Raw genomic sequence first — 288,358 nt, forward strand, 5'->3', positions numbered from 1 at the left:
TTATTTTTAAACATGAACGATTACGTTTGTTGCTTCGAACCACTCCACTTAGTCCAGACAATTTGTGCGCACTTACCTACATAAATATAAATATAAGCCGTACGAAGAGTTAATTGTGAGTGTTTGAGTGGCTTACTACTTAGTACTACGCTTCACAGCTTACACTAAGTGGGGAGTAGGCAAGTGTGGCTGTTTAAACACGCACATACACACGCGTACATACCGCAGCAGGTCTCTAAAGCGCGGCGAAATGAGTTGGAGTTGAGTTCATTACTCATGCGCTGGTCAATGATTTCATACGAAACGCGAATTCTAACTAAAGTTGTTTATCTGTAGTTATTTTCTTGTAGTTGTTGCTATTTGAACTTATTTAAGAGAAAATTAAAATAATTCTTGTTCCGGGACGTAGAATTTCATTAAAATATTTAGTTCTATTCGGTGGCTTTCAAGAGCAATGCCATTCGTAAAGGTGTAACGTAAATAAATGCGCAAAGTTCTTCAAATAAATTTTATAGCTTTAGGGCTCGCTGACTTTGGCACTTCTTAATTTTCATGTGCTTTGCGTGATATATATTTTTTGGAAATATTTGGAGCGAAGACTCTAAAAAGGTGTGCCAATTAAGTAAATTTTCTTAATCGTGGCAATTTGGCTAGGAATATGAAAGAAGGGGTATGAATGCGGACGGAATGGGTTTGTGTGAAAGGTATCCGACGGCAGAATAAGGAACTAAAAGCTAAATTAAAAAATAATTACTACAATGATACTGGTAGCATCGCGAAACGTCATGGAGGTGCTCATCAAAACACCGCAACGTCACGTGAAATGGTTCAAAAAGTGAAAAAGCGATTTGAGCGATATCCCCGACGAAGTGCCAATCAAATGGTGGAAGAACTGAAAATATCTGACTGTAGTATACTGAAAAATGATTCCAAAATCTGGCCTTATAAGATCCAAAAGGCGCATGATCTCCCACCAAAGCAGCAAAAATTCAGACATGAGTGAGCGAAGGAGTTGCTTCGCTTGGCCGAAAGCGCTCAATTTCCATGTTCCGAGCATTGTGTTTTCTGACGAGAAACTTTTTTCAAATTGTGCATTTCGTAAACTCCCAAAACGATAGGGCTTATTTCATCGATCGTTCATACGAGAATTTGAATCATTGATTGGCCACCAGGAGGCAGCACCCGCCACAGGTAATGGTTTGGGTCGCTGTAACGGCAAATGGGCGCTCTCCAATCATTTTCGTCGAGCCTGACGTCAAGATAAATGCGAAATATTATCGGGAAAGTATTCTGGAGGTTGCTTTGAAGCTGTGGGCAGACAAAAATTTCGGTGGCAGACTAAGGACGTTTCAACAGGACTCGGCACCATCTGATAAAGCTCGAGGTAAGGGTTACATGGGTTTCGTCGGGTAAAAAAAGGCCTATTTTCAATTTTTTTTTCTATGTAAAAACTTATTTATTTAATTAAAACTTTTTTCCGTCTTATAGATACATACATTTTTAAAGAATGATTTCTGAAATTTTTCAATTTCCATTGTGACGTCATTTCCAGTGACTCCTCGAAAAACAGGTGCGTCCGCGTTGTCAGCATAAAAAAAATAAAAATAAGGGTTCTAGTTAAGACCCCAAACTCGTGCTTGAACGAAGGAAAGAAAATAAAAGTAAATATTGGAATATTGGCAGACATTTTTCCGAAAAATGAAAATTTCGTTCAAATTTGCTTGACATTTTGTTTTTTTTAAATAGTTGTAATTGAAAAAAATCCTTCGTTCAAGCATGAGTAAATTGTATCTCAAACACCTGTGTAAAATTTCATCAAGATCGGTTGAGTAGTTTTCGAGAACATTTGACAACCGACTTTGAAAACACGGTTCCGAGAAAAACGCCTTTAAAGTTTTGAGTAACAATGAAAGTGGCTTGGAGCGCACACCTTCCAAAGGCTGTATCTCCAAAACTATTATTCGGGTCGACTTGAAAATTAAGGATAATATTCTTGAGATGTTGTAGAAATTAATTAGCCAAAAAAATTCGATTTTTTGAATCCACAAAACCCATGTAACCCCTTAACCAAGAATCACTAAAACAAAACGTTCTGAACTTCATAACGTCTACAAAACGGCTTTCAAAGTCACCAGACGCGAATCTGAGGGTAACTCTCTTTGAACCATTTTGGAGAGCACTCAACTCGAGAACTAAAAGATTCACCCGCCTCGACGCGCTGGAAAAAGTCATTGACCGTGAGCGGGCTAAAATACCTGCAAGTCACATTCGGGCAGCTTGCGATTCGTTTCTGGACCGTCTCAAGGCCATAGTCAAGGCAAAAGGTGGTCATATCGAGCAAAAGATAATTTATTCTTAATTTTGTATTATTTCCACGCATTTTTCACTTTGAATTGAATAAAGGTAATTTTCCGAACTAAATGTATGGCCTTTTTAATTGGTCACACTTCGAGTGCCGGACCATGTAGTAATAAAAATCTATTTCAATTTATTTAATCTATTTCTATTATAAAGAAAAGTGCGGATTTTATTTTTTTTAAATTATTTACTTTAAATGCTTGTCGTTACATTGTATACACTCTTAGAATTTGGTCTCCGTACTCCGTGCCACTCGCTGAAATGACTACTTCATGCCATTAAACTCGTCACCGCTGTTTTATTTTAGTGCTGAGATGGTTTCCAGAATTCTTTCATAGATCTTACTTTTGAGAAGTACCCCCGCAGAAAAAGGTCCCATGGCGGTAACATCGAGCGACCTGGGGGCCAGGGTATGCCACCGAAACGCTTTATCAGTGTGTTAGGAAAGACATCAAGTAGCATCGCCATGGACTCTCTGGTCGTGTGTGGCGTATCGCCATCTTGCTGAAATCAGGTGTGGGTACTAAAGTAAGGATGCTCTTATTATTTGCAGAAAATAATCGCTCAGCATGCGCCGATAAGAGACACCGTCCACAGAAATTGCTTGCGCTCGACAATTTTTAAGACAAATTGGCTGCAATTATTTCATTGCTTGGCAAGAACGTCAATTTTGTTCATTTAGATTTAAATTTCATCTCTCCAAAAGTTAGTGTTTGCTGTACGAAATCGCTCTAACATCATAACGCAGAAATTTTTACTCCAATTTTAATCCTTAGGCTTAAGCGCATGCACGATTTTAATTTTGAAAGGGTGAAGTCAAAGATCCTTCCTCAATATTTCATACACAATAATTTTAGGAGATTCGAGGACAGCGCATGGACTGACGTAAATTATTGAGCAAGCTTTCAGCGACGGGTTCAATACTTTCATTTGTTCTCAATATCCGACTGGGTTCCGGCCGTGGGCTATTTTTCATTGGTGGCGTGGACTTCTACATATGGAACCATCCTCTATGAACCGGAATCTTTGCACCCATGGATGAATTAAATTTTCAGATGGATCATCACGTAAACGTAACGTGAACAAAATCTAAGACGAGCAGTTGCTCACGAATCATTGGCCTCCAAATAGACTTCAATTGCGAACGTACATTGTTCACCCGTCCACTGTGACATCGTGACTGAATAACACGCACAATTAACGAAGATAAGGTTGTCTGTCCCCTTCCAGGTCTTGCGCCTAGCGGTTAGGGTGAAACTTTAAATTTAAGACCTATTCTGCTATCCGACATCCTATTTGTACATACAAAGAAGCACAGTTTGTTGGCCGAGAGACACTCAAGACACATTCATAGCTCGAGTGCGTGCGTAGTATTTCCAGAGGCATTCACTACATTTTCTAAAATTGGAGCCAGGTCGTAGAACTCACTCTTGTACCCTTGGCGAACTGAAGAAGTATTTTCTGCGCCAATCTGCCCGTCTCCAAAAGCTTGCGGCTGAGCACACACAAAATGCATGTTTCACGGTCTCTTTCTATAGCCCGCGTTGCCTGCACTTTTTGTCATATAAGGGACATCCTAATACTTATGTTTGATTTGCGACTTGATTTCTAAGGGAACTCTTTCTATCAGAATTACGCCCAACTCAACTTGGGACGATATGGGAGAATATCAACTTCAGCTTTAAAATACGCAATTAAGCAAAATATCTTAAAGGTGTGTGCAGTGAAGCGGCAAAGGCAGCAATTAAAACTAAATATAAAAAACAAAACTGAAAATAAACGAAATAAAAACTAAAAATAAACGAAATAAAAAACAAATCACAAATCACCTAAACGGAATTTATTTAAATTGTGCACATCGGTGGGAGAGCACTTTTTTCAACAGATTCATATATGTCTGTGTATGGGTATGGACTGGTGTAAGCATTTGTTTCCACCTCAGCCTGTATTGTCACAAACAAGCCGGGTTTGTTTGGCTAAATAAATGAGAGTATGCGCATATATTTGTTGGAGTTGTAATTGTCTGTTCGCTCACGGCTGTTGGGCTGCGCATTCCGTTCAAGCTCAGCGAAGATGAGTAATTCGCTCAGTGGTAACTCAGATGTGCCTGGCCTGATGTGTGTAGTGAAGATGAGGTGGAAAACTGACAACAATAACAAACAAATAAAACAGCAATGATAAAGTCTAAAACAATAGATAGTTTAAAAATAAAAATTGAAAAAATTATTCATAAAGTGAGGTACGCACAGTGGGGAAAAAGTGGGGTTTTAGATGATTCACAAAATATAAAGTAATTTTGTAACAAAATTATTGGTTATATAATATATTTTATGTTTTATGTAACACAGTTTTACACAAATTACAATTTTTTTTATAAGAGGCTGGTTTCCGATGCATGTTTAGGCGCTGAAAACTATATTTATTTATTTATTAAGCCAATGAATATAACAGATTTTTATGGGCAAAGTAGACATATTTTAAGATTAATAGGCATTAAGAAAATAAAGTATTGGATTGGGGAGTCTATTAACTTATTTTTATAATTCTTTCATTTTACAACGATTCATTTGCTGTTTTTCAAAGGGTAAGCATCCATTCGATAGAACTCTCACTGCTCTACAAAACTATGTTTTTTGTATTTTTGAGTTATTTTATTTTTTTATTAGAAATGGAGAACCCAGTAGGCAAAAATCAACATTTCGGCACCTACTCTTCTTTGCATTTCATTGAGGTCAAAAAGCTGCCGATACAGTCCCGGGACATTTGCAACTCATATGGAGAAGGTGTCTCATAGACGAGTCTACAGCACAGAAATGGTTTGCAAAGTTCAAAAATAGCGACTTTGACGTCGATGGCACGTCCCGCAGCGGAAGGCCTTCTGAATTCGATGAAGAACGTCTCAAGTCTTTTTTGAAGAAGAAGGAGGAATTAGCGAAAAAAATGAACTGCTATCATAAAACAATTCTCAATCACCTTCATTCAATGGGATTTACCGAAAAATTGGGTGCCTCACGAGCTCAACGAAAAAGACAAAGAAAGTCGCCTTCAAATTGCATCTTCTCGCCATCGAGCAACACGGGGTCATAAACAGTGCTTTTAGTACCGAATCGTCACGGGAGATGAGAAATGGTGCCTATACATCAATATGAAACAAAGAAGGTAGTGGATGGCTCCAGGAGATACGCCAAAGCCTAGAGTCAAGCCGGATATTCATCCAACAAAGGTCGTGATATGTGTTTGGTGGGACTGGGAGGGCATGCTGCACTGGGAAATGCTCGAAAATAATGTCATAGTCAACAAGGAGCTCTATATTGCCCGTTTTCGTCATCCTATACCCCTTCACGCCAACGCCAGTCCCCACGTTACACAAGTCGTCAAAGCCGCACTCCAAGAGCTCGAATGGGAGGTCCTTCAGCATTCGCAAATTCTCCGGACCCTTCACCGACCGACTACCAACTTTTCCGCTCCGTATCAAACCATATCAAGATGACAAAGAGGTCCTTAAAAACTGGCTCAACAACTTCTTTAACACCAGACCAGGCGATTTTTGGCGGAACGGCATCAACAAAATTGGTCGTGAGGTGGGAAGATGTTGTAAAGAGCAACGGCGAATATATTATTGATTAACTTATTGAAATAATTATTGTTGCTTGTTTACATAAAAGTCTTCTGTAAAAATGCTACGAACTTATTCCCCAATCTAATATATAATTTTTTTGGAGGTCATATCCAAAACTTTCTTTATTGGTTTCAAAACAAAAAGCAAGAGAGATTTTTAAAATGCCATTTTGCCCCATAGTGTTATTTGCGACTAATTTTTAAAGCAAAATGGAATAGATTTCACTTGTGGTACCAAAAAGCTTTGATACCCACGTTAACGAACTGGCTGGCTAAGTACGAGCTTTGTAAACCCGGAAGATTTCTTGAACGTAGAGCTGCTTATAGGCTCAATTTCAAAGAGTATCTTTGATAGATAAAAGGTCTTGATGTTAAAAGAAATGTCTTTTGATGTTAAAGTAAATGTCGCTAAAATCACTGAAATAATCGAAGCTGTCGCGCATGTTAGTAGTGGTAGCGTCGCCCAGGAGCTAAAGATCGACCATTACGGAAAACTGGATGCAAAAAGAAGCGCGATACATGGGTGCCACACCAGTTAACACCAAGAAAAAAAATGGATCGAATTTCTAACTGCGAATACTTAGCCAATGAAATCGAACCATTTCTTAAGCGGATAGCGACTGGTGGTGACAAATGGGTCACATACGACAATATTGTGCAAAAGCGATCGTAGTCAAAGTGTGATGAAGCAGCTCAAACGGTGGCCAAATCGAGACTAACGGCCAAGAAGGTTCTTCTGTGTATTTGGTGGAACTTGAAGGGAATCAAACACTAAATTCAGACCTCTACCGGGAGCTCAGAGATCTCAGAGCCGCGAGATTGGGAAATTTTATGCATCCACTCTATAGTCCGGCCCTAGCACCAAACGATTACCATCTTTTTCTCTCATTGCAAAACTTCCTGAGTGATATGAAGTGGGTATCAAGAGAAGATTGTGAAAATGGATTACTAGAGTTTTTCGTCAGTAAGGACCAAGATTTCTATGAAAGAGGCTTTATGAAGCTACCTTTAAAATGGCAACAAAATGGTGCATATTTGACCCAAATCCGACAATACGAAACATCTTAAATAAAGTTTTGAATTTTACGCAAAAATAATGGATTTTTTTTACGGAAACTAATATTTCTGAACAAGGTTGCCATTAAACAAGATTACACTATAATTATAATAATTAGTTAAGAGAGTTATACATATGCAACATTATTATAAAAGGCTTAAATCGTGACATACTTCTTGATAGGGTTGCCATCTAACTAAAAATATATCTTAAACAAATATGTCAGCTAAATAACATATTAAAATATTTAAATTTTGTTATCTAATTCGAAAGTGATTGCTGAAGCTTGAGGGAAACACACTTTCAGCAAGGTTGCCACCTTTCCAAAATTTATTCAATTTATCAATAGGGAATATATTTAATTAAGTCTGAACTGACTCCTACCATTTGTTGCCAAATCTCGTATGAGGATCTCCCACTGTGCGAGAGTGGTGGCATCAACAGGCGGCACAACAACAAAATGTTAAAAAAACAAAAACAAAAAAAGAGTAAAAACTCAATAAAAGCAGCAACAATAAGCTCAACATACAACTTGGTAAAATAACGCTACGGACTTGATGCTTCCTCGGTAAAAGCAATAACAAATATTAGCAACAACGTAGAAGGCACCAACAGCAATTGGCGTCACCGCACCAAACCAAGCTTTGAACCTTTAATTGTATATAACATTTTGTCTCGCTTGAACAACAACAACAAAAACAACAATTAAGGGAGGAGGGGCGGAAAAAGAACCAAACGGTGGCATAAAAATAACAACAACAGCAATTCAAAGCCAAAGCGTCAGCTGAAACAACAAAATATTCAAAGTGTGTGGCGCGCAGCAAAAAACAATTAAACAACAATAAAAGAGTATACGAAAAAAAACAAAAAACTCTAAAATAACATAAAATAATTTCATCTAAAAACTCATTGGAATACAAAACTAAATCAGAATTTATTCAGTTTCGATTGTTTAGAGAGTGCGGACGCGCAGTGATCACCAGTAGTGGCAGTAGATCAGTGATTACCAGTAGTGCCGCCAATCACGACAATTTCAGCATTTCAACTCAGAGACGAGTTTGGTGCATGCAACAAATAATTGCATTTGATGATGTATGCATTTGGCTAATTTTTGGCACCGCATTAGTACAGAAGCTTGCAGTATTAGAGTGGAAAAGAAAATTTGAGAATGGGGTTTTTTTTAATCAAAAGTAGTGAAAAAAGTGGCTGGCTAAAAAAATAATTTTTTTTTTGCGAATTTTTTAATACGCCAATAAATAGCAGCTTAATGTTGCTTGCGATCAAATAATTGCCCAATGAAACTAGGCCAGTGAAACGAAAGTGAAGTGACATTTGAAAGCGAAAGAACCGAAATCAAAAAAACAAAAAAAAAGACACAGGAAAAATGTAATTGTAATGATAGTGCAAAGATTTTGCATAAACAAACTTGTGATGACCGCCGCCGCCGCCACGTAACGGAACCGGAAGTGACCAGCGCACGAAGTCCAACCGACTAATTGGCAGCAAGCCGTTAATGATAAAACAAATTGGCTTCGCGGCAAAAGTGGGAGAAAACATAAATAAAGAAAACCGACTAATATTCTATGTACTTCACTGCTGCCTACAGTTGGCGGCGCAGATTCCCAGTAATAAAGTTAATTACGCATAGCAAGGCACGAAAGTCAGCACCAAAAGTTGACCCGATTTCTGCTGATGTGCATAGAAAAATATACACTCGTTGGCAATAAAATAGGTGTACGACATTTTGAACAGTTTGGGTTATTTAAATTTCATTTATTTACAAAGTACGTTCGACAAGTTTTTTATATGGAAGAAAACGACTAGCAGCTTGAGCAAAACAAAAACAAAAAAAAAGGAAACAAGTTATCCTGTAGTTGTAGTTGAAGATCTAGCGGCTGCATTTTGGCATTAAGGGCATCGCCAGTTGTCGTACTCATAGCACCTGTGATGCCCAAGCACACACATCTCTGTGGTCTGGTTAAAGGTTTTACTCTGGAGTTAACCATAGTAGCCTTCCAGGCTGAGTAATCAGGGTGATGTACAGCCAGTGTACTATCGCCGGTCTTAGACCCCCATGGCCTCTTGCACTACCAGAAGACTTTTAGTGTTCGAGAGACCTTCTGCTGGACGTATGTACGTCTTCCAGGTCAACTTACTATCTAGGGCTACCCCTAAGTATTTTACCTCATAAGACAATTGTAGTGTTACTCCTTTCAAGGTGGGTAGTAAGAAACCTTCCGTATTGCGTTTTCTAGTGAAAAGTACAAAGGTACTTTTTACAGGACTCACCGAAAGACTATGCAGTACGCATCAATGATCGATCTTGTGTAGGCCTCTTCTTCTTCTTAATTGGCACGATAACCGCTTACGCGATTTTGGCCGAGTTTAACAAAGCGCGCCAGTCGTTTCTTTCTCGTGCTAACCGGCGCCAATTGGACACACCAAGTGAAGCCAAGTCATTCTACACCTGATCTTTCCAACGCAGTGGAGGCCTTCCTCTTCCTCTGCTACCACCAGCTGGTACCGCATGGAATACTTTCACAGCCGGAACGTTTATATCCATTCGGACGACATGACCCAGCCAACGAAGCCGCTGGATCTTTATTCGCTGCGCTGTGTCGTCGTAAAGCTCATACAGCTCATCGTTCCATCGTCTGCGATATTCGCCGTTGCCAACGTGCAAAGGTCCAAAAATCTTACGCAGAATTTTTCTCTCAAACACTCCAAGCGTCGCTTCATCGGATGTTGTCATCGTCCACGCTTCTGCGCCATACTTTAGGACGGGCATGATGGGCTACTTGTATTTTACTGCACATAGCTACTAGTGACGGTCCTGAGATTTGTACGCACACACCATCCGCATAAGCTTGGACGTGTCCAATTTCCTGCAAATTATTAAGAAGAGAGTCCACAATAGAACACCTAAGTAGGGGAGAGAGTACATCGCCTTGTGGGTAGCCTTTCTTAACCTCCAACTTGACTCCTTCATCGCTCCCTCCATCTGATATAAGCAGTCTCTTGGATAGCATAGAGTGAATCCATCTGAAAATGATTTCTTCTACTCCATGCCTTCTGATAGAAGAGCACATAGAATCAAAGGTAGCCTTGTTAAAAGCTCCTTCAATGTCCACAAACACACCAAGAGCGGACTCTCTTGCTTCCAACCCTTTTCTGATGATGCTGACTCACTCGTGTAGAGCCGATTCACAAGATTTTTCACTTTGGTAAGCGTGTTGTCTGACGTTGAGAGGGTTGAGACTTAGAACCCTTACCCTAATCAATGCACTTTTTTAAACTAAAATTGAATGGGCTATAATTGCATACCAAAAATTATCCTCAAAATTATGGAATAGAAGGAAATAAGAAATCTCACGAGCTCGCCGAGATTGAGCACGTCAGGCATATCCCATCACACTCCTTTCTGAAAACGTAACTAATTTCCATAATTTTTGCATAAAAGTTTGAAAAAGCGGTTAATAGGGTTTTTGCTGTATAATAACTTGACTTTTTATAAAAAGTTAATAGACACTAAATAAGAAAAAGTAAAATAACTAAAACTAGCCAAAATGTCGCAGACCAATTTTTTCGTCTATGAGTGTACATTTAAATACAGTTGTAGATGAGAAATTTTGAATCTGTTTTAAGTCGTGCATAATTTGTTTGGAAATTTTCGCAGTAGCGGGAAAGTAATAAAGCTGTGAAAGCTGTCAGGGTTCAAAATATGATTGAGTTATTAAAACAAAAGTTAGTTTGAGCGAAAACGAAATCTCTACACATTCGCAAAAATAAATAAAATATTATGGTGTGCCTGGTTGTGGGTGGCCTAAGTTTTTTATCCGCAATGTGTGAATTTTTAAGAAGCCGAATAATATACTGTGGGCAAAAAGTAAGGTGAATTGGGTTGTAAAATGAAAAATCGTTATTTATTCTTGTAAATAAATTTCATCCCCTTCAAAATAATCCTCTCTCGATGAAATACACTTATGCCAACGATTTTTCCAATTCCCGAAACATGCCAAATAGTCCATTTCCGGTATAGCCATCAGCACCTTCTTCGATTCAGCTTTTATCTCCTCAATCGACTCGAAACGCGTTCCCCGGAGTGGTCTCTTGAGTTTTGGGAATAGCCAGAAGTCACACGGAGCCAAATCAGGCGAATACGGCGGTTGCGGAACGATATGCGTGGAATTTTTGGCGAAATGGTCACGAAGAACGAGTGCAGTGTGAGACGGTGCATTATTGTGATGCAAAAACCAAGAGTTGTTGGCCCATAATTCTGGTCTTTTTAGACGAATTGCTTCACGTAAACGACGCATAACGCTCAAATAATATTCCTTATTAACAGTTTGGGCAGGTGGAAGGAGTTCATAGTGCACACACCACGAAAATCGAAAAAAAAGTATGTGGTAGTTCACGGAACCCGCACGATTGAAGTGAAACTTCTTTTATCAACAAATCAATAATTTAACTATTATTTCAATATAATGCATGCAGAAGTCATGGAAAGCATGGAATGGAATTTTATTAAACAGAATTATTTATTTATTTTAATATAAAAAGAAATGAATTTATTGTACTCAATTACATTTGGTTCTCGGCAGTGTCATTATCATTATTGGATTCGTTTTCCAAAAATGAAACAAGGGCTTTATGGTAACTGAAATACGTAAAAAATGATCTACATTCTAATCTATCAAGGTATCGATGAAATACTGCATCAATGGTAGTTCCGCATCTTGTTCTTGGTATTTCACAATCATTAACCATATTTAAATTTAATTTTTCTTTGAGGAAACTTATTAGAGTCTTTGATCGCTCTTCTGCAAAATTGACATTAAAGTCGCCACTTAAAATCATCGGAATTTGATGATCATGTTGTCCTAGCAACTCAGACCCTGCCATAGTATATGGTAACAATATTTTATGAATAAAATATATTATATCGTCTATTTTCTTATTTACATGAATATAAAGAGAGACAAGTAAAATTACTTGTCCATTTTCAAGTTGGCACTCTGCAGCACATAGTTCTCCAATCGTTCCCAAATTGACGGATACATTCTGTACAGAATGCATGTCGATATCCATATGAGGAGTTAATATCCTTGAAGTGTCAGTGGAGTTGTGATATATCGCGACACCTCCCCCTCGAGAGCCTGGATTTTTATATTTCACGATACAGTTGAAATTAGGAATGCTTTGTTCTTGTTCGTTATCTATCCAAGTTTCACTTCACGACGACACGCCACGCCAGTCTTTTAACAGATGGCGCTGGCATAGCGTGAGTTTTACGTAGTTTAGCGTAGTTTTACTCCTCACAGCGTTTCATCCACGCCACGCTTTTAACAGATGGCGCTGGCGTAGCGTCATATGTCGATGAAACGCTATGGTTTTACTCCTCACAGCGTTTCATCCTTCGAGGCAAAAGAAGTTTCACTTCAAAAAACTGTCATCATGAACGACTTTGACGTGCTCTTTTCGGTCTGGCCTCGCCTTTAGCACGATATTCGCTTGATTGGTCGGTTGTTTCAGGGTCGTAAGCATAAATCCAAGTCTCATCTCCCGTAATGATACATTTGAGCTTGTCCTGATAGTCTGAAAGCATTGTTTCACACACATCAACGCGACGACTTTTTCCAAGAAATTGAGAGTTTTCGGTACCAAACGAGATTTGACTTTTAGTAGGCTCAAATGGTCCTTCAAAATGGTTTTCACAGATCCTTCTGATATTCCGATCATATAAGTAAGATCTTTAACAGCCAACCGACGATTTTTGAGCACTAACTCCTTCCCTTTATTGACGTGTTAGTCATCTGTTGACGTCGATGGTCGTCCGGAGCGCTCCAAGTCATCAACACGTTCTCGACCCTCTTTGAAGTCTTTGTACCACTTATAAACATTTTTCTGAGACATTGTCGAATCACCAAATGCTTTCTGCAACATGCTAAACGTTTCCGCAGCCGAAATTTCATTCTTCTTCTTCTTAATTGGCGCGATAACCGCTTACGCGATTTTGGCCGAGTTTAACAAAGCGCGCCAGTCGTTTCTTTCTCGTGCTAACCGGCGCCAATTGGACACACCAAGTGAAGCCAAGTCCTTCTCCACCTGATCTTTCCAACGCAGAGGAGGCCTTCCTCTTCCTCTACTACCACCAGCTGGTACCGCATCGAATACTTTCAAAGCCGGAGCGTTTGTATCCATTCGGACGACATGACCCAGCCAACGAAGCCGCTGGATCTTTATTCGCTGCGCTATGTCTATGTCGTCGTAAAGCTCATACAGCTCATCGTTCCATCGTCTACGATATTCGCCGTTGCCAACGTGCAAAGGTCCAAAAATCTTACGCAGAATCTTTCTCTCGAACACTCCAAGCGTCGCTTCATCGGATGTTAACATCGTCCAAGCTTCTGCGCCATACGTCAGGACGGGCATGATGAGAGTTTTGTAGAGTGTTAGTTTTGTTCGACGAGAGAGGACTTTACTGCTCAATTGCCTACTTAGTCCAAAGTAGCACTTGTTGGCAAGAGAGATTCTACGTTGGATTTCAAGGCTGACATTGTTATCGGTGTTAATGCTGGTTCCTAAATAAACGAAGTCCTTTACAACCTCGAACTTATAACTGTCTACAGTGACGTGGGTGCCGATACGCGAGTGCGCCGACTGTTTGTTTGAAGACAGGAGGTACTTCGTTTTGTCCTCGTTCACCACCAGACCCATTCGCTTTGCCTCTTTATCCAGTTTGGAGAAGGCAGAACTAACAGCGCGGTTGTTAAGGCCGATGATATCGATATCATCGGCATACGCCAACAATTGTACGCTCTTATAAAATATTGTGCCTGAGCGATTAAGTTCTGCGGCTCGTACGATGCTCTCCAACATCAGGTTAAAGAAGTCACACGACAGCGAGTCACCCTGTCTGAAACCTCGTTTGGTATCAAACGGCTCGGAGAGGTCCTTCCCAATTCTGACGGCGCTACTGGTGTTGAGCAACGTCATCTTACATAGCCGTATTAGTTTTGCGGGGATACCAAATTCAGACATCGCGGCATACAGGTAACTCCTTTCCGTACTGTCGAATGCAGCTTTGAAGTCGACGAAAAGGTGGTGTGTGTCGATTCTCCTTTCATGGGTCTTTTCCAAGATTTGGCGTATTGAGAATATTTGGTCGATGGTAGACTTTCCAGGTCTGAAGCCACACTGATAAGGTCCAATCAGTTGGTTGACGGCGGGCTTCAGCCTTTCACACAATACGCTCGCTAGAACCTTATAGGCGATATTTAGAAGACTAATCCCGCGGTAATTGGCTCAAATTGCAGGGTCGCCCTTCTTATGGATTGGGCAGAGCACACTTAAATTCCAATCGGCAGGCATGCTTTCATCCGACCATATTTTGCATAGGAGCTGATGCATGCACCTTACCAGCTCCTCGCCGCCATGTTTGAATAGCTCAGCCGGCAGTCCGTCGGCGCCCGCGGCTTTGTTGTTCTGTAGCCGTGATATTGCTATTCTCACCTCGTCATGGTCGGGTAACGGAACTACAATTCCGTCGTCATCGATTGGGGTATCGGGATCTTCACATTCTCTACGACATGCGCAGCTGTCACTGTTTAACAGGTTCGAGAAGTGTTCCCTCCATAATTTAAGATTGCTCTGTACGTCAGTCACCAGATCGCCGTCTTTGTTCTTACAGGAAAACGCCCCGGTCTTAAAACCTTCTGTAAGCCGCCGAACTTTCTGGTAGAATTTTCGGGCGTTGTTCCTGTTGGCCAGCATCTCAAGCTCCTCGCACTCACGTATTTCGGCCTCTCGTTTCTTCTGTCGGATAATACGTCTCTCTTCCTTTTTCAGCTCTCTGTAGCGATCCCACATGGCTCGCGTTGCGCCCGATCGCAGCGTAGCTCTATAGGCAGCATCCTTTCTTTCTGCGGCAGCATGACATTCCTCGTCGTACCAATTGTTTTTTCGGGCTCGCCGGAATCCGATTTCTTCTTCGGCGGCGGTACGTAGGGAACGAGAAATGTTGCTCCATTGCTCGTGCATGCCGGTTTGTTGGGAAGTGCTCTCTGAGAGCAGGAGTGAGAGTCGAGTGGCGAATCTTCTGGCTGTCTGTTGTGATTGCAGCTTTTCGATGTCGAACATTCTTTGCGTAGGTAGATGTACGTTTTTTGCTGCACAGAGGCGTGTGCGCAGCTTGGCTGCAACAAGGTAATGATCCGAGTCGATGTTGGGTCCTCGGATCGTGCGTACATCTAATACACTAGAAGCGTGTCTTCCATCTATCACAACATGATCGATCTGGTTTCGCGTTTTTCGATCAGGGGACAGCCAGGTAGCTTGGTGGATTTTTTTATGCTGGAATCTGGTGCTGCAGACTACCATGTTTCGGGCCCCGGCGAAGTCGATCAGCCTCTGTCCGTTACCGGATGTTTCGTTGTGCAGGCTGAATTTTCCGACTGTGGGACCAAAAATTCCCTCCTTGCCCACCCTGGCGTTGAAGTCGCCAATCACGATTTTTATGTCGTGGCGGGGGCAGTGCTCATACGAACGCTCCAAGCGCTCATAGAAGGAATCTTTGGTCGCATCGTCCTTCTCTTCCGTCGGGGCGTGGGCGCAAATTAGCGATATGTTGAAAAAACGTGCTTTGATGCGGATTATTGCGAGACGCTCGTCCACCGGAGTGAACGACAGTACTTGGCGACGAAGTCTCTCTCCCACAACAAATCCGACACCGAATTTGCGCTCCTTTACATGGCAGCTGTAGTAGACGTCGCAAGGTCCTATGGTTTTCTTGCCTTGCCCCGTCCATCGCATCTCTTGGATGGCAGTGATGTCAGCCTTTGCTCTTACGAGGACATCAACCAGCCGGGCAGAGGCACCTTCCCCATTAAGGGACCGGACATTCCAGGTGCATGCCCTCAAATCGTATTCCTTATTTCGTTTGCAGGGGTCGTCATCAGTGTTGGAAGTTCTCATCCGAGGCTTTGTTGCTGTTTTCATTGGGGGGGATTTTTAAGTGGCGGGTCCCAAACCCAGCGCACAACCAGCTATGCTGGGATGCTTCGCCTTCATTCCGCAAACAAAATTTGATGGCACTTCTCTGCTCAATCAAATCAGACATTGTAAAAATCGAAAAATGCACTCTTGGTCGTTTGGTAAACACAAGCGTAAATATATTACTGATAATGACATTCACATGAAAGTTGGCCCAGATGTTATTAACAGTGCTGCCAACTCATGAAAAAAATAACTAGAGGGAAATTTTAATCTCGCGAAGTTTGACAAATAAATTCACCTTACTTTTTGCCCACAGAAAGTAGTAGTTAGTAGTTAGTATTAGGTTATTTAGTGCCGGCTGATCTGTAAAAAGATATCGCTTAGACCCCTTAAGTACATTGTATTGCCAAGGCTATGTATCTGGAGTCGAAAATATCATTTTATATAATTCTTAATGCACATCTTCACGAGCCGTTCAGCCTTTTGTCAGCAATACCCTTGAAGGATGAAAAATATAGTGATTCTAGGCACATTTGTGGAGTCCTATAAAGAGCGGGACAGTGGCAAAGTGAGTGTTCCACAGTACCACTGGCGCTCGCTTCGTTGCATGTGCTACAAGCATCGCTCTAGACTAATCCCCTTTTGGCTGCGTTATGTGGGGTGAGACAGTGTCCCTTCAGTACTCCAACTAATATTTTGCAGTTTTTCCTAGGTAGTGATAAAATAAAGTTTGCGGTTTTAGTATTCCAAGTCCTTAGCATAATTTGGCAGTTTTGAACGAGGTTGAATGTTCCCAAATCGCCTACATTTCCAGAGCTTTTTCCTCATTCAGTTCCGTTTTCAGAAAGAAGAGTGATGGGATATGCTTGACGTGCGCAATCTCGGCAAGCGAGTGCCTGTCTCAGCGAGCTCATCAGATCTCTCATTTCCTTCTAATCCTTTGTGTTCCGGTATCCAGTAATTAGTTACCTACCCATTTCTGCAGAGTTTATCCATTTTGGATCTGCACTGTTGAACACGTTTCGAGCTAGAGCAAGGAGCCATAATTTCTTTAATAGCTGGTAGACAATCAATAAAAATGCTTGTCCGAGTATTAAGAGGAGTGAATTCCAGTCCTAATTCAGCTGCTTTTGTTGCGGCATAGATTTCAGCGGAAATATACTAAAGTAATTAGCGAGTCTGAAAGGCTTTTGGATCAAATAGCGGACAAAAAAGACAGCCGCTCCTACTCCTTCCACCATTTTGGACCCATCTGTAAAGAAATTGTATGAATGGTATGTGGATTCTAGGCCTTTCTGCCATCCATTTTGCTCTATAATGACTCTAGGCTTTTTGCCAAATTTAACTCGTTGAATCACGTAGACTGAGATTTCGCTTGATTCCAGAATAATAGCAATAGAAATATGCCGCTTTTGGAGTTGTGCTGCTAGCGCCGCTTACACATATTCCTGCAATCCTTTTCACACTTTCCAATCTTTTAACGTAAGCTACTTCATCGCACGCCGCCCACCATTCTAGAGAACCATAGAGCATTATTGGTCTAGTGACCGCTACTTATATCCAATGTGTGAGTCGGAGAGATAAGTTCCAAGTTCTGTATGCGTATACAGCATTAGAGGCTTTCTTTGCTTCTTCCTCTACATTTAATTTCCACGACAGTTTGCTATCCACAACAATGCCTAGGATGTTGATGTCGATGTTTTTGGTGTCAACTCAACTCCTCCCACCCTCGGAGGTGACCAGTTAGGAATTGTCTACTTCCTTGCAAAGACTAGTAAGTTCATCTTGTCTGGATTTACTTCCAGTTAGATCAATTCCGTTCACTTGTAGATTTCTCTAAGCGTCCTTGTGAGTTTCAGGGGCGCCTGGATGAAAGCTAGCTAGGATCTTGGATCCGTTGTTGTGCGTTCGAAATTAGTCGGTGAATGCCTGACTTCTCTCTCGACTGCATCTACAATATATTAGGCTCATCTGGGTTTCTGGTCACAGCGGCATAGAGGGAAATTGCTGGGCTGATCACCTGGCTGGATAGGAAATTCTGGAGATGGTTTTATCGCGAAATTAGTGGATTGGAGTTCCCTTGGGAACCTGGGATCTACTACTGGAAAGATGAGCCTCGCAACAACTCAACGAGCACTGGGCTAGCGCGCAACGTGCAAATTCGCGAGATCCTTCTGGCCTCGGGTAAATCGGTAACGCTCGAGGGAACTTCTAAGGTTAGCAAAACCGCAGCTTTACCTGACATTTGAGATTGTTTCAAGTCCTTTCTGCACAAGCTGTCTAGAAGATGAGGTGGAATCATCTCAGCACCTTCTTCTAAGCTGCACTGCTCTTGTCGGGTAAAGATTCAGAAATCTGGTCTCGCATTTTTTTGCTTCATCTGCGGATATTGCAGGTTTAAATATCAAATATCGGCCTCGGTAGTCTAGCGTAAATGCACTAGCCTGCCATCCCAGAGTTTGTGGGTGCAAATACCACGTAAAGCACGGTCCTCGCACTTTTCCAAACTGACCTACTTTTCTAGTTTCTAAAACAAAAAAAAAAAAAAAAATTCATTCCTCAACCCCAAAACCCTTATCCTTCCAACTCTTACTTCCGCACAAAATTCAGCGCATTACTTGCATTGTGGCTGCTAAAACAAGCAAACAACAAAAACAATTACACATTGCATCAGTGGCGCCAGCAAGAGGAAGTGGGCAATCGCAGTAATAGCGCAGACACACCAAATTTAGCGAAGTCCTCCACCATCTGTGCGATCCTTCAGCCAGAAAAATGTGAAACACAGATGGCGCTCCAAGCAGTAAGAAGGCAACGACAGGTGGGATTTCCTCCACTTAGGACTGGTAGCGGCAGACTAATCACCTACCACCCTGCCAGAAAGCAAAATAGATTAACAAAACTAATGCAAGACTGAGTCTTGTCGAGGCCCTATGCTCCCGAGTGGAGTGAACAAGGAAAAAAATATGACACAACTGGTGTATCAGTACCACATCAGTACTCTTCCTTTTTCCCACCTGTTTGGTTATTTTGTAGTGATTCCTAATTTCAGTTAGCCAAAATATTGCTCATGATGTTTGTTCTGACGACTAAGGCGATCCGCCACATGCTGCCGAATGCTATTGTGCAGTGAATATGTACAATTCGGCTCGATAGCCAAAGAAAAGTTAACCTTCAAATCCATTTATAAAAATGAAAAAATGTTCAAAAAAATTTGGTCCGATTTAGGGGCCTCCAATTGAAAACAGCCCAACACGCAACGAACTACAGATACGTGAATATCTACATGTCTGTGCTAGTAATCAATATCTGGGTATAACTGTAGCTTAACACTTGGAATGATGTTACCAAAATTGCCGCACAAATTGCCCTTCGTCTGTTAGTGACAATTCGCCCAGGGATTTCATGAGTGGGGATGCGCTGCCTGTTGATTGTAATGGCAGTAAATGCAAAAATTAAAAGATGTGCCTTTTTTCTTTAAAAGTATAAACTTACCTTTATGTTTTGTTGCAAATATAAATTTTTTTTTTTTTTCAACTATGGCAATTCGGAAATATGTAATAATAATGTTGTAAGGCATTAATGGCGTTCAAAATGCGCTTTAAAGAAGAAGTAAAGCAAACAACTAAATATGATATTTTAAATTTTGTGTTAGTGAATTTTAATTAGTAGTTGGCGTTTGAACTTTATTTTGTATGCCTTAATTTAGTCAACGCTGGGTCATTCGATTGTTCTGTTAACGCATTGCTGAACGCTTTGTCAGCCCATTGCAGTGCCAATGGCATAGGCGGCGCGTTAAGGTACTGTAAGTTTTGTATAGCAAGGGTAATACCGACTACCAGCGCGGAATTTAACATTTGAATAATAAACCTAAATTAATACTATTTTTGGCAAACAATAGAAGAATTCTGGAAACCCAACCAAAAAAAAGATAAAATAAAATTAGTTGGAAAAAACAGCTAGAAAACAAAACCCAACTTAACAATAACACCAGAAATTTTCATTTGCAATAAACAAACCGTCATTGCAAAAATATCTGCTGAACAAAAAAATCGTATAACCTTTGCCTGGGTCATAAACGCCCAGCGCACGATTTATGTTAATAAAGCAATTTTGTTTAAATATACCCTTTTTTGTTTCTAAAACATAACCAACACGCCCTCTTTCAACTGGGTACTTCCTCACAAGTTAGCAGCTACGAATTTAAATGTATCAACAAAATTTTTATATTCAGGATTTACTATGAATGTTTTTTGAGAGAAGTTTTATTATATGCGGCCGCTGTAACTGAATGAGTTGGTGCGCGACTACCATTCGGGAGTGCATAGGTTCGAATCTCCGTACTTGAAACACCAAATGATATGAAAAAAAGCTGCCGTTCGGAGTCGGCTTGGACCAACAGCTTAGAACAACATCAAGACATATGCCACAAATAGGAAGAAAAGCTCGGCCAAACACCCGAAAAAGGGTATTTCCTCACCAAATAAGTAAGGAAATTTTGTAGTTTTTGTCGCATGGTTTGACTGATAGAAAGTAATTTATGGCAAATAACCACCATGAAAATCGATTTTTATTTGAAGCAGCCCTTTTATATGAGGTAGCAATACAACAATAATTCCCCCAAACCCGTAACATGGGCAGTTGGTGGCTTGTTTCAGTGGACTAATAAGTTCATAGCCTCACGACATATTTATACATTCATGAGTATATGCCAGAGGCGCCAAATCTTATCGTAGCAAAGCCATTTTATGTGCCCATTGCAGAGATAATTTTTAACGAATACTTCCAGCTCATAGAAATTTGGATTTTTGGTGAAAAAATGGTAAAAAGCAAAATTGTTATCCACTTGATCTCCAGACTGACGATATTTTTGTAGTTGTTGCTGCTCCAAGGGTACACAAAGTCCTTCCCAACTTCAAATTGCTGGTTGTCAACACTAACATATTGTCCAAGACGCGAAGACTCGTTGTGTTTTGACAGCAGGAACTTGCAAAACCCACATTGCTCGCCTCTCGTTTTAAGCTGGTTTATGCCGAGCATGCAGTGCGGTTGGTTTTGCCGATAATGTCGATGTCGATAAGCTAGCAACATAGTACTCTTGTGGAAGATAGTGCCAGTACGATTTAGTTCCTTAGCGCTAAAGGTTTTTTCAGTAAGCGTTTGAAAAAGTCACAAGATAGGGAATCATCTTGTCTGAAACCTCGCTTGGTATCGAGCGGCTCGGAGAGATTACTTCCCATTCTGACGGAGCTTGCGGTAGCACTCAAAGTCTTCTTACACAGCCGTAGTAGTTTTGCGGGATACCGAACTCAGGCATAGTGGCATAAAGGTGCTTTCTATCTGTGCTATCAAAGGAGGCTTTAAAATCAATGAAGGGATGCTGCGTGTCGAGTTGTTTTTCGTGGGTTTTATACTGCATTTGGTGTATTAGGAAGATTTGGTCTGTGGTTGACTTATGGCTGAACCCGCACTGATAAGGCGCAGCCAGTTTGTTGACGATAGGTTTCATTCTCTCACACAAAAATTAAAATTAAATAAGTTGCCAAAATTTGCCTAGTGCTATAGCTTGGACTCTTTATAAAGCTTTTCAATGCCATTGCCCAAACTCTTTGCAGTACAATCAAATCACAAAGACGGGCCGATGGTAATGGTAATGGTTGTACGAGTTAGGCTAAGGCCTTTATGCACTTAATTATACTTAATTATAATTATTTAGTATACCGAGGAATCGAACCAGGAGAGAGCAATTGTAGGTCTTCCTCCTCTAGTAGGTACGAACCCAGGATTCTGTGTCTCCTATGGTTTAATGCCTGATAGTTGGTGATTAAGTGTTCCATAGACTCCTCTTCATCACAGCAGAACCGGCATAATCTTTTACTAAATAACCCTATTCTGCCCCTTTTTTGGCATAAAAGTCTGCTTTCTCGTTTCCTTCGTGTCCCTCATGTCCTGGTACCCAAATCAGTGAGACCTGATTATGAGTGGCCAGTTTGTTGAGTGCATTGTTACACTCTATTAGGACTTTTGATTTGAATGTGAAGCTATTCAAGGCTTTGAGAACCGATTGACTGTTCGAAAGTATTTTAATTTTTACTTTCTCGAACCCTCTTTTGGATATGATTTCCACTGGTTCCATTATGGCGAAGAGCTCCGCATGGAAAATCGTGGTATCTGTGCTTAGTGTTAGGAATTTGTATGCTCTCGGTCCCATTATTCCTGATTCTACTCCTTGGAGCGTTTTGGAACCATCTGTGTACCATTTTTGTGAGTCATCATTTATCCATGTTGGGTTAGTGTTCCACTTTTCCCTAGACGGGAAGATAACCTTGTATCTCTTTATAAAATTGAGTACGGATTCCGTGTGGCCATTTATCTGCGTCATGATACTGCATGTTGAACCCTGATCAAGGTATTGAGGTGTCCAGTAAGATCTCCTGGTTTAAGTTTTTCTTTCATATGGAAAGAGAGTGTTTGCTTCCTCTTGTATTGCTAAATGTAGCGGTGGTTAATTTAAAAGCGCTTCCATGCAAGCAGTTGGGGTAGTTCTCATGGCCCCTGTTATGCTTAGGAAGGCCAGCCTTTTGAGTTTTCGCAGTTTTGATGTAGCAGCAATTTGATTTGTTTTAACCCACCATACCAAAGCTCCATATAGTACGTTAGGTCTTACCATTTGGGTGTAGATCCAGAAGGTCATTTTAGGGCTCAGACCCCAGGATTTGCCCAAGAGTTGTTTTGTTGTCCAAAGGTTTTTCGTTGCCTTTTTTATTACTGAGTTGAGGTGGGCCTCGCAAGTGAGTTTTTTATCCACTATAATTCCTAGATATTCAATCTCTTCTCTAAATTAAAAATATCACAAATGACAAGTGGAGTCTTTATATGAATTGTAGGCAATGATTAGTTAATTAACTGTAGGCATACACATCCTCACATTAAGCATTAATATGAACCAAGTCGAATTTGGATCTCATCTACTTTTAATTAAATTTAATCAAAACTGCTATTTACATATGAAATTAAAAAACGCTTTGTGGCTGACGCATACCAGCAGTTCTCCGCTTAAAATTATCCGGCTAGAGAGGACTTACAAATATTATTCCATTAGATTAAACATTTACGCCAGGCGGAAAATATTCTTTGCCTAAAACTTTAATTTCGGAATCTCTGTCGTCGTCTGTGTCTTGACCTTTCACGCTCAACCGCCTATCAGCGTTTATGACTCGCTTTCGTGCTTCGTTACGCATCAGGTTATTGACAGACGTTGCTCATACGCATCATAGAAAAAACAAAAAACCACAGTGCTAGAGCCAAAATGCTGACGCCGAAAATAAGGTGCGTTTCATAATCATAAGACACCGTTGGTATACAATTTTTGAGCTACCATAAGCTCGCTTTTACTTTTCGGTGTAGCATTTATTTAGCGTCATTTTAACAGTTATAGACTTAGGACTTCAATCAATTGTTTCTGGTGCGAAAGTTCACTCGATTTTATAGAACCATTATCTTTTTCCCAGAAGCTGCATTTTTGCTAGTCTTTTCGGCTTTTCATAATGATAAGACACTAGTCGGAAATAAGCTTCTGAAGAGATAGAAGGTTCTGATTGTTGTTTTGGATGACCTTAATTATAATTTTATTCAATTTAACTTAAAATGCCGAGGGGTTCAATATTATCACAAGAGGAGCGTGGGATTCAGGCTTGTCAATCAAATTATGTTTGCAAAAAAAGGCAGAAGCCGTTGTGTTAACATTTTGAAGCCCGTTGGAAGAAAATTAACACTATCAAGTCGAGAACAGCGAGCAATCATAAGAAAAGCTTCTAACTCGTCTAAGTCTTGCGTCAACTTGGTCGCTGTTGTTCAAAATAAGGTTTCAAAAACAACAGTTTGCCGCACATTACAGAGGTGTAAGAGACCCCATCTTTTGCCAGGGCTCAAGCTGACGCGCCAGCTTTTCAGTTTGCTGAAAAACACCTAGACACCAACTGGGGCACAGTAAGATATTTGGAATATTTCTAATGTTGCCCAATTTCATATAATTTTTTAAAAAGGTTATATTTTCGGATAAAAAAATGGAACCTTGATGGACCCGATAGTTTTTTAAATTATAGGAGAGATTTGCGCAAGAGTCCCCTCTTATTTTCCAAACGCAACTTCGGTGGAGGTTCTGTTATGGTTTGGGGTGCATTTACATCGAACGCAACTCTTGATATACAATTTACATGATCGCGAATGAATAGCGGGGATTACTAAAACATTTTGGAAAATAGTCTCCTTCCTTTTATTCAGGATAATCGGAAAGTGCGCTTCGTTTTTCAGCAAGACAACGTCCGAATCCACGTAAACAGGGAAACAAGGCATTATTTGACCGATTGTTCCATAGAAACTATGGACTAGCCGACGTGTCTCCGGATCTAAATCCAATAGAAAACATTTGAGGTATATTAGTCAGAAGAGTTTACGCCAACAATCGCCAATTTGACAACACCAACGAGCTTAAAACGGAAATTAAGGCAGAATGGGCTGCTCTAGATGTAAATTTACTTAAAAAGTAAGCAGAATCGATGAAACAAAGGTTATTTTGTGTCACTAAAGCGGTGCTTCCATAGAATACTAAAATATTCTAAACGACAGAAAAAAAAATTCGAAAAAAGTATACTTTTGTTAAACGATCACTTTATTTAAAAAGTATCTTATCATTTTGAAACGCCTGGAAATACGTTTTTGCTAAAATTTTCTTTACGTATTAAAAAAGTTCTAAATTCTGTAATGAAACTGATAACTTTTGTTACTTTAATCGATGTGTAAAAGTTTTTTTTTCCTCTGATGTCTTGTGATTATGAAACGCACCTTACAACATTGCCGAATATCTCAGTCAAAATACAAGACTTGGTACATCGCGTGCCTTTGACGCCTGGTTGGGGCTGGAGTGGTACGCTTGTTGGTTGTTGTAGTAATATTTCAATTCTGTTTGAAGTTTGTAACGGTATACACTTGTTTTTGCCTACGACTAGCCACTGGGCTACGCATCGTCGATCACTTGAATTGTTAGGTGAAGCAAAAAGCCCCTCAATCGGCATCTCAGCTTCTTTTCACACTCAACTGTTCTGGATTTGATTCTTTAATTTCTACGTTGCCTTACCATTTACATTACAGCTTTTCAACTCATTACTTGCAAATTTATGTATGTTTTTTCTTTTTCTTTTACTTTTTCAACAATGCGCTCTCTTAATTTTATATTCACACACTTGGCATGGCTTTTGTTTTTCTTCCTCTTTCGCGGCAATTAGTGAAATTTCGTTGGGGTCCAACGACAGCCAGTAAGCAATAGGCGAAAAAGAAGAAGAATAGTTAAACAGCATAGCGCGCGCACCAAGCAGAAGAGTATCTCATTTTAAGTGTTAAAGAAAGCGAACAGTGAAACAGCCGCAATCTTCATCATCAACTAACGAGCGAAGACGCACGCGCACATGCTTAGCCCTGCAAGTGTCTTTAGCACCTGCAGCTGATCATCGGTGAGCACAACCCAGAAATTGCCAAACGCGCAGAAGTTATAGCAATCGGAAGAGTAACAACGAAAATAGGCACCCATTGCTAGAGCATCAGCAACATAATCATCGTCATCGTAATTAGCAGCAGTCGCTGCGGTGGGCGCAGCAAGTAAAGAAATGGCAGTGATTCTTTTGTATCTTCCGCGCAGCTAACTTAATGCTTCAGTTGTGCCGCGAATTTCGGTAAAAGCGGCCGCTTATTCTCTCCCAGAAAAATGAATAACCGTAATGAGAAACGAAATTCGTTATTAAATTTATACGTTAAATAAAATTTCTTTGAAAGCCAAATGCCAATAAAGAAGTTAAAAATTAAAAAGAAATACAAAACATTAACTCTTAAAAATTCTACAAATTAATGCCCCGAAAATTTCGCATATAAATTATTCGCATAAATTAAGAAAAAAATTGATTGATGTGATTTTAATGAATGACGCATTAAATGACAACGAAAGCGAAGCTGCATTAAATATTTATTAAATGCAAGAAATTTGTGTATAGTGAAAGTTTGAATAAGGAAAAAATACAAGTAAAATTAAAAACAAAATCATAAAAAATAAAAAATGTCTCGACATAAAAATATTTTATTACCAAAAATGTATACACACACAAACTTAATTTTACTGCTACAAATAGTTTTTGCTGGCCTCTCATCGACGCTTACAGTGGATAATCAATTGGTATCAGCGCGAAACGGTAAGTGAGGCTCATAAAAACAGACAAGCAATGTCATTAGAAATATAAGAATAAAAAAAAAGTCTTGCAAGGAATATTTTTTTTTTGTTTTGTTCCTTGTTCACTCCTTTCGGGAGCATAGAGAATCGACAAGACTTGTCTTGCGTTGGTTTCGATAATCTATTTGATTTTTGACAGGGTAGGTGATTAGCCTGCCCCGCAAGGAATATAATATCGGATATTTTTTAAGAATTTGAGAACTTAAAATGACAACACAAATTGAAATATTTTTTGTTTATTATAATCTGGTAGATCATTGACAGTAATTTTTTGTTTATATAAATGTAATTTTATTATATAATTATAATCTGGTAGATAATTTTACCGCCGCCGTAGCCGAATGGGTTGGTGCGTGACTACCATTCGGAATTTACACAGAGAACGTAGGTTCGAATCTCAGTGAAACACCAAAATTAAGAAAAACATTTTTCTAATAGAGGTCGCCCCTCGGTAGGCAATGGGAAGCTGCCGAGTGTATTTCTGCCATGAAAAAGCTCGTCATAAAAAATATCTGCCGTTCGGAGTCGGTTTGAAACTGTAGGTCCCTCCATTTGTGGAACAACATCAAGACGCACACCACAAATAGGAGGAGGAGCTCGGCCAAACACCCGAAAAGGGTGTACCCGCCAATTATATAAAGGGTCCGCCATATAACTTTACGGAATTAAAAATGCTATAAAAAAGAAACTACTCAATATTTTTCCAAACTGCTTTTTTTATTTTGAAGTACAATCCTTCCGGTTAATGATGGAATACAACTTCATTCATATGGCTGCCTCGGCTAGCCATGCACCATCCCATACGATCGGTCCAATTTTGACGTGATAACGCCTTATAATTCGATTTAACAGGCTGCACGCACGAAAAAATGTGTCGTTACCTTGCTCATTGGTGTTACCTTGCTCATTAGTGTTACCTTGCTCGTTTGTCGTTACCTTGCGCATTTGTCGTTACCTTGCTCATTTGCCGTTACCTTGAATGAACTGCAAGCGAAAGCGCGGAACGAACGACAAAGCAAACGAACGGCAACGTTCGACATCTTGCTCTCTCCTACTTAAGTGAGCGTATATATGTATGTATATGCGCATATGTAGGTATATAAATTCACATACTTGTATTTGCATATGCCTTCTTGCTGTGTGCATGGTAATGAACCATTTCTCTGTTGAGAATAGGACGATGATAGAAAAAGTAGGAAATGAAAGGGAGTGTTTCGAGTGTAAAGTGTCTTGAAAAAGGCAAATCGATGATGATACCTCTTAGTGTTGTTGACTTATTAACGTCTGATGCACAATCGAAATTGAAGATATCTTTCATGAATTTGATAAATGTTTCGTCATTTTTCACGTTTGTGTAAATGTAACTTGACCTATTCCATTGCAATTCCATTTACATCCTCCTCTATATCCATACAAAATATCTATCAAACAAATAAAATTAAAATTTTGTTTTGAAAATTGCAACCATTCCATCAATATTTTCTTATGACGTTGTCACGTTAAACTATCGTCAGTAAACCGACTTTACAGACAACCTCTTTTTCAATACATTTTCGATTGTATGCGGCTGTATTTCAGCTATGACATCGCGTATGTTGGTCTTCAGTGCATCAATTGTTGCTGGTTTGTTGGCATAACACTGGTCTTTGAGCAACAGCAATATTTTCGGGTGTACGCACGGTTTTTGGTTGGTTTGTCAATAAGCAACCCAGTTTCTCTTACTTTTTTCGCAAAGTAACGCACATACGCTTCATTCGGTGCTTTTCTTCTTCTCATTGCCGTACGTAATTTTCGTACACATTCTGCAACATTACCATGATTTTCAAAGTAATGTCGCAATATTTCCCAGCGTTCTTTGAGCGTATACACAACCATTTTCGTTCACTGGAAGAATAAAACTAATTTTCTGTCAAATCAGATGACAGCGAAGTGTTACCATTCTTCAAATAATACCTAGTTCAAATCCGTAACGATAGATGGCGGGTCCTGTATATATATAGATAATTTTATGACATTAAATTTTTGTATGTGATATCCGGCCTATGTCCCTCGCGGCTACGAGTTAGGTGGTCTATCTGATCACTCCAATTTGGGACTCCTTCTTCCAGTAAATCTGGCCGTACGCCGTCAATGATGAGTGGAATATTGGCTACAAATGCTTCATGAGTTGCTGGTTTGCCGACATAAACCAATGACTTAACAGAGACCCATAAATAGTACAAGGTGAAGTCCAAAATAAACAATACTGAGCTAAAATAGAAACGACAGGAGCTTTTTTCTGATAATTTCGAGTTTATTTATTCAAAATAGTCCCCTCTGGCCTCGATACATTTTTTTGGGCGATCTTAAAGCTTTTCGAAAGAGTGTTTCAGGTCATTGAACGGTATCCGGAATGGCCTTTAGGATGTCGGTACAAGCCTTTTGGATGGCCTCTACGGACGCAAAACGTATTCCTTTCATAGCCAAATGCAATTTTCCGAAGAGGCAGAAATGACAGGGAGCCATATCAGGTGAATATGGTGAGTGAATGATGGTTAAAATGCGATTTCTAGTCAAAAAGTCAGTCACAAGAGTGGGTCGAGGAGTTGGTGCATTATCATGCAATGAGCGCCAGCTTCTTCCTTCGCGGTATTCAGGGCGAATTCGACGAATGCTATGCAACAAACACTTCAAAACGCCAATTATAGAAAATTGCATTGACGGTTTGGCCCATTGGCACGAACTTCTTGTAGACGGTTCCCTTGGAATCGTAAAAACAAATGAGCATCGAATTGATTTTCGACTTCTGCAAATGCGATTTTTTGGGCGTTGGCTCCTCTGGGTCCCTGCATTCTGCACTTTGATGTTTAGTTTGAGGTTCATGTTGGGAACACCACGTTTCATCACCAGTTATGATGTTGTAAAATAAGTCCTCGTCTTTTCTTGCCTCTTTAATGATGTCTTTCGAGTGTTGAATTCTGCGGAATTTTTGGTCCTCAGTTAATTTGTGCGGAGTGAAACGTGCACAGACCTTTCGTAAGCCCAAATTATCAGTTCAAATGCTATAAATCGATGTTTTGGAGATATTCAACTCCGAAATCTTCGGCCCTCAAGATACAAAACAATGAGTTTCCTGAATATTGTGTGTAATCTTACTCTATTAGGAGTGAAATTGTTGGCTCTGTAGCCAAATTAAGATATATTCCTATTTTTAAAGCGCACTGCAAAAAATATCAGCACATTTTTTCACAGATTAACACATTTAGGCACAACTGAAAATATATCTCAGTTCAACTGAATACAGCTCATACACATAATTCCAGAAATAAGTATGTCGCCACAGAGATCCTGAAATTCAAATACATAGCCTTTTGCCATCTAGGCGGAAAACAGGCATTTTGCGCGTCCGTCGATAAAAGATCATAACTTTAACACTTATTATCAGATTATTTCATATTTTAATATGTTAAAGAATATACAATAACCTTATGATCCACCATATTTTATCCATTTTCAATCAAAATTGTTCATGTTTGAATTTCACAGGATGATGGAAATCATTAAAAAAACCATGTTTATTTATTCAACTATTATTCTTATTAACTTTTTGTTGAATAATGGTAGCCAAAAAACATTTTTTACAATTTGTCGGTGCATATTGCAATCGTAAGTAATGTTTTCCATCAATATTTTGGTCCCCACTCACCGGAAAAATGGCAAATTTTTTTGGCAGTATTGCAAAAATTCGGAATATCTACAAAACAAGATCTGACCGGAACAAGTACATTTCTTATTTCTGAATCAGCGACCCCTAAATACTCTAGAAAGCATATTCAAAACTCTGCGCCAAATAGATAGTTCTTTTGTTCTACATCAGTGTTATCATCTTGTATTTTAACATCGTTAAAACTGTCACTTTTTACCAATGGTAAGTTCTCCAAGTTCCATGTTTACCTCATTTTATATTTTTCTTGTGAAGGTTTTTGGTAGAGTTCATTAAGCGTCTTAGAAGCAATACGAATATTTTTTGACGTGATAACGTCTTATAATTCGATTTAACAGGCTGCACGCACGAAAAAATGTGTCGTTACCTTGCTCATTACTGTTCATATGTAGTTACCTTGCTCATTACTGTTCATATGTAGTTACCTTGCTCATTACTGGTCATATGTAGTTACCTTGCTCATTACTGTTCATATGTAGTTACCTTGCTCATTGCCGTTACCAAAATGTGTCGTTACCTTGCTCATATGTAGTTACCTTGCTCATATGTAGTTACCTTGCTCATATTAGTGTTACCTTGCTCATATGTAGTTACCTTGCTCATATTAGTGTTACCTTGCTCATATGTAGTTACCTTGCTCACATGTAGTTACCTTGCTCATATTAGTGTTACCTTGCTCATATTAGTGTTACCTTGCTCATATGTAGTTACCTTGCTCATTGCATTGAATGAACTGCAAGCGAAAGCGCGGAAGGAACGACAAAGCAAACAAAGCAAACGAACGGCAACGTTCGACATCTTGCTCTCCCCTACTTATGTGAGCGTATATATGTATGTATATGCGCATATGTACATATATAAATTCACGTATTTGTATTGGCATATGCCTTCTTATTGATTATTATTAATTTGATTTACTTGAAGAATTTAAAATAAAACCAAGTTTGTTAATAATACCTGTTGATTTAATGTTATTATTATTATTTTTTTATTATATCTGAAGGAAAAAATGTATGGTAATATTCACCATATCTATACTAATATTATAAAGAGGAAAACTTTGTTTGTTTGGTTGTAATGAATAGGCTCAAAAACTACTGGACCGATTTTAAAAATTCTTTCACCATTCGAAAGCTACATCACGAGTAACATGGATTATATTTTATTTTGGAAATAGGGCTCGAGATATAGGTCAAAACGTTGACCCGGGTAACCTTCGGATGTGTATGTACAATATGGGTATCAAATGGAAGCTGTTGGTGAATGCTTTAGTTCAGAGTATTTCCATCCGCTCCGTGACTAGGGTCTCGAGATAGAGACCAAAACGTGGACCCTAGAATGTGTTTGTACAATATGGATATCAAATGAAAGCTGTTGATAAGTGCTTTAATACGGGGTAATTTTCATACCTATTGATGACTAGGGTCTCGAAATATATGCCAAAACGTGGACCCGGGTAACCTTCGGACGTGTATGTACAATATGGGTATCAAATGAAAGCTGTTGGTGAATGCTTTAGTACAGAGTATTTTTCATGCCGCTCCGTGACTGGGGTCTCGAGATATAGGTCAAAACGTGGACCCGGGTAACCTTTGGTTGTGTATGTACAATATGGGTATAAAATGAGAGCTGTTGATAAGTGCTTTAATACGGGGTGATTTGTTATGTTATGTAATGTTATGTTTTGTTATGTTATGTTATGTTATGTTATGTTATATTATGTTATGTTATGTTATGTTATGTTATGTTATGTTGTGTTATGTTATGTTATGTTATGTTAGGTTATGTTATGTTATGTTATGTTATGTTATGTTATGTTATGTTATGTTATGTTATGTTATGTTATGTTATGTTATGTTATGTTATGTTATGTTATGTTATGTTATGTTATGTTATGTTATGTTATGTTATGTTATGTTATGTTATGCTATGTTATGTTATGTTATGTTATGTTATGTTATGTTATGTTATGTTATGCTATGTTATGTTATGTTATGTTATGTTATGTTATGTTATGTTATGTTATGTTATGTTATGTTATGTTATGTTATGTTATGTTATGTTATGTTATGTTATGTTATGTTATGTTATGTTATGTTATGTTATGTTATGTTATGTTATGTTATGTTATGTTATGTAATGTTATGTTATGTTATGTTATGTTATGTTGTGTTGTGTTGTGTTATGCTGTGTTATGTTATGTTATGTTATGTTATGTTATGTTATGTTATGTTATGTTATGTTATGTTAAAGTATATTATGTTATGTTAATGTTAACTCATTCTCTATATCCATACAAAATATCTATCAAACAAATAAAATTAAAATTTTCTTTTGAAAAATGCAACCATTCAATCAGTATTTTCTTATGATGTTATCACGTTAAACTATCGTCAGTAAACCGACTTTGCAGACAACCTCTTTTTTATTTTCCAGTGATCTTTAAGGGTTCAGAACGCACAATATACCTACATTTATTTTGGACAAAGCCTGTATTATAATCTGCTCATACGTTTCGATCGATTCCCAAGTGATAATATATGATAATATATGAGTATGTATACTATCACTTAGGTACTCTTGTACCCTGGTATTTTTCGCTGATTGGCTGTACGTATTGGAATATAACTCGAAAAATTATGTGAATTCCTATTCTGATATAAGCTATTGTGGAACGTGCAGAAACAACTGAGCATAGCCTAAGGCATTTGAAAAAACTAAGAAAAAACACCACCTGAAATTTTTAAAAATGATCAAAAACTTTTTTTTTTAATTTCGATCAAAAAAAAGCTTTTTATATATTTTTATAAGCATATTTTACCCGAAAAAAATTAAATAAAAAAATAATATAAATCCTAAATATAAAAATGACTGAAGAACGAAAAAACCTATGTGGTAATTTCCATAATTGAATAAATCTCTAAATTATTAAACTTTTTCAAAATTTTTTTGGTACACTACTCCTGTCCACAAATAAGCCAATTTTTGAGGAATTGAAGGCAATGCCCAAAATATCTTGTAATATATATATAAATTGACATGGACTCGCTCAGCAGTAAATGCATTCGTATTTTAAATGTGACTAAAAATTTCTATGCAACTTGGGTAGACTCGACAAAAAATATAAAAATAAATAATTGGCGCATATATGTACTTCTGTTAGGTGTTTGGCCGAGCTGTTCCTCCTATTTGGGACGTGCGACTTGATATTGTTCCACAAATGGAGGGACCCACAGTTTCAAGCCCACTCCGAACGGCAGGTACTTTTTTTATGAGGAGTTTTTTCATGGCAGAAATACACTCGGGGGTTTGCCATTGCCTGCCGAGGGACGACCGCTATTAAAAAAAAAGAAAACCAGTCTAACGGTTAGACTTGATAGAAGTGAAACCTTCCGTAAAACAAACTGAGAGAGAATAAGACGAAAGCAGCATTAGGAGCGGGATAATTATAGGTTCATTATAATATTGCTATAAAGTTCATATTTTATTTTCTTCATTTTATCATTATTCATCCTCAATGTTTTCAATTTCAACAAATGATACGAGTGGCTTATGATAGATAAAATATGATACAAATGCTTTGGTTTCGATGTTGTCAAAAAAAATACCCAAACGGACCGAAGAAACAGACTTACAAATTTCTTCCATTTTCGTCTACTTGTATTCATATAAAAATTTATGGCTCTTCCCACCAAAGCTAAATGTATTAGTATATTTTTTCTTGTATTTATTCAAGGCCGAAATCCCGGCGGTACTGCAATACCGGGTCAACCCGTGGCAGAGGCGGAGCAAGCCCTTAAAACACTCCGCCCATTTCCAAAAATTAGTTTAACATTTGTTGTCCTCCGATGGAGGATCTATCAGATGTTAAGCTGATAAACCACACTACCTAGTCAATAGATTTTCTAATAAACCTTTTGAGAATTACACTCTCACAAAAATTAATGTACGAAATGTTTATACTGATTCACTTAAACTGGCTTTCAGTATCTAAACCAAAAAACTGTTTTCAATAAATAATCAGAAATGTCCTACAATGCAAATTTCAAAAAAAAAAAAAAAATTCCATTTTCGTCTACATGTATTCATATAAAAATGTATGGCTCTTCCCACCAAAGCTAAATGTATTAGTATATTTTTTCTTGTATTTATTCAAAGCCGAAATCCCGGCGGTACTGCAATACCGGATCAACCCGTGGCAGAGGCGGAGCAAGCCCTTAAAACACTCCGCCCATTTCCAAAAATCAGTTTAACATTTGTTGTCCTCCGATGGAGGATCTATCAGATGTTAAGCTGATAACCACACTACCTAGTCAATACATTTTAAATAATAAACCTAATAAACCTTTTGAGAATTACACTCTCACAAAAATTAATGTACGAAATATTTATACCGATTCACTTAAACTGACTTTCAGTATCTAAACCAAAAATAGAAAAGCCAAAAACCTGTTTTCAATAAATAATCAGAAATATCCTACAATGCAAATTTCAAAAAAATAAAAATTTTTTTTTTCTTGTGATTCGAACCAAGAATTTTGGATCGGAAGCTCACATTGCTAGCCGCTCGGCTATCGCGCCATGCTGTCGGCGCTGGCCTAAAAGTTATTTAGTTCGTCGCTACGTTTATATCAACATATAATATAACGCTTCGTAACTAAATAACTTTTAGGCCAGCACCTACAGCATGACGCGGTAGCCGAGCGACTAGCAATGTGAGCTTCCGATCCAAAATCCTTGGTTCGAATCACAAGAAAAAATAAAAGTTATTTTTATTTAGTTCGTCGCTACGTTTATATCAACATATAATATAACGCTTCGTAGCCAAGTTGGTCGCTTTTTTCGTTTCACTTTTTCCCAAATCACTCCCAACGATTCTAAAGAAGTTTTCACTTCAAAAACGTTTTCTGTTATGTGATGTTTCATGCATGGAGACTCGAACTTACGCACTCTCGAATGGTAGTCATGCACCAACCCATTAGGCTATGGCGAGTAGACTCAATATACTGGTTAAAATTTCAATATGTATTAAGTCGATTTTCTTGAGTGAGGCTGTCTTCCCTTTCTTTTTTTTTTTTGATTTTTTTTGTTTTTTTAAATTGCATTAATTTTAGACAAAAAAATCGCCAACCTTGCTTCTATTGCACCAGAATTATTTAGGTGTGAATCAAATGTTTAAGACATAAGTACTCGTTTAAGTGGACGTGGGTTAATTAAAGATAGCTTCTTTTAATTTTGGGGGCTCGAAATTGACTTTGGAGTGATTTTTTAGTATACATTTTAATTAGAATAACATCCTATAATATATATTTACATATTGGAATCTGCAGAGAACGATGACGAGAAAACATTTACCCGGCTTAATGAATTTTTTTTTCGGCCTGAATGCGGTCTCGGTAGTCTAGCGTCTGCCATCCCAGAGGTTGTGGCTTCGAATCACACGTAAAGCACGGTCCTCGCACTTTCCGCACCTCGAACCCAAAAACGTATCCTTTCCATCCTTACTCTCGCACAATATTAGTGCATTATGTGCATTTTGGCTGCTAAAACAAACAGTTACACATTACATCAGTGGCGCCAGGGTAACCGCGGGCAACCGCTAAGCGAAGTCCTCAACCTGTGCGATCCTTCAGGCAGAAAAATGTGAAACACAGATGGCGACAGGTGAGCATTCCCTCTATTTAGGACTGGTAGCAGCAGGCTAATTCCCTACCCTGTCAGAAATCTAATAGATTAACGAAGCCAACACAAGACAAGTTTTGTCGAAACCTTATGCTCCCGACAGGAGTGAACAAGGAAAAAAATGAATGTTTTTAAAAGAGAAACATTTTTTGTTTCTAAAACATCTAGAAAAAAACCAATACCATTCAAAATTTTTTTAACATCTAAAAAAAAAACATTAATATTAAAAAGAGTTTTTACTCCGTGGTTTGTAGATCGAATTAGTAGCAGTTGGAGATAAAATTCAATGTTGCCTATTATTTTCAATGTAAAAAGATAAAATGAATTCTAGTTTGGTGAGACTTTCGAGAATTACTTAAATGTACAATAATTTCCATATACATTGACGGTTTCCAGTTATATTTTTCAATGAAATGCCTATCCAGCTTATTACTATGCCACTGCATTAATTTTCCGCGTTGAAAACGAAAAAAAAAATAAAGAATATGCTTCAACGAAAATGCCCTTGAAAAAATTAGTTCCAACTAAAAAGCTGTCTGCCCATTGGAATGTATCGTCACGTATCTTTTGTTTCAGTTAAATAAATATTTATTCACAAAACTCTATGTATTATTAGCAGCCTGCGCTTAGTTATGCACACCCGTCAGCAGTGGCAAAAGTAATTAAAATCAGTAGCCTAGGCAAAAACGTAGTCAAGAGGCGGGGAAAATACAAAACTAAAAAAACACCAAAGAGCCGTGCATGCACATGTTGAAAAATCATGAAAAAGATTTTTGATTAAAAGCCTAAAAACACGGGAAATTTGAAAAATCATTAGAACGTAAAATTCAAGAATAGGTGCAAGCAGGACGTAGATGGTGAAGCAGTTACAAGAGGAAGTTATCGACCTTTAGCCACTGGTAATTCGTTTTGCTATTACGGCTGGGGTAATGCCCCCAATTGAGATTTTTGCTGTCACAGGCGTTTTATTAGTATTGCTATTGCTGGCTTTTATGTGACCTTATTGAATAATTTATGAGCAGCCACATGAACGCATGCATATTACGGTAGGCACACAAAAAAATGCTATCTTACCCAAATGATTACCGGTTGCTCTAACCAGATACTCGACTAATTGAAGGTGTCGTTTTCTAATTTAGGTTTCCCTATTTTGAAACATGAAAGCATACTTGCCGATTGGAATTTAAGTGTGCTCTGCCCAATCCATAAGAAGGGCGATATTGCAATCTGTGCCAATTGCCGCGGGATTAGTCTTCTAAATATCAAGGTTCTAGCGAGCGTATTGTGTGAAAGGCTTAAGCCCCCATCAACCAACTGATTGGACCTTATCAGTGTGGCTTTAGACCTGGAAAGTCTACCATCGACCAAATATTCACAATACGCCAAGTCTTGTAAAGGACCCATGAGGGGGGAGTAGACACATGCCATCTTTTTGTCGATTTTAAGCTACATTCGACAATACAAAAAGAAATTGCCTATATGCCGCGATGTCTGAATTTGGTATCCCCGCATAACTAATACGACTTTGCAAGATGACGTTGCTCAATACTAGCAGCGCCGTCAGAATTGGGAAGGACCTCTCTGAGCCGTTTGATACCAAACGAGATTTCAGACAGGGTGACTCGCTGACGTGTAACTGCTTTAACCTGATGTTGGAGAGCATCGTACAAGCCGCAGAACTTAATCGCTCCGGCACAGTTTTTTATAAGAGCGTACAATTGTTGGCGTATGCGGACGATATTGACTGCTTCGGCCCTAACAACCACGCTGTTAGTTCCAAACTGGATAAAGAAGCAAAGCGAATGGATTTGGTGGGGAACGAGGCAAGGACAAAACGAAGTACCACCTGTCATGAAACAAATATGTAGTCGGCGCATTCGCGTATCCACACCCACGTAACTGTTGCCATTTATGATTTCGAGGTTGTAAGAGACTTCGTTTATTTATCAACCAGCACTAGCACTGATAACAATGTCAGCCTTGAAGTCCAACGAAGAATCGCTCTTGCCAACAAGTGCTACCTTTAGTAGGTAATTAAGTAGTAAAGTTCTCTCTCGACCCACAAAACTAGCACTCTATAAAGTTTTCATAATGCACGTCCTAACGTATGGTGCAGACGCAGAGAGAAAGTTTCTGCGGACGATTTTTGGACCTTTGCACGTTAGCAACGGCGAGTATCACAGACAATGGAGCGATGAGCTGTATGATGAAAAGTACTTTTCTTCAGGGAAGAGCTTTAGAGCAAACCTGCCGACTAAAGGTTCCTTTTAAATAAAAGATTTCTTTTTATTTAGTTAGGGCAAATGACTGCCTTCCAACTACCAGGCTAAGACTGAATTGCCCGCCTTCTGATAGAATGGCTTTTTTTTATACTTTCTTTTTGCCTTGTCATCAATAAAATGTATAATTACAACCAAACATTGTTACAAGTAAAAATCAATAACAAAATTATAAATTCATAAAAATACTATACAATAAAATTTTGCTTAGGCAGACTTACTTCACAGTAAGCTATGGTTTTGCTTTGGAGTGAGGTATCATATGACAAAAAAATGTATTTGGTGTGTGACATGTGTTTACTTATGTTTCGGGTTTCAAAAAAAAGGAAAAGAATTTTGTCATTGAAATTAAAGAGTAGAGTAAATTGAAATGGTTTACATAATTTAAGTTTGAGTTCATTTACCTATTAAAAATATATTTAAAGAATTCGAAAGAAGTTTGAAAGTGAAGTGAAGGTACTCTACAATGAGCTTTACGACGACATAGGCATAGCGCAGCGAATAAAGATCCAGCGGCTACGTTGGCTGGGTCATGTCGTCCGAATAGATACAAAAGCTCCGGCTCCGAAAGTATTCGATGCAGTACCAGCTGGTGGTAGAAGAGGATGAGAAAGGCCCTCTCTGCTTTTGAAAGATCAGCTGGAGAAGGACTTGGCTTCATTTGAGTATTTATGGACTATGAACGCTGACTAATTTGCGGTTCTATTAGCCGTTTTATGCTGCTGATGAAGTTCATAAGATTTTTGATATCAAGACCTGCTATGTCAGCAGGCGCAGAAAAGAAGTGAGAACCAAGATGCTTAAATCTTAGTCTCGCGAGAGCTGGACAGCTGAGGAGAAGTTGCTGAGATGATTCCATTATTATACCCCACGGATAGCGCCCCGTGGGGATGCCCACAAAATTTGAGAGCTGAGATTTTACATCCTCAGAATATCCCTCGAACGCCTCCGATCCAAACGTGGCCAGAAAGATTTCGCGATCTTACACGTTCGTGTACTCGCCCAGCTCTTGCTGAGTTGCTGCAAAGCCCATCCTTCCAGGAGTAGAGCGCAGGTTGTCAAGGGGATTCCGATCCTCTACTTTTGCGGGCACACTACCTCACAGGTCCGTTATATGGCCAGCTTGTTAGCTTCGCAGCTTCCAACAATGTCACTATGACCAGGTATCTAGATTATCCTTATGTCGAATAATTCTGATGCAATCACAAGTGAGACCAGGTATTTCCTGAACTGTTTCGAGTCCACAATAATAGATCCTAGGGTCCTGATTGCCGCTTGGATATCGGAGTAAATATTTACCTTTTTAACAGTTATTACGCAAGTAAGTGGCCAGTCAGTTGCTTCTTTGATTGTGGCCACCTCTGCTTAGAATGTACTGCAGTGATCCGGTAACCTAAATTTGAGTTTGATGGGGAGCTCTTTCCAGAATATTCCTCCTTCAACCCTACCGTCCAACTTCGAGCCATCCGTGAACAGGTAAACCAGGCCCTGTTCCTCGGTGTTGCCCTCGGTCCACTCCTTCCTTGATGAAATATAGGTGCAGAAAGTTCCGCTTGGACTAACCGAGGGTACACACTGATCCGTCGACGGGGAGAAAAAGTTTATGAGGATGCTGAAAATTGACTTTGCAATTTTTAATTCACTAAGATTACTTAAGTTAGAATATAGACCGGCTTTTCTCTACTAAGAATAGATGACTGTTTTTACAAGGTGTAAGGAAAGAGCTGCATATCTTAAAAATCTTATTTCGCTTTATGACATTAGAACGATAAACTAATTACAACACAAATTGATCGGACATATGCTCTTTTACAGTTTAACACGCTTGTAATGGAGTTGAACGAATTAAAAAACAGTCAAAACGAACTATCTCAAGAGCACATGTGCTGAACACCTGAACCTCATTCCCCCCGTGCAAAGTTAGAAATTAGAGCATTTTTCTGTAACCTTAATAAAATCTGGAAAAGGTGAAAACTCATAAAATATATGTTTCTAGAATTCCCAGCTTATTAAGCAGAGTGTTTTTTAATGCGCAATAATTAAAGAGAAATTCTCAAGTAATCGTAATTATTTAATTGCGTACATTCACTGCACAATTTTTTCCAAAAATACACACATCGCATTTTACAAACCCATCATTTTGGGAAAATGCATGGCATACAATTCTAACAAAGTACGAACAAAGCCTACCAACACACATTCACACATACGCGCGCGTTGGTGTTTTGTCTTTGTCGCCAATCTTTAAATTATCACACATTTCACCCTGAAACCGTTAATGTGCAGGCAAGAATGTCTTGGAGGCGAGAGCTTTTGGGCTTCATTTACCTCCAGCAAGGGCAATTAACTTTTTGGAGCAACCTGCCGCGTTGGTTACAGTGACAATGAACGGTAATAGCAGCAACAACGCGCGCTCCATTCTACAGCTCGGTCGCATTTAAATACTTTGTTGTTGTTGTTATATTATTTTATTACTCCAACTGCTGTGATTATGTAGCTTTACGTCGCTATTGCTTTTGTTGTTGTTGTTATGTTTACTTTCTGGTGCATGACGAGCACATTGAATGTGTTGCATGCAAATTCTCGTGCGTTGTCCCAGACCACAGCATTTAACCAAACAAAAAAAAAAACAAAAATTATACCAAAAACTGCCGCAAATGGCATTAAAACGTGCGCCGAATGCGTGCAACGCCAAATAGCAACAGAAATGAAATGAAACCAGTGGAAGTATGCGTACGTATGTATGTGCGTGAACACACTTAAATAAATGTTTTTCAATGCAATGTAAAGTGCGTGCGCCGCCTGGTTTATATTTTATTTACATTTTTTGGTTGAACCAACAATTTCAATGTCACAGAACTGGCTACAAGTGCACCGATTCTAATGCTGATCAAGATACGTTCATTCATTGCCGCTTACGCGCATTGCAGACATAACAATTTTCAAAATATTCGAAAAAAGAGATCCGTAAAGGTGCGAATGCGTGGAATTTGACAATTTTTGGTCTTACGCACTTAGCTGGCCGGTTTGGCTTTTTGAAAGAACTAAACAAATAAATTTGTATGTATGTCATTATGGGACAACTTTAGCTTTATTGTTTTTGTTTTCCTTTGAATTGAATTATTCATTTCTCTTCCGTGCTTTTAGATGTGGTTTTAGTTACAAAATTTGCTATACAAAATTTAGTTATGTAATGCCATGCCCAGATTCTTGTCATTACTGGATTTTGTTCTGATAAAAAAACTTGCCATGGCTCGCATTGGTTACTATTCTTTTGGTATTGCATAAGTAGATCAAAAAAATAGTGATAGATAAAAAAATTGGTTCCGAATTTGAGCGTGGGAATTTACTTATCTTTTTTCTGAAAATCAAAATAGCTTTTGGACACAGGTTAGGTAGGTCAGGTTAAATGGCTCCATCCGCCTGATGCCAGTAATAGACCCCCCCTCGCAACTAAACTCTTCGGAAGCAAGAGCTGCCCTGTCAAAAGACAATCGGATATTACTGTCTCCCAGCACTTCAGGTGGCACGGGAACTCCGTAAGGAAAAACACCCCTAGCAATGTCAACAGCATCGGACTACTTGATTCAGCCAATTGTTCCTAGTGCTTGCCCTTCTGGCGTCATCAATGAACACCGGGAGAAGGTCAAAATAGACTCCGCGCAAGGCAAGCGCAAACGATCGAGTGAAGGGACATCGGCTGAAGCCAAAAGAACTAAGGTGTCCGTCACTCACGCGACGAAAGTCACTTTGGCCGCCGAGAAGACATCCCCAACCCGCCAAAATCAAGAGCCTGGATACAAACTTCCATACTGATCCAGAGGAAGTTCTGGAACTGATCAAACTACACAACCCTGAACTACCCACTAGCGACTGTCAGGGAGCGAAGATTGGCGAAATGGATGGCAGGAGGAGACTAGCCGTGATAATCCTAAATGAGGAGTCCTTGGACCCACTCGCCAGCCGGAAATGGACGATAAACTACGGGTTCCAAGCACTAACTCACCATGTCTACAGATAGGCAGAAAGAGTTTCATCTGCGGAGGTGAACGAAGCTGCGATATACCTATAATGATGAGGTGGCATCCAACTCCGGTATGCTAGGCCAACTCTTTGAAAGGGTTACCTTAGAGGACATGGTGGGGGAATATTCCGATCTCTCTGCTATGGAGGATGAGGAATCTCTCCCCCCTACATCCGATAAGAAGAATGCTGGCCAAGCCGTGATTGCTTGCCCTTCAACAACGTGTTAGTGAGAGCTGTATAAATCAATCTTCACCACAGTAAGGCGACCTCAGCCGCTCTCATCCTTGGTCTCGGAAAAGAGAGAAGAGGCTATCGTGCCCATTTGAGAACCACGGGTCGTAAAAGATTGGGTTTGCGGTTTGAGCAATGAAGAATACAAACTGGTCTCTGTCACCGATAAAGGTAAATTTAGGTCGTGCACACTAGTAAGGAAACGTATTAATGTATACATAGAGTAGAATGGGGTAAGATAGGTCATTTTTTTGGAGAGCTCTTGCTACGGTGTGTTTATTTATCTGCGAACATTTTGGTTATACTGACTTATGTTTGGGTAAATATTTTGGAAGCTGCATTCAATAAGACAAAGGTACTTTTTTTCGATGTGAGGGGAAAAGAACAATGTACATGGCTTGGAAATTAATGTTTTAACTTTTATTTATAGAGTATGAACACTGCACATGTTATAAAAGTTAGGAAGTTTTCTTTAATTCATCACGCGGGCACGTAATGTTTCGAACGGAATTTTAAATTGTTTAGAGGCTGATCGAACACTAGCGCCATCTCGGACTGCCGCGATTGCGTTTTTTACGTCCTCTTCACTTCGTTTCGCCGTTTTTCATATATAATTACGCACCATTTTGCTGCAAAAACAATTAAAATTTATTTTATTCAATTAAAAGTAGTGACCTATAATGCCCCCAGGCGGCTGATCTATAGTGCCCCCAAGCACATGTTTTATGTTAGTGTCGATATTTTTTTAAAAACAAAAGTATCAAAAAACTAACACATTATTCGTGTTCCGCATTATTTTCTACGTAAAATAAAACTCACCTGACAAATATTTACATACATTAAATGCACTGCACCGTAGAATAAAAAAATGCTATGTCGGAGAAAAGCTCACAAAAAACTAAACGACGCCAGAACTAGGATAACTAATCAATGGTGACGGCCGAAATGACAATCGCGAACGTTGTTCCCCACCACGTATTCAATTCACATAAGACGAGTGACCTCTGCAAGAACAGTGCGACGAAAACCCCACCTACCTATTGTGCCCCCATACCTATCTTACCCCATTCTACTCTACTTAATGAAACAATTTAGCGATGCGGATAACGTTATCATATCGGTGGAGTCCTGCGGAAGGATGATGCCTCTTATAAGGAATACGACGCGGATCAATCACCTCTATCACTACTCATAATACACCAGATGTGTGATATTTAAACCCGCTGTATCCGCAGGTGTAGCGAAAAAGTGAGAGCCCAGATGTCTTAATTTCTGCCAGACGAGAGCAGGCTAGCTGCTAACGGACAATATCCGGTAAGGAAACCCACCAAATTCGAGAGCTGCGGCTTTGTTAGGCAATGCCTAGCCCTTTGCTCCTCCCTGGAACCAAGGAAATAATAATAATAATAAGGCAATCCCAAAATAACGTACCATACGGTTGACGTACGATGCCATTTTAAAAATTATAAATCATTCGATCTTCTTCTTAATTGGCGCGATAACCGCTTACGCGATTTTTGCCGAGTTTAAAAAGGCCAGGTGTTTCTTTCTCGTGCTAACCGGCGCCAATTGGGCACACCAAGTGAAGCCAAGTCCTTCTCCATCGGATGTTGTCATCGTCCACGCTTCTGCGCCATACGTTAGGACGGGCATGATGAGAGCCGCTTAGAGTGTTAGTTTTGTTCGTCGAGAGAGGACTTTACTGCTCAGTTGCCTACTTAGTCCAAAGTAGCACTTGTTGGCAAGAGGGATTCTTCGTTGGATTTCAAGGTTGACATTGTTATCGGTGGTAATGCTGGTTCCTAGATTAACGAAGTCTCTTGCAACCTCGAAATCATAACTGTTAACAGTTACGCGAGTGCCGATAAGCGAGTGCGCCGACTGTTGGGTTGAAGACAGGAGATAATACTTCGTTTAGTCCTCGTTTACCACCAGACCCATTCGCTTTGCCTCTTTATCCAGTTTGGAGAAGGCAGAACTAACAGCGCGGTTGTTAAGGCCGAAGATGTTAATATCGTCAACATATGCCAACAATTGTAAGCTCGTATTAAAAATTGTGTCTGAGCAATTAAGTTCTGCGGCTCGTACGATCTTCTCCAACATCAGGTTAAAGCAGTTACACGTCAGCGAGTCACCCTGTCTGAAATCTCGTTTGGTATCAAACGGCTCAGAGAGGTCCTTCCCAATTCTGACGGCGCTGCTAGTATTGAGCAACGTCATCGTGCAAAGTCGTATTAGTTATGCGGGGATACCAAATTCAGACATCGCGACATACAGGGAACTCCTTTTTGTATTGTCGAATGTAGCTTAAAACCGACAAAAAAGATGTTGGGTTTTCCTTTCAATGGTCTTTTCGAAGGTTTGGTGTATTTTGAATATCTGGTTGTTCCCTTATAAAATAAACTATTCTGAATTGTGTGTAACATTAAGTAATGTATTCTTACATTTAAATTTTTCTTTACATTTTATGGTTAAATATCGGACACAAGGTTTATCTCAGATAATAGGTAGCTTGGAGATATGTGATCTTTTATTTTAAATCTGAAAAACAAAATATTTAGTACAACTTCAGGCATCCCCTTTCAGTGTCACAAGACAAGTTCTAATAACGCATACACATAGGTATAACACTCAAATAATTCTTATTGTTGGTCTAGTGAAAAAGAAAAAAAAATTATCGTTAGATGGCTGTAGTGATCGATATCATCGATCAAACAATTTAAAGTTTATGCTCGTTGTCCAGGTGACATTTCATAATAAACAATTATTTTGCTGATTTTTATATGTTCCATTCAGTTGTGAGTTACAAATCAAGCTAACAAAGGGAAATTTTGGTATATTTTGCAGTTTTTCTTTCATAAATCTGCCGATACTGTAACAACTAATTACGTGAAATATTGGTTTCATCGATTTCGTTCAGACATTTCTGATGTTAAACAAAATGTGGACAATGTCGAAAATGTCGATAAAATCACAGAAATAATCAAAGTTGCCCGGAATATTAGTAGTCGCAGCATTGCCCAGGAGCTAAAGATTGACCATAGAACAGTTTTAAATCATTTGCGCAAAAATTTTACGTAAAAATAATGGATTTCTTTTTCCCTCAAACTAATATCTTTATATATGTATATATGTATTTGTGGATTATTGACACTTACACCCTTTAGCAGGTGTTTGACCGTGCTCCTCCTCCTCCTATTTGTGGTATGGGTCTTGATATTCTTCTAAAGGGTGGTTCAATTTCAAGGGCCGATGTTGAATGTGAACCATACCTAAACGTCAACGACACCGTTGGACTTCTTTCTTTGGGGTTATATGAAAGAAAAGGTGTACGTCGATAAGCCAGCAACAATTCAAGAGCTAAAGGATGAGTAATTCGGCACATTAACGGCACACACTGGGGATTTAGCGGAAGAAAGTCAAATTTGCAACATACCACCTAGAACCAACAATAAAATCAAAAAGAATTACTAAACTCCGACTTACAGTTTTTTTTATAGATATGTCAAAAGTATAATTTTTGTATAGTATTGAACTGACTAAGAAAAAACTTCAAAGCCCAAGGTGGTTTTTTTCCTTTTGCTTGAGCCGACTTCCAATTTTTTATTTTTCATTTAGGGTACGATATTTTTATATATTTTAGCCGGAAGAACAAAGGCTGTGAAGCATTTGATTATCTACTTATAATTAATTTTACGAAAAAAAAAAAATCATATTCCTTCATATTCTTGGATCTGCAAGTTGAGCTACATTTACCTACGGTCAGAAACTAGTATCAACGTGTTGCTTAATAGCGTCTATTTCAGTTTTAATCAATTTCAGGTGCCACCAGGCGCCACTGATTATTTTTTGGCAATGATAATAACTAAACGCTTTCTAGTGTGTGCATAATGATAACGAAACACTTTTAATTTTGTTTTGACATTTTGAGGGTAATTCAGAATTATGAACTTACATGTATCCTGTGCGTAAATATTTGCTGGCTTATATTAATAAAAAAAAATTAAAATTTATGAATTTTAAAAAGCATTGTTTTCTAAAATTTTTTTTAAAAAATAGTTTTTAAACATGTTCTTTTCATACACAAATATATACAACTTCGTTAGTAGTAAAAATGTAAATATTTTTTGGGATGTATACTTTTTTCCGCATCTCTGTACAAAAATCCGCAGTGTGCGGCATAGAACCTCAATTATGCCTCAGCGTCATCGAAAATTTGGACCATCGGATGGAGGTGTGCCGCCGAGGCCGCGGCGGCCATTTGGCCGATAATTTATTCCATACGTAATTGAGCCAAACCAATATTATCATAGTAAAGAGAAATGACAATAATTTCCTAAAACAAAAAAAATTTATTTTATTCAAAATCAACACCGGCCCTTGAAACCCAACCACACTTTACAAAACGTAGCGACCTACAATTTTATGCTGCCTCCGAACGGTAGATGACTTTTTATGAAGAACTTCTTCATTGCAGAAATATACTCAGAGGTTTGCCATTGCCTACTGAGGAGCAACCGCTCTAGAAAATACTTTTTCTATCAATTGGTGTTTCGTAGACGGGGATTCGAACCCACGCACTTCCGAATGATAGCCACGCACCAACTCATTCCACTGTAGCGGACGCGCATCGTGTACGCACAATACGTAAACGATCATTTGGTTGAAATGAATAGTTTCGCTGAAATTTCAATACTTGACTTGTGTGACTATTATCTTTCAATTCAGCCGAAGAAAGACACTGTGCAACTCATATAACTCGATGCTTTAAAATTTTTGTACACCGCCAGTTGAAACCGAACGGGGAATAAAACTTGCATATTCGTATCGAATTTCGACTAGCGAAAATTTTTTTCCAAAACACAAAAAGTATAAATTTCTTAATTTTTTTCAACTGCTTACATTACAATTTCATCATTTACTTTTATTTTGCATTATTTTCAGACTGCTTTGAACGTATTGCGTTGGAGGCAATGTTGCCATTCGAGAAGGCATTCAACACCGAAGATACCAACTCGTTGAAGATGTGCAAGGAGAAATGCATACAGGCCGGCGATAAATGTCAATCCATTTCATTTGGGTCAGTTGCATAGCGAGCGTGCATTTTGCAATCGAATACGTATTTACTTGCAACCATTGCAACATTTAATTTACTCTTGTGATGCGTGCTGCATTTTTGAGTGCCTCTTTTTTTTGGCTAATCGATTACTTCATCGATTTGATTATTTTTTTTGTTTTTTAATTTTTTTCTGTTTAGCGTGCATCGACGCGGAAACGGCACCTGTCAGCTGTCAACACAAAAATACAGCATTTCAGGCGGTCGGCCGAGTGGCGTAATTTTCGATCCCGATTTCGATTTGTATGCGCGCAAGTTAAACTGTTTCGATTTGAGCGACAACACAATTACGGACACTACGGTTGGTGGTGATGATGGCTATGGTGGTTTGTTGCCTACAACTACGGTTCAGTTACCTAATCGGCCGGCGGATCCCGGCACCACGTTATTGGTCGTTAATCCCACGCCCACGACGAGCACAACATTTGCGTATGATCGACCCTCCACAGGCTACAGTCCCTCGCCGTCAACGAGTTACGGTACGACGCCAGGTTTATATACGGACAGCATTAGTCCCACGCTGGGCGCTACGACTCCAAATGGCGATCGATTATATTTCTCACAAGACATCTACCCACCGCTGTATAAGCACCCAATGCTGTACGAACACAACTATCCTGCGCCTAATGATAACGTCTATATACCAGGTGGTTATGCTTCGAATGTGCCAGAAGTTGAGGACCATTATCGGCCACCAAGTCAATATGCTAGCGATGATGCGCACACACCACCACATGGGCCACCGCGTCCAGTTTTCGGTTTAGGTTACGGTAATGGATTCAGTTATGGACGCCCTGAATCGTATGATCCGACAACAATACGCCCGTATGACCAAAGCGCGCAGACCGATAGAGATCGAGACCGAAATCGACCAGGTGGTTACACCACTCAACCTGGTTCATATGCTGACCGTGACCATCCAGAACGCCCTGGTAACTACCCCAGCGAAAGACCCACTTCCTATGCTAGCGACCGTCCTGATAGGCCTAGTGCATATCCGAACGATCATTCCGACAAACCGAGTGCTTATCCTAATGATCGGCCCGAACGACCAGGTTCCTATGCCAATGAACGCCCAGATCAACTTGGCTCTTACCCTAATGATCGGCCCGATCGACCTGATCGCCCAATGGGCCCGCCAAACGGACATCGACCGACGAGACCTGATTACGACCCCATGACAACATCTACTTATTACACACGTCCCGAATATGATGATCTGAATAGGCGGCCATCTTATGAACAACGCCCTTCCTCGTCCGCACTACCACCTTCATTGACCAATGGACCACGTCCACCAGGCGATTTTGTGGATTACACCAATCGACCGGATCCACCAAATGGCATGAGCACATCCATGCGCCCGCCAATGCGTGAACCGGGCATGTCGGGTAGTACGGTGCCAAGTGGATATGGTAGTGGACCAAATGGTGATTATGGCTATGTGCGACGAAACGGCACAGCTGCGCGTCCAGATGGTGGTTACGATGGTGATAAAACGATAGCGACATACTTCAATCCAGAGGACTACTTAAATGGCGACAGAAGTGAGCAAATTACAAATAAAAATTGCAAACAAAAGATTTTTAATAAACACATTTTTTGTTTTAGAGCGTCCAGGCAGTGGTTACGATGATCGGGGGGAAAGCAATTTTAGTATGGATAAAATGAAAGGTAAGAGGGAATTAGTACTCGTAGCAGAAATGATTGATGGTTTAGAGTTTATGTAAATATGCTGGAATGGATCTGCCTCAGGGGCTTTTATGCATTACGAGAGCTTTAAAATGTTCAAGCCATTATGTAAAATAATTTTTATTTGGTAAGAAGTGGGGAAATTTATTTCTTGTAAATAATTAATTTTTATTAAAATGGGTATGCAACCTCGACTATGAATTACTATAAGTTTTAATGAAATTAGGAAGGCCGGGTGCAGTTGATTGTGTGCTAAACAGAGTTTGTAAGCTAAAAAATACTATACTAAAATACTATCAAATTCACCTTGAGCGAGCTCGGAAAATATATAAAACTAATTGGCTTTAATATGCGTAGCAACGAAAAACCGCTTGAATGAAGATCGGCAAAAAAACTTATTCTAACTGATGTAAATGGGCTTTTTTAAAGCAAACTGAAATAACGAGTGAATAAGAGCTAGAATAGGTTTTTATAACTCGATTGATTGAACACCAACTTTAGGGAGTTAGAGGTAGTCAGAGGCCCGAAAAAATTATGATTTTCAATAACTTTTTTTTTTGGTAGTCAATTGCTTTATTTTACAAAAATAGAAACATAGCATTAATACATCAGTTTCGACTTGACTTTAGAACAATTTAAAAAAAAAATTGATAACTGCAAAAGTTATCTCTGTTTGTGTGGAGCCCGTTTCTCCAGAAGTCCCTTGCGGTTATCATCACAAGTCCTTCGAGATTCATCTAAAATCAATCGGACAAAAGAAATTAGTTTTATTAATGGATAATCTTGTGTCTGATCGGAGCTTATTTTTTTTCAAAATTAATAATATGGTGGTCTCAGGAAATATTTGGAAAAAAACGAAATTTTTGAGAAAAAAAGATCCTTCCATCAGGCACGAGTTTTTTATGTAGCAGTATAAATTTTATTGAAATCTACCAAACGGTTTTTAAGTTACAGTGATCACCAGTTCAAAAAACATAGTTTTGAGAAAAACGCATTTAAAGTTTTGCTATCGAGCGCCAGAGCGCCCTTTGTTAATTGTTGAATAACTCGAAAAGTATTTCGGATTCACTTCAAACTTTTATACATTATTTTAAAGATATTACACTTTAAGAAAATGCAAAAAGTCCAATTTTTTGAAAATGCTGACTACCCCTAACATCTTAGGTGGACACATTTTAAAATTACTGGATTTGGGTATTTGATATATAACGCAAAGCACTTGTAATAAAGGATTTCTAGAACATGCTTTTAGGTGCTATGCCAATGCTAAACGATTATAGGCTTATCGCCCAGAAAATAGCTTAACTTAAGGTCTCTCCCTCCTTGTCGAATACCCAGTGTAATAGGTATTGGAACTGATTTGATGCCATTTGCCCGAATAATTGTTTTGTTGTCAGTATTTAATTCCTGTATTCTTGTTCTTGATTGGTACGATAACCGCTTAAGCGAATTTGGCCAAGTTAAGCAAAGCTGGCCCAGTTGTTTCTTTGAGGTGAAGCCAAGTCCTTCTCCATCTGATCTTTCCGACGCAGAGAAGGTCTTCCTCTCCCTCTGCTACCATCAGCTGGTACCGCATCGAATACTTTCGGAGCCGGAGCTTTTGTATCTATCCGAACGACATAACCCAGCCAACGTAGCAACTGGATCTTTATTCGCTGCGTCATGTCTATGTCATCGTAAAGTTCATACAGCTCATTATTCCATCGCCTACGATACTCGCTGTCGCCAACGTACAAAGGTGGAAAGGTTCAAAAATCTTCCGCAGAAACTTTCTCTTCAACACTGCAAGAAATCGGCTAAGAGGATGTTAGCATCAGTTTTTTGGAATGCGAGATGAATTTTGTGTGTGGATTACTTGCAAACTGGTAAAACATTAAATACTGAATTTTAGTGTAATCTTTTAGACCAACTGAAGGAGAAAATTCGTGAAAAGAGACCCAGTTTGAAAAAGAAACAAATCATTTTTCGTCAGGACAATTGACCGTAGTAGAGCATTTTTACAATGGATCATCGACTTCCATTTGTATCCAAACCTAAAAAAATGCATGCGTGGGAAGCGTTTTTCATCGAATTATGTGACAGGAAAGCTGCGCTCATGTCCTTAGATAGTCTTCAACCACTTCAAGGGTAGTGGAGTACTGTAAATCCAGATTAAACTATGTCGGCAGACATAATATCCTAAGGGGTAACGTGGGTAACAAGATCCCTGACTCTTCAGCCAGAATGAGCTCTGAGGCCAACTTCCTTGACCCGGAGCCCGTTCTGCCACTCACTTCTACAGCCATCAAAGCCACGGTTAGCAAATGGGTTACTCTAAACCACAAGCTTGGCAGGCTGAGAGAGGCTGCAAATGGACAAAACTGATGTTACCTGTCATGTCCGACCGACTGTCGAAGTTCCTCCTGTCACTAAGCAGAGAGGACTGTAGCGGGCTGATTGCGCTGATGAAGGTCCACTTGCTATAGTCAAAGCCCATGGAAAAGGTGGGCATCTCAGACAGTGCACTCTGCCCAGCTTGTGAAGAGGAGGATGAGACGACGGACCACTTTCTGTGCGTCTGCCGCCCTTCCTCAATCAGGCTTGAGGTCTTTGTCACTGATGTGTTAAGAAGCGACTACCTTGGATTCTTGGCGCCACAAGATCTCCTCAGATTTCTTCGGAGGTCGAGTAGATTTAAAGAAAATTAAAAAGGGAATCCGAGTGCAGTACAATGGATTTAGTAGTGTCTGAGTGCTGTACTTGCTAGTCCCCGACAAAAAAATATGTGATCATAACAGCTGTGGAAGCGTATTTTGCAGCCCTCCAGATTCTCACTTCAGGGATGGAATTCATAATTTGGAATCTCGTTGGAACAAGTGTATTGATGCTCAGGGAGACATAATAAAGTGCATTTGGAACCATAAAATTTGGTTTTTCTTATCGAACTGCAAAACTTATTGAACAACCTAGTATTTATGCCAGGATGCAGATCAGACAAGTAGCATATAGATCTTTGAACCTTCACACGCCTCGTGACAAATAATGTTTTTTTTTTTTGACAAATAATTTTCCCTAGTCGCATAGAATAGGTTCTGCTGTTTCTTGTGCCTCTTTGCAGAGTCTACAGGAATGCGTTTTTTATCGCTCCTATTTTTTCATGTGATTTAAGTTTACAGTGCCCTGTTAGTAGTTCAGTGTAACGTTGTATGTCCTTTCTGCTTAGGTTAAGGATTTCTTCTGCTTTTATCCGTTCTGTATCTATGAGTCTTTTCGATTGTCGCATGCCTGATTGGGCTCTCCAGTAATCGATTAGGCCTTGTTGTTCCTGCTCATGCAGAAAGTCACTTTTGAAGCTGTCATTTACCCCGTAAATAAAAAAGTCATCTAAGTCAAAAAATAAAAAAGGCAGTTCATTTGAACAGGTCCCTAGATAAACGTAGGAGACTCTTCAAAAAAATTTATTTTAAAAAATTCTATATTAAATTTATTAACTTGTTTTACAAAACTATCAATTGATCAGCAAAAAAGTTAATTTCATAAAATAACACCCCCAAAAGAGTGCGATAATTTGCTACCTAAACCTTCTAAATTGCAATAAAATAATAAATAATAAAGTGATAATTTATATAATTACCATTTACCCAAATTGCATATCATTATCACCAATGGAAGTATATACTTTCAAAAATTAAATAATTAACTACCCAAATTTTTAGAAGGGACTATAATCGCCAATGCGGTGCAACTTGCACAGTCTTTTAGTTGCATTTGCATAAATGGAAAAAATTTAGTCGTATTAAATGCAAATTTGCGCACATTTACTCCCAACTTTTGTGGTGAGTGTAGGTGCTTTTGGGCCCCACCAAAAACCTTTGAGCATTACGGGCGAGGTAAAAACAAAATCAAAACATAAAACAAAAAGAACAAAAACAAATGCCATTTATAAGATCAAATAAACGCAAAAATGGTCACTGAACTGACCCACATTTTGTTTTGTTTCGCCGATTCATTTCAACTTTAAAACTTAGAGTATTCGCAATTGAAATGCAAGAGTATTATTTATTTGCATTAGCGAGCGAGCCAATGACAATGTTCATTTGCCTAACTGCAAGCGTTCCTACAGTACTGTGCATAATTTGAGCAACCTTTTCTTAAGCGTAGCTAAAGGTTATATTTCATTGTTTTGATTCCTGTGTATCGATAATTTTTTCACGCACAATATTTTTCTGCAACTCAATGCATAAAAGTAATATACGTTCTCATATGCAGTGATTAACAATAAATCTAGAAAAATTAATCTACACATTTACATATGGCAGATTAGCAGCAAAATTAACTATCAGCTGTCATGACAGTTTTGAAAGGTTTTTCTTCAAATAAATTAGTTTGGTGGAATATTTTAGTCGTTTTGATTTGTTTAATTTAATTATTATATATATATATTAGGGCGGGTCGATTTAAAAATCGCTCATTGTTCTGTGAAAATCGTATTCTAGGGATCAAAATAAGAAACTTTGCCCAAGGAACCATACCTCTAAAACGAGTTCTGATGTCCCTCAATTTGGGTCGAACGAAAAATCCCACTTTGACCCATTTAGAGTGCTCCAATCGAGTCCAAATGTGTGACCGACCCCCACTAACTTTGGAGGGCCGATGCACCCATGCCAGTGGCACACCCTCTGGAACTCCCCTGGGGTGTTCCCCATACATTCATTTCAAAATATCACCATTTTTGGCCTTTACATGAAAAAATCACCTAAATGGCTATGTTTTTTCTTTATTTTTATTTATTTATAATAATATCTATTTTTTCTATTAAGAAATTTATTTAGTCAGAACATATGTAAATGAAAAAATTAATTTAAGTGAGTTATAGAAAATAATCTAAAAATTTCGACCCAAAATTGGGGGACATCAGAATTCGTTTAAGAGGTATGGTTCCTTCGGCAAAGTTTCTTATTTTGATCCCTAGAATATGATTTTCACAGAGCAATGGGCGATTTTTTTGCCTCCCCACAAATCGACCCGGCCTAATATATGTATATATGTTACAGTGAAACACTAAAATCTGGATAATGTTGACTTTCACCGGTGAATGCCATTCACATAGTCGCTTGATGTATGTCCGAAATATTTGCTAAATACCCTTATTTCTGACTTACACCGGTAAATTTTGACATTCACCATGCACTAATGGTGATTGCATTTATTTTTAGAACACTTCCTTTTGCAATGGCAGCGTTTATAGCCTTGTCCCCCGCTTCGCGAATTAGCTGCAGCTGCTTCTCTCAGCGACATTTATTGAAAAGAAATCTCATCTATGGAAAGTAGCTTTTCTTTACAAATTACGAACTGATTATGTGTGTAAAGCTACTTGAGGGTACCATATTTATTTGCCAGTTTATAGAAGTCGGAGTCTTCTATTCCAACAACGACCGCTAACAAATTTCGGTTATTTGTACGACCACGGCCGACATCAGGGACTTTTATTCGCACATTATCACCAATTTGAGCAGGAGGAATTTGTTTTTGTGAGGCTCGTAACATTTTTGTTGCTTGCAGTAGAAGATTTTCTTTCGCGGGCGCTTTTTTTGTAGAAAACAACTCGTGTTTTTAGTCAGAATTTGATGTGAAGAAGCTGTAGGTTGTAGGTTAGGGCGGGTCGATTTAAAAATCGCTCATTGCTCTGTGAAAATCGTATTCTAAGGATCAAAATAAGAAACTTTGCCGAAGGGAAAATCCCTCTTTGACCCATTTAGAGTGCTCCAATCGAGTCCAAATGGACGGCTGATCCACCAATGCTAGTGGCACACCTCCTGGAACTCCCCTGAGGGGTTCCCCATACAATCATTTCAAAATATCATCATTTTTGGCCTTTACATAAGAAAAGAAACTAAAAAATTCGACCCAAATTGGGGGACATCAGAACTCGTTTTAGAGGTATGGTTCCTTCGGCAAAGTTTCTTATTTTGATCCCTAGAATATGATTTTCACAGAGCAATGGGCGATTTTTTTGCCTCCCCACAAATAGACCCGGCCTATTGTAGGTCCTCTTCAATATTTTTCTTTGGAATATGGTTTTCGGTATGACCACAGTTTCTTCAAGCTGTACTTCGGTTTCAGAAGTATAGGCAAATTCTTCAAGTTGCTCTTCAGTTTCAATATTTGCGATTTGTTCGCCAGGCAAAAAAGACAATGTTATGCCCCTTTTTGCATTAACGCCAAACATGACTGCATAAGGACTTTGGCGTATTCCTTCGTGGTACATAGCGCATATTTCGGATATCACTTGATAACTAAATTCTCTGCCATTATCTGATTGCATATTGCTGGTGCACCAAATGTTAAAAATATTGAAAGAACGTGATGCGCTACTTCTTCAGCTCTTTTAGTTTTCAAAGCTCGTAACTGGACAAACTTAGTTTTTGTATTTAACTTGTAACTCTGTAAGCATACGTGTTCTTCCTCTCTGGCCTATTCTGGTGTGAGTTTCACATAGTATACTGCACAATTCTTCATTGGTTACATAATACAGTATGTTCGTTTCCCCTGATTTTAATGGTGCAATTAACTTCTCTTCATCATTATTTTTTAAACCATCAAAACGTTTTAATCGTCTGTAGTCCAAAGGTGTATTGCTTTTAATTTTAGCAGAAACCACTTCAGATACTATTTTAGAATACTTTTCTTGAGAAAAATAAAAACAATTGTCTTCTCGTTTACCTGCATTTAACTTTTCAAGAAAAAGATCACGATTTACTGCAGTATCCATTTAGTATAAATTATGGTTTCGGAAAAAAAATTATGAAAACGTTGCTTGCGTTATCAAAGCTTGGATAAGGCTGTCACAGCTGATTGACACCGAGCAGAACAAATGATTTGGAGGGAGAGATCCAATCACTTGTTTTTTGACTCTTCTGTTTTGGGCCTCCACCAGAGTATATCTGTGATTGTCGACACACACCGGAGAGGATCCGAATGTAGAACAATGTAATGAAATATTCCATCTTTCACCGACGTATTTGGTATCTGTTGACATTCACCGGTGAAAGTCGACATTATCCAATGTCGGACATCGACGGTAACATATATATATACATATTTGGCGTGCACACCCTTTTTGGTTTTTCGCGAGCTCCTCCTCCTATTTTTGGCGTGCGTCGTGATGTTGTTCCACAAATGAAGGGACCTGCAGTTTCAAGCCGACTCCGAACGGCAGATATTTTTATAAGGAGCTTTTTCATGGCAGAAATACACTCGGAGGTTTGCCATTACCTGAAAAACCTTTTTCTTAATTTTACACGCACGCAAATTGGATGATAATTTCTGCGCCACTTTGTATAAACAACTCGTAAAAACAAAAAACAGTCGCTAATAACACACTTTGTTACAACAAAAAAAAACTAACAGAAGCTATTAATAATTTGGAAAAACCCCGACAGATGGGCTGGACGTATCTGACATAGTATCGGAGTAGATACCATAACTGATGTTAGCATTTTTGGTCCAGTCCGTAGATAATAAACGGATCACCGATTAGCGATTAATGGTTGCAAAATTGATTTTTTTTTCTAATCTCAATTTGAATTTTTATATATTTTGTATTTATGTACTGAATTTTCACTGTACGCTAATTTAAATTTTTTTGTAATAAAAATGTATTGTTTTTGTTTTATAAATCCCCTATCGTACGGCGCGGACGCTTCCGATGAGACGTCCACTGGAGTGTTTGAGAGAGTGCGCAAGATTTTTTTACCTTTAATTTCATTATTACTTGTTTCGCACGGTTCTTTCGGAAAATATTTAGAGCTTTTCATCTTACACGATTTTTTAAAGTTGTGGAACAGACGCCCAAATTTACTATATTTTGCATGTATTTTTTACACGATTTTTTGCACGTATTTCTCAGAAACGTATCTCCGGTGTAAAAACAGAGTTGAATTTTGAAACATCATTCGTTTAACAATTAATTCATTTTTCAACTTTTAAACTCTTTGTTCTCTCTCTATTTTCTCGCCGAAAAAAATCGTCGAAGAGGTATCCTTGTAGTTCTTGATTTAATTTAAATACTCTACGAGTATTATCCTATCAGTCATTTTTTCGCCAACTGAGGGCAAACTTATTTTTATGCTAGATTTAAAGCATTTCAGAAACGAGAAAACAGGTACAGAACGATACTACATTTTTTTATACATTTTTTTCGCGTAACTGATTTTTCATCCCTTCAAATGGGCTTGCATGATAGAAAAGGGTTTTTGTAATAGCTGCCACTCCACGATAGACAATGTCAAGCACTCTAGTCGATTTCTGCCAAAGAAAATCATCTCATAAAAATCATCTGCCATTCAGAGCCGGAATAAAAGTCTAAAAATAGGCACCTATGTTTGAGTAGAAAAAGCGGCTTATGTTTTGCTTATTACTGTACATCTTTGTCAATTTCATTGACAGTTTCAAAACCAACAATATAAATATATGCATTCATTCACTCCTACTTATTTGGTTGGCTAGAATTTAGAATTTTTTCGTTTGTGTGCGCAATGAGTAGCCTGAGTTTGCTTTTATAATTGCAAAGTAGCTATTAAATAAAAATTCAGTGCGACAGCTCTGGTGGCAGTGGCGGTGGCGGTGGCGACGCAGAAGAATGTTAATCCTAAAAAAATGCTCAAATTACCGGCATTGACTGATTGATTGCTTAAATAGCGCGATTGTATGCAACAACATTTTTTATGATGTTTACTATTTATATGCTTTTTTGTTGGTTTTTGAGAGAACTGGCGTGTCATGTGCAATTAGAGCGCAAATTTGGGGTTTCGCGGTTTTAAAATTGTTTTTGAAACAATTAAAAACCTGAAAACTGTAATGCGATGAGAGTAGCTGAAAAAATAGTTGGGTTCATTTTTTGTTGTTTTTTGTTTTTTCTGTGAATAATCACATAAACCAACCGCACATGGAATATGTAATACTCGTATAATTTAAAGAGTTCAAATATTTTGCATATGAATTTAAATTACAACGCTTGATTCACGGCGACAAATGTTAAGTCTTAAATTATTTTATGTTGTCTCATAGGTTTTTCATTACGCAAGGCCACTTGAAAATTTTATATGATTAGAAATGGAACTAATGACATTTCCAAACACCAAGCAAAGCCACTTATTGGAGGGTAATTTTATAATTATATAAAAAATGTAATAAAATAAACCAAAATCAATAGGGCAGTACACGATTACCCGAAAAAAGCAGAGCTACATATCTTAGAAATAAATGAAGAAATATTTTTCTTCTTTGCCGTTTTCAATAAAAATAAATTTTCAACAAATCGGCAGGAAAATCAGAAATGCGTGGAATATTGTAGGGCATTTTTAATAGCAAAACGATTCTAAATGAAGGCATGGCAGTAGGCGCATGGGTGTGCACGTGGCTACCATTCGGAAGACGTAGGTTAGAAACTCCGTGAAACACCAAAATGATAGACAAGTTTTTTCTAATGGCAGTCACACTTCGGAAGGCAATGACGAACCTCCGAGTGCATTTCTGCCATGAAAAAGCTCCTCATAAAAAACCGTCTGCCGTTCGGAGGTGAAGTAAAACTGCAGGTTTTCCCCCTGTGGGACATCATCAAGACACACCCACAGGTGTATAGTGATATGGGTACTGCCCAGTAGTATTCAGTCAAATCACATCTTCCACTGCAATAAAGTCGGTTATCCGTAACAACAATACTAGATGGCGCTCTGTGCTCTGCAATGCTTACTACTCCTTTTTCCCTTGTTTACTCCTCTCAGGAGCATAGGGCCTCGAAAAGCCTTTTCTTGCGTTGGTTTCGTTAATCTACTTGATTTCTGAGAGGGTAGGTGATTAACCTGCCGATGCCAGTCCTAAATAGTGGGAATACCCCCTGTCGTTGCTTAGGAGCAACGCCTTCTTACTGCTTGGAGCGCCATCTGTGTTTCACATTCTTCTCCCAGGAGGATGGCACAGATGGTTGAGGACTTCGCTAAATTTGGTGTGTCTGCGCTATTACCGCGGTTGTGCGTTTCGTCTTTCTGACGCCACTGATGCAATATGTAACTGTGTGTTTTTCTTTATTTTTGCTTGTTTTAGCTTGCTTTAGCAGCCACAATGCAAATACGAGTAATGCGCTGAATATTGTGAGGGAGTAAGGATGGAAAGGATAAGTTTTTGGGTTTGAGGGATGAGATCTTTTTTAGTAACTTTCCCTGTTGTAGATAAATTTGGAAAAGTGCGAGAACCGTGCTTTAGGTGGCACTCGAACCCACTACCTCTGGGATGGCAGGCTAATGCACTTACGTTAGACTACCGAGGCCGCCTACTACTACTACTACCACTTTTTTCTTTTTCGCAATATTCTCCTTTCAGGCTTACACTTTTCGTCCAACGCTGTTCTAGGTTTTTGATCCCGTCCTAATAGTTGGATTTGTCAAAGTCTGAAAAATAGCCAATCGTTATTGTAATCACCTCCTCGTTTGAATAGAATATTTTTCCCACCAGGCACTTCTTCAAATTGTGGAACAAATAGGAGTCCGAGTGATCCGAAGGAGCCAAGTCTGCAGATTAGGGGGGATGTGAAATGAGTTGCGTGAGCTGGAGAGTTGACCTGATGGAATAGGAAATCACTCGACTTCCGCGAAACTTGGTGTGTGTTCTTCCAAAAGATGTCATTAACTAAACATAACCTCGAACGCGTCATTAGTGCCATCTCTTTGACTTGGCACGAACTGTCCCAACGACCCTTGTAGATTATTGTAGCGGTTATAGGCAAACATATTTCATTTCAAAACATTTCCAGTTTGTGGCATCGACCTTTTTGAATTTGGCCGCCGTCTCTATATGGTATAATATTTCTATGCACTAATTCAGGACTGATATCTAATAAAAGTATATATATTATAACTCTGGTGTGTACATCATTCGTTAGATATTTGGACGAGCTTCTCTTCCAATTTGTAGGGTGCAGCCTTATGTTGCCTAGAGCAGAAAGTAGAGTAGATTTGCTGTGTTTCTTAAAAAGGATTTAAATTGACTAGGGGTTAACCTACTCCGTTTTTACATTGAAATTCACTCTTTCTAAATTTTCTGTTCAACTTTGCGATCAAATTTATTCTCAGTTCACCTTCTTTTTCTTTTTCTTCTTCAATTTTTTGTGAAAGCGTTTCAATACATCACCATAGTATTGTCCAGTAATCGTTCTTCCTTTTTCTAAAAAATCCATGAGGATAACGCCTTTCGCATCCCAAAAAATCGTTGCCATGACCTTTCCGGCCGATGGCACTGTCTACGTCTTCTTTGGAGTAGGTTCACCGGGAGAAATCCATTGTTTTAATTGGACTTTGGATTTGTTCTCTTTTGAGAGGTTGAGCAATTTTCCTGAATATAAGTATTTTTTTCTCTGCATGAACTATTGTCCTCGTGGAGAATATTATTTTTTCTCCCTAATTTGCAAGTTGCCATAGGAATTCCTATGTTGCCTCTGATTTCAAGAAGTGGCAGATTAGTACCCTTCAATATCACTATATCCTGGAATCCACATAAGACTGACATTTAGAGCCTCCAGGCATTCCTGAGCAGCCTTTGATCTTAGTATAACTGCGTCCATTGATTTGGTGGTTGCCTGACTGTCCGAGAAGATATTTATCGTAGTTTTTGTTACGGCGTGTGTGTTAAGGTACACAGTTACTTCCTTTGTGGCTAAGACTTCTGCCCGGTAGACGCTTCTGCAGTCCGGTAGTCGGATCGATAATTCTTATCCTAATTCTTTCGAAAGAACCCCAAGCCTACTTTATTTTCTAGCTTGGATCCATCCGTGTAAAAATTTATTTCCCCTTTTCTCCATGGTCTTTGAGGCTACCATTCTCTTCTTGGCGGGATATTAGTCATGAGTAGCCTATTTAAGGTGGGTTTAGGGAAAGAATAGTCGATTTCGTGATTATAACTACTCATAGTTTGTAGTATAGAAGCGCTGCCAAGCTGTCGGGTCTTCCATAGCGCCATACTGTTAAGTCTGAGCGCTGAAGCGGCGGCCACGTGTTCTCCTACCAGTTTTAGAGTAGCACACCTCAAGCGCTGTAACCCCTTGCCGTGCCTTAAAGAGTTTGGCTCGTGACGAAAATTTTAGCCCAAATATGAATATAACGAGCCAAGCTCGTGAATAGATCGTCGGGCCAAATGTAAATGTCACGAGCCGAGGTCGTGTACAGATAGTTGGATCAAACATAAACATCACGAGCCTGGGTCGTGATTGAATGTTAGTTTCGATCTGTATGCCACCAGAGTTAGTCACGAGTTTCATAATTGCTGTTACATTATCTCGCGTATCAGTCTGATCGCGTAACACTTAGGCCCGAGTTTCGCCTAGCTAAATGGAACAGCAAGGGCTTGATTGGGGTAGTCCTTAAAGCGCCGATAATATAGGATGTCTTAAAATAAGTATTTTTGGTAGTCGTGGTGAAGATGTTGTCTGATTGGCACACCCCGTCCCAATTAGCACAAAAGCGGCTATTTTGATACACCCTTGTGAAACCACAGCTTTTTACAGAGTCGAATCATTTTGATTTGACTATAAATCTGCTTACGTCGTCTATTATTTTCGCCGCAATCTCTTTCAAGTTAACCATCGAGAACCCAGAGTTGGGCGCTGCAATAGTGAAGTACTGTTTCCTTAGATTCTTTTTGATTGCAGCTTCTAAATATTTCATTTTACATACACCGCATCTTTCTGGCATAACCTCCCAAAGGCATCTGGCCGATTATTGTTGGCGTAATTCTGAATATGTCTGCTTGTGGCTTTCTTAACAACTCGTCGGCTCTGGATAACTGCTTTAGTTTTTCTCCAACTATTTGACTATGAATGGCTGCAAGGTTTATCATTGTTTCATAAGAAAAAGCTATTCAGCGAAGACATGTAAAATGCGTGTAAACTTTAAGTTGAACTTTTGTATTTACGATCACAAAGCAACAAATGTAATATATGAACTCGATCAAAGTGAAATAGTCACAAAGGCAATTCAACGTGCCATTCAAGTTGAATGACTCGCTCAAAGACAAAAACCTCCAGCATAACAAAGCGCCAGAGCTTTAGCAAAATATGAGCTTTTTATGCCAAATTCAAAAGCAAACCGCCAACCGATTCTCTAGCCAACTAAGCAGCGCTTAAGAGCTGCGAATTAATTTAGTACATTTTTATTTTGTGCCAGCAAAAAATTGCATGCTAATAATGAAGCTACCAACAATTAATCAATGTCACTCTTTTTAACTAAAAGTAAGTTCATTGCTTTTAATTTAAGTTTCGGTCACAACACTTGATGAATTTTCTATATTTTTGTTTTTTCATTTATTGCTGAAAAGTAACATTTTTATTAGGCTGCTGAAGTGGCTGCTAAATGACTTCATAACCGCTGCTTCGAAAATATTTACATACTTATACGAGTACATATTTACGTGGATGCTACAGTTAAATTAAATTCACATATGCGCATGCGTGACAGTAGTGAGTAATGTTTTGTGTTTTGTTTTTGATTAACATATGATTTGGTTCTAAGCCAAGTGCCAACTTCCTTTTTTCTGTTCTGCCTGTGAATTTTTTGATTGTGACATCTCGGGTGTGACGATCACGAAGTGGTGTCATAAAAATGCCGACAGCTGGGAGAAGGTAAAGAGACACATAAATACACGTATGGATGTATGTAAAGTGCAATTAATTTTCTAACTAGAGTTATAGCGCCACTGTGTAAGATGTGTGGTTGGTGAGTCAGAGCCCAGTAGAGCAAGTAAAACCACGCGTATGCAAGTCATCCTCCCCCACTTTGAAGGGAAGTTCTATTGAAAGTAACTCTCCAGTGGCTGTTAGCGGATGACATAATCTTATTTAAAAGTCATTTGCCAAAAATTCTACATGACATCCGTAATGAAACACACACATGCATGCGTATGTATTTGCATAAAAAATAATATATGCAAACTTATATGAAAATAAATCAAAGCCACTGAAAATCAACAAACCGCAACATATGAATGCGGTCGCTTGTCATCACTTGCGTTCGCGGAGCTCTAATTAAAATATACTTTAGTTTTATTATTATATCTATTTTAGAGTTTTGAATGAAAATTTATGTGCTATTAAAATATTTACGTATTTTTAACGGCATAATTAAATTTTAAACCTGGACAAACGTGCCTGTTGGTTTGAGAAGAAGAAGCAGTGAGAAGTGTAAGAAGTTTAGTAGGTTTGTTTGAAAATTAAATGACCTCGTGAGTAAGAGCTGGCTTGAGGTGCACAAAATACTTCGGAAAGTGCTGAAATTTTGTTAAGGAAATCATCGAAATTAAGAACAATCACAAGCAAGTATTTTTATTTCGAGTCAGCCTTGCAGAATGTGTTAATATGGAGTAGGCTCCTTTGGTCAACCTTTTTTTTCACTAATTTTCGTATTCCACTGGATCTGCAGACAGGAAACGCAGAAGATGTTTTCCCTTTTCTCTGCAACCATGGGCAGGTACATCAAAGGATAAGTGCAGGGCTAGAATTTTTCTATCTACTCGTACGATTTTAATGGAGCTGTTAAATTTAACTCATTTAGTAAGATATTATAATATAAAGTAATAAGTATGTTAAAGTAGTACTGGTGGGTGTAATCATAGGGCACAATGTATGTGGTCAGCATATGGCTACCATGGGGGTCGTAGACTTGTCTGTCCTGTCTTGAGATTGACGGCACAGCAGAGCATTTTCTCTGTAGCTGTCCGACGTTTTCCAGAATCAGTTGCGATATATGAGTATGGATAAAGTTCATATTCTTCCTCTTCCGGATCTCTTAAGGTTCATCGATGAATCCAAGAGATTTGAGGAAGAGTGACCTCAAACTAATTTATCCGTCTTACCACCCACTTTTTATCTTTCCTATCTCTATTCTTTCTGAAATCTATTCGTGTGTAGTACAATGGTCTCCTGACAGAGTGCTTGGACTTGTCCAATCTCACACAAATCTAATCTAATCTAAGTATGTTAAAGTAGGACAAAAGTTATATAACACTCTTTTATGAGATACTTTGAAATTCAATAAAATTTAAAAAAATCATCACCTTGGCGCTAACTACGCCATTTTGAAAACCACGGTAGTGTTTCATAAAATTGCTCCGAACTTGTTAGACGGATTTTCATATAAAATTTCAAGCCATATGTGCATTATAACACATGGAATGAAAAATCCCGGGATTAACAAAGAAGAAACTGTTTTTTTTTTTTTCAAAATTAGCTGTATTCATCAACGTAATTTCCATCAAGAACAACGCAATCATTCCAGCGCCGCTCTAACGTTTCAATACCACTTTTGTAGAACGATTTATCTTTTGCCTCAAAATAGGTTCAGGCTCAGCGATAGCTTTTCATTTGGGCGGAATTTCTTATCGGCGATTACTTTTTTTAAATTTACGAACAGCCAGGTCACTGGGAGCCAAATCTGGCGAGTACGGTGGATGTGGGAGCAATTCTAAGTTCATTTCATGTGGTTTTGCCATTGTTGTGATTGACTTGTGGCACGGGCACTCACTTTGAACAGAGCTTTCTCATAGAGAAATGCTCATGCAATATAAAGCTAGCCCGCTCTTTGATATCTCTATGATGGCAGCTAACTCACGCAACTTCACTTTTCGTTCATTCAAAACGATTTTGTGGACTTTTTTGATGTTTTCTGATGTTACCGCCTCATTTGGATGTCCATTGCGTTGTGCATCATCGGTGTTTCCACGACCACGTTTCACTTCAACAAACTATCCCTTTATTGTTGTTTCTGAGGGAGCAAAGTCCGCATAACACTTTTCAAGACATTGCTTCGCTTGAACGGTATTTTTTCATTTCAAGAATCAGTGTAAAATTAAAACACGAAACTCTTTTTAATCCATTGTTTTGAAAATAACAAAAGTGGCGTCACTCTTGCCACAATAACTCACGAAGTAATGAGTAGAATATCGTGAAACTTTAACAGCTGTTCTTTTGAGGTTAGTATTAACTGTTAAAAAGGCGAATATAATAAAACTAGTGCTATCTATGGGTTATACGTGGAACTTTTCAGCCCATGTGTTAATAGGCGCCTTCGAATCGCTACTTCTCTGCTCGTTATTTATAGGCTCTGCTGACTTAACGAAACATTTTGCATGTGAAAGCGAGCATGCGAAAGTATATCGTAAACAATATTTTCAAAATTTATCAGGCTAGAATGCGACTTGTTATCCATGTTTTTTCTGCTCGCTGGTAACAATACTGGTTTTGTAAAATGCATTTTCAATACTACACTATACATATGAAGATTGTGACTTCATTCAATTTGTTATCAGGAATTTGACTCTTCCTTTTTTTGCATTTCCTCGCTTTTTTTAGCATTTCAGTTTTAATTTGGAACTATGGGTTCATTGCTAGTCGAAGAGATAAATAGCTAAGTTGTGTGCCTTCTTATGATCACTCATTATGTTTTTAGTATATTTAGTCACAACATTTTAAAACTGAATGGGTTTCAGAAGGTGTACAATTTAGGTACAATGAAAGCATTCACTCTTATCGTTTTATTTGGAATCTCATATACATATGTTTGATTCGTTGATGTACAGACTAGGCGGTAATATTTGAAAACTGGGAATCTACTTGAGCGCCTTCCTCTGCTTATTTAGTTACTAACCCTAAGGCAGTCTCCGTAATCGAGTGGGACTATACTTCAAGTACCAATAAGCGATGGCTAACTTTTCATTCGAATTTCTGCCATCGGAAAGGCTTCTAATAAAACAAATAACAACAAATATTTTAATGTAGTGAATATAGTTCAGGAGTTTCTCAGTTTTTGTAATCATCATCATCATCACCATCAGGTAGCGATTAGAGCTCAGGGTGAGCTTTAGCTTCATCCACAATCCGCTTCCAATCTGCACGGTTCATAGCAACAGATCTCCAGCTCCTAACTCGTAGCTTTTTCAGGGCGGCTATGGCTTGGTCAAGCCAGGTTAACGTTGGACGTCCTCGGGCTCGGGTCATTAGACAATTCGTTGTTAAAAAAGATTTTTGAGGACGACTGTCCTCCATGCGCACAGTATGCCCTAACCATCGAAGTCTTTGGGATGTAATGTATTTCACGACGTCTTCTCCCTGGCATAAGTTTAGCAGCTCATCGTTGTAGCGTATTCGGTACGTTCCATCGTTGCAGCGTATGGAGCCAAACACTCTTCGGAGTACTTTTTGTTCGAAAATTCTTAAGCTACTTTCGTCTTTGCTTGTCAATGTCCAGCACTTGCAGCCATAGGACAGCACCGGTAGTATTATTGACTGGTAGAGATGGAGTTTACATTCACGTGTGTGCAGTTTGGCCTTCAGCAATTTTGTGTGGGCGTAATATGCTTTGTTTGCTGCCATTATTCTGTCTTGTATTGTGTCGTAACTACTGTTGTCATTTTTTATTAACACTCCCAAATATTTGAAGTGTTGAACACCTTCAAAGGTTAATGTACCAATTTGCATGTTTTCAGGACTTCGTCTTTCTTCGCTGCGGGAGACCTTCAGATATTTAGTTGTGCCTTCATTTATTCTAAGGCCTACTGATTTTGCACGTAATTCAATATTACAGATGGTTTCAATGAGATATCTTTTGTTCCTTGCCACTATTGTTATTTCTGAGCGACTAAAAAGGTTTCCAAACTTCACTTCGTTTTTTACACACAGTGAAGAAGAAGATTAAATAAGTTTTTGTTATATAAAGTAAAATTGTAGATAATTAAAGTAAAATTATATTTCTATTGCAAAACAAATTTTTTTTTTTTTAATATTTTATATTTTTTTTTAATATTTATTTTTTTCTCAAAAGTAAGACTCCTACTATGCAAAATCCAACCTTCGACAGCAAAGCAAGAAAAACGTACTTCGCAACCCATAATGCTCATAAATACGCCCCCATTGCCTCGCGTCAAAACAAACGACTTAAGGCACAATTTTTTCTTGTTTCTCGTTTTTCTGCCTGTTATATCACACCACATCTTCTATAATACAAATTGCTGTAATTACACACAACATGAGCAAAATAATAATGATAACAACAAAAACCACAACATCGACAACAACGACAAGTCATGGATTCATACGAGCAAAGTCGCTTATTTATTACCGAACAGGATGCGTATACGCATAGGTGGCCCGCCAAGGTAAATCAATGTAATAATCAGATGCATGAGTGCGCACGCACACATACTTACATACTAGACTGCTGACTTTGATGACGAAATACGCGAATACATAATTAATTAATGAAGGTTCTAAAAAGTTAGCAGAGGAATGCGTGGCGAAAAATACGCGTCAATCATCTCTTCTACTTATTCAGATGAGATATGAGCGCATAGGTAAAAGGGGGAGGAAAATTATATGACTGCATTTTCTTGATTTCTAGTTAAAAACGGAAAATCAATGCTTTGCTGCTTGTGGTGGCGAAGAAAACGAATCAGCATACATTCATCACATATGTACATAGGCATGTGGATATGTGGATAAGTTTGAGTGCTTGCTGCACACTTGTTGTAAGTTGGTGTTGCATTTGCGCAAGTGCAGCATTGTATGCAAATCAGCTGCAAATCAGAAGACAAGAACATTTGCTGACCATCACTGCCACTGCCAAATGCCGTAGAAAAAATGCGATTTTTTTTATGATTACCTGCTTTGTAAAATTGAAAAAAAACGCCGCCTACCCGCCAAGTGGCTGCCAACTGGTGCTACCAACTTTGACGATGTACGTCATTGTTACCCATGATGATGCTGCAGTTATTGTTAGTAGTATGTTTTGATGTGCTTTTTGTTTTTGTTTTTTTTTTTTGTTTTCTGTTCTTGTGCTAACGGAAGTGACACTCTTTGTCTTGTTTTTGCCGCTTTGTCGGTTGCCAATGTTTGTTTATGTCTAGGTTGTTGTGCTTCTTCTTCTTCAACATCATTTTCTTTTGCGTGATTTTTTTTCTTTTCGCGTCTTCGAACATTTTTACATATGTAACAAGTGTTTTTAGTTGCATACAATTATGGCCCCAAGCGTCTTTTTTTCTACCACCTTCATACTGTTTTTACTTTTTATCCGTTATGACAGTTACAATGCACTTTTGATAAATTTATCTGCTTTGGCAATGGACTCGTGAATTTCAACATTTCCCAACCGAATTTATTCGAAGTTTTTTTTTTGCTATCTGAATTTTTTCGCTGTATAGCCAGCCAAGTTCGCTACTTAAGTCTTTTGTCTTGTATTTCACGGAAGTACAGCGTCTATGAAATTCTCGGCACGAACTGTCTAAAAAAGAGACAAATGGTTTTATTTATGGCATTTTCTTGTAAGTTCTTAAACTTAAGTTATTATCTCAGACTCTTTACAAAAGTGAACAAAGTAAATTAAATTTAATTAAATTAAATTCTGTCCACAATATTGTGCGCATACATTTGTTTTTTTTATTTCCATAAATGGCGCTATTGTGCACATTTAATTAATTATTTCGTGCTGCTTAGTGCCAGCTATTCAATTAGCAAATAAATTTCGTATTAAAACTTAGAATTTTCGCTGTATGAGCCATAAATTTTCCTTTGCGTCGCTATTAATTGCCACACGCATTTCGTATTCCTCCGCTTGCTTTACTTGCTCGCTTTTGTTTTTCTTGCTACCTTGCACCCATATTTTCTTTGAATAAAGCAGTTTCCCTGTATACGTTGGTATACTTCTTTGGCTTATTGTGTTTCTTATTTTTCGACTATCTGTTTGTTTTGCTGTTGTGCTTCTTTTTGCGGTAGGCTGTCATGCTGCGCCTCATTAACTATGGCTGAGGCTTCCTGTTTGGTTGCATCTTAGACTTGACTCACCTTCAGTTGCTTACAGAAATCGCTTTTGGGTTTGAAAACTCATAGCTGTATATGAGCTTTTGTAAAAAATACCTTTAAAAGAGCGAACACAATAAAGAAAGTATTGAAATGTATTTTTATACAAAAATGTGTATTAACTATGTTAAAAATTATAAATTTTGCACATGAAATTTCATACCCAACTTGCACGGGAAATGGCAGCTGCTGCGGCGATATAATTTGTAATTGGACCTGCACAGCAATGATATAAAATAAAGTCAAATACGAAGTGCAACAGATTTAAAAAAAAATGTATGCCCGAAGTGTCGTAGTAAAGGGTTTTCCAATAAGAGGTGTTATTTTGATATTCAAAGAAAAATGCTATTTTTTAATATAAGTGATCGGACGTTTATTTCATTATAAAAAGGAAGGTATGACGTTAATACAGGGTGACCGATATGAAGCGTTACTAACTTCACACTGCTGGTATCTGTAAAACAGCTCATGACATCAACGTCAAAATTGTTCTAATGACAGTTCAATATATTGTTTATAAGCCATCAAAAGCATTTGCGTCTCAGTTTTGTTGCATTTTTTTCTGTGATGGAGTTCAAACGTAATGGCCATTGTCCGTGAGCTCAGTCACCTCAAAGTGAATAAAATGTTTGTGTATCGCACTATAAAACGTTACAATGAGACTGGTAGCATTGGACCAAAAAAAACCGCAACAATACCAGAAATGGTTGGGAAAGTGAAGGCTCGACTTGAACGAAATCCACGTCGAAGTGGAAGAAAAATTGTGGAGGAACTGAAAATACCGCAAGCCAGCATTCGACGCATATTGAAAAATGAGCTCAAGGTCTTACAAGGGCTTACAAGTTCCAAAAAGCACACGATCTTTCACCCCAGCAAAAAGAAAAAAAGGTCGGTGCGAAAGAGCAAAGGAATAGTTGCGCCTGCACGAACGTGGGGAATTTCCTAACATGTGTTTTCTGATGAAAAAAATTTCCCAATTGAGCAGTTCATAAACACTCAAAACGATCCTGTTTACTTGACCAAACGCTCATACGAGAATTTGAGCCTACGTATGGCCACTTGAAGCAATTTCCCATCGCAAGTAATGGTTTGGGCCGCAGTGAACGCTGATGGACGCTCTCCAATCGTTTTTATCGAGCCTGGTGTCAAAGTGAATGCGACTTATTATCGGTAAAATATTTTAGAAACTGCTTTAGAGCCGTGGACACGCAAAAATTTCGGTCGTAGACAATGGACGTTCCAACAGGAGTCGACACCGTCTCATAAAGCTCGTGTGAACCAAGAATGGTTAAAAAGTCATGTTCCACACTTCATTTCGTCCACACAATGACTTTCGAATTCGCCAGATGCAAATCCGACGGACTATTCCATCTGGTCCATTTTGGAGCAAAAATATGCCAGTATGGATGCGCTGAGAAAAGCGATTATATGAGAATGGGCCAAAATACCTCAAGATCACATCCGTGCAGCATGCAACTCATTTTTTGAGCGTTTTAAAGCTATAGTCAAGGCAAAAGGTGGTCATATCGAGCTAAAGTGAATATAACAAATTGTAATCATTTTTGAACAATTTTGTCTTTGAAATCAATAAAAACTAATTTCACACAAAAAATGTATGGTGTTTTGAATAGGTAACACTTCATATCGTTCACCCTGTAGTGGCAAATAACATCAGGCAAATGACCACCACAACCGCGCTTACAGGACAATATCCTTTTCATGAAATTTTCCATAACCGAATTGCAAAATAGCTGCCCTATGTCCTCGACAGCCTCATGAATTCCATCTTTGAGGTCTTGAATCGACCCTGGGCTGTTGGCGTAGACCTTCTCTTTCACATGCCCCCCAAAAAAAACTCACAAGGTGTTAAATCACAAGATCTCGATGGCCAATTGTGATCACCTCTGCGAGAGATAACACGGTCCGGGAACTTATCCCGTAAAAGTTTAATGGTTTCGCGGCACGTAGTGCCGTCTTGTTGAAAATAAACGTTGTCCAGATCAATACCATCCAATTCCGGTCATAAAAAATCGTGAATCATCTCTTGATAGCGATAGATAACACCTGTTATTGGAAAACCCTTTATTTTTCTGATATAAAATTCTGTCCCACCTGTTATGTGATAAACTGAAACCTAACGCCTAATTGGGCCGTACCAGTGCGGTTTTAGACTTAGTCGTTCCACCGTCGACCAAATATTCACACTGCGACAGATCGTGGAGAGACCCATGAGGACCCAGTTAACACGCAACACCTATTCGTCGACTACAAGGCAGCCTTTGACAGCCCGATTCGTGACCAACTACATATATCGCATAATGTCTGAGTTTGATATCCCTGCTAAGCTGATACGGCTTTGCAGAATTACGTTGAGCAGCACACAAAGCTGCGTCAAGATAGCAAAGGACTTCTCCGAACCTTTTGATACCGTTCGAGGTTACCCTTTGTCTGCGATCTTTTCAACTTTCTTATGGAGACTGTGATTCGCAGGACGAGAGTAGAATGAAACGGAACTTTTTTCTATAAAAGTGTCCAACTGCTTGCAAATGTTGCTGACATCGACATCATCGGTCATACCAAGCCGGATGTTGCTGCCGCTTTTAGGGCTATTGAAAAGGATTCCATACGATTGAATCTGAGGGTAAACGAAGGCAAAGGAGTCGCGGCCACCACAGATCGAAGTTAACAACTATAAATTCGATGTGGTCAAGGATTTCAATTATCTTGGTTCCGCTATTACCAGCAAACAATGGGCTAACTACACAATTGAGTAGTAAAGCTCTCGCTCGACGAACGAAAACAACCCACTATAAGACGTTCATGGTCAAATACTCATTTTCTATAGATATTTTTTAGGAATTTTTGAAATGATAGGCGTCGATGGACGAGCGAGAATGTAGAGTCAGATTTGAAGGACATGCAACGTTTTGGGCATTTTCGTTCGGCGAGTGAGAAAAAAGATAAAACGTAGAGGAAAAGGAGAGAGAGAGCTATACCTTAATATTTTCGTCCAAGCTTAGATCCATAGTCGTTGCGTACCGTATTTCTTTTTTTCCTCGATAATTGGTAAATTAAGAATTTTTTAACTAATTTACTTTCAAATATTACGAAAAAGAAACAAATTTGTTCCCGTATACGTCTGTAAAAAAATGCCGATTGATGTTTAGTGCAAAGTTGGATGTGCTTGCTCTATTGTGAATAGTATGTAAGCAGTGCTATAGGTAAACGCAAGACACTTATGCCGAAGCAAATTTTATTTCATAGTCGTTTAGGAATTAACGCAGTTAGGGCCGCCGCACACGAGTCGTATCGTCAGTGGCTTGCCCGCACACAATGCAACTATCTATCGTAAAAGTACGAGTTGTCAATATGTCGAACGGTGAAGGGGAATTTAATTGTAAATTTTGTCTATTTGTATTCTCTGCAAATGTTGTGAATTTATTTAGATATATATTCCTTCTCTCTCTCTCTCTCTCTCTCTCTCATTCTCTCTCGGGTCTCTCCCTCTTTCTTTGTCTGCCTTGAAAATTTCACTTCTGTTATGTATACTAAGCTATACACATTTTTTTTAATTTTTTTTTTTTTAAGAAAATAAACTGCGATCGTTTAGATTTTATAGTACATATGTAGTGAAGTAGTGTAGTGAAAAGTTAGGGCTAAAAAGAAACGAAAGTACCACCAGACCAGACTACCTTAACAAAGCGCGTCAGACTTTTCTTTCTTGTGCGAACCGGTGCAAGTAACAGCTCAACGTTCCATCGCCTGCGATATTCGCCGTCACCCAAAATATCAAAAGCAAAATGCAAAAGCCCAAATATCATCCGCAGTATCTCAAACACTCCAAGGGACGCCTCGTCGGATGTTGTCATCGTCTAAGTTTCTGCGCCATACGTTAGGACGGGCATGATGAGAGCCTTGTAGAGTGTTAGATGTGTTCGTCGAGAGAGGACTTTACTACTAATTTGCCTACTTAGTCCAAAGTAGCACTCATTGGCAAGAGAGATTAACCGCTGCTTTCGCGGCTGACATTATTATCGATGTTAATACTGGTTGCTAGATAAACGAAGTCTCTTACAACCTCGAAATCATAACTGTCTACAGTGACGTGGGTGCCGACAAGCGAGTGAACCGACTGTTTGTTTGATAAACGATTCACTAGACAGGGCTAGTTTATAGCTCATCCACCTTTCTAGCTTTTTCACTGCGAGGAATCTCCAACTGGACCAGACATTGTTTGGACAGACAATAAACGATATTCATCGGGAGACCGTCACCAACTGCCTAAGCTCCCGAGCACCGAATACCGTAATCCGAGTCCAACCACCACCTACAGCTGATCAACAGCTCCAGCTTCCCCGTGAGACCCGCGTAACACTGGCACAATTACGTTCTGGATATTGTAGCTGGTTAAACTTCTACCTATCCAGAATTGACCCCGACATACCAAACATACCGTCCTGCATGTGAAGGCACCCCGTACGCCACTAACCACCTTTTCATATGCCCCTTAAAACTCACTCATCTCCCTCTGGACCCAACCTGTCCAAACATGTTTCCTGGGACTACCTTTAGATGAGCTAGACGAAGACGACCAACAACAACTGTTTGTTTGATGACAGGAGGTGCTTCGTTTCGTCATTGTCCACTACCAGACCCATTCGTTTTGCTTCTTTATACAGTTTGGAAAAGACAGAACTAACAGGAGAGGTTCATCCAATCTCAAATGTAAGTATCACATAGTTCCCTATGCTGATTTACCATAAGAATGTGAAAAAAGATGAAAACTTTGAGCAAGCCTAAAATAAATGCACACGTTAACTTTCAAAACGCCGGTACACGTTATATAATATATTTTGATTCCCTCTGCCAGCATCCATTGTGGCAGCCTTAATATTTTTTTACAATAAAAATATGATTAAAACGCTCTACGCTCTAAAGCATCTAACAGCCACCTTCCTTATTATCAAGGAAGCTTGATAGTCGCAAACGGTTGGTATATGCCCTTCCACGTGCTCATGACAAAGAAAAAAAATACGCTTTCAAACCTCACAAGAACCAGCTAAATATATTTACTTAATTTTCCATCCACATTCTATCTCAGCTTCATTTCTAACTAAGCATAAAACACAACAACTGCTAGCTTGTTTATGCGAAAAGAGCTCTTGCCGTATACTCGAAAGCTCTATAGAATTTTCCCACCCCATACATGAGCAAACATACACACTTGCACACATACTCGTACGTGACTGAGCATGCATGAAACTTCACTGCCACCAACAGTTGGGGGAGTTGTAAAAGCTTTGCGGCGGCGCCTCATTCTGTACAGTTTAGTTGAACAGTTCAACACAAAGCCGTGCGATATAAAACCAAGATGCGCAACGCCAAAAGCGTTCAGTTTGTGGCGTGGCATTAGCATTTGCGCATCCGTAAAATTAGACAAAATTCCAAAAAATTGGAAAACACACCTACAAACAATTAATAATGCGAAAGAGACCAAAATAGAGAATATTTGAATATTGTTTGCTGGTAGGAAGTGTGCGCGTAGTGGAGGAATTGTAAAAAAAAATTAAAAAATTTTGAGTGGCCACTTGAACGCGCACAGTTGGCTTGGCATAAATAAGCGGCTGAATTAAGGTGGCAGCTAAAAACAAAAACGGAGTTCATAGAAATTAGAGTAGCGCATTCATAAATGGTGTGGCTCGCCTTTGGAGGTGCGCGTGATTTAAAAAATTGCGATTTAGTGCAGTTGACAGTAAACCAAAAACAAGCAAAAAAAATATAGAAACGTTACGCTTAATGAATGGCAGTAGTTACGCTGCTAAGTGCGCGCCAAATGTTTTAAAATTTGAATTTTTTATGATTTGCATGACAATCGAGTGGCGCGGTGACCGGCACAAGGATAACGTGGCACGCAAGCATAAATAGCGAGCGAAAAACAATAAATAATAAAAGTTACTAAAAACAAAGAACAAAAGCAAAAAAATATAAAAATAAAGCATTTTATTGGCCAATTGTGCTGCTGGCTGACACAAATGAAGATTCACATGCGGCACTCCGGCGCTGTTGACCGCGCTATGAACGCGCAGTGACATCGTATGCCTAATGTATTTGACATTCAATTTTTTTTCAATTTTTTTTAGAATTCTAACTAAAATATAAACAACGTTTAATTGTGTGTTGGCTGAGGTGAAAAATGCGCATGCTTACGTAATTGTGAAAAATCAAATTAAACATAGAAAAAAATTTACAAAAAAATCTACAAAAAATACGGCTAAAAATAAAAAAATAGATGCGAAATATAGAAAAAAATCTGAAAAAAAGTTATCAATTCTCATAGTGTTAATTCCCAATAACGCTCTAGCGGCTAGCGCGTTGCATCGTTGTTGTTGTGCGTGTTACACCCAATTTTCGATCACATTAGATAGCCCATTTCGATTGTTGTACTTGTTCACTAGTATGCGCTTTGTTGTTGTTTGTCACATAGTGAAATAAGTCGCTGCTAAGCAAAAAGCACGCATATCGAGAATAATTTTTTATATTTACTACTACCACTACAAACCTACACACACACATATTTACATTTCTTCGCGCTCATTTTTAACGCGCTTACAAAGTACTGCTCGCGCGATTTAGTGCAAAAGTTTCATTACTAGAATGCGGTTGCGCAGTAAGTGGACTGCTGCCTGGCTCTTTTTGGCCTGCTGCAGTTTGGCAGGTTTAGCGCGTGTGGCAGCACGCGGATACAGCCCCAGCGGCAGCGGCAGTGGCAGTGATGGCAGCACAATCATCATAGTCGAGGATGCAAAAGGTATGGCAGGAAAATGTGAGAAAACTGCATTGAGCAGTGGAAAAATTAACACGCAAACTAAATATTTGGAGGCCACTCAAACAGTTTGAAGCTTAAAAAATGTATAAAGAGAAGTTGTGAAAAGGAAATTAATCTTCGCAATACTGATAAAATTATGCCATTAGAAACTTGGCCATTTTAAAATCACTTTTGGCGGAAGGCAAAAGTTGCCTTGAAAGCCTAAATATAGGGATCCAAAGTATTATTTGCCTCATTGTATATTAACGTTCCGTTGACACTTTTTTTAAAACCTTCGGTAGGGCACCCGGCTCTGGCCATTTTTCGAGGATCCTTTTTAAAAGGTTATATTCATAAATCGGTAGAAAATTAAATTCTAAGAAACTAACTGGAAACTCAAGTCGTTAACTGTAATTGATATTTCAAAAGGTCGAGCCAAGGAGCACCAGGAAATTTGGTGGCTCCTAAAAACACTCAGGCTAAGAAGCCCATTGTATTTAAAGCTCTGGAAAGGGGGTAGATAGTCAAGGAGGGAAGGAGAAAACTATCAAAGAAAGAGATGGGAAAGAATAGAGACAGAGATAGAGATAGTTAGTCCTGTGAGAATTTTCTAGATTCTTTGGCAAATCTGTAAATATCCTCCAGTTTTAGAGAACGAATATTACTCATTCTCAAGACATCGTAACCCAAAACTCGTAGCCATGCTCTAGCAAAAGCAGGACACTCACAGAGAAAGTGCTCTGTGCTATCCGCCCCCTCCAAGCAAGACAGGCACATCGGGTCCTCAGTGGTTCCAATGGTGGTCATATGCTGACCCTATGGGTTGTGTCCTGTAATAATACCGACCAACAACCAAACGTCTTTTCTTCCAAGTTTTAGTAGTAAATTTTACAGTTTTCTGTTCAGACTTGTCACGAAACATTTCGCAGTTCTGCAGCATTCTAGACCGGACCATCGCTCTTTATGTAAATGGCATACATATTCGCTGATCCAATTCATGATTTCTGCGGCACTGATTCCGATTATTGGCTCTGGCCCTTGTGGGGGAACCGCTGATCCACGGTTGGCCAATTCGTCGGCAATTTCGTTTCCTTGAACACCGGAGTGTCCTGGAACCCATATAAGTACAAGCCTGTTTTGTCTTGCGACAGAATTAAGCCTTTTTTTACATTCTTGAACAATCTTTGAGGTTTGCTTCACGTTCTCCAGAGCCTTCAGTGCAGCCTGACTGTCACTGAAGACTCCAATCTCTTTCCCGCTCCATCTCCTCTCGATTATCCATTCGGATATAATAGTTATTTATTAAATTCACGTCCAAAGTCCAAACAGACTGGCCAGAAAAAGTCAACGGAAGGGAAAAACGTATTCCCGAAAAGTTAGGAAAACGGAACAAAATCTCCTTTTTCTGACAATTCGCTATTCTGCTAGTTTTAGTTTTTCTTTTCTTTTTTCCAATTATAATAAATCAAATTGCGCAGAGGTTAATCTGAAAAGAAACTTCCGAAATGAGTGAATAGCCATTTTGAAAGAAAGTCAGGCAGGCTGCACTCAAAGCCCTATCATTTCAAGGTCCTGAATAGTACGATTTAGCTTAGGGGCAACTCAAAACATTACCTTTTTTTTCCTTATTCACTCCACCTCGACAAGACTCAGTCTTGCGTTGGTTTCATTAATCTGTTTTTGATTCCTGACTCATTCGCCTGCCGCTATCATAATAAGATAATATTTTCTGATTTTTATTAACTCTTCGTTTTTTTTATTAACAACTTTCGTTATGTTCTGTCATGTTATGCCATCACAAACTAAAATCCATATATTATCGGTCCACTTTATAAAGGTATATATACAAGGTGGCGCAAAATTAATCACCCTATCTAAAGATGTATAATTTTTGCAAATGACCTCGTAAGTAGGTAAGAAGGTTGGCGAGTAAAATTTTTGAAGTAACAGACTGGCACTCCGCAAGTAGCACTAAAGCGTCGTTTCGATAGCATTATGAGACCTCCAACGTTCAGATATCTACAGCTAACCAGAGCTGTTGATATAATGGAGAAGATTGTTGGGTTTTAGGTTGAAGCACTGCCGCAGACTATTGAAGCAAGATGCACCCAGTGACCTCAATCGCCTAGCTGCCAAGCCCGCACATTTACAAAGAAACTGCTCAACTGTTTCCTTCTCTGAAAGATCCCCACAGCTTCTGCAACGGGGCTTAAATGGTAAACCCAGATTTCCTGCGTAAATGTCGATCATTCCATGACCTGTAAACACAGCTACAAAGTTGGGAAATTGAATGGGGTGGAGTTACCAGAGTTTTCTGACTCCTTCGTCTATTTACCTTAATCGTCTGGCTGCGAATCCCAGGCATTTACAGAGAAAGAGCTCAATAGTATCTTTCCCCGGAAGGTCCCCACGGCTTCTGCAATGGGGCTTAAATGGTAAACCCAGCTTTCCTGCGTAAGTGCCGATCGTCCAATGATCGGCAAACACAGCTACGGGTTTAGAAATTGAATAGCGTGGTGTTCCCAAGGCTTCCTGAGTCCTTCGTCTATTGTACTGTGGCCACACGGTTTTCGAATTAGCATACAAATAAATGGAGTTCCAACTGGACTGGGCTTTCCTGAGAAATAAGTTGTGCAATTCTACTTTAACAACAGTCAAGGGGATACCGATTACCGGGTGGACGACCTCTGAGACATATTCAGTCGACACTTTCTTGGCAAGCTCATCAGCAATTTAATTTCCCTCTATGTTTCAATGTCCTGGAATCCAGATCAGAGAAATGTTGCCTGCACAACCAAGAGATTTAATCCGCTCCATACACGAGTTGACCAGTTTGGATCTGCCCCATGGCATCATCGGAGTCTTGATCGCAACTTGACTATCGGAGAAAATGTTAATATCTCCCTCGTTCCCGCGTTCCCTAAGCATTCTGCATGCCTACAGTATCGCAAAGACTTGTGCCTGAAAACACTAGCAGGACTCAGCAGTTTTAAGCAAAAAAATAAATGGGCTGATTTAGAGAAAGCACCTACTCTGCCTCTCAATTTCATCTTGAAGCCGTCAGTGAAGACAGAGGGCAGATCTCGGTACAGATTTTCTCCTTGTTCCAATCCTGCCTACTTGAAGATATTGCCCCGGCACGAATGGCGTCGTACTTCATTCATATTTGATACTTGTAAACTAGACAAGTCGTGGAGAGCGTAAAGGTCAAACTAAAGATTTCCGTCATTCAATTTTACATTTTTTTATATAGTAAAATAATTTTTTGTATAGTAAAATAATTTTTTATATAGTAAAATAAAAAATTTATTCATAAACAAAATTGGATGATTAAATTTGTGCCACCTAGTATATATTTTTGGCGTGTATCGCGTTAAACCATGTTCCTGCTAGCTGGAAGAAAACCAGGGTGGTCTTCATTCGCAAGGCAGGGAGGAGGGACCACGCCTTGGCCAAGGACTTCATGTCTATTCCTCCTTTGTTTTGAAGCTGCTCGAGATAGTAATCGACTATCACACCCGAGAACATTCTGAAACCAAATTAGCTCCAGCTCAACATGCCTACCTAAAAGGGAAATCTACCGAAACAGACTTAAATGAGGTAGGCGGGATTGTGGAGAAATGTTGATTTTCACTTACTTCCCATCGAATTTTACGTTATTTCCATTGCTGCTCTAAGTGCAACCAGGTTAAAGGAGGTCTCTTTGTTAATGAAATACTTAAATGTTTCTATTGACTTAGAAAAGGATAAAATTAGTAGTAGTAAAAATTAAAAAAAAAAATTGAGTCAAATGAGACTCACCCTAAGTTATATTTTACTTACGTTTTACTATTTGTTGATGATTTTAATTAGCTTAAATTCCGTAATTTTTATAGTGTGTAGTAATTGTGTGCTGATTTCGTATAAAAATGTAGTTTGGAGAAATGAAAGTAAAATTGAATACAACACACAAGCATTCTGAAAATATTTGTACCAATTAAGGTCAGTAGCAACTCGTCTGTACTTTTAACTGATTGTAATTAGCGCTAGTAATCGATAAAAAAATTTAGAGCAATGAAGTATTAGTGAATTTTTGTAAAAGTAATTAGTGAACTACAAATTTATCAAATTTATTCAGAAAGAAAAAATCAGATGAAACATTTGTTCAATGAGCCACGGAATTTTCATACTAAAATTGCAACATCCAGCGCGCTCAGTTAGATAGTTGCAGTTGTAGGTTCCATATTTTTTATTGGCCAGAAAATTGGAGTAATAAATTAATAAAATCTTCGCTATAAAATAAAATGGAATCCTTGTTTCAACTTTCTTCTTTATCCATCACTGGCATTTAGGGCAAATAATAATAATAAAAAGCAGAGAATAAGGACAAGAGGGATAACTGTCTAAATGAATTACATATGCGCCGTAGAAACCGGGTAATTCGCGAATTACTTAGATAACGAATTTATTTATTTATTTATATTTGTTTTCCTTGTTCACTCTTCTCGGGAGCATAGGGCCTCGACAAGACTTGTCTTGCGTTGGTTTCATTAATCTATTTGATGTCTGACAGGGTAGGAGATTAGCGTGTCACTAATTTATTTATTTATTTGTTACCGAAGCTTTCCCAGCTATTGCTAAAAGCAATAAATTGGCTGCATGGGACTCTTTTACAGCTCGTATTTCTGGCAACTTTGGCGGCGGCTGGCGTCTTTCAAAGCATGCCACGCCCAAAAGGGGTGCCCTATAAAGATGACTCTGAAAGCCAAACATATTATTTTTGTAGGAATAAAAGGACATTTCTGAAATAGCTTTTAATGACGGTGTAACAATACACCATTAAATAATAACTCGCATCCTTACCGACATCACAATTCGGAATCTCCTATATATGTAGTTCATTGAGAACGCATAGAGGCATCTTGACAGGTTATTGCATACTGTGAATTCATGTAAAAATATAAAGGCTCGGGATATGATTGAGTGATTCATTTCACCTTTGTAACTCGTGCTCAGAGACGATCAATGCAGCTGCTCCTCAAATATGATTTGGACAAAGTAGCCGAATGGGTTGGTGCGTAACTATTATTCGGAGTTTGGACAACGTTGGTTCGAATCTCCCTGAAACACCAAAATGAAGAAAACTTTTTTTCTTATAGTGGTCGCCTCTCCGCAGGCAATGGCGAACCTCCGAGCGCATTTCTGCCATGAAAAAGCTCCTCAAAAAATAAAAAATTTTGGAGACGGCTTAAAATATATTTATCTATTATATATATTGTATATACTTTTTTTTTGCTTGTGCGTCCACTTTTTAAATGTTATTTCATTGGTTAGTATGTTTTTCTGTTTTTAGTGGCAGGGTACGAGATGTTTTCAAAAAGTATCGCGAATTTCGTATTCTTTTTTTATTTTATTTATTTATTCATTAATATCTATTTTGTCCCCTTCAAAGTAATCCCCATGAGATATTATGCACTTGTGCCAACGTTTTTTTCAATCTTCGAAGCACTTCAAAAAATCATTTTTTTATCTTGTCTCTCCTCTTTATCTGCTCCTTCGATGCCCTTTTTCTACCGTCAATCGGAGCGTAGCGTCGTGCTTTCATGGGCCTCTTCAGTTTCGGGAACAAGAAACAGTCGCAGGGGGCCAGATCTGGGGAATACGGTGGATATAGCGTCATTAGTGTGTTGTTTTTGGTCAAAAAGTCGCGTTCAAGCATCGATGTGTGAGCATCGGCGCTATCGTGATGCAAGAGCCAATTTTTGTTCTTCCACAAATCCGGGCGTTTTTGGCGGCTTGCTTCGCGCAAGTTGCGCATAACTTGCAGATAATACTTCTTATTGACCGTTTTACCCTGTGGCAAGAACTCATGATGCACAATGCCCCTGCAATCGAAAAAAACGGTAAGCAAAACTTTTACATTCGACCGAACTTGGCGCGCTTTTTTCGGTCTTGGTTCGTGCGGCAGCTTCCATTGAAATGATTGAGCTTTGGTTTCCACGTCATAACCATAAACTCACGATTCGTCACCAGTTATGACCCTCTGGAGTAAATTTGGGTCGCCGCGGACAGAGTTCAGAGTCCAACATCTCATTAGCAATGTTCATGCGATGCTGCTTATGGTCGAAATTGAGCAGTTTTGGTACGAAATTTGCGGCCAACCATCTCATGCCCAAATCATTGAAAAAAATGGAATGGCACGAGCCAATCGATATGTCGATATCCTCAGCAACTTCTCTAACGGTGATTCGACGTTGGCCAATTGACCATTTTCTTCAGTTCATCAATTTTTTCGTCTGTTGTTGAAGTGCTCGGGCGTGCGGCACGCTTTTCGTCGTTCACATCTTCTCGGCCTTCTGAGAACGTTTTGTACCACCGATAAACGTTGCTTTAGTCCAAAGTAGCTTCTCCGTATGACACAGTCAACATTCGGAATGCATCCGCGCACTTAATTTCGTTTTTCACAAAAAATTTGATACAGGTTCTTTGGTCCATCTTTTTGAATAGGAAGAAATCGAAGACGAGCCGAAACACGTGTAAGCAAAGCAGCTGTCAACAATTAACTGAACATTCAAAATGGTCGAACTTGTCGGCATGAGTGAGAGACATGAGTACCAACATATCGCCACAAAAAAATCGAACTTCGAATATACGTAACCTGCGAAAATTCAAAATTCGCGATACTTTTTGAACACACCTAGTATGTCAGTTAATAAATATCACAAATAAAATTTTAACCAATGCTTGAGAATTAGAAGTGGATGTTTGTTAAAGTCAACCGATTTTTCACTGAGTGTTTCGTAGTTCACGCCATTAAACAAATTTCGTATACGGTATAACCACGAGCTCATTGTTTTAATCGCGGGAGGAAATGTAACGCGGTTTATAAAATCCCAAAGATTACGTTAGCATGGACACGTTTTAAGAATGAACGACCAAAGAAGTATTTGAAGCAAACCCTGAAGGAACAAGAAGGAGAGGCTGGCCAAGGAAGTTGCGTCCTGCATCTTAAAGCACATTTGGGACATTACCACTTGCACATGCCATAGCTTACAGTGATGCCTGCTCAGGACAAAGCCGTAATATTAACATAGCATTCATTTGGTTAAAAATTCTTCAGTCATCTGATAATAATGTTGAAACAGTTGATCATAAATTTATAGTATCCGGCCATTCTTTTTTGCCAACCAATTATTTATACATACCTGAGCATTGTTATAATTTAATAGAAGTATGTAAAAAGAAAAACACATTTTTGGTAGTACAAATGGCTCGGAAAGATTTCATTTCGCCAAAACAACTAAAAGAATAAACGCATAGCAGAAAGAAAAACACCAATGGAGAAGCTGTGTCTTAGCTAAAAATACAATGGGTCAGATTTCTAAAAAATGCTAAGATGTTTTATAAAAGTTCCTTGGAGGACAATTCCGTATTCAAAGTATTAGACCTCTCACCTAAAAGAGGAAGACCTAGACGAAAATATTGATTTGCTTCCATTCTACACAACCATTAGATCAATAACAGAAGAAAAACTTAAAGATACGATGGATTTACTATATCCCATCAATTTTTCACAAACACTTTATTTCCCTAAATAATAATATGAGTTGGAATAAAATGTTAATCAGTAACAAAAATGTTTCTTTGATGGTATACCTAAGTCATTTATAAAATCATGCAGTTAATTTTGAAAGTGCTATAAGTCATTTCAACCTTTCAAAACCAAATTTCCTTTAAAAAATGGTTAAAAATTTCATAATCGTAATAAATACTTGTTTGTTGGCACTACTTTACTGTCGAAAAATCATATTCCATAATAAAGGGTGGTTAAATTTCAAGGGCCGATGTTGAATGTGAACCACACCTAAACGTCAACGACACCATTGGACTTCTTTCTTTGGGGTTATTTGAAAGAAAAGGTGTACGTCGATAAGCCAGCAACAATTCAAAAGCTTAAGAATGAGATAATTCGGCACATTAACGGCATAGAACCTCAATTGTGCCTCAGCATCATCGAAAATTTGGACCATCGGATGGAGGTGTGCCGCCGAGGCCGCGGCGGCCATTTAGCCGATATTTTATTTTATACGCAATTGAGCTATAACAATTTTATCATAATAAAGAAAAATGACAATAATTTTCTAAAAAAAATGTATTTTATTTAAAATCAATACCGGCCCTTGAAACTTAACCACCCTTTACAAAAATAATTTTTATTCCTTGAAATATCTCGAAGCAAGGAAAATATGACTTATACCACTTCAAAATCAAGGGTTCATATATTACATTCCTACTATGCAATACATTTTAAAACAAATTTGTGGTAAATACTCAAAATATTCGGCCGAATGAATTCTCAAATCCTGAAAATTCACTTTAAATCTATTCTAATTTTTTAGCAAAGATTATTGTTGGGGTGATCCAATTGCATGCGCAACGAATATGAAAATACTCAAATATTCCCTCATAATGTAAACTGAAACAGTATTTGACAGTTGTGAGTTGTACACTTTAAGGTTTATCAGCACTTGTTATTTGTGAAAATAAATAGATTTTTTTTTTCTGTAAAAATAGCCTACTTATTTTGATTCAAATATTTTTTGTACATAAAGAGAAAAATTTTTATATTTTCAAAAATTAGAAAATGTAATTTGAAAAGCTGTAAAAATCAACAAATATTTCGTAACGTCGTTTCGTTTCAAGCTGGAAGATTTTGATGTACTTAATTTTATTGTTGTCGTCCTTTCGACTCAAGGATCAGGATTTCGGTTTTGTCCTCATATCGTCTCAAGTTACAGGATTTGGTCATCATTTCGTCTCAAACAACAGGTTGAGGTTTCCTTCCTACAGGATTTTGGTTTCTCTGGTCAACATTTGTGCACCCCCACTATATAAGTTTTCTGCTGCCTTGGAAAATAATCCTTGGTTTAACAATTATTATATCGTAGAAAATGTTGGGTAGTCGAAAAAGTATTTTCGTATTTTGTCAATAGATGTCGTTGGAGTCATCTATCTCCAGTGCTACCAATCACATTTTGTCATATCATATGGTGTTAGAAAGGTGACATTTTTAGCTTCATTTAACCAAAAAAAATTAAATTCAGAGAAGTTGAAAAAAAGTTATAGCTGTTCAAAAATGAGTGAAAATAATGAAGAAATTCGCTATATTTTGAAATTTTTGTATAAAAAAGGGAAGAATGCCACGCAAGCCACCTGTGAAATTTGTGAAGTTTACGGAGACGTTGCTGTATCAGTTCGTGTAGCACAACAATGGTTCGCTCGCTTCCGTTCTGGAAATTTCGATGTGAAAGATGGACCTCGCTCCGGTCGACCTATCGTTGAAAAAGTCGATGAAATTATGGAAAAGATTGACCAGCACCGTCACATAAGCTGCCATGACATCGCCAAGGCACTAAACATTCATCATCAAACGGTTTTGAACCATTTAAAAAAGGCTGGTTACAAAAAGAAGCTCGATGTTTGGGTACCACATGAATTGTTTGTGAAAAATTTAATGGACCGAATTAACATCTGCGATTCTTTGCTGAAATGAAATGAAATGAAATGAAATCGAACAATTTCTGAAGCGAATGGTAACAGGAGACGAAAAGTGGATCAAATACGACAATAATGTGCGAAAAAGATCATGGTGCAGGTGTGGTGAAGCTCAACAAATGGTCGCCAAGCCAGGATTGGAAAGGAACCATCCACTATGAGCTGCTCCAGCCTGCTCGAATGATTGATTCTACACTTTACTGTCAACAACTGATGAGATTGAAGCAAGCAATCGAAAAAAAACGGCCAGAACTGATCAGCAGAAAGGGTGTCGTCTTCCATCAGGACAACACTAGGCCACACACATCTTTGATGACTCGGCAAAAACTGGGAGAGCTTGGCTGGGAAGTTTTGATGCATCCACCATATAGCCCTGACCTTGCACCATCGGACTACCATTTGTTTCGGTCAATGCAGAACTCCCTTAATGGAGTAAAGTTGGCTTCAAGAGAAGCCTGTGAAAATTACTTGTCGCAGTTTTTCGCCGAGAAACCACAAAAGTTTTACACTGATGGAATAATGTCTCTAGAAGAAAAATTGGCAAAAGGTGGTCGACCAAAATGGTACATATTTGGTTTAATAAAGTTCATTATAAATGTAAAAAAAATGAGTTGCAGTTTGACTAGAAACACGAAAAGACTTTTTCGACTATCCAATATACAAATTTATTTTTGATGGAAATCAATTTGTAAAAGTTAGAATAAATGTAAGTAAACAACTAAATTTACTTGGGAATACCATCAAATCAGTGGCCTTAAAGAAGATGTTCATCTTTGGGTATTAGGAAAGCAAATTACACAGTCGACCCAATTTGCAATCGAAAAGTATAATTTTTGCATAGATTTCCTACTGAAGTAAAAATTTAACATTGCCTCATAGTACGAGTGTCCATCTAAAATTATTTTCTGCACGGAGCTGAGCAAATAAATATTACAATAACTGCATTAAAAACATTAATTATGCCAATTTCATTTAATAATGCTAATTTTTTTAGCTTCTTTTTCCACCTTCTTTCTAAATTATTATACTTTGTAGTTACACCAAAATTTTAGAACTTTCTTTTTACGCACATAAATAATTCTCTACGCTGAAACAATTATGGGCTAGAAAATATTATAATTTTGCACAAATTCGGGAAGTCAAGCAAGTTTGACCCTCCGGTCAATGCACTTGTAATGGCTTTATAATAAGAAGATAGAAAAAATGCTAATAGTGACCTTAAAAATGTGTGTTCAGACACGAATAATTTTGATAATTTCTTTAATTCTACATGGGTAAGTGGCGGCAATTTGTTCATGCGACTTAAGCAGAACAACAGAAATATTTCTCACTAAGACTATAAAACAACAATAAAATTTTGCACATATACGCACATTTGTGGATGGTCTGATGGAAACGCATTCAGCATTCAGAAACTTGGCGTTTTACAAAAGAAACGGTCACAAAAAAAAAAAACAAAAATACTGAAAAGAAAACAAAAAAGGAAACTTAAAAAATTACCAACAAGAACTTATATTTCTGCCAAGTGAGTTTTACACGGCACATCCGCGAGCTGCAAACCATCTCCTTTTTTTAGTCTGCAAATTTTTTTTTTTTGGTTTGTTTGTTTGCCTTATTCTTATCGTATTACTAGTGTAATTCAACCTCTACGCAAGCATTTATGCACTCCCACATGCAGACATACATACATATGTATGTATGTTTGTAAATATCTGCTGCGTGGTTGGCAGCCAAAATTGGACGATTAAAGAAGATAACAATTCAATGCGTTTAATCGCAAAATCTGCAATTGTTTTGGCTTAACATTACCTTAGTTGTTGCTCTTGCTGTTGTTGCTATCAGTACACGCATACACGATCACACAGCATATTTCTATTTCTATTCTTCTGCTGTGAGCTATGCGACCTTCGCGTTACGCTTGTGACTCCATTGAATCGATGCGCTGTACACGCAAGCGTCAAGTTCCAGCAGCTTCAACGCAGGCGCACTCTTCGCCCCAATTTCCTCTATTCATCTACCAATCAACCATTCGCCAACCATAATAAATGAACACGCATACCTATGCCAACTACTCACCTATGTATTTACACATCTTTCCTTTGTAGCCTGTTTCCGGCGTGTACTGGCTGGCAAGCGCATTTCTCCACGCTGGGTACGACGCACATTTGCCTGTGAACGCGTTGAGGATTGTATGCGTCAGTGTGGCATTGAGAAACGTTTCATGTGCGAAGGTTTCAATTATCGTCTTGATCCATCCGGTCATGGCCAGGGCGATTGTGAGCTCATCGAAATACCGCTGGCCCAAATCGATTTATACTCCAGTTCTAGTCAACGTGACTCGAATCTGCTAAGACATCCCGACTACGATTACTACGAACGCGATCGCAATGCACCGTCCAGCTGCAGACGTTCGGCGTGCCGTGAATGTTCAAAAGGTGGCACGTTAAGCAGTCCGCCATTGTATTTTAAACCTAGCGGTTGGGCTGACAAGCCACCATATCGTGAGGATCATCATTACTTACCATCTCCACCTAGCGCTAGCGGCTATGGTAGCGACGAACATCGTTATCGCCCGCCCAGCAGCACTGCTATTGATCACTATCAACCATCAGGACCACCACCACCATCTTTGTCATCTGTTTCGTATGATCATCGGCCACCTCTACCACCACCACCGCCCTCGTCATCGGAGTATCATCATTCCAGCGGATTTGAATTCTCCTCGCATGGTTCATCTTATTTCGAGCATACACCACCGAGCGGTTATGGCAGCAGTGGCACAGGTTCAGGCCCAATCGATCGCTACGATTATATACGTCCGGAGGATCATCATCGTTATCGGCCAGGTAGACCGGATCGTTGGGAGTCTATACCTAGTAGTCCTGGCTATGAGAGCACGCATTATCGTCCGCGGCCTGAAAGCGATAGATTTCGTCCACCCTACAGACCAGGTCCCGATTACTCTCCATATAGGCCAGGTTCGCACGAACTAAGTGGACCATCGGCACCATCAAACTCATATCGACCAGGTCCACCAGCGCCACCATCTACACACAACTATTTAGACCGTGATGGTCCACCGCCAAGCAGTTATAAAGGCTCCACAAAATATATACCCTACCTCATTGGCCAGGAGAAGGACTGGGGCAGCTATGGCGGTAGTTACGGTGGCAGCTATAATAAACAGTCATCCTACTGGGGATTAAATGAATACAATCGACGCAGAGATCCGCTTGATTTCAATTACTTTGAGTTGGGTGGCTCAAAGCGTGGATCAACGCGTGAACCAAACTCTGTGCTAAGCTATCCTGGTTCAAGCTATGGCGGTTACGGCGCGGAAGGTTTCAGAGATCGTCACGATTACAGGCATTCGTGGACAAGACGCCCGGGACCAGATGGTAAATTGAGTTTTACAAATGCATGAAAATTTCTGTTAATGCTTTTTTTACTTTTATAGAGTGCTCAGCAAAGATTGGTGAAGGTTTTCGGCTACACAAAACTGCCATAAAGCATTCCTCTACTGTGCCAACACTTGTGGAGTGCGAACGTTTATGTTCGGGTCAAGATGGTTTCACCTGTCATACGTACAGCTATCGCTACAATCAAGCGGGACGTGATAATTGCATGCTATGCGAGCGCCCCATCAACTCGTTGGATTATTACGTGGATATTGAACCTGATAGGGACTACGACATTTACTCGATGTCCGATGATTTGGATGCTTGCCGTAAACCGTCACGTAGCGATGGCCCGGGTCGTTATGGAACAGGACCTGGAACGGCGCTTACAGATCCGCATAACGCACGTGAGTGTTTAAAGTTAGCGTTGACCCAACTACAGTTTATACAAATTCCTACAATTGCTTTATTGCAGAGTGTTTCTTCCGCGCTATCGATGCCACACGATTCTTCAAGTCCATCGTACGCGACTCGTTGACAGTTCGCTCGGTTGGCGAATGCGAAATGGAATGCATCAAATCGGTGAAATTCACATGCCGTGCGTTTGCTTATCGCTACGGTCAACAGCGACATGCAAGCGTCATTGACAACTGCCAACTGAGCGATTGGCCAGTCAGAGATATGGACAAGGAGCGTCATCTGATACAGGATGCGGTATTCGATGTGTTCGAACGTGCGAGTTATGGCCATGGCTGTGAAATACAGCCGATTGTGGATGAGAAACATAAAAAATGTTTGTGAAACTTTCAAACCCTTTGAAGTGAATTAATTTTAATGTACGACATTTGGATTTCTTTATGCAATTACAGCAGTTTGTTACTTGGGATATGGTTCGCCGGCGAAACTACTCTCAACAGCTATTAAGAAAGTGATCTCTGTGCCGTCTGAATTGGCATGCAAAAAGGAGTGTATACGGTTTCGGGAAACCACATCGTTCAAGTGTTACTCTTTTAGCTATGGGTAAGACTATTATACTTAATGCTCAAAATCCTTTATTTAATTTCACAAAATATGAGAGCTTCAGTGAGCTCACGATTTGCATATTAGAGCACAAGTTTTTACTCTGTTATACCTTATGAAGTTTTGGTGCTCTTTCTTTATTTTAAGAGGAAGGGTAAATAAATAAATAAATACACTTGTGCCGCACACTTGTGGCTGGCGGTAGCCGTCTGGGTTGGTGCGTGTCTATCATTCAGTAATGCATCGGTCGATTCTCCGTGCAGGAAACATCAAATAATAGGAATAGTAGGATAGGTTTTATCTAACAGCGATCATCCCTCGCCAGATGATGGCAAACCGCCAGTGTATTACTGCTATGAAAAACCGTCTCATAAAAACCATCTGCCATTCGAAGTCGGCTTAAAACTGTAGGGCCTTCCATATGACGCTCATCACAAATTGGCGCAGAAGCTCGGCCAAATACCCAATAAAGGGTGTAAGCGTCAAATAAATATTTACAATATTCGCAATATCGTACGCAAAAAAAAAATTGTCAAAAATCAAATACCCAAAGTTTTATACAGATTCTGCTTAAAATCTTCAAAATTTGTATGACAATTTTTCGAAATTGTTGTGATTTTTTCTCAAAGTTTGGAACTTTGATTTATAAGTTTTTTTGCAATGCAATAAACTACCATATATTTCACAAGCTTTAGGGTTCATTCCTCTGGTTCATCTCTCTGTCAATGTACATTCTCGCTTAGTCCAAACGGAACATTCTCCACTCAAATTCCCACAAGGAAGGTGTGCACGGGGTGCTACATTTGGAGATTGGGCCTGGTAACCTTTTCACAGATGGCTCGAACTTTGGAAGGAAGTGTTGGCGGAGGAGTATTCTGCGAGGAGCTACCCAGCAGATTCTAGTTCAGGTTAGGGAATCACTGTAGTGTGTTCCCAGCAGGTAGCCGCAATCAAAGAAACTGCTGATTGGCTACTCACCTGCGTATTAACTGTCAAAAATATTTACTCCGATATCCAAGCGGCAATTAGGGCCCTCGGCTCAATGATAGTGCATTCGAAGCTGGTGAGGGTATGCCTGGCTTCTCTTTCGATTGCATTCGAATTCTTTGACACAAGACTCATCTGGGTTCCTGGTCACAGCGACATTGTAGAAAACTGTGAGGCGGATGAGCTGGCCAGACAAGAGACCTGTAAGAAGATTTCCTTGCAAAAGGCGTCAATCGGGATCCCCTTGACCCCCTGCGGCCTGCTTCTGGAAACTGCTTCGTGCCAACTTAGCGAGCACTGGGCATGTTCACAAACTTGTATGGTCACAAATTGCGCCTGGCCACGTGCAGATCGGAGGCGTTCGAGGGATCTTTTGAGGTTGACAAAATCTCAGCTCTCGAATTTCGTGGGTGTTCTCTCCCGACACTATCCGCGAGGTATATGCATGCTGTAGGACTTGGAATTACCTCGAGTCACCTTTTGCGTCAGCTGTCAGGAATCATCTCAACAACTTCTCCTTAACTGCCCTGCTCTTGCGGGACTAAGATTTAGGCATTTTGGTTCTCACTTCTTTACTACGCCTGCCGAAATAGTGGGCCTTGATATTAAAAATCCGATGAACTTCATCAGCAGCACACAACACAACGCAGTCATTGTTCATAATCCACATATTTTTGTTTTTCCTTGTTCCTTCCTCTCGGGAGCATAGAACCTCGACAACACATTTTTCTTGCGTTGGTTACGTTAATCTATTTGATTTCTCACAGGATAGGTGGCTAGTTTGTCGTAATCCACATATACTCAACCCAAAATTCACGATAAAAATTAGGCTTGAAAAATATTCAGAATATTGAAAAAAATAAAGTGACTTAATTATGTGAGCACAAGTGTGTGGAGAAAAATGGTTGATTCCTCAGTCCTTTCCTAGGCTGGTTCAACAAATTGTAAATGAAGGCAAAAACAAAATACTCAAATGTATAAGTCTAAATTACTTTAGGTTGAAGAGCCTGACTTAAGACGGCGCAAAATGCATAAGAAACTAAAAGGAGCTGAAAGACATTTCTGCAGAGGCAATAATGCAGGAATCAAAGTACATAAGTCAGTCTTGCAAGCCCGCAAGTTGAGCTGCTTTTATCGCGCCTATTCCGAAAAAAAAAATCATAATACGGGGTAGTGATGATACTTGGTACGGTTTGCAGAAGTTAAGATATCCTGAGGTCAGCCTTCGATCGGAAGAGCTTCGCAAGCTTAAAGTTTGTGGTGTCCCTTTATTGTTATTTGTCCAAACGGTAGCTCTTGGATGACTCAAGAAAAACCACCAATATGGTGCTTGCTCTGAGAAGCCACTTGGAGAGTGCTCTACTGAGGCTATTCTTTGGATCTTAAACTTGATCAGAAATTACAGAGCCCAGCACTCGAGGTGTAACCAATTCAAAAGGCTATACATTTAGTTCGGAAAATTACTTTTATTCAATTCAAAGTAAAAAAAGTGTGGAGATAATACAAAATCAAGAATCAATTTACTTTTGCTCGATATGACCCCCTTTTGCCTTAACTATGGCCTTGAGACGGTCCAGAAACGAAACGCAAGCTGCCCGAATGTGACTTGCAGGTATTTTGGTCTACTCGCGGGTAATGGCTTTTTTCAGCGCCTCCAGACTGGTGAATCTTTTAGTTCGGCCTTTGCTCTCCAAAAAGGCCCAAAGAGAATAATCCATCGGATTCGCGCCTGGTGAATTTGAGAGCCATTGTGTGGACGTTATGAAGTTCGGAACGTTGTTTTTAGCTATTCTTGGTTCACTCGGGCTTTGTGAGATGGTACCGCCGAGTCCTGTTGAAACGTCCATGGTCGGCCAGCGAAATGTTTGTCTGCCCATGACTTCAAAACAACCTCCAGAATACTTTTCCGATAATATTTCGCTTTTACCTTGACGTCAATGAAAACGATTGGAGAGCGCCCATTTGCCGTTACAGCGACCCAAACTATTACCTGTGTCGGGTGCTGCCTTCTGGTGGCCAATCGATGACTCAAATTCTCGAATGAACTGTCGGTCAATTAAACCCTATCATTTTGGGAGTTTACGAATTGCTCAATTTGAAGCATTTTCTCGTCAGAAAACTCAATATTCGGAAATTGACCGCTTTCGGCCAAGTGAAGTAACTCCTTCGCTCTCTCAAGTCTGACTTGTTGCTGCTTTGGTGTGAGGTCATGCGTCTTTTGGAACTTGTAAGGCTTGATTTTGAGATCATTTTTCAGTATGCGGCGGTTGCTACGGTCAGATATGTTCAGTTCTTTCACCATTTGATTTGGCACTTCGTCAGGGATTTCGCTCAAGTCGTTTCTTCACTTTTTGAACCATACCACGTGACGTTGCAATCTCTTAACGACCACCTCCATGACGCTTTGCGATGCTACCAGTATCATTTTAACGAGTACTGGAGCGATAAACAAAAAAATTATTTACTGTAAGATGTTCGAGCTCATGAGCAATCGCTGATTGTGATTTTCCAGCCAAATATAATGCAATCACACTTTTACGTTTGAAATGCATTACTGATTTTCTTTTTTCGCGTTTACTCTCGGCAAAATGCTTCCGCGCGCTTGTAAACAATACTCTGGACTGTTATTTAGCCAACTGACAGATGGGCACCAGCTCCGTGAGCGGTCTGAAGTTGGTTACACCTCGAGTGCCGGACCCTGTATTTTCCAATTATTTTTTTTTATTTCCTTGAAAATAAATTGAATACGAAAAAATTAATGTAATATACTTTTACAATTTAGTGTCGTTCCTAGCCGGAACATTCCCCAGATCATGAATTACATGAATTCTTCTACGCACCTATGATTATATCCCCTTCACAAGAAAAAGAAAGTTGTAGTTTCCTATATTGAAAATAAATGAAACAGTGATAGAACTAAAGGGAGAAGTCAAGTATCTAGGTTTAACCTTAGATAAAAAAAAAACTCACTTGGGAGTCACATATAAATAATATAACAAAAAAAGCCACGAAATCTTTGTGGACAACCAAACAATTACTAGGGAGATCCTGGGGTCTCAGCTCTAGTATGACCCTCTGGATATACACCCAAATGGTTAGACCAATCATACTGTACGGGGCACTAATATGATGGAGCAAATCTATTCAAAAAACAGCGGTAACCAAACTGGGAAAAGTACAAAGGCATGCTTGCCTATGCATCACAGGGGCTATGAGAACTACCCCAATAGCTGGCATGGAAGTACTCCTTAATCTCCCACCACTTCATATAGCAATCCAAGAGGAAGCAGTTACGCAAGCACTAATGCTACACATGAAAGAAAATTTCAAATTAGGCAACCTCACCGGTCACCTAAGTATCCTAAATAAAGTCAAAAACACCATAAGCATGACTCAAGTTTCAGACCACATTGACCCAACCCTCTATTTCACAAATGGATACACAGTTATCTTTCCTGAGAGCAACAAGTGGAAAACAAACCCAAAATGGATGAATGATGATTCACAAAAATGGTATTCTGATGGATCAAAAACACCTTATAGTGTAGGAGCAGGAGTAGTGGGGCCCAGAACCCACAAATCATTCACTCTCACCAGGGACACCACCATCTTCCAAGCAACGAAAAGGCAGACTTTCAAGCAAAGGGGCAGATGTAAATTTCATCGGACCTAGTCCCATGTTTGGATTTAACAAAAAGTAAAATACTGGACTAAAACTCTATTAAATCAGTATTGGAACAACGTAGGGGGTCTTAGACACTCCAAAAAGTTCCTAAGTTTCAACGCTAAAAGAGCTAACATGGCCCTCACGTTAAACAAAAAGAGCATTCGCACTCTCACAGGCGCCCTCACGGGTCACTTCACCTGCAACAAACACTTACACAAATTAGGCATAATTAACACCAACACCTGCAGATTTAGCTGCGAAGATGAGGAGTCTATAGAACATCTCATCATCGAATGTCCGGGGTTGACGCATAGAAGGAAAAAGTTTTTAAACAAGTTCAAGCTTATAGATGAAGACCTACAATCACTCCCTCAGATATATGATCAATATGGTCGCAGTGCTAAAGGCCCATACCTTAACCCTTTACTACCATTAACCATTAACCATGATTATATTTATTTTAGAAAATGTGAAGCATTTTAATCGTATCCTTTTCTCTCCTGCCACCATACACAGTTCTCGCGCCACTTCCTACAACTGCGAGCTTTCGGATCTCGATCAGACTGAGCTCAAAATAAATGTCCACTACACGCACACCGATGACCGCGACTATTGGCTCTTCGCTTGGAACCCCTTTGATTGGACCTGCCGCGACAAAGTGAACACGATAGGTGGATCCCGTGTAAACAACGATCGCCGCATGGATATATTCCGTGAACCGGGTAAACTGAAACTTCTAACCTGTTGCACCTCAATACTAGTGTAAATAACAACTGGTTGCAGTTGCAAAGAATAGATAATGGAAAAAAAATCGATTATGTCTAAAGAAAAAAAAATATAGAGTTATGCGCGCATAGTCTAGCGATTTCCAAGCAAGTGGTTTCATTTCGGTGGTGTAAAGCTAACTCAAAATAGTGAATACTTAAGTCTAGCATGTAACTGTAATTACTACTCATTCTTTACTAAAAAACTATGACTCCTTGTAAAATACAAAAACAAAAGAAAACCTACTGAATTAAGCTATTAACCTGTTTTGTAAATAAGTTAAAACTCTACTTACTGGCCTAATTGTTGTTGTATACTTGTGCTCGTAATGCCCCGTATCTTACTTAACTTACATTACAACTCCCAAGTGTCTGTTTGACTGTTTGTACCCTGTAACCGATAACCTAACCATTTAGTACCAATCTCCGAGTATAAATAATTTTGCTATTACCTGGTCTTGGTCCATTTAACAAAAAATCATTTCGTATACAAAATTTATACTCAAAAACATTCTTCAACCTGAAAACTTTAGGAGATGTCGCTTGGCGCCATTATACCGTCGCCGGCAAGGCGTGTCGCACGAGCAGTCCATGTGAAAAAAATATCGTAACTGGCTTCTATTCGTGTGAGATCGATGGCGGCGAAATTGGCTCGTGGGACTATTGCTGCAAGGCTGAGCACCCCTGTGGCTACTCGCAGGGGTTCGATTATCCATGGTAAGTTGCTGCAATACGGCTGATAAATTCAACTTTGTTAACAAACAATTACTATGCGGCCGGTTTTTCCTTTCGATCAGGTGCTTTGTGGGCGATGAAGCCGATCAGTGGCGCAAATGTAGCGATCGTTATTATCCGGGCAATAAAACAACGACGACGTCCATCGCACAAACACACTCCAGCATTAAATTTTCATCTCTCAAAAGCGACAAGAAAAAACATGCCAGCGATAATAGCAGTTCGAATAAGGAATATCAACGACCGCCACGTCCGGGTGGCTTACAATCGTTGAGCGATTTTGCTGCTGCGCGCCTCTGGCCAGTTACATACCTATACAGTGAGGGTCCGCCAAATTCCACAGAGTTCAGCAATTTTGTTGACTGCAACAAGGAGTCGTGCTAGCTGCGCGCCAACTTGTCTACATAGAATACACAGCCCCACAAATAGTGACTTGTAGTTGAGACAGTTAGACACCACCGAGACAAAATGGTAGCACAACCAGAGTTTGAACGTTGACAGTTTCCTTTTTGTGACAGAAAAAATTATAAAAAATATGTGGATTACTCTTTCATGCGGCTTACACTGTATGGCCCTAAAATTCAATTAGCTCTACAACTGGAAAACAAAACGCTTTCTAGTAACTCTAATTAAAAACTGTGGAATCCAAATGAAAAGTTTGATGAGATTTTCTAATTTTTATATAAAATTTTTGAAAACTAGATTTATATGGTTTTTGTAAGGCAATAAGCTATACTTTTACACAAAATAATGACCATCCAAAAAAAAAGAAAAACAACAAAAACAAATATTCAAAATTAGTAAAACTGTTGATGTGTCACCATTTTGTCGCGGGTTGTAACATTTGTAGGTATTTTATATCCAAAAATTAGAGATCAAAAATTCATAAGAAATAATTTAGAAAAAAATGTGATTTTCTAAGAGATTTGCAGATTTAGAAAGGCAGGTGTTTGCATTTATTGAAAAATTAAAATAATAAATCCACAACTAATTTATACATACCTTCTACTCAAATATGAACGAGACGGTATCAATAAAACGGTACGCGGATGATATATAGCAAAAATAAATTTTTTGTTTTTTGGTAGGACTGTTATAAGCTTACATGGCAAATTTCAGCGTGATATGTCACATAGTTTGTTTTCTGTACTACTGTAAACAAGTCAAGCTCGAGTGTGTTCTTCGAATTCTCTTTTATGACTTCAATTGTCTCAAAATGTTTTCCACGGAGCGGCAACTTGAGCTTGGGAAACAGGAAAAAGTCACATGAAGCCATATCAGGTGAATACGGTGCTTGCGGAACGATATTAACATTATTTTTGTTCAAATAATCGCGAACAAGACGTGATGTATGAGCTGGTGCATTATCGTGAAGCAAGAACCACGACTTGTTGTCCCAAAATTCCTTCCTTTTAAGACGAATGTTCTCGCGCAAACGCTTTAAAACGTCTAAATAATATTCAGCGTTAACTGATTTTGCGATTTGTGCGGTTTTCAAGCACAATTTCCTTTACTTTTCCGATGTTTTCGTCGTTTACTGATGTTGCTGGACGACGTTCATGAGGCATGTTTTCAACCGATGTACGGCCCTCTTTGAACGATTTGTACCACTGGAAAACACGTGCCCGCGATAAAGCAGAGTCCCCATAGGTTGTCTGCAACATTTTTAAGGCGTCTGAAGCCAAAATTGCGTTGGAATAACAAAATTTCAAACAAATTCTTTGAATTTCCATCGTTAAATTCGAAGAACACACTCGAGCTTGACTTGTTTACGGTAGCACAGAAAACAAACTATGTGACATATCACGCTGAAATTTGCCATGTAAGCTTATAACAGTCCTACCAAAAAACAAAAAATTTATTTTTGCCATATATCATCCGCGGACCGTTTTATTGATACCGTCTCGTTCATATTTGAGTAGAAGGTACATACATACACACATTTATTCGTATGTATGTTGCAAGTTTACTGCTCCAAGTAGATCTAACTTTAGGAAACCTGCTAGAACTAAAATGTAATAATAGTAATAAGCATTAATGTGTCGCTTCCAATGTAGTTTTATATTTATTTAACGTGAAATAAAAAATAATTAATTTACATGCTGATTTGAAAAAAGTCTTATGTAACATTAAGTGTTCAATGGACATAGAAACCAGTCTGTGAGTATTGTTCAATAAGCAGATCTTACATACGAGGTGTATGCGAAGCTACAAAACTGTTTCAACTGTGTCAGCGCTTTTATCAATCCTCGAAGCACTGCTAATATACGAGGTGTGTTCAAAAAGTATCTCGAATTTTGTGTTTTTTTTTCATAAATTGTTTATTTATTCATTAATATCTATTTTGTCCCCTTCAAAGTAATCTCCATGAGATATTATGCACTTGTGCCAACGTTTTTTCCAATCTTCGAAGCACTTCAAAAACTAATTTTTTTATCTGGTTCAGCTCCTCCTTCGATGGCGCCTTTATCTCGTCAATCGTAGCGTAGCGTCGCGCTTTCATGGGCCTCTTCAGTTTCGGAAACAAGAAAAAGTCCCCGGGGGGTCAGATCTGGGGAATACGGTGGCTGTGGCATCATTAGTGTGTTATTTTTAGCCAAAAAGTCGCGCACAAGCAAGGGGGCGTGTGAGCAGGGGCGCTATCGTGATGCAAGAGCCAATTTTTGTTCTTCCACAAATCCGGGCTTTTTTGGCGCATTGCTTCGCGCAAGTTGCGCATAACTTGCAGATAATATTTCTTATTGACCGTTTTACCCTGTGGCAAGAACTCATGATGCACAATTCCCCTGCAATCGAAAAAAACGGTAAGCAAAACTTTTACATTCGACCGAACTTGGCGCGCTTTTTTCGGTCTTGGTTCGTGCGGCAGCTTCCATTGAAATGATTGAGCTTTGGTTTCCACGTCATAACCATAAACCCACGATTCGTCACCAGTTATGACCCTCCGGATTAAATTTCGGTCGTCGCGGACAGAGTTCATATACCAACATCTCATTAGCAATGTTCATGCGATGCTGCTTTTGGTCGAAGTTGAGCAGTTTTGGTACGAATTTTGCGGCCAACCATCTCATGCCCAAATCCTTGAAAAAAATCGAATGGCACGAGCCAATCGATATGTCTAGGTCCTCAGCAACTTCTCTAACGTTGATTCGACGATTGGCTAATACCATTTTCTTCACTTTATCTGTTGTTGAAATGCTCGGGCGTGCGGCACGCTTTTCGTCGTTGACATCTTTTCGGCCTTCTGAGAACATTTTGTGCCACCGATAAACGTTGCTTTGGTCCAAAGTAGCTTCTCCGTCTGACACAGTCAACATTCGGAATGCATCCGCGCACTTAATTTCATTTTTCACACCAAATTTTGATACAGGTTCTTTGATCCATCTTTTTGAATAGGTAAAAATCTAAGACGAGCCGAAAAACGGACAAGCAAAGCAGCTGTCAACAATTAACTGAACATTCAAAATGGGCAAAATGGCTCGTCGGCATGAGTGAGAGACATGAGTACCAACATATCGCTACAAAAAATCGAACACACCTCGTATTCTCTTGGTATGGCCCCAATACGGCAAAACTATGGCCTCTCATGAGCGTTCTCAGTTTTGGGAATAGGAAGGAGTCGCAGTGGCTGAAGATCGGTAGTCATAATTTTGGTGTTGTTTTTGGCCAACAAAAATTCCAATACTTTTTATTCCATTACATTACATTATTATAAATATATTCCCGAATAGACAGGCGACCATTAAATCAATGATTGCGGTTATACTAAGATCAAAAGTTGCACTAGGTTACTATGGCCGCAAATAAATAAGAAAAGACAAACAACTCAAGAGAGGATACCTCGAAGATCGTGGCTCGAACCGATCATTGGCTATTTGGAGGTATTCCTTGAGACTAGGAGTTTTCTCCAATTGAATGTTGCAGCAGTTGTAGTGATGAGGAAGAGAAATAAACAGTTGAGCACTTCCTTTGCAATTGCCCAGCCTCAGCTAAAATCAGAGCAACTTTTCTAGGTAAATATATTTTCAATTCTTTTACGGAACTATCTGGCGTGGAGATGGGACCAATCCTGCGCCACAAAATGGTTCCACGAAGAAAAATAAATGAGGTTCGCATGTCGCACAGAAGTATCACAACTAAGGGAGTTCGTCGTACAGCCTACCGAATAAGCCGATGTTCCCCTAAAAGCCGGTCTGTTATTGGCCACACCTTCTCAATTCTTTTCACCATATGACACACCAATACCAACCGTTAGCACCCCAAAAATTTTGGATGGCTCCTTCGACAGTTTGCTCTCGCTCTCGGCTCATACAAACGCAATTGCCACTAAAGTCCAAAACCGCAACAAGATCCTCAAATCGTTAGTCGGCAGCACTTGGGTTAAAGGCAACAAAATGTTGCTGTCGACATTTAAAGCAATTGGCCGGTCGGTACTAAATTACGCTGCGCCTTTCTGGTCGTCTAATACTCGCGAATCGCAGCGGACAAAGCTCCCTCCATACCTTTCAAAATACTACTATCAGGACAATCACGGAATGCCGCTTGATGTTTTCCCTACAACACCTTCACAATGCGAATTCTATACTCCTGGCCAAGGAGCACAGAAAAATGGTCAGTAAGCAACGAAGCAGCCGGAGGTATCACCCCTGCAGACATTCTAGAGCCTGAGCCACCATGTCATCTCAGGATGCATCTCTTCAACTACACTGACGAGATTCTAGACAAAACACAAATACAACTACCGGGCCGGATAGCATGTAAGCAGACATTAAACGACATTCATCGGGAGACCCTTATCACCTTCCTACACTCCCGAACCCCGAATGCCACTATCGGGGTCCAACCATCACGCATTGCAGACGAAGAGCTTCAGCTGTTTCACATGACCCATCAAATCTACTCATTTAATACCCCTCTCCCTCGGAACACAATCCGTCGAAACAGCACGTTGTTTTGGGCCTACCGTTAAATGAGTTATAGCCCAGACAGACGGCGCCGTTAATGTGGATTACCAGCGCATGTAATTCGAATCAAAATTGTAGTGTGACAGACGGTTGTTACGTGGATTAGTGAACAGCTGATTTGCTCATTAGATAGTTTTGTCAGTAGGAAATGGACCACAAGCAACAAATACGGATATTAGCTGCCTTGATATTAAGAAACAATTATTTATTTAGAAAAATCTTAAGTTGAAATTTCTCCAACAGCTCCGAAATATCAAAAAAATTAATGTCATTTCGAAACAAACTAGCATTTTTGAAGGCAAACTAGCATTGCATCCAGTCTTTCTTGTGCTTCTTTTTAAATGTTTCATTATTTTTCATTTACAATAGGTTTTAACTGTCTTTTTCAGCTGTTGTATTCAAAAATTCCTGTAATTTATTTAAATTATGAAACTTAAGCTTTTTGGCAGTCCATATTAGTTACAGTTCATTCCTGAGATGATTCCGCATTAATTTTTGACGTGATAACGTCTTATAATTCGATTTAACAGGCTGCACGCACGAAAAAATGTGTCGTTACCTTGCTCATTAGTGTTACCTTGCTCATTGCCGTTACCTTGCTCATGTGTCGTTACCTTGAATGAAGTGCAAGCGAAAGCGCGGAACGAACGACAAAGCAAACGAACGGCAACGTTCGACATCTTGCTCTCTCCTACTTTAGTGAGCGTATATGTGTATGTATATGCGCATATGTAGGTATATAAATTCACATATTTGTATTTGCATATGCCTTCTTATTGATTATTATTAATTTGATTTACTTGAAGAACTTAAAATAAAACCAAGTTTGTTAATAATACCTGTTGTTTTAATGTTATTATTATTTTTTGACGTGACAACGTCTTATAATTCTATGTAGCCGGCTGCACGCACCAAAAAATGCGTCGTTATCTTGCTCATGCGTCGTTACCTTGCTTGAGCAGCACGTTATGTTATGTTATGTTATGTTATGTTATGTTATGTTATGTTATGTTATGTTATGTTATGTTATGTTATGTTATGTTATGTTATGTTATGTTATGTTATGTTATGTTATGTTATGTTATGTTATGTTATGTTATGTTATGTTATGTTATGTTATGTTATGTTATGTTATGTTATGTTATGTTATGTTATGTTATGTTATGTTATGTTATGTTATGTTATGTTATGTTATGTTATGTTATGTTGTGTTATGTTATGTTATGTTAAAGTATATTATGTTATGTTAATGTTAACTCATTCTCTATATCCATACAAAATATCTATCAAACAAATAAAATTAAAATATTCTTTTGAAAAATGCAACCATTCAATCAGTATTTTCTTATGACGTTATCACGTTAAACTATCGTCAGTAAACCGACTTTACAGACAACCTCTTTTTAATGCCGATTACTCCCACCGTCAGTTTAAGCTATGTATTAAACGAAGATGATCGGCAATTACACCGCACTGGCAGGGTTTAGTAAACTTCTACAACAACAACGAATTATCTGTCAAAAGCACTGTTTGAAAAACACTGGGCACTTAGCTGTGACAATGAATCTTTGGTTATCGATAAGTATCGAAGTGATTGCAATATAGTTAGTGTTGAAACGAGTAAATGCAGTTTATTCATTCACATTATTTTGTAAATTGTTTTTTATAATTAACAGAGATTCTCGAAATATCAATGACGCGGCTGGAATTTACACTTACTTTAATAGACTATTTGTGACACTGTGCGCGCACAGCTGTTTGAGATTGGGTAACATAAATCAGCTGATTCAATGGCCAATTGGACTGAAATTTGGTGTAAACCTTAGTGCAGAACTAAAAACGTTCTAACTTAAATAACATACACAATGAATAAAAGGCTGCTTAAAAATGTGATAGTCTGCGCGACAATAGCCACGAGCGCCTACTATACCGGCAAATACGTAGAACATCACCGGCGGCCAGAACCAGAAGACGATTTAATAACACGCGCAAATCGTAGACTGCATGAGGTAAGTGAAACTGATATTCTGCACATTTGTATTACATCTCTTCTTGTTTATTGGGCAGCTGAAGCGCCAGCCTGCGCTACCCATTTTTGGCACCGTATCCGCCGCAGTCCCAGTACCTGCGGAGGAAGTGAACCTCACTGCCACACCAACGCGCATTTCACAAATCATGAAATACGGTTTCCCCGGTCTCGATCATGTACGTTCTTACTCTGATTTTGTGCTCTCCTATGATCGCCGCAACCGCGTGCCACATTGGGTGTTTGAACATCTTACGGCTGAGTCGGTGGCACGCAACGATGCTGTCGATCGTTCGAAGTGTGATTTCCGCGCCGATGAAAGCATACATCCCTACTTCCGTGCCCAAAATACCGACTATCGTCGTTCTGGCTATGATCGCGGTCACATGGCTGCGGCTGGTAATCATCGGCGCCATCAGAAACACTGTGAAGATACATTCTTCTTAACGAATATGGCGCCGCAAGTGGGACAGGGTTTCAATCGCGATTCATGGAATCGCTTGGAGATGTACGTGCGTAAACTAACACAGACATATCCAAATGTTTATGTTTGCACTGGGCCTCTGTATCTGCCACAAAAGGAGGCCAATGGCAAGATGTATGTAAGATATGAAGTAATTGGCGCCAACACTGTAGCGGTACCGACACACTTTTACAAAGTCATTGTGGGTGAAACTGCTGACCAGCAATTCGATATGGAGGCGTATGTGATGCCCAATCAAGTTATCAGTGATGACACGCCGCTGCAGGTGTTCCAAGTGCCACCAGAGACTGTAGAACGTGCGGCGGGTTTGCTGTTCTTCGATCAAATCAACCGAAAACAACTTAAACGCATCAACGGCAAGAAAGTGTAAATGAAAATAGATCAATCGGGGCAAAGTGCAATTCTATAGACTTTATAGTTCAAAACAGCAGGAGCGAAATTTCCCTCCGGTATCGATTTAAGTTTTAAATTTTCCGTTGTATATTTCAGTCTTAGCAAATAAATATGTAAAATTTTATTTTGTTCATTTCTTTAGTACTTTATTAAGCAAACGAGTTATAAAGTATTAGGTGGCATTGCTTTACGTGCGCACGTAGCCTTTTAAAACATATAATCAGAATATTATTTTTTATAAAAGTGAAGCAGATGTAAGGTCGATGACAAAAATAAAACATGGAGGTGATGAGTTTGTGTGTAGATATTTATGTATTAATGCTGTTCGTATTTATTTGCACACTTATTGTGAATCCTTGGAGCGTACATCATCAATTTTCAGTATCATCTTCACCAGTTGTGTGGCCAAGAGAATCTGTTGTTTCTTGGAATGCAGCGATTCGACAACATTATGATTTTTCATGTCCGAATCACCGGAGAGCATGCAATCAACTCCCAAGCTAGGACACTTCTCACCTACTTGACGTGCCTTTAACTCCGACAGTGTTTCGATAGGATGCAAACCACTATTTTCAGCTAAAGCCAGCGGAATATTCTCAAGAGCCACTGAGAATGCACGGAAAGCGTATTGCTCTAAAGTAGACAATTGATCGGCTTCTTTGGCAACAGCGAGAGAGCAACTGATTTCAGCAGCGCCTCCACCATATACAATGCGATTATCCTACAAAAGATTAGATACTTTAGTGAAATTTTATTTAGAAATATTCAAATCGTAGGCACCTTAATCAAAGACCGGACCACGCACAACGCATCGTGTATAGAACGCTTGGCCTCGGCAATAATCATTGCGTTACCACCACGCAGGAAGATAGTTACTGCTTTGGAATTCTTACACTCCTCAATGACCAACATTTTCTCCTTAGAAGTACCAAATGCTGCAAATATCGATTTATTATTTCTAGCCCACGGTAAAAAAAAAAACCAGTTTTACTTACATAGCTCACGCACCAATCCAGCGGTGCCCAATTTTTCGGGTGTTAACTCCTCGAAGCGTGGTACAATTCGGCCACCTGTAGCAATAGCAATCAACTCAATCTCGGGGCCACCCACCCAACGCACAGCAGGCAATTCGTGTTGCAACAACAAATGGTTAGCTTCGTCATCGAATCCCCATTGACAAATAGCCAAAGTGGCACCAGCATCTTTCACTTGCTTCACCATCTGCACGAATTTCTCTTGTTCGTATTCACGCAGTGCACGGTAGTCTTCCGCCGATGTGATGTCCAACTTATTCTTTGTCTTGGGCTTTGGTGGTTCGAATGGGCAGGTGAGGATAGCAAGTTTTACATCCTTCAAGACTTTAGGCATTTGTGCATGACTCATTGTCTTATCAACCACTACACCTTTGACTAACATTGAATCCTCCATGCGACCACCAACCTTAGTCACGATTTTGATTAGCTCAAAATTGACATCCTTTTTCTCAATATCAGCTACGTTCAGCACAGCATCGACGGCCATGGTTGCCATTTGCAGATGACATTTATTGACGATCTTGCTGCCAAGTGTTGTCATGGCAATCTGTACCAATGGTTCCTTGTTTTGTGGATCGATAGGGAAGGGCTCTGCGATAGCCTCCAACTGCTTCACAGCGCATTGAGCAGCCAATTCGAAACCATCGGCAATACGAATGGGGTGAATGCCACGGTCGATGAGACTTTCTGCCTGTTCGAGCAAAGCGCCTGCCAAAACAACAACGCCAGTTGTGCCATCACCAATTTCGTCATCCTGTGATTGTGACAGCTGAACCATCAGCTTGCCAATCTCGTGATCGACTTCCATTAATTTCATTATAGTCGCACCATCGTTTGTAACGGTCACATCACCATCAGCGCTTACCATAATTTTATCTAAACCTTTTGGACCGAGCGACGTTTTCAGGGTGGAGGCGATTTGGCGAGCGGCCAAGATGTGGCTCTGTAATATAGATAGTTATTAACGTCATGAAGGCGGTTAGGATTATGCAGACAAAATGAAAATATTAGTGAAAAATTAATTCTTTATTCCACGTTCAATAACTTCACTATTTTACCGGTGAGTCACAACACTAAACGCTGCGCGTCTATAACCTCAAATATGCCCACCAACATTCTGTGACGTCATGTGGTAGCATCAGGAAACTAATTCATTGAATTTTAAGGTTTTTCATCATGAAGCAATAAAGCTTATATTCAAAACGTAAATTTTAAGCTTTCTTCAACCTTCAAGACACTTATTTTTACATATTTCAAATAAATTCATTGAAAAAAAATCGATTGCAAACGCAGCTGTGGTCGTCTCGAAATTTCGGTAGTAAGGAAATAATACTCTACATTAGTAATAAAAACCAGGTGTAAGCACTCTCGCTAAGTAGATGTATTTCGTATCCTTTCACAAACATTTTCTTTAAAAACAAAAACTATGGTTTCCAACCTTGATGGCATCGGTACCCGTGATGCGTTTCTCGCGATCCTGTTCGCGTAAAATTATGAAAGGACGACCATATTCGTCGAAGGCGAATGCACCCGGGAAAGCCGACATTTTTCTTCAGTTGTTCAGAAAGTAATTACAAGGATTCAACCGGATTTAATTTCGCACTTTTCAAACGTTCTGAAATTAAAAGTTGTCACTTGGAAGAAAACGAAAACTCTCACAAGACCACAAATTGCACCGGCTGAGCAAACGTCAAAAATATTAAATGTCATTTTTCTTTTATTTCGCATGTGGTAACAATGTATTGTAGCAAGGTTGCATACGGAGACTGAAAATACATAAAATTGGTATGTCATGTTAAAATCTTGAATAACTGAATGCATTATATTTCAAAATATGATTCAATTATTGAAACAATTTAAAATTACTTAAATATGCAGAAAAATATGTAGAAAATGACTATAATTTCTAACAGATTATGGCGGCCGCCGTAGCCGAATGGCTTGGTGCGTGACTACCATTCGGAATTCAGAGAGTGAACGTCGGTTCGAATCTCGGTGAAAAATCAAAATTAAGAAAAAGTTTTTTCTAATAGCGGTCGCCCCTCGGCAGGCAATGGCAAACCTCCGAGTGTATTTCTGCTATGGAAAAGCTCCTCATAAAAATTTCTGCCGTTCGGAGTCGGCTTGAAACTGTAGGTCCCTCCATTTGTGGAACACCATGAAGACGAACACCACAAATAGGAGGAGGAGCTTGGCCAAACTCCCAATGGCTCTTATATAAGCATACTAAGTATTGCTTAGCCACAATTATATATGTTGGACTAATTTTTGTTAGCATTTACATGTATGTTCAAATATATTAAAAATACACATTTTGTATGTGAACACACTCGGAGGTCTTAACAGCCAAACACCAGGGTGTTAGGTTAAGTTACTAGATGTGCACATTTGCCCAGAACGTAACTCTGGTGAAAATTCTTCTCACAGTGGCAACGTATCGGCGGTATCGTGATGAAAACACATGTAAAACAATAACAAAAAGCAGCAAAACAAAAAACAACGAGACCAAAAAACACGAAAGCAGAAACGAAAACAAAGAGGAAGAGGAAATCGTGAAAAATTTCGGGAAAAATTCCGTTCTCCTCGTATTCGCCGTTTTTCTCGTTATTTCACTTTGTTTTTGTTTATTTTCCTGACGACACGCTATTTAAATCGACCCGACTTAATGATGGCGGAGTTCCATCGACTGGCTGACCAAAAATACACCGAAGCTGAGTATCTATTCCAGGTAAGTAGGCCAGCGCACGTTTAACCACAAACCCAAAGATTTGTCCAGTCGCAATTGTATTACAATTCCCACTTTGTGTATTTGTTTTTCATCAATTTTCTTTCACGCCCTTACCAATTTTGCCGGATTTAATGTTTTTGCGGCTGCTGTTTTTGTGTTACTGCCATTGGAATGGCATCAGCAGACAATCGAAATGGCCAAATCAGATGAAGAATACGACGTGGAACTTTGCTCTACACCACCACCGCAAACGGGCGAAGTGTACGACCTGGAGTTGTTGCCACAGGAGCCCAGTATTTTCTCATGGAAGGTTGTAAAGCGTCGCCAGCGACCGCATCGCCGTTACACTGTATCGCACGGTGCACCACCAGCGCCGCCATCCACGCCCACATCACTGACGGCCAATAATACTCCTGCGCCCTCTCCCACCGCCTCCAGCAATTTCAACGTGCACGGTAATGCCGATGACGAGCCACTGAACAGTCTCTTCTACATTCTCGACTACGCACCCAAGTACAAAAAGAAACTCAAGGAGCAGCAACGCACCGATGCCGAGCTAGCAGAGCTCTTCAATGCCGTTACGATAACTAGCAGTGGAGTTGGTGGTGGTAACGGTAATGCGAGTAATGGTGGCACGTTGTGTGATGCAACATCAGCCAAGTTGCCACCGGAACGTGGCATAAGTGCCCATTCCCGTGTGATACGAAAACCTGAAGCTAACACTAAAATATTTAAGATCCATCGAAATCCGAAAGAATTTTTTCGGGAAACGGTGAGTGTAGGTGACGAAGAGGACTCTGTGTCAGCACCCGAATATGATGATGCCCAGGAAGAGGAAACCCGATTTCGACGACTGAGACGCTACAAATTTTCCACAACGCGTAATCGACTACAAAAATCAAAGCGGCAACGACGTTTTGCACGCTTTGAACATCAAGAGCGTATGGACTCTATGATGGATAATTTTGACGCCGCCATGAAAATGAACGAAGCCTAAATTGTTAGCTGTTTTCGTGGCTGACCAATGTCCGTTTGAGATAAAGCGGCATGCAACAGTGAAATGTGAGGAAACTGAGTTCAGGAAAATTACGACAAAAATTAGCATATGGACGAGAACGACGACGATGCAGACGTCGAACCTTCCAAATGGGTCTCAATGTGATGAATATGAATTTCTTCTGCTAAATTATTATTATTAATGAACTGCAAAATAATTTCTTCATTGAATTTTTTGCGTAAAATCCACTTTAAACTTTAAACGAGTAGATTCTTTCCCCTTTTTTATATATTTTTTTTTTAACAGAAAAAAAAAAACTAAGAAAGAAGCAATTCTTGATTAAAAAAATTATAAAAAATGAATATAATTGTATTGTAAACTATTGTAGAAGAGGCGCCCAAAGCGTCATGTGTGCACGGTTGCTGTAAGTCGGGTCTTGTATGTAGATGCCTGCAATCACGGTGGCTCCGCGACGCTGACGCACTGACCTTCTAGGCATAAGCGGCTATACGCGTCGCAATACTCTGTGTGTGAATTGTTTGTTTACTCCTCTCTTATTATTTTCCGTTGTAAATGTGTGAGTGGCGAACACGAGGAGCGCTGTGTTTCGAAAAACATATAAATAAATACATAAAAACAAAACAAAAATGTTTCAATGAAGGAAAAAAACAAAACAACAAAACAAAAAAATAAACAGCAGTTAAATAATCCGGCAAGCCCAATTTGCCGAAGGAATTTAAAAACGAAAAATTATTCCGGTGAATCAAGTCGACGGCTATTACACATTAAAACTATGGATGTATTTGTATTTCGATAATTTGCTTCTTTAATTTCAATGCAATCGATAAGCTGCTAATTATTTTATTTGCCAAACAGATCTCAAAGATTTATTTCGTCATTAAAATTACAATCACGTATCGCCAGGCGCATACCATAAACTCCTAAAGAGGTAGGCATCAAAGCGTTAATTCTTAGCACAAGAATAAATTCAATAACGACTAAAATTGAAATTTTATTTCAAAGACAATTGTTAAGAGATTAGATCTATGGTCAATAGGTGCTACGATATTTAATAGAAATGTGGCGAATGTTCACCGCAATTCATTGGCACCCATTTTTCCTTCTAATATGCTCATTTTTATTGCTCCGCTTTCTGCGAAGAACTAAACATAAACAACATTTAACACAAAAAAAAACTATTTATGTATATAGTTTTAATTCTTATTCTTAGAGAACATTGTGTTAAGAGTTTGCTCGAGTTGCATGGGGTCGGTTATCGGCAGCCGGCAAACGCGATCGTGGCATACATAAACCGTGGTTTTATCATTGACCATTTTAAATTTGTTCTGCACGCTTTGACTATAAGTTTGTTCGGGATGCTGTGGATCGACATGTTGCACAATCATGCCTGGTATGTAGTACTTTCGGCACATGTCAATGAAATTACTTGCACTGGCTGAGTCTGAGCCTACTACTGTGACTGAATCAATGCCGCAATCATGCAATAAAAGCGCTGACATCATTGCCGGCAAGGTATAACCGAAAGGCCTGACATCAGCAAAGAATTCCATTAGCTTAACGGCGCGCTGCTGATAGCTTTTTTCGTTCAAATAGTGTGCGAGCAGTATGAGATTGCGTGCTGCAATACTATTACCGCATGGCTCTGCTCCATCGTGATCTGAAAGTAGCGCATACACGTAAAAAATATAAATATATAATATATGCGTATGTTATCTGTAATCTGCTTGCCTACCTTCCTTTAGGCGCACAATCACATTCGGCGAATTGGCCTCTGAGTAAAAATATGCGCCATGTGTGTCGTCCCAAAAGCGCGCATCCTGTATATCTTGCAGCTCTTTAGCCCATTTTAGGGCACTACCATCCAATGAAGCCTTATGGTAGTCTAATAAGCCCCTGATGAGAAAGGCGTAATCATCTAGAAAGCCATCGATGCGTTGTGCGCTGTAAATATTTAATTCGATAAGTTCGAGTTACATGCTTTCGTCATCGATTCAATTTAACTTACGATGCATCCTCCAATGTTGTATCGTCCGTGCCAAGACCGTAACAAGAGCGCCGCAGTACTTTCCTTTCGGCATCGTACAAATGTTTGTGTATAAATTCATACAATTCCTTGGCCGCGTTCAAGTATTTCTCCCGCTCCTTTGCACCAGAATTTGCCATTTTGGACAAGCCTGATAGTACTAATCCATTCCAAGAACAAATTATTTTCGTGTCCAAATGTGGTCGGGGCCGCTGATCGCGTATTTTATGTAGCACCTCATTGGTGATTAGCAACACACGTCGTAGTTGTTGCTCCGTTATGCCAAATTTATCACACGTTTCAACGATCGAGCCACGCACAATGTGTATATTTTTCGCTGTGAGATGACCATGCGGATCACTCGCGGGCTCGACGTTACCCGTTTGACGCAGATCGTAGTGGAAAGCATAAATATCAAATATGCGGCCAACATCCATTTCCAATTCCGCATAAAGCGCTGCATTGGAATTCACCGCCTCCTTTACCTCCGCCCAAGTCCAGGCATAGAATGCACCTTCGACTTTAGCACTAGCATCAGCAGTAGGCAAAGAATCTGCGTCTTCGCCCGCAAAGAAGGCACCTTCTGGATGCCGCAGGTCTTTCATCAAGTAGCGAAAAATACCATCACCATACCGCAAGTAAATCTCATCGTTTGTCAATTTGTAAGCGTGTGCATAGGCCGTCATTAGCTGGCCTTGGTCGTAGAGCATTTTCTCAAAGTGTGGCACATGCCAAATATCATCCACCGCGTATCGTGCAAAACCCCCGAAAACGTGATCGTGAATGCCACCTTTCCCGATATGCTGCAAAGTTTGCAGTGCCATATCCAACACATCTGCATCCTGGGTGACAACATAAGCATGAAAAAGGAAGTTAACACGTGAAATCTCGGGGAATTTCGGCCGCGAACCAAAGCCGCCATTATTTTGATCATAGCGTCGCTTGAAGACACTCAGTGTCTCTTGTAATTTGGTTTCCACGTCGACTGCTGCAAACTCTTCCATTGTAGTTTTCTCACTTAATGATTTTTGTATCGCCGTAATAATATGTTTTCCAGTTACTTTCAACTCCTCCTGATTCAACTCCCACTTGGAGGCAATAGTTTTTAGTACTGTCGTGAAAGACGGCATGCCCCAACTGAAAGTAAAAAATGTTAACCGCTTCCACCAACTCATATAGATACGCACTTTAAGCACTCACCGATCATTGGGCGGAAAGTAGGTACCCGCAGTAATTGGTGCCAGATCTGGTGTTAGCCATACGGACATTGGCCAACCCCCACTTCCATTCAACATTAACACAAATTGCATATAAATTTTATCAATATCTGGACGCTCTTCGCGATCAACTTTTATATTGACAAAATGCCGATTCATTAGCTTAGCGACGCTTGCATTTTCGAATGATTCGCCTTCCATAACATGACACCAGTGGCATGTTGAATAACCGACGGAAAGAAATATCAATTTGTTTTCTTCGCGTGCACGCTCGATAGCTTCGTCACCCCAAGGATACCAATCGACGGGATTGTGCGCATGTTGCAACAAATATGGCGACTTTTCATGCACCAAACGATTGGTGTACTTATGGGAGTCCGCCGCCACAGCAACTGTGCTACTTTGCTTTTCATCATCTGCCTGCTGTGATGCTTTTGAAGAACTTGGCGAAGCCTTGTCAGACATTTTTCGCGCTTGAATACCTTGTGCCTTGTATACTAGATCTTTGCTTCTAATAGGGTTACAAAAATATTGTGAGCTTAATGACTTTGTAGTGACATTGACAAATAAGTGAAGACTTACTTATCGTATCCAATTCCAAATACGCTTCTTTTCACTGGAATGCCACAGCTGGACCGTTTTGGTGCCGATGCTGTTGCTTTAGTTAAAAATTCCTTATTTGCGTTTGTTGCAGGTGTTCGTATGATCGTATTGCATATGACCTTACGTATCCAGTTTAGATGAAGAATATTATTGAACATAGCAGAAAGAGGTTATACCATATAAGGTTCTAGCTACAAACTGTCCTTAAACTTTTCTTGGACCCCGTAGCACCCAACACGGCAATTTAAATCCAGAATCAAAAATATTTTTTCCTCCAATTTATTTTGCGCATGCAGCTGCTTTGCCAAATTTAAGCTTGTTGTTATTGCTGTATTGACAGCTAGTCCAATACGAAAAGTAGATGGGACCAGCTAGATGATAACAGGTAAACAGGTCTAATACATAATTTTTGGTACGAGTATGTATTATTGCGACTTTTGTTGTTGTCTACTGGTTTATTTTGCATTTTATTATCGCCTGATTTTGCCCATTGTGACTGCTGGTGACTTCATCTGGTGAATGTCTAGCCAACTTTAATCTGAAAGTTTGAATATAAGGCACGGAAAAGATTCTATATGAATAAATCTTTGCATTTAATAAATGCACTTATTTAATGCACATATTTTTTATGCTTTTATGAGTAAAGAATGGAAATGTCATAAGATTCCTCCATCTTGTTTACAAAACAAATATCGGTAACAAATGCATGTCATCAAGTAGGGTTAATTGATAGACAAGTAAGTAGCTCCCAAACTGTATTGTAAGGCGGTTTATTTGGCAGTTCCAAATATCCGTTGTCCATTTCCCGGTAAATTTATGCTTAGTTTTCAACCAAACTTCAAGTATGCGAAATTTAAATATAATTAAATTGAACTAAGAGTAAACGTAATTAATAGTAGTTAAAATTAATTCCTTAGAATTAATAGTCATTCTCTCAGAATATTGAAAATATACCCACACGACATAGTTTTTTCGAAATTAACTTTAAACAAATATTTTAAGACTTTATTAATATATCTATTAATTTATTAGTTTTTGGAAAAAGAAATCCACAATTTTTTGTGAAATTTTCCTGGGCAATGCGTAGACTACTAATATACCGGCCAACTTCGATTATTTCTGTGATTTTATCTATATTTTCGACATATCGGCATTTTCTTTATCGCCAAAAATGGCTGAACGGAAAGACGAAACGAAAATTGCACGTAATTAGCTATTGCAGTATCAGCCTGACTTGCATTTTCGCCTTTATCAAAGAAAAATTGTAAAATGTATCGAATTTTCTGTTTGTTAGCTTCCATTGTTAACACCCTGTAACTCACAACTGAATGGAACAAAAAAACAAAAAAAAAAAAACAAGAAAATATATTTTTTTATTGCGAAATGTCAACTTGACAACGAGCATAAACTTTAAATAATTTGATCGATTCTTTACGAGATATCGATCCTTACAGCCGAAAAAATAATGTATTTCTTTATATATGTATATTTATATATCTAATATATTATATTTATTTATATATAACCCCAAATACTGTAAGAAGGCCGAAAAAAACGAATTTTCCAGAATTTTTTCTGAGAAATCTTTTAAATTTATTGATCTAAAAATGTGTACACATATTATGTTATCTTTTAACTGTATTTAAAGACTTAATATTTGTAAAAATATTTATTTAGAAAGGAGCTACAGCTGATCTCCCGGAGCTCCTCTCAATAAATACGTTGTGCGGTGACCACAATATCTCTGAACTGGATCCTCTGAAAAATTAGAATGAATTCGCCGTTTTTCATTCTGGGGTGACAGTCACATGGATATGGCGAAAGAAAAAAAAAACAACTCAGCTGATTTATCAACACCATCTTTAATCAGGTCAGTCCATAAGTTCGTGCGCATTTTACCCATAATGTCACTTTTGTACGATTTTTGCATACAAAAAATTATTCGCGGAGTATAACGGAACTATTTACATTTTCTTTGATATATTGTGCATTTTGTATTTTTTTATAAAAGTGGTAAAAATGCAACAACTAAAATAAAAAATAAATAATTGGCGCGTACACTTCTGTTAGGTGTTTGGCCGAGCTCCTCCTCCTATTTGTGGTGTGCGTCTTGATGTTGTTCCACAAATGGAGGGACCTACAGTTTCAAGCCGACTCCGAACGGCAGATATTTTTATGAGGAGCTTTTTCGTGGCAGAAATACACTCGGACGTTTGTCGAGGGGCGACCGCTATTAGAAAAATGTTTTTCTTAATTTTGGTGTTTTCACCGAGATTCGAACTAACGACCTCTCAGTGAATTCCGAATGGTGATCACGCACCAACATTCGGCTACGGCGGCCGCCGCTGCTGCTGCAGAAATAAACACTCTTCACGGAGAGGATATCGTGAGTGTAAAGACTGCGCAAAAGTGGTTTTCAAAATTCCGAAGTGGTAACTGCGGCGTGGAGGATGCCCCGCGTGCTAGTCGTCCTGAAGTCTTTAACTCCGACGCTTTGTTCGAACTCGTGGAAGCTGAGAAAAATTTGACAGTCGATATGATAGCTCAGAGGTTAAATTCATCGCATGGAACACTTCATAGGCAGCTGGTTCAGATGGAAAAGGTTTAAAAGTTGGGAAAATGGGTTCCGCATAGACTTTCCGTCGCCAACCTTCAGCAGAGAGTGCTGTGTGTGAGTGTGTTCTCAGCTGCTGCAACGGCTTGAAAATGAACGTCTTTTGAACCGTCTCGTTACTGGTGATGAAAAATGGGTCCTTTACAATAATCCTGTTCGCAAACGCCAATGGTTAGATAAAGATGAAACACCAGAACCGCCCGATAGAGATGGCCTTCACCCCAAGAAGATTCTCCTGTCTATTTGGTGGGATATGCCCGATATTGTTTATTATGAACTTCTGGAACCAAACCAGACGATAACAGCTGATTATTATTTCCATCAGCTATCAAGCCTGAATGAGTCACTTAACAAAAATCGACCATCTTTAGTGAATAGACGCAAGGTTTTGTTTCACCACGACAACGCAAGACCTCATACCGCAAGGCAAACATTAGGCAAGCTGAACGAGCTCGGATGGGAGCTAATGACGCATCCACCATACTCTCCGGATATTGCACCTTGTGATTAGCACCTTTTCCGTGGACTTCAATCTCATATGAGTAACAAGAACTACTCCTCAAAAGAAGCTATAAAAAGGGATATCGAAGCGGATTTTGGCTCCAAGGACAAACAATTTTTTTTTGCGCAGGAAATTAAAAATTTGCCCAAACGTTGGGAAGACATTGTAAATAATGAAGGAAAATATATTATTGATTAATACAGGGTAGGCCATATAGCGTGTGCTTTTTGAACCACCTATTTTTTTGAGAATGATAACAAAAATGACATGTCAAATGTGTTCATAATTTACTTAAAGGTTTGACATTTACGAAATGGGATGCTATACTCTTGAACAAAATTGGGAAATATTGAAAACCTATTTCGAAAGAGGTGAGTCTTCTTCTTCTTCCGCGGTTACAGTAAATGGTAGCGCTACCATGACATGGTCAAAGAGTTTTTGTTTACAAAAATTGAAGAGGATGACATGGACGACATTTGGTTTCAACAGGACGATGCAACTTGCCACACTGCCAAAGTTACACTCGAACTTTTGGCTACCGTTTTTGAAAACCGAATAATCAGCCGAAATTCCGATATCAATTGGCCGCCTCGGAGCTGTGATTTAAGCCCGTTGGACTATTTTTTGTGGGGAGCCGTTAAGGACAAATGCTATGCGAACCATCCAGAGACGATTGATGCTTTAAAACACGAAATAGAAGTTGCCATTCATGATTTTGGAGCCCAAACAATCGAAAATGTGCTTAAAAATTGGGTTGATCGAATGGCCTACTGTAAAGCCAGTCGTGGCAGTCATTTGAACGATATTATTTTTTATTCATAAATGACAATGTTCAATCTTCAAAATAAAAAAAAAAGTTTGAAAAAATATTGGTTCGTTTTTTTATAGTTGATTCAAAAAGCAAATTTTACATGGCCCACCCTATAAATACCTTAAACATTTTTTTTATTAATTTTAAAACCACCTTTAAAAAACGCACAAACTTATGGACTGACCTGATAGATTCGCCTTGAATTGGCCCCTGCATTCATAAAAGCAGAGAACGTAAATAGGTACATACAAATTTACGTTTCCTGATAAAAAAACATATAATGCTTTATTAATTTTTGAAATATTTTATTTATTTTAAAATCTTATCCTAAGCATACATAAAATTAAAATGTTTTTTTTTATTTTTTTAATATTTTTTTTTTGTTTGCAAAAATTATTTCACAAGCCCGTTCAAAATGCAATTGCATAAGTACACAGTTGGTTGAATGCTACATATAAGGATACATATATGTACATATGTATGTACACAGTGATTTGCAAATATGCGGGAAATTCGCTTTTCGCATGCAAATACAATTTTATTTGCTTGCATTTATTTGATAAAATATACATTTCTTATAAGATTATTTTTAATATTTTTTCATTGCATTTTTGTCAGCTGAGGAGCTACGATTTGAGTTTTCTTAAAATTTATGTATAGTACAGTTTTGCTCCAATGCTAGTATTGTCTAAGATTAGGCAAACCTAAAACTAGGATGCGATTATTCTTAAGTCACTTGAGAAAAAATATATTTGAGAATTCGGTTTCCGCTAATTCTCATCTGCAATGCGCGCTTTTCAATTTGTTAAGACTAAATTACAAGTTTATAAGCATTTTCCAAAGCATATTTCGTTGTGCCACCTTTGCTGTCTGAACGAGGCGCGCTCTAAGTGGTCTTCAATTGGTGCGCGTTGCGCCTGCGTGCTGCAACATTTGCTTATAGTTTTCATATATGTAAGTATAAGGACTAACAAACATTAAACCGTATTTTTAAATCACATATTATATAATTAAGAGTTTGTGTGTGTGTTTTCATTATTACTATAAATTAAAGTACATATATAAATTGAATTTTAAATAGTTACTGCATTGAGACAACATTTCACATGAATTTCTAATGCCTCTCTCTAACTAAATTTGCTTGCATTGAGTTTACATGCGTTTTTAGTTTATTTGTTTAGTGCTTTGTAATGCCACAGTTAATAAATTTCAAGTAATTTGCCATTAAATACACTACATAACTGTATACATTTAATTTAAAGCGTAGCACCCTGTATGCGGCGTACTAATAAGTGCATATATGCAAAGTAATCAAATTGCGGAACCCCTATATTTACATATACATACATACATATATGGGATTTCCTTTGATAAACTACAGTATAACTTCTCATCTTTACTCGCTAATGATCAAAAGACTTCAATGAAAGCCAGCTCAGCTCAATTGCGCTCATTTTATGTCCCCATTTTTTTCCGATTCTCACACTAAGCTTTCAACTCGTTGCTGTTGAAGGCATGGAAAATCCGCTTACTCAGCCACCATACCCTACTTACGATACATCCATACATACATACATACATTATGCGTATATACCAACATTTTACTTTAAAGTCTTTACTTTAGGACCTGAGCTACAGTTGCGCTATTCTCGACCATTTTTTTTTTATTTTCTTCATCCACATACTAATTTTCACCAAAACGTATTGCATATGGAATTGCCTGTTTTTCGCCTTGTCCAGCGTTCGTTCAACAATCGCTTTGTATGAGCGCTTCACTGAGCGCATTGAGCTGCTCCTCGCCAGATTTGATTTTGTCTGCAATATCACGGGTATCTGCTATCAATTTCGCCTTCATATTGATGAAATAGTCGAAATCGGCAAATTCGTCGGCGCTGAGTGTTTTTTCGACAATACCAACGACGCTGCTACCGCGTCGATCTATGTCCTCTTTAAGGCGTTTCGCTTCGGTTAGCTGATCGAGCAGACGGTCGCGTTTCAATTCGAGCGATTTCTGAAAAAAAAAAGAAGAAAAAAATGTTAAAGCTTTTATTTAGACGTATGTTAAAAAAATGCACAGAAACTCTAATTTAAGCCACAGTGTATCAACTATTGACCATAACCATATTTGACAATTCGTATGTGGACTCATGTCTCTGTGTTGATGACCAAAAGGTGTCCAAGCACTTAAAGTCTGAAGAATGGTTTAGAATAATTGTGATGTAAATGAACTGCCACTAAGGACCAATAGTGTGATGACTTTCAGCCAGCCAGTTCAACCTAACCTAACTTAGCCTCAAAATATTTTTATTGTACTTTAGTACATCTGCCCGATTTCGTATGAATAATATGCATATCTAAGTATTATTTGGGGAATAAGTTCGTAGCGTTTTTATATTTCCTATTATTTTACAACGATTTGTTTGCTGTTTGGCAAAGGGTAAGCATCCATTCAATAGAACTCTTTCTGCTCTACAAAACTACGTTAATTGTATTTTTGAGTTATTCAATTTTTTATTAGTTTTAAGGCTTAGAAATGGAATACCCAGGAGGTAAAAATCAACATTTCGACACTTGCTCTTCTTTGCTTTTCATCGAGGTTAAAAAGCTGCCGAGGCAGTCCGGGAGATTTGGGACGTGTATAGAGAAGGTGTCCCAGTAGCGAGTCTACAGCACGGAAATGGGCTGCAAAGTTCAAAAAAAGGCGACTTTGACGTCGATGACACATCCCGCAGCGGAAGGTCTTCTGAATTCGATGAAGTATGTCTCAAATCACTTTTAAAGGAGGGGAACGAGCGCCATACCAGTCGTAAACTGGCGGAAAAAATGAAATGCGATCACAAAAAGATTCTCAATCACCTTCGTTCAATGGGTTTTACCCGAAAATTGGGAGCCTGAGTGCTTCACGAACTTAAAGAAAAAAAAACAAAGAAAGTCGCCTTCAAATTGCTTCTCAACATCTCGCCCGCCATCGTGCAACACGCGGACATAAACAGCGCTTTGTGTACAGAATCGTCACGGGAGATGAGAACTTGTGCCTACACATCAATATGAAGCAAAGAAAGGAGTGGGCGGCTCCAGGAGATATGCCAAAGCCGAGAGTCAAGTCGGATATTCATCCAGAAAAGATTGTGATATGTGTTTGGTGGGACTGTGAGGGCATGGTGCACTGGGAAATGCTCGAAAGGAATGCCACGGTCAACAAGGGGCTCTACATTACCAAGCTACACCGCGTGAATGAGGCTATTCGACTGAGACGACCTCATCGATATGGTGCCCCATACTCCTTCACGACAATGCCAAGCGAAATATCATGAAATTTCAGAAGCATAAAAATTGTAATAAAGCATTTCGAGGCGGTATTTTTATGCATGCATTCGAAAGGGCCGAAATTATCTTACGCCGCGGTTGCAAAAGTAATTAAAAAATCAAAAAAGTGTGTTGTGATGTGAAATCGGAGCTATAAAGTGTACAAAAATGTTGATGACATTTCCGAGCGCGGCTTAAAGCGAGTGACGACAAAAATACAGGAAAAAGTGACCGTCCAACTTTTTAAGCGAGACACTTCTTTGTGACTACGCCAAGCACAATCAGTTTTTGCTAAAAAGGGAATAGATGTGAGTATCAACATCGTCAAAACCACTGCTCTCAGAAAAACATATTGAGAAACAACAAAACAAGAAAATGCCGTCACAATATTGGACTGGCCTTTCCAGTCCCAAGACGCCAACCCCATTGAAAATGTGGGGGATACCATGAAAACGCATCTTGCCGGAAGGCCAGTCCACGATTTAAAGCAACTCGTACGTCAAGTTTGCAAAATATAGCTCTGTTTGTCGATGAGCTACGCGGAAAAGCTGGTTCAAAGCCTGAAGAAGATGCCAGGCTATACTCAACAACGATGGAGATTACACGGCCGAGGAATTGCGACTCGTAGTTTTGTACATACTTTCATTTAAAATTTTTTTAAATATATATCTTTTATGCTTCATGAATAATCGCGGTTCTTTTTTTCTGACACAGACTGTGTATATAATTGACGCTTCGGATGTGGGTGTTTGGCCGAGCTCCTCCTCCTATTTGTGGTGTGCGTCTTGATGTTGTTTAACAAATGGAGGGGCCTAAGTCGACTCCGAACGGCAAATGGTTTTTTTATGAGGAGCTTTTTCATGGCAGAAATACACTCGGAGGTTTGCCATTGCCTGCCGAGGGGCGACCGCTATTAGAAAAAACTTTTTCTTTATTTTGGTATTTCACCGAGATTCGAACCACCGATCTCGCCGAATTCGGAATGGTAGTCAGGTGTCAACCCATTTGGCTACGGCGGCTGCTAGGAGGGAAAAGCCTACTATTGACAAAAAAAATATTTCTATCATTTGGTGTTTCATGCCCACAATGAGGTTCGAAGACGGTCAAACAATTCTACAACAACAATTCTATCACTTTCTAAGTTCATGATTCCATTTCTTACCTTTTCTGCGCAATTTTCAGCCGAAACTGCACTCAGACTGTTCTCTATGCGAGCTAACCGTTCAGAAAGCGAAAGCAGCAGGCTCGTAATTTGACCCACGTCGTCAATATAGGTGCGGCACTTGGTTGCTTCTATAGGACGCACTTTGTCCGTCAGTTTGGTAACCAGACTGTTGCCCAACTCATCGTTCAGCTCGGCTTCCTCCTTGAGCGTCATTTGCTCCTTGTTAAGTATGCGTATTTTACGGTTAAGTTGCTTAATGAGTTCATCCTAAGGGAAATGGTTTATTAGCATTTCAATAAAGCTGTCACCTATTACATATTTCACTTACCACTTTTTTCTTCAACAAATCACATGTTTCGGATTCGCTATCGCCATTTGTCAGTAATACCTCCACCTCGGCATATTGTAGTTCCACTGTCAGCTTCTCTTGGGTGTCGCGTCCCTTCATGCGCAGCAACGTTGAGGTGCCTACATCTCGTTTAGCTGGCCGTAATGGCACATTCGGATTATACAGATTACTAACATAGTCAGTGGACGACTTAAATGAAGGTGGCGCTAAGATTTGCACCAATTTTTCGTTGGACGCCAAAAGTGTAGCCAATTCTTGTGACATTTCCTCGCAATCAATCTCGATGGGATGGCGCTGGCGCGGTTGTAATGTAATGCGTTGTTGCTGAGCCTCCTCCTTGGCATGCGGTTGCTCAGTGAGTCGTGTATGCTCCTCAACATCGTTGGCAGCAGATGCCAGATCATCGTCGGTTTGTGAAGCTGCCTCTGTGGTAGTGGGATTCACACGTAGTATGATTTCGCTGCGCTGCATCAGTTTTAAGCTATCAGTGCTGGAGCTCATCGGCGTGTTTTGTGTTGCAATGAGGTCTTCACTTGTGGTATTTGTGCTGGCGACGGTTGTGGTGGCGACTGGTTGAGGTAGCACAGCGCTTGATGTTGACGCGGTTAGCGAGGAAGGTGTATTTGTGGGTGATGTGGAAGTTTGTGTGGTGCAGGCATCCGCGATATTGTTTAGGTTCTTGCGAGTTTCTATAGTTTCTGTACACACCGTAGCATCTGAGCGCGTCTGCTCTCTCGCCACTTCCATACTACAATCACTAGTTTGCTTCGCGGAGCTTTCGTTTAATTGTGCGCCTATGTTCTCGGCTGTCGTTGTGGGTGTTGTTGTTGTTATAGATGGCGTTGAATTCAAAGTCGTTCTCGAGCCATAAATACCAATTAAACTGCTTTCGGACAGATGCGCCGACATCAGTTTCGACTGTAGCTGCGTAATTTTCTCGATGTTTTCGCGCAATGAGTCCTTGCGTATAACGGACTTTACAGGCGCAATAGGCGATGTTGAAAGCGTAGCTGTGACCAATTCGGCGCGAAAAATGCGACCTTCGCTGCCACTCGTACTGCCACTATCACTCGAACTACCAAGGCTAGAAAGTGGCTTCATGGAAATCAGCTGCGGCTGATGTTTACTCGGACTACTAAGATTACTCTCCGATTGCGCAGGCGACAACACTGCGGCACTTTCGCTCAGCAATGCGGCTGTGGTCTCCTCAATAGTCGGCTCCAGCTGTTGTGTACGCTTCAAATCCATCGTGGACTGGGACATAAATTTTGTGGGACTATTATTGGCGTGGCTAGGATGATATAGGCTACCGCTGTGCGGGTTACTATGCACGTCATACGACTGAGATCGACTGTAATTGGGCGCTTTGCTGCCGACATTGTTACCGACATTGCTATTGTACGAGTTCATAGTTGGCGTGGAGTAGCGGTGCTGTGTGGGCGGATATACAGGATAACAATTGGGTGTCGCCGTCTGCTGTAGCTGCTGTTGCTGTTGCTGTTGGACCGGCGTGGAGACACTTGATGAGTTTAAGTTATTGTTGGAACCATAGCGTAGTGGCGAAGCATTGGCAGAAGTGGGAGACGAGGGTTGCGGCTGCAATTTCGCTCCCAATGGCAGAACATCTGGCAAATTGTTAGGCATTTTGCCATTATTATGTGTATTGAGTATGTCGTAGGAAGCGGGTTTCGTGTTCGCCACCAAGTCCTCGTTTGAGGTGAGCGTAAGTTTGTAACTGCCATGATCCGGATCCAAATTGTTGAGCTTCTCAAGACTCTGGCGTGGCAAATAGGAGGCCTTCGAGTTGCATCTTATAATATAGAAGAAAAATAGAAGAGGATTTAAGGAGATGCTTCTAAATAATTCATGTAGGCAGGTATGTAAGTCACATAAGTCACAGCTTAGTTATGCGTACATAGTGGACAAGAAGACAAGCAAATCCCCACTACTTGCATGTTGCTGTCAAATTGACATTTTTATTTATATTTATTTTCTTCATTCACATCTAGTGGGCCAGTGGGCGGTAGAAGTGAGTGAGTATTCGCGATATTTACTATCGTTAATGGCGGGTTGGCTGGTTGGCTAGTTGCTTTCGTGGTTGGTATGTGTGGAACGCGCCAAAAAAGGTCGCGCTGTACATGCTACATAGTACAAGCATACAAGCGGCCAGCGGTTAGCTGATTGTTCGCCAGCTAACTTCTTCTTCGCGCATTCATAAATTGCTTGTATTCACACGCTCCCGAACCAAGTGGCCAAGTGTAGGCATTTGATGCGTGTCTAGTACCCGTTGGCCGTATTTGGCGCAATGTTGCTTAGTTAGTTAGTTAAACGTCTGCAATTCAGTCCATACGCTCGCACACATGCATACATACATACATACATACATACATACATACATACATACACACATACATACAAAGACACAGATGTCGTAAAACACGGAAGCCCTGCATCGCCACGCATTAGACAATCAATTTGTGGTTTTTAGTTGACAGCGACATACAAACACACACACACACGCGCGCATAAATGCAATGAAGAATATACAGTTAGTTTTGGTATTTTTGGCGCTCTTGGACATGCAGCAACAGTAGAATTTTAATTAAATGTGAACGGTTAGGAAGCCGCCTGCATTGCATATTGTGAACCTGTTGGACATTTTGGTTAATTAATATAGCATTAGCTGACATGCGTTTGATGCATTCTGAATGAATTTGGGTAAAAAAATAGTATACATACACTTCTGCCCACACAAATAAATCATTTTAGCTTACTACAAAATTTTCAATATTATTTTAATTTAAAAAAAAAAATATATTTGTATTATAATTTTATAGAAATTAGTTCATTATAAAAAGTGATCAGACTGGAGGTACTTTTTCCAATAAGGCTTTTTTTACACACCACGCGTGACTACTGTCAAATTAAATACAAAATATTCTTTTATATTCTTAAAGGTGAATTAATCGAATATATCGAAAATGATGAAGTTTTGAATCATGCCATTGTTTTTTTTTCTTGTTCACTCCTCTCGGGAGCATAGGGCCTCGACAAGACTCAGTCTTGCGTTGGTTAATTTGTTTTGATTTCTGACAGAGTAGTTGTTTAGCCTACCGCTATCAATCCTAAGTAGTCGGAGTGCCACCTGTCCTTGCTTAGGGACAACGCCTTCTTACTGCTTGGAGCGCCATCTGTGTTTCACATTTTTCTGGCAGAAGGATCGCACAGACGGTTGACGACTTCGCTCAATTTTTGGTGTGTCTGTGCTATTACCGCGATTGCCGCTTTCTCTTGCTGGAGCCACTGATGCAATGCGTAACTGCGTCTTTTTCTTTGTTTTTGTTTCTTTGCTTATTTTAGCAGCCACAATGCAAATAATAATCAGATGGAGAAGGACTTGGCCTTACTTGGTGTGTCCAACTGGCGCCGGTTAGCACGAGAAAGAAACGACTGGCGCACTTTGTTAAACTCGGCCAAAATCGCGTAAGCGGTTATCGCATAAATTAAGAAGAAGATCTGTGATATAAACAGCCCACTTACCATTTAATGCATTTAGTTGAAGGCATCAAAAACTTAGAGCAAAATACCTTCAGTCCAAGTAGAAGATATCCGTACTTAAGAAGTAGAAGCAGCAACTACAGAAACACATGAGAAGGCATTTCTTTAATCTCTTCAGGTTTACGCAGCAAAAACGCACACAGAGTAATAAATCTTAGTGACAGATATGCGCATCAGTGTAGGTATGCAAGTTGAAATTAACGCGAACTCCAATTTTGGTTCCGGGATTTTTATAATAGGCCACCAACTACTAGCGGCTTGATTAAGTGACACAATGACTTGCCGATAATTTCGTACGAAATGTAATGAATGCGCAATGGCAGGCACAATCTGTCATCAAGGAACCACACGAAACTTGTTATTACTTATAACGAAGTGCGCATCATCAGCTTTTGTTGCGATCGCAAGTAATTAAATTAAAATCGCGCAATAATTCACAACAAATTGCCGCCTTGCGCCGCGATGAGTGCGAGGATGCGAGTATGCGAGCTGAAGAAGGAAATTGAAGCGCCGTCGAAGATGAAGTTGCATGTTGAACGGTGACAACAGATGGCACCAGACAGTAGTGCAGCTGGTGAATGCAGCGGTTTTTTAATTTTTTTTTTTAATTTTTAAATTTATTTTTTTTTAGTTTCATACAATGCGGAGGTGCGCAAGCGGTAAAAGCAGCAAATATGCGAAAAATGTGGTTTGACTAATGGCTTGTTTTCGGCAACTGGTAAGCGCGCAGCGGAAGCGCGTCTAAATTGAAGACCGCAAACAAAAGTAAACAATTGAAGTAATAAAAGGCAAAAAAAAAAAACAAAAAAAAATAGAATGCCTCAAAATGAACCGGTATGTCACCGATTGCGTCGACATTGGGAAGTTGAATTTACACTGCAAGTTTCGTGCCACAAATAAATGCGCGTTTTTAGTGTAACTTTTGTCACGCATTGCAGACACACACACACACACGCATGCACGCCTACAAATACACCACATGTAAATATGTCATCCATTTTCGGGGGCTTGCGCATTTATTTGTGTCTTATTTGCGGCAGGTACGAGTAAATGTGGCTGAGCAGCCCACGGCGCTGTGCCGCCAATGTGTCGCCACTTGATCGGCGCTTGTCATAATATTGCCAGCCGCGCGCTGCTCAGGCATCGTGTCAGTGAATTGTCGCATTGTTGAGGTCGCACAACGGGTCATCGACGCCATTAACAGCCAGCCAGCGATCACGATTTGTTTTGCCATCGCATTTCGTAAACAGGCGTTGCAGAGCTGTTGGCAGGCGTGTTGTCGCCAGAGTTGCCGCGTTTATCCCTTAAGCACTGGCGCGCTGCAAAAGTATGCAAATTTTTCGTTACGCTCTTGTTTCGTCATTGGGCAAGTTGGGTTTTTGGCAGGGCGGCAGGAACAACACTCGCCTGCAGCGGGGCGAACTTATGCATGTAAATATGTAGGTAGTTGAGGCGTGTTACGGCGCTTGTGTTGTGGGGTATGTATGTACGTATAGATGTAAGCATTAACTATTAGCTGGTGGTGGTACTGTTTGTGCAACAAATTTAAGCGCAACAAATTTTCGCCATGCACATTGACAAGCAACGTCCATTGTGATACGTTTTTCTTCATTGTGTTGCGGTTGCTATTGTGTTGGGAGTGGATTGCTTGCGGCCAGCTGCAGCCGCAACCGCTCCTTGTCATTAATGACACATTGTGGACATGACTTCCTGAACTGCCGCAATGCACAAAAAAAATAAAAATAAAAAAATTTTAATATACAAAAAAAAAAAAAAAATTGCCAAGTCTAGAGAAATGCACGTCTCAAAAACTTTTATATATTAGATGTGTTTGATGTTGCAACATCAGCAAAACGCCAATAGCACAATAAGTGTGTGATCGTGCAAAATATTACAACAATGATGAGCTTCAACGATTTTGCAGATGTGAAATGAAATTTGTTTGAGTGCTGCGGCTGATTTGATTCCCTCCTTTTCGAGTTGATTTGTCGTGATTTTAGCGACTAATTAATGTTTTTGCTGCTTGCGGCCGCAAAGAAAGTTTTCCTCTTTCTCTTTTTGGCGCAGTTGATTGCTTCATGTACTCGTTCGTATATGTGCAACATTGTGTTGCAAACGAAAAGCAATTGCGTTGGTGGCTAAATGACAGTTTCCTACTCCACTCTGGGGCTCCGAAAGCAAATGGCTAACACTGCAGTTGGTCGCTGATCGGCAAAAGTTCAGTAATGATGTACCTGCACCTAAGTATGTATGAGTGCATATAAGGAGGGGGCCATACTATGTACTTTATAGGTGTGTGAGTGCCTTAAGTATTGCGCAGAAATGTGCTGTTTTTGGGGGCTACATAAAATTAAATGTTCGCATGCAGTGGCATAGAAAGTTGGCAAAAGCAGTTAAGTTGCACAAAATATTCATGCAACATATTCGATAATAGGCCACGTATGAAATTGCTCATGTTCATGTGCCAAAAACGTAAGCACATACACACACACACATACACATGTGCTCGATGAGCTAGTAATCACAGTGATCGTGCAACATATTACGCTAATGATTTTTTATGTGCAGCCTGGAAGGATTTAAATGGTAGCGTATTTGCTTTGCATTGCTTGGCTGCTGGTTTACTTCAGTAATACATAAATTTGTATATCTGCATGTATCGAATTTCGAGGTATATAATTTGCTATTGAACTACCAACGGGCACGCGAGGCATTGCATAATGCGCAGATAATTTGGCTGGATATGCCAGAAGTTACTATTTGACCTTGGGGAGTGGGTGTGCACCTATAAGGCAGAGTGTTGGGCCGGCGAGCGGTTCGTTCCCCCGACAGTCGGTTCTACGTTACCGGAACGACCCGGATTTACTATATACAGGGTGGGCCATATAGCGTTTGCTTTTTGAACCACCTATTTTTTTGAGAATGATAACACAAATGACATGTCAAATGTGTTCATAATTTACTTAAAGGTTTGACATTTACGAAATGGGACGCTATACGTTTGAACAAAATTGGGAAATATTGAAAACCTATTTCCAAACTGGTGAGTCTTCTTCTTCTTTTCTGATTTTCACATCGGTGGTTACGTCAATAAGCAAAATTGTCGGATTTGGGGCTCAGAAAATCCACACGTTACTGTTGAGAAGCAAATGCATCCACAACAAGTCACTGTTTGGTGCGGTTTTTGGTCTGGCGGCAACATCGGGCCATTTTTTTTCCAAAATGAGCGAGGAGCCGCGGTTACAGTAAATGGCGAGCGTTACCGTGAAATGCTCAACGAGTTGTTTCCAAAAATTGAAGAGGATGACATGGACGACATTTGGTTTCAACAGAACGGTGCAACTTGTCACCCTGCCAAAGTTACACTCGAACTTTTGGCTACCGTTTTTGAATTCCGATATCAATTGGCCGCCTCGGAGCTGTGATTTAAGCCTGTTGGACAATTTTTTGTGGGGAGCCGTTAAGAACAAATGCTATGCGAACCATTCAGAGACGATTGATGCTTTAAAACACGAAATCGAAGTTGCCATTCATGATTTTGGAGCCCAAACAACCGAAAATGTGCTTAAAAATTAGGTTGATCGAATGACCTACTGTAAAGCCAGTCGTGGCAGTCATTTGAAGGATATTATTTTTCATTCATAAATCACAATGTTCAATCTTCAAAATAAAAAAAAAAAGTTTGAAAAAATATTGATTCGTTTTTCTTTATAGCCGATTCAAAAAGTAAGTTTTACATGGCCCACCCTATAGGAGGAGGAGCTCGGCCAAACACCTAACAGAAGTGTACGCGTCAATTATTTATTTATTTTATTCATACATAAATCTTCCAACTTACACTTTCTCATTTCTTAAGTACCATCAGTTACGGACACAACTACTGAAAGCTGCAGCAATCAATTCAAACAGTATTGAAATATTAAAAAAAAACAAAGTCAAAGCGCATACGTGCCTGCAGCTAATACGAATCTAGGCAACTATCTAAACCTACAGTAAAACCACAATACGGAGCACAGTAGCATGTAACATGTTTGGCCAGAAATAGTAAAGATGAAAGTGGTAAGTTTAGTAATATTTTGTTGGGAAGTTTGAGTTAAATTAAAAAGCGGCTTTTCAAATGGACGCCGGTGTAGGATCAGGGTTATATTGCGTAGAGCTTTTTATCAGTGAATCATTTAAACTACCGGATCACTGTAGTGTTTTTCAAGCGGAAATAAACACTATAAAGCCTTAAGGGGGGAGCCTGGTTTATGAGGTCTAAAAATTGCATCTCTTTGCGATTTTTTTTTTAAGGAAAAAATTAATTTAGCACTGCAAAGTTTTTTCTATCTTTTAATGAACATTTAAAAAGTATAAAAAATTTTTGTACTGGTGAAAATAAGTTGAACAAAATGTTTAACATAGAAATTAGTAGAGCGCTGCAACGCTGGAGTTTCCAACTGGCGTACAAGATACAGCTCGTAATTATTATCTAAAGCAAAAAATTCAAATGGATTTCTAATTATCATGATTTTTTATTCTAGATGAACTAAGAAAACTGAGAGAAATTCCAAAATTTCAACTTTTTGTAGGTTTTTAAGAAAAAAACGCCTTTCTATACAAAAAAAATTCACTTCAACTTGGTATAAAAATCTTGAAAATTTTTTTTTATCTATTTTGTTACTTCAAATAGAAGAGAATTTAATACGGAAGGGAACAAACTATGATTCATTTCAAAAGGTTCATTAGTTTTTTTTCATTCATGTACGCCAATTCAAAGAAATCATAAAAATGAAAAGTCGAGAAAAGAAGATAAAGTTTGTACTATAGCTGTCCGGCCACAGCGTAACTACCTAACGTTCGCCTACCTTTGGCTTTGTATCTACGGAAATATTGAAAATTAGGCTCTGTAACTTTGTGTGAATATTCTGAAATATATTAGGAATCGCTTAAAATGAGAAAAAAAAATGATTTTTTTTACCTTATAAACCAGGCTCCCCCCTTAAAATGTTTGGAGATAAACAGAGTATCAACAACAGATATCTGAATTTCATCAGAAAGCCACGGGGCCTGGATGCATTTCAAATAACATCAAGGGGTGTCTTACATTGTCGCCAATCGCTTAATGAGATGCCCAAACAATATCGTATCATCTTATGCTGGCTTTCAGGCCACAGAAATATACCAGGGAACTGCAGGGCTGACCAACATGGAAGAAAAGGTACCTGTATACCAAACATAAGCAATTTTATGGGGGTACCTCTCGCAACGTGTAAGCTTCTTGTTAAGGACGCACTAATCAGCTCTGTAAATCAAAGTTGGATTAGTGCGAATACCTGTGAAATTTCTAGGCAAACATAGCCAAGGCTAAATCTACGCCTATCCTTTGAATATTATAAAATTGAGTAGACTTGAAATTAGGACCTTAGTAGGGGCCCTCACAGGACTTTGTCTCATAGTAAGTCATGCAAGGAGATTAGGCTTTTACATGCATGATTTCTGTCGTAGCTGCAGGAATGAGGAGGAGTTGGAAATAATTCAACACCATCAGTGAGTAATGGGCTTGTGCTTGTGCACCAACCTGCAAAATATTTTAGATTTATGATTTTATATGGAAAACCAATATGCAAATCAAATTTTATCAAAATCGATATAGTTTGCGCCCACGAGAGTGTGAGGCGTGGCGGTAGATCAATTCTGAACATATTTCATATTTCTGCTTTTCCTAGTGAAAGTTGGTCATAAATAAAATTTCATTAAAATCGGTGTATGTTTATTATTTTTGACTGCCATTTATAAGACGACGTTACACTGTGCAATTTAATAACAAATACAACCAAAACTTCGTTGCGGTAATCAGAAATGCAGTAGCTGACAAAATAAATTAGCACATAAGTTTTTATTGTTATTGTCGTACTTTGTTGCTGTAGTCGCTGGGCTCACCACTGCTGCTGCTACGGCTGCTTCTCTTTTCTCATTTCATTCATTTTATAAATCGCTTTGCGCTTTTTTGTTGTAATTATTGTTGAATATCATTGCGGCTAATGTTGCTGCTGTTGTAATTGCGTTGTTGCTGCGCTTGCGGTGGCTGTTTGGTTTTTCTTGCTTCCGCAGTCTTCTTCAGCTTCGACCGCATCTCGCTTTTACCATCTTCATTTCGATTGACAACATGCAGCCGCATCTATGGGGCTGACGTTGACTTCAGTCCCAGCCGTGTGAGCCACTGAGATATGCTCTCAACTTCGCGTGCTGCAAAGACATCTGTTTGGCCTGTGTAGCAAGCCAAGTGTTGGTAGCAGCTTGCAACAGCTGGTAGTAATTTACCCATCACACTATTTGCTGGGGTATTTTTTGTTTTTTTCTTCTCAGTTTCATGACATGATTTTTGTAATATAATACAAACAGGCTTAGGATCGGCTTCTACTAGAATTCATGTTGCACATTGTCTACAAGCTGAAATCGGTTAGTCGCTATTAGAAATAAATTGTCTTTCATTTTGATGACCACGATGACGATTTTGAGGCCTTAGTTGCATGCAGCTGAAATAATTTCGTTGAGAGCTTGAGTTCGAGATTCGTATAAGTTGATTAATATTTATTAAGCTTTGAGCCTCTATTTTCTTAATCAGGTAGGTGGAGCTCGTCTAACTCAGACGTATAATGCCTTAAATTATGAAGGCGTATGTGCCAATATTAGGGTGGCTTCAGCATTTTTTGTTTCTAGATGTAACCGATTTTGTTTTTAATTTTTGTATGAAACCCGAAACTTTGATTTATACGACTTTTATTAGGCCATAAGCTATCTTTTTATGAAAACAATAACAATTAAAAAAAAATCGAAACTGGTGTAAATGTCGACGTGCTTCTATTTTGCTTCTCGGGATGTATTGATATAGTTCATCCTGAATTCGAGTCTAATCCGGACATGAAACATAAAATGCAACAGCAACAAATGCAGGGAAAAGTGCAAGAAAAAGTGTTTTTCGAATACCTCGGCAGGCAGTGGCAAGCCTTAAGGGGACCCGGTGGTCTAGAAATTTCCAAATATCGATTTTTTGTTTTTTCGATATTTCTAAAGTATAGTTTCTTGGGAATATACTGTGAAGTTTTCATGCGGAAATTCCCAATATTATAGCTTCTACAGCCCATTAACTAGGTAGAGAGCGGTCCGCGCGCTCCTGTACCTCAAACTTTAAACTTATTTATCTTGAAACGACTTTTTTCGGCACGGCGGGGATGAAAACAAAAGAACTATTTAACCGAATCACTTGAAATTTGGATATGTTGTTCACAACATCTATCGCTATCGTTGGAACTAGAATCATAATTTTATTTAAATAATTTCTAATTTTTTAAACTAAAAAACTAGTGAAAAAAACCCTATTTTACGAACTTTTTTTTCAAAAGTGCGCTATTTTGTCAATTTTTCATTATTTCGATTTGTTCTAGTTCCGACCATAACTGCACTCTTTCTGATTAAGAATCTTCTTGAAATTTGTGTTTCAGATGAGTAGAAGTCTCGAAATCATCTACGCCGTCCATGTTCGATTTTTCGAGAGGGGCATCTTCAGCGGCACTTTTATAATAATAAATATTGTTTCAAAAGTAAAAAAAAAAAAATTGCTTGTATGCTCAATAAACGTACTAATAAGCCCAAAAAGTTGAAACATCGTTTTTTAAATTTTTAATGGCAAAAAAAAAATCGTGAAAATAGGTGAAATTTTCGTGCTCTAGACCACCGGGAGTGGTCCCTTAAAGTGCATTGCAGCCTGTTTGGCTTCTCAGAAAAAATTAGTGCTGCTCGGCGGCGGTTTTTCGATATAATTATTGCTATTGTTTCTGTCTAAGCCTTAAGTGGTGTTGCTCCACTTTATTACAGGACAAATCAACTTAAAAAACATTTACAGAAAAATATTTCCAAAATTTTATTTGAAGCCAGAGAATTATTGCAATGAAATGTAGGCTAAAAGTGCACACAATTTTTGTGGCGATTTTTTAAATCTCAGAAAAAAGTCTAAAATACCTAAAATAGAAGTTTTTTTTTAAACAAGACTTGAAAAGCCTCAGTTTTGTACCCCGGATACTTGATAAGTTTTTTGCGGTGAAACCGTCTCCAGGGTTCTCTCTCTAGCCAGCTAATCAGCACAGCAAATTCCCTCTAAGCCGCTGTGACCGGGAACCCCAAATAAGGCTAACAAAGTCGCAGCTCTCGAATTTGTTGGGTGGCCTTACCGGACATTGTCCGTTAGGTGTCCATGCAGTGAGGCTTGGGATTGCTTCACCTCAGCACCTTCTTCTCGGCTGTCTTTGCCCGAGCAAAGGTTTACCAGGTATATACCTATGAAATGAGACTTTCAGATATTAGTCCATATATGTCGCTAGGAGTACTTTTAAATCTTTCCAAAAGTCTTGTTTTTTTCGTCTGTCATCTATCAACAATATTCAGTTCATTGTTTGTTACGTTTCATACAACAATGCATTTTTGTCGCTCTTAAAAATGTCGAATTTCGTACCTTCAGACTATGATTTGCGGACATCGTTGATTTTCTGTTATCCATTGAAGAAAAACGCTTCTCAAGCTCATCAAATGTTTATAGAAGCTTATGGTGGACATGCTCTAAGGAGAGCACAGTGCTTCCGGTGGTGTGAAAAATTCCGAAGTGGTGATTTTAGCGTGGCCGGCCACCGAAAAAGTTTGAGGACGCCGAATTGCAAGCATTGTTGGATGAAGATGATGGTAAAACGCAAGAAATGATGGCAGAGCAGTTGGGAGTGACCCAAACAACCATTTCCAAACGTTTGAAAGACATGGGCATGATTTTAAAGGTCGGAAGATGGGTGCCGCATGAACTGACTTGATGACAATGCACTGCCACATCGAACAAGAGCGACCCGGGAATTGGTGGAGACGTACGATTGGGAACCGCTGGTGCATGCGGCTTACTCAACAGACTTAGCGCCTTCCGATTATCATTTGTTTGCAACGATGGGTCACGCACTTTCCGAGCAGCGCTTCAATTCGCACGAAAAAGCCAAAAAATGGCTCGATGATTGGTTTACGGCCAAAGACGGCCAATTTTTTTGGCGTGGCATCCACAAATTGCCTGAGAGATGGGAAAAATGTGTCGCCAGCGATGGCCATTATTTTGAAGATTACGTTTGAAATTGAAAAAAAGTATCCGACATCTAGACTCTCACTTTTTCGCTACTTCTGCGAACAGGAATCGCCACCGTTGGTCGTCATCCTCTATTGCAAGACCCCTTATCCCTGCCTGTTCCATCTGTCTGGTTCCTTTCCTTTTTATTTTCTCTCCCCTCTCCCTGTGTGGTATTTTGAAGCAGGGGTAGTCAACCTATCTGATGAGTTACTTTTTTTTAAGCTGATGACTTTTGCCACAACAAACACATCCAACATCTTTTTACTATATACCCTATGATCAAAAAGTACCGAGAAGGTGATGTTGACTGTTTTCTTCGATTGCCAAGGCGCAGGTGCACCATGAGTACCTTTTATCCGGCCAGACAGTTAATAACGAATATTATTTATCCGTTTTGAAGCGTTCGAGAGATGCTGTACATCGCAAACGACCGGAAATGTGGGCAAAGAATTCTTGGATTTTGCATGATGATAACGCGCCATAGCACCGAGTCCAAATTGTGCTGGATTATTTAACCAAAGACCAAGTAAATATCATCGTGCAAGCACCGTTATCACCTGATATGGCCCTTCTTTTTGTTTCCCTAGTTGAAGTTACCACTTCGTGGAAGAAGATTTCAATCGATAGAGGAGATCAAAGAGAAGCGATGAAGGAGCTGAAGGCCATCCCTTCGTCGGTCTACCAGGGGTGCATGGAGGACTGGGTTAAACGTTGGCTCATGTGTGCTGCCTCAGGCGGGTCATATTTTGAAGGAGATTAAAAAAATTTGCCTGAAATTGAACTCTGTTTTGTTTTATTTAAACATTCCCGGTCTAATAGCGGTCGCCCCTCGGCAGGCAATGGCAAACCTCCGAGTGTATTTCTGCAATGAAAAAGCTCCTCATAAAAATATCTGCCATTCAAAGTCGGCTTGAAACTGTGTAGGTCCCTCCATTTGTCGAACAACATCAAGACGCACACAACGAATAGGAGGAGAAGCTCGGCCAAGCACCCAAAAAGGGTGTACGCGCCAGTTATAAAAAATAAAAAAAAACATTCCCAGTACTTTCTGATCATAGGGTATATCTGTAGATACATTTTTTTCTTGTCAGTTTCTATTATTCTTCTTTAGCTGCCGCAGTTGTTGCAACATTGTCTGCGATTCAATTCAATGCAATTCAATTCCACTCAACTTAATTTATATTTGTATTTTATTTTTATTATTATTGTTATCGCTTTTATTCGCTATTGTTTCTGTTTTTTCTCTGTTGCTGGTTTGCTGCGATTGCGCTGCGCCGCGCTGCTGTTCTTGCCACATGCAACACAAGTCGGAGCTGCACGCCTATGCTGATTGCGACTATTGAGCATGAAATAATTGTGCGATTGCCTCGTAGCACCACAATATGTTGCAACCTCGCCTAAGGCCTCCACGCTAGCTGTTTTGCAATTTCTGTATTCGCAATCGAAGCAATAATTGTCGTATCTACTGATGGGAAGCCTGCCTGCAGACAAGCCAATGCATTGTCCTTTGTCGTTGCGGCCATTGCGGTGATTCGTTCGCTCATACTGGTCTGCATAGGTCAACATGCATATCTACATACCTACTGATTTGCCACCAGCATTGCGGCACGTACATTTCGCATTTCCGCCACTGCGCCTTTTATTGCGCATTGATCGGCAATACGTCAAGGTGTTTGTTGTTATTGCATTATCCAGCAACAGCTGCGGTTTTTAGTCAGTCAGAAGCAAAGAATTGCTGTCGGCAATGCTGGGAACGACCTTGGCCATGGTGCAACATACCGCATTCATTGCGGTTGAAATGCATGCGGCACACGGGATAAAGAACGGAAATGGCTTTGCGCACTTTATGCAGAGGGAAAAGTTATTGAATTTCCATGCCTCAGGTAGTGACGAGGTCATCAAACAGCCTTAAGCATTCTTGCACGTAAGCGCAGCGCTGGTGTGAAGGTGAAAAAATTGCAAAATATTTATTGTACTGTGCGAAATTTCACTTTCTGCCACACATTAAAGTAGTCAGTGTGGAAAATCGAAATTGAAAAAATTGAAAAAAACAAGTATTTTAATTTGTTAAATAAAATCCACGCAAGAGTGCAATGGAATCATAAAGCGACGTGCGCCTACTCCCCTTACAACCTGTTCCACAGTTGGTAACAACAGCAGCGGCGGCTCCAGCGGCTGCTTGTCTGGTTGATATTCGTGCGTAACGCAGTGGCAACAAGCAATCAGCGTGCCACACACACACTGCTCAATCGATATCGATACCATCTTTGTAACCTCCCTCCCACCTTTCAACTCGTATTCCACACTTTGCCTGCGCGTAGCATGAAAGTCAAGTTCAATTGCCTTGTGTCGCTGGCTGGCTGGCTGGCGGCAAAGAAAGTATATTTGTATGTAAAAGTAGTGCGGCAAAAGAAAGCCTTACAAATTTTGCTATGCAGTCAAATAGCTGCGGCGGCGGTAGCACATTGAACTACATTTGCGCATGCGCTGCCACCAACCAACTACAAACGGCGCCGTAGGCCCAATTTGTATGCGCCACGCGTTTACCACACGCAAAATTTACGAATAGTTGCCGCATGTGGCGACTTTGGTGACGGTGTGTATGCCTACAAAGACTTGATGTGTACTTTTATTTTCTACGCAAATGCATATCTACAACTAAATTCGTGTACATACCGCATACCACATGCAACCTCAAGCAAACAACATTCAGTTGCGCCAAGCAAATGCTATCAATAACACGGCAAACAGCGCGTCTCAACCACCAACAACAACTGTAATACAATATTTGATCTACTAACACATTAATTATGCCATTCACGGTGAGGAGCGCTTGGCTGGCGCACGCACGCCTTGTTTGGTTTCATTTTTAAACCGCCAGATATTTTTTGCTTTAATTTCATATTTTCTACATGCTTTCGGTACTTTGTCTACATAACGGTGAAAACGAAAGTGTAATATTAAATTACTTCTACACAGCGCGAGTAGTAATAAAAGTGACTCTTTTATACACATCGATTTTAGTGCAAGAATCCCAAAATTTTTTATTTGTCTATGACAAACACCAAAATGAAGAAAGAGTTTTTCTAATAGCGGTCATCCCGCGGCAGGCAATGGCTAACTTCCGAGTGTATTTCTGCCATTAAAAAGTTACTCATTAAAGAATATCTGCCTTTCGAAGTCGGCTTGAAACTGCAGGTCCCTCCATTTGTGGACACGCCTCAAGTAGGCGGAGGAGCGGCTCGGCCAAACACCCAAAAAGGGGGGTTACAATAATTTTGAACTCTCAAAAAATGTGTTAAAAATTACAAATCGATGCCTACAACTCAGTATTCAATAAAAGGATTTGAGTTAGAAGAGAAATAGCAAGGCTGGATTAAACAATTTCTCCGGAAAATACGAAAACTATTAGGTGGGCAACTAAGTTCTCGCGTTTTTTTGATGAAAATACAACTTTATTCTGAAAAAATGGTTACAAGTGAATCATTGAAAGTATTGCCCATCGCTGGCTACTACTTTTTCCATCTTACGGGTAGATCTCGTATACCGTCGCGGTAAAACTTTTTTTGATGTCTTCATTTGGATGAAACTGCTGGTCAGCTAGACCATGTGCCATCGATCGGAACAGGTGATAATCGGACGGCGTAATATCTAGAGAATATGGAGGGTGGGGTAGGATTTTCCATTTCAGTGTTTCCAGGAAGGTTTTAACGGGTTTGGCAACGTGAGGCCGAGAGTTGTCATGAATCACTTTTTCATGACTCTCCGCGTATTGCGACCGCTTCTCGCGCAGTGCTCGGCTCAATCGCATCAATTGAAATCGATACCGATCCCCAGTGATGATATTGCTTGGTTTTAACTTGTGGCCTCCGTGTCAACTCTGACAAAACGAAGCTGGTGCTATTTATCAGAAAATATAAACCTCCACCATTCCGACTTCCCAAATTAAGCAATCACGTTCTCCCGCTCTCATCGGAAGTTAAGTATCTTGGAGTGATGCTTGACTCCAAACTCCATTGGAAGCTACACATTGAAAATCGGGTAAAGAAGGCCAGTATAGCCTTCTACTCCTGCAAATCTATGTTTGGTAAAAAATGGGGACTCAAGCCATAGGTCGTCCTGTGAATGTACAACGCAGTGGTTTTGCCAATTTTAACGTATGGATGCCTGGTTTCTTGCGAAGCTCTTCGGAAGGGCTATAATATCACTAAACTGGGGAGGATGTAAAGGACTGCATGCATTGGCATCACCGGAGCATGTAAAACTTGCCCCAATGCTGCCCTGAATGTCCTTTTGTACTTACTTCCCATCGACTTTTCCGTCATTTCCATCGCAGCTCAAAGGACAATCAGGTTAAGTGGGGTTGGTCTCTGGAGAAAATCTGTTAAAGGACATGGTATCATTTTCGGGCAGTAAACACCGTATTTCTTCGAGCTTCGAACAGATCTCTCTATCCACAAACTAGAGTTTGAGGGTCGTGCTAGAGCAGTCTTTCCAAATAGGCAGGATCGGATCGAGTGGAAAATCTGCCCCAAAGCTTGCACCTCTGTCTTCACTGACGGTTGCATGATCGGGCAGTCCCCATGACTTTCTTTTCTTTGAATTGCTGTAATGAATCCATTTTTCACCACCCGTCACGATGCGATGAAGTAACCCTTCCGTTTTTGCCGCTGGAGCAGTTGTTCACAGGCGAAACGTCGAAAAAACGAAAAACGTTTTAACTCATAAGGAACCCAAGGCGCCTGTTTCTGAATCATTCCCAAAGCATGCAATCGCTTGGAAATGGATTGGCGGGTAACTTCTAATACTGAAGCAAGCTCTTCTTGCGTTTGACATGGATCCTCATTGAGCAATGCCTCCAATTCAGCGTCTTCGAAGGTTTTTGGCCTTCCTTCACGCGGACGGTCGTCAGCATTAAAATCACCGTCTTTGACGCGGCGACAGAACCAACCTCGGCACGCTGTTTCACTTAAAGCAGCATCTCCATAAACTTTTTGTAGCTCTCGATGCGCCTCAGCCGCCGGTTTTTCGAATGAAAGAGGAAAATCAACACTTACCGCAAATGACGATTATTCGGCACAAAATCAGACATTTTCACAAAACCAAAAGTATATGAGACCAAAACAAAATCACTAATGTGTCTAAGCAGTTTGTTTACCATATGTCTAAGCTGGGTTTACGACGTTAAGGTTATGTTAGAATCGACTAGCACACCCTGCTAGCGGCATCTATTGGCAAAGAGCGGGAACTTAGTTGCATACCTAATACAAATTTTATTTTATCACTCTCTAGAAAATACTGCAAAATATTTGTTGGAGTACTGATGGGACACTGTCTTACTCCAGATGGGATTAACCCACAGCATTGCCTGTGACACATGTAACGAAGCAAATACTAGGGGTACTTTGGAGCACCTACTTTGCCTCTGTCCTGCTCTTTATAGAACTCCACAAATGTGCCTAGGATCAACATATTTTGCAGTCTTGAAAGATGTTGCTGACAAAAGGCTGAAAGGCTTGTTCAAACGCGCGAAGACGTACATTAAGAATTACATAAAATAATAATTCGACTTCATTTTCCATACAGAGAACTGGCAACACAATGGACCCTAGGTGACTAAGTGAGATCTTTTTGCAAATCAGACAGCACTGCCTGAACTTAATTAACTTCCTGATATCTTATTTTTCTGTGCTTTATTTAGATGCAAAATGGTTGTATTCCCATTGAAACCGCCTTCAGTGCTCGCTTTTTAAATTCTCCAAAAAAGTATTGAATATTTTTATTTTTAAATCCACAACTGAATGTCAAAGAATTTAAATGTCTATGTACCCGTAGTGGGAAAAATTAGTATCAAACTTAATGGGCATCAAATTAATATATACATCAAATACGCCAATATCAACATTAATAGGCTTTCAGTAAAAATTCGTCTGCATTTCAGGGCCAACCATTGTTCATGCAGGTCACAGAAAATAAGCGAAAAATACTTGCACAATGGAGTAGATATGCCAATTTCCAAAGCTTCAACAGCTGAACAGCGAGTACAAATTTAACAAACAAATGTAGAGACAAAAACAATATTGAAAAAATCGTTTGTCGCTTAGCTTTGCTACCGCAACAAATTGGATTTACTACGCTCGCTACTCTTTTGTTATGTTTTCATTAGATGGGATTGCTTCAATTTGTAAATTTTGACGAAAACTGTTTTTGCTTGTGCATCACGTTAGTGCATGATGTGAATTTTTTCCAATTTAAAAATGGTCAATTTGAAAATAGTACACGAATTTAATGCGAAACGAATTCACTGCAATGGACCAACAGCTGGCAGTCATATGTGTACTCGTATGCGTTATGCTGATGGCGCATGAAAGAGATGGCAATGGACGCACAGTGCGTATACTTAACATTATGTAGAGCATACACAGCTGCGTGTGGGTAAATGGCTGATAGACAAATTGTGACAAACCAAAGTGTGGGAATGGATCAATGGTAATGAAACAATGTACTAATAAATTGCGTGCACACAAACTCTGTAGGGGTTTTATCGCACTTTTGTTTTTGTTTTTTGTTATTTGGTTAAACGTAACAATTTATCACTTTACACGCAGCGCAATTAAATATTTCTTACTCCATATGAGTTAATTATTTTGTTTGCAAGCGACAAGAGCTTTTTAAGGTAAAATGTCTACGAAAAAAGGAAACCATTAGGAAAAAAATAAATAAATTTTAATAGAGTTAAAAATCTGTGCTATTAGGCTGAGTAATTTCGCCTTGGATTTAATTCTCATAAAAGAGGATTAAGGGACTATCGATTCCAATTCTGAATATCAAAGAAAGTAAAATAAATGTTAAGAGCGAGGAGACATCTTCTATTCATTTAAAACAGTGTTTTGGTGTGATTTTCATGCAAGGATAGGCTATAATAGCAACAGAATTTCACTAAACTACTAAGGGCGCATTAAATAAATCAAATTCTGTTTTTTATGAAAAAAAGCGATGGATAAATGAGAGAGTTGTAAGTGATCAAACTAAAATACAGAAGTAACAAAATATAGCGTTTTTCAATAGGTGCGCTTCAACTTCTTTCCGATAGGGAGGGCGAACGACGCAATATTTTTTATTTTTCGCTTTTCATTTGTAAACTTCATTAGTATACATTTCATCATGGAACTCTACACACTTGAGCAACGATTGCAAATCGTGCAAATTTTTTATGAAAATAATCGTTCTGTTGCTTCTACTTTAAGACTACTTTTTTCCAAAAAATCATCTTCAGTGATGAAGCTCACTTTTGGCTCAATGGCTTTGTCAACAAGCAAAATATGCGTTACTGGGCAGAAAGCAATCCACACGTGATTCATGAGGCACCGTTGCATCCCGAAAAAATCACTGTTTGGTGCGGTTTACATGCCGGCGGCGTAATTGGCCCGTATTTTTTCGTTGACGAGAACGATCGCCACGTTACTGTGAATGGAAATCGATACCGCGACATGATAAACGATTATTTTTGGCCGCAATTGAATGGTATGGATTTAGACGACATGTGCTTTCAACAGGACGGGGCCACAAGCCACACAGCACACGCTACAATTGATTTGTTGAAGAGTAAGTTCGATGAGCGCATTATTTCCAGAAATGGGCCGGTCGAATGGCGCTGATTTGATGCCTCTAGACTATTTTCTTTGGGGTTATGTGAAGTCATTGGTCTACAGTAACAAGCCGGCGACGATTTGTGAGCTCAGAGCCAATATTGAACGCGAAATTGCTGGAATTTCGGCCGATTTATGCAAAAAGTGGTCGAAAATTGGGTTCAACGATTGGACTTCGTAAAACGTGCACGCGGTCTTCATGCAAAAGAAATCGAATTTCATACTTAAATGTATATGTTCAAACTCGAAAATAAAAAAAATAATTAATTAAAAAAGTCGAACCGTTTGTGTTTTATTCAAAAAAAAAGTTGAAGCACTCTTACTGAAAAACGCTTTATCAATGAATACGTGTCTGCGTGTAAGTTAACACAAGCAGTGGCACAAGTGCGCAAACAGCTTAAGTTGTGTAAGAAATTGAAATAATAGCGTAAACAATTCGTTTTTCGGCATTCCAACGGCATTGTCTTCCACACTTCCGCTTAGAATGAAATGTGAGTAATGCAATACTTTGCCGCAGCAGCGTAAGCAGTTCACTGATCGATCGACAACGATATTGAATAAACAGAAATGCTGATTCAACGGTTCGCGGCACCACTGCGGCTCAAGAGACTAGGGTCAAGTTAAGTAGGGAAAAGTTGAAAGAGCGGATCTAAGTAACGAAAAACCGGCCTTAATAAATGATAAAAAAATAACAATTGCGTTTTTTTTAATTTTTACAAAGACATTATGAAATCTTATATATAAAAATGAATGTTTGTCTTTATGTCATCGATGAACTCAAAAACTACTGGACCGGTTATTATAAAAATTGGTATATATATGTATTTTTCAACGGAGAAGGTTTGTATAATATGCTCATTGATAACACTCGCCACCAGGTGGCGCTGCAGAGTAGCAACTTCTGTCACGTTCAACCGATTGTCATAAAAATTAGTACGACCATGTATTTTTATACAGAGGAAACGTAGGTTATATATTTTATACCCATGTGAAGTCGGGGCGGGTCGCTAGTGTTTATATATATTTATACATATATATTTCTGATCGAAGCTACAAAATGATGCCATCGTTAGTAGCTTAGAAGATATTTAAAGGGGTGCTAGTCTCTGTATAAGCGGGGCACTAAAGACTACGCCCACGGCAGCGATGAATGTCGTGCTGCACTTATTAACGATTGAGGCCTACAGCAAACAGCTGGCGGCGAAATCGGCACTTAGGTTAAGAGAAACTTCTAAATTAGCCACTAACAGGAGGGAACACGCAAGAAATACTAGACGAATACCGCTTCTTACATCAAACGACACACTTTTGTAACTCAGTAGAGCTGCATGTAAACACATCGTTTACCACAACTTTCCCAACGAGAGAAGATTGGGACAATGGGATACTGGGCAATAGAAGCGGAATCAGGATCTGTACTGTTAGTTCTAAGCCAAATAAACGAGTATACGGAGGCCTTCATTCTGAGGAAATGTTGTTTTTAATGGAAAATGCCAACATCTCATTCCGGCTACTGGATCACTGTAGTGTACTTCAAGCTGAAGTTCTGGCTATCAGGGAAGGTCTGCTAGCCCTAAATAAAAGTGTTCCCGCCACAACAGATATAAACATATAATCAGATAGCCAATCGGCCCTGAAAACTTTACAATCGCCTAATATCAACTCGAAGACAGTAAAAGAATGTATCGACGTTTTAACAGAACTATCGCAGTACTTTGTAACAAACCTGTTCTGGGTGCCGGGCCATAGAGACATAGAAGGCAACTGCAAAGCAAATGAAAGCAAAGCGAACATACCTATACCTTTAGCAACTTATAAGATGCTTATAGACATGCACACCATCAGAGCTGCAAACAGGCTATGGACCCAGTCCCTGACCTGTGCAACAAGTAGAATGACATGGCGGTCAGGATGGAACATGGACCGCACAAACCGACTGTTGAAACTAAATAGGAAAACCATGAGAAACCTTCTTGCGGTCCTAACAGGGCATTGTCTGATTGGCAGGCATGCTAGTAGACTGGGAGTATCCAATAACGACTACTGCAGAAGCTGTAACGAAATTGCATGGCTATAAATAGAAGAAGGCCAAACATCTAACAGAAGTGTACGCGCCAATTATTTATTTTTTTTTTTAAATAGAAGAAGGTTCAATTTTTTTCCTTTTGTGTAAATACGCCAACTAACTTTGCATAAATTCACACTTTAAGCAAACTCCCAACAAGGAAAAGGTAATAATACCAGAAAACCTCTGTATATATGAATGAACATTTGGACAATTACGGCGTTGAATGATCGCATCCGACAGATAAGCAGCTCGTGGTGTTTCCTACTCCCAACCCACATACAAAGCGACGGACGCCATTCAGCTTTGCAAATGTTGCATTTCAAATGCAGCAGCAACAAATTTGCAACATGCCTCTAAGCTTTTGTACATATGCGGCTATGTCTCAAGTATGTATGCTTGTATCATAGATATGCCGCGCATGTACGTATGTAAATTTCGTGCAAATGAAGTTGTTTTTAATGGAAAAAAGGAACAAAATAGAAAATAGCCAAGTGTATGCGCAGCTGCTGATACAGAGTCTGCTGCGAGCTGCAAACAAATCAGATTTATTGCAACACAACAACTACATATGCACAACGCGAATGACAATAATAGCGGGAGCGACAGCGCACAAGCGTCCGATAGCAATCGCGTAAAACCAGCAGCAACACTTTACAACATCGCTGACAATGACAATTTGAGCAACAGCAGTGAACAACGTGACAATATTACAATTCACTTACGAGTGGCAGGAGGAGAATGTGGGTGAAAAATGGTGACAGTGGAGAGCAAGTAAAACGAGCGGCGAGAGCAAATATTTTTCGCTCTGGGCATCATGCTTGATGGTATCTATATTCCTGCTGTGCTGGCTTGCTTGTTCTGGTTGGTGCTAGAGACCTCATTTCAGACTACCCACACACAGCTGAGTGTACATTTAGAGTGTGGGAACGCAGTCTTCATTTAATTTCACAGGAACTATGAAAAAGTGCACTCTCATTTTAGGACTTTTGTGAGAATTTAATTATTAGCTTTTTAGTATTTTTTATATATTTAATGAATAAGGATAATAAAATTTATTTTACATATTCCATACTTCAAACTTCGTTTTTGCAAAATTTTGACTCCTTTGTTAATTATTAACGAAGTTGAATGACATTAACTTTGGTGTCTGATTTTTTTTTTAACATAACAAATGTATTCCTAATCGCAAAATAGTGACAGTGGAAGTAGAAGTTTCAATTAGAATATGAATTTTACTTAATTTAACTGAAAAAGACACGGCTTGCTCTCTTTTCGGATTTTTTTGTTTTTTCTTTTTGGTTTTTTGGTGCTCCGTTAATATACAAGGTGTAGTCCAAAATAAAAAAGACTAGTTTCATATATGTAAATGTTTTTGATGGCGCCATCTTTTCAATGAGTTAGTGCGTTGGAAGTTACATCCCTAGCTGACTTTCAGTTAAAGCTTGGTGACATTCGGTTCAGTGGAAGCGAAGTCATTGCGTCTAAAGTGTCAGAATGTTTGAGTCAACGGTACAAAAATGAGTTTCGAACAAAGAGCTAATAAGAGCAATTTTTTTTAAATCGGAAAACGCGTACCGAAACATTTGAATTGATGAAAAAAGTCTATGGCGATGATTATCTATCTCGTGTCAGAGTTCATGAGTGGTTTACACGTTTCAGAGATGGTTGTGAGGATATAAATGACAATGAACATACGGGCTGCCCAAAATCAGTAATCACCGAAAGCTCCATCGAAATTGTTAGTAAATTTATCAAAAATGAACCGAAATCGTCTTTAAAATTCATGGTTCCGGAGTTGAATATCTCCAAAATATCCATTTATCGCGTTTTAACTGATCATTTGGGCTTACGAAAGGTCTGTGCACGTTTCATTCTGCACAAGTGAACTGAGGACCAAAAATTGCTCAGAATTCAACATTCGAAAGACCTCATTCAAGAGGCGAGAAAAGACGAGAACTTCCTTTACAATATTGTGGAGTCTTCAACATGAATCTAAAACTAAGCGTCAAAGTGCCGAATGGAAGGCCCCAGACGAGGCACCCCCATAAAATCGCGTTTGGAGAAGTCAAAAATCGAGTCGATGCTTATTTGTTTTTACGATTCCAAGGGAATTGTCCACAAGGAGTTCATGTCAACTGGCCTTTCGTTTCTATTTTAGCTCAGTCTTGAAAATTATATATTTTTCTGGCCATACTTTTTCGCCTTTTGACGTAATTTTGACATATTTTTATTACAGCTAACGACTTGAGCTTCCATTTCTAGAATTTATACCCAAATACCGACAGTTTATTAGAGGAAAGGAGTTTTCGAAATCTATGTATGTATTAAATTACGATACACAAGCGGATTTGAGTACAAGTGGCGTAACTTTTCGTCGAATAGAGCGCAACAGGTTTAGTATAAGCGAGTTTATATATGTACTGCACATAAAATATTTATGTGCCCTGTAAAAAATGCGACTGGTCCTGGACTAGTCCCGGATATCCCACTTTTGATTTCCTTATAGAGAATGAGCATATCCTATGAAGATGCTAATTGTATCCTTTGGTACCCTAAAAGGCATAAAGTGAGACTAGTCGCCTTCGAAATTCGAAATTCATATCTATGCACAGATGAGGTGCAGGCGCATGCGAAAACATAGTTTTTATTATATTTTACGCTTTAAATGCTTAAATTTTGATTTTACATATGTTTTTTTTATTTCAATCGATTTATGGATATAACCTTTTAAAACGGATCCTCGAACAAAGGCCGGACCTGTGTGCTCAACCGACGGTTTTAAAAAAGGTGTCCAATGCAAGGCTAAAGCTGATAATCAGCAGGCAGCAGTATTACCGCTCAACAATTTATTTTTTATTTTCTTGCAGAAATCTAATGAACCTTAAATATTTCCCTCTGTTTGACACTACTAACCAACATTTTAACATTGAATAAATAAACGCAATAAACGCAAAAGAAAAAGAAAATCACGACCTGATCTAAATTAGATAAGATATTTATTTTTAGACAAACTGTGCTTAAACTACAGGCACTGGATCTTGCATACATTTTATAAAATTTGTCACTAGTAATAACTGTTTGCCCGCAGTTTACGTTCTTTTGCCCGCATTTTACGTTTTCCTGTTGTTTCTTTACTAACGAAATTCAGCCTTTATATTTTTTTTGTACATGCAAATCCGTTTTAATTAAGAAACGGAAGGCTTTATTGGCCCATAAAATATATGAAGTAGCACAAATGTCGTTTTCTTGTCAACTACCTGCATACAATCACGAGGAGGAAAACAATAAGAATAACGAAATGACTATTTACTATAAAAAAAACAACAATAAAATGACTAAAATTTAAATAAAAAAGGAAAAAAGATTATTGGCTGTTTGAACCTATACAGCAGCGACCTTGAGAATTCACCAGCGCCACATACATTTTTATTTGAGTTAATAAATTAAGTGATAAAATTTGTTTAATGGTTTTCACAGCGCAGGAAACGATCATTCAAGTGTTGATTACAAATACCCAAATGCCGACGGTTTATTAGTAGAAAGGAGTTTTTGAAATCTATGTATGCATTAAATTACGGAACACAAGAGGATTTGAGTACAAGTGGCATGATTTTGCGTCGTATAATGCGCAACTACATATAAAATATTTATGTGCCTTGTAAAATACGACGGGTCTAGGATTAGTCCCGGACTAGACGCAACTGTTTATCTATTTATATAGAATGCGCATATCCTATGAAGACATACAAAATATTTATGCGCCCTCTAAAAATGCGACTGGTCCTACACTAGTCCCGAACGTCCCACTTTTGATTTTCTTATATACATAGAATGAGCATATCCTATGAGATGCTAATTGTATGCTTTTGTACCCGAATAGGCATAAAGTGGGTTTAGTCGCCTTCGAAATTCGAAATTCATATCTGTGCTTAAGTACTTGGGACATGACTTTCCGTCGAATAGTGCACAACAGGTTTAGTAAAAGCGAGTTTATGCTACTGCATATAAAATATTTATGTGCCTTGCAAAAATGCGACTGGTCCTGGACTAGTCCCGGACGTACCACTTTATATGGAATGAGCATATCCCATTGAGATGCTAATTGTATCCTTTTGTACCCGAATAGGTATAAAGTGAGACTAGTCGCTCTCGAAATTCGAAATTCATATCTGTGCACAGCTGAGGCACAGAGTTGAAACCTAGCCAAACATAGTTTTTATTATATTTTACGCTTTAAGTACTTGAATTTTAATATTTAGATACGCTTTTTGTATTCAAATATTTCGAGGTAACTTTTATGTTGAAATCATTTGAAAAATCCAAGAAAGTGAACTCGAACCACCGCCTTTAGAATCGTAACTATTGCCTGCACATTATGCCATTATTTTCATGCGCGCGCGGTTATTTACATTTTCTTCTGAGCCTTGTTACGTTAAAACTTCGAAGAAGTAATGCGAAATAGTCGCATTATTAACCAATGGTACCCCATAAAGACTGATCCGGGTATACTCACTTTAATATTAGTCGCATAGAGTGATTAATTTTGCGCCACCTTGTAGTTAAGGTTCTCTGATTTACATCAAATATGCGCCATTTCATTTGAAATTTTGTATTCATTTTAAAGCAAATTTCATAATCTCGCAAATGAAAGAAGTTCTCGTTCCAATCATAAAAAACTGACTCACCTCATTTTCACTGGCTCGCGTCTACTCATGTCAGTTTTGTACCATCAAACGTTTGACGTGGTAGCAAATTTGTGCCGTCTCAGCATTGTTAAAAACGTGCGGCTCTTGCATTCACTCAATAACACCCTTCATATTTGCTAATTTAGGCCGCTTTTAGTCGATCGTCTGGTCGATCTTCAAGCTGGTCAGTTGTGGACAATAGAGGTGCGAATTGAGTGAATCTCTCAAAAAAAGAAAAAAAAAAACTGAATATGAATTCAACGAATTACAAACATGCCTCCTTTGCCAAATCAGTTAAAAAAAGTGAATAAAACCCAAAAACCCCAAACCCAACATTTTTCTTTTTAAAAAATGTATTCACTACTTAAAAGTTTGCTTTTCTAAAAGTTTGCTGCCAGAGTAGCCGATTGGGTATACCTACGAATGACATACAGGTAATTTCAATTCCAATTCATACTGGCAGCTAATCGACATGCTATTCCAATTTCTCGAAAATAGATTGTTAAAAATTATGAGTAAGGCAATTTTTTTGTTGACGGTGTTAAGCTTTTTCTGCCACATGAAAATAATCGCCCATGGACTTTGTATAGAATCGAAGTAAGGGCGTGACACAGGTGGACAATATGGCATTTTCAAAAATCAACGCTATTTTTTAGTCAACTGACACTTGCAATTTCGAATTTATGTTAAAGTTCAATGAGAACAAATTCTAAAAACTCTGGTTAATTCAAAAGTTCTGATGACATTTTGAAAAATTTTGTAGAAAGTTTGAAACTTTGCGTGTTGTGGTTTTTCTTATAGTATGACCTCCATTTATTTATTTTTTTCTAGTGATGTGGGTGCAATTTTGCAAAAATCGTAAAGGCGCGAATTAATATTAAGATAACAGCACAGTCTCTGTAACTAATGCGGATCCAGATGTGATACGGAGCAGCAGCGACTTCTTTTACCATATATGCCTTCTCATTAGATTTTTCTTCAATTTTTTATTTTCTTCTTTGCATTCCATTTAAGTAAACTAAAATTATATAATCCCAATAACAATAGCACCAAATTACTCCACAAAAAATCTTTGCCAAACAGATATTAGCGGCATTTTAAAAGAGTGCCAATTTAGTTAACAATAAAATACAAATCACCTAAAATTAAGTCTTCGCTAAAAAAATCTTTATTAAATACCGTCTAAATGAAGGTGCGAAATAACAAAGGTAAAGAAAGTAACAACATAATAAAAAACAGAAAAAGTCGAAACATAAAACGCATAAAAATAAAAGAAAGTCAACAATAAGCGATGGCATCGAGTTTCTTTCCAACGCCTCGGAATGCAAATTAATGTGCATACATAAATTTGGAGATTAGACATTACATCATTAAGCGAATGAGATGAGATTCAGATTTGAGCGAGGTGAATAAGTGAAATAGTGAAGTGAATCAGAAAATGTTAATAAAACTAAAGAAACGATAAAAGAAAGGTTGATTATAGGTACAAATTGTAAAAAACGAAAAAAAAAACAAAAAAAAAAAAAAACAAAAAAAAAAAACAAAAAAAAAAAACAGAAAAAAGGGGCGACTGCAATTTTGATTTGTGTGCTTCTTTTCTTAGAAACGGCCATGAATGTAAATTAAGTCGTAGAGTACTACAAAATATATAATATAATAAATATAACAAATGAATCACATAGTTCGCGTCTCCAATCAGAACAGATATACTTGACATCCAGGCGAATCTATTAAAGGTGGTGTTGGTAAATCAGCTGATTTGTTTTTTTTTCTTTCTTTCGCCGTGTCCATGTGGCCGTCAGCCCAGAATGAAACAAGGCGAATTCATTCTTTGTTTTCTGCATTCCCAATACTTTTCTTTGACAATCGAACATACAAAACATTGTTGTTGGTCTCGTGCCACCACCTTTAATGAATGCGCCTTGATTGACATGCATGATTTTGGTAGCCAAGAAGCATCTCTCAAAATTTTGCAACTGATCTTTCGAACATTTCATAATAGAAAATAGAAAAAAAAAATAGAAATAAAAAAATAGAAATAAAAAAATTTAAATAAAAAAATAGAAATAAAAATTAGAAATAAAAATAGAAATAAATTGAATTTTTGCGCGAGAAAACTATAATAGTAAGACCAAAAAAAGCTTGAAAAGCATTATGTGGACTCTGCACCAGCGATTGACATCTTCACACCACTGGTTAACTCAATTTCAGTGCGTTTAATAAAATAGAAACAAGTAAATTTTGCGAGCCAAACTAGAAGTGATTGATGATATCCATGGTAAGATATCGAGCTATCGGCGAGTAAAAGTATAGGAGGCTCACGTGAATCGGTGCTTTTTGGTAAAATAAAAGCCACGCAATCCCTTGACAACTTCAAAGATTTGCTGGCAATGTGGATGGTTGCACCACTTCGTAAAAGTATTGTATATGGAACGTTGATTCATCACAAAATACCAGATACCAATGAACAGTAGAAACAGTGGGCTTCTTGGGGTGAATGGAAGCCGAAGTTTATTGAGTTTGCGAGCGGTGTTGTTATTGTTGTTATATCAGTAACTTTGCCCTGTTAGTGTAGTGCAATCACCGGCCGTCTTCGTCCAGCTCATCTAACGGTAGGCCCCGAAAACTTACTGTTTCGACAGGTTGGGCCCAGAGGAGAGGGGTGTTAGATGAGTGGGTTTCATGGGGCATGTGAAAAGGTGTCGTGCGGGGTGCCTTCACATGCCGGACAAATGTTTAGTATGTTGGGGTCGATTCGGGATAGGTAGGAGTTTAACCTGCTATAGTATCCAGAACGTAGTTGCGCCAAGGTTACGCGAGACTCTCGGGGAAGTTAGGGCAAGCGATTTGAGGACCTTGTTGTGATTCTGTACTTTAGTGACAATAGCGGTTGTGTGCGCTGAGAAGGAGAGCAAGCTGTCGAAGGTAACTCCCAATATTCTGGGGTTATTTACAGTCGGAATTGGTGTATCATCGACTTTCACCCTAAGTTACAGGTTGATCTCCTTTGTCCAGGTGGTGAAGAGGGTCGCCGTGGATTTACTGGGGGAAAGATGTAGGTTCCACGTAGTGAAGAAGCGAGGAAGGCAGGCGAGCTAGTCGTTTACCTTGGCGCACAGGCCATCAATGTCATTGCCCGACGCCATTCTCGTGCAGTCGTCAACGTAGAGGACCAGGGAGACTCCCTCTGATGGCTGGGGGAGTTTTGCGATGTAGAAGTTAAAAAGCAAGAGTGAAAGAACACCACCCTGCGGAACTCCTTGCTTTTTTTCTCTGTTTTGAGATTTGATCTCGAAATAGCATCGACGAATGACGACCACTCATGTAGTTCGCGGTCCACCTCTTCAGCCCTGGCGGGAGTGTCGACTGTAAAATGTCATCTAGTAGCGTGTCGAAGTATTGACGCAGTGAAGGACTAGTGCAGTTAAAAAAAAACTGCATACTCCGAATTTTGAAAACCTTCAAGATCTGCAAGCCGGCTCTAATGAAAATATCGATATTAGGATCTCTCAAAATCTAATCAAGGGGCTTATGTTACTCTCGCTATCGAAAACCTGATGGGTTGGTGCGTGATAACTATTTTTTTTTTATCAAATTAAAAATTAATATAAAATTACAACAAAAGAAAAAGACAAAAACTATAAGACTTTGAGCGGTAATTACTGTAAATGAATAATACCCGCTACTTTACACTACGACTTGCCTCAACTCCGTTTCACTTCGGAATTTTCTCAGCCTCAATTGAGGCTTTTTAAATTAACAACTTCCGATGGTTTTACGTCTGCAGTATTTATGCCACCAACATAGGTATTTCTGTGTCTAAATGTGAATAAAAACACAAATTCACTGGAAACGCATTTATCCATAATTGCAATGTAGCAGATTAGCAACAAAATGAGTAGAAGTAGCAACAAATGAATACAAGCAGTCAAGTGCTAGCTAAAATGCCACCAACAAAGTGCGCTAACAGCAATCGTAACAACTTAATATGACAAAAAGCTGTCGCAGGCTTGCTGTCTTACTGTCTGGCAACATATTTTCAACACTTATCAACAATCACAACAACAAAAAAATCAATCAAAAAACTAGTATCACAAGTATTTATTAGTCAAAGTCTTTTACTCGTCCTCTCAACAGTAACGCAACAAAGTGACTCGTTGCTGCATTCGTTGATGCCGATGTTGCCGAAGTTGTCGCGCTACATATTTGCTGAGACACATTTGTTGCTAGACTTTTTTCTCATCGACGTGTTTGTTTTTACCGAATGCATTCGCGCTGCTAATTATGCCATACAAGAATTCGCTCGACTTATTAGGTGTGCATACTTGTGTCAGAGTGGTATGCCTTAGACTTTGTTTGGTTTTGTTTTGTTGCGAATAAATGGGGTGAGAAAAAATAGTTCACCATTGATTGCACAACAAAAGTGGTAAAAGCAACACCAAAAAGGTGACCATTGTCGCGTTTGTTCAATTCAAATGTTTTTCTACACACATTTTGCATTTATTAGCAAAGGCTCCATTTGTGTGCTTGCCTGAGCGCCGCTTCCTAGTACACCTAATTTAGTGCTTGATTACCTTGTATTTCCTTAATTAATTGCAAAGTGTAAGTAATTAAGTGGTATGAATTTGTTTATGGCAGGTGAGAAGGGGAATCGTAGTATTGCAATGCAACAAAATGAATTCCATGAGAATTGATTCCATGGAAATGCTAGACGATATTTAGTTGAGGCAAATAATGGGCCTGCAAAGGTGGCATTACTTCTGTGTAGTATATTGAAGATTTTTCGGATATGAACAACGAGAAATTACAAGAGAGTTTTTTCCATATTTTTTTTCATGAAAATAATATAAATTTTTGGAAAGCCCAAGCTTCTAAGAATTGAAATATTTTTTTCAATTAGCTGGTCTCCATGATTGATATGAGAGATGGATGTTGTAGATGGCAAGTAGCAGAATTTTTCTTATTAACTTTTCCGCAAAAACGTGCAACGATTAGAAGCTTAAAAGTTAAAACTATTACGCATTACCTGTAAGGGGTGTCTGCTTAGATGGAAACTCGAGTCTATAGGAAGATAGTAAGACATAAATCAATACTGGCCATTGGAGGATGTCCTCAGGAGGGTGTACTCTTTCCTAAATTGATAAGACATTAATTAATTAGACAGTAATTAAGTCAATTGTACTAGACTTGGATTCCCTTTTAATTTTCTTTAGATCTACTCGACCTCTTAAGAAATCTGAGTAGATCTTATGCTGCCAAGGAGCCAAGGTGTTTGCTTCTTAATACATCAGCGCCAAAGGCTTCAAGCCTAATTCATGCGAAGGCCGGGCAGACGCACAGGAAGTGGTCTTTACAAGCTGGGCAGAGTACACTGTCTGAGATGCCTACCAGTTCTATGTGCTTCGTCCACAGAAAGTGACCCGTCATCAGTCCAACCACAACAATAGCAAACTTGAATAGCATACACCTCCACTTGAAACACAGCTGCATGCATTTCAAGAGCAAAGTGCAGTTTTATTCTGCGGGACACCACGTAGACCCCAGAGCCGGCGCCGTGCTCGGTCCTGGAGCCATCCGTGAAAATGCGAAAACAGTGTTTGCCGAACTCATTTTCAAAGTTTGGTGCGATGTTAAAATACTTTCAATATATCCAAAACAGACAATTCTGGTACCTATGTTCTAACTGCCTATAGGGAGGACAGTTTTTCTAAGGAAGCAATGTATCTTGGTGAGATGCTTGACAGAACCCTCACTTGGTATGCTAACAAGGCAGTGAAGGCTTTTTTCTTCTGCAAACGTCCTTTTGGTTAGTTATGAGGTCTAGCGGTCTATGAGGTCCCAGAATGCTTACGTTGCGTGACTCCAGATCAATTAGTGGTATGACACAAGAAGCCTGAGTAGGTACTCAAATTCATCAGAAGCCTCGCATTTTAGGCTAGCAGTCACGCAGAATAAACCACATCAGCGGTCGCAGTGCATTATGGCCCAATAATAATAATAATAATAACAATAATAAAAGGGAGACAAGAGCATATAGTGCTAATCTAAAATTGCTCAGATCTAAAATATTATCGCGTGAGTAAAAATTAAGAATGTATAAAGCACTGATACGACCTGTGCCTACATATGGCTGTGAAGTATAAACGCTGAAAGATAACGAGACAAAACAGCTAATGCGCTTTGAAAGAAGAGTGCTCCGAAAGTTTTATGGTCCGCTTAGACTGGCAGATAGCACTTATCGCATTAGGCACAATGCCGAACGGGAAGACATACTTAAGAAAGAAACTATAATAGGATTTATTAAGTCTCAACGACTTAGATGGCTGGGACATGTGGCTATAATGCCAAGGGAGCGATCAACGGGAAAGGCAATAGATGTTCGCCCAATTGGAAAAAGAAAAAGGGGACGCCCGAGGAAAAGGCTAGAGGATGTGGAAGCTGATCTTAGGAAAATGCGTGTGCAATGTTGGAGGGAAGTGGCTGTAAATCGAGATCGATGGCAAGAAGCTATGAAGGAAGCAATGGTTCACCAGGGACTGTGACGCTAAGAAAAAAGAAGAAAAAGAATAGGAAGACAAAACGTGCGTACATATTTTGGGTAAATATTCGGCCTTGACCAAGCCAACATTGAAATGCATATACGAAATAAAGCATAAACGAATCTGAACTCTCTAGACGTAAATCTTTTAGCTTTTATTAGGACAATTAATTTCATCAAGTATATAACTGGCTTCCTCTTACTCGAATACCCTTTCTCATTAAGATTTTTTGCCATTTAATGCAGCAAAAATAGGAATTATGCAATATTACATTTTCACATTACAATTTTTATTGCCACTTCGCGGTCATCATTCGCTATTCATCCATTTCGCGCACTTGGCATTTGTTTGCGTTCGAAATTGCAAAGCAGCAAAATACTAAAAAAAAACACAAAAAGAAATAAAAAAGTGCAAAAGTAACAACAAAACGCAGATAGCAATAAATATGAGTTGGAAAGAGCCAAGTCGTAACTTGCAGTTGCGCATTTCTTCCACGCACACCAATGGCAGTAAGTCGTCGATCGAGCGCCTGGCTTGCGAACGCTTGCACTTGTGCATCATGCCGATCACAACAAGTGCTTTCCTCGCCAGCTATACACAACCTGCGTTGAGCGTCGCTGGTGGTGGTGGCAGTGGCGTCTTTTTACCTAAAAATTCACAATTTACGCGCCATTTAGACACAAAGCAACGCGACAAGCAGGCGCCACAGCAACTGGCCAATTCAACTCAGTCTGCCTGGCCGAAATCTTTGACCACCACCCTGCCGTACTCCGTGCTGCTACCACATGCACTACATGTCATTGGCTTATGCTTTTGAATGGCCACCATTCTGGTTTACTGCCACTTTTCCACGCAGCTATTCAACCATAAAATTTATCGTTTTTTCCTCGTTTTCTTTGATTTTTGGCTACTGGGCTTCGGATTTTGTTTTGAATTTTTTTTTTTTTTTGCTGTTTTCTTAGCCCGTAGTAGTCTCCAAGCAGCTGTTGCTCATCTGCTACACTGGTGAATCAGCTAAAGCTTGCGCTTAAGTCACTTGCTGTCGCAGCATGTCGCTGGCCTTTTGGCGCGCGTGCGCGTGGCTCAATTATTGTTTGTTTGTTGCTTTTTATTGACTGGTTTTCGGTGATAGTAAAAGTGAAAACTCCAAAAAACAAAAGCAAAAAAAAAACTCTGAGTTGTGCCTCTGCCTGAATAATGCCGTTACTACAGGTTCATTTGCACATAGTTTTTTGTCAACGAAAAAAGAGTCAGTGAGGCTGCGGCTGCGGGGCAAGTTAATGAAAAAGTAGCTGTCTTGTGTGGTGGGTTTATGTGGAAAAAAGAAAGAAACAAGCTAATAAAAACACAAATGAAATGAAATCTAATAAAAAAAAACTGGCCACTTCCAGCCAAGCAACGTGGAAACCGGTGCGTTCAGTGCGTCCGGTGAATGTGCCACGCGCAGTTGCGAGGGCGATGGTGGGAGCAACACATACAACTCACTCGGCGCGTTTTCTTTAGCACCAAGCGCAATCAAATGCCGCATGACGTAAAAATGTAGGCAGCGAGTAGACGCACAAGTGCTTGCTCAATGGCATATGTACATACAGACGTACACCTGCAATGGAAATTTCAAGCACAAATCTGTAATCAGCTCAAATTTCTTCAGCTCCATTACAACTTTATAACCTTATGCGGATTGATTTATCAACTTGTCGGTTTTTGTTTATATTCAATTGCTGGCTTCCGCCTCTCACCTTCTTGCATGCGTTTCAGTTACTTCTCATTCATTTCAGATTTCATTCATTTTTCAAAGTTCTGCTGTATTTTAAGCACCAAATGCGTAAGTGAATTTGAATAAATGTACCTGTAGGGAAAAGCACTAGTTTGCATGGAGTGGAACAACTTGTGGTATACTCGTACAGAAAGGTATTGGTTCTACCTACAATTTAATTAATTTAATAGGCGTTGTTGACTTTCTTTGGCAATTTTATATGTTATTACATTTATTTTAATGATTGAATATAAGTATGAATTTAATGATTGGAAAAGTACTACTAAACTAGTTCACTCGAAACTAGTTCACAACTAGTTACTTTGAAAGTAATTGTTATAATTACATTAATGATTTTAAAAAGTACTACCAAACTAGTATACTCTAAACTAGTTCTCAACTAGTTACTTTGAAAGTAATTGTTGTTATAATAACATTAATGATTTAAAAAGTACTACAAAACTAATTCACTCTAAACTAGTTCACAACTAGCTACTTTGAAAGTAATTGTTGTTATATTTCAATTAATTATTTCAAAAAGTACTACCAAACTAGTTCAGTTTTAACTAGTTTACAACTAGTTACTTTGAAAGTATTTATTGTTATAATTATTTTGATGTCGCACATAAAAAGTATTACCAAACCAGTTTACACTAAACTATTATAGTTCACAATTAGTTACTTCGAGACTAACTGTTGTTATAATAATTTTAATCATTTCATACAAAAATTACTTTCAAACTAGTCTACTCTAATATAGTTCACAACTAGTTACTTTGAAAGTAATAGTTGTTGTATTTACATTAATGATTTTAAAAAGTACTATCAAACTAGTTCACTCTTAACTAGTTCACTCTTAACTAGTTCAGCACTAGTTACTTTGAAAGTATTTATTGTTATAATTAGTTTACTCTAAACTAGTTCACAACTAGTTAATTTGATAGTACTTGTTATAATTATTTTAATGATTTCTTACAAAAATTACTTCCAAAAATTATGTACTACCAAGTTGAGTAGACCAGCTCAAAACTAATAGGACTATGAATAAGTTCGTGCGGTTTTACAACAGATGGCGTAACTTGATTATTATTCCATCGATCCACATTTCCAAACATTCATTGGAGAGCTACTGTCGTAAGGCACAAACGTCAGTATAAGTTTTTTATTTGAAGCGTAAACAACAATATTTTTACCACACTTGAAAATGTCGAATTTCGTGCCAAATAATGTGTTTTTGCGGGGAATTCTTCTTCATTATTTTAATATGAAGAAAAAAGCAGCCGAAAGTCATCGTATCTTGGTGGAAGTTTATGGTGAGCATGCTCTAGCTGAGCGAACGTGCCAGAAGTGGTTTGCACGCTTTAAAAGTGGTGATTTTGGCTTGGAAGACGAAGAACGCGAGGGTGCGCCGCCAAAGTTCATGGATACCGAATTGGAGGAATTGCTCGATCAAGATCCGGCTCAAACGCAAGAAGAGGTTGCAAAAACTTTGGGAGTTGATCAATCAACCATTTCCAAACGTTTAAAAGCCATGGGAATGATCCGAAAGGTAGGCCATTGGGTGCCGTATGAATTGAAGCCAAGAGACGTTGAACGCCGTTTTATGGCATGCGAACAACTGCTTCAACGGCACAAAAGAAAGGGTTTTTTGCATCGAATTGTGACTGGCGATGAAAAGTGGGTCCATTACGACAATCCAAAACGTCGGGCAACGTATGGATACCCTGGCCATGCTTCAACATCGACGTCGGCGCAGAATATTCATGGCCTGAAGGTTATGCTGTGTATCTGGTGGGACCAGCTGGGTGTTGTGTATTATGAGCTACTGAAACCGAATGAAACGATTACGGGGGATGTCTACCGACGACAATTGATGCGTTTGAGCCGAGCACTGCGAGAAAAACGGCCGCAATACGCCGATAGACACGACAAAGTTATTTTGCAACATGACAATGCTCGGCCACATGTTGCACAAGTGGTCAAAACATACTTAGAAACGCTCAAATGGGATGTCCTACCCCACCCGCCGTATAGTCCAGACCTTGCGCCATCCGATTACTATCTCTTCCGATCGATGCAACATGGCCTGGCTGACCAGCACTTCCGTAATTACGATGAAGTCAAAAAATGGATCGATTCGTGGATTGCGGCAAAACCGACCGAATTTTTCACAAAGGGAATCCGTGAATTGCCAGAAAGATGGGAAAAAGTAGTAGTAAGCGATGGACAATACTTTAAATATTAAATTTGTAACCATTTTACGTCAATAAAGTTTCAAATTTCGAAAAAAAACCGCACGAACTTATTCATAGTCCTATTAGTTCACAACTAGTTAATTTGAAAATAGTAGAGAAGTTACTCACTTGAAGTTTATATATTCATATTCATATAATATTTTATAGTCATATTTTCTTATCATTCACATTCATATTTGCAACAAAATATACAACCAGGCACAAATTTATACGGAAAAACTAGTACATTCTCACAGTCCCCAAAAAGACTCTACTAGTTAAGTTTTTATTAACAGTTAAGATTCACCCAACGTAATTCGGTACCAGGCTTTTTCTTCCAAATACAAAAAGCGCGTACTTTGTATGGAAGAAAATCAACCAAAAATCAAACCTTATCAAAATCAAAAAAATTGTAAAAACTCACCGGCATTTTGTAGTCACTTGAAACTTGCATTTTGTCATACTTGAACTAGTCATGTATCTTAACTCACTACAACCACACCAGTTCAAGAGCAATAGATTTTCTGTTAATGGTATTTTTGTATAAGCACATAATAAATGTTCTCTTCACTTTCATCTCATTTCAATTCTAAAAGTCATTGCATATGAATTCATTAAGTACACATTCACCGATCACCGATCACCGAGCGAACTCTTTGCATCGATACGCAATTCGTCTTACAGGCCGCTGATGTTGAGTAAATGCTTTCAATGGTTACCTAATGCAGCATAGTAAAGTAAAAGGAACATAAAAACATACTTATATACAAATATACTTCTATTTTAATAGATTTAATATCTCTGTACTCTAGAGCGCTTGCTGCATGCCATTTGGCCCCAGGCAATTTGGTATTTTGTAATTATGCATTAGGCTTATTTCATATATGCAGTAGGTGCAGCACACACACAAATTGATATGCGTATGCATGCTTGAGTGAGTGGGACTGCATGCCTATTTTATTAATTGTAGAAATACATAGGTACGAGTACTATCGTATTATTACTCTTATTCTTGGCTAATTATTATATTTAGAATTTGCTTCGAGGCAGCTGCGAGGCATTTCGGTAAGCGATTCGATGTTGAAATATGTGATGCTGACATGCATAGTATAAATATGGGGTGAAATCATTTCTTTATGAAATCTGCATTAAGCTCGAATATAATTCAAATATTGTCGGGTGGCTGTAATTTATATGCGCTGTGTTAAATATCTACAGCACAGAAGTTTATTGACAAGTTCTGACAATTTATTCTGTGCCACCTGTAAGGCAGTCAATTAAGGGGGGAGCCTCATGTAGAAGCCTCATGTAGAAGCCTCAAAAAATCGATTTTTGTTTTTTCGATATTTTCAAAGTATAGTAACTTAAGAACATACTGTGAAATGTGCATGCCCAAATTCTTAATATTATAGCTTCTACAGCCCACTAACTAGGTAGAGAGCGGTCCGCGTGCTCCTGTACCTCAAACTTTAAACTCATTTAGCTCGAAACGACTTTTTTAAAAACTGCTCGTGTTGTAACTTAAAAAGTTATAGACCGATTTGTTTGAAGTTTGGTGAGGCCTTTCTGTACATTACTATCGGAAGGATAAACCTAAACTTTCAGATATTTCGCGTTGATTAATTACTTTTTGGGGGTTAAAATTGGCAATAAAATAGCCCCAAAATCTGATTTTTTTTCAAAGGATTTTTTTAAATTAATTTTATAGGTACTTGTTTTTTAATTTTATAGGTTCATCCTTTTCGTTAATATGTTATAAAAAACCAATGTCATTTTTTTGAGACCTCGCGCCGTAGGCAGCCGACAAGAAATGATCCTGAGCCGCCATTTTGGAAAAAAAATAAAAATATTTTTTTTGTTTGTACTCTCGAAAGGTTAAATAAAGTTGTTTTAAAGCTTCAAAATAATATAATTATTTTATAACCTTTAAAAATGACCGATTTTGAGGCTTCTACATGAGGCTCCTCCTTTAATATTAATAGTTTTGAGCCGCTGCAAACTTACTTACTTACTTACTTACAATGGACTATAATACAACTGCATTCTTTGCAGCTTTCTAAAGATTCTGGTTAAAGAGTTGAACATTTTGAGGACATTTTTAAGAAATTTGTTAAATTTTTACGAATTTCTTCACGACTACATCCAGTCTGTGCGATTCAGAAGCGTTATGAGGTTGCTTACGTCTATTTTGGCAAACTCTTTGAGGTTTTCAAAACGTGTTCAAAGGTTAACACCTTCGTCTTCCAGTAAGGTAAGTTTATTGTTTGCGCGCAAGGTGATAAGGCTATGTTCCATCAGTTTAGTGGTTGTTGTAGCCGAGTACAGTGCCTGGATTGCAGCCGGTCACCCGAAAGAATAGCGATATTGCAGCTTTCGCCTGGAAGACATTGCAAGTATTGGGAAGACGCTCAGATTCTAGTCTATGAGAATATATACTTGCTCCAATACTACAATCCATTTTTGAGCCATCTATAGTTGAATAAATATTTCGATAACAAAGTCGTTTTTTCCGATAAAATATGTGTTTTTTTCCAATATTTTCCGGAAGCTTCTAGGGCTAAGCACTACGGATATACATTCTTTTCGATTTTTACGACGCCAAGATTTATGGGATCTCGTTGTTTCGAAGTCCCGTTACTTACATATTCAAAGTTTTGCAAAAACTTAGTTTCAAAAAATTGCATCATCATAAAATAAATAATAAATAAATGGGTTTTAAATGTACTTGTGTATTTAAACCGAAAATTATCTGGCTCCCCTTGTATTATATGTATGTATGTATGGCTTTTTATATATAAAATCAAAAATAAAAGAAATATATCCACATTTAACAAAAAATTTAAGTCAATGTTGCTTGCGAAATTTTCGGGACTTAAAAAATACCAAAATCCCGGTACCTCGGATTAACACCCCTACTGCCCAGGTATGTAACCTCATGTGCTTCTCTCTTCCCAATCGTGCTCAACTTTTCCAGGGCTAAATACTAGTTTGAGGAAAAATAAAATCATTATTTCTGCGTAAAATTTTTGCTCAAATTATTAACCTGGGGTTTGTCACTAGGCAAATGATGTATATAGGTTTATAATTAGTTAAATATTTATTTTACGTAGAGAGCGCCACTTTTGTTTCTATGCATTAATGTACTTGAAGCCACAGGTCACGATATTTTTTGGTGGAGAAAAGTTAGAAGTGGTTTTATTACCTCTGGGGTACTTTTTACCCAGTAGCGATGAACGCCGGGTTAAAAACTGTTTTATGGTCGATCTACAGCTTCTGGATACTACGACTACTACCATGCCAGTCAACCTCGATTATTTCTGTGATTTTAAATCTGAGACTCGATGTTATCAACATTTTCTTTAACATCAAAAATGCCTGAACGGAATCGACGAAGTCGAAATTGCCCCTAATTAGCAGTTAAAGTTTGGGCATTATAAACATCATTCACATTTCAGCGCCTGGGCTGCATTTTCGCCTTTGTCAAAGAAAAACTGTAAGATGTACTGAATTTTCTCTTTGCTTACTTCCATGGTTAACACCCTCTGTTAACTCACAACAGAGTAGAAATTTCACCTCTCCCCACTCTCCCCTTTCATCCCATCGGTTTACTCTTTGAACTTACCTCCTTCACAATGGTATCACAATAGACGAATCCGTTTATCTTCGTCCAAGTGTGCGCATTTCTCGAGCAACCATTCCAACCTAACCTAACCTTGACAACGAGCATAAACTTTAAATAGTTTGATCGATACTTCACGTGATCTCGATTCCTACAGCCATCTACCGCGCAAAATAATGTATTTCTTTTTTCCCCCAAACTAATACCTATTTATGATTTATTTAAATTATTATTGATTTATGTATTTTCCATTTCACTTCCTTTCCCAAAAAAAAAAAACAAAAAAATATTTATTTAGCAGTAAAATCTAAGAAAAAGAGACAAGAGAATCGCGCTCGAAGTCCAAAGTACATTGAACAAAGTATTTTCATAATTATGACAGCATTGGCAAAAACAAAAAAACAAAGAAAATAATAGTTTACCAATATTTTAATGGTTAGCTAATTGATTAGCGAATTCGTTGAGCATTCATTGCAAGCAAAATGCAAAATCTTTCGTGAAGAACCAGTCAATATTCAGCTGGTGTGTACTTAAATGCCGTTTTCCATTCACTTGACTTAGTTGAGATTTGTGTGCTTATTTTTAATTTTATTTGTTTTCCAAAATTTGCTCAATGCAATTCAATCCTTAATTAAATTTATGTAAGCTTTCGAAAGAGCCAAGCGATTAATTGTTTCATTGAAAGAATATTGAATAGAGTTGTACACACACGCACACACACACACACACACGCATATGTGTATATTCTCCTTCGCTCTTTCTATTCTACTTGGAGATTAACGCCGATTGCATAGATTCTAACTGTATAGCAGTACATTAATGTTAATAGCTTATTAATGCAGTCACAATTGCGAAATATAGTAAACCCGAGAACAATGAATAGAACGGAGCTTTAAAGCAATTAAAAATTGCTACAGAGCAATAATAAAAAGTTTTTTACAGTTAGTTGATTTTTGAATGTATGCGTGCATGCGGTTAGAAGTGTGACTTAACCTCACTCAGGTGAATGGAATAATCAGACAACAGTCAAGAGAGGAGACACTCAGTGCGAAATAAAACATACAAATTTGGTTCTTGTGCACTAAAAACCTCACGCATACAATAACAACAAGTTTAATTTGATGATCCTCGCATCTTCAACAGTGAAATGTATGTAATTTGAGAGCGCATGAGTTTTTGCTGTTGCGAGTTGCGTAATAAAAACAAAAAAAAAAAACAAGCACTTCTAACTGCATAGCAGCGCTCAAAACGACTTTGGGCTATGCCTTACTTTTGCCTTACTTTTGCCACACTTTTGCTCTATTGTGTGTGATTTCTTTTATTTTCTATTATTTTTTTCTATTTTTTACTCATTTCCTTCCTTGACTTACATGACTGGTGAGTGCACGAGAAACTGCTGCCAGCTAGCCACTGAGTTATTGTGTTTTGAAATTACGGTAATTTCAGTTTATTGCGTCAAATCTCACATAACAATAATTATTAGTTGCCATGCAGTAAGCACAAATGTATGTATGTAGACATGTGCATTTTATGCAAGCACTGTAAATTGTTTGCAATAGATTTGCGCTTTATTTGCATTAAATTGTTGCTTTCCTACAGTGCCACTTGCGCTAATGTTACTCAATGCTTTTTAGGTTGTTCAAGATTTTCGCTCAAAGTTACAGGTTGAGTAATTAAAGAACTTGGCGCTAGATAGCCCGAGTGTATGTGGGCAAAGATTGCTTGGCGCTTTTTATATTTTCATAGCTCAACAGTTGGTTTGCAAGCAGTTGCAGCTCAAAATCATAAAATATTTATTGATTACAGAATATATGCAGCTCAACTAACTAAGCTTTTTCCGCGGTAGTTGAAGGCAGCATTCTTGTAAAATCTTAATTTTACTTATTTAGCTCTTAAGGGGGGAATCCGGTTTAGGAGGCCGAAATTTTGGTGTTTTTCGAGAATTTTTGTACAAGGAAGGAATAATCAGAAATTTTTTAAACATGGATGGTATATTTACTCATATTTTAACACTTTAAAATTCCTTCAATCCATTTTCACCGGAAACAGTGGCGTTAGAGCGTGTTATCCATGAACGATCGCCCTCCGAGTATCTTGCTGGTGGGCATTCCTGAAGTTGCAATTTTTCTCCGTAATCAACAACAATTTTTTTTTTGTTAACAACATCTTTCGTAAGAATATGAACCTTATTTTGATAAAATAATATTGTAATTTCTTCATACCATATTCTTTCATCTATTTTGCTTAAAAAAAATATTTTTAATGGTAATACATTTAATCCCAGAATTAGGGGAACCCTGAGGTGTCCAGTAAGATCTCCTGATTTAAGTTTTTATTTCATATGAAAAGAGAGTGTTTGCATAGTAGCTTCCTCTTGTATTGCTAAATGTAGCGGTGGTAAATTTGAAAGCGCTTTCATGCTAGCAGTTGGGGTAGTTCTCATGGCCCCTATTATGTTTAGGCACGCCAGCCTTGTAGTTTACACATTTTTGATATAGCAGTAGTTTGATTTGTTTTAACCCACTATACCAAAGCCCCATATAGTACGCTAAGTCTTACCATTTGGGTGTAGATCCAGAAAGCTATTTGAGGGTTCAGACCCCAGAATTTACCCAAGAGTTCTTTTATTGTCCAAACTGCACTTGTCCGGTACTGCACTCGGATTCCCTTTTAATTTTCTTTAAGTCTACGCGATCTCTGAAGAAATCTGAGGAGATCTTGTGGTGCCAAGGAGCCAAGGTAGTCGCTTCTTAACACATCAGTGTCAAAGACATCAAGCCTGTTTCGAGCGAAGGCTGGGCAGACGCAAAGAAAGTGGTCCGCCGTCTTATCCTCCTCTCCACATGCTGGGTAGTGCACTGTCTGAGGAGCTCACCTTTTTCATGTGCTTTGCCCATAGAAAGGGGACCGTCAGCAGTCCAATCAGCCTCCTACAGTTCCCACTGCTTAGTCACCGGAGGAGCTACAACAGTCGGTCGTACATGACAGGTAGCATCAGTTTTGTTCATCTGTAGCCTCTCTCAGCCTGCCAAGCTCCCTTGTGGGTTAAAGTAACCCGTTTGCTAACCATGGATTTGATGGCTGTAGAAGAGAGTGTCAAGAACGTTGGCCTCAGTGCCCATTCTGGCTAAGAAGTGTGAGATCTTGTTACCCGCGATACCCACGTGTCCCGAGACCTGTGTTAGCATCAGACTATTATGTCTACCGACGTAGTTCAGTCGCGATTTACAGGACTCGATTACCCTTAAAGTGGTTGGGAGGCTGTCTAAGGCCATGAACGCAGCTTGGTTGTCGCTGCAGACACATATAGATCTGCCTTTCCATCTGTTTTCCACAACAAAGTTCATCGCTTCTTGCAGAGCATACACCTTCGCTTGAAACACAGATGCATGCATTCCAAGAGCAAAGCGTAGTTCTGTCCCGCTGGATTCCACGTAGACCCCAGAGCCGGAGCCGTGCTTGGTCCTGGAGCAATCCGTGAAAGAGCGAAAACAGTGTTTGACGGGCTCATTTTCTGAGTTTGACCATAGTTGAGCCTCTGGCAGAACCACACTGGATCACTTGTTAAGCACGACTCTGGATGGCATGGAGTTAAGGGGCATGGCGAGAATCGTCCATGCCTTCTCTGTTTTCCAATGCCGGACAGGGGCCGTCCTTATTCCCATTGTGTTTCAGCCTGCAGACGGCCTTCAAGGCCTCTCCTTGGATGAAAACATCAAGTGGTGGTAGACTAATCAGAGCATCTAAAGCCGGGCCTGAAGTAGTCGGAAAAGTTCCGGTGCAACAGATGGTCGCAGTGCGTTGTAGTCTTGGTAAGGTCCTCCTGACTCCCACGAGAGGGAGTCTACTCATCTAGACCACTTATGCATAGGTGATAATAGGTCTTATCTTAGCCGTGTAGATCCATAGGACCTTGCTAAGAGAAAGACCGCGCGTTTTCCCAAAGACACCTTTGCACTGCCAGAAGGCTGTCAGTGCTTTGGATGTTTTTGTGGCAAAGTGTGATTTCCAGAGGAGTTTACTATCGAAGTTTCCTCCAAGATATTTAATTTCTTTGGATAGCTGGATTGTGACTCCTTTAAAGCTTAGGTACAACGAGAGAAAAACAGTTGAATGCAGGTTCACTAAAATATTCTAAAACTTTCACCTCAAGAAGCACACTTCACATCACTTAAAATACAAAAACAAAAATACGCAAAAAGTACCTACACTGGAACGCCCATAACAATTTGCTCCCATTTCTTATCAGTCAACAAGAGCAAACATGGCCATACCTCCTCAAAAAAAGCGAACTACTAAATACTGCGCTCTCATATGCATATGCATGCATGTGTGTTTGTGTACATACCCAAGTAGCCTGCGGCACTCAACGAACTTGCAACACCCTGCAATTAATGCAAGCTGAGCGTATGCCATTTTTACCATTTTGCTTCACTTTTCGCCAGTATTTTTCCATATATACGAACATTTCTTTTGACTTCCTTCCCTCTCCCCCCTATTCGCACTTGCTACACGTTTGCATTGCACATGTGTGTGTGTGTGTGTGTAAATTTTCGCTCTGCCTTTCTTTTTGCTGCTTGTTAAATTTGCGATTTGTATGCGCGATAAGACGCGTTAAGTGGCCACTTGTGCCGGTGTGTTGCATGCCACTGTATTAAGCCAGTTTGCCTCTATTTTTTGGCCATTGGCGATTTGTACAAAGTGCACAAAGACCGGCCAGCGAACAAGTGTAAATAATGTTCATACACGGTTTGTTGTTGTATGTATGCAAATATGTCGCAGTCAACAGTTACAACATCCGCCCTTATTGATGTCCAAAATTATACTCGGTTTTTTGTTTTTTGTGCTTTTAGTCGTGGCTCGACTTTGCGCACTTTTCCTTTATTGTTTGGCAAATGTTTTTTAAGGTGACCAACATAATTGCCAACTATTATTGGCGTCATATTAATTACTCGAACTTGTTGCGGGTATGCACAACACACACACTTATCTACAGTGGCTGACATAAGTCTACATACACACCTCCCTTTCGTTGTTTACAAAGTATGTACAAACACGTTGTTTAAAAATGTGCTTATGCAATTTTATTTGAAATCTTTTTCTAATCGACTTAACTAAAACAAATCCTTTCTTCAACATAAAACAACGCAGTTATGCTAAAAAAACGCAAAAACAGCGTTGACAAAAGTGTGCATACAGAACCGGTTTCGTAGTTTGTAGTCTGATATCCTAAGTTGTGATAACGGTAAAATACCGTTTGTCTATTTCTTTTCTTTTCTTATGTTTGTTGCTTTGCTAATATTGATTTTAGTTGCAATTTGCATACTTAAGCATCTATAATGGCTCCCCGAAAAGAAATATCAGTTGACGTTAGAAATTTAGTTATTCAACACAGGAAAAAAAATCAATTTCAAAAATCTTAAACTTAAGTCGTGCAACAGTTCACACCATTACAGAAACCTTTAAAAATAGTAGTCCCACCGAAAATATGGTAAACCGCGCAGTGGCCGTCCGAGCAAACTATCTCGCAGAGACGTCAACTTAATTCTAAAAGAAGTGGACAAAAATACAAAAGTTACTGCTCCGCAATTGGCCGAGGATGTAGCAAGTTCATTCAACAAGTGTGTTCATCCCAGAGCTACTCAAAGAGCTCTGAACAAAAACGGCTTTCATAGTAGAACACCACGAAAAAAGCCTCTTATTTCTGAAAAACACCGTAAACTTCGCCTGGAGTTCGCCAAAGCTCACAGGGAAAAGGGAATGAATTTTTGTGTTGTTTACAGATGAGTCGAAGTTTAATATATTTGGTAGCGATGGAAGAGCAAAAGTGTGGAGGAAACAAAAAAAATACTGCACTGAGTCCGAAGAATTTGGTATCAACAGTGAAGCATGGTGGCGGCCATGTATAGGTTTGGGGAGCTGTTGCTGCAACTGGAGTTGGAAGATTAGTATTTATTCAAGGTAATATGGATCGTTATAAATACAAATCACTATTGGAAGTCAATCTGAAATCTTCGGTGAATGTTTTGAAGCTTGGTCTAGGTTGGGTCGTTCAACAGGATAACGATCCAAAGCACACAGCATACATTGTGAAGGATTGGCTGCTTTATCATGCTCCAAGGCAATTAAATACACCACCGAAAAGCCCAGATTTGAATAGTATTGAACATGTTTGGGAAATTCTACATCGAAAAATTAGAAAAAATTCGATTTCAAGTGCTTCAGTACTCAAAAAAACGACTAATAGAAGCTTGGAACAATATAACTTCTACAGAGTTAGCAAATTTAGTCACTTCGATGCCATGACGGCAATTGATGCTAATGGTGGACCAACTAAATACTAAGAAGCAATATTACTTAGAGTTAAGTGAAGTTTTTCACACTGAACTAAGATAATTGTGTACTGCATGTAGACTTTTGTCAACGTTGGTTTTCGGTTTTTTTGCCATAGCTTTGCTATTTTATGTTAATGTATGGATTTTTTTAAAGCTTATAATGATTAGAAAAAGCTTTCAAATAAAACTGTGTAAACACATTTTTCAGTAAAGTTTTTGAACTTTCAATCCAGTGGAAATGGTAGCTGTATGTAGACTTTTGTCGGTCACTGTACATATACCAGTATTTTTGTATTGCTTTTTTGTCATATTTGTATGTGCAAATGTTGCAACTACTACATTTTTTGTCCTCATCGACGATGTTGCGATTTTTGTTTCGCTTGTTGAACACTTGTTTTGTAGCTAAAACATTTTAAAAACCTCATACATATACACACACACACACACACACACACAAGCCAATGTATGCACATCTAAGTGCCTCCAATTATCGAAATTTTTAATTGTGCCAGTTTTTTCTTGCACATTTACGTACAGCAGTCACTTTTCATTACTGGCCGCATTAAACTTGTTGGCTACCGTTTTTGCTTTTCTTTTGCTGTGCTTGGGTACCTTTTGCTACACACTCGTCGTTTTTTTGCTGTTTGTTTATTACCCTTAATTGGCTACATCGCATTAACGAATCACAACAGAAGCAGCTAATGCTGTTCCGTCGGATGATGTGTTTATGAGTTTTGTTATTATAATTTCACATTTTGGAGGGGAGAGGGGAGAGGGAAAAAAGTCCCGTAGTGTTAGCATTGTAACGAAGTAACACACACACACATGCACACACATGCCGGAAGAGAAGTAACATTGCTCGCATAATTTGTAGACAAATTGCATGATTTACGAGTGTTGATTAAGGCTCGGCGTAAGCTCGGCGGTGTAGCTATGCGCCGTTTAATATTCTAACCCACAGCCACACTCTCTTTTTGCGCTGCCGTCTCTTATTTTATTCTACTGCAGCCAAAGAAAGATGAATAGTAACCACACTTAACCACGTGAAATACTAACTTCAATACTGGGAAGTATTTTTTTGTTGAGTATAACCAGAATTTTATAAATATGCGCAAGGAATTTATAAGATATTTACACATACAGATTCCGGCACTCGAAGTGTAACAAACTTCAGACCACTCGCGCAGCTGATGCACGGGCATCAGTTGTCTGTTAGTTGGCTAAATGACAGTCCAGAGTATTGTTTACAAGCGCGCGGAAGCATTTTGCCGACTGCAAAGTCACGTGAAATGGTTCAAAAAGTGAGAAAGCGGCTTGAGCGAAATCCCCGACGAAGTGCCAATCAAATCGCCAATCGAGGCGCAGAAAAAAGCCATTGTCCGCGAGTGGGCCAAAATACCTGCAAACCACATTCGGGCAGCTTGCGATTCGTTTCTGGACCGTCTCAAGGCCATAGTTAAGGCGAAAGGTGGTCATATCAAGCAAAAGTAAATTGATTCTTAATTTTGTATTATTTTCACACATTTTGTACTTTGAATTGAATAAAAGTAATTTTCCAAACTAAATTTATGGCCTTTTTTATTACACTTTGAGTGCCGGACCCTGTATAAGCCTTATAATTTTTCGTAGTACACCGTGCTACAGTAAATGATCATCATCGTTTGGCGCTACAGCTTCATGTGAGCTTTGGCCTTCTGCACAGTACTTCTCCACGCTGCTCTATCCGCTGCCGCTTCCTTCCAGTTCTTTAGATTCAGCTGTTCCAGGTCTTCTTGCACTTCATCTATCCACCTCGATCTTGGTTTTCCTCTTGCTTCATTTGAGTATGCATTCGCCTCCAGAATTTTCCTCTGGGCTCTTGAACTGTCCATTCTCATAACGTGGTCTAGCCACCGTATTCGTTGCGCTTCAACATAACGTACGACATTTTCACCCGTTAATAAGTTTGTCCTGTTAAACATTCCATCGTATGCGCTATTCGTCTTGAGCAATTGTGACCGCGCCAAATATTTTTCTGAGAACTTTTTATAATTTTAATTATCGCAAATGGATTATATGATTTTTTAGATTTTTTTTGTGCAGCTTTCGCAGTTTGAAGCTTTGAGTTATATTGTTTTTGTTGTAGAATGTGCTACACTACATACCGCATACGAGATAAATTCAATTCTTTTCCAAGTCGGCTTAGCCGATTATTGCTTGTGACCGCAGAATTATAAATTTCCTTAGCAAATTTCTCTTAAAGCGTGAAACCTTATCTTCAGGGCATCACAAGTATTACGATAACGCTTTGTAGCACGAAAGTGCAAGTTGTCGGTGAATTTCATTGCTTTGAACAAAAAGTATAAATAAATAATTAAACAAAGAAAGAAAAAAGAGCACCGAAAGATGCGACTGCCGCGCGATATAAAAAACAAAAAAAAAATTTAATACGAAAAAAACAAATTCAAACCAAAAAAAAGGTTACAAATGTTTTTATTTACTTAAATACAAGTAGATAAGCCCAGCTGAATGCAATGAGCAAACAACACTGCCGAGAAGCAAAAAAAAAAACAAAAACAAATAATAATGAATATAAAAAGCAACGAGTGCGTGAATTTATTGTTGCTTTCTTAGCAGTTAGTCACTTTTAGTTTGGCAACAATTATGTTGTACGCGCGCCGACTAGCTGATATATACATTTTGGGGCTGCTAGTCACGAGATTGCGGAATTTCGGTATTTTTTAAGTGCCGAAAATTTTGGGGTTTTTGTGAATTGCTATTTCTTATGAGGAATACGGAATGGGGGCAGAAACATCCTTTTTATATAAAAAAAGAAGTAATAATAACTGTAGACGAAACATTTTGGAATTTTCGGGACTTACTATTTCCGACGAAACGCATGAAGCGGAAGCAGAAAAATCATTTTTTATAACAAAAAAAAAACAACTTTAACTTTAGACAAAAATCCCGGGATTTAGAATTTATTACGAAACGCATAAAATGGAGGCAGAAAAATCATTTTTTATAACAAAAACAAGGCAACATTAACTTAAGACAAACAATTTCGGGATTTTCGGGATTTGTCATTTTTAGTGAATCACATAAAATGGAGGCAGCAAAAGCCTTTTTGATACCGAAAAACAAGGCAACATTAATTTTAGACAAAAATCCCGGGATTAAGAATTTATTACGAAGCGCATGAAATGGAGGCAGAAAAATCATTTTTTTATAACAAAAAAAAGCAACATTGGCTTTAACACTAAACCTACCGATATTTTATGTATTCCTATTCCTACCAAAGTGGGTCAAATGACCCGTCTTAAAAATATTATATATATTATTAAGATCACATATATTTCTCGGTAAAACAATTAGCAAGAGAAGAATAAATCTTGAAAAATACATTCGATGTATTTTTTAATAAAATTCGTGAAAGCAAACGACGATTTAATAATGTTATTTCTAAGAACTTCTGACAAAAAGTTTAAAATGGGTCATTTGACTCGTCCATGGTAGGTTTAGTGTTAAACAAATAATCCCGGGATTTTCGGGATTTGTAATTTCTTACGAAGCCCATAAAATGGAGCCAGAGAAATCATTTTTCATACCAAAGAAAAGCCGCATTCATTTTAGACAAAAAATCCCGAGATTTATAATTTCTTATGAAGCGCATGAAATGGAGACATAAAATCCTCTTTAAACCAGAAAAACTACTTTTTAGCAAATATGGATGCATTTTAAAGATTTTGTTTTAGTTTTCGTTTTTTTTGTTCTTTTCTTTTTTTTAGTATAAAAGCAACACATACACCCACACATATGTATGCTTCTGTTCTAAAAAGTTACCCTGACTTACTTGATTTTTTATTTTGAAATAAATGAATAAGTTTTAAAACCTACTTCAGCCTATTCCGCTTAAATGAAAAACAAAAGCATTGTCAAATAGGCAGCCACACTAGAAGGCTAGGACTCCCATACTTCGATTTCTGTAGAAGCTATCTTCACACAGAAGAAGAGGAAACAGTCAGCCACCTTTTATGTGAGTGTGAAAACTTAGCAACAAGGAGGCTGCGCACTCTTGACATGGTATTTTTAATTGAGTCTAGCGGACATAGCGCATCTAAAACTAACGAAGCTATGCTCGTTTATTAAAGCTACCGGATGGTTTGAAAAGAAACCCATAGGGTAAAGGATAAGTTCCAGTGGTATCACAATGGACCTATGAAAGGTCTAAGTGTGACATTGCGACAGCCACCCCACCTACCTACCTACCTATACAAATGCAAATAGGTTTCGCAAACAATAGTGTAGCAATTTTTTAAAATTTGGAAAAAAATTGATTTTTTCCTTTCATAAAATGTTAATATAATCCATTAAGAATATGAACTTTTAGAACGTAAATTAAAGTATTTCTTATATTATAGATCGTCAACCGTGACGACTCTATTCTTCGCGTTCGAGCGCTGGGAGAGGTTGAATTTTCATGTATTCAAACTTTAGACGCGTTTTTCTCAAAACTATATTTTTCGAATTGGCGTACAGGATAACTCGAAAATTTATTGACCGATCTCTCTGAAATTTTGCACACATCTTTTTTATGATATTATCATACTTTCTAGTGAATTTAGAGTTTTCGAAAATTTTTCGAAAAAATAATTTTTTCGAAGCAAAAATAGTAGGAAAATTCGCACCAAAATTCATGTTTTTTGCATGCATTTTATGCCGCAATTTTTTTTTTTCATTTTTGTTTAATTCATACAGAAATTATGAAATTAATAAACAAAAAATTTTTTGGTTTTTTGTATTCAGGTCACTGACGCCGATGGGAAGCCCCGCTGCGACCTTCCTGGAAGAATTGAGTGTACAGCCGAAATTTTAAATGATTAAAATAAAAAAAAATTTGTATATTATTTCAATGTATAAATAAACTGCGCGCCAATTTTGAAAAAAATATGTTGACTTCTTTACTTTAAATAATTTTAATGAAAATCAAGGAAAATATGGCCGTTTACAGCTATCTGTCCCCTTAAGTTAAGTTGTTGTAAAATAATGAATATATAAATCCCGGAACTGGTGCCGATATAGTAAAAACGAGATCCCGAAAATCTCGGCATATACATTTTATGCACATAAAAATCCCGGCATTGTAAAACATAGTACAATAAAATTTCTATTGCTCATACATACATATGTAAGCTCATTTTATGGAGCAACAATCACTGGCCCAGCCAACCAGTTAGCCAACTAGGCAGCAAATTGTCGTGCGCTTGGAATTTGTGCCGCCCGCAACAACGTGTGGCACAGCAAACAAGCCTATGTACTCGTATGTGTGGTGTGTACACATACAAATGCACGTAACTGCTCCACCTACAATTCGAAAATGGTAACAAATGCAATAAAAATTACTATCATTACAATGCTGCGATCTTTTTTTCTTATGCTTACGCTTATTAATTGTTCGCTTTATTTTTCTCTGCTGAATTTTTATTATTTATTTACATTTTGGTTTATCTACTCGCTTATTTCAGCTCGCATTGCATGCGTTTCTTCGGCAATTAACTGAGCCAAGCATTGCCCGTAGCTGAAGTGAAATGTGCGCAAGCGCGAAAGGTCGTCGCAAGCAATGCAAAAGCACAAAGAAAACACACAAAAAATGCAAAAAAAATAAAAAACAATGACAAATACAGCGCTCACAACAACGGTGGCTACCATTAGACAAGACAATTACAACAATCGTCAGCAAAAAAGAAAATCAAAAAAAATATTTAAGATGCCGTGCGTGTCACTTGACATGCGCCGCATGCTAACGCCAATTCAACTACAATCAGGCAAATTTTATGCGCGCAAGCAACAAGTGAGTAAGCCGCGTTGAAACAGTGGGTGAAATCGGTGGTGGTGGCGATTAGCGAAAGGGCGCGTCGCCAGCAATCACCAAAATGCGATTTTAACTGCTTTGAATTTCAATGCTTAGATATGCAGTTCCTATGCACATACATACACTCACGGTTAAGTAGATATGAACCAACTTGTGTAAGTTTGCATTTATCTCTTTGCATATCTGCATATCTATTTCAACTTACTCACACAACTTTGAGCACACCCGCATACATATATCCCTATCTCAGCTGCGTATGCTTACCTTTGTATCTGCTCACATATCTGGCACGTACGCGCACTCAACTTACATGCAATTCTTTCTTTAAAAATACGAGCATATTTTTGTTTGCATTGTTTTTTGGGCGTTCGAAAGTCGCCGCATTTATGTTTCGCATAAACCGCATTTTGACTACGCAATGCCGCTTTGCAATTCAAAATCTACCAGCGAGGTCAATACTCCATAGGAAATAAAGACCTTTCGTATTCAAAATGCACTAATCTCATTGTATAATAAAACGGAAATTTCACCCGCTAGATGTGCCGCATGCAGATGTTTTACTCTCACTTGACTTTCGTCGATAGCAGCAAAAAAGAAATAAATAAAAATAAATAATCGTTAATTTCATAAATGCAGAGCTGTGGACGTGTAGCTATGAGCTTTGGGAGCATTAACGAAAATATATATTTTATTGGAAAAAGTACCACTATGGACACCCTGAAATAAATTGGTTTTATGTGCAACAAATCTGGTTGAACGGTATAGAATAATTTTAATTTGAGTGCTACTTTGATAAAACTAAAAGGAGGCAAAGAAGTTGTGACAAAAACATGGGCTGAAAGATGCCGGGCCTATCACATAAATGGCACTAGTTTCATTGCACTCACCTCCGTTTCAGTTATTGCTTACCTTAATCCCTATCGTGTCGGTCTCCTTGCCGCGGGGATGAGGCTTAAGTGGTGATTTAACCTCATGTTAACTCACCACGAACTAAGAGGGCAGCTCCGTATAGGAATTGGGTATCCACCCATCCGCGGAACGGCAGAATTGGTTGCCACCCAAGTACTATGCGGAGATTACCGCACCGACAACCTGGCAGGAGGTTAAAATGCATTTCATTTTCGTAATGTGGCGGCTAACAAAGGATTTTCTACACGAGGTAACTCACTTTTCGGAAATCCTTCCGTCGAGCAATCGACTGCTCGGTCATTGGATGTGCAGACCCGAGCCCCACATCCCCTTATGACCGGAACTGACTAACTAACCACGGGTCCGGAGTAAGCGCACTATTAGTGGTGAAAAATGGCACATTGGCTATGTGAATGGAGAGCCGAGTAGGTGTGAGCGATACACCGCCGTCGAAACGATCCGAAGCGATTGAACAAGTTGTGGAGGATGTGGAGATGACAGACAATCTGTCAGTAAACTCAGATAGATCTCTGGTACCGAGTAAGTCTTTGAGAACGGTCAAACCTGGTGCGAATCAGGTAAGTACCGGTAAAAGCACTGCAGTTATTGGAGATTCGAATGCAGGTGATGGTCTATCCGTAAGGCAGATCAAACGAAGACAATAGAAGACGAAGAAAGCCGAAGCATTAGCTAAGGCAAGTAATGTTTAGGCAATGTTTAAACGTAATAAACTGGGATTTTTGCTGCTAGATTTAGCTCCGAGCGTCCACTAGTTGTTCGCAGACCTAAAGAAATGCTCGTCGGTAAACAATTTCGCTCGAAAGAAGAGCTCATCGCTGAAACTGAGGAGTATTTAGAGACAAAAAATCGTGAGGTAAGTCGTTCTATAAAAGTTGTATTGCAATGTTAGAGTGGCGCTGGAATGATTGTTTTGATGGAAATTACGTTGATGAATAAAGTTAATTTTGAACAACAGAAAAATGTGTTTTCTTTTTTGGGTCCAGGACTTTTCAGCCCAGGTGTTAGAAGAAAATCCAGACTGAGTATCCTTGAGAAAGAAGTACGCAACGCAGTGCTTTCCAACATTAAGGACCAGTTATGGTCTCTGAGATTATTTTTAAACCTTCTCAAATGACTTGCTTTTTTCGTCTGTCATCTGGGCAAATCTTCGAGTGTATTTATGCTATGAAAAAGCACTTCATAAAAAATCATTCGCCGTTCGGAGGCGGTATAAAAATGAAGGTGGCTCCATATGTGGAAAAACAAATATAATTTTTTTAATTTTTCCTACTTGATTTAAGAATGCAATTTTTTATTGTCTTTCAGAGGTTTATAGATTTGGGCATAGAACATCTTAAGATCCAAGTGCAAACTAGCTTTTTTCCTATTCTAAGAGGTTCTAGCCCAAATAGAATTACATTGCCGTGAGATGATTGTCTAATTGATTCTGCCTTTTGAGAGAGATGTTGCAGGAAGAGCTGTTAGAGGTTGCCGTTGGAAGAGCTGTAAGATGCGGTTGATGAATGCCGCATTCTAACAAAAGGAGCAGAGCTGTTGAGCTTGCCCAGTGTAGGTTGTTACGATGCCCGTAGGTACGCAATTGCCCATTGTACACTTTAAAGATTGGTTTCAAGAGACTCATAAAGGGGGATCAGATTGAAGGTACTTTTTTGAATAGGAGCGATTTTGACAAATCACGTGTGACTAATGTCAAACTATGTAAATACATAATTTTTTTCAGTATTCATAGACATTTCATCAAGGAAAGACTTATGCCTCAACAACGTTTACAAATCGTACGAAATTATGAAAATCGACGCTCTGTGAAAAGTGTTCGTCGCGCGCTCAGGCCAAAGTAAGGTATACAGCTATAAGGCCTAGTTTTGGCTTAATGGCTACGTCAATAAGCAAAATTGCTGTATTTGGGCTGAAGAGCAACCCGAAGCCATTCAAGAACATCCATTACAGCCATTGAAAAGAACAGTTTGGTGCGGCCTATGGGCTGTAGAAATCATCAACCTATATTTCTTCAAAGGCGAGGGTGGCGCCAATGTAACAGTGAATCGCACCATGATAAACGACTTTTTGATGCTGTGGCGCCGGAAATTGAAGCCCGTGATGTCCCCAGCATTTGGTTTGAACAAGACGCACAGCACTACTTGCCACAGAGTCCGTGAAACAATGGATTTATCTCTCGGGCCAGTGAATTTGGCACTAAAATCGTGTGAAATCACATCTTTGGATTTTTTTTGTGGGGGTATGTAAAGTGTGAATGCTTTTAGGATAAAACTGCTTCGATTGAAGCATTGGGAGCCAACATTACTAAAGTCTCGTGAATATACCGACCGAAGTCCTTCAACGAGTCATTCAAAATTAGTGTTAACGGATGGCTGAGTTACGGCGCAGTTGCGGTCAACACTTCAAAGGAATTATCTTTAAAAGGCAAATATCATGAATGGTTCTACTTAAAAAAATATAGATTGCCCAATCAATTTGAGTTTTTTTATTTTATTTCAATTTAAAATCCGATACCTCTAAATCGATCACCTTATCTTTTTACAGCTCATCTTTTTAGAAACCATCCTTAGGCAAATCAACCGCCGAAAGTGGCGATGGATAGGTCACACATTGAGAAAACCACCAGATAGCATCACGAGAATGGCTCTGGACTGGAACCCGCAAGGGAGCAGAGGTCGCGGTAGACCCAAAAAACACTTGGAGAAGGTCGATGCAGCGCGAACTAGCAGACGATGCAAAAGCAACAGCACAGAAACGTGTACGATGGAAGAGTCTTGTCGAGACCCTATTCTACCGAAAGGAGTGAACAAGGAAAAAAAGCTCTTTAAGGTAATTGCAAAATTTTTCATAAAAAAATTGTTTCGTTAATTTTTTGTTAACATATTCTTCATTGTTTAGCGAAATCTGTATTATTCAAAGTTCCAAAGTTTGTATAAAATTCATAAAAATTTAAAAAAAATTTAAAAAAATTGTCATCAATTTTTTAAATCTTATTATTAGTATTATTTGTAAGGTATATAACTTTGCAATTTTTAAATGAGAATTTTTTTTCATGTACACAATTTTAAAGCTCATTCAATTTCAGTGTAACAAAGTGTAAGTTTAAAGTTGCTCAAAAATCACATACATTTTTCAGAACATATTTTACATAAAATGTTGAGCATTTTCTTCTGTAAAAAAGACTTCCGTGGAATTCGGTATTTCGTGGCTACATTCGGAGAAGAGAATTGCATAGTAAATTTTGAAAGCATACAAAATTTCAGCCATTTACTATAATTAAAAATTCCAAACATGCAGCGACAAAAGCGACAGATTTCACACTCACTTTTTTTAAAACTGCGTACGCAAGTAAGAAATACTGGCAAATGCCGCATTCGTATGACAAACACACAAGTAAATATGTATATATACATGCAAGCATTGTGTTTACATTTATGTACAGTTGTACGTATTTCCGTTGCTTATCTTAAGCTCTGAATTGTAGCACAGTTGTGCATACAGCAATAAAAAAGGGGTAGCGTCACATTCGTGATAAAAAATGTTGACTCTACCTACATACTTGTATGCATGTATGTGTGTTTGCGCATATGTATAATACATAGTTTCTTTTGCCAATTGTTGGTTAAGCGCGGGAAAATCCAAGTAAATAAAACTGCTGCTTATTTTAAGTAGTTCATGCTTTTTGTTGTAAGCAAGGTTTGGTTGTGCCTTATCAAGCAAAGGTTTGTCATGGCGTATACGTGTTCGGAGCACAGGCACTGCTTACTCGTACAACACAGGCAGGTATGTACGAGTGTATGTACTCAGCTTTTTGTTCCAATTTTTATGTTTCAGCGTGGACGTTTCTTTACGTTATTATTATTTGGAACTCAACGTTCGATATTGCCAAATGACAAAATGCAGTTTTTTTTACTGTTGTTTTACACGTTGCAATAAATAATTATTGTTATGTGTGTAATGGCGCAGCAAACTAGTCGAAAACCCATTGCAATTATTTATTAAAAAAATGTGTTTTTTTGCGCACGTGTTTGTTGTGCTTAGCAGGGTTGGTAGGTAGTTGCAGAGCGCTTTCGTACGTGTGTCGCTTTTGTTGTTTAATTTAATTTTGCTTTTATTTAATTGTAATTTTATTTTTATTTATTTTTTTTAAACGCCTTATTTCAGTTTTCATTTGTGTTATTGCTGTTTTTTTTTATTTTTGCTCTAAATCGTATTGGTAGATTTGGGTCAATTGGCAATGGGTTTTGTGATAAGCGTTAATTTTGTTGAAATAATGCCAAAGTCAACAAAAAACGACAGCAATAACTGTAAGAAAGGCACTTCAAATTTAATTTTAGCTGCATTGCGTGTGGCAAATAGCGATTTACGCTGATTTCGCGTTCTCGCACTGGAAATTTATGCTTGTCTGACGGCATTTTGTATTTTTTCTTTGTGTTTTGGAGAGTTTTCTGTTTAATTGAATAGCTCATCGCGTAGTAGATCGATATTTAATACGAATGTTACAAAAAAAAACGTTAGTTAATGGGCTCATTTTCTTCTGAAAAATTTGTAGATGCAAAATCTTTTTTTGTATTAGGTGCACAACTACAGGGCCGTCGAGGTAAATCCGGAAAACATTTCCAAAGCTCTGGAGCAGTAGCGTTAAGACTAAAACCGCTGATAAAGGGACATATTTTTAGTGTATTGTTTCCTGATTGACGATGGAGTGCTGGAGTAAGTGGTAGTGAAACGATAAGTCGAGAGCAGGACAGAAGAGCTGCGAAACTAGAGTCACTTCGCGCCGGAAAAAGCCCTAAAGAGATAATTGAGTGGTTTGGCTACAAAAAAACGCAACCCTGGATGGGCCGCGTGGCTGCTGGAAGAGAATATGCGTTTCAGCAGGACTCCGTACCTGCTTACAAGGCAAAGAAGACTCAGGCTTGGCTCCAGAACAACCTACCCTACCACTGGTCACCAGATTTTTGGCCACCTTCAAGACCAGACTGCAATCCTCTTGATTATTACGTGTGGGGCACAGTTGAAGCAAAAGTTAACGCGAAGCCTCATAACACTAAGGACGCTCTGAAGACAACCATCGACGAAGTGATGACCACAATGGACAAAGAGGAGGTAGCTCGCGCATGTGGTGAAGCACCCGGCTGGAGCAGGTAATTGCACGAGATGGAGGTTACATTGAATAATTTTCAACTATGATATGTGAACTCACATTATACAAAGTTAAGTGCAGTAAATATCCAATAGTTTTGTTGTTAAGTTCAACATTCCGAAAATACAACTTTATTCTGAAAAAATGGTTACGAGTGAATCATTGAAAGTATTGCTCATCACTGGCTACTACTTTTTCCCATCTTTCTGATAGATCTCGTATACCGTCGTGGTAAAACTGTTCATCTTTTGAGGCTATCCACGGATCAAGCCAGTTTTTGATGTCTTCATATGAAAGGAACTGCTGGTCAGCTAGACCATGTGCCATCGATCGGAACAGGTGATAATCGGATGGCGCAATATCTGGAGGGTTTCCCATTTCAGTGTTTCCAGGTAGGTTTTAAAGGGTTTGGCAACGTGCGGCCGGGAATAATTATTTTCTCGAGACAAAAGCATTGATACGCGAACAGATATACCTCGAGCTACACGATACTTGAGTTGCACAATATTTGAGTTGTACGGCTTTTATTACCAATTTTCATAAAAATGAAAAAACCAGATATAAAACTATTCATTAATATAGTTAAGCTATGTGCAGAATCCTTTTGCGTCCTGCTCTTGAAAAGTATATCGGCTGTGTCATGCCAGGCAACCTTTTCGGAAATTTTAGACTTGAAGCATGTGGCAGCGAAGATCGTTCCAAAATTTCCAATTTTTTACCAAAAAGCAACGTCGCATGAGCATCGCTCAGGAATTATTGAATGATATCAACGATTATTTGGATTAGCTTAAAAGGGCCATAAATGGTGACGAATCATTTGTATTTGGTTATGACATCGAAGCCGAAGCGCAATAGTCCCAATGGAAGTGTCCAGGAGAGCCAAGACCAAAACACAGTATGCCAAGTTCGATAAAATGTCAAGGTTTTGCTCACTGTTTTCTTCGATTACCATGGCGCAGTGCATTAGGAGCTCTTACCATAAGGTCCTACCGTAAATAAAGAATATGACCTTGAAGGTATGCGCCCTTTGAGTGAAGTAATATGAAAAATACGCCCCGAATTGTGGAAAAATTGCATGGCTTTTGCTCACTCATCTTTGCTTGTGAGAGATTATTTGGCTAAAAATAACACCGCTATCATGCCTCAGCTACTGTACTCACCAGGTTTTGCCTCCTGCGACTTTTTCCTGTTCCCAAGATTGAAGAGATCCCTGAAAGAACGACGTTTTACGACGATTGAGGAGACAAAGACCAAATCGCTTAGAGAGCTTAAGGACATACCAAAAAGTGCATATCAGAACTGTTTCGAGGATTGGAATAAAACGCTGACTGTCGGGGACTACTTTGAGGGAGATAAAATAAAAATTGATGAATAACTAAATATCTTTTGAGAAAAATGAAAGTTCACCTTGTTTCTGAACACACCTTGTACAAGGGAGATGGAACAAATCGCTGGCGCTAGCAAAAATATTTTTGATAATAAGTCGTTATTTTTATTTTTGTTGTTATTATTTCAATTTTATTTTTCGCGGAGTTTTTTTATTTTTTGTGAAGTTTTTAATTAATTTTCAAATCCATTTTATCTCTTTATTTTATTATTTATTTTTAATTTCTTTTTACTAAATTCTTAATGCTTATTTTATTGTCACAGTAAAATTTTTGCTTTTGAACTTTAATGGTTTTATTATACCATTCCATTTTTTATCTCCACTTGTTTCTCTAATTCCACGAATTTATTTTTGCAACTCTTTGCATTTCGCATTTAAAAGTATGTTTTTAAATAATTTCATAGCTAAGCTTTTAAGCCGCTTCACCTTAAGCTACCCACCAGCACAATTTTTCCCACGTGGCGTGGCATTGCGGTCATTAAACACCTACTTTTTCCGCTGCTGGCATAATTTCATGCCACAAACCAGCAATCAACGATCAACCGCCAATCAAGTCTGGGAGACACATGATCATCCGCCGCTTTGGCTTAAGCGTTGCAACCGCGCGACGACGCTCTTATGTGTTGCATGCTGGCATGCCAGTTGTATGGCGCCATAAAGCCTAACATTCCACGGCTACAACCGGAAAAATGCCAATAAATAAAGAAAGAAATGGCAAAAGAGAAAAAAAGTCGTAAAAAAATCAGAAAAAAAATTGTGTTGTCTGTAATTACTCCCAATTGGAAAATGAAAATGTCTACACTTGAAGCTTTGAAAAACAACAACAAATTTATGTGCATTTAATGCGTTGTTTGAGCGATCTGGGCTAGTGCCGATCAGTGCCACACGAGCAAGGCAACACAAATGCAAAAAAAAAAAACAAGAAAAAAAAACGAAAAAGCAGCGCACAAATGAAGATGCTTTTTTGTAGTAGTTCACAAAGGAACCGTTGCATGATTTTCGTTTACGCACAGCTTGATGCCGGCGCGCCGACTGATCGATCAGCAGCGTGCGCACGAATGGCGCACGATCGGTGTGCTACCTCAGCAGCCACGTATCGATTTGTGCGCCGCTGGTGATGATGGGCTACTTTGCTACCAACCAACATTACAAGCGGTTGATGAGCAACTTGCACACGGCACACCACGCTACACCACGCCACGCCAAGATCAGAAGCAAGTGATCGTAAGTGAACAGACACGATTAGCACATTTGCAAGCAACATCAATTGGCTGCCACATGCTGCATGCAGCGTTATGAGTTTGCCTTGTGATGTGTGATGTTATTGCGAAAAAGTGTAGACTGGCCTAAGCAGCGGGAAGTCGGTAACGGATTTACATACACTAAGTGTATCCCCACCGAGATCTTGGTGGGGAAGTGCGGTAGTTGGTGATGGGAGTCGTTTGGTTTGTAGAGGCATCACACATTTAAATATTGATTTCTTAGCCTTTCTTAAAATACAAGAATTTTGTAAGCATTGATGCGGCACGACTAAGATACCAAATTTGGCAGTTTGCGCCTTCGCGTGACGCAATGTGTGTGTGTTTTTATGAAACAGAATTTTGCTAAGAAACGGAAAACGGGTTGGTACTTGAGACTAGATTTAAAAAATCTAAAATAAAATAAGCAACCAATAATTTAACGCGCCACTTTAATTTTATTTATGTTTATATTCACATGTTACACCTTCTTAGTCTTATTGCCTCGCCTGCAAATTTCAAACCAAAACTTAAAAAAAAAAAAATGACGCGCTTCAAAGCAATCAATTCCCCTCCAATTTTTAATTAGTTCTTCACCAGCGCATGCAAAATTGGTATTCAGTTACTACGCTTGAGTTCATTGAGTTTTTGCTTTTAAATATTCTGTTTTTTTTTTTTGCTCGCTTTGTCAGCCGTCAATCAAAGTTGAATTGGAGTGGAATAAAAATACACACCAGGCAATAGGCGGAGTATAACAAAAGCTATAAAAATAAAATTAAATTCAGTAATGACATACCAAAATATGCTAATGAGCTAGAAACTTAAAAAATTCTCAGCATTTATAGTGTCGCTATCATAGCAGCCAGTTGCTAGACAGGCAATGAAGGCAATAAAGGCGACATTCTGCCAGTCATAGGAACAAAGCAAATGACGGCTTTAAAGCTTTGATTTGGAGAGCGCTTGGCAGCGGCCATTGTTTGTTCGTACTCCTACGTCGGCGGCTAACACTTCACATGAATGAGTGCGACAAAGCAAAGAGTATCGATGGTAAGGGTATTCACGAAGTGAAGGGAAGACATTTTGATAAAAAATATGATATAAATGAGAATAAAAGTATTGACTTTGTTCTATTTGGTAGCTGGCGTGAAGAAAATACTTAGTGGCACGAATACATGTCGCGGGAAATATTGGGAAATCAAAGTTGAAAGCTTATTGCTGTAGGAAGATGAGATAGTAGTATAGGAAACGGCCATTGTAACCGAGGGGGCTGATGCGTGACTATCATTCGGGAGTGCGTAGATTCGAATCCTCGTGCTTGAAACACCAAAATGAAAACGTTTTTTCGGCAAGCAAGAAATTTAAAAATTTACAAAATTTAAAGAATTTTAAAATTTTCAAAGTTTAAAAAAATTAGAAAATTTTCAAAACTTGAAAAAGCTTTCAAAATTTAAAAAATTTAGAAAATGTTCCAAATAAAAAAAATTAAATATTTCTTAATTTAAATTATTTATATATAATACAATTCTTTCAATCTTAAAAAAAAAATTTCAAAATTTAAAAATGTAGAAAATTAAAAGAATTTTGCAAAAGACTTTCAAAATTTAAAAAACTTTCAATATTTAAAAAAATTTCAAAATTAAACAAAAATTTTAAATATTTCTTAATTTAAATTATTTATATTAAATATAATTTTTCAATCTTTAAAAAAATTTCAAAATAAAAAAATTTTTCAAAATAAACTTTTTCTTCAAAATTTAGGAAACTTTCAAAACTAAACAAATTTAAAAAATCTTTAAAATTTTAAACATTTCAATATTTAAAAAAAAATTAAAATATGTAAAAAATTTTAAAATTTTCAAAGTTTAAAAAAGTAAAAAAATTTCAAAATTTTTAAAGGCCGTCAAGATTTAAAAAATTTTGAATATTTAAAAAAAATTTTAAATTTAAAAATGTAAAAAATTTAAAGAATTTTAAAATTTTCAAAGTTCAAAAGTAAAAAAATTTCAAAATTTGAAAAAGCTTTCATAATTTAAAAAACCTTCAAAGTTTAAAAAACTTTCAAAATTTAAAAAACCTTCCAAGTTTAAAAAACTTTCAAAATTTAAAAAATAGAAAATTTTCAAAATAACAAAAAAATTTCAAATATTTTTTAATTTAAATTATTTATATTTAATAAAATTTTTTCAATCTTAAAAAAAATAAAAAAACTAAATAATTAAAAAAGTTTCAATTTAGGAAATTTTAGGAAATTTTCAAAACTTAACAAATTGAAAAACTTTTTAAAATTTAAAACATTTCAATATTAAAAAAAAAAATAAAATTTTAAAAATTAAAAGATGTAAAAAATTTTAAAATTTTCAAAGTTTAAAATAGTAAACAAATTTCAAAATTTTTAATGGCCTTCAGATTTAAAACATTTTCAATATTTAAAAAAAATTTTTAATTTAAAAATGTAAAAAATTTAAAGAATTTAAAATTTTTCAAAGTTTAAAAAAGTAACAAAAATATCAAAATTTGGAAAAAAACAAATTTACAAAATAAATTTTTTTCTCCAAACTGAGGAAATTTTCAAAACCAAAACAAATTTAGGAAATTTTCAAAAATAAACCAAATTTTCACAATTTTCAAAATTTTAAAACATTTAAAAAATAAAAAAAAAAATAAAAATTTAAAAAATTCTTAAAATTTAAAAATTAAAACCCCAACTTAAAGAATTTTAAAATTTTCAAAATCTAAAAATGTTTAAATTTTCAAAATTTTAAAACAGTTTTCAAAGTTTAAAAATATCCAAAATGTAAAAAATATTAATAGAAAATTTTCGAGAGTAAAAAAAATATTTTAAAAATTCTTAATTTAAAATTATTTGTATTTAATAAATTTTTATCAATCAAAAAAAATTTTTTTTCAAAAGTTAGGAAATTTTCAAAAATAGACAAAATTAAAAAGATTCAAAATTTTAAAACATTTAAAAAATAAAAAAACTGTAAAATTTAAAAATATTTCAATATTCAAAAAAAATTTAAAACTTTTAAAAGTTAAATATTTTTAAAAATTTAAAGAACTTTTTATAATTTAAAGAATTTTAAAAATTAAACAAATTCTTAGTTTAAATTTATTTATATTTAATTCAATTTGTTGAATCTTGAAAAAGTTTTTCAAAAAAAAAAGTTTCCGCAATTTATGTAATTTTCAAAACTAAAAAATATTTGAAAAATTTCTAAACTAAAACACACTTTTTGGAACTTTTCTGTGCTTATGCAAGTTTCAAATAACTACAAAATACCTTTCATTCTTCGGAATTTTTTTTTGACGGCGCTAGGCTCTTAATATAAAATCTGTTAATATTACATAAAAAAATTCGATATGTGCTTTGTATAGAAGCAAAGGTGAAACAAGTTTGTCAAAAATCAATAATATGTCGATGCCCAGTATCCTTTCAATGGTAGAGCAAATTAATTTAACGAGTCCAAAAAATAATAAAAAGTCTCAATTCATATTAGCACCGCCGAAAAACGCGGACGAAGACTGAATTCATATTGGAAGCATTTATTGAGCAGGATATGTATGCGAGGACCATTGAAGTTGTAAGCGAAACCGCAAATAGACAAACCCATCAAGGATATTATAAATGAGAAGAGATTATAAAAGAGAACATTGCTCAAAGCACTAAACCAATAAGCCAATTGAAAAAATTCAAGAAGTTATCTAACCAGAATAGATATGCTGAGGATGAGCGGATTATCTTTTTTTTATTTTAAAATTTGATACTAACTATATTAATATATACGAGTATACATATGGGACTAATAAAATACTAAAATATTGTGGCATACGTGCTTTTAACGGACATGGAACGTCCAATCACCCATAAAAGGGTGCCAATACCCCCACACGCGCCGCGCATTTGGCATGCTAATTAACATTGTCAGCAGTGCGTGAATACCCATTAAATAAATTCGCTTAATGATGGATATTTAAATTCTTGGCAATTGTTGAAGCATGAAACCGGCCGAAGAACGACAAGCGCAAAGGTACAATTTGACCTGACTAAGCGTTTAAGTTTTTTTTTGTGGATATGAAGAAAAAATTCAGTTGAAATTTGAATGCTTCGGTGAGGACAATGAATGCGAAATTACCACATTTACACATTTAAAAAAATGGAAAAAATTGTAATAAAAACAAAAAACTATAAAAAAAATATATATAAAAAAAAATATATTCATTTCAGCATTAAATTCGGCGATTTTTATAAAAAAAATATATTCATTTCAGCATTAAATTCAGCGATTTTTACGCCTAATGAAAATAGTATTAAGAGTATTTTTTTACTGAAGCCAATTAAGCAACACTCATTGAATTATATGTGGGGCATTAATTTTATATTAAGATCAAAATACGTTTATGTGGAAACCTTTTTAGAACAAATGCTCGCCATTATTTATATGGAGAAAATCCGCAACACAGTCGGGAAAAATTGCCAAAAATTAACGAAATTGTTTAATAACTTCAAGCTTGCACTTTATATAATAAAATTTAATAAGTTATAAAAGTGCGGACCAAAAATTTTTATAGAAATAAGAATTAAAAATCGTGGAGTTGGGATGAACCATTTATGAAATTTTTCTCATATTTGTAGAAAGTTAGAAATTTGAGTTTATATGTCTTTTGTTAGACAGTGAACTTTACTTTTAAAAAAAAAAATAAACATTCACAAAAACAAAAAACACACAAAAACCGGTGCTTTCATTAATTTTTTGCAGGCTGTATTAACCTCAAACGTGCCCAGAAGTTATGTTGAATTCCACCGTATGGATTCATGGATTCCCAACGAACAGCGTCCGGTTAAGAACTTCACTACTAGCGAGAGTTGTGCAACCTTCTTAGCCATGAGATTTAAGTCCGACATTTTTCGGAGTTCTGAATGCACAACCAAGCTAAAAAAAGCTTATAAGCCGTTTTAAAACAACAAAACTGTCAAATAACTTCGGAAAAAGTGCTGTAAATTTTTCAATTTGGCCCTCAATTTGGCTCTGATTGGCCTGAAACTTTGACATAAAACCTGTTAGTAAAAGTGCTATAACTCGCTCAGCTTTGCTCTGATTTGGACGCGTAATTGCAGAAGCATCAGCCGCCTTGCAAGCCCAAGAAAGATTAACTTCAAGAAAGATTTTATGGTACGTTCTCCATCGAGAGCGGAATGGAGGAAAAGGAAAGTGATTCGGGTAGATTCGACATTGAAATCTGTACTGACGGTTCTAAGATGAACTGTGGTGTAGGAGCAGATCTCTATGCGGAGCCGCTCAAATTATCCAAATCAATTCGACTTCCTGACTATGACATCGTATTCCAGGCAACTCTACTACAAAGCAATCAGATAATCATGGTAATCACTAAAATACTACAAAAAAGGGTACAAAAAAATTGGTGCAAGAGTAGCTATTTTTTCAGACAGTCAAGCATCTATCAAGCCCTTAGATACAAATTCCATTTCATTCAAATTATTTAGTTTTACAGTGTAGAGAGGAACTAGAACTGCTTGGTCATTGGCTTCAAATTGCTATGATATGGGTTGAAGGTGATAGGAATATACAAGTTGAAGTCCAAAATAAACAAGACTGGCGTCATAAAAATGTTTTTCATGGCGCCATCTTCTTTATGACTTAGTGCGTTGGAGTCACATCCCTAGTTGACTTCCAGTGAAAGATTGGTGACATTCGGTGACATTGGTGGATACGAAGTTATTGCGTCTAAAGTGTCAGTATGTTTTTGTCATAGGTACAAAAATGAGTTTCGAACAAAGAGCTAAATTTTGTTTTAAAATCGGTAAAACGTTTACCGAAACATTTGAATTGATGAAAAAAGTTTATGCCAGAGTTCATGAGTGGTTTGCACGTTACAGAGATGGTTGTGAAGACATAAATGACAGTGAACATAATGGCCGAAAACCTTATCGAAATGGTTCGTGAATTCATCAAAAATTAACCCAAATGATCGCTGAAATTCATGGAATCGGAGTGGAATATCTCCAAAACATTGATTTATCGTATTTTAACTGGTAATTTCGGCCTACGAAAGATCTGTGCACGTTTCATTCCGCACAAGTTACCTGAGGGCCAAAAATTGCTCGGAATTCAACATTCGAAACACCTCAATGAGAAAAGACGAAAACTTCCTTTACAACATTGTAATTGGTGAAGAAACGTGCTATTTCCAACATGAACCTGAAACTAATCGTCAAAGTGCCGAATGAAAGGCCCCAGACGAACCACCACTCAAAAAATCGCGTTTGGAGAAGTCAAAAATCAAGTTGATGCTTATTTATTCTTACGATTCCAAGGGAATTGTGCACAAGGAGTTCGTGCCAATGGGCCAAACTGTCAATGCAATTTTCTATCTTGGAGTTTTGGAGTTTTTTTTGCATTGCATTCGTCGAATTCGCCCTGAATACTGCGAAGCAGGGAGCTGGCGCTCGTTGCATGATAATCCACCATCTCATCGATCCACTCTTGGGACCGAATTTTTGGCTAGAAATCGCATTTTAACCATCAATCACTCACCATATTCACCTGATATGGCTCCCTGTGACTTTTACCTATTCATGAAAGGAAAACATTTTGCGTCCGTAGAGGCCATCCAAAGGGTTGTCCGACATCCTGAAAGACATTGCGGTCAATGACCTGAAACACTATTTCGGAGAGCTTTTAGATCGCATAAAACAGTGTATCGAGGCCAGAGGGGATTATTTTGAATAAATAAACTCGAAGTTATCAGAACAAAGCTCTTGCCGTTTGTATTTTAGCTCAGTCTTGTTTTTTTTTTCGACTTCACCTTGGCAGTTGCTACCCCTTTTAAAAACATCCATTGCTTCACACTACTACGCTTCCAGAGTACGAATTACCTGTTCAGCTGCCCTCGCTCTAGCATCTCTCGTATCACTGCAACCCTTGCAGGTGACTTGAAGGTAGGGGATCATGCAGCAGCAGACTTAATCTTCCTTGCAATCCCAGCTGAAGAAGCTGTCAGGTCCAGGTCGAATGTCCATGTCAAGTTAGAGAACAAGACTTCGCCTTTTCGGTCAGTCTTTTTTACAACAAATGAATGAAATCTCAGGCTTAAAGGTAAAGAGTTCTGCTTTACTTGGAACTAACGAAATGGATCTGACTCAAAACCAAAAAAAAAGTAAGACATCACACGAGAACAGTGTTAGTAAAAACGGTGCTAGTCGCTAATTAGAATTATTTCCGTAAAAATACTGAACCACTTCAACAACAACAACACCTACTTAGTTTAATCTCAAGAGTCCGCGCAACAACTTTGACCCGCTAAGTTATTTATTCTATGTAATTAATTTATATTAACACGTTTTGCTATTATTACACAATGGCTTGTGTTATTATTTTTCTAATTTTTTCCCCCCATTTTTTACATTTTAGTTTATCATTAGCCAACCTTTGCATTACCAACCCACCAACTTAACTTTAACGTCATGAAATGGAGTGTAGTGCTTTGTTTGGAGAAGCCAATAACAACAACACTAAATTGAAATAATTTTTTATATTTATGTGGACACTTGCTTCGAAACACTCGTGCAATTGGTAAGTTTTCACGTGTCACGTACTCACGTACTTGCTTTTCGTACGTCTGTTATGCATACATACAAACATACATGCATTCTTACACACTCGCTTGTCCATAGATATGTATGTATGTAAGTCAGCGACGAACTCGTTCAAGTTGTTATGGCTGCGTATTTTGCATATGAAAACTCACCTGGAAAGAAAGAGAAGGAAAAAAGTGAGAGTTTGCATTTAAGATTATTACATAAAAATTAATTAATTTGAAATAGGGTAATACAAATTTTTATGGCGTAATTGACAAATACTTGCATGAATAATAATAGTAATAACTGTGAATGTGTATATGTACTATATGTGTATACAACTAATTCTTTTTTTACATGAATTGTTTTGTTTTAACTCGATTTTCAATATTTTATGAATTTTTCTTGGATCTAATTGAGCAAATAGAATGAGATTTTTCGACGCATTACGAAGTTTAAATTAGTCTCCGGAAAAGTCTCTGAGACTCGCCGTTTAATAATTTATTTCTTTCAATATATTTAATTAATTAAAATGTGTAAGCATGAAATAAATTCTTAAGTGAACTCTAAAAAGAATTTTTTAGTATTAGGTTAAGTTGTAATGGTTGCCTAGAGAGTGGACCCACTTGGACGAAAGAAGTTTGGTTCATCCTTTGGGATACCATTGCAAGAGGGGGGGAAAAGAGGTGAAGGAAAAAGCGATAGGACGAAAAGGAGAGGGGTGGGGAGGATTAAGTATATATTTGTGGTCTATGAACGGCTGATTTATACCGCCGGTGAAATTCATCAGATTTTTTATATCAAGACCTGCTATTTCTGCAGGAGCAGAAAAGAAGTGAGAACCAAAATGCTTAAATCTTAGTCCCGCGCGAGCGGGGCAGCTAAGGAGCAGGTGCTGACGCAAAAAGGACTCAAAGTAATTCCGAGTCTCACGGCATGTATACCCCGCGGTGAGTGCCCAGTGAGGAAGTCCACAAAATTTGAGAACTGAGTTTTTGTCGTCATTTTAGTATTGCTCTCACATAATTATTTTTTTTAACGAATTTTTTGGAAACGTTTCTGTCGTGTAAAAAGAAAATTAGGTGTAGTTATTTATAATATGAAATGAAAAGAAAAAATATTGGTAGGCAAAGGCAAACGATTTTTTGAGTCCTTTAGAGTTGAGAAATCAGGTGTTTACAGGGTGGCGCAAAATTAATCATTGTTTTATTTTTGAATAACTTTTTTCCTACTCCATTTGTGGAACAACATCAAGACGCACACCACAAATAGGAGAAGGAGCTCGGCCAAACACCCCAAAAGGGTGTACGCGCCAATTATACCTATATATATGTAACTTTTTTACTACACAAAAATATAGCTTTGAGTCAAAACAAAAAAAAATTTGAAAGCTTTATTTTTACTTTTACGCCCTCCATTGCTTGTACACTACAGCCGTCTGGCCCAAAAATGTCAAATATGTTTGACGTACGACGCCCTTTGCAAAAATTATAAAACTTTCGGTAGGGTGATTAATTTTGCGCCACTTTGATATGTGACGCCATTTGTGAAAATTACATTAAATTATAAAAATTCGTTAATTAAGTGCTTTGTAGGCAAATTTTTAGGCGCTGAAAACGAAAATGTGGTTATTTATTTCTCCAAAGAAGCGTTTTTGGGATATAGGCAAAAAATCAAGGTTTGCCGAAAAAAACTCGAAAAAAAGCGAACGAAAAATATGGTGATTTTCATGCGTTTTCCAAAATTGTTAATTTTAATTCATTCTTCTTCATGAACTTTGTTAAAAAATCTAATTAAAAACATTAAAATGCAATAACATTTTATTACGAAAATGTAAAAGTTATGACAAAGTAAATAAAAAAAATAGTTTTATTCACTTTAGCTAAATGCTATACTCGTTTTCGAGTTTAGTGACCACAAATTAGTGTGAAAAACATTTTAAAAAGTTTTTTTGTATACATTTTTTTTAAATTCCGATAGGGTGATTAATTTTGCGCCACCTTTTATATTTTTTGTATATATTTCATACAATAACTAAAACCATATAGAGCAAAATTTCAAACTTAGTACAAAGTTTTTCGAAATTCTTCAAAATTTCATCAACACTTTTTAATCAAAATTTTTAGAATTTTTCTAGGTATGCAGTTTTATAGTCCATTAAATTTTAGGATAGTAAAGTGCAAGTTCGAAGTTCTTCAAAATTTCATCAAAACTTTTTAATCAAAATTTTTAGAATTTTTCTAGGTATGCAGTTTTATAGTCCATTAAATTTTAGGATAACAAAGTGCAAGTTTTTGTTAGTTTTTTTTGCGGCACTTCGTACATTTTTTTGATATAGTTCATACAATAACAAAATCCATGTAGCGCAAAGTTTTAAATTTTGTACAAAATTTAAAAAAAAAAAATCAAAATTTCACCAAAACTTTTTAATCAAAATTTTTAAAATTTTTATGGTATGCAGTTTCAGAGCTCATTACATTTTAGTACAAAAAAGTGCAAGTTTCATGTGACTATAAAACATTGGTGATTTTTGGTAATTTTTTTTTTTTGTAAACACTCTTAGAGATTTAGTTTTTTCCAAGGGGCGACCGCTATTAGACAAAACTTTTTTCTATTATTTGGTGTTTTATGCATGAAGATTCGAACCTGCGCACTTCCGAATGGTAGTAACGCACCAACCATTTTAGCTACAGTGGCCTACACTGATCTTTAGTCCGACATTCTCTGAACCAAGTCGTCGATCTTATTCTGCGTGTGCGAATGCTTCGGTGTCATTAGAAAGATATATCGCCAGCATAATCAAGTTCCTCCAGATGGCCGTTGAAGTTCCAATGCATACCTCTACGTTAGCCATCCACCGATTTGGCAAGAACGGCGCCTATGACTATAAGAAACAACATCGGCGAGATTAGACACCCTTGCCGGACACCTGATAGCGAATCGAACGTTGAAGATAGGCAGCCATTCTATTGAACTCTAACAATAGAACTAATAAAAGTTCGCCAATAGAATTAATAAAAGTTGCCTTGTTTCAAACAATAGTTGGCATTCTTCTCATTTACATATTTTATTTAAACCATAAAGTCTTATTTGAACTCAAACAATTCTATCCGCCGCTACGCTCTCACGCTCGCAAAGGCGCTTGCGCTGTTTGTCACTTCAGCTACTCCAATAATTCGTCTGGCAAATTGAAACAAATGCTTATCTTAATTAATGCAATCGCATTAAAATTCTGCATTAGTTTATTTGCTCGCTGACTCACTCACTCGCTCGTTGATCGCTTCATTTCCTAGCAAAGAAATCACAATTTGAGTGTGTGTGTGTGTGCGACGCGTCAAAAGTTCTCACGCTACAAGTATTTCTTTGTTGGCCTGCTAGTGGAGCCACTGATTGCGCGACGGCTACATGGCTAACGAGAATGAATGGGGACAGGTTGTTGTCGCCGGCCGTTAGACTGCACGTCGCTTGTTCTGTCGTTTGGCCTTTGTAGGGGCACATCATTTATTTTCACTGTGAATCAGTGGCTAGTTTTCTTCACGTTTGTTGTTTTTTTCTCCAAGCTTCTAAGTGAATAGTCGCGTAAATTGCTAGGTGATAATGCCAAATATCTCGGTGTACAAATTGTATGCATAATTTATGAATTCACGCAATGTGGTGCGCTGGTACTGGCCACGAAATCTTGGCTACTAAATAGTTATGTAAGTCTGTATGTATGCATTGTGTGTTAAAGGCGGATGGATTGAATTGCGGTGGGAGTTGAGCGATCTGCTACATTAGCGCTTGCTTGCTTTTTTATTAGAATTTTGATGTGAGTTTGCATGGAAAGAGGCGCTTTGCAGGTGTTGATTTTTTTCTATTATTTCCCACAGATAAATATTATTTGTGAAGGCCACTTCTTGGAGCGCAAAATTAAGGTCAAACTGAAGCACTTCCCCAGAAGACTAAATGTAGGTTTATAAATAAATAGTTTATATAAAAAATTAACACATGTTTTTTTTATTATGTAGCGCGGCTGGAAAGTGAGAGAGTAAGACTCGAGCATATTTAGGTTGGAGTTATACTACAGTTAAGGTTTTTCTAATTTTAACTTTGTGGAATATTCTTCGGTTATTGTGGTTTTCTTAAAATATGTTAGCGCGTTAGCAAAGGGATTTGTAGACTAATTTTTAAACGCTTAAAACGAAAATGAATTTATTTATTTAGTCAAAGAAGCGTTTTCGAGAAATCGATTTTCTAGGTATTTTTACAGTGATCGCCAAAAAAAGAAGACTCCAAAAAGTGAATATGGCTAATAAAGGGTTTTCCAATAACAGGTGTTACAGGTGAATGGATTGCGCTATCGAGAGATGATTAACTATTTTTTATGGCCGGAATTGGTAAGTATTGATCTGGAAAACATTTATTTTCAACAAGACGGCGCTACGTGCCACACAAGCAACGAAACCATTGATCTTTTACGGGAAAAGTTTCCGGACTGTGGTATATCTCGAAGAGGTGATCACAATTGGCCACCGAGATCTTGTGATTTAACAACTCGTGACTGTTTTCTTTGGGACTACGTGAAAGAGAAGGTAGAGAAGGTCTTAGCCAACAGCCTATAGGGTCGATTCAAGACTTCAAAGATGTAATTCGTGAGGCTATCGAGGACATAGGGCAGCCACTTTGCAATTCGGTTATGGAAAATTTCATGAAAAGGATATTGTCCTGTAAGTGTGGTCAATTGCCTGAAGTTATTTTCCACATCAATGGGTATCGCCTGTACTAGAATCATATTCTTCTTTCAATTGTTTCGTATTTTTATTAAAAAACTGAAAAAACCCCGATTTTTAGAGTGTCAAATTCAAATCCGCGCCATTTTCCCAAATTTTTTTTTTATTCTAGTACGGGGCATAGCTACAGTCATACTAATTAATAATTTTGTTTGGTTTTTGTGTTTCAGATAAATAAAATAGCCTAAGTGGACAACACCGTCCAGGTCCAATTTTTTGGGAGGGTCAACTTCAGCGCCATTTTTTAAAATATTAAAATTAAATTTTTTTTTTTCATTTTTGTGTGTAAAAGACATTAGTTAAAAGGCGAAAAAAATTTTAAATATCGTTTTTCATTTTTTTTATTGTAAGAAAAAATTTCCTGAAAATACCCTAAATTTTCGAACTCTAGACCATCGGTACCCCTTAAGTAACTACCTTATATGTATATATATATATAATTGGCGCGTATACCCTCCTATTTTGGGCGTGCGTCTTGATGTTGTTCTACAAATGGAGGGACCTACAGTTTAAAGCCGACCCCAAACGGCTATGGCTACGGCGGCCGCCAAGGCTGGTATGCACCAATAAAATTTAAATATTAGAAGTAAACGACGAAAATCCGATTGCTTAGTGGAAAATTTTCCATGTCTGTATGAGAAAAAGCAAACAAATTTTAAGAAAGGATAAATGGCTGTTCATGAACAAACAAATGTCCCTTCTCTTTCAATTTCAGATGTTTATGGTTAAGTCACGACTATGCGTCATAAGCTTCCAGATTATGGCTATGGATAGGGCACCTCTAACTTTGCCTTTAATATCTGAAGCAAATTTTATCTTTTATCAATTTTTTTACGCAAAATGTGCCACAATTTGAAGAGATAGATATCCAACTCATGTTAACGGCGTAGAGTTGACTAATTTGCGTCTTTTTGAATTGAGATGCGTTATGCATTCTGCTATTCCTATTCCTAACTTAGTGATACCCAAACCTAAATTTCATATCGAAGACTTATATTCCCGCTACTCTCTTAAAATTTTCAAGAATTCATGAAAAATCAATGTCCGATATTCGTTTTTTCTAAGAATTATACACAAAATTTTATATTCTGCTTTCTAATTCCATTTCTTGTAAGCGGCTTTTCAAAGCACGCTAATCACACGGAAGTGTCAGCCAATGGCAAATATGATATGCAAAAACAAAAACCAAAAAAAATCGCCATATAAAAGTGAAAAATTAAGTATAAGTACTCGCACTTACACAGCTCAGTGTGAGCAATCAAGCAGTGGTAATCGCCTTTGTCACTGCCAAATGGCAAACTAAGTAAAAGCACAGCAACAGCAATTTGCGCATTGACAGCATAGTAAAACAAACAGCAACATAGCCAACGAAGATGACATGAATTTGTTCCCGCTTGTATATGTAAATCGGCAATGTTATGCATTCCTATATAGTAAGTACATACTTACACATACGTGCACATCCATGTATGTGCGAGTATATCTGGAAATGTGCCAAAGAAGCAATGCCGCGAACCAATACAGATTAGCGACTATCCAAACATAGAAGGTGACCAACAGCAAAGCCAAAGCTGAGCAATTGACGCGCCTCGATAACTTTCATTGTCAGCTGTCAACTTAATTTGATTGCTGTGCGCCAAATGACAAGCGAACTAATGACTTTAAACAACAAGAAATCTCGAAGCATACGAGTTTGGTTGACAAAGTTGCTTGCCTTTAAGAACCGGCTAAACTCATACGCAGAACACACCGAGACTCGTATGGGTAGAATGAAGGCAGGAAAAACAAAAAGGAAATAAAAAAGAAATAAAAAGAAAAAAATAACTGGTACAAGGCAAATTAACCAACTTAATGTCTAACGCAAATAATGAAAAAATATAGAGGAAGGGAAGCGAAAGTAGAGCGCTATACTGAGTGGACTCTGCATACGCTGGGCACAGTAATCGGAGTGCATGAGTTTAATTGGGAGGAAATGGTGAGAGTAAAGTATTATAAATTACGCAAATGGAGAAACCGACATGCGTAAGTAGTAGGGAAGTGAAGGCCAGTGAAATGAATAAAGTCAAATTAGTCTGATTGTTTTTGGCCGAAAGTGAAACCAGCTGCGTGTACGTATTTTTTACGACTGATAAACTTCATTTAATGTGAAAGAATTTAAGAGAAAAGGAAAAGGAAAAAGGAGTATGAATAACTGGAACTGTTGCATTGAGTCTGATGATCGAAAAGATTAAGATATATAAAACCGCCATGCGTCCCACAGTGTTAAGTCTAGTCGAATGCTGGCCTATGAAAAATACACACGAAAATAGCGAAGCCCTAATTGACCCAGATAAATAAAGGGTGAAACCAATGCAAAATTATAAACACACCACTATTTTGTTTAAATATTTTTCGTACTACAACAAAAACCAAACCAAAAAGGTTCAAACTTTGTATAAAATTTTAAACCTTTTTTTTTTAAATATCATCAAAATACTCTACTTTTTAATCAGAATTTCTCGAAAACCATATTTTTGTAAATGCAGTTTAATAGTCCATTAAATTTTAGTATAACAAAGTGCAAGTTTTAAGTTAGTACAAAATGCCGTGTTTTTGAGATTTTATTTTTGCGCTGAGGAGTCACGCGATTCCTTCGATATAAGGTGAATGCACGAATTTTCTTTCTTTGGAAGAAAAAGCCTAGCATCGTAATAAAAAAGTGCAAAATAATTAGGCAGTAGATTTATTTGATTATTTTCAAGTGAGAAAACTAAACTTTATTAGAAAAGTACTTCGAAAAATATGTAAATATTATATGCATATAATGTCGCGATGGCCAGGAACCCATATTATCCTTAAGGGGGTCTTCTACCGTCACGGTTTGAAAAAATCGATTTTTTTTTTTTTAGATTTTTTAAAAGCTACTAATGTTAAGAGTATGCTATAAAGAGGGTTTTATGAAAAACATGTTCCTTCATGAGCATTTCGGGGAGAATACATGCATGCGCGTGGCATTTTCGAGCGTTTCTTTATCTTTAAACGCCTTTTCCCGAAAGTTGACTTTTTTCAACTTTCTGGTCACACATCTACTATAAATATTTGTCGAATTCATTCCATCTTTTTTCCAGTTATTCAGTGAACATCTTGCTATGTTTTCCCAGACCACTTTTTTCAATTTTTGATTAGTTTAATTTTGCGGGCCTCTAAAGTGTAAAAAAAAGAGGAAATTTTCAAACTTTTTTTTTAAAATCACGCATTTTTTACAAATTTCAAAATATTTAAAATCGCCACTGGGAAAACATAGCCAACGCTACACTTTATGATAAAAAAAAAAATTTTTTGATTTCAGATAAGTAAAATGGTCGATCGCGTGCCACAAAGTCGCCTAGGACATTTTTACAAGGGCAACCTCGAGGACGGTTCAAGGACACAGGGCCAAAGAATTCGATTTGAAAAATATATTTTTAAATAGTGCAAACTTGTGCAAATTAAATAAAAAAAATCTGATTTCATTATCTCAAGTGGTTGCTTTGTAATTAATTCCCAAAAATAGGCCCGAGATTAAGGCGCGACGGTAGAAGACCCCCTTAAGCGAAATCACTCAGCCATCTCGTTAAGAGATGTGCGGCATTTCATGGCTACCTTGGAGGTTGTCGACTGTTTTCTGAGGGATTTTAACCTTTCTAAGCGAAAAAAATGGAGAGCTATGGTTAAAGTTTTAAGCTTCATACACTGTTTTGTCTCCATTTAAATGTTTTGTCTCCATTTAAATGAGTAAACGAAGCACTTGGCGGACTACATTCCGGGCGAAAAAAATGATTGCCCCTAGAAAGCAAAAAAAAGACGATGGCAACTCTCTACGAATAAACGTGAATAAGATCTCTAAATTTTATTTATTTAAATTGTCTGTCTGAGTTTTTGCTGCTGCTCTTGCTTATTCTCTCAGCCTCATGCATGACCTACGTTCTGTATTCGATCCATAACTTATATTCGCCTCCCGTCCCCTATGTATGTTGACTCATTTTATGCCACCGTTCTACCTTTCGTGCTTTTGCTTTTCAATTAGACACAACAAACAATAAATCAGTTAATATTTCCGACATTTAGTGAGTCTGGATTCAATGCAAAACGTAAAGATTTTTATATATTTTCGAATGTGGCTTGCAACTGACAATTATTTATGCTGCTGTTTTAGGCTGCCAATGGCAACCGACATTTGTCATATTGACATTTCACTTTCACCACACGAACTTGGCGCACACGTACGAAGTTCGCTGAAATTCTATGGAAAGTAATAAAAAGTTCTTGTTGTTGCTGGTTGGTAAGTCAGCGCATCGGCTGCTTGAAGTCGGTTGACAGCGCTGTCGGCATTCATACGCGAGTATGTATGCAAGTGTTGCTGTTGGCGTACGATGGTTCAGCAAGCTTTATTTAGTTGATAAAAAGTCAAAATAAGCAAAAAGTTCTGAATGCACTTTGTTTGATATTTTGTGTTCTCTAATATTCGATAAATAAGCGGAGTATCTTTCCGCTTTCTCATCCAACCTTATCATAAACAATTCTCGTTTTGTATTAATTGGGCGTAAATTTAGGGTCACAAATTAGACAATTAACTTTTTATAACGGATATTTTAATACCGTAACTTAAACTTGTATTCTTATTGATGTTGATTTATTAATTTTGTGTGGCAATGTTTTTAGGATTTTGCGATAATATAAAAAACTGATAAAAAAATATAATAATAAAGAAATTAATTATGAAAATTAATAAAAATTAAAAAAATAATAGAAATGTAAAAAACTATTAAAAAATCTGATAACATGAATTAATTATTAAAAAAAAAATATAAAAAAAATAAAATTAAAATGTTATGTAAAAAATGTTATAACAGGAATTAACTATAAAAATTAAAAAAATTAAAAGCGTACTAAAAAGGTTAAAAACTGATCAAAATATAATAACGAGAATTAATTATAAATATTAAAAGAAAATTATAAAAGTACAAAAAAATATTAAAAAAGGTACAAAATGGAAAAAAAAATAAAATAACAAGAATTAATTATAGAAATTAATAAAAACTAAAAAAAGTAAGTACAAAAAAATTTTTAAAAAAATTTAAAAACTGATAAAAAATAGAATAACTAGAATTAATAACAAAAATTAATAAAAATTAAAAAAAAAAATTATATTAGTACAATACAAAAAAAAAAAGAATAACTACAAAAAAAAATAAGAAAAAAGTGAAAAAGCTGAGAAAAAATTTAATAACAATAATTAATAATAAAAATTATAATAATAAAAATTAAAAAGTAAGTATAAAAAAAACTGCTTGTAATGTAGTACACATAACAGAAGTGAAACTTTCAAGGCAGACAAAGAAAGAGGTAGAGACCCGAGAGAGAATGAGAGGGAGAGAGAGATGATGCCGTCAAACTTGTCAGGGTTGTTCGATAAATCAAAGACTTCAAATCAGTCATTTTCTGACAGCAGCGGATTTACATGACTTAATGTCGAAAAATACTTCCGAGCATACCGCAGAAAAACTTAATTACTGAACCCGAAATAAAGTTGCTAGCTTGTTTCTTAACTCTCACTGAGAGTTTCCAGAAAAAGTGCTATTAAATATTATACTAATTTCTGTATTAAAGTGCAGCGTTCACCGCATACCATAAATTTAATGTGGAATAAGGTATACAAATAATAATTTAATCTCTAAAAATCAGTTGTGCAGAATTCAGCTATCTAGTTCACACCTTTTAATTTATGCCAACCTGCTGGTAATTTTGAGCTACTGTGCGTCGGTTCGCACATACAGTTGGTAAACTATGAATAACGAAGTACAAAGTAAATAAGTACAACAGCTACTCGAAGTCCATTAAAATTTAGTGAAGCTAGCGTAAGTTGGCAAGTTGGGGTTGATTAATTTTTTCGTTTACTTTTTTTTTGCTATTCTAAAGGTGTGTCTATCAAAACTTGCTTGCCTGAGGAAGTCTTCATTGTTTGTTTGCTCTTTTTCTGCCATTTACCTTTCGTCACTTCCGTGCTTGTGCTCGGGTACTTTTCTTGTTGCAAATTTTTGTGTAATAGTGGCAGTACAATGATGTCATCGTGCCATGCCACGTGAAGTGGTATGTGGACAGGAATTATGACATTTTAATGTTGGTACGAGTAACATTAAACAATTTTATACTATGGGCTTTTTGTGATTGGATAAAATTAAATTGAAATGTGAAAAATCTGCATTAAAATGCTGGAGCTTGAGCAACCAACAAAGTTGTGCTCCATATGTCCGTACAAGTTACAGAATTTGCTTGTACAGCAGGACTTTGTTGAATATTGATAACTTAGAGCTTTTTCCATGAGCCAATAGAGATTTCTACATATATTTGATTTCAAGTTCTATGCTTTTTCTCTTAATGTGTTCGGTTCACTTAAGCTGAGCCCCTAGAGTTATACCTGAGTAGGTATTTATTTCGTCGTGTTATGGTACGGTAGTTGGACGCCATTTAGACGCAATGGAAGATTAAAATTTAATAAAAAATTATTTGTGTTGAAAATGGGAAATCGGTATCCATATTTTTATTACTTTTTTATCATTTTGATAACTTTTGAAATGAAAATTTTGAAACTTATGCTTATGAAAATTAACCAAAATATAAGATTTTGAATATCTTTTATTTTAAGAAATATTTCGAATTATTTTTAGTTTAAGAAATATTTTGAATGAAATCATTTGCGAAACATTTTAGTTTTTTTGCTGTTATTTTTGTTAAAAAAAGAAATTAAAATTGAATAAAAAATTATTTGTATTGAAAATAAAAAAAAAATTGGTTTAAAATGGTTAACATTTTTTTTTATAATACTTTTTTTTTATCAATTTGATAACTTTAGAATGTAAAAATTTTGAAATTCATGTTTTTGAAAATTGTGAAAAAATATTACATTTTGAGCAAGGCTAATCTATTAAAGGTGGTATCGGTAAATCAGCTGATTTTTTTTTTTTCTTTCGCCGGGTCCATGTGGCTGTCAGCCCAGAGTGAAACAGAGTGAAATTCAGTCTTTCTTTTCTACTTTGTCTGACATACAAAGCATTGTTGTTGGTCTAGTGCCACCAATTTTAATGAATGCGCATTGAATTTTGGTTATCTTTTAGCTTAAGAAATATTTTGTATGAAATCATTTGTACAACAATAAGTTTAAATACATTTTTTTTTTAGTTTTTTGCTGTTATTTTTGTGAAAAAAGAAAATTAAAATTAAATAAAAAATGTTTGTGTGGAAAATAAAAAAAATTGGATTACATTTTTTTTTTGTTTAAATTTTTTTTTATAATTTTTTTTTTTTATTTTTGTGAAAAAACGGAAATTAAAATTAAATGAAAAGTTATTTGTGTTGAAAATAAAAAAAATTGGTTTAAATTTTTTTGGTTAAATTTTTTTTTTCACAAAAATAAACAAAAAAAATTAAATAAAAATTTATTTGTGTTGAAAATAAAAAAAAAATGGTTTAAATGATTTTGGTTAAAATTTTTTTTTTACTTTTTTATCATTTTCTTTTTTTTTGTGAAAAAAGGAAATTAAAATTAAATAAAAAATTATTTGTTTTAAAAATAAAAAAAATTGGTTTAAATTTTTTTGGTTTACATTTTTTGTTTTACTTTTTTTCATCATTTTTTTTTTTATTTTTGTGAAAAAAGGAAATTAAAATTAAATAAAAAAATATTTGGGTTGAAAATAAAAAAAAATTTTTTTGGTTTAAATTTTTTGTTTTACTTTTTTATCATTTTTTTTTAGTTTTATTAAAAAGTACTCTTACTTTTATTTATAAAAATTATAAAAAATAGTAATTAATGCTTTTTACACAATATTTTTTTATTTTATTTTGTTAAAATGTATGCTTCCTTTTTCAAAATAAAGTAAATGACACATTTTTTACAGTGTTAGAAAAAATCAGCAAGAAAAGGTTAGTCTGGATTTTATCGTATTAAATATAAATTTGTGGAAACGAAATTTAATTTTTAATTTTTGTTTTTTTTCGTATTTTTCCTCAATACTTGTCTGGAGGTTAGTCTGGATTTAATTTTATTAAATAGAAATTTTTTGGAAACTCTTAATTTTTTTTTTAATTTTTTCTCAAAACTTGTCTAATAAAAATTTATCAGTCAAAATCAAATCCAGGGCATTTACCAGCAATGCCGCGTACTTATATGAATGAAAAATTAGTTTACATTGCAATATCATTACCGAGACACATTAAAAATTGAAAAGATCCCCAAAATTCGATTTACTTAGGAAATTTTTAAAGGGGATTGTGTACTTTTAATCTTATTTCTTCAATACAAACATATCTAGCGATCTCTATAATGCCACTTTTCCTATATAATTACGCTCTTATGCCAGCTTGACCCAAATCCAATGCGGCCTGCCGCACATGTGGCACACGTTACCGTTTCGCAAGATTAATTGTTACACAAGGCGCCGGAGACGGCACACGAACCGAGCCTCAAAGTCGTAGCCGCATACAAAAAAAAACGCAAGCGCGCAAATGTGCCAATCGAACAAAAGCTACTACACTCACAAGCAAGCACACTTTATTTGTATTTGTATATGTGTGTACACACATACATATATGGGACCAACAAAAACTATACATTAGCCAAATAGGCAGAAAACCGATTGAATTCGGCTGGTGGTGGCGACTTTGATTTATTTTTGGCTTGTGAGCGGCGCTAAATTGCAATCAACTTTGCTTATCAGTCAAAAGTTTAGCTACCGTACGAGCGACTGCACTGTTTGCCACACAAGCTATGCGGTGAGCAGCAAGAACGTCACATAACGCGTAGCATGCCACACACAAGGCGGCATAGAGGCGAATTTGCCAAACAGCTGCGCCTTCTTTGCCGTGAAGCAGTATTGTTGCAAAATCGAAAGGCATTGCTGCAAGGCAACGGTGCTTAGGCATACACATTGATATTTATTGCATATGTGTGTGTATGCATAAGTAAAAGGGGTATATCGATTGAATAACTGCAAGCGACAGATAAAAGTTGTGCGACAATTTGTGCTACAGCTAAAAAATTTAATTTTCAACTGATAAATGAGCGGAAAATAGGTGCGCCGATCGACGAATGAGCTGCTCGAATTAAATTAAAAATTAAATATGAATGCCAAAAAAAAAAAAAAAACAATCATAGGGGGAATAAAATTGAACGTAAAGCGATTAGTTACGATAATATAAAAAATTGATGAAATATATAAAAATTAAGAAATTAATTATGAAAATTAATAAAAAATAAAACAAATTGAAAAAAAAATACTAAAAATTTAAAAAACTGTTAAAAAATCGAATAACAAGAATTAATTATAAACATAAAAAAAATACAATTAAAAACATACTAAAATTGTGAAGAAATGTAAAAAACTGATAAAAAAATATACAAATAAAGAAATTAATTATGAAAATTAATAAAAAGAAAATAGTAATAAAAAATAAAAAAATACCTATGCAAAAGACGGATAAGAAATATAATAAGAAGAATTAACTATACAAATTAATAAAAATTAGAACAAAAACTAAAAATATACCAAACATTTAAAAAACTTATAAAAAAACAAGAATTAATAATAAAAATTGAGGAAGTACAAACAAAAAATTTAATAAAAATGTAAAAAAAACTGATACAAAATATAATAACAAGAATTAATTATAAAAATTAAAGAAAATAGAAAAAAATACTAAAAATGTATAATCAATTATAAAAGTTAAGAAAAATGTATATAAATTTAAAAAAATAATAAAAATGTAAAAAACTGATAAATAATATTATATAATGGGAGGATTAATTATAAAAATTAATAGAGACTAAAAAAAACCTATAAAAAACTTAAAAAATACTAAAAATGTAAATAATTGATAAAAAATATAATAACAGGAATTAGTCATACAAATTTTTAAATACTAAAAAAAAGTTCGAAAAATAAAAAAATGTAGAATTAATTATAAAAATTAAGAAAAATTCATAAAAATCAAAAAAAAGTAAGTAAAAAAAAAATTTTGATAATGTAAAAATTGATTAAAAATATAATAACAAGAATTAATTACAAAAATTAAAAGAAGTACATAGAAAAACATAACAAAAATATAAAAACTGATAAGAATAATTATAAAAATTAAAAAATTTAATGTAAAAAACTTGCAATCGTTAATAAAAATTAAAAAAATACTAAAAATGTAAAAAACCTCTAAAAACTAGAATAACAAGATTTTATTATGAAATTTAATAAAAAATTAAAAGAAAATGTTAAAATTGTATAAAACTGTGTGTAGCAAAAAATACTAAATCAATAAAAAATTACAAAAAATTAGCGCAAAATATCAAACACCATTTTTTTTAATTTTTGCGATTTGTCAAAAACTTCTAGCTAATTTTTTAATTCAACCATTTGATTAATTAATTACACACGACAGACACAACCACCGGCGTTAAAAATAAATACAACACAAGAGGCACCGCAAATTTCAGCAATCACCGACACTGGCGCCAGCGCCAAAAATTAAAGGTAAAAGTAAAACAAAAAATGTTATGAGGCAGAACCAAAAGTTGTTGTGCTATAGCAAAATATTAGCAAGCGTACGTTAAAAAAAAAAACAAACAAAAAAAGAAAATGAAAAATTAGAAAAACAAAAAAATAGCAGAGTGTTGCTGCCCCACCGCAAACCAGCGCATTTGACATTCGCTCTTAGCTTAGTTGCATTAATCATCATCAGCGTACGCTTGTCGGTGGCTATTATATTAATATTGTTGTTTTTATTGTTGCAGACAACGTTCACTTGACAGTGGCGCGGCTGTCATAGTCGGTTGAGCGTTTATTGAATGAATGCGTGAATTTGTTAGACGCGATCGCCTTCACCGTTTTTGGTGTGGCGGCGGAGCAAAAAAAAAAAAAATTACACAAAATAAAAAAAAAAGCGGTGAGAGGCAGAAAATGTGAAGGAAGTAAGTAAATAAATAGAAACATAAACCTTTTAGTATATTTAATAAAAATATGTATAAGAATATGCTAATAAGGGGTGAGGCCAGAGTAGCGGTGGTAAAAGAGGCATATTTTAGAGACTTTTGTTCAGTGATATAAATTTAAATTCTGAAAATGAAAATTATGAAATTGCATATGTCAAAGCTGTTAAAATTTAAATAATAATATTTTGTTTTTTTCAAAAGAAAAGAAAGAAACTGGCGGTTACCCAGGCTTTCTGCGACAAAGCCTTTTTTCGAATGGCTGCGACATTTTTTCCACCTTAATACTTTGTGTATGTAAATTTTAAGGCGTTAGGGCATCTTTATTTGCATTTTTTAATTTCTTTTCTTACATTTATTTAAATTTTTTTTTCTGAAAATAAATTAACAATTTTATTTAAGGAAAAAATTTGATTTTTGATATTTTTCCAGTCACTTAAACTGCCAAGCAAACTCCGAACGAAGAAGAAGCAATAGGAATAACGATGAGGCACTTGAAATTGTTCCTGAGGCCACCAGCGTTGAGTAGCCTACAACAATTGCTGTGAGTTTTTTATAAGGTAAATAAATAAATTATAAAAAATTCTGCACCAGCCTAAATAATTATTGAACTATAGGTGTATTTAATATACTTGAAATGGATCACATTTCAGTAACAATGGCTGAAGTAAATAGGTGGGTGTGTGAAACATTGAACCAGTGAACTGAAATCGAATAATTAAGTCAGCAGTGTATAGGCCTTTAAACGCGTTACCTTGAAATGAGTTGGGCGCAAAAGAAGCGAAAACAAAACAAACATAAAACAATTTAGTTTTGAAAAAAAAAAAAAACATTTATTGAATCTATCTTTGACAAGCACTAAAATGCAACAAAAACGATTGCCTTGATAGGCCAGCGAAAAACGAAAAAAAATAAAAACAAAAAATATGAAAAAATCAAATAAAAAAATAAAATAAAATAAATAAATACTCAAACTTTTGCGCCATTAACGAATAACTTAATAATTTATAATTTATTACACTTCTTTTATATTCCTTTGTTGAAATTTCGCGCAGTAAATTGTTTTTACGTCACTTTTAAGTTGCTTTTCCGCATGGCTGCTTAACTCATTTTGGCAATTTTTTTTTTTGCATTTTGTTTTTGTATACAAATGCACACTTGTCTTCTTTTGTATCGTCTGTGTAATTCACTTTTCTTATAATTTGCTTAAGCAAATAGTACAGCTGAAAATTCATAAATCCGAAAGCGTTTTAATGCCTATGGCGCCATAGCTCAGCGACGAAATCGATCGTAAATCAACTAAATGCACAGCAGCCACGCGGTAACGTAACTGAAGATTCATTTAAATGCGGCGAAAGAAATGTGAGAAGCCCAAAACACAATGCAAGCAAAGCGAAAGAAGAACTCAAATATCATTAATGGCATAAGCCGCATTCAGTGAGCCAAGCATTTTGGTCCTTTATGCGCACGCTTTCGCAGGCTTAATGACTTCCTGGTTGCTCGCTTAAGTCTTTTGTGCGCAGTAAAGTAAAGGCACATAACTGAAAGTAGGCAACTAATAGCTGGATTTGGGCTGTCGCATAAGTCGTTTACAATATTATGGAAATTTTGTAAGGACTGTAATAAGAAAAACGTAGATTAGATTAGAATTAGAAAAGTGTTTTTTTTTGGTTGGTTTTGGTATTTTTATTTAATTTAATTTAGTCCATGTACTTAATTTTATTTTACTTTTAGTTTAGGTGAATTCAATTTTATTTGTAATTAAAATTTTTATTTATTCAGTTTTTTATTAATTCAGTTTTTTAATGTTTTTAATTTAATTTTATTGTTTTTTTTTTCTTAATTTAACTTAATATAAGAGGCCTAATTTTCACCAAGAGTTAGCAAGTGGCGAATAGATGAAGCAACTGATAGAAATCAACATGTGTTAGCAACGCGGTGAAAGAACTGCCTTAAATTGCATGTGTTGGTAAGGCAGTGCGGCCTAATGAGCTATAGCCAGACTCGCTAGCGGCGCATCTTACTCAATAACTTTGCTGTTGCTTTCGCATGCAAATTTTTCGCCAAGTTAATCGAGCTTAGAGATAGCGATCGGGAAAATGGTGAATAGAAGAGGCGTATTATTTTGGAGCGGCCGCCGTAGTCGAATGGGTTGGTGCGTGACTACCATTAGGAATTCGGAGAGAACGTAAATTCGAATTTCCGTAGAACACCAAAATAAAGAAAAAGATTATTCTAATAGCGGCAATGTCCCACCTCCTAGTGTGTATCTGCCTTTCGGAGTCAGCTTAAAACTGTAGGTCCCTCCATTTATGGAACAACATCAAGACGCACACCACAAATAGGAGGAGGAGTATATATATATTTTATATCATTTTATTTTAATTTATTTCCCTTCCATTTGTTTTCTTTTTTGTCTAATTCAATTTAATTTCACTTCATTTTATTTATTTTTTATTATTTTTTATTTTGCTTTTACAATTGAATTTAATTTTATTGTTTTGATTTATTTTATCTCATTTTATTTTAATATATTTTGTTTTTAGTTTTGCTTTAATTTATGTCTTATTTTATTGATTTTTTGTTTTCAATAAAATTTTTTTAAATTTTATTTTTTGATGTTTTAATAATATTTTGTTTTAATGCATTTTACTTATATTTTCTATATATTTCTTTTAAATTTTTGTGTGTTTAATTCAAAATAATTTTAATTGATTTTATTTTTTTATTATTGTTTTTTTTGTTTTTGCTCTTTAATTTTGTTGTTAAAATTTTATTTACTTTATTTTTGCTTAAATTTTTTTCACACATATTTGTTTTTTAATTATATTTTTTGGTAATTTAATCTTTTTTTGATATATTATTTTATTTTATACTATTTTATTCATTCTATTTATTTTTTATAATTTTTTATTTAATTGAATTTTTGTTTTCAGTCAAATTTTTTTACATGTTATTTTTTGTTATTTTAACAACATCTAGGCGCGTCTCTATCTTTTTTTATTTTGGAATTTGTTTTTTAATTTTCTATTTTAAATTACTCTAATTAATTAATATAATTTTCTTTAATTTGGCTTCATTTTACTTTAATTTATTTTTAATTTTACTTATTTGATTTATTTTCTTGTTAATTACATATTTCACATACAATACATTTTCATATTCTTTTTTTGTTAATTTAATAATATTTTATATTATTTTATTTTAATTTATTTCACTTTTAGTTTTTTTAATTCAATTTAATTTGACTTCATTTCATTTATTTTTTATTAATTTTTAGTTTTTTTGTTTTTTAATTTGCTCTTTTCATTTCATTGAGTTTTATTATTTTTATTTAATTTGGCTTCATTTTATTTTATTTTAATTAGTTTAATTTTTTACTTATTTATATTATTTATTTATTTTTTTACTTTTAACAAACTTTTTCGCATACATTTTTTATTTTTGGTTTTGTTAATTTAATATAATAATATTTTATATTATTTTATTTTAATTTATTTAACTTTTAGTGTTTTCGAGTTTTATTCAATTTAATTTTATTATACTTAATTTTATTTATTTTTAATTTTTTTAAATGTTTGCTGTTTTAATTTAATTTTATTTTATTTTATTGTTTTAATTTTATTTAATATTTTTTTTTTATTTTAATTCACTTTATTTTTTATTTTACTTTTATATTTTTTTAATATTTTTAAACTAATCAAATTAAAATTTAAAAATTTATTAATATAATATATATATATATTACATTTACTTGCAATTATTATTATATATATTATACGTGTAACTTCCTATTTCTCAGTTAAATATTGTTTTTTTTTTTGGTTTTGTTTTTATTACAGCCTCCCACACCCAACTGCCAGCTCATTTTCTCAATTAAACCAACAGAAATCACTTTAGCGGCATTCAATTGCCATCAATCGCCAATTGAATGCGAAGTTTAAAATAAACAAAAAGGCAAAAAAAAGTAAATAAATGAAGCAAGCAAATGCGAAAAATTCACCGCTTTCAAGATAAAAGAACAAAGTTTATTTATTTACAAAACCTTGATGCGATTTCAGCGGCCGATAGGCCGTCATAATATTTTAGATAGATTTTTTTCATGCTCCTTTTTTATAGATTTAGACGCAGTTACAGCCAAACATCCACTTTGCCGCAAGCGCTCTGGTAATAAGCGCGTAAAACACATAAGCACAAAAACAATAACAGTGGCAGGTAAACAATAGCAAAGGCAAAAGTGGGGAACCATTAGCAGCATCTAGGCGCGTCTCTATCATTGGACGCTGTTATGGTATCTGTTATGTTATATGTATGTTGTTCTCCGTGGCTTTTTGATACTCTTTACTTGTGCTGTATTGTTACTGCTATTGTTATTTTTTAATGTTTTGTTTTCATTTCGCTGCCTTTTGGGTGCCTGTGTGGCACTCCTTCAAGCTGGCTTATGGGCAACCACATTTTGTGATTGTAGCTTTTGCCTCGACTTTGGCTGCGTCACTGCCGATATGAGTGCACTGAATGAAGGCTGACCGTGCCATACAACACAATTGAATACGCTTTGATGCCATCTCAATTATATTTAATGAGATATTAGTTATGAAACACACTGTGTAATCATAAAAAAGTTGTACAAAAAAATTTTATATTTAAATTTAAGTTTTAATTCTAAACTTTCTTTGAAAAAATTGTCAATTTCTGCTCAATCGCATGCCACTAACTATTTATTCCACTAGCATTCATAAATACTTATTTGCTATTCGTGGCAACCTTGAATTGGACGTTTCAATTTCAATGTCATGCCATTGCAGTGCTGGATGTATTGCCATCAAACGTTTCACGCGTTCAGCGACTTTCTGACGAAGCTACCAATTCCACGTAGCCACCAACATCTATCTAAGGCGTCATCATCACTGGCGGCATCACATTTCCATGCACGCGTGAGCACTAAAGCAAATATGTTCAAATAGTTGTTGTTGCTGTTGTCAATGCACTTAGCTGCACTTGCGCGCACTAAAAGCATATCATTTTGCAAGGCGTGATAAAAAAATAAAAATTAAAAAAAAATGAATAAAAATATCAAAATTGCTTGGCATTCATTTAATGAATGTGCACGCCCGTCGACTGCATGAAAAGCAATGCTGAATGACGCTTTTTTGTGTAAATTACTCACTAGGCAGCCGTCACTAGCGCCCACCAACTCACGCTGAATGGTGCGCACTACAGTTGGCGTTCGAGGCAAGCAAATGCACTTTACGCCAGAATGCGCAATTAACTTTGGTAAACATGTAACAGAAGACAGCAGCAGCGGCAGCGGCAGCAGCAGCGACGCCAGTGACATTAAAAGAAATGTCAAGCAAACCGTATTTTTGCCATTGTATTCGTCAGCCACTCAACAAAGGTTCGTTGTCCACACATCGACAGAGGTATGCTTGTGTGCATACACTCACATCTATACATATTCACATACACACATAAATATACATATTCACACATACACATACATATTCACATATACAAAGTGTGTTGGTTTGTTGACTCTGACATTTGCCGGCTATTGCTGGATTTTGTTCAACCTCGCCAATGACGTTCATTGGCCAGCGTGCGGCATTTTCAGCTTGACTGCCTTTTGGCGATCTGTAGCTGCTGGTTGCGCCTCTATTGCAATGCCATTTTGCAACGTGTGCGCTTGCTTACAATCGCTCGGCAACGTTCGAGTATCAGTTGTCAGTTGGGTTGCAAATAAAAAGAGGGGCGCAATTGCAGTCAAAGAATAGCGCATGAAATTCAAGCAGACTGCAGCTTAAGTGTGAAAGGCATTTTATTGCTATTATAGTTGTAATTGTATTTTTTTTGTAATCTACTTCGACATATCTAGTAACTAAACTGTGTTGCATGTAACTATTTGCAACAACCTTACCCAAGGACGCTTACGCTTAACGGAGCGTAAAGAGAAAAAAGGAATGAACGACCTTTGCAGATCACTTTTCTTCTACTCGCCCGCCCTTTTTCTTCATCTCATACTCTGTCACACCTTTGTTGCATTTTATCTGCACGTCAATGCACGGTTGGCTATCTGCCTGCCTCCATCAGCAAAAGTTCATGCCTAGCTGCCCAGCGAAAAAGTATCATACAAATACAACAAATGATGATCGCAAAAAATAATGACTGAAAATCTTGTTTGTATGTTTCTAGGGGCTTGTGTGTGGTGTGGCCTTCCTTTCTTTTTAAATTTTCTGTTTGTTATTTTTCTTTTCATCTTTAATCTGTTGATAATTTTTTCCGGTTTGGCCTATACCTCAAATTTATGTGATTGTTGAAAGAAAATTTTGCGCAATAGATGGGATTAATCATATAGAGAGTGAGTGAGTGAGTGAGTGAATGAATGAAAAAATTGATCGCGTAAGCTGTTCGCTGCTTGGTAGGAATGAGGATGCCAGCGGAGGGGCTAAAGCATAGGCGGCAACATGTGGCTAAAATACGAGTAAGCTACTTTTGCACTGGTGATGGCGTTTGGAAAAACTAAGAATAAACAACTGAAACTCAAATTATGAAAGCAACAAAGTCATAAAAACAAAAAAAAAACTAAAAATAGAACACAAAGGAAAAAACTCGAAAATTTACCACTTTGTCGCCACAATTTAAAATTTGTTTTTTTGTTTGCTTGTACGACATGAAAAACTTTTGAATAGAAATTGCCGGCCCCTGCCAATTGACGTCACATTCGCAAATAAAAGCTTACAAGCAATGTGCATACATGCACACACATACACTTGCGGTCACATAATTAAGTCACGAAAAAATTTCAAGAAATTTTCAAAAAAATTTTCAACTTTTTTTTCAGAATTTTTAAAATATTTCTGGGTAAGCAGTTTTATAGCTTATAGCAGTCGGCCAGCGTAGCCGAATGGGTTGTTGCATGACTACCATCGGCCTCCGTAAGTGTATTTCTGCCATGACAAAGCTCCTCTTAAAAAAAATGTCGGCCATTCGGAGCCGGCTTAAAACTATAGGTCTGCCATTTGTGGAACAACATCAAGACGCACACCTCAAATAGAAAGAGGAGCTCCATCAAACACACAAAAAGAATGTAATCGCCAATTTTTTTTCCTCGTTTACTCCTCTCGGGAAGATAGGGCCTCGACAAGACTCAGCCTGGCGTAGGTTTCGTTAATCTATTTTGATATCTGATAGGGTAGGTGTTTAGCCTGCCGCTACCAACCAATCCTAAGTAGTCGGAATGCCCACCTGTCGTTGCTCTGGAATAACGCCTTGTTCACTGCTTGGAGCGCCATCTGTGCTTCACATTTTTCAGGCAGAAGGATTACACAGATGGTTGAGGACTTCGCTAAATTTGGTGTATCTGCGCTATTACCGCAGTTGCCCGCTTCTTCTTGCTGGCGCCACTGATGCAATGTGTAACTGTGTCTTTTTCTTTGTTTTTGCTTGTTTTAGCCGCCCAATGCAAATTATGCGTAGACTATGTATTGTACGGGAGTAAGGATGGAAAGGGTAAGGTTTAGAGGTTGAGGAATGAGATTGTTTTGTTTTTGTTTTTAGAAACATTTAAAGTAGGTAAATTTGGAAAAGTGCGAGGACCGTGCTTTACGTGTGATTCGAACCCACAACCTCTTGGATGGCAGGCTAGACTATCGCCAATTACATTTTTTTATTGAAGGAAGAAATGCTCAAAATTGCAGGCAAAAAAATAAAAATAAAAATAAACGAAATCTTGAATGACTTAAAACTTTTACTTTAACAGACCAAAATTAAGCTAAAATTGAATGTAAAACTGCATATGCAGAAATTTTCGGAAAATTCTGAAATAAAGTTGTAAATTTTCACGATTTTTTTCTTAAATTTGATGAATTTTTGTGAATTTTGTACAAAGTTTGGAAACTTAATCTACAAAATTTTTGTCATAGAATTTTGTTAAAAATATCCAAAAATATTTAATAATTAATAAAATAATTTTGTTAAAAATGTCAAAAAATTTATATTCAAAAATACTGCCAGTATTGTAAATAAAATGACTTAATTATGTGACCACGAGTGTAGGTATATTTACATGAAAATATATTTTCACGTATACTAAATGTATGTATTTAAATGTAAGTAAACATCCGTTCGTATGGAAATGTGGTAGACATATGTAAATGTGTAATAATTCTTCTAAAATAAGCCGCAAAAAACCAATTTTTTTTTTATTGGCTTCGGAAGCGTTATTGTTGTACCCCAAGTGAGTATAGTTTTGCAGTCAGCCAACTTGAAAACTAAGTTGAAGTCAAGAGTTTAAAGCCACGTATGAGTGATAATGCACCTATTCATCACACCAAGTAAGGTAGAACAAGGTGGCGCAAAATTAATCACCCTATCGGAAGATTTATAATTTTTGCAAATGACGTCGTACGTCAAGCAATGAAGCGCGTGAATTTTATTTTTTGTTTTTTGGAGAAAAGTTACTAAAAAAAAATTTTGATGATTAATTTTGCGCCACCTTTCTAGTAATATTTCTAGTATTAATGCATTCTATAAAGTGAATGAAGTTAATGAGCATATCTACCTCTGCATATGTGCTCATACAAATAAAGGGTGATTTTTTTGGTAAACGAAAAAGCACAGAGAAATGTGTTTAATATGCACAAAAATCAATTTATTTGGCAGCTAAGCATTAATTAAAGCATTAACGCATTAATGTTGGAAAATAATTTCGGTCATGTCATGTTTCTCACACTCTGCGCCGCATATCAGACTTCAGTTCGGTGATTACGCGTCGAATGTTGGCTTCTAAGTGCTCAATTGTTTTTGGTTTATCGGCGTAGGCGGCGTGAGACTTTTCATATCCTCAGATAAAATAATCTAAAAGAGTCACATCGTACAAACGAGCTGGCCAATAACTTCACCAAAACAATTATTTTTTGGTTGCCGTTTTTTGGAGAAACTTCTTTCGGATTATGTTCGTATTTTTAATTTTTTTATAAGCTCACGTTTTCCAAATAAAATATTTTCTCTGTAATATTTTTATAAATCAATTTTAATTTTATTTTTTTATATTTTAGGATGAAATATAATAAAAAAAATTGTTTAGGGGAACAATAAATTTTTTTTCCAAATTTTTGGGAACAATTTTTTTGTTGCCATTTTTGAAGGAACCCCTTTCAGATTTCTTTTGTACTTTTTATTTTTTTATAAGCTCACGTATTCAAAATAAAATATGTTTTCTGTAATATTTTTATAAATATTTTTTTTTCTTATTTTTTAGAATAAAATTAATAAAGAATTTTTTTAGGGAAAAATAAATTTTTTTTCCAAACTTTTTGGGAACAACTTTTTTGCTGCCATTTTTGAAGAAACTTTTTTCAGATTTCTTTCGTATTTTTTATTTTTTTATAAGCTCACGTTTTTAAAATGAAATATTTGCTATGCAATATTTTTATAAATCATTTTTTGTTTTTTCTCATGTTTTAGGATAAAATATAACAAAAAAAATTGTTTAGGGGAAAAATAAAATTTTTTTCCAAATTTTTTTCCTCATCAAAAACGATTGCTCGCCCACGCTTAAATTCGTTAAATTAGATGACGAAGCGTCCCCGTAAACAGCACTCGACTTTGTTTTTATCTCCTCGCATTTTTTCCCATACAAAAGCAAAAAGCAAATTACCGAACGTTGCTGACACCAACTTCCCTCAGAAAAGGCCTCTGTCATCAAACACGAGTACTTACCAGGTATATACCTATGAAATGAGACTTTCAGCTATTAGTCCATAGATGTCACTAGGAGTATTTTTAAACCTTCCCAAATGTCATGTTTTTTTCGTCTGCCATCTGTCAACAATATTCAGTTCATTGTTTGTTACGTTTCATACAACAATGCATTTCTATCGCTCTTAAAAATGTCGAATTTCGTGCCTTCAAACTACGATTTGCAGGCATCGTTGATTTTCTCTTATCAATTGAAGAAAAACACTTCTCAAGCTCATCGAATGCTTATAGAAGCTTATGCTGGGCATGCTCTAAGTAGAGCACAGCGCTTCAGGTGGTTTGAAAAATTCCGAAGTCGTGATTTTAGCGTGGAGAACGAGGACCGTGGCCGACCATCGAAAAAGTTTGAGGACGCCGAATTACAAGCATTGTTGGATGAAGATGATGGTTAAACGCAAGAAATGATGGCAGAGCAGTTGGGAGTGACCCAAAAAACCATTTCCAAACGTTTGAAAGACATGGGCATTATTTTAAAGCTTGGATGATAGGTGCCGCATGAACTGACAATGTGACAATGCACTGCCACATCGAACAAGAGCGACCCGGGAATTGGTGGAGACGTACGATTGGCACCCGTTGGTGCATGCGGCTTACTCACCAGACTTGGCGCCTTCCGCTTATCATTTGTTTGCATCGATGGGCCACGGACTTTCCGAGCAGCGCTTCAATTCTCACGAAGAAGCCAAAAAATGGCTCGATAATTGGCTTGCGGCCAAAGACGGCCAATTTTGTTGGCGCGGCATCCACAAATTGCCTGAGAGATAGGAAAAATGTGTCGCTAGCGATGGCTATTATTTTGAGGATTCAGTTTGTAACCATTTTTTGTTAATAAACGTTTGAAATTGAAAAAAGTCTCATTTCATAGGTATACACCTCAACAGACCTCGTAGAAGGAAACTATTTCAAGTCAAAAAACTCTTCTGGCACACTTTTGAATTTTTTAAGTGATTTATGATTCCATTGCCATTAAAAAAACACCCTTAACATTTATTTATTACAGTTGCATTCAACTCTAAGCGCTCATAATTTACCTCAAACCGCTAAGGCACGCAAAGACCTTCGGCATTTTGCAGGCTGCTGGGTTTTTATTTTATTTTATTTTATTTTTTTTTTTTTTGATTTTTCTTAATTTAATTTTCTTTTTTCACTTTGATTCACAAATAATTTGCGCTAATAATTAATCTTGTCGCAATTCACTTAACCAAAACACTTATTTCGCACATTTTTCGGGCCACACATAAATTCTCATGCCCACAAGTCATATTTTGAATTTCAATATGCATCTGTGTGCGTGCACGTATTTTTCAATTAATTTCAATCAAAATTTTCAGTATTTTTTTCTGATACACACTTTAATTTAGCGGGTATTTCACAAGTTTCTCATACTTTTCCGATTCAATTTCTTGTTCGCACTACAAAAACGCGCCAAAATCACACTACGCCTTCGAATTCAATTACCGACTGAAGCAAGCGAATTTATGCGGACGCGCTGTCAAAATTTTATAATGCGCGCATGAAAAATACTAAATGCAAAACTCACATCTACATAGTACATATAACGGTCTATATTATTATTTGTTCAATACGAGTGTTCGCATGTGTGAATTTTCAGTTTTGGCACTGACCGCTACGCTCAAACCGCCCACGTAAAGCGCAACGTTTTTATAGCAGCTAACTACTAAGAACAAGCAGAACACAAACTGTCTGCCTCAATTGAAGCGTATAATACAAAACCAAAATTAATAAATATAACGCAAACTACAGCAAAGTAAAACAAAAAAAAAGTAGTGATTAGCGCTTTGATCTGTATATCAATTTCAATGCCCGGTCGTGTGTGTGGTGACATTTGCTTTAACCAACACAGCGCTATTATTGACGATCAAAAAGTCGCAAGTGCAACAATTGGGGGGAAAAAAATCAAAAAATAGTAGTCCATATTTGATAATCAAAAACAAAAAGTTATCATTGTTGTTATTTCCCATTATTTCACGTATGTATGTATGTGTGCGCACTCATTTATTTTATTTGCCCAGACTCTGAATCATCTGGCGAACTCTGTTAGCCGCCGCTTCAGCTGGCTATCTCTTGCGGGCGGCACTGCATATTGACTTTTATTCATATCAATATGCACATCCACGCATACATATGCACACACACATTAATAAACATATGTAGGCACGCAAATATTTATTTGTGCGCTCTTTTATTGTTGTATTAACACTCATCATCATCTTCCAAACGCCTTTGTGGCTGCTCCCACGGCGCTGATTTCATTTCATTCGCCTTATCGGCCATTGGCTGAGCTCGTGCCGTCTGCCAGAGTTTCGCCGGCCGATGCGCGATTTTTTTCGCGAATTTCTTTTCATTTTATAGTAAATATTTAGCACATTTCGTTTGCAGTAGCAACATTAGACGATTCGATTTTGGTTAGCTGCTGTTTTTTGTTTATTTTTTCGTACAAATTATTTGTGGGGTTTTTATTTTACTGCATAGATTTCATTATTACTATTATTATTTGAGGACTTAGCACTGCTACCTGAAAGATCTATTGTGCTCACTTCATGGATTCAGCGTATTTCTCTGAGCTCCACTTCCTCATAACACAAGAGTTTCATCGTCACAAATATGAGTTCCATTTTTGAGGTCTTGAATGGCCCGTGGGCTGTTGGCTTCTCTTTCATTTGGCCCCAAAGAAAAAAGACAAAAGGTGTTAAGTCACAAGATCTCGGTGGCCAATTGTGATCACCTCTGCGAGAAATAATACGGTTCGGAAACGTTGTCCAGATCAATACCATCCAATTCCCGCCATAAAAAATCGTTAATCATCTCTCGATCGCGCAATCCATTCACCTGTAACACGTTTTATTGAAAAACCCATTATATGAAAACGCAAATTACTGCAATCAAAGAAAAGATTTTTTTTCTTCTATGATATAATTTGCAAATGAAATAGAATCACGAGTATCAACTAGTTTGTAATAATAGTGGATCTCAGAAAACGCTGCCTAGGAAGGCAGAGCAATTAGTCGTACTCTCACATTACTTCTGTAGCAGCTGCCAAAATGACGGTCAGAAGTTCTGAACAAAAGTTTTTCCACAATTAGTAAACACTTTTTAAACTCTGGAAAGAATTAGGCCCGTGATAGTAACGGCTCTTCCGAAATTTGTGTTAAGCATAAACCAATGCAAGGAAGAGAGGATTATGTTAAACATAAAGCAGTGTGTGAGTGTAAGTAGGTGTGCGTTATGTAGTATGAGTACCGCGATAATTCGTGCTGAAGAGTATCCAGAAAGTGTGGTCATATCGTTAATTGGCTCTCAGCGAATTTGATAGAATCAGCTGAGAGGCTGAAGTAACTGGGGTCATGAAGTGGTTTGTTTACGAATAAACTGAGATTGTGTTAGTGATTAACGAAAAAAAAACAACAACAACTTATTGGACGAGTGTGTAAATATGTGTGAAATGATCCTAAAGAATTCGGCTGGCGAATTCACTATAGTTAATGGTGAAACCTAGTAAATTTGTCAACCTTTGTTGAAAAAATGGCATCAGTGAATGACCAATTTTCGAAGAAAATCATCTTCAGTGATAAAGCGCATTTTCACCTCAGTGGATTCGTCAATAAGCAGAATTGCCGCATTTGGGCGAATGATAATCCAAGAGTGATTGCCGAAAAACCAATGCACCCTTAACAAAGAGTAACTGTTTGGTGCGGTTTATGGGCCGGCCGCATCATTGGGCCGTATTTTTTCCAAAGTAAGGCCGGTCAGGCAGTTACTGTGAATACTGTTCGCTATAGTGAGATGATAACGAACTTTTTATGGCTCGAATTGGAAGATATGGATGTGGACGATATGTGGTTTCAACAGGACGGTGCCACTTGGCACATAGCTAACAAAACAATGGCTCTTTTGCGCGAAAAATTTGAGGGCCGAATAATCTCACGTCGCAATGTCGATGTCAATTGGCCGCCAAGATCATGTGATTTGACACCGTTGAACTTCTTTCTTTGGGATTATTTGAAAGAAAAGGTGTACGTCGATAAGCCAGCAAAATTTCAAGAGTTAAAGGATAAGATAACTCGGCACATTAACGGCATAGAACCTCAATTATGCCTCAACGTCATCGAAAATAGGATGGATGGAGGTGTGCCGCCGAGGCCACCGCGGCCATTATTTTGTTCCATACGTAATTGAACCACACCAATATTATCATAATAAAGATAAATGACAATAATTTCCTAAAAAAAATTGTATTTTATTCAAAATCAACACCGGCCCTTGAAACTTAACCACCCTTTACTTTTTATAATAGCAGTAAGCATACTTTGAATCATCATTTCATCAGAACCACGTCTTCATTTCAAAATTATGCCCAAAATTTTTTCAAAAGTACGCAGGGAATTCTAAATAAACAACTTGATGATTTTAGACTAAGCAATTACGACAAAATAACAATAAATATTTGCTCTTTAAAAGATTAAAATGACTAACCTCGAAGTTATTTTAAGTCTAAAAACATTTTCGAAATAAACATAAATATATTTTAAAAAGATTCAGCAGGTGGTCGCACATGTCCACACGTATTTCATAGACCACAAAAACATTCAAAATGTAGATGGTTACATATTTGGCTCGCACCATCCCAGCAATGCCTGACAAGAAGTTTTTTGCAGAAGAATTTTATCCAAGAACCAAAGAAAAATTTAGTGCTCAAAAAAAAAAAAAATTGAAAAAAGGAATATATGTACTTGTATTTATGTGGTTGCATATGCCACGAAAAGTGTCTCAAATCGTCTACCAGATACGAACTGCCGTGACCTCAAAAACGATTTATGCTGGTGTCGCCCAGCAATTTGGGGCAATTTGGCGCCCAGTATGCGAGCACACAGGGAACTATGGTAATAAGAAGAACGAAAACAAAAAAAAAAAAAAAAAATCTAAGTGAACAAAAACCTCATTAATGCAGCCAACTAATGCGGCAAGCAAATATTTATATTTATTTTATATGTCGAATGCCACATGCCGCACGCCACATACCGAAGGCGCAACGCAGCCGAGCTGAACAGACTTTTAGTAGTTTATGAGCTTTGTATGCATATAAAAATGCATGTAAATTTTTGTATGTGCACACAAAATGTTGTATGTTTGTGAGATGGTATACTCAAGCGCATACACGCACTCATCGTGCTGGCCAAGTTATGAGCAAGCAAGCGCTCTAAAAATATAGTCATCCGCCTTTGGGCGGATATATAGTATACATAGAATGAATGAGACGACGTGCAACGGTTTTAAATGAAGACAAATATGCTTGAGTTTATGCCTCTTAGTGATGTTTTTACCCGGCAGGAATAACTACTAGTTGCGGGTGGGTGTGATTTTAGTCTAGTTGAAGTGTATGTTGGAAAGTGTATGATTTTTCTACTTTTCGAAGCAGCTTTCTACATTCATTTTATTGTATAATAGTTTCGTTTCGTCCAGTATAAGCTGTACACGACAGTTTCCTATGTTTTTTTTTATGGAGGTGGCACAAATCACTGAAAGCCGAAAAGAGTGAGATTTGCCTTTCGGCTCACCCACTAAAAACCCACCCCAGTTTTCCATGTATTCTCCCATATATGTGGGCCTTTATTGTCTTAGCGTATTTCCAACAAGAATTCAACTACTCTGTTAAGTCCTAGAAATGCCCCTCAGAATGATGTTAACTGAATTAACATGTTTCCAATTTGTATTTGCATTTTGAGCTCTGCTAAGAGCAGATGAATACCAGCGCTCTCAAACGTCACGTTTACCAAGTTGTGCAGTGTTGCCAACAATATTAAATATTCTTCTCTCAACTCTTCTTAACATTGAAAACCTTTTTACATATTTTAAAAAGCTTTTGAATGCGAATTAAAACCATAGAGGTGTAATCGTTTCGTCCGGACATAGGGCATCAAGAGGTGTATTCATAGTAAAAATAAGCAAAAAAATACCAGAAAATACTGAAAAACACATAACGACATTTATACAAAAAGAGTACCTTATTTTGTTACATAACCTCAAATTTAGCAAATAAGTCGTTCTCTTAACAAAAGAGCTTCTTTAAAAAAAAACTCATAAATTAAATTGTACATATCCATAACACATTTATTTAAAAAAAATCACACGTTTTAAAGACAATTTTTCACGCATACAAAGTTCTTTAAGTAATTCAATAAAAATTGGTATTTCATTTTCTTCAAATGGGAATTTTAGTGCGTTTCTATATCCAAAGCTAGGCAACACTGCAATAGCGGGAGAGATTTGACTGCTGAAAGCAGAAATACACCAACAACAACTGCAATCGCGGGCTATGTTACCTGATGTTAATTGTTGAAGCTCAATAAAACTAAGTGAATTATTGAACTAATTTTTAAAAAATGTATATTTTATAAAATTAAAAACATTACTTTTAATGAGGACAGTCCAGAAAAATGTGATGAAGAAAGAACTAAAACTCCGAGATTAAATAACAGAAAAAAATATTCTAAATCAAGTTACGAAAATGGTAATCTGGCCATACTGGTGCGAAAACCACGTAACTCATTGCCAAATTCGCTGAGAGCAAAGTAACGGTACCACGATAGGCGCCATCTCATTATTCTTTCCATCATGCATATTTAAATACCGATGGTTTTCGAGAAAAGCGACACAACTCAAAATTAACTCAAATTCGGAGTTTTGCCGTTAAAAGCAAAAATCAACTACAGAGTTTATATATTTTTATCCTGAAAAGCGTCATAAGCGAATCTTGAAGCAATTCTGAGAGATGGCGTTAGTGTCGTTTTGTCAGGTGATCGAATTGGCGCGTCACTTATCTAGAAAACAGACCCAACTCAGTATTTTGTATTTTTGAATTGTGTCACTTTTTTCGAAAACCATCGATATGTAATGGGGGGGTCATCTGCATGGTTTATGTCTTTGGTTTGCTCTTTTTAGCTTTATTATTTCTAAATAATGGGAGTGTTTACCTCGTTTATTACGAAAAATTTGTACAGGGTTGCCTATATTCGACGGGTCCATCTGGCATCAATGTATCTTTTGACAGAGACGTCACATCGCTTAATGACATACCGCGTTGGAAGCGTCAATCCAAGCAGATTTTTACCATAACAAATTGTTGAAATTTACATTCAACAAAAGAAGTCAATTGTGAAAAGCAGAAGAAGAAGAAGAAAAGAAGAAAATTGTGATGCCAATTATTCGCCGAAAGCGTATGAGGCAGTTATGGTTTCAACAAGACGGCGCTCCACCACATACAGCTCGCACCACAATCGATGTTTTGAAGAAATTGTTTCCTCGTTGTTTGATGTCGGAAAATGGCGATTTTGACTGGCCACCGCGTTCGCCCGATTTAACGCCACCTGATTTCTTCTTGTGGGGATATTTAAAATCAAAGGGTTATATTAATAAGCCAAAGACTATAGAAGAGCTCAAGAACAACATCCGTGAGGAAATAGCCGCTATTCCAGCCGAAATGTTAGCTAAAACTATGGAAAATGCTGCAAAACGGGCACAATACACCGTACAGGCTCAAGGCGGCCGTTTGAGAGATATCATATTCAAAAAGTCATGTCAACAAATCTACTTGAACTAAATAAAATTATTATCGTGAACATCAAAAAAATTGTGTTTTTCTTTGATTTAAAAAAAAACACGTGGGTTCGTCGAATATGGGCAACCCAGTATTTATATGAAAAATAATGGAAAAAAGAATTTTCCTTTACGAAAACTCCGTCAAATAATACTTAATTAATAATTTGTATTTTGTTTGTATAATTACGGCTCTGGCTGCGCCTGAATGCATCTTGCTCAAAATGTCTACACAGTCATCACAGTCTACAGTCGCTGTTAGCATAACATTTTCTGTTAGGCCAGCAAAGTGCAGTTGGCTATGCTCTCAGAGATTATAAGACAAAAACAATAAGTTCATGGGTATTTAATGCGAGATATAATTGAAGTTAACCTTCAGTATACAAGGTGGGGTTATTTCAATCCCATCACTTGCAAATAAGTTGATTGATAGTATAAAAAATATATATAAAATGCAATAAAATAACTTGTTTTTGAAGAGTAGCTAAATGCTAAATTTGATATGAATATTAATTTACTTAACACAAGAAACCCAAACAAACTTGTTGCATTTGATGCACCCAGAAAGTAAAAATGATGCTTATTATCTCAAATTAACGCCACGTTGCAGGGGTAATTAAAACTTCTTGGTTTTACAATAAGTAAAGATTTTTTATTAGAAAATTACTACGAATTTCGTTTTACACCCAACTCAATAAACTAAATTCATACCAACGAAAAGTGTTGCAGGCGCAAATTTGTGTCAAGTGAAAATTCGCATGCCACAATTTCGGAATTTCAGCACTATTTTCATTTGTCTGTCAGCTACTAAGTAAAACTCATAAAATTATATTGTATTCAGATACACATTTGTATTTAGACATTTCATTTGGGTCACACCGCACAGATTTTCGAATTCAGCAAAACGTCGCAGACTTGACTATAGCGCAACAGCAATGGCCATTGTCTGCCACAATGCAGTCACATTTGCTTCACATTATTGTGCACATACATACATACGTACATACATGCGTACAGACCACTGTGCCAGGCTATGCATCTTATTTGTGTGATTTAATGTTAATTTGGCTGCCGAGTCGTTGAATGGCCAAAATGTGTACACAACTTGTCAACTTAATGCGCACACACACTCGTAAAACATACACGAAACTACACAGATAACAACAACAACAACAACAACAACAAATATGTTGGTATGTATTAAAAATAAACAAAGTATTAGTATGTTGCTGCTGTTGTTGATTATAACAATATTATGAATTTTATTTGCTTGAAAGCCGCTGTGTCCTAAATTCCAAATGCACGCAGGCAGCTGGTGTAATTTTTGAGGCGACAAGTGTTGCGAGCTGATAAAAATAGGAAATACAGTTCAAAAGAATCTGCAATTGAAAATAACACAAACGCATTTTGTTGTTGTACATTAACATAAATGTATTTTTGAAGTGAAAACTTCTTTAGAATCGTTGGGAGTGATTTGAGACTCGATGAAACGAAAAAGCGACACTACGAAGCGTTATATGTTGATATACGTATATGTGTGTGGCTGCGTACTGCTGAACCACGCTAGTATAGTGAGTATTGTAGTATGTATACTACACTGCCTATTACTTGCTTTGGTGTTTAGTTCAAGCGTCATACGTATGTATGTTTGTATGTATGCTAGTACGTATGTGTGCGCGCCTGCGTATTATAATAGCAGCCGCGTGTGCTGTATTGCGTCCGTATTTTTATATTCGTAAATATTTTCATTTTTAAATATTTACCGCAATTGCAGGCGGTGTATACCACAATCAAAATGACGGTGCTCGTATTGTAACTCCACAGATAGATCTGAATGCACAGCAACTAGAACCACTGTCTGTTCAGCTCTCTAAAGTGGGAGAAATATGTGCATGCGAAACCAGATTGAGCAATGGAAAAACAGTTTTAATTGTGGCAATTTATATTTCACCGAATCAATCAATAAATAGCATCACGGAATTGATTCACGAAAATTTAATAAAGTATACACCAGAAGTTTCGCGGATACTTAGAAAAGATTACGATAAAGTTCCAATGATTTTAAGTGGCGATTTTAACGTAAATATTGCATTGGACACAGCGATTCCTTTAATTGAATTTAAAAATGTGTAACAATCGCACTGAATCGACAACACGATAAAAAACAACAGTTGACGCGGTATTTCAAAGATATGTTGACAACATCGAAACCAAAGCATTTGTATCATATTTTAGCTATCATAAGCCACTCGTATCATTTGTTGAAATTGAAAACATTGAGGATGAATAATAATAAAATGAAGAAAATAAAATATGAACTTTATAGCAATATTATAATAAACCTATAACTATCCTGCTCCTAATGCTGCTTTCGTCTCATTCTCTCTTAATTTTTTTTTTTACGGAAGGTTTCACTTCTATCGCGCCGTTAGACTGGTATTTATTTTTTTTTTGCTATCGCTGCTGAATCCAGAGCTTGATTTGCTATTACAAATATATTTTTATATGTTTTTTACTTTCTTGAATTTCTTTACTTTCTTACATTCCTTTGTGGTTGCTTGGCCGAGCTCCTCTTGTAATTAGTGGTGCGCTTCTTGATATTTTTCCTTAGATAGAGGGACCAACAGTGTTATGCCACCTCCGAACGTCAGACAGTTTTCTATAAGGAGGGTTGTTATCGCCTACCGACGAACGACCGCCATTAGAAAAAGGTATGCAAGTTTTGAAGTGCTTGATCGATGCTCTTCATCAATTTGTACGCTCAAAAGAATAGCTGAGCTGCGATGAAATATTGAGCATAGAAAAGCCAGAAGATACATATCTAGCGGGATACGCGGACGATATAGTGGCGGTCATACCAGCTCGGGACACTGAAAACGCTAGAAGGAAGCCGAAGCAAGTCATGATAAGGACGCAAATATGGCTTGAGGACCACGGCCTGGAACTCGCCAAACATAAAGTCGAAGTTAGTCATCCTTATGACACGAGGTCACATGCCACTCGAGGTCAGAATGCCGCTTATTTGCATTTTCGCGACGTTTGTGACCCAAAAAGTAGTGAAATACTTAGGTATTCAACTTGATTGCAGGCTTACTTTCTGGGCTCAGATACGGCACGCGGCTACCAAAGCAGCAAAGGCCACGGGTATGCTAAGTAGATTAATGGCAAACATCGGTGGGCCAACAAAGAGCAAAAGAAAGCTAATTATGGCGGCCACAATCTCAATTATCCTGTACGGCAGCGAAGTATGGCGAATTGTGTTAAACTGCAAAGCGAAGCGCAAAGCACTGGATGCTGTGCAACGAACAGCTGCACTTAGAGTTGCCTCAGCCTACCGCACTGTCTCAGGTGCAGCAATTTTCATGATCAGCGGGCAGATACCTGTCGACCTCATGGTTCGGGAACGAATGGATGCGTGGGAGTCCAAGAAGAAACACGTCATCACTAGCTTCTCAGATCGGAGATGCCCAACCATGCTGCGGTGGCAAATCCGATGGGACACTGAACCGAGTGGCAGATGGACGGCGAAACTTATTCCATCAATTGACAAATGGGTCCAAAGGAACTTCGTGGAAGGGAACTACTTCTTAACTCAGTTCCTCTCGGGCCACGGACACTTCCGGAGATACCTATACGCATGGGCAAGGTAACCGATTCCAAGTGCATATACTGCAAAGCGCTGCGCGATGACGCTGAACACACATTCTTTAGTTGTAATAGATGGCTCGCGGAAAGATAATCATTTGCTCGAACGCGAGGACAGCTGGAACGCGCTAAAGAAATACATCGAGAACGTACTACGGAAAAAAAGATCGACCTCGACACAGTGCAGCAAAGTGAAGCCGCACAAATAGAGACACAAGAAGACGAGCCTATAGCATGAAAGCTGGCTACAAATATGGTGGACCCAGACGTAGGTGAATAGAATTGATCGTTTATGGATGCCGTTCTGGGCCCTCCCGAAGTAATATAGGAAGCAGTTCCGGGAAGGGTGTCTGCCCAAAACGAGAGGAGGGATCGTTTTAGTGGCCACAGGACGCAGTAGACGAAGATCGCTGTAAGTGCGAAGGCATTTCGAACCCTACCTCACCCACCAAAAAAAAAGAAAAAACGAATAGCTCGCTAAATTCTCAAGAATGCGCAGAAGAGACGTAGACCCATTTCTTCATGTGAGATTTCGAAAACCTTTTGGCTTCAACCCAACAGACGCAGGACGCAGAAAGTCCTTGTGACTTCACGCCATTAAATTTCCAAACTCGTAGCTGTGTTAACCGGACACTGGACGATCGGCACACACGAGTTATGTAGAAGCCTCTGTTAATAACAGAGCTAATGTTATTAACATGACAATAACACAATAGTGATGTTAAACAAATTAAAGGATGTTAAATGTTAAGCAGTTAAATGTTAAGAACTGTTAATGGAAAAACAATGTTGGGGAACCTAAATTAAACAGTTCTAGTAACAACAAATAAACTAATCGTAAAAAGGAATGTTGGCTGAAAAAATACCATTGCAACTGAACTTTTAGGTGGCGTCATGCTTTTTGTTTAACTGTTCATAAAATGCAGCTTTTTTTTGGGTAATAAGCAATTCATTTTAGAATGTACAGATTAGTCTTAAGTTGACGTAGAAGATTAAAGTCATGTTTTCTGCAAACTACTCCCTGTTTCATTTTAAATATATAGTTCGCGCGCGGATGCGATGTGACAGCTGAGAAAAAAGAAACCTCAGGTTAATTTTATTTAAGTATTCATAATGATTTTTGTTTCTTTTTTTTCAAAACTGCACTTCCGTTGCGCAAGGTGATTTCCGCGGCAGCAAGCACAGGAAACCAGTGGCATAGGCAAGAGCGAGTTTGATTAAGTTAAAAGAAAAATTAAATCAAATAAAAACATAATAAAAATTGGAAACAAAATTAAAAATTTTAGATTGAAAGAAAGTGAGAAAGTAGAAAAATAAGCAAATCACTCCCGCATAAACGCTTGATTAGCCTTTTTCGTGAGCATTACTACTTAACAGTTTTCAACTTTTTCTTCAACACAACTTTTCTATACTTTTTCACATTTCCATCTTTTTTGTGCAACCGCAGCATTTTTTCCATTTATTTTATTTTTTTCATTTATTTTTTCAGTTTTTCAATGCAACTGAGTGCGTATGCGTGCAGCCAGCTTAATGAATTAAGTTGCATTACATGGCACAACTATGCCACTTGTGGCGGCACACACGCATGCGCGCACCAAACGCTCAGTGGATGTAGCCACCAACTCATTGGTTGTGATTTTCCGTAAAAGCTCAAGTGGAGGCGCAATGTGGACCGCACTACATATTGCACAATGCCACTTCCGCTGGTGAGTGTGTGTGCGCATGCGTCATATATATGTAAACATGACATCCACCTCCCTTAGACTAAGTAGATTTGAGGTGTTTTTTTTTTGTTTTTTTCCAATTAACATTTTTCTAAGTAGCATGAAAAAAGGCACACAATGAAAGTGCAAGTGAAGCAAATCTGGTTTATTTTTTTTCATATCTTTTTCATTAAATCAGTAGCCAATTATTGAGCCACTCAAATGATCGGGGCATTTTTTGATTATCTACTACTAAGTATTGCGTATGAAGAGTGTAGTGAAAAAGTAAATTTTTCAAACAATTGAAACCAAATCAAATCATTTATTCTGGTAAAATTTATCCAAATACAATTAGGAATATTTCAATTAGGGTCGCTTTCGCTTTATTGCATTTTAGGCATTATTGCTGTTTGTTTATTTCTTACTTGTTTTATTAATCTTCTCATATCCCAGCCCTTTTTTATGAACATTACAGTACTATTAAATTATCAATAATTTTTAACCTTTCGTCCCAAAAATGTTGAGGAAAACAAGACGCCGGCAGCCTATTTACCTCTATTCTGGTAGCGAAATGTGTTCTGCTTATAAACTCCTTACAGGCTAAATTTAGCAGTAACCCTCTCCTGAGGCTCCTCCGCCGCAATTTCCCTGTGAACAAAGGCCCTGGTGTAGCCCCCAGTACCTATCCTAACCTCGACTTCAAATATGTATGCATGTTAAAGAAGGTGAAAGTAGGAAAAATTAAGACTGGTCCTTATCCGCCTCCAACTACCGTTTTCGCCCATAAGAGGAGCTGTTAGCCTCGCCGTTGGGTTCAGCAGCATGTCACAGAGATCACACATCTCTCTCTCTCTCTCTCTCTCTCTCTCTCTTCAGCTACAACTTAGGCCACTACACACTACTGATTTGCTCTTGCAGAGTACAATGTCCTTCATCACCCGCTGCATTGCCTTCGGTATGCCCGTGCTACGTCCGTAAGCGCTTTTAAGAAGCAAAGAGTAGGATTTAAACCCCAATGCTCTATGTTGATGGGATTGAGGACCGGAAGTAGAAGAACTTCTCGGTTTTCATATGAAGAAGTCACCTTAATAGAATAAATAAAAAAAACTCAGGTGTTCAAGAATTTTTTTTTTCTAGCCCCACTTAGAGCTTTATTCTATAATACGAGTATTACGAGTTGGTCTAGCCAGCCGAGACGCTGACAAGAGTTTCACTAACATATCTGAATCGGTCATAAACGAACTCGTTGCCGCCTCCAGCAAGTAAAGATCTACTTATCATGGATCAACCTTTCCTTCGAAAGACTTCCAGAACCTATATTTCCACCAAATAATATTTCCTATTAATTTTTTTAAATTCTATTTCTATTAACTCAATAACAAAGTTCTTTCTACTCGAAGCTAACTTTCTTAATAAATACAAAAGTCATACAAAAGTTTGGTGGTGGGTGAGGTAGGGTTCAAAATGCCTTCGCAATTACAGCGACCGTCGTCTATACTGCGTCGTGTGGTGTGACCAGTAAAACGATGTTAATAACGTTAGTTAGGAGAATGAAAGCAGTAGAGATTAAGTGAGAATGATTAAGTGTTGTTGTTCTATAAAAGGTGAATAGATTTAATTCAAAGGAAGTCAGTAATAAAAAATTTGATATTAAAAGAGCAAAGCAAAAATTATGGTGGAGAGATGTGAGAGTGTAAGTAGGGGATGCATGAGAAATGAGAGTGTAAGTAGGGGATGCATGAGATATGAGAGTAGTAGATATATGAGAGAAGTAGATATACCTGTATAGAGTAGCGCAGCGGTTGTTGGTAGTGGGAGTGTTGGTATTTTACTATAACATTATTCTATAGATTGAATCGGCTTAAGTTTGAATAATTTTTTTGAGATTTTGAAAACTTCCGTTCAAATTTAATGAACGCCAGCAAAAGAAGTTGAATTAGTTAAAGAAGTTTGAAATGTTAACGAATTTTTTATAAAACCTTCCGTTGGATACCTTTTGTAAAAGCTTCCTAGGAAGCAAACTAGAAGCGTAAGTTGTTGGTGTTGTTGTAGCAGCATAAACATTCTCCATGCTAATTGAGGAATGCTGCTGACAAGTGACAGTCCTTGGCCGGATATAAATCCGGGTCGTTCCGGTTACGTAGAACCGACTGTCGTGGAACGAAGAAGAATCGCAAGTTGTTAGCTGTTGTAAAAATATGTTAAATTCACGTCCAAGGTCGAAAAAGTCTGGCCAGAATCGGGTGCCCAATGGAGGGTGAATTTTGTAAGAATTTTTTTTAATTCACACAATGTTTGAAACTTGGATTTATGTGGTTTCTGTGGAAAAATTGAACCTTGTTTAAAAAATATATTTTTTTTTAATTAAAACGGAACCAAATGAATTGGCAAAACTTGTCAATAACTCACTGTGATTTAGTTAGTGCCGTCCGTGGTAAAAAAAAAATTTTTTTTTCAAATATCGATTTTTATTCTTCACACGAACCAAAAGCTTTGTACAACGTTTCTTTTATCGAAAGTTTTGAAAGTCCATACCTCAATTTCCAAACTCGCAATTGTTTTTACCGGCCTTTGAACGATCGACACACACGCAGAAAAGCTAGGTTTATCATTTGACCCCCATTGCAGAAGCTGTGAGGACCTTTCAGAGAAGAAGACTGTTGAGCGCTTTTGGCAGCTAGACGATTAAGATCAATGAGTTGTCTTTTATTCGACAGACAGAGAGGTCAGTGCGCCAATCTAAATCTCATCAGCCTTCTCCATTACATCAACAGTTGGGGTTGTCTGTAGAGGTGTCCCTTGGGGAGGTACACGTCTGTGGTATTAAAACATGGTAATACGATTTTTAGAGGTGTGGAGGTCTCATAATGTTATCAAAACACGGTAAAAAGATGTTCAGAGGTGTACGAGTACTACCTAGCAGACCGTTATTCGGCTCTGATCGAATTTGACAGATATGCCGATGTCATTCGTTTTGCGCTTCGCAAAATTTAGCTTTAGCTTAGCGAAACACTAACACACGTAGAATCCAAAGTTCGCCTCAAACAATTTTTTTTTCACCATACCTAACGCGCAAACCTCGTATCTCTCATGCTTGGTATCAAAACGGCGCTTTAGTGCTACCCGGGGAGTGCAGCCATTTCACCTACCTACTACACCCACCGTTGCCGATTTAATTCTCTCCTGAAGCGCCTAGAGCCAATTTCACCTAGAGTTCTAGCAAATATCCAATTCGTAGCAACAAATTCCTTCAATCTTGGCTTCATATTTGCCCACCACCAAACTGAAATGTTGTGGTTGCCCTTTTTTTATACAAAGAATTCTTCGTGGGCGTGCGTTTAACTCCTTTTTTAGGAATAAGTTTTAAATTATTTTCGTTTTTTTTCTTTCTCCATTTACACAGTCACACCTAGTTTTTCTTAGACAACAATCATAGCTGACTGCCTGCACTCGGGGTATTTTATGCACTTGCCCTATGTTGTCGACATAACTGCATGTGTAACGTGCAACATGTCGCCTGTCAACAGCATTGTTTAGCTACAATGACGGCAACACCCAAAATGTGCAACGAAGCGAAATGGTAGGAGGCGAAAAAAATTACTAATATTTCTGCTGGCTGACTGCACTAGAAGGCTCCGCTGCATTATCCAGGCTGTGGCAAATTTGCTATGCGCTTGTTGCTTTTGCAGGCGCAGCAGGTTAAAGAAAAAAAGTGAGCACCACAAAAACAAACAAATTTGCCTTTACTGAGGTGGCATTTCAGGGTGTGGCACTCCCAAAAGGCAATCCACTCATCCAACATTCTAACCAACAAAGAATATTTGAAAGCCTTTTGCGAAAAGTCAAATTTAAATTGATTCCCGCGGGAGCCGCAACAATGCAATGACTTGCAAATATGCGGCAAGCGAAATTAAATGCGCGGCGCAAAGAGTGTCGGCGAAGACGTTGGAAATTACAATCTTCAGACTTTTGCTATTCTTTCTTGCTTTCTTTTCATCATTATTTGCAATAAAGCCGCACAATGTGGGAGTGGGTTTGTGTGTGTGTGCGTATGTGTGTGTGCCTTTGTCTATCGCTAGTTGATTGTTGATCACCGCACCGGAACGTGCAACATAAGCACGTACAAATCGAATTGATATTCTTGGCACTCTGCGAGACGCACAGAAGCAAACTGATTGCATACATACATATGTACGTGTATATGTTAATATTTACATGGCTACATTACAAGAGTACATATGTCCGTAGTTTTTTACTCGTAAAATAAAAGTAAAGCTTTACTTTTTGCTAAGTGTAAGCGATCGTTGCGATTCAATGTTCGCATGCACGCCTTGCCTTCTGTCCAATTGATTTTTTATGCCATATTTATCGATAATTTACATATACATACAAACATGCATTTGTGCGCGCCCAGTGCAATGACAATTCGTTTTCGCATTTACGATAACCTTGAGCGCCACCAGCCGCAACAACAACAACGTTGCGGCGGCTGCCATGAGTGAAATGAAAATCGCAAATAAAATTGAAAATGAGATGCCAAAAGTAAAAAAAGAGAACCTCTGCTGAAAGCTAATAATGCAAACTATTTGTTGGCTCATACCGCCTATAGATCGACAGAAGATCGATTTCAAGATATGCAATATGGCACTGATCGTGACATGCGATCAACAATCAGCGAGCGCAGCACACAGAAGACAGAACGCAGTGCCATCAGCGATCAGCAGATAACAAAAAGAAGTTAAGCAGAAGAAGCGCAAGTAGCAACTGCGACGGCAGCTGTAAGCAAAGTGCCATGTCGACAAGTTTAATGGCGCGCGTCAGCAACGAACCTTTGGCAAGTGCTAGTCATGCAGACAGATCGTCGCATAAATGAATCAATGTATAAACAAGTACGAGTGCAGTGAGAGTGTAGTACAGCACATCCCTTGTGTAGACTCGAACATATTTGGTCTGCTGTCCGCCTTTGTGGCTGATTTTCTCTACCGCCGATCATTTTAGCACGTCGCCCATTGCTGGCAATCCCCTTGACGATATGCAAAAATAATTCTTTTGCGTGCGCAATTTGCTTTCAGCCGCACTATATATTTGCTTGCTGACTCGCTGGCTTGCTTGTGCGTTTATTATCGCAGTGTGAGTGCGACTTTTCTTTGTTTCACTGTCAGCCGGTCGTCACTCGTAGACGCAACACAACTCAACTCATCTCCATCATCGACGTCGCCTCATTTGCATTATGGGAATTGCCTGCTTGTGCGCTTTCTTATGCACGCGACGACAAATACTGACAACGCATGCGAACTATCCATTCCAGCGATCGATCCCAGTCGATGGCTGCGATCACAGTGGCGATCTAAGCAGATTATCAAAACGATCATTGATCAGTCAGTTCACAGATTTTGTTCACAAAATTGCATTGCACTGATTTCTTGTGCCGAAAAGCCCGGAGGGCTTGAAATAGCGAGGAGGGGCGTGCGTGTGTTTGGGAACTCCTACTTCTTCACAGCTTCTTCATGCAATGAATGTGTCCTCTGCTGCTTCCCAGATTTTGGCCTTGAAACGTAATTAGTGCCATTGCTATTTCTTTCTTCTCACATTTCAGCGCATCTCTGCGCTATTGAGTGGCAAAGTAAATTCCGTGAAATAGCAGCTATGCAGGGATATGTGCATTGGGCGCTGGAAACAACTTACTTGTAATACTGCTAGAGGGTGAAATAATTTAGTTGCATACAACAAAAAAAAAAAAGTTTGGTAGGAAAACTTTGATGCAATCGTGCTACTAAATGCTAACTTCTCTATAAACGGAATCAAATCATTTAGAGAGTGAGGAGAGTGGGAAAGGTTTGAGTGAGTACAGAGCAACATATCAAAGATACTGTACTTTGTATGTCTCGATTTACACAGGGCAACATTTTGTTCATGGGAGAAGAGCGGACGGGGAAGAGCAGAGGGTTTTTGTTTCCCCTAGTCACGATACTCTTGGTGCGTCTTCTTCGTATTGTCAAACTTGGAGAAGTTAGCGTCAAAATCAACGAATGTTCACGAAAACCATTTTGCCCAAGGATGATAGATACCAGGTTTGTTCGTTGGGTATGGTGAAAAATTATTTTTTGAGGGTAACTTTGGATTCTACGTCATTCGTTTTGTGTTTCACTAAGCTTAAGCTAAAGCGGAAGCTTTTATTAAAGCGGATTGTAAGTTAAATATGAAAATATTGCATTAGTATGAAAGTTAGTTAAAAAGTGCTAAGTCGACTTAAATGGTTTTGTTAAATGAAACAGGGATGCGCATATTTCCACTTGCACTTCTTCAAACGCTTATAATAAATGCAAAAAAAAACGTATTGCTACCAACTGCTTACATTTTACTACTGACTAAACAGTACAAGGTAGCGCAAAATTAATCATCCAATTTTGTGTTTTAAATTATTTTTTTACTGAATTTTTATTTTATTATATATTACAAATATTTTTGAGTTATGAAAATCTTTACTGAATAAGGTGGCGCAAAATTAATCATCAAATTTTGTGTTTGAAATTATTTTTTTACTGAATTTTTATTTTAGTATATATTACAAATATATTTGAGTGATGAAAATTTTTACTGAATAAGGTGGCGCAAAATTAATCATCCAATTTTTTTTTTTTGTAATTATTGTTTTACTGAATTTTTAATTTAGTATACATATATTACAAATATTTTTGAGTGATGAAAATCTTCACTGAATAAGGTGGCGCAAAATTAATCAACCAATTTTGTTTTTTAAATTATTTTTATTTGAATCTTTCCCCACTCCATTACTTGTCTGTTTGTTTACTGCAGCTGTCTGCTCATAGGAGTCAAAAAGATTGACGTGCGACACAATTTGCAAAAGTTATGCATCTTCCGATAAGGTGATTAATTTTGCGCCACCTTGTACGTGCATAGACATTGACTTTGAGGCCTTAAAATTAGTTTAGTCGTGTGACAACTCACAACCACGCATGGCCTCTGCGGATTTACTGTTGATAAACTTCCTCCTCTTCTTCTTCTTCTTCTTCTTCTTCTTCTTCTTCTTTCTATCGTTTTGAGTATAGTAAATGAGCACTAATATTTTACAAGATTTCTTTCTTTTTTACATTTTCTACATTTTACATTTTTCATTGTCTGATTATATTTCTTGTATTAATTCCGCTTTGCTTTGCGTTTGGTAGCCTCTTTTCATATGGATTTTTGTGATTTTCATACAAATAAAAAGTGAAAGTACTTAATATGCATAATGCGCGTCTTTTATATGCAACAGCGGTAGCAGTAGCAATAACAACAACAACACTGTTCAAACACTATTTTATGCGGTAGTAATAAAGGCATTGGCGCCTTTAGTGTCGCTCATTTTGTTGCTGCTGTCACCGCGGCCAACGCTGTTGTGTTAATCAGATGTATGTTTAAATGTAAAAAGTTACAACCTAACAACAACTGATAAGTAGCAACAATGTAATGTAAACAATGGAGTGGGAGAAGAGAGGTGAGCTTAAGGTTTAAGCTTCAAAGTGAATGGTGAGTGTTAAATATGAGATGGAGGCGCAGATCTGCGTGCCCATGGCATTCAATAGTTAATAAAAAATGATACGAAGAAGCCAACTTAGATGTGGGATCGTGTGAATTGATGAGCCAAATAAATGTATGGGGTTACCTTAATAATGATAATAATAATTTAGATATCTACTCCTGTTTTGCTGGTGCAAGATTTAATAGTTCAAAACTGCAGGAAATTGTGTTTTTTTATTTTTTTTTGTTTGAATTTTTTATTTTTAATTTATAGCGCTACAACTGCTTCGGAACTTAAAAACTAGCAACAAAATTCATACAAAATAAAAAATATTAAAATGGATATTCTACCTTTGATGCCGCTTTGCTCTACTGATATTTGAGAATTAATTGTGGTTAAACTAATTTATTTTACATTTTCCGTTAAGTTCTTTATTACTTGTGTTTCGATGCCTACTTGGCTCCGAAGTTATGCTTTTCTAAAATTGCTGTCATATGGCCGACACGATTCAGCCCATATACGCAAGTCGTGGGAAAGAAAAAATGCATTAAGATATCATAGATATGATATTTTTTAGCAATTTTTATTTTTAAGAAAATAAAATGCTATAGTTTTGATTTTATAGTATGTTATTATTCGTAGGCTTGTCATTCTGGCAGGTGCTTCAATGGGAAAATTTTTTTGGAAAAAAAAAATAATGGCGGACTTTTGTGAAAAAGGTATGTTTTTCGGGGGGAACTTAGAGCTGGAAAGAAACGAAAGTAGCATCTGCCAAATGACAAGCCTACAGAATAATAATCGGTTTAACTTTTTCGTCTCCAACTGGCGCCGGTTAGCATCAGAAAGTAACGATTGGCGCGCATTTTTAATTAAGAAGAAGAAGAAAATCTGTTTCTTTTTCGTGTCTATTGAACAGTGTTTCTTATGGATAATTGTGTGGAAACTGGCACCGTCTCAGATACAGTTCGTATATTTTCTACACATGTAATTTTCAATTTCCTTTCATTTTAACTCTTTTGGACAACATTTTTTTATCGATGTATTCCGGGAAACACTTTCCACCATTATCCCGGTTCGAAAGAATTTTTTTCACACTTCAAAGGTAGAAGACTTCGTTAAAATATTTTATAAATATAAAAATCGTTTGGAAATGTTTTTTACAAAGTTTGTGAGCGTTTATCTTTTCAAAGCTTCGTAGAGAACTAAGAAGATATTGAGAATATAAAATATTAAAATATTAAAACAAAAGACTTTAAGTTCATATTAATTATCCATTTTAACCAACACAGAATTAAACAGAAAATTTTAAACAAAATTTTTCAAAAATGTTTCAAGGCTGCGCCATCTTTTATGTCGGTATGTAAGCGCTGCATAACTTTGTTTTTAACATAGATGTTTAGATACGTCAATTCAGTACAATTTCAACCATGGATCGCTTTACACCGAAACAACGCGCTGAAATAGTAACGCTACACATCGAAAATAGTCATTCAATCATTCTAACTCAACGCGCATATCGCAAAAGGTATCGCGGCAAGCAGGCACCGTCTGACAATACTAATCGTCGTTTGGTGTCGAATTTTTTTGAGCACGTGGCAGAAGAAGATCGTCAACATGCCGCTCATCAACGACCAAGACGTTCCAATGAACTTACAATGAACTTGAAGCTGTGAGAGAGAGCGTTGCCCAGGAGCTAACAGTGTCGGATCATCGCACTTTGGCGTCAATAGAACCACAATGCGGCGCATTTAAAGGGTGATTTAAATTTGTTTCCATATAAAGTGCAATTGACACAAAGAATATTGCCGACAGACCATTCACGTCGCTTGGAATACGGCCAAATGATCACTCGAATGATTGACACTGAACCCAGTTTTTGGAAGCAAATTTTAATGACTGACGAGGCACATTTTAACCTCTCTGGCAGCGTGAATAAACAAAATTGCCGCATCTGGGGAACTGAGAATCAACACGAGATCCATGAAATGCCATTGTATGACCGGAAAGTAACTGTTTGGGCCGGCATTTGCGCCAAAGCCATCATTGGGCCATGTTTTTACCGAGAAAACGAAACGGTCGATGGAAACCCATATCGCTGGATGTTGGCTCATGGCTGTCTGCCCGCAAATGCGTGAGAAAGGTTTAGACGGTTATTGGTTTCAACAAGACGGTGCGCCATGCCACACCGCGAATGCAACAATTGAATTTCTGCAACGAAAATTCCCAGGACGTGTAGTGTCAAAAAGAGGCGACAGCGACTGGCACCCCAGATCACCTGACAATCGCACTTTGTGATTGCTAATAAAGGTGGCCACTTGATTGATATTGTATTCAAAAAATAGTTTTAATAAACTCTAAAAAACCAAATCAAAAAAAAAAAAAATACCTCACTTATACAAATCAGTTGCTTTTTTTTCTTTTTTTCATACCGACATAAGAGATAGCGGACCCTGTAAATATAAAAACGCTATTCAGCACCAATTTTGGAACAGATCTAATCAATTAAAATCCTCAAAGCGCTTTGTGAATAGGATAAAGTATAGACCAACACCAACGTAGTTTTTTACAGTGGGTCACGTTTACATATTTAGGTTATAGAATTTTTTTTATTGTGTATAAAACGTATTATTAATCGATTTCTGATAACATTTTAGTCCTCAAATGTTTTATTTAAAATCACATTGTGGACTTTTGAAATATATGAGAAATCGGCGCATTATTTTACTGTAAAGAAACCAACATTTCTGTATATATTTATTTATTTCTATTTGAAAATCGATTTTTTCGGGCGCTGGGCCCGTTGTTAATACACGCGTTTTAATAACCTTAATAATAATCTTTTAAATTAAAAATTGGCCATAAATAATTTTGACACAAATTTCATGTAAATAGATATACATAAATACAAGGTGGCGCAAAATTAATCATTCCATTAAAATTTCTGAATAGCTTTTTTTATTTATCTTCATTTTGATCTTTACGCGCTCCATTGCTTGCCTGTTTGTATGCCGCAGCTGTCTCGTTCGCAAGTGTCAAATATGATTGACGTGCGACGGCATTTGCAAAAATTATAAATAAACTTCTGAAAAGGTGATTAATTTTTCGCCACTTTGAGTTTCATATAAAAGACAACTTAAAAAATTTAACTTGAAAATAACGCGCATAAAATTTTAAAAATTATGCTTTGTGTGTAGTCAATATTTGAATATTAAAAAAATATTAAAAAAAAAATTATTAAAAAAAAAATCCGCAAATTTTTGGTACCTGTTACCAAATAATTGCTTCTTCTTTTCATTTTTATGCAGTTAAGGCATTTTCGATTTTTTTTGTATAGTGTGGGTTATATTTTAGTAAACAAACTCAACATGCATAGTTAAGAAGATTTATATATAAAGTAATAAATATTTAATTTCTATAAAAAAACATTTTCTCCGCCCAACGTGGGGCTCGAACCCACGACCCTGAGATTAAGAGTCTCATGCTCTACCGACTGAGCTAGCCGGGCACTATGACCGCAAGCAGCCAAATTTCACACTAGAACATGGCGCTACATACATACACACATACATATATGAGTGCCAATAGCGAGATGTAGTCAATTATTTGTTAGCGAGAACATTTGTGTCCACATATCGGCAGCAAATTAATAAGCACTGCTAAACGAGATTTACTTACATAAGAGATGTGCCGTCCTGTGTGCATAGCCATCGCATCAAAACAAGGCAGCACCACACACGCACACATGTAGATGAGCTACAAAAACTGCTGTTATGCGTACACTTGGAGGTCACTTGCGCTTACGTAGGAGGCGATTTTATCTTTTATCAAAATTCGAAATATTTTTAATTTGAAATTTCTGCGTTGTGCAGCAAAATCCAGTTATGATTGCAGTTAGTATCCAGGCGTCCCGTCGTTTCATGCTTGTTAATGCCGACGATTGTTTGAGGTTGTAGGTGGGCCATGACGTTTTGCATTTCGTCTGGTCTTTCCACCTACATGCAATCCGCGATTCGCAGGTATTTTAGGGAAATTGTACAAGACTGCATCTAACAGTGTGAATACCGATGCTGCAAGAACGTTATTCATGGCAGATCCCCCTCTTGCCAGTTCATCCGCTTTTTCGTTGCCTTCAATGTTCCGATGTCCCGGGACCCAGATTAAGATTACTTTAAGGTTTTCACTCAAGGTGGTGAGGCTATTCCTACTTTGTTCCACCACTTGCAGGCACTTGTACGCGTACATAAATTTACTCAATTAACTAAATAATATTGAAATTTTTAATTTTTTCAATTTTTAATTATTTCAATTTTTAATGTTTTCAATTTTCAATTTTTAATTTTTCCAATTTTTAATTTTTTCAATTTTTAATTTTTCCAATTTTTAATTATTTCAATTTTTAATGTTTTCAATTTTTAATTTTTTCAATTTTTAATTTTTTCAATTTTCAATTTTTAATTTTTTCAATTTTTAATTTTTCCAATTTTTAATTTTTTCAATTTTTATTTTTTTTCAATTTTTAATTTTTTCAATTTTTAATTTATTCGGTCTAATGTATTCTAGCTATTTTTTATGTCTAGCCAACTTTTTATTTTCGATGCCAACACTTCAGCTTCTTCATTTTTATTGTTTGCTATTTTTATTACTCCTGCCTTTCTTTGTTCATAGAAACCAAACTGTTCGCGTTAATCATTTGAGCTTTTGTTTCTTGCTATTCTGCTAATTAATTGATAATATCTAAATTAATAAAATCAATGAAAAAGTCAATAAACTGTTGTGTTCTACAAAACTCATATCAATACAAGATTTCTTAAGCACTTCTGCCTGCCTAACCAGTTTGCTTTTGCTTAGATTTTATTCAATTTTTTAGCAGCTGTCGAGGGCAACTTTCGATGCTGGCGAAAAATTAATCAATACAAACACAAAAAAAAAAAGAAAGAAGAAGAATAGAATTAAAAAAATTAGACACTGATTAGCATATGGAGTATTAACTAATCAAAATATCAGAAGAGTTTAACTGAAGTAAAATCGAACTATGAAACAATAAAATTATTGGAGGAATCATTAGTCTTTTTGTTACGTGGATTATACTGCTTATCTATATATATAAAAGAAAGTCATGTTAGTTACACTATTTATAACTCGAGAACGGCTGAACCGATTTGGCTGAAAATTGGTGGAGAGGTAGTTTAGAACCAGGAGACGGTTGGTTGGTTGGTTGGTTAGAGTGGTGATTCATCCAGAATCCAACTAGCGCTTCCGCACCATTTTGTTGCCACATCCTCGTTACCAAATTGTTTAACAGTTATTTGCAGCAGGACTATATCCAGTCTGTGCGGTTTAGGAACCTTATTAGGTTGTTGACGTCTACGCCAGACAGTTGCTCGAGACTCTCGAACAGCGGTTTGCCCAGGGTTAACATTCTGTCCTTCCATAGGGCAGGGCATTCACAGAGGAAATGGAAGATTGTTTCTTTTTCCTCCGGTTGTTTACAACTATGACAGTATGTGTTGTGAGGGATACCCATTTTGGCGGCTTGTTCTCCGATAGACCAGAAGCCAGTTATGACTGCCGTAAGTCTGCAGGTGTCCCGTCGTTTCATGTTTATTAATGTCAACGATTGCTTGAGGTTGTAGGTGGGCCATAACGTTCTGCTGATTTTGCATTTCGTCTGGTTTCTCCATCTACAATCTGCAATTCGAAGGTATTTTAGGGAAATTGCATTCTTGACCGCACCTAGTGGAGTGAGTACTGGTACTGCAAGAGCGCTATTCATGGCAGATCCCCCTCTTGCCAGTTCATCAGCTTTTTCGTTACCTTCTATGTTCCGGTGTCCCGGGACCCAAATCAAGGTTACTCTATGGTTTTCACTCAAGTTGGTGAGGCTATTCCTACTTTGCTCCACCACTTTAGAGGTTGTTATAGTCGCGTCCAGCGCCTGGATTGCGGCTTGGCTATCCGAAAGAATAGCGATATTGCCCTTAAAAGAAAAATCTGCGATTAGTAACCTACAGGCTTCCCCAATTGCTAGTACTAGCCAGGAGACGGGCATAGGATACTTTTTATCCCATTCGAACGCGTTTCCGTGAAGTCACTATAAAATGTGGTATAACAAAAGCACATCTGATATGGAATGACAAAACGCAAAAGACAGCTAAACGTAATTTTGTCTATGGTTAAGTAGAAAATATAATAATATAAATTTTGTCAGAAATATATAATCACAGTAATTTGTATTCTCTTTGAATCATCATTATCAATGCCGCGACCAAGACGATCGAATCTCTCCCGACAAAGCCGTAATGCAAGAAGGATACGAAACATTGCGAATGAAACGACTGGAGAAGCACAAGGAATTGCCCGTGAAGAGCGCCGCGTTAGTATGGCTCGACTTCGTGCTTCTCGATCCTAAGAGCAAAGCCAGGCAGCCCGTGAAACGGCTCGGTTGGCAATGTGAAATCGTCGAGCGAATAACAAAGATAAACAAGTAGATCATTTTCGACGCACAAGAAGAGAATTATCAAGTGCTGATTTGAATCGAGCAGCGTTTCGATATGATTGCAACACTGATTACTGCTTGCATCCTAGCGCTTGCATTGGGCCAATGAACGTTGTTTGCGAGTATTGTGGCGCATTGTGCTGCCTTAGTGGAATAGTGAAATTGCCATTATTGAATCCGCGACCTGAGCCATTGCATTCATTGCTTTGTGGCGAAACACCAGAATCACGTAATTTTCTTGCAAACACTCAAAAATACAATGGTTGTGTCCAAATGACCTCATTTGGGGCAGGAATTATGGAAGAATTAGAATTTAATCCGATATTGAAGGTATTTATTGATATGTTTTTGAACTTACTATAATTATCCATACGTACTTTGTTTGCTGATTATAAGTAAAGTGTTTATAAATAAAAAATGGCTTTGCTTTTTATAGATACAAGGACAGATTCACCATCGTATTGGATCATTGCAATCTCTCGAAGACGCACAGCATAAATCTTTACAAATATACTTCATGGGCAACATGGAAAAACAACACGATCTACGTCAAGGGATCAATGCAAGAGTGCTTTGGAACGCATGCCAAATGATGACTACAAAGTCGTGATCAGAGCAGATAAACGGCATGTTAGGGTCGGAAAACCAACTGCGTTGTTTGTTCTTGCACCTGATAATAAAACAAAAAATTTCGTGTATCACAAGGTGCTTAACTGAAGAGTGCAATCTATTAAAGCTTCATTGAAATACTTGAATAATAAAAAAATTAACTTAATAAAATCAAAAATCTGCTTTTTTATTGCCTCTAGGGTGGAAAAAAGTTCGCCGGGGCAGCTAGTTGTAAATAATAAAGGAAAATATATTATTGATTAATAAATACTTTAAACATCTTTTTTATTAATTTTAAAACCAGCTTTAAAAACACACGAACTTATGGACTGACCTGATATATGCAAGAAAACACCCTACACCGAAAGTGGCAAAAATAAGGTCCATATGCTAGTGCTAAGTACCGACATTTGTACGTACGAGTATATCCGACATATGAGCGTATCGAATGAGTGATCTTTGAGCGTACATAAACAAAAGAAATACTAAACTTCGAAGGCTGGAAGACAGCATGAACGATTTTAGTAACTTTTAAACTTACAAACTATTTATAATTTATGATTCTTTAGTCTACCAGTAAGTAACTGCATATTTAAACAATTAAAAAATCAACTAGGGCGCTGTTATCTCTCTGCTGGCACTTGTAGCTCGCAACCTTGAATTTAATTGAACGTCGGTATGTGGAGTAGCGTAGGCAATGCCGCAAGCCAAAATCATGGCGTAGCCACAAAATGTAGTGATAACATCAATAACAACTAAAGAGATGAATAGATGTAACACAATTTTGAAGCTTAAATACAAACTTAAATTATAACAAAACTAAAAAATAGCATCCACAAATTTTAACACAAGGTTCTTAGGCCTCTTTATGAACCATTAGCGCGGCGATTTTTTACCTTAATTTACATTTTTTTTTTTTACCAACAAAAAATACCAAAGGCAAATGGTCAGTCGAGCATTGACCGAATAACTTTCCGGTCAAAAAGAACATGAAAATAAAAATAATACAAACACACAAATATATACACGCAGATATATATAAACTTGGTGAATGAATGAACTTCCTGTGCCGTAAATTTGCTTGGCTCAACAATAAAGAAAATAATTCACGCAGTTCCTTTTAGAGGCATTTTTTTGCTGTAATATTTAAAGTCTTTAAGCTACGAGTATTTTTTTTTGTGATTAAAATTTAATGCATATTTTGAATGGGAAGTCTTTTTCAGCAAATTTATAATTTATGAATGATAAATGGTGATTTTTGAAATGTGCCTTTGCGTATATCGATTTTTTTTGGCGCAATTTTCGATGACATTCCGACGTAATTTTTGCCGATTTAAGCATAATTTTTGCTCTATTCAGGCAATCTCGCTTGAATAATCTTATTTTCAGTTCATTCACATGAACTACATTTTTGAGACGATTTCACAGAAAATAGGGCGGTAAAGAACACCAGTCGTTCCCACGACAGTCGGTTCTACGTAACCGGAACGACCCGGATTTATATCCGGCCAAGCACTGCCACTTCAGCAGCATTCCTCAATATGCATGGAGAATGTTTATGCTGTTACAACAACAACAACCAGTCTTAAATGGGGCCAGCTTAAATGTTTACTTCTCTTGTCTTAGGCAAGACTGTCCAGAGAAGTTCCGCACGCCTTTTCGCCAGCGTTCTGGACAAGCTCATGTGCCAACTCACCGTGCGCCCTAGAGGCTTTACATGATTTCTCAGCAGGCAACTGGAGGACTTGAACTTTGCTGACGATATTTCTCTGCTATCGCATCAGTTGATTGATATGCAAGCGAAGGCGAACGAACTATTAACCCTTTGGATCCGGAGCCGCTCGACGGACAAGCGTCGCTGAGGACGAGAGGTATTGGAGTGCGAAGTAAAGAAAATAAATACGTTGAACGTTTGGCTTTAAGGCTTTATTTAGACAAAAGAAAAAAATTTCATAAATTATAAACAAACTGCTATCAGTGCTAATGTTTAAATGCCCGAGTGGATTCTTTATTGCACAGATTTCACTTTCACTTGACGAAGTAATGCCGTCATCTTCTGTCTTATCAGATTCAAAGTAATATTCGTCAGAACTGTCACTATCTAACGTATCACCTCTAGATCACTTAGGCATCGTGCGTAGGATAAAATATATAAAGAGCCTGTTGGTTCTTCTGGCAGTGATACTAAGATACTGAATTGAAGAACTGAAAATCGTTCTAACTCTACCGTCGTCTCACATCGTAAGTTTATATTATAAGGAAGATAAGACTTCATCGCTAATGGCCCCTAATGAAAACGTGACTCTTTTACTATACCTATGCGTATCTTATCGCTCAGAACGACAGACGTCGCGAGCCTTGCAGCTACGAACTAATTTGGACGGCTATATGCCAACACGCGTCCGGAACGGTGAAACAGTTTGCGCGGCTACATGCCGACACGGGTCCCCAAAGGGTTAAACCTGGCACGCACGGTTGGGCTGGAAGTTCCAAAAGGTCGCGAAAAGCAAGGCACTCAGAATCAACATCACCAACAATAATAAAGTACTGATTTGCTTTTTGTGGGTGATGTAGGGTTCGAAATGCCTTCGCACTTACAGCGACCTTCGTCTACTGCGTTGAGTGGTGTGTACACTAAAACAATCCCTCCACTACTTCTGTGCAGACACCCTTCCGGGGACTACTTTCTGCATTACTTCGGGAGCGCCCAGAATGGCATCCATATAGGACTAATTCTATTCACCACACACCTGGGTTCACCGTATTCGTAGCCAGCTTTCATGCTATAGGCTCGTCTCTATTGTGTCTTTCTCTGTGAGGTTTCGCTTTGCTGCGCTGTGTCGAGATCTACCTGTTTTCCTTTCTCGTGTATTTCTTTACCGCGTTTCAGCTGTCCTCGCATTCGAGCTTTTTGCTGCTTATGTCGCTCGGCGCGATGTCGCCAATTTGCTTTCTCAGAGCATCTTTTTCCGCATACTGCGTAATGGTGATGGACAAAGAAGTGGAGTTCGTTGATAGCTTCTGCTAGTTGGACTGCACTAAAGCCGGTGGAGCAGAGGAGAACGTCAATAACAGATTAAGCAAGGCAAGCGCTGCATTCGGGCACTTATGTAAATTTGGGCAAACTCGCAAATCAGAATATTCAAGTCAAGTCAAGATGCATGTGTCAAGTCGACGTGGCTATATGGAAGTGACACGTGGCTTGTTTCGAAAGCGATCACGCAGAAGCTTCAATGCATCCCCAACAAATGACAATAACATGCAAAATATTCTAGCCCAACATAATACGTAACGTATAAATCTGGAGACAAACGAACGAAGAGCCCATCTTACGCCAGCTCATACGCAGGAAATGGAGTTGGATAGGCCTCGCTCTTAGAAACCACTTCATAGCATCATAAGAACGGCTCTGGTGTGGAATCTTCAGGGAAGCAGAAGCTTCCTGCCAAAGAACACCTGGAGAAAATCCATCCTGCATGACTTATCCTCCATAAGCACAAGCTGGGACAATGCTCAGACAATAGCATCAAACCGTGAAGCCTTGTAGAGTCACCATTACTCGTTACAATAATACTGATAGCAACGCGAAATGTCATGGAGGTGGTCATCAAAAGACTGCAACGTCACGTGAAATGGTTCAAAAAGCGAAGAAACGAATTGAACGAAATCCCCGACGAAGTGCCAATCAAATGGCGAAAGAACTGAAAATGTCTGACCATTGCATTCGTCGTATACTGAAAAAGGATCCCAAAGTCCAGCCATACAAGATACATACGGCGCATGATCTTACACCAAAGCAGCAACAAGTCAGATTTGAGAGAGCAAAGGAGTTGCTTCGCTTAGACGAAAGTGGTCAATTTCCGTGTTCCGAAAGTTGTGTTTTCTGAAGAGAAAATGTTCCAAATTGAGCAATTCGTAAGCTCCCAAAACGATAGGGTTTATTTGACCGACTGTTCATACGAGAATTTGAGTCTTTAATCGGCCAGCAGAAGGCAGCACCCGACACAGGTAATGATTTGGGTCGCTGTAACCGCAGATGGGCGCCCTTCAATCATTTTCATCCAGCCGGGCGTCAAAGTAAATGCGAAATAATATCGGGAAAGTATTCTGGAGGTTGCTTTGAAGCCGTGGGCAGACAAAAATTTCGGTGGCAGACCATGGACGTTTCAACAGGACTCGGCACCGTCTCACAAAGCTCGAGTGAACCAAGAATGTGTAAAAAACAACGTTACGAACTTCGGAACATCAACACAATGGTCTTGAAATTCAGCAGACGCTAATTCGTAGGATTATTCTCTTTGGTCCATTTTGGAGAGCAAATTCGGAACTAAAAGATTCACTAGTCTCGAGGCGCTGAAAAAAGCCATTGTCCACGAGTGGCCCAAAATACCTACAAGTCACATTCGGGCAGCTTGCGATGCGTTTCTGGACCGTCTCAAGGCAATAATCAAGGCAAAAGGTGGTCATGTCGAGCAAAAGTAAATTTATGCTTAATTTTGTATTATTTTCACACATTTTTTACTTTGAATTGAATAAAAGTAATTTTCCAAACTAAATTTATGCTCTTTTTAATTGGTTACACTTCGAGTGCCAGGTCCTGTAACAAAGATACTCGAACTTGAAAGACCTTGTGTAAGTTTAGAAAATTGTTGTATACACATCAGAGCTTAGCATAAATCGTTTTATAAGAAAATTGAAAATTAAAAACTTAATTTCGCATTTTATGCCAATTTTGCTATTCAATAATAATTCACAATTTGTTAGCTAATTTATTAATTTTAATACCAATTATAACCCTTCATTGCTAACTCGTAGATGCGCTTGCCGTCTATGCAAACGTTAAAGCGACCATAATTATTTGAAAAAATAAAATAAAAATAAAAATATATATAATATATATATATAAATACATTTATATAGCCACATATCCACATAATATGCATACAAATTTACCCTCTTAGAGCATCACTGCAGACTCACTTAAATTACGCGACTTCCAAAGAATTTTCAAAAGTTATTCGGAAAGATTTTACAGATTGCTGCTGCTGCTGTTCATTTGCGCTTCAACTAACTCCAACAATTTCAAGTACATCAGATATTCGTTCTATGCAATTAACTTTAATTAACGACTTTGTTTGTGACTGCTGGGCATACTGGACACCAGGCACACATAGAGACACACGTACACACAGGGGCATACATACATACACACATACACATCTCTGCTCCGGTACTGCTGATTCTGTATAAAAGAAATACGCTGGGGTTGGCCATCAGCGGAGCTGTGTTTGTTGGTGTCATGTGGAGAGTTGTTAAAGTATCATAAGCATGAATGAAATAAATGGGTTTGAAAGTGAAACAAAAGCCTCCACGAGTTGTTAGAGTAACTTTTTCTAGCTAACTAATTTAAATACTCGCATTCCCTAGCTCAGCTATTTTTTAGGCTTTTGTGTATTCATCCCCCTGCAAGTCAAGCGCATTCGCTCACTGTAAGTAACTGTGCTTGTAACTCGCTTACCACCGGATAATACAAACAGTCTAGAATATTTGGTTCAGTGCCATAATTTAATCGTCAATGTCACGCGATTGTTGTAAAAAGGTTGGCTATGCGGTCTTTGAAGTATGAAATGCTTCGTCTCACGTTTAGGTATTTAGAAAATAGCGGACAAAATTTTTGTAGGTACGTAATTTTGGTAGTTATCTTATTTATTTCTAAAGAAAAAATAAATTAACATAAAAATGCAATAAAAAAAATATATAAAAGTTTGACCCGATTTCAGTGATGGTGCAGAATGTATTATGCTTTAATTATTTCCTGGAAGCTTTAAAAGCTTTTGGAAATTGAAAAAAAAATAAAAAATAAAAACTATGTATGCATGTCTGAGTCAATTTCTGTACTTATGTTGAGCTTTTGAAGCTTTTGAAAAAAAAAAAAATGTCTTCATGTCTGAGTCAATTTCGGTGATAATGTTGAGCTTTTGAAGCTTTTGAAAATGGCGTACGTAAAAATTTAATTGCTTCTCTAATTTTTACAAATATTTGCGGCATGCTAAAGTATTTGAGGCCCTATGTTTCATCTAGGAACTATGTGAAAATATATACCTATATAAAGAATTTGTTAGGTTCTCAAAAAAGTTTGGGCTAAGTTGGTGATATCATTCTGCAAGCTTTTTGGAGCAGCAAACGAATGAAATAGCCGCATGCAGGCATTATTGTGTACCTGATTCTCATACTTAATCCTCCGTTCGACACCTTTTTTAAAACCTTCGGTTGGGCATTCGTGTTCGCCCCTTTTTTCGTTCTGTTCGAAGATCTTTTCTAAAAGATTATATCCATAAATCGATAGAAAATTAGATTTTTGGAAGCTAGTTGGAAGCTCAAGTCGTTAGCTTTAATAGAAATATGCTAAATTTACGCCCAGAGTAGAATAAGCCTGGCCAGACTGGACCCAGGTGCACAACGGAGGGTTAAATTGCGGTTTCCAGCCAACAAATGAAAGCTCCATGAAAGCTTAATGAAAGCTCCATGAAAGCTCATTTTCAATTTTTTCTTCTAAAGGTGAAATGTATGATTCGTTTTAAAGCCTTAAAAAGTTGTTAGCCAAGTAATAAAAACTTCATAATGTAAAATTTGCAGAATACTAAAAAATTAGCTGCTCAAAAATTAATAATGCAAAAACAAAACAAAAAAAATAATAAATATAAAAAATAAAGCTTCTACTAATTCCTCAAATGAAACAGCTGGCTACAGTAATTACGCCTGCTCTTCGAATAGTTTCAAAACGCTCGATAATTTGCTTTTGAGCGTCCAGAGCGAATGAAATAGTAATGAAAGCTCTATGTTATCATATTTTCTGCCAAAAACCAGCTTTTTTTCTTCTTTACTGCAAAAGCTTTGGAAATAAAAGCTTGCAGATTATTACGTCTTAGTTGAGTAAATAAATGAATGCGAAGGGAGTGCAATTAAATTTTAAAAATTAAATTGTTTGGAGCTTTGAAATGAAGTAATAAAAGCTTTCACTTTTTATTTAAAATTTTTGATGAAAATATTTTTCAATGTTAAAAAACAGCTATAAATACAACAATAACAATAAATAATTGGCAAGTGCACTTGCGTTAGGTGTTTGGCTGAGGGACCTACAGTTTTAAGCCGACTCTCAAAAGCAAATGTTTTTTACATGGCAGAAATACACCCGGATGTTTGCCATTGCTATTAGAAAAAAACCTTTCTATGTTTTTTCTGTTTCATGCACGGAGATTGGAACCTACACACTCCCGAATGATAGTCATGCACCAACCCATACGGCAGCGCCGACAGCCGTTCCCACGACAGTCGGTTCTACGTAACCGGAACGACCCCGATTTATATCCCGCCAAAGACTGTCTCTTAAGCAACATTCCCCGTTTCTGTATGGAGAATGTTTATGCTGCTACAACAACAACAGCTGCGCCGACCGTGAAGAATCTCGCCAAAAGTTCTAATTAAAAGCAGTGGAGCTGCCATGAAAAGTTTCTGGAGTTTTCCTTATTTTCGGATTAAATGTGGAAATTGGCTTTATATGGTTTTTATTAGACATTGAGCCATACTTTTATATAAAAATAACGGTTTCTCTGTGCTCAAGGCTTCAAATCAGTTGACATTCATCACCAAATCAGTGAAGTGTATGGTGAAAACATTATGAGTGATGGAATGGTGCGGAAATGGGTTAGAGCCTTTAAAGATGACCGCACAAACATTCATGATGAGGAACAAAGTCGAAGACCTTCAGTCATTACTGATGAATTGATTCAAAAAGCGGAATGTAAAGTGGAAGATTCACGATTTCGTCCTTACCTGAAAAGTTTCCTGCTGTCTCAAGAAGTGTTCTTTACGAAATTGTGTCCGAACGTTTAAATGATCGGAAATTGTGTTCACGCTGGGTGCCAAAAATGTTGACTGATGAGCACAAAACCAAAAGATTGGGCAGTGCATTGAGTTTTCTCGAACGGAACAGTAACGAGGGGAATGATTTTCTAAGCCAAGAGAGAAGGCTACCCATGTTTAGCCCACGTTACACGGGAATCGAAGCAGCAATCAATGGAATGGCGGCATTCATCATCCCCTAGGAAAGTAAAATTCAAACAAAGTGAAAATGACTGTGAAGCCGTGGTTGTCCAAACAGGCGGTAATCTTCTTTGACGATGGCATACAAAAGCTGGTCCCAAGATACGATAAATGTGCCTCAATACTAAGGGGAATTATGTAGAAAAGTAGAGTAAAGTATGGTTTTTCAAGTGAATAAATTATTTTTGGAAAAATATTACTTATTATTTTTTATGGCAAAACGGTACTTACTTTAAAAACACGCCTCGTAATTGAGAATAAAATATGGAAATAATGCAGACATGCAACTAAAGTAAAGCTTTTTAAGCTTCCATAGAACGCGAAAGCTTAAAGATAATCACTTTTACAAGTGCATAAATATTTTTAGTTTCAAACTCCTTATAAAAACATAAAAGCTCTAAAGTAATATTTTTATTATTTGAATTTATGCAATACTAATGTTTCTAATGCCTTCTGGCAGAAAAATGTGAAACACAGATGGCGCTACAAGCAGAAGAAGGCGTTGTTTCTGAGCAACGACAGGTGGGCATTTCCACTACTTAGGACTGGTAGCGGCAGGTTAATCACCTACCCTGTCAGAAATCAAAACAGATTAACGAAACCAACGCAAGACTGAGTATTGTCGAGGCCCTTTACGTCCGAGAAGAGTGAGCAAGGACAAAAAAAAAATACTAATGTAGAACCCAGTCGTAAAAATACGCATTATTTGGGTACGGGAAAGAAGCTCGCGTAAAGGAAATAAAGGCATATTGGCCAATAAGTTCTAAAGAATGAACGTTTTGAAGGCAAAAAGTGCTAAAACCCAGTATGAAAGCAAGTAAGAGAGTTGCATAACTTGGCAGATTAACTGTAAAACAGCTTTAAGTTATTCAAACAAAAGCCATATTAAAATTTTTTCAACCTAATTACCGCCTTTGTTTGCAGTTTGCTGCCTTTTTTCGCATAATTAAGCAAAAAATAAAATACAAATTCTTAGTAGTTGCTACTAAACACAAATGCACGAGCATAAATGTATGCATGTATGCATGTCTGTATGTATGCGGATATTCGGAAATTTAAAATTTTCAAAATCTAAAAACATTCCAGGTAAATCCATAAAAAAAATATAAAAAAAAAATCTAAGTAGGAAACTAAAAATGGTCATAAAGTGCGGCATACGGAATAACTCATGGAAATTCTAATTTAAAAACAACACGCAAGCTGAGTAAACATAACAAAAATAAAAAACAAAAAAATCAAACAACAAAAATTACTATTTAAATAAACCAATGATATAAGATGACAAACAAAGCTGAAAAAATAACGGAACTTCAATGAAAAAACAAAAGTCAAACAAACCGAAAAGCTAAGCTTACAAAAACCAAAAACAAAAATGAGAAAAATACAAATTCAGAACAAGCTTTTTTTTCACTCTTTGCATTTCATTATTTGTGACGCTTTGTTTGTTTTGTGTAAAATATTTTAATGACTACTGTCATTAAGAAGAGAAAAATCAACAAAAAAAGACAACAGTCAAGAGCGAGGTAAAAACAAATGAGCTGAATACAAATAAAATTACAGAAAAAAAATAATCGAAGCTGGGCTCTGTCAAACTGAACTAAATTAAATTTTCAAGAGCATTCGCCATAAAAAGAACAGCCATGGAGAAATCAAATAGAATAAAAAGGCAAAATACGGATTTTAATGACACTTACATATGTATGTATGCAAGTAGATACAACAACGCAGTCGCGTATTTGCGAATCTAACGGCACTCTTACACAATCACAAATTTAACAGCAGTAGCGATTGATCGTGCAGGTGAACGCGCAGCAGCCACTCACAGAGGCTTCTTGAAGGCACACAAGATATGTAGTCAGGGGAAAAGCGCAGAGGTGGGGCGGGTGAAGAGCAAGGTTGTTGTTTTTTTCTCGTTGTCGGCACTGGAGAAGGGTTTGAAGAGCAAGGTTGTTGTTTTTTTCGTTATTGGCTCAGGTGAGGGATTTGAAGAGCAAGGTAGTTGTTTTTTTTTCTCGTTGTTGGCAGTGGTGGGGAGTGTGAAGAGCAAAGTTTTCGTTGTTTTTTTTTTCGTTGTTGCCAATGAGTGGCAAAAATGTGCGTGCTTTGAAGAGCAAGACTGTTGCTTTTTTTCCTTTTCTCCTTATATTAGTTTCGCCTGCTTTTTTTTGTTGCTTGAAGCGGGAGAAAGGTAGCACTTATTGATGTGCGCACTGACATTATTGTCAGCGAATCTTTGAAAATGCCGATCGGCCGTAGTGATCTTGCAGAATGCGGCGATCACTTGCGCTTACGAAAGGTGCTTTGTGGCCGTGCTACATTTTGCGCGCCGATAATGAGCTTTTGGCAAATTCTTAAGCGTTTTTCGTTTCTGCTGATTATAATTATTCTTCCCCTATATATTTTTACTTTGACCGACAAACGTGGCCAATTAATTTAGTATGTGAAGCGGCCTGTAGATGTATGTATTTAGGTATATATTCTTTCGTGTTTTTGTAAAACCGCCCAGGCAGTTGTTGCGAGTCACCATTTCGTGTTTCAGTTTTTGACGAAATTCTTGCGCTTCTATATTTCATTTCATGCAGTTGAGCGACTTCAATTTTTTCTACGTTTGCGTGCAAATTCTCGATATGAATTTTAAAGCGACATATTTTATAAACATAAATTTTTGCTTGACCATTGCGGCTGTTGCTTTTACAATTTTTTACGCGTCTTGAATTTTTAATAAATAAAGCAACGGTTTTGCGAAATTATGCGTTAAAGGAGCATTGACGAGCAGTTATGCGTGTTGAGAAAAAAAAAATAATACCTTATGCCGCTTGCTGAGTAAGCAGTCCAGCAGTGGGTTACACTCCTGCCACCAAGCAAAACAAACGAAAAATAATAAAAAAATGAGGAAAGCAGAAATTGGCAAAATTCGGCATGTGACTTTTTTGCCGTGATCGTCAAGGCGCTGGCGGCATGAGCAGGCCAAAAATGTGCGTCAATCCCGCATAACTTGTTCTTTGTGTCAATGTGCTCATTTAAAGTGCTTCGCACCCCAAAAAACCGTAATAAGTAAGAACAAAAAATTATCAAAAAATTCGGTTCAACGCAGTTTGCACGCGTGGAGAAGCCGTAAGAGCCGATAACAACTAAATGTTGCGTTGTGACAACTTCGACAAGTCGTGCCACTTCAACTGACAACATACTCGTCGAATTCATTTTGCGCGTCCAATTCCTGCGACTCGCATGCGCATACCAATGCTAGCACATGCAGACATACATACACGCATTCATAACCTGTATAAATTTGTGCATAGCCCATAACGGGCGGAGGAATTTTTGATAATAAAGTAGAAGAAGAACCGAAAACAAATGTAATAGAAATAAGGGCAAGCAGCACCCAGGTGTCATTGAATAACAATTTTTTAGTGTTGGTTGAGTGCCGCAAGGCTGTTTGTGGGGCTTTGGAGTTTCACAGAATTTTGTTGTAACGAAATTATAAAGGGTGGTTAAATTTCAAGGGCCGATGCTGAATGTGAACCACACCTAAACGTCAACGACACCGTTGGACTTCTTTCTTTGGGGTTATTTGAAAGAAAAGGTGTACGTCGATAAGCCAGCAACAATTTAAGAGCTAAAGGATGCGATAATTCGGCACATTAACGACATAGAACCTCCATTTTGTTCCATACGTAATTGAGCCATACCAATATTACCATAAAAAAGAGAAATGACAATAATTACCTAAAAAAATTCTATTTTATTCAAAATCATAGCGAATGAGAGATGGCGTAATGAAGCCACTTGCAAAATCATCCAACAGCTGTGGACTCTCAATGCTACACAGAGAGGAGATAAGCACAGTCTTAGCACACTGATAGGTAGGCACGCCCAGAGAATGGGTGAGCAAACACATGACTTCTGTAGAAGTCATCTAGCAGAGGAAGAGACAATCCCTCACCTTCTGTGTCACTCTCCTGCTCTATCCAGACGTAGACTCGCCGTTTTGGCCGCACAATTCTTTAATGAATTAGAAGATCTCGGCTCTGTCGAAATTAAAGATCTTACGAAATTTTTGAAAAGTAAACATTGGTTTTAGGAGGGATAAGGCAGAGTGCCCCACGCGGCATCACAAGGGGTCATGAGCCTGAGGGTGTCCTACAGTGGACAACCGCTTCCACCTAACCTAACCATCAGCAGCTACCCATTCTCCAACATGATTAATGGCGCGGAAGAACTAAATCCAAACTGAAAATGTCAATACTGAAATGGTAATTGTTTCCGAAGAATCGCTGGTCAACTCTTCTGAAATTGAGCTAGAAAATCAGCTTGCGGACAAGTTAATTTGCTTGCTTTTCTACCTTTGAGCTGCCACAAATTCCATGACAAACTTTCTAATTCATTCCACATTAACTTTACTTGAGCCTTAGGTTAGGTTATGTTAGGTTTGGCAGTCGCAGGCACATAGAGACAACGATGCCACTTGGACCACGAAATGGGTACGTTGTGAGCCGCTGGGGCTGGGCTACATTTCCCTTTCCATATTGAACCATTCTGAGCTTTTGACAAAGTGTACAGATTATCTCTATTCGTTAAGAAGTATAATAGGATTTTTAAAATCGGTTCCTGTTTCTGGCTAGAGCCGGGCATGTGCAAAAAAGGCGTTGAATTGTTTCCAATTCTCCTCCTCATTCCTGCAGCTGCGACAGAAATCATGCGTATAAACGCCTAATCTCCTTGCATGATTTGCTATGAGACAATGTCCTGTGAGGGCCCCTACTAAGGGTGTAATTTCAAGTCTACTCTCAATTTTGTAATATTCTTGGATAGACGTAGATTTAGCCTTGGCTATGTTTGCCTAGAAATTTCATAGGTATTGGCACTCATCCATCTTTGATTTACTTGTGCCTTAAACTAACTAAAAATAGGCGAAATATGTACCTACTACGGCCGACGGTTTCTCGCTTGCCATTATAAAAAATTCAACTAATTTTCAACTTTTTTCACTTTTTCAATTTTTTCCGCCGCCAATATTGTCAGTTCAATTGCGAATATTTAACATTTTTATGCCCTAATGAAGTGCAACCGGCGATCGACTTGACCGGTCAGCAGCTATCCGTGCTGCCACATGCCACATACCAAAAAATGTTGCACTGAATAGCTAAAATACAAAAATGGAGAAGACAAAAAAATTAAAAAAAAAAAATTTAAAAACAAAAAATTTTGAAACAAACTTGCCACTGATTTAAGGTCGCCGAGAAAACGTAAAAAAGGCAACAACAAAATGTGCAGTTGCACTTGAGCATTGTAAATTTTTTCCAACGGCCTTTGCAAATAATTCGAATATTTTTTTTTTTGCTTTGCATTTTTCCAGCCAATTTCAATGTCTGTGAATGCAGCGGAAAGAGTGTGAGTCTGAGTATGCGCATATTTATATGTATATGTATATGTATAGGTGTATGGGCATGAATAATAGTCAAACAAACAAAGCGTTTGTAATTGCATTTTCTACGCCTCTTGTATTATTTTTTATTTACATTTTTTTAATATTTTTTGTTTTGTTTGTTTGGCTGATGTAGCCACTCGTAGTACTCCATCCACTCCGCTGCGCACTGGGCCACATTGCGCCCAATACTCGCCCCAACAAGCCGCATACTCAGCCATAGTTTATGTATGCATTGGTTGGTTGGTGTTGATCGTCGCTCAGCAGTAAGTCATAAATTATTTTTGTACATGAAAATGCATTCACTGTCGATTAAAATTGTGAATTGTAAGCAATAAAAAAATATACAAAAAATATGAAAACAAACGAAACTAGGTAATAAAATTTAACAAAAAAGCTGCAAATAGCGCATTAGTGACAAGTTTATGACAATCTTCAATAATAAATCGGCAGCTTGTAGCTTGCGGCGGCTGGCGACAAGTTTCCCCCTCGTAACGGTTTATGTCGGCAAATGACAGCTGCAGCGCAAGTGTCAAAAGATAGCGAATTAAATGAATCATTTTGATTTAGAACAGTTGTTTGTTTCACGAAAATCTACTTAGAATGCATAGCAAAGCTGCAATTGTCTGCTAAATCAGAGGGCAGTCATTCAGGCGCTTGAATTGGAGCCAGGCACTGGCAGGTGCCATACCCGAACAAGTTTCTCAAACCTAGCACTTTGACGTAAGTTTGAGATGAAAATAAGTGGTGAAATAATGTCAATCAAATATTTAAATTATTTCTGTTGTCTATGTGCCTGTGTGTGTGTGCATAATTACATATTTCTGTTGGTGGAAAAACTCGAAATAGTCACGAAGTCAATTTCATTTATCGAGTGCGCTCATCCGCGGAAAATTATTAATACATAGTAATTTTCTTTAAATATGATTCGGCACAATTAAAATAATTAGTAGCGACATTTATGTAAGCTTAAAAGCCATTTGAAGAAAACTTACGAAGCATTGCAATTAAAGTACAAAGCAAATGTGACGCCTCGATGCCAGATGTCAGTAGTGAATACTTGCTAGAAGGTGCCTTCTTAACTTTTCTCGTGCTTTACGTACCGCCGCCACAGAAGAAATCAGATTTCGGCGAGCCCGACAAAACTGTTGGTACAACGAGGAATATCATGCTCCCGCAGAAAGAAAAGATGCTGCCTATAGAGCCACGCTGCGGTCGGGCGCAACGCGAGCCATGTGAGATCGCTACCGCGCGCTAAAAGAGAGGAAGAGAGATGTATTATCAGAAAAAAGAAACGAGCGGCCAACTGGCGGCGGTTAGCACGAGAAAGAAACGACTGGCGCGCTTTGTTAAACTCGGCCAATTTCGCGTAAGCTTATCGCGCCAATTAAGACGAAGAAGAAGCTTGCATGAAACAAATTTTTCTGAATTGAAGAAATATTTGGAAGCAATAGGCAGCTAATTACGTTTTTGTGTTTCCATTTACCCTCTGTTGAGCACCCGGTTTTGGCCAGACTTTTCCGACTTTAAACGTGAATTCGACATATTTCTATTATAGCGAACGACTGGAGCTTCCAGGTAGCTTCCGAAAATTGAATTTTCTACCGATTTATGGATATAACCTTTTAAAAAGGATTCATGAACAGAACGAAAAAAACCAAATAGTAGAAAGCTGGGTTGCTGAACTTGAATGTGGTCGTACAAGAAATCGTAGGAAAACTACAAAATATCGTACTGGAAAAGCATCAAGTAACTGACAGAGATTTAGTAATAGCCCTAGGTGACGCATCGGGCAATGTAAGCAATATTTTGACTGAAGTATTAGGTTTTAGAAAGCTGTGTGTGGAAGTGACAAAAAAAAAAAAAACAAATTCGAATGCGACTTGCTGAGCAACATTTACAGTGTTTTAAAGATGGTAAAGTGGATTTTGTGCGTCGATTCATCACTAGTTATGGATGAGACTTGAGTCTATCTTCGTGATCCTTAATCAAAACAAGAGGCTAAAGAGTGGTGTGAACCTGGCTCTTCGGCTCCGAAACAAGTTCGTGTCCAGAAATTGGCCAATAAACATCATCAGTTAGCATCAGTTTTTTGGGATGCGAAAGGAATTTTGCTTATGGGTTACTTGCAGGCCGGTTAAACAATAAATTTTGAATATTATTGTAACCTTTTAGACTAGCTGAAGGAAAAAATTCGTGAAAAAAATCCACTTTGAAAAAAAATAAAAAAAAAATTTTTCATCAAGACAATACACTGTGTCACAAGAGCATTTTGGCAATGACTAAAATCCATGAATTAAAGTTCGAACTGTTGGAGCATTCACCGTTTTCACCAGATTTGGCTCCTAGCGACTTGGATCTGTTTCCAGACCTGAAAAAAATCACACGTGGAAAGCGTTTTTATTCAAATGATGAGGTCTTAACAGCTGTGGGTGCGTATTTTGCAGCTCTTCCTGATTCTCACTTCGGGGATGGAATTCATAAATTGGAATCTTGTTCAAACAAGTTTATTGATGATCAGGAAGACTATAATAAAAAAATGTATTTGAAACCATAAAATTGTGTTTTTATTATCGAACCGCAAAACTTATTGAGCAACCTAGCAAACACTTTTGATGTACTTAGAATATTTTAAAGTTATTTGTCTATAAACTTGAAATGCAGGAAAAGTCACTAATTGCACTTTCGTAGTATAAAATAAGCGTTACTCCAAATAGCTTTACAGCCTGAGGATATGACTTGGATAGCCAGAATGTGAAGTTCTTGTTGCTGAGAGATATAAGTCATCAAACTAATAAGCACAGATAAAGGGAACTTGCCTAGTGTATTCGTGCCGTGGGTGAAAGAAAATTTAATAGCTTAATAATTATAAAGTCAAAGCGCAGCTCAAAAAGAAAAACATGGTATACATCTTTAATTGTTTTCGATGATTGATTTTCGATGGCTTCATCATTTACATTCTGCTTTTGAAGTAGAAATTCTTAACTGAGTTCTGTGATACTTTTATAGGTAAAAAAATATAATAATAATAAATAATTGGCGCGTACACTTCTGTGAGCTATTTGGGCGAGCTCCTCCTCCTCTTTGTGGCGGGCGTTTTGATGTTGCTCCACAAATGGAGGGACCTCTTCAGTTTTAAGCCGACTCCGAATGGCAGATATTTTTCATGAGGAGGTTTTTCATGGTAAGTTTTTTATTCATAGGTCAGCAAAAATTGTAATTATAAAATTCTGATTAATATTTGTTTAAAAAAAAAGAATTCTAAAGTAATAAATATAAGGGTGGTTAAATTTGAAGGGCCGATGTTGAATGTGAACGACAGCTAAACGTCAACGACACCGTTGGACTTCTGTCTTTGGCTTATCTTTGGGTTATTTGAAAGAAAGCCAACAACAATTCAAGAGCTAAAGGATGAGATAATTCGGTACAGTAACGGCATAGAACCTCAATTATGCCTTAGCGTCATCGAAAAGTTGGACCATCGGATGGAGGTGTGCCGCCGAGGTCGCGGCGGCCAATTGACCAATATTTTGTTCTACACGTAATTGAACCATACCAATATTATCATATTAAAGAAAAATACCATTAATGTTTTAAAAAATTGTATCTTATTCGAAATCAAAACCGGCCCTTGAAACTTAACCACCCTTTATAAAATAAAAATTCGGCAATCGAGTTTGTAATGCAGTCAACAACTCGCCAAACAGCTAAGTTGACTTGGTGTAATTTTACTGTCTATCAAATACCTTCATTATCTTGCGAATTGGTTGCAGATATAGATTTTTCAAATTACCTGCAAGTAGAAAAGAAAAAGGAAATATTATTAAATTTATTGCATTTTAAAGTAAAATAAAATAAAATAAAATAAAATAAAATTAAATATAATAAAATATAATAAAACTAGCATTTCCCAGTGGGCTTCGCACCACCATACATAACATTTTTTTTTATATCGCAAGAAATTTTTCATACTAAGTTTTCTTTATAGAACTCGTAAAATGTTTAAACAGTTGAATTAGTTGATTTTTTTCATTCAACATGCTTTCTAAAGATGTCACAATAGCCTTTTCTGTACTTTTTTAAAATTTGATTGTGGTGGTCACCTATATATGTACAGGTAAGGTGAAAGAGCCGATAAAAACTTGTAATTAAACTTTGATTCTTTAATTTCCATTTCAATTTTTTACGCTAAATAAATTATGCTAAAATAAATAAAGTTAAAAATGTTTTTCCAGTTCCTTGAATACTCCAGTTTTTTTTTATATTTTCGTCCAAAATTAATATTAACATAATACACTTACAACCACAACAGTACAACAGAAACGCTCATAAGCGGCTGTGTATTTGTTGTTGTTTTTCCTATACAGGCATTTCGTATGAGAGGAAGCCATTACTCACATAAAATGTCATAACTTAGAAACGGCTGCACCAATTTCAATCAAACTTCACACAAACCACCTCCTCAAAGATAGAAAAGAACTCTGAAATTTTTGTGTTAACCGGTTCGGCGGTTCTTGAGTTATAAGATTACCAAGGAAATGTAACTTCTTTTTATATATATAGATGAAATAAAATAAAATAAAATAAAATAAAATAAAATAAAATAAAATAAAATAAAATAAAATAAAATGAAATGAAATGAAATGAAATGAAATGAAATGAAATGAAATGAAATGAAATAAAATTAAATAAAGTGAAATAAAATGAAATAAAATTAAAAGATGGATAAAACTTAGTAGATATGCGAAAATAAGACAAGCAATGTAAATCAAATTTTTTTTAGTACAACAAAGTTTTCTTCCAAGCCACGCATGACCGAAAATCTTTGCCACTACATAGTTTTTAAGTGTTTTATAACTGTCAGAGAGATTTTTATAGTTGAAACCTAGCAACAAAAAAAAAAACTAGGTACAAATTAAATTTCAATTAACGAAAACAATATGTGAGCTTGCCAGTGGCAGTAACACAGCAAAAAAAAATACCTAAGATGACAGTAAGAGAAAGAGGAAAATATTAAAACAAAAAAAAAAACAAAAAAAAAAAAACAAAAAAAAAACACTAAAGCGAAGAGCAGTTCACGAAGCAGCAAATGGATGTGTTGTGATATTTTCACCGCCGCCGTCAATGTCCGCCCCATCAGACCTAACTGCCAAAGTTACCGACTAACTGACTAACAGATGTTAACTGTTGATGACTGTCGGCTGTCAGCTGCTTTACTGCAGACGTAATTAACACCACTGTGTGTTGTTGTTGCAGCTGCTGTTAAAAATATTGCTTTGTTGTTGTTTGTGCTTACTGCTGTGCTTACGAAGCTTGGCTGGGGCTAGGATTCTTATTGCTTCCGTCTGGCACTCGTGACCCACTAAATTTATTGGTGTCAAAATAATTTTCATGTAAAAATCCAGAAAAATGAAAAAGAAATTAAAAAAAATAAGAGGCACTAAGTAAATAATTAAAGCAGCAGCCAACGGCGTTGAGTTCTCGAAAACAAAGCTTGCCCAGAGCAGTGAGTGAAAATAATGCGATAAGTAGTAAAAAAAAACATTGCTGGCTGTCAAACAAAAGACTTAAGCGAGCAACGCGCGGCTTACTAAATTTAAGCGGTGTCACGTAGGTAGAGCAACAAAAAGAGGAAGAGAAGAAAGGAAAAAAAATTATATTTTTTGTTGCGGTTTAATTGTGCGTCATTTTTGATTTCCCTGTTGCTGCTGTTGCTTTAGCCAACTTTCAATTTTCGCGTCATGAAGTTAATATGCGAAATTTTCTTTGGCGAAAAATTTATGGATTTGGAAAATTAAGGAAATGTTTAGCAGGTATTGCATAAAAGTGTGTGCACATTTTTGTATGTTCGAGTACATGCAGATGCAAGCGTTGGTGAGTATATTGAGGCATTGAAATTTGAATAGATCGAACCAAGGAGCAACAAGAAATTTGGTGGCTCCTAAAAAGCTCGTAGTAGTTAGAGCTCTGGAAAGACGGTAGAAAGTCAAGGAGGAAATGAGAAAAGTATCATCAGCGAAAGAGATAAGAAAGCATAGAGACAGAGATAAAGGTAGTTAGTCCTGTGAGAATTTTCCAGATTCTTTGGCAAATCTGTAAATATCCTCCAGTTTTAGAGAACGAATATTACTCTTTTTCACGACATCGGAACCCAAAATTTGCAGCCTTGCTCTCTAGCAAAGGCAGGACACTCACAGAGAAAGTGCTCAGCGCTATCCGCCTCCTCCCAGCTAGGAGGTGGAAGCACTGAGGCATTGAGTTCCGGAAGATTTTGGGATTTCGGTGTTTTACAATGGTTAACTCGGGTAGCGGGAATTTTTCGTGATTTCAACTTCATTAATTTTTACTTATTTTTACAATTACTTTGTTTCTTACTTAGTTTAGTAGTTTACTATTTTTAATTTTTTTTTTTTAATTTTGTTCTTCTTTATTTAATTATTTTTGTTAGTTTTTTAATTTTTTCGTTTTTATTTTTTTTTCATATTTTTTAATTTTTGTTATATATTTTTTTTGTTTTTTTCTTGTTTTGTTATTTTTTAATCTTTTATTATGTTTTTATGTAGTTTTTTCTTTATTATATATGTACATAAATAGACATGTTTTGTTCTTTCTAAATTTTCAGATATTTTTTAGTGCTTTTAAAATTTTTCTATTTTTTCATGTTTGTTTTTGTACAACAATTTTTTTTTATTTTTATTTTGTTTTTAGTTTTTTGCTCGGCTTTTGTTTTCTTTCTCTTTATTTGTTTAATTTTTTTTGTTCTTTTTTAATTTTGTTATATTTTTTATTATTTTTAAATTTTTTTTATGTTTTTTGTTTTTTTTTTTTGTTATTTTCTAATTTTTTATTTTGTTCTATTTTTTATTGTTTTTAAGTAAAGTTGGAGAAATTTGCATTAAGGAGAAATATAAAACTAATTTTTCATCTAAGCAAAATACAAACAGTCTGCCTAATCATAAATTTACCAAAACGTATTATTGCTGTCAGCTGCGAAGATGTTTGGAGGACCTAGCCAACCTTGGATTTTAAAAGAGGACAAGGATTCCCAGTATCGAAGCCGACGGAGTATAGAGTGGAAACAGCAAAATGGGATTGATATGTTGGATTGGCCTTCACAGTCGCCTGATGCCCACTCTATTGAAAATGTTTGGGCAACAGTTAAGCCAAAACTCAAAGGAACACAAATATGGATGACGAAACAGTAATCAAGGCAAATTCGGCTGATTTGGTTCCGATTACCGCAACAACTTGCGCAGAAATTAATGCAAAATATGACTCAAAAATGTGCAGCCATTATAGCTAATGGTGGTGGCTATACATTTTATTGAATATATTGGGTATTATAAATATTATAAGCGCGTACAACACAGTTTGTTAGAATCCAATTCGTCAAATAGTTTCCAAATTATGGCGGTAATACTGCCATTATATAGACTTTTCTATAACAAAAGCAAGATGAGCTGCGCTTAGTTTTTGTATGAATAAATAGTTTTCTACTCCATTCGAACATTTTATAAAATTTATCGCAATATGAATTTTATGAAATGTACTTTGCAATATTCTCTCTGCACTAAACAGCTCAAACTATTCATTAACGCGACACTTTCATCTGATTGACCTCAACTAATAATGAAATTATAAAATAATTAACTGTTATATAACTCAGCTACAGACACTTCTCCTTCTTCTATTCTTTTTCGTTTCATTGGGAAAGTTCCTGTTTACAACAATACATTTGGATAGCTTTTACTGTAGTTCGGTGCATTCGGCTGTCCAGCATTCGTGCCATCTCTTCGGTGGCCGCTCGGGTGGTGCAGTAGGGATTACTCTGCCGTTCATCGCCATACTTGCCATGCGCTCGCTCGATATTCTGCTGACATAATCTCTCCACAGTTTTCTCCTTCCTCTTTTACACCGGCTTACATCTGTTCACATCACAGATCTCTGTAATTTCGGCATTCGGTTTTCTGTTATGTAATGTGTGTGTCTGTTATTGTTCGAAGTCCTAATAAACTGCTTTGTTATGGAAGTGTCTCCTCTTGTTTTCGCCGCATAAATTAGTATCGGTTCTTGTAAATTAATTTTCATTAAATTTTTCAATACCTTCGGCAAAAATTAATTTTAAAACTGAAAGGTCGTGGCATGAAAAAGAGTGCGAAAGACCCGAGGCTCGGCATGTTGGATAACGGTGCTAACTCCTCTAATGCCTATACTAAGTTTGTGCATAGAACACAACAATAACAATTGTATAGCATATCACTGATCTCTCAAACGTAACAAAAACTAAGAATAATTTAGAATAAATATGAAATTTCTTACTAATTCCTCTGCCTGCATACCGTTTTACTGTTATTAAGTAATAAAAACACAACAACTGCATGTTCAGACGCCTCAAGTGTGTAGAGGAGCAAATATCAGACAAACGAAAAATGGAAACAAAGCCTGAGGCAAATATTTTTGTGCTGTCCATCAGCGGGTTATTAGAGTAACAAAAATTTATATTTTACTGCTTACCTCCACTTTTTGCTCTAACGCAGCTTACAAGCTAGGCATATAAATCATATTTGGCCCAACTATTTCGAAGCTATTTCAGCTGCTAAGGTTTTAGAGCAAAAAAAGATAGAAAAAAAAGATACAATGGAAAACATGTGTCAGATTTATTTCCTACTGATAACTTCGGAGTTCGTCGTTTTGGTTATTTAATTAAAATTTTTTTTTTTGAAAAATTTGTTTTTTTCGCCGGCATCGCTTCTATATATGTAGATACATATGTACATATGTATGCATGAAGCATATCTTCATATTAAATGTTCCACATTTCTGCATTTCCTGATGATTTTCATGTTTCTCCTTCAGTTTGTTGTTCATGAGTTATTAACAAGTTTTCGTGTATTTGCCCCTACACCTATTTCATTTTCTTTCTTAGCTAAGCAGACTAATTAAAATACAGAAGGGCGGCAAACATTTTGTTTTTTTTCTTGTTTGGTGATTTTTCTGTTAGATTTTGAAGGAAGTTGTATGCCCCTGGGCGGTTTTAGAATTTTAATTGTAAATCTTTTCTTTTGTTTATTTCATCTCTACAGCGTTCTGGTAACCCAGTCGAATGGCTTGCATTCGAACCATTAAAGGTTTTTATTTTATTTTAAGGTCAAGTTAAATAACTTTTTAAGCGATTAACATCTTCCAATTAAAAACAATTATTTGCTTACAAGTATTCTGTTGCAGTGATGTAATGAAAAAAAAATAATAAAATTTAAAATTTCAACGTCCATAATTAGGAAATCAGTTGATAAACTGACCTGATACACTAATTCGTGATTTGCTGTAGCCTAATTTTTGCTCAATTCAGTAGACTCCTGAGCAGCTGCGAAGCATTTGATACAGCGCATGAAGAGCGCGTTTGCGATTTATCTATAAAAAAACTGTTGAGTTATAAACGCACATTCATATTGAGGGAAATAAATTTGGTGGGTACAAGAGATTTCTTAAAGAATGATATGAAGTTTTCTGCATTAAAAAAAAAAATATATATATCTCTACTTGTATCGCACCTGAAACAGGCAGATGGTTTGTTAAGAAGCTTTTTGATAGCAGAAATTCATTCAGAGGTTTGTCATGGCTCGATATAAAAAATTATCGCCTCAGTTAGTACTATTGTATAGATCTATAAGTAAAACACGTCAAAAAATGCCTACAGCTGAAATCACTTCATTCCGAAACGCTCTTTTCGGTAACATGGCTGCATAAATAATGATTAAATAGAAATCATAGAATCATAGAAAATCGTGTCAAAAAGTCTAAAAAATGTTGCACAAATTTGGATATTTCTAAAAAAAAAAAAAAAAAAAAAAGGCCAACCGTACTATGTGGGCATATTTGAAGTGAAACTTCGTAATTTCTGTATTAAATTTAAATATTTTAATGAGGATTGAAATGATTTTTTTTAATTACATACAATAATAGTGGATAATATTATTATTCATTTATTTCTGAAATTTGTACATAAGTCGGAGCTTCAAAAGCCTGTACATTTTGTATTGATGGTGCAATAGCAGCAGTGGACACAATCGGTTTTTGGTAACTGAAATAGGATATATGTAATTTTCTTGACTCGATTGTGTCGATATAGCGAGAAAATACGGAATCTATCGTTGTTCCTGATTTTGTTGTTGAAATATAGCGATTATTACTCATTTGTAAATTCAGTTGATATTCTAAAAATTGTATTAATTTCATGGAAGTGTCCGATGCAAAATTTACATTGAAATCTCCACTTCATATGAGAGGTTTCAGATCGTCGCGTTGAGGAAGAAGTTTACCACCATCACGAGTGTATCTTAATAACAAACCATGTAAAAATACGATAATGTCCTTGATATGTGAATTCGGAGTGTAGACACCCCAAATTACTATGTTTTGTCCATTTATCGGTCGACAACAGAGTGGGGAGACTACGAAGCACCGCACAAAGCGGAGCAAGAGAATAGCTTGTATGCCGTAGGCTTATACATTTCGTGACGGTTTTTCGTAACGCTAGCTCGTGTGTCGCGGCCTTGAAATTATACTCTGACGCGCGTAAAGAAGTCTCACTTCAAAAGAAAAAAAAAAAAAACAAAAGCTTTATTGTGGCTAAGAAATATATTAAAAATATTTATTTTTGTAAATTTTGCAAATCAAGGATATTATTTTTTTCAATATTTTATTGCTTTTAATGTTAACATAACATAAAAGGTCCATAACAGTTCTTTTTCGGCACATGAACCACGCCAATACACTCAAGCAAAACTACTATTATACACCACAGACTAAACACAAACGACAGCCATCACTCTTTTACACACCTGGGTGTCTATCAAACTCGCACCTGGGGTGAAAAAATAGGAAGAAGAAGCGTGTTTTTACCTGCATTTCTGTACAATGGTTAATACGAATCGTTTTATGTATGAGATAGTGGAACTTCCCCTAACGCCTAAAACATAATTGAGATGGCTGCAAGCATTGCATGAACTACATTTAATTGAAGTTCGGTTATAGGTGACAGCAGGTGTGACAGCGACATCAGGAATGTTTTAAGTTGAGGTTGGATGTCAAATTGTTCCGGTTTGGCACTCTTTTTTATTAAATAATCTGTCAGCATATTATAATATTTTCTTCCTATTTATTCATTTTAGTTTTTTGTCCAAATGTTCATTTTGTTTTTTGTTTTTACATTTTCGTGGTACTTAACGCTTTCTACACCTATTTAATAAAATTATTTGCAAATTTGGGAAAATGTTATTCATAACTAAATAGCTGACAAGGCGACGGTAGCAGTAGATGTGACTAAAAAATAAATAAATAAAAAGAAGAAAAATTAAAAAATTAAAAACTTATGTGTTAATAGCCGTAGATATACATACATATGTATGTATGTATCTGAATTTGCACGCAAATTGTCTTTGCATTGAAGGAAGTGAAATTAGTTAGCGAAACTAAAGTGCATCATACAGCCAGCGTAAATAAAGCAGTGCGAGACAGTGAATGTAAAAACAAACACGCACGCATACATACATACATACATACATACATACATACAAGCGCACATACATATACACATTCATATACAGTACGTAACAAAAGTTCGCTCCAGCACTTAGCTACAATGAAAACCAAAAACGCAGAATTCACGCTTGCGCAAACAATTGGAAACAGTACAAAAGCAATTAGGGATCGACAGAGTGTAAAATTGCTCTAACGTTTATGTACATTTACTCCCATACATACATACATACAGACATGCATGTACATTCATATGACTATGTTAAAAGAAAGTAAAATTAGGCAAGCCATACTAAGCGGAGTAAAATTAAGCGGCGGCAAATGTAGAATAGAGGAAAGTTTTGAGGAAAAGCAAACCAGACAACAAAAACAATAGAACAGTGAGTAATATTTGTTATAACGGTTGAGTACTCTGCGAAAGACAGTTATGGCGTCTTCATTAGTCGCTTATTTTCACAAATACTTATGCATATGTATGTGTGTGTGTGTGTGTGTGTGTAGGCATGCAAATTTGTGCCCGACTTACATAATTACTTATCAGTAACAGTTTGCTTCGAAAAATTTCATGTAAAGCACTTAAATAAAATTGAAAAAAAAATAAAAAAAAGAGCTAAGGCTGACTACGAGTTAACCCAAATTTTGGTATCTAAATTCAGATTATAGTGGAAATTTTCAGAACTGCGCCAATTTGGGAAAATAGCTGTAAATGACATGAGCGTAGTAGAGTATGTTTTTCATGGTTTGGAAAATTTTCGCTTTCAATTGAAAAAAAAAAAATAATAAAAATTAAAAAACTAAATACAAAAATTAATTGAATATTTAATTTTTTTTTGGATTTTCTTATAAAACCATTTGCCAGTTTGGGTCAAGAATAAAAATCTACGCCGGTTGCCTTTCTCCGTCTTAGAAAAGTTTCGTCATTTATTCATAAGTCTGTTCATGTAAAAATTATCCAGTAACTTGCGAGTAACTTAATTTCTGAGAATTCTCTCTCAAAGAGAAAAATATCAAAAAAAGTGCATGCACACAAAACCAGTAACAATTTGCAAGTCTTACGAACAGCTGATTAACTTGTTGGCAGAAAAAATCACAAAACTGAAAAATGTTTTCACTTAAGTGAGCAGAAAAATTTGTATAATTTGGAAAAACATTTTTTTTCATAAAAGGTTAATATAATCCTTTAAGAATATGTCAAAAAAAATTTTTAGAACGTAAATTTAATTATAGATCGTCAACTGTGACGACTCTATTCTTTACGTTCGAGCACTGGGAGAGGTATAGTTACGTTGTTTTCAAACTTTAGACGCGTTTTTCTGAAAACTATATTTTTCGAATTGGCGTACACGATAACTCGAAAAGTTATTGACCGATCTCCATGAAATTTTGCACACATCTTTTCTATGATATTATCATACTTTCTATGTGAATTTAGAGTTTTCGAAAATTATTCGAAAAGATAATTTTTTTTCGAAGCAAAAATAGTAGGAAAATTCGCCCCAAAATTCATTTATTTTTTTTAAGCATTTTATATCCCCATTTAATTTAATTTTTTAATTCATATAGAAATTAATAAAAGAATGAAAAAAAAACTTTTGGTCTTTTGTTATCAGGTCATTGACGCGGATGCTACAATGCCCGCCGGTTGAGAAGCCCCGCTGCGACCTTCCTGGAAGAATTGACTGTACATCTGGGATTTTAAATGACTAAAATAAAAAACATTTGTATATTATTTAAATGTATAAATAAACTGTATGCCAATTTTGAAAAAAATATATTGACTTCTTCATTGTAAATAATTTTAATGAAAATCAGGAAAAATATGGCCGTTTACAGGTATCTGTCCCCTTAACGGGTTACATGCATACGTCCAGCAGCGGCAAAAATGCGCTTAAAGAAAAACTATTTTTAGAAGGGATAGGTAGGTAGGTATAGTGGTTGTCGTTTGGCACACCTAGGCCTGCTGTAGGCCCATTGTGATACCACCGGGGCTGTCCCCTCTCCTCTCTCCACATTGTCCTCATTGAACCAACCTGTGGCTTAGATATATCTAAAAAGACTTGTTATTTTTATATCGGCTACTTCTGCCAAGTTATTCGGGGAGATTTTCCTAAAATATTGAACCTTCTTCGATCCAGAGCCATGCACCCATATAGAAAGTGTTTTTTAGTCTCTTCTTCTTCAATGGCGTTATAGCTTCTGCAATAGATTGTTACAGGGTGCTCCCAGTCTACCGGCATGCCTGCCAATCAGACAATGCCCTGTTAGGACCCCGAGAAGATTTCTCATGTAGAAGGGATAGCAATAGAAATAAGTATAAAAAGTGGTATACATTGTTTATTAGTACTTCAACTTTATAAAAAATTTGATTTTAATTTTTCTTCACAAAAATTAGTATATAAAAAATCACATCACCCAAAGTGAAATGAAAAAAAAACAATTTTTCTCTAGGGTCTGCATCATTTCTCCTTGAAATATTGATGGTTTGTATTAAGTAAAAAAATCCTACGTCATAAATGTCACATTTTATTTATTAGTTTATAAAATTTTTTAATAAAAATATCAAAAATCCGGCTCAGCAGACTATAGAGCAAACACTTTCGAATATTTAACAAAAAACACCGCATCAAAAAATATTAAAAACTGTATGAGTTATCATGCAGACCGTGCCGGCAAAAGTAGTTTCGTGAAAAACGAGTTTAAACTTTCAAGTGCATTTCGCTCTAGGTCGCCTAAAACGAAGGACAGCTACTTGTGCGCATTAAACTCTCGACGGGCAGTTACATTTTCTACCATAACTTTATATCTATGGGGAATTTTTACAATCGACTTCCACAGAAATACGTCTAAAACTATAAAGAGTAATAATCTGAAAAAAAAAAATTTTATTTTTGAAAATTCTGGACGTAAACTACCTTGCATTAAATAAAAAAAAAGTAAAGTAAATAAAATGCAAAATAACGAGCGTTGGAACGACATGATTTCGTTTTCTCCACAATAATTTGTTCCATTTCATCTTCGCTGTCAGATGAAGAACATTCCACTAACGACTGCAATTCGCACATTTTTATTCGTGTTTATTTTTACTTTGCGATCACCTGTTTTTCTCACTCTTACTCTCATTCTTACAAGTAAAAATTTATCCAGTAAAAATTTGCAAATTCCCCTCAAAATGAAATGTCATTTTGCTCTCTCACTTTTCTCTACTTTGCAAGTTTTTTGGGTACATGAACACCAAAACTTGATAATTTGTAATGGTACTCACATTCACCAACGTAAACGTGCGCCCATACACCCGGAACAGCTGACACGATGAAACAACCATCTACGATACAAAGGAACGGAACGGTGGTGAGAATTCATTTACATGGGGCTCTCATTAGTTTCATCGTATCAGCTGATACCGAAGTACGTTTTCGTTGGAGAGTGTGAGCACCATAACAATTGTTACAAACTATTTGCTTCTTGAACAGACTCATATTGAGTAGTGAACTTAGTACTCCTACCATTGTGTTCGCGAGCAAGCTTTAGTTTTCCACCCATATGAGCTGAACTGAGGGATATTTTCACTGCAGCAACAACGTCATACGTATGACACGGCTGAACCTGCATAGTCGTTGTGCTATTGTATGTGACTGACTGCCTTATTACCAGATATTCGAGCTATACTCAAATACGTACAGTGAACCAGTGGAAAATGCCGCATAATTGCTTACTAAGGCACGTCGCTACGCATCGATCAATTTGCTAACGGACGTAATATAAAGGGCTTTCTAATAACAGGTGTTATTTTGAATACCCGGCTATTTTGGTAGATGCCACTTTTGAAGCTGTTGTTTTTTGATATTTGACAAGTAGAAGCTGCGCCATTAATAAAAATGGAACGATTTGTGCTTAAACAACGCAATGAAATAACAAAATTCACTGTAAAATTTACGAAACTTCTCTGCCAAATTTTCACCATAATTTGGCACAGACGGTTCGTAAAACTCGCTCATTTTTGGGTTATCGTGAAACACCTTGTCGAACCGCAATACAGAAATTGGTGAAAAAATCGAGCTGTTGGGACAAGGTAGTGATGTGAAGAATAAAACCCGTGCACATCGCTCAAGAACAGCCGAAAATATTGCTGTTGTAGCCGAAAGTGTTGAAGAAAACCCAGGTTTGTCCATTCCTTGTCGTTCTTTTAGGCATTCCACACACGTCATTACACCGTATTTTGCATACAAATTTGGGTCTTAAGGCTTATAGAGTCCAGTGAATACAATAACTCAAGCCGGCCGATCATCAACAACGTCGTGTCTTTGCTGATTGGCTCATTGAAATGTATGAAAATGATCCGGAGTTCCATCGAAGAATAATCTTGAGTGATGAGGCTCATTTCCACCTCGGTGGCTTCGTCAACAAGCAAAATTGTCGCATTTGGGGCTCAGAAAATCCAAGAGTTATTATTGAAAAGCCTCTCTATACTCAACGTAGGACTGTTTGGTGTGGTACAAGGATGTACAAGGGAATTAGAAGAGTAGGTTGCACTGATTTTGTATGCTGTAACCCTGTTATTTAGTGGCTTGCCTATCAGAGGGTTAAAACAACTTGGGTGTTCATCTTTTCTGCTTTTCTCTGTGCACTCGACGCTTTCTACTTAAACTTAAGAACTTTCCAACTTTGGTTAGCATTCTAGCAGTACTCGCACACACCCGAAGTACTCAAGCACTGAACAGTTAAATAATACTCAGATAAAAGAACGCACATAGTTGCCTAACCAAGTGCAACACTAAGCTGGGATGGGGGAAACAAAGACGGCACAACGCACAGTAGTCAAGCGATATGTAAATTAGACGCCAGTCGAAAGCAAATGAAACAATGAACCAAAGACAAAGAACCACACAAAAACAAAGAGTGAAAGAAAAAAGTAAGAACGAAACGGTGCTACTGAGCAATTAGGAAGTATGTAGACGCAAAGGGTGTTAAAGCGGTAAACTAAATGGTGGTCATATACCGTTAGTGTAGATAATGACTAACTACAACGAATGGTGAACGATAGTGTGAAAGGTAGGTTGGCAGGAAGGCAGGCACTGTCTGACGCCTGACGTCTGAACGCTCAGCGCTATCTTAGTTAGCTGGCTCGGTGGGTAGTCCAAAAAACGGTGAAAAAGGTTAAATTGCAGACAAAGTATGAGGTCGCTTAAGTATTGGAGTTATGACTCCCTACTTAACTGCCCGCAAATAAACCCAAATGTATACTCAAGCAAAGACACGCACAAGCACGCACGTGAGTGGGATGTGAAAGAAAAACAGTTGTTCCAAATGACATTTAAGTGATAAAATAAAAGTGCTTCGAGTACAAGAATTAACATAAATTAGTTTTAATGTGCGACTCGGCAGTTGAGTTATGGTTTTGCATAGATAACACGTTCTTGTTCTTCTTACAGGTTCTTTGCAAACGAAATGTGAAAATGATACCTTTTAATTTATTTATTTAGCTTTAAATTCTTAATAATTAAGCAACTCTTTTCACGACTCTCGAGAAAATTAAATACAGAGATTGTAAGAAAAACGTTCATGGCGCGAAGCGGGTGTTTACGAGGTATGGGTAAAATTTCGAACAGTTGAGTCTTATTCAGAAAGTTTTGTGATGTGTTTCTTGTTTTTTTTTTATAATACAAAATAGTAGAAGATGTGTACTTCTCCTGCTTAAATTAATTAATTTATAAAAGAATTATAAAAAGTAAAATGAAGTGATCGATTCTTATTATGAATATACATTTCAAGTTACTTAATTTTACTTTTTTATTAAAAATGTATATCCTTGAGCATTTGTTTATGTGTTATGTTTTTTGAAAATTAAATTGCAATTTTTTTTTTTTATTTATTTTTTTTGTTTTCTAAATAACAAAAAATTATTTTTGATAAACATTTCGTGGAGAATAAAAAGTTTTATTTTTGCTTAAAATTTTTAGCGGAACAAAAAAAATTATTTTTGCTCAAATTTTTGGGGGGAGTTTCGTTTTGTTACAATTTTCAAAAAACGCACTTTTCAGACTTTTTTTCTTATATTTTTCTTTAAAAGCTGAAATTATGCTCAGTAATACCTGAAAGTTTCCCAGTGAGATTCTCATAACTTACTAACTTCGAAAAATAAAAATATTTATTTTTTTTTTTCAGTATTTTCGCAATTTTTTTTTTTAGTTTTTCACAAAAATTTGTACAGAATTGGAGAAGGCGCGCGCTGAGCAGAGGCGCCTGGAGAGAGCTAGTGAGGTCGGCCGTAACTCGGTAACGGGTTGTTATGGCCACCTAAGTAAGTAAGTAAGTAATACCTGAAAGTTTCCTAGTGGGATTCTCATAACTTACTAGCTTTGAAAAACAAAATTAAATTTTTTTTAATTTTTTCAAAAATATGTTTTTTTTTTAATTTTTTCGAAAAAATTTTTTTTTTTTTTCACAAAAAAATTTTAATTTTTTAATTTTTTCAAAAAAAATTTTTTCAATTTTTTCAAAACAATTTTATTTTTGTTTTAAATTTTTTCAAAAAAAATTTTTTTTTACAATTTTCAAAAAACGTCCTTTTCAGATTTTTTTTTCTTATATTTTTCATTAATAGCTGATATTATGCTGAGTAATACCTGAGAGTTTGCTAGCAGGATTTTCATAACTTTTCGTTTTATTTTCAAGCCAGTACAGCAGACTAGCGAAAACTCAGTGCGAGTTACTGTTCCAGCGAAATACTTGAATATATTCTCGTAGTTAACAGGTTTTTCACATGGAGTTACATGGTTTTTCACTGGTTGGGTGTACTTATTTGAATATAACACGACAAGTTATGGGAAGCATTCAGAAAGAAACTACGAAAAAGGCTGATGAGGGTTTTTTTCAGAATTTTCTCAAAAGTTTTCAAAAAAAAAACAAAAAACAAAAAAAAATTCTAAAAAATAAATTCATTTCTTTCCAAAACAAAAAAATGCTTTTGTTTTATTGATATTTTTTATTATTATTTTTATTTTTTCAAACAAACTTTTTATGTGTTGGAAATAAAAATTGAATTTACAAAACGAAATTTTTTTTTATTAATTTAATTTTTTCCCCAAAACAATTTTTAATAACTTCGTTTTTTTCTTTTATCTACAAAAAAATTGTTTTTTGAGAAACAAAAATAATAAAAAAAATATACATTTGTTTAACAAACAAAAACATTTTTGTTTATTATTTTAATGTATTTTTTTTAGTAATGTTTTTTTGGGTAACATTTTTTTATGTGAATTTTTTTTTGAAAAACCAATTTTTTCAACATTGAATAATTCTGAAAAACAAAAAAAAATTATTTCAAAATTTTCCGAATTTACTCTTACCTAGAAATAAACGATTTTCAGAAAAATTTACGAAAATGTCCAAAATACTTGTATCACCACTTGACATGTAACCACTTATCTTGCTTATAAATTTGTACAATGCTATTAATTTTAATAATGGAGATGTTTCCCTAATTGATAATCTCAGCTTTGTGCTGTTCTGCGTCACTATCTCATTTCCACCGTCTAGACATCCGCTCTAAATCCCGTAAGCAGCCTTCTCAAAAATAATTCCCACATTGATTGCGTTACATAGACAGAATTGTAAACAATTTGACTAGAGCGCTTATCGCTCGCTGCTCATCGCCGCCCCATACTCGTACAGCCAATCACATTGACCATTGAACTCAATTTGACATTCACTGTGGGAGAAATAAATCATCAGCAGCAATAACAACAATATTGAAAGCACTATTAAAGACGGCAGGCAGAAATTGCGTAAATGTAGGTATGTATGTCTGTATGTAGCATGAATACGGAATTCGATTGCATAGGATGAGTAATTATTAAATTTAATTGCTCTCGTTAATTTGACGAAGGGGTATCGATATGTGCCTCATACTGAAATTTTCCTAATTGCTGGATTTTAAATATTTAAAATTTTTTTTTTAGTCAAAGCAATTTTTTGATCTGTACGAGTATGGCATGAAAAAAATACCTTTTTCGATTTACACTGTAAAGGGTATTGATAAAAACCAAATAATTAAATGGAAATAAACTGAAACGTAAATTTAAATAAGGCTGCCTACAGATTGCTTGCTAAAACACTGCGAGATGAAGAAGATTTTATGTAAACACTGCTACAGATATAGGCTGAGTGTCAAACTGCAAAAAGTTTGTTTTGCGGTCAATCAAAATATATATTAAAAAAATATTTTTTTTAATTTCAATGGCTATAAACAAGGTTTAAAAGGTTTTACTTTCAGAAACGGCTTCTGGGTAGCCATGCAGAGTCATAGGGGTTCGCAACTTCGATTAGATCAGCTAAGCTTTGATTCTTCGTATTACCAGAAATGATCCTTAGTACTACCAAAGGATTGCATGAAGACTCGAGCAAGTTTTAGATCTCCTAGTCGGTCTTGATGCTCAATGAGCTAGAAAACATACCACGAAGAAAACTCAGCCGCGATTTGCACAGTGCTGGACAGTGCCACAGAAAGTGCTCGAGTGCTCTTTAGCAGCACCTTTATTACATATGAAATATGATTGGTTTGCTTTGAATTAGTCCTGGTTTTGCAGTGTGGGATGGTGCCCCACTAGTCCGCAATCTACTCCTAGGAGTATCAACAAATATTTGGAGGCCTTTGCTTGTTATGAATGAAGTAAGATTTTGTAAACCCAGCAAAATGTCGCAGCTTAATAATACATAGTGTTTTTAGACCTCCTTTCAATAGAGAAAAATTCAATTCAATACACCTGAGTCGAAAATGATTGCATACTACAAGTAGATTATCCAGATTGAAGTAGAATTTGGAGAGTAATTGCAAAGATGAGATATTATAAGATTCGGCCGTTTGTAGCAAAATTTCGAGAATAACTACGACTGCCATGTCATAGGGGAATCGGCAGCAGAACTCTGAATACTAAATTCACACTCAAGAATGATAAAAACAACATTGTGCCCATCAGAGAGTGCGTGGCATCACATAGGCGCACTTGCATGAAAGAGATGTGAAAATGCGAGCAAGAATGCAAGAAGAAGGAGAAGTCACACAAACGGCACACGAATAAATTGCAAAAGCCCGTCGCCATACACACAGTGATGTTGTCAAATTTGCAGAGAGCAAAGTAGCGGCACCACGATCAGAGAGAATCAGAGTCACTGTATTATTCTCTTAATGGTATTTCACAGGTATTTTTACACTCGTCCAAATTGCATTCATATGTAGTACAAGTTAGTGCAGCACATTAAAACAGCTGGTTTTGAGAGTGAATTAGGTGGCAATCCAAAGGTAGACTTAAACAAAAGAAAGGAGATTTAAAAAACATGGTGTTCTCTACACCTTTTGGGGGGATATTCATAGTAGATTCCATGTGATTTTATTCTTAAGGGGTTGGGGTTAGTCAAAATTTTGAAAAAATTGGGGATTTGTTTTTACGTTTTCTTAAAGTATCTTAAATATCTTAAAAATATTGTGTGAAAATTTGAAGTGAATCCGAGAAATACTTTTCGAGTTGATTACAAAGGGCGCTCGGGTGCTCCGGCGCTCGATAGCAAAAGTTTCAGTGCATTTTTCTCAAAACTATGTTTTTTCAACTGGTAATCATTGCAACTTAAAAATCGCTTGGTAGATTTCAATAAAATGTATACTGCCTTTGAAAAACATAAACAACTAGTGGCTGATCGAAGGATTTTTTTTTGATAAATTTTGATTTTTTTATTATACTAATTGTCGGTTTTTTTCTCGAAAATCTGAAAAATATTTTCTGAGACCGCCATATTGTTAATTTTGGAAAAAAGCTTCGCTTAGGCACGAGATTATCTATTAGTAAAACTAATTTCTCTTGTCCGATTGATTTTAGATGAATCTCCAAGATGGCTTGTGATGATCACCGCAAGGGACTTCTGGAGACACGGACGCCACACAAACAGCGATAACTTTTATAATTATTAATTTTGTTTTTTTTTTGTTGAAATTTTGCTAAAGTCAAGTCGAAACTGATGTATTAAAGCTATGTTTTTGTTTTTGAAAAATAAAGCAATTGACCAGCAAGAAAAATTATTGAAAATCATCATTTTTTCGGGCCTCTGACTTCCCCTAACCTTTCTCAAATAAATATTTTAATAGCGAACAAGAGTATGAACAATTTCCCGGGCATGCTGAATGCATTTGACTGTATAAAATATTAGGTTTTTTGTTATGACTGCTTCGATGCAGTTTTTTTCTCCTATCTTTTCTTACACAAAAATTGCATATTAGAGCGCCTTCGAAGTCACTGGTCTCACTACATAACAAGTCATCCTCAACTTCTGCAAATAAATCCTTTGGTTCATTTTACTTAAATGACCTAATTCTGCGAATTCGAATTCTTTTTTTTTATCATAAACCAACGGACTTGCAGTGAATCGCACCGTTTTCGTTCGTTGACGCCTTTGCAATAAACTGTTGACAAAAATTACAGATAAGCGTTCTGTCCAGCACTGCAGCTCGTTCGGCACATTTCGTGCAGCTCGTCGAACATAGCGTGTAGCTTGAGCAGGGGATGAACAACAGCGCGGAATAACAAAATTCTAAAAAAAAATTCTTACATTACTTGGAATTTGGCAGCCATTTAAAAACTATGAGGCTTACTACCTGGTCGAGCTAAAAAACATCTTTGGGCATCTTGTAATAGAAAAGCAATAAAATATGATACTTAGGTATAGCAGTAGGTACGGCAGCAGCTATGGATGGCAGCAGTTGCGACTGCTGGTTTTTATCTGGAAAATTTTTTTTTTTTATTTAATTGCTATTTTTGGTGAGTATACAAATTTAATTTTCTATGCTAGCTTGTCCGTATATATCATAAATTACTCTTGCACCCTTTTTGGGTGCTTGGCCAAGCACCTCCTGCTCTGCTTGATGTTGTTCCACAAATGGAGGCACCTACCCACCTTCGAGTTTTACAGAAACAAAACGACCCTGCGATTATAGGTTTCTAGATTGAAAAATCACAATTTAAAATCGCACAGGGCGTGCTACCTCTGTCATCAGCCTAAATATGCATTGCTACACATTTCCTGTTATCATGTAAGCTATACAGCCGTGCGGCCAGACAAGCGATTGTTTGTAAATAAATACAAAGTTATCAGAATGAAGTTAAAACGAAAACAAAGCATTGGAGTAAGAATGAAATTTAATTTATTTTATTTCTTTTTTTTTTTTCAAAATACCGTTACAATTCTCACGACTATCAGCCAGGGCAGTAAACAATTGAAATGCCACATAACTGATGGGCAAACAGCAATGCAATTGAATGCATATAAAATGCAAATAAATTACGGTAATAAATAAAAAGAAAAACATTCACGAAAATCATACTGAATGAGAAGCCAAAAAAGAAGGACTTGTCGTCTGCTTTGAAAAGTAATTTGTAAAGTGATGAATTTGGTATAATTTTGATGGTTGCGTGCAACTCGGAGTGGTGCGACTGGCATTGTTAAGTGGAATTTGAATGGAGAATCTGTGTCACACACACACGCTCAATGAAATACCTATGTGTGTGCGTACCCTGCAGGGAAAGCAAAACTACTACGGAAATATTCTAATGCAGATATTGGCTCTTAGTAGAAGAAATCATACTGGCAGGTCATTGAATAGAAAAATAGCAGTAACAAAATGATCAGCTTGTCTGAAAATTGGTTGACATTTTTTTCAACTCGGAGTAGTGCGCGTTGTTGCCACGGTTTGTGTTCGGCGTTTACCTACACCGGGCGACCCTTCTCCATTTTTTGTAAAATTTGTCTATTTGTATTCTCTGCAAATGTTGTAAATTTATTTAGATCAGTGCTGTCCAAAATGAAAAATGTGAGTGTATAAGTGAGAACGATAGAATGGGAGCAGCCCAGTGGGAAATTTAAACCAAAATAAATAAATATTGGATTGGAGTAGAAAATTTTTGTGGGAGGAATCGAAATGCCTTTTGATATTACATCTATAGCTTCCTTTGAACGACTTGTAACATAAAAGGCATTGCAAGTCGCCAAAGGCATTTTCTAGCATAAAAAAGTTCTCACAGGGCATTGTATTGCATACACTAAGCGTCGCGGACAAACGTAGTGTTTATTCGTTGCTGGTTTGCTAACGACTGAACGATGGAGAGTAAGAATACGTGTGATCAATTGATGTATGGGATGGACAGCACTGATTTAGATATATATCTTCCCTATATTCTCTCTCTCTTTCTTTCTCTCATTGTGTCTCTCTCTCATTCTCTCTCGGGTCTTCCTCTCTTTCTTTGTCTGCCGCTCTTTAGGGTTGTAGGTTGTGCAGTCTACGTTTGAACCAATTTTTGAATGATTAGGGTATTACTGCACCTGAAAGAAGTTTCATTTAATTAAAAAAAAAAAGAAGTTATTTCTGTGCCCAACTTCAATATGAAATAAAATATTTTAAAACGTTGGAGTCGAATGGCATGCATATTTTTCATATTTTAACTAGTCTAAAACTGGTTACTTTAGGACTAAACTTTTTTTCGGCTAGTAAGAAGTGGCATGATGATGCCAGAATTGATGAAGCCTGGCGGGACAATGGAAATTCTTGGAAAAAATATAGAACACGAAATATGGAACTTTTAGTATTCTGCTTCACAGCTAGAATTTTGCCCTACAGGGCATGTGTCCACACTCTAGAACGCTTGCCAGTTTGTGTATGTAGCTGTGGCTGCATTACGGCAGTTTTTCGTGTGACATAACGTGCCACGATCGGCAAAGCAAACGTGCCACTACAAATGTTTGTTGCCCAAGAGAAGAAAATTATGCACCTCTGGCTGATGCATTGCATTTTAATTAACCCGCGTATAAGGTAGCGCCCACATGTGTCGCAGTATAATTGAAATGAGCTGAAGGCACATGTGGGGCGATAGTAACTCAATACTTCAGAAAACATAACAAAAATAATAAAGTAAGCAACTTCAAAAAAGTATTGAGTAGCGGGCGATTTGATGGAAAGGCGTCAAAATTAAAAGAAAAAAAATGGAATAAAAAAAAACTGATTTCATTAATCACTATCGACGAATGTGAGCGATGGATGAATGTAATAGAAGCAAAAATAACAAAAAAAAAAAAAAAACAACAGCATGCACATGAAAGGTTGATCTACACTTTTGGGCAGCTAAATGTGAGATATACAATTTTCAAGTGGTTATATAATATAAGATTTTCAATTTTTATCGCTATATTTTTTTTGTTTTGTATTTTGTTTTGATTTACTGAATTTTTTTGTATTTACTGGATTTTTTTACAGTTTTTTTATTATAATTTATTATTATAGGGGTGGAGATTACTGCCATAGATTTTGTGCGATTGCGTAAATAAATTAATAAAATTATTAAATTACAAAATAAAGGTCGAAATATGCGCAACTGCATTTTATTTAGTGAGAAATTAATACACTGAAAAAATAATGACTCCTTATATCAATGAACCGATTCTAAAAACATTCTTTTTTGCGCTAAAGTTTGGCCATGCGTGCAAAACACTGTTGCCACTTTTCTTTGCGCTTCAAATGAGCTCGCAAACTATAGGAAAGTTTACGAAAAAATATCTGCTGCCACAAAGTGAGTTCGAAGTCCATGTAGGACCTCATTCTACCGCTAGCATTCACTTAATCTACGGATTTCTTGTTAGATAAGTCTTCTTTTTCTTATTAAGGGGTTAGGGGTAGTCAGAATTTTCAAAAAATCGATTTTTTTTTGCATTTTCTTAAAGTATAATGTTTTAAAAATATTGTGTAAAAATTTGAAGTGAATCCGACAAATACTTTTCAAGTTATTCAACAATTAACAAAGGGCGCTCGGCCGCTCCGGAGCCGATAGCAAAACTTTAAATGCGTTTTTCTCAAAACTATGTTTTTCAAACTGGTGAACACTGTAACTTAAAAACCGCTACGTAGATTTCAATAAAATTTATACAGCTTTTGAAAAACATAAAAAACTTGTGCCTGATCGAAGGATTTTTTTTTTTCAAAAATTTCGATTTTTTTTAACAATTAACTGTTGGTTTTTTCTTCTAAAATCTGGAAAAAATTTTCTGAGGCCGCCATTTTGTTCATTTTGAAAAAAAAAGCTTCGATCAGGCACAAGATTATCTATTAATAAAACTAATTTTTCTTGTCCGATTGGTTTTAGATGAATCTGCAAGGACTTGTGATGTTCACCGCAAGGGACTTCTGGAGAAACGGGCTTCACACAAACAGCGATAACTTTTGCAATTATTAATTTTTTTTTTGAAATTTTGGTGAAGTCAAGTTAAAACATGATGTTTTTATGCTATGTTTTTATTTTTGTTAAATAAATTAATTAAGTAGCAAAAAAAAATTCGTGAAAATCATCATTTTTTCGGGCCTCTGACTACCCCTAACCCCTTAATTCACACAGTCACCGCTTAACCAATTTTGACCAAGTTCGGGGCGCGCTGCCCGTTGTTTCTTACCTCCAAGCTAAATGGCGCCGCACAGTGGTGATTTCTTGATGCATTTTTTAATAATTTTAATAATTTGTTTTTAAATGCTCGTGAATGACTTTGAAGTGGATTGTCTGTAATAGATTTTTTTTACTATATCAAAACATACCCTTGAATAGAGGCCTTTTTATGAAAAATTCAAAAAAATTTTAAAAACGAAAAATTAGTAGTTTAGCGTAAGTGCAGTAGCCTGAGTCCGAAAGGTTGTGTGTTCAAATCTCACGTAAAGCACGGTCCTCGCGCTTTTTCAAATTTACTTACTTTCCCTGTTTCTAAAAAAAAAAAAAAAAAAAAAAACAAATCTTATTCCCAAACTCCTAAACTCCACAACCTTACCCTTTCTATCCTTATTCTCGCACAATAGTCAGCGCATTATTGGCATTTTGGCTGCTAAAACAAGCAAAAACAAAGAAAAGCTCACAGTTACACTTTGCATCAGTGGCGCCAGCAAGAGGAAGTGGGCAACCGCGGTAATAACGCATACACACCAAATTTACCGAAGTCCTCAACCATCTTTGCGATCCTTCTGGCAGAAAAATGTGAAACACAGATGGCGCTCCAAGCAGTAAAGAAGGCGTTGTTCCTAAGCACCCAGAGATGAGCATTCCCACTATTTAGGACTGGTAGCGGCAGGCTAATCACCTACCCAGCCAGAAATCAAATACATAGATTAACGAATCCCACGTAAGAAAAGGCTTGTGGAGGCCCTATGCTCCCGAAAGGAATGAACAAGGAAAATCAAAGATTCGGTTAGGAATTTCGGTTTGGAATTTTTTTTAATTGTAGTTTTATTGTAGTTCTAATCAACGTTAATGTACCACTGCAAGTACGCAAATTTCTTAAAAACTAATTTTTTCCGAGAACAAACTTAAAATATTCATCGGGAAAACAAAAAATTTATATAGACGTTTTTGTGGTTGCTGAAACCGATTTGTAAGCTTTTCTGAATTTTTCATTTAATTTTTCAAGTTTCATTTAATTAAAAAAATAATATTACAATATAATAATTCTGTGTACACCTTTAGTACCCTGAATCCGAATTTTGTTTTAAGTTTTTCTAAATTTTTCATCTCATTTAATTCAAAAAATAATAATAATAATTCTGTGTGCATATTTAATATGAAACAAAATATTTTAAAACGTTAGAGTGGAATGAAATGGAAGGTTTTTCATATTGTAACTAGTCCAAAACTGGTTATTTTAGGACTAAAATGTTGGTATTCAAGTTCGATTTGATACTTTTTTATTGTAGTCCTAATTAATGGTAATCTACGACGGCAAGTAAGCAAATTTCTTAAAAAGTAGTTTTTTCAAGAACAGACTTAAAATATTCACCGGAAAATTTTCAAAAGATTTATAGGTATATTCGTTTTCTTGGAGTTTCTGAGTTCAAATTCGTTATCCATTTGTCCTGGCGGGTTCAAACTGAAGGTGAGTTGAGGATCAAACCAAGAATATTCAACAGCAAATTTTCAAGGAATTGATATGTATAAACGTCTTTTACGGTTGCTGCATCCGAATTTGTTTTTAAAGTTTATTTTTTTTTAATTTTTCTTTCAATTTTTCAAGTTTCATCTAATTAAAAAAAAAATAATAATAATTTTGTGTACACCTTTAATATGAAATAAAATATTTCAAAACGTTGGAGTAGAACGAAATGGATGGTTTTTTATATTTTAACTAGTCTAAGACTGGTTACTTAAAGACTAAAATTTTTGGTATTCGGTTTGCTGCTTTTTTATTGTAGTTCTCATAAACAGGAACACACCACGGCAATTACGCAAATTTCTAAAAAAGTAGTTTTTTTCAAGGACGAACTTAGAATTTTTTTTGGTTTTTTAGAATATTTACCGGAAATTTTTCAAAAAATTTATATATTCACTTTTTTGGAGTTGCTGAGTCCGAATTCGTTATCCATTTGTCCTGGCGAGGTCAAATTGAAGGTGCGTTGAAGGTCAAACCAAGTAGGCAAAATTCTTAAAACTAATTTTTTCGAGGATTAACCTAAAATATTCATCATAAAAATTTCAAAAATTGATATAAACGTTTTTTACGATTGCTCAATCCGAATGTGTTTTTAAAGTTTTTCGAATTTTTCACAAAAACATTCCTATTCGAGGCTGTGCTTTGATATAATAAAAAAAAATTTATTCGGGTCTAGGCAATCTTTTCCAAAATTATTTACGTGCATTTTAGGAAAAAAAAAATTATTAAAATCAGTCAAAAATTGCTTTCTCTAGGAACAGAAAGTGTCTTTTTGAACAGAAGTTTTCGAAAAATTCCCACTGCACGCCGTTTAGAAATACTAAGTGAAGCCGAAATCCTGCTGCACTTGGTCTATCTAAAGCATTACAACATACATACATACACATCTCCTCAGAATCATAATACGAAAACAAACCACTAAGTGCACCAACAAGAACGCCAATACTCAACACAGCGAAACATTTCCCCCCTTCACAGCTGCCACTCAATTTAACATTTTCTGTACAAAGCAGTTCGTCATCAAAAATATTTGTATGTGCATTATTATTAACATACAAACATATGTACATACACATGTACACGCACATAGAAACAATACATATGCATTTTCACATTTTTTAATATGTAGATCTTGAACAATAAAGCGCCAATGTCAACTTGTCAGTTATGAAACGTGTTTAATAGTCATTATTCATTTAATGACGTCTTCTGACATATCCATAGATCTTCATTGTAGTGCTGGCAATACTGCGTACAATAGCAAAATGTTTTCTTCAATCTATTTTTTATTTTATAAATATTACATGCATGAGATTGTGCTACAGAACCTTGAACTGAAATTACAATACGCGCTCTTGTGTGTGTGTGTGTGAACGGTTGGCGCACAAACATGCACACATTACATATTAATTTCAATTACAATTGTCAAAGCATTGCGACAAAACGTCATTACGGGAATTATTTTGTATTAAAAACACACAAAACACTGATTGCGCGCCAAGTATTGAAAAGTTGGTCAATATTTCTACAATTGATGATGGGGCGAAGTTCGATTGGCTCTGTGCGTGTGCAGGTATAAGTGTGTATGTGTGCGTATGTATGCGTTGTAAGTGGATCAGGGCTCTATGGACGTGTGAGTGGATGTGTTGAGATAGAAAATTAACTCATTCATTTATTGCAAGAGTAAACACCCACTCTTGGAATGATACAACTTCTGCTGGGGAAAAAATTGTTTGTTTTAGAAAAAAATTATGTATAAATTTAAAAATTTTAAAATATATATATGGACATGTTATTTATTTATTTATTTTTTTTCCTTGTTCACTCCTCTCGGGAGCATAGGGCCTCGACAATACTCAGTTTTGCGTTGGTTTCGTTAATCTGTTTTTTGGCTCATAGTTTTGTATGATAGTATAATTCGTTATTTTTTTCGTTAAATAATAAATCCAATATAAATCCAGTTAGCAAATTTCCGCCATAAAACACAAATGTCGTGCACCATAAATTTAAAAAATCACCGAAATTGCTTAGCAACTTCAAACTTAACAAAAAAAACAATTGAAGCGTACACTTCTGTTTTGTCGAGCTTTTCTTCCTATTTGTAAGGTGCGTCTTGATGTTGTTTCACAAATGAAGGGACCTACAGTTCTAAGCCGACTCCGAACGGCAAATGGGTTTTTATGCATTTATTGTATTATATTATTTTTTTTTTTTTCAAACAAAAATTTAATAAACTATAAAACTGCATACCAAACTTCTTTCTAGAAATTAAAAGTCTGTCAATTGGGATGAAAAGTTTGCGGATTTTTTTTGCAATTTTTGTATGAAATTTGAAAAGTTTTGCTTGTATGGTTCTTGTTAGACAATGAACTACGTTTTTATACAAAAATAATGTAAATCAACACAAAAAATAAAAATAGTCAAAACTGCGCAAAAGGTTGATAAACTAAAGCTTGTCACCGGCTGTATGACTTTTGAGTCTCTTTTTCTCCAGAAAGAATTTTTCTCATTTGCCACGATTTTTCTCTCAAAAGTTGGAAATTTTAATAATTTAAGTTTTAAGGATGAACTAAAAAAATTCTGTGACAGGCTATATGAATTTTGAGTCCCTTATGCTTCAAAAATAATTTTTCTCTTTTGCTAAGATTTGTTTCTCAATCGAAAAATTCTGTTACTGGCTATATTACTTTTGAGTAACATTCTGCAGAAAGAATTTTGAGGAAGAATTTTTCTCATTTGCCAAGATTTTTCTCTTAAAAGTTCAAAAATTTTAATAATTTAAGCTTGGGGATCAACCAAAATAAAGAAACAAAAAAATCAAAAAATTCTGTGACTGGCTGTATGAATTTTGAGTCTATTTTTCTACAGAAGGAAATTTTAGCAAGAATTTTCCCCATTGGCAACATGTTTCTCTCTCGTTTGAAAGTTATACTGTTATACTGCCTGAAGTTAAAATATTATCAATATTATTAAAATTATTAAAGTTTTTCAAAAATAAATATCAAAATATTTTATTTAAAAAAAATTATATATTAAAAAAAAATATAGGTATGTATAAAAATATTTTATTTAAAAAAAATAAATATAAAAATATTTTATTAAAAAAAATAAATATAAAAACATTTTATTGAAGAAAATTAAATATAAAAATATTTTATTAAAAAAAATAAATATAAAAACATTTTATTGAAGAAAATTAAATATAAAAATATTTTATTAAAAAAAAATAAATATAAAAATATTTTACTTAAAAAAAATAAATATAAAAATATTTTATAAAAAAAAATAAAAATGCTTTATTAAAAAAACAAATAAATATAAAATATTTATTAAAAAACAAAGTATTCATAAAAATATTTGATTAAAAAAAAATAAATATAATATATATATATTTTATTGTATTATATTAAAAAAAGTA

General features: G+C 37.2%; 6 protein-coding genes, 1 non-coding gene and 2 pseudogenes across 8 annotated transcripts; 3 read left to right on the forward strand and 6 right to left on the reverse strand.

The window, feature by feature from the left end:
- The first annotated feature begins 25,892 nt into the window (after window positions 1-25,892).
- LOC129243423 (uncharacterized) lies at window positions 25,893-96,830 on the forward strand. The gene is made up of 11 exons (XM_054880410.1): window positions 25,893-26,262; window positions 47,166-47,301; window positions 47,479-48,884; window positions 48,949-49,011; window positions 87,344-88,636; window positions 88,696-89,043; window positions 89,112-89,429; window positions 89,509-89,656; window positions 94,827-95,032; window positions 95,608-95,791; window positions 95,872-96,830. The coding sequence occupies exons 1-11, from the start codon at window positions 26,130-26,132 to the stop codon at window positions 96,191-96,193; spliced, it is 4,557 nt and encodes a 1,518-aa protein (XP_054736385.1). The 5' UTR covers window positions 25,893-26,129; the 3' UTR covers window positions 96,194-96,830.
- Window positions 33,731-33,916, reverse strand: LOC129246540 (U2 spliceosomal RNA; annotated as a pseudogene).
- LOC129246578 (U2 spliceosomal RNA) lies at window positions 34,152-34,335 on the reverse strand (annotated as a pseudogene).
- A 5,609-nt stretch (window positions 96,831-102,439) lies between the features above and the next one.
- Window positions 102,440-103,768, forward strand: LOC129244651 (endonuclease G, mitochondrial). The gene is made up of 2 exons (XM_054882399.1): window positions 102,440-102,782; window positions 102,841-103,768. Exons 1-2 carry the CDS (start codon window positions 102,639-102,641, stop codon window positions 103,651-103,653), a joined length of 957 nt encoding a protein of 318 aa, XP_054738374.1. The 5' UTR covers window positions 102,440-102,638; the 3' UTR covers window positions 103,654-103,768.
- A 194-nt stretch (window positions 103,769-103,962) lies between these two features.
- On the reverse strand, window positions 103,963-106,393 carry LOC129244652 (T-complex protein 1 subunit epsilon). Its single transcript, XM_054882400.1, has 4 exons — window positions 106,149-106,393; window positions 104,672-105,653; window positions 104,457-104,611; window positions 103,963-104,397 (listed from the first exon to the last, which is right to left on the reverse strand). The coding sequence occupies exons 1-4, from the start codon at window positions 106,254-106,256 to the stop codon at window positions 104,020-104,022; spliced, it is 1,623 nt and encodes a 540-aa protein (XP_054738375.1). The 5' UTR covers window positions 106,257-106,393; the 3' UTR covers window positions 103,963-104,019.
- A 796-nt stretch (window positions 106,394-107,189) lies between these two features.
- Window positions 107,190-109,076, forward strand: LOC129244016 (uncharacterized). 2 transcript variants are annotated; one of them, XM_054881592.1, is made up of 2 exons: window positions 107,190-107,438; window positions 107,620-109,076. In XM_054881592.1, the coding sequence occupies exons 1-2, from the start codon at window positions 107,376-107,378 to the stop codon at window positions 108,433-108,435; spliced, it is 879 nt and encodes a 292-aa protein (XP_054737567.1). In that variant the 5' UTR covers window positions 107,190-107,375; the 3' UTR covers window positions 108,436-109,076. The 2 variants fall into 2 exon arrangements, with proteins under 2 accessions (XP_054737567.1, XP_054737568.1); XM_054881593.1 differs by having other exon boundaries at window positions 107,193-107,438; window positions 107,623-109,076.
- A 161-nt stretch (window positions 109,077-109,237) lies between these two features.
- On the reverse strand, window positions 109,238-112,921 carry LOC129244017 (uncharacterized protein B0495.5). Its single transcript, XM_054881595.1, has 5 exons — window positions 112,279-112,921; window positions 111,680-112,207; window positions 110,462-111,616; window positions 110,189-110,397; window positions 109,238-110,113 (listed from the first exon to the last, which is right to left on the reverse strand). The coding sequence occupies exons 1-5, from the start codon at window positions 112,455-112,457 to the stop codon at window positions 109,650-109,652; spliced, it is 2,535 nt and encodes an 844-aa protein (XP_054737570.1). The 5' UTR covers window positions 112,458-112,921; the 3' UTR covers window positions 109,238-109,649.
- A 4,451-nt stretch (window positions 112,922-117,372) lies between these two features.
- On the reverse strand, window positions 117,373-217,416 carry LOC129246210 (protein Shroom). Its single transcript, XM_054884818.1, has 4 exons — window positions 217,324-217,416; window positions 121,026-122,856; window positions 120,695-120,964; window positions 117,373-118,237 (listed from the first exon to the last, which is right to left on the reverse strand). The coding sequence occupies exons 1-4, from the start codon at window positions 217,356-217,358 to the stop codon at window positions 117,974-117,976; spliced, it is 2,400 nt and encodes a 799-aa protein (XP_054740793.1). The 5' UTR covers window positions 217,359-217,416; the 3' UTR covers window positions 117,373-117,973.
- Window positions 217,417-240,208: 22,792 nt separating this feature from the next.
- Trnak-cuu (transfer RNA lysine (anticodon CUU)) lies at window positions 240,209-240,281 on the reverse strand. Its single transcript has one exon. It is a non-coding gene; the product is annotated as a tRNA-Lys (tRNA).
- Window positions 240,282-288,358: the final 48,077 nt, after the last annotated feature.

The sequence above is a fragment of the Anastrepha obliqua genome, chromosome 4 (assembly GCF_027943255.1).
Source record: "Anastrepha obliqua isolate idAnaObli1 chromosome 4, idAnaObli1_1.0, whole genome shotgun sequence".
NCBI lineage: Eukaryota > Metazoa > Arthropoda > Insecta > Diptera > Tephritidae > Anastrepha > Anastrepha obliqua.

What these genes read in the sequence shown, in the direction of transcription:
- LOC129243423 (XM_054880410.1), top strand. Translation starts at nt 26,130, where the DNA reads ATGTCTCGACATAAAAATATTTTATTACCAAAAATGTATACACACACA. An exon ending in TAGTATGGATAAAATGAAAG is followed by an intron (nt 49,012 to 87,343) that starts GTAAGAGGGAAT and finishes TTTCCTTTGTAG; the next exon opens with CCTGTTTCCGGCGTGTACTG. An exon ending in TACAGATCCGCATAACGCAC is followed by an intron (nt 89,044 to 89,111) that starts GTGAGTGTTTAA and finishes GCTTTATTGCAG; the next exon opens with AGTGTTTCTTCCGCGCTATC.
- LOC129244651 (XM_054882399.1), top strand. Translation starts at nt 102,639, where the DNA reads ATGAATAAAAGGCTGCTTAAAAATGTGATAGTCTGCGCGACAATAGCC. An exon ending in CAAATCGTAGACTGCATGAG is followed by an intron (nt 102,783 to 102,840) that starts GTAAGTGAAACT and finishes TTTATTGGGCAG; the next exon opens with CTGAAGCGCCAGCCTGCGCT.
- LOC129246210 (XM_054884818.1), bottom strand. Translation starts at nt 217,358, where the DNA reads ATGCCGAAGGTCTTTGCGTGCCTTAGCGGTTTGAG. An exon ending in GCGTGCCTTAGCGGTTTGAG is followed by an intron (nt 122,857 to 217,323) that starts GTAAATTATGAG and finishes CTATATTATAAG; the next exon opens with ATGCAACTCGAAGGCCTCCT. An exon ending in ATTTGTTGAAGAAAAAAGTG is followed by an intron (nt 120,965 to 121,025) that starts GTAAGTGAAATA and finishes CATTTCCCTTAG; the next exon opens with GATGAACTCATTAAGCAACT.
- LOC129244017 (XM_054881595.1), bottom strand. Translation starts at nt 112,457, where the DNA reads ATGTTCAATAATATTCTTCATCTAAACTGGATACGTAAGGTCATATGC. An exon ending in ACAACATTGGAGGATGCATC is followed by an intron (nt 110,398 to 110,461) that starts GTAAGTTAAATT and finishes AAATATTTACAG; the next exon opens with CGCACAACGCATCGATGGCT. An exon ending in GATTGTGCGCCTAAAGGAAG is followed by an intron (nt 110,114 to 110,188) that starts GTAGGCAAGCAG and finishes CGCTACTTTCAG; the next exon opens with ATCACGATGGAGCAGAGCCA.
- LOC129244652 (XM_054882400.1), bottom strand. Translation starts at nt 106,256, where the DNA reads ATGTCGGCTTTCCCGGGTGCATTCGCCTTCGACGAATATGGTCGTCCT. An exon ending in CGGGTACCGATGCCATCAAG is followed by an intron (nt 105,654 to 106,148) that starts GTTGGAAACCAT and finishes TCTATATTACAG; the next exon opens with AGCCACATCTTGGCCGCTCG. An exon ending in TGGATTGGTGCGTGAGCTAT is followed by an intron (nt 104,612 to 104,671) that starts GTAAGTAAAACT and finishes CGATATTTGCAG; the next exon opens with CATTTGGTACTTCTAAGGAG.
- LOC129244016 (XM_054881592.1), top strand. Translation starts at nt 107,376, where the DNA reads ATGATGGCGGAGTTCCATCGACTGGCTGACCAAAAATACACCGAAGCT. An exon ending in AAGCTGAGTATCTATTCCAG is followed by an intron (nt 107,439 to 107,619) that starts GTAAGTAGGCCA and finishes GAATGGCATCAG; the next exon opens with CAGACAATCGAAATGGCCAA.